This window comes from Photinus pyralis, unplaced genomic scaffold, assembly GCF_008802855.1.
Source record: "Photinus pyralis isolate 1611_PpyrPB1 unplaced genomic scaffold, Ppyr1.3 Ppyr1.4_LG8, whole genome shotgun sequence".
Taxonomy (NCBI): domain Eukaryota; kingdom Metazoa; phylum Arthropoda; class Insecta; order Coleoptera; family Lampyridae; genus Photinus; species Photinus pyralis.
The window spans coordinates 29,452,395-29,739,411 of record NW_022170819.1 but is presented as its reverse complement, the minus strand read 5'-3'; the positions used below and the strand labels follow the sequence as shown (position 1 = coordinate 29,739,411).

The 287,017-nt window shown below is 36.5% G+C and overlaps 22 protein-coding genes and 1 pseudogene across 30 annotated transcripts; 12 read left to right on the top strand and 11 right to left on the bottom strand.

Annotated features, from left to right (window-relative positions):
- Nucleotides 1–45,337: 45,337 nt before the first annotated feature.
- On the bottom strand, nucleotides 45,338–47,687 carry LOC116179322 (insulin receptor substrate 1-like). The gene has a single exon (XM_031499092.1). The coding sequence runs from the start codon at nucleotides 46,621–46,623 to the stop codon at nucleotides 46,036–46,038; it is 588 nt and encodes a 195-aa protein (XP_031354952.1). The 5' UTR covers nucleotides 46,624–47,687; the 3' UTR covers nucleotides 45,338–46,035.
- Nucleotides 47,688–51,379: 3,692 nt separating this feature from the next.
- LOC116178077 (protein charybde-like) lies at nucleotides 51,380–55,148 on the bottom strand. The gene is made up of 3 exons (XM_031497374.1): nucleotides 54,836–55,148; nucleotides 51,550–51,907; nucleotides 51,380–51,498 (listed from the first exon to the last, which is right to left on the bottom strand). The coding sequence occupies exons 1-3, from the start codon at nucleotides 55,008–55,010 to the stop codon at nucleotides 51,414–51,416; spliced, it is 618 nt and encodes a 205-aa protein (XP_031353234.1). The 5' UTR covers nucleotides 55,011–55,148; the 3' UTR covers nucleotides 51,380–51,413.
- A 1,391-nt stretch (nucleotides 55,149–56,539) lies between these two features.
- On the bottom strand, nucleotides 56,540–58,317 carry LOC116178076 (pupal cuticle protein C1B-like). The gene is made up of 2 exons (XM_031497373.1): nucleotides 57,427–58,317; nucleotides 56,540–57,368 (listed from the first exon to the last, which is right to left on the bottom strand). Exons 1-2 carry the CDS (start codon nucleotides 57,436–57,438, stop codon nucleotides 56,634–56,636), a joined length of 747 nt encoding a protein of 248 aa, XP_031353233.1. The 5' UTR covers nucleotides 57,439–58,317; the 3' UTR covers nucleotides 56,540–56,633.
- Nucleotides 58,318–60,617: 2,300 nt separating this feature from the next.
- On the top strand, nucleotides 60,618–63,520 carry LOC116178074 (diacylglycerol O-acyltransferase 1). The gene is made up of 9 exons (XM_031497372.1): nucleotides 60,618–60,922; nucleotides 61,599–61,727; nucleotides 61,777–61,871; nucleotides 61,924–61,976; nucleotides 62,037–62,142; nucleotides 62,195–62,350; nucleotides 62,397–62,704; nucleotides 62,753–63,025; nucleotides 63,074–63,520. The coding sequence occupies exons 1-9, from the start codon at nucleotides 60,813–60,815 to the stop codon at nucleotides 63,305–63,307; spliced, it is 1,464 nt and encodes a 487-aa protein (XP_031353232.1). The 5' UTR covers nucleotides 60,618–60,812; the 3' UTR covers nucleotides 63,308–63,520.
- Nucleotides 63,521–65,792: 2,272 nt separating this feature from the next.
- Nucleotides 65,793–72,138, bottom strand: LOC116178620 (lysosomal-associated transmembrane protein 4B). The gene is made up of 6 exons (XM_031498170.1): nucleotides 71,986–72,138; nucleotides 71,719–71,838; nucleotides 71,479–71,671; nucleotides 71,290–71,428; nucleotides 66,937–67,096; nucleotides 65,793–66,885 (listed from the first exon to the last, which is right to left on the bottom strand). The coding sequence occupies exons 2-6, from the start codon at nucleotides 71,824–71,826 to the stop codon at nucleotides 66,478–66,480; spliced, it is 1,008 nt and encodes a 335-aa protein (XP_031354030.1). The 5' UTR covers nucleotides 71,827–71,838; nucleotides 71,986–72,138; the 3' UTR covers nucleotides 65,793–66,477.
- A 687-nt stretch (nucleotides 72,139–72,825) lies between these two features.
- On the bottom strand, nucleotides 72,826–79,658 carry LOC116178544 (eukaryotic peptide chain release factor GTP-binding subunit ERF3A). The gene is made up of 9 exons (XM_031498064.1): nucleotides 79,299–79,658; nucleotides 78,755–79,177; nucleotides 78,558–78,703; nucleotides 78,352–78,506; nucleotides 74,178–74,324; nucleotides 73,947–74,121; nucleotides 73,633–73,896; nucleotides 73,413–73,581; nucleotides 72,826–73,362 (listed from the first exon to the last, which is right to left on the bottom strand). The coding sequence occupies exons 1-9, from the start codon at nucleotides 79,525–79,527 to the stop codon at nucleotides 73,319–73,321; spliced, it is 1,752 nt and encodes a 583-aa protein (XP_031353924.1). The 5' UTR covers nucleotides 79,528–79,658; the 3' UTR covers nucleotides 72,826–73,318.
- Nucleotides 79,659–80,857: 1,199 nt separating this feature from the next.
- On the top strand, nucleotides 80,858–84,983 carry LOC116179811 (ankyrin repeat domain-containing protein 27-like). Its single transcript, XM_031499663.1, has one exon. The coding sequence runs from the start codon at nucleotides 80,951–80,953 to the stop codon at nucleotides 83,390–83,392; it is 2,442 nt and encodes an 813-aa protein (XP_031355523.1). The 5' UTR covers nucleotides 80,858–80,950; the 3' UTR covers nucleotides 83,393–84,983.
- Nucleotides 84,984–87,116: 2,133 nt separating this feature from the next.
- Nucleotides 87,117–89,515, bottom strand: LOC116179812 (rho GDP-dissociation inhibitor 2). Of its 2 annotated transcripts, XM_031499664.1 has the most exons (7): nucleotides 89,374–89,515; nucleotides 88,745–89,287; nucleotides 88,336–88,517; nucleotides 88,060–88,284; nucleotides 87,981–87,986; nucleotides 87,447–87,668; nucleotides 87,117–87,403 (listed from the first exon to the last, which is right to left on the bottom strand). In XM_031499664.1, exons 3-6 carry the CDS (start codon nucleotides 88,511–88,513, stop codon nucleotides 87,469–87,471), a joined length of 609 nt encoding a protein of 202 aa, XP_031355524.1. In that variant the 5' UTR covers nucleotides 88,514–88,517; nucleotides 88,745–89,287; nucleotides 89,374–89,515; the 3' UTR covers nucleotides 87,117–87,403; nucleotides 87,447–87,468. The 2 variants fall into 2 exon arrangements, with proteins under 2 accessions (XP_031355524.1, XP_031355526.1); XM_031499666.1 differs by lacking the exons at nucleotides 87,981–87,986; nucleotides 89,374–89,515 and having other exon boundaries at nucleotides 88,745–88,862.
- A 76-nt stretch (nucleotides 89,516–89,591) lies between these two features.
- Nucleotides 89,592–100,140, top strand: LOC116179810 (ribonuclease Z, mitochondrial). 2 transcript variants are annotated; one of them, XM_031499662.1, is made up of 14 exons: nucleotides 89,592–89,990; nucleotides 90,041–90,227; nucleotides 90,273–90,458; nucleotides 90,506–90,611; nucleotides 94,843–95,115; nucleotides 95,159–95,303; nucleotides 95,354–95,525; nucleotides 95,576–95,742; nucleotides 96,520–96,729; nucleotides 96,780–97,092; nucleotides 97,140–97,329; nucleotides 99,119–99,342; nucleotides 99,393–99,629; nucleotides 99,685–100,140. In XM_031499662.1, the coding sequence occupies exons 1-14, from the start codon at nucleotides 89,734–89,736 to the stop codon at nucleotides 99,700–99,702; spliced, it is 2,685 nt and encodes an 894-aa protein (XP_031355522.1). In that variant the 5' UTR covers nucleotides 89,592–89,733; the 3' UTR covers nucleotides 99,703–100,140. The 2 variants fall into 2 exon arrangements, with proteins under 2 accessions (XP_031355522.1, XP_031355521.1); XM_031499661.1 differs by having other exon boundaries at nucleotides 90,506–90,659.
- A 1,709-nt stretch (nucleotides 100,141–101,849) lies between these two features.
- LOC116178776 lies at nucleotides 101,850–103,035 on the top strand. Its single transcript, XM_031498378.1, has 5 exons — nucleotides 101,850–102,036; nucleotides 102,086–102,385; nucleotides 102,436–102,515; nucleotides 102,562–102,696; nucleotides 102,748–103,035. The coding sequence occupies exons 1-5, from the start codon at nucleotides 101,914–101,916 to the stop codon at nucleotides 102,851–102,853; spliced, it is 744 nt and encodes a 247-aa protein (XP_031354238.1). The 5' UTR covers nucleotides 101,850–101,913; the 3' UTR covers nucleotides 102,854–103,035.
- Nucleotides 103,036–106,971: 3,936 nt separating this feature from the next.
- On the bottom strand, nucleotides 106,972–109,280 carry LOC116179670. Of its 2 annotated transcripts, none has more exons than XM_031499482.1 (6): nucleotides 109,056–109,252; nucleotides 107,962–108,181; nucleotides 107,793–107,911; nucleotides 107,495–107,743; nucleotides 107,404–107,445; nucleotides 106,972–107,205 (listed from the first exon to the last, which is right to left on the bottom strand). In XM_031499482.1, the coding sequence occupies exons 1-6, from the start codon at nucleotides 109,105–109,107 to the stop codon at nucleotides 107,045–107,047; spliced, it is 843 nt and encodes a 280-aa protein (XP_031355342.1). In that variant the 5' UTR covers nucleotides 109,108–109,252; the 3' UTR covers nucleotides 106,972–107,044. The 2 variants fall into 2 exon arrangements, with proteins under 2 accessions (XP_031355342.1, XP_031355343.1); XM_031499483.1 differs by having other exon boundaries at nucleotides 106,979–107,200; nucleotides 109,056–109,280.
- A 1,654-nt stretch (nucleotides 109,281–110,934) lies between these two features.
- LOC116177838 (polypeptide N-acetylgalactosaminyltransferase 5) lies at nucleotides 110,935–126,956 on the top strand. Of its 2 annotated transcripts, none has more exons than XM_031496971.1 (9): nucleotides 110,935–111,540; nucleotides 111,725–111,949; nucleotides 115,375–115,541; nucleotides 119,938–120,256; nucleotides 120,306–120,483; nucleotides 122,096–122,276; nucleotides 123,120–123,259; nucleotides 123,311–123,544; nucleotides 125,268–126,956. In XM_031496971.1, the coding sequence occupies exons 1-9, from the start codon at nucleotides 111,311–111,313 to the stop codon at nucleotides 125,430–125,432; spliced, it is 1,839 nt and encodes a 612-aa protein (XP_031352831.1). In that variant the 5' UTR covers nucleotides 110,935–111,310; the 3' UTR covers nucleotides 125,433–126,956. The 2 variants fall into 2 exon arrangements, with proteins under 2 accessions (XP_031352831.1, XP_031352830.1); XM_031496970.1 differs by lacking the exon at nucleotides 122,096–122,276 and adding an exon at nucleotides 120,559–120,739 and having other exon boundaries at nucleotides 110,936–111,540.
- Nucleotides 126,957–131,288: 4,332 nt separating this feature from the next.
- LOC116178687 (serine/threonine-protein kinase RIO3) lies at nucleotides 131,289–136,806 on the bottom strand. Its single transcript, XM_031498261.1, has 5 exons — nucleotides 136,322–136,806; nucleotides 136,013–136,274; nucleotides 135,797–135,963; nucleotides 131,702–132,255; nucleotides 131,289–131,656 (listed from the first exon to the last, which is right to left on the bottom strand). Exons 1-5 carry the CDS (start codon nucleotides 136,653–136,655, stop codon nucleotides 131,384–131,386), a joined length of 1,590 nt encoding a protein of 529 aa, XP_031354121.1. The 5' UTR covers nucleotides 136,656–136,806; the 3' UTR covers nucleotides 131,289–131,383.
- Nucleotides 136,807–138,282: 1,476 nt separating this feature from the next.
- Nucleotides 138,283–140,520, bottom strand: LOC116179652 (methylglutaconyl-CoA hydratase, mitochondrial-like). Its single transcript, XM_031499460.1, has 3 exons — nucleotides 139,977–140,520; nucleotides 138,970–139,170; nucleotides 138,283–138,920 (listed from the first exon to the last, which is right to left on the bottom strand). Exons 1-3 carry the CDS (start codon nucleotides 140,395–140,397, stop codon nucleotides 138,655–138,657), a joined length of 888 nt encoding a protein of 295 aa, XP_031355320.1. The 5' UTR covers nucleotides 140,398–140,520; the 3' UTR covers nucleotides 138,283–138,654.
- Nucleotides 140,521–141,706: 1,186 nt separating this feature from the next.
- LOC116178529 (E3 ubiquitin-protein ligase rnf8-B-like) lies at nucleotides 141,707–142,854 on the top strand. The gene is made up of 2 exons (XM_031498039.1): nucleotides 141,707–141,853; nucleotides 141,910–142,854. The coding sequence occupies exon 2, from the start codon at nucleotides 141,931–141,933 to the stop codon at nucleotides 142,567–142,569; it is 639 nt and encodes a 212-aa protein (XP_031353899.1). The 5' UTR covers nucleotides 141,707–141,853; nucleotides 141,910–141,930; the 3' UTR covers nucleotides 142,570–142,854.
- Nucleotides 142,855–149,525: 6,671 nt separating this feature from the next.
- Nucleotides 149,526–166,259, bottom strand: LOC116179713 (sarcoplasmic calcium-binding protein 1). Of its 2 annotated transcripts, none has more exons than XM_031499532.1 (4): nucleotides 166,053–166,259; nucleotides 150,766–150,932; nucleotides 150,042–150,275; nucleotides 149,526–149,837 (listed from the first exon to the last, which is right to left on the bottom strand). In XM_031499532.1, the coding sequence occupies exons 1-4, from the start codon at nucleotides 166,102–166,104 to the stop codon at nucleotides 149,697–149,699; spliced, it is 594 nt and encodes a 197-aa protein (XP_031355392.1). In that variant the 5' UTR covers nucleotides 166,105–166,259; the 3' UTR covers nucleotides 149,526–149,696. The 2 variants fall into 2 exon arrangements, with proteins under 2 accessions (XP_031355392.1, XP_031355391.1); XM_031499531.1 differs by having other exon boundaries at nucleotides 150,042–150,287; nucleotides 166,053–166,256.
- Nucleotides 166,260–175,656: 9,397 nt separating this feature from the next.
- LOC116179525 (integumentary mucin C.1-like) lies at nucleotides 175,657–176,340 on the top strand. The gene has a single exon (XM_031499320.1). The coding sequence runs from the start codon at nucleotides 175,657–175,659 to the stop codon at nucleotides 176,338–176,340; it is 684 nt and encodes a 227-aa protein (XP_031355180.1).
- A 148-nt stretch (nucleotides 176,341–176,488) lies between these two features.
- LOC116177649 (facilitated trehalose transporter Tret1-like) lies at nucleotides 176,489–178,349 on the top strand. Of its 2 annotated transcripts, none has more exons than XM_031496669.1 (6): nucleotides 176,489–176,564; nucleotides 176,611–176,690; nucleotides 176,753–176,971; nucleotides 177,019–177,421; nucleotides 177,597–177,731; nucleotides 177,783–178,349. In XM_031496669.1, exons 1-6 carry the CDS (start codon nucleotides 176,504–176,506, stop codon nucleotides 178,244–178,246), a joined length of 1,362 nt encoding a protein of 453 aa, XP_031352529.1. In that variant the 5' UTR covers nucleotides 176,489–176,503; the 3' UTR covers nucleotides 178,247–178,349. The 2 variants fall into 2 exon arrangements, with proteins under 2 accessions (XP_031352529.1, XP_031352530.1); XM_031496670.1 differs by having other exon boundaries at nucleotides 176,507–176,535.
- A 1,455-nt stretch (nucleotides 178,350–179,804) lies between these two features.
- Nucleotides 179,805–182,391, top strand: LOC116179082 (facilitated trehalose transporter Tret1-like). Its single transcript, XM_031498789.1, has 8 exons — nucleotides 179,805–180,095; nucleotides 180,216–180,473; nucleotides 180,554–180,657; nucleotides 180,715–180,933; nucleotides 180,980–181,376; nucleotides 181,429–181,563; nucleotides 181,610–182,157; nucleotides 182,212–182,391. The coding sequence occupies exons 2-7, from the start codon at nucleotides 180,389–180,391 to the stop codon at nucleotides 182,071–182,073; spliced, it is 1,404 nt and encodes a 467-aa protein (XP_031354649.1). The 5' UTR covers nucleotides 179,805–180,095; nucleotides 180,216–180,388; the 3' UTR covers nucleotides 182,074–182,157; nucleotides 182,212–182,391.
- A 6,257-nt stretch (nucleotides 182,392–188,648) lies between these two features.
- On the top strand, nucleotides 188,649–196,766 carry LOC116179524 (facilitated trehalose transporter Tret1-like). The gene is made up of 8 exons (XM_031499319.1): nucleotides 188,649–188,847; nucleotides 188,908–189,076; nucleotides 193,331–193,426; nucleotides 195,214–195,317; nucleotides 195,361–195,579; nucleotides 195,627–196,026; nucleotides 196,077–196,211; nucleotides 196,261–196,766. The coding sequence occupies exons 3-8, from the start codon at nucleotides 193,366–193,368 to the stop codon at nucleotides 196,764–196,766; spliced, it is 1,425 nt and encodes a 474-aa protein (XP_031355179.1). The 5' UTR covers nucleotides 188,649–188,847; nucleotides 188,908–189,076; nucleotides 193,331–193,365.
- A 4,013-nt stretch (nucleotides 196,767–200,779) lies between these two features.
- LOC116178905 (facilitated trehalose transporter Tret1-like) lies at nucleotides 200,780–203,544 on the top strand. 3 transcript variants are annotated; one of them, XM_031498559.1, is made up of 7 exons: nucleotides 200,780–200,899; nucleotides 200,948–201,051; nucleotides 201,099–201,317; nucleotides 201,364–201,754; nucleotides 201,802–201,936; nucleotides 202,065–202,536; nucleotides 202,593–203,544. In XM_031498559.1, exons 1-6 carry the CDS (start codon nucleotides 200,839–200,841, stop codon nucleotides 202,529–202,531), a joined length of 1,377 nt encoding a protein of 458 aa, XP_031354419.1. In that variant the 5' UTR covers nucleotides 200,780–200,838; the 3' UTR covers nucleotides 202,532–202,536; nucleotides 202,593–203,544. The 3 variants fall into 3 exon arrangements, with proteins under 3 accessions (XP_031354419.1, XP_031354418.1, XP_031354420.1); XM_031498558.1 differs by lacking the exon at nucleotides 202,593–203,544 and having other exon boundaries at nucleotides 202,065–202,570; XM_031498560.1 differs by lacking the exon at nucleotides 202,593–203,544 and having other exon boundaries at nucleotides 200,798–200,870; nucleotides 200,931–201,051; nucleotides 202,065–202,570.
- Nucleotides 203,120–209,249, bottom strand: LOC116179522 (annotated as a pseudogene).
- A 34,128-nt stretch (nucleotides 209,250–243,377) lies between these two features.
- Nucleotides 243,378–244,907, top strand: LOC116179370. Its single transcript, XM_031499156.1, has 2 exons — nucleotides 243,378–244,104; nucleotides 244,159–244,907. The coding sequence occupies exons 1-2, from the start codon at nucleotides 243,613–243,615 to the stop codon at nucleotides 244,852–244,854; spliced, it is 1,188 nt and encodes a 395-aa protein (XP_031355016.1). The 5' UTR covers nucleotides 243,378–243,612; the 3' UTR covers nucleotides 244,855–244,907.
- The last annotated feature ends 42,110 nt before the right edge of the window (nucleotides 244,908–287,017 follow it).

Below are 287,017 nucleotides of genomic sequence, written 5' to 3'. Positions count from 1 at the left end.
CCATTTATACACGCAAGCAATGTAAGTCCAGTACATTCTCGAATACTCCTACACAATCACGCTGTCGCGCGCGTAGAAAATTCCAGAGCGCCAAAGGCGACGTCATGTCTGGAGCGTTTCCGTTACAGTATTTTCTGTCTGTCCTAGTGTATCTATATCTCGGAAGCATCAAACAAAATTGGGAAAGCGCTTCGGTGATTTTGATCGCGGTTTAATTATGCGCTTTAATTAGCAGGTTTTCTACACTAAACTCTTCGGACGCGAATCGAATATTATTTTTCAAAGAAATGCGCTCTTCTACTACGCAATTGTTGATCACACGCACGTCATTGCACAATTTACGTAATTAACGTACTAACATTTTCGTTATTCTTAATTTTTTGCGCAAACCGTAGGCAAAAAAAAATTTACGCAATCTGCTATAACGTGAGAACGGGTTTCCCTTACGAAAAATCAGTCGCAGAAACCAAATTTTGATGTAGTGCCCACGAGAAAAAAATATTATAATTGCGCTGAGAGAAGCGTGTGGGAAAGGTCCAAATTTTTAATTTACCAACATTCCTCGTGGATGAGTATAACGGGGCCTTGCTGTTATTAGTGCAAGGAATGTATTTTGATCTCGAATGAAGAAACGGTACGCCTTAATTAAATTTAATTAATAATTGGCCTTAATGTATGATTATTTGAGAGCTTAAAGCATGAATGACACTGTTTTAATTCAGGAAGTACGTATAAGTGTATTCGTTTTTAATTAATACTTTCAGCGCGTTTACAAATTCATTCACTTATTATCCTGTGGGAATAATTATCATTTTTTTAAATAAATCGCAATGTAGTACAACCGCAAAACTTGTACGTATTGTGATCGTCTCATTATTTAATCAAAAATAATTGCGTTTGTGCAAGGTACATCCTCTAAAAAAAACCTGTCGTTCACTTTCCCACAACCTTCTGTTTAATATTTTTGTTTATTTCATTGTAAATTGAGTATGTTAGGAATTTCCGGTTTAATTATTATCAATGAATACATTTGAGGTGATGGTCGATGCGTTAATAATTACACAATACCGCAGGTATTTTTTTCCTATTAAAATGTATCGGAGGTGATAAGCGAGTTTAATTATTTATTATTCTATTGCAAATGACGTACTAGTCGTACTGTTTCAATTACCCAATGGCGTCAATTTTATTTATTTTAAGCGTGTTGGTAACACTTGTCCACATTCACAGGCCGCTTGTTTATCTTAAATTAGCAATTAAAATGCTCGTACGCGGGCATAGATTTCAGGCACAGTTGCACAACGAACTAAGTGCGATAATTCGCTTTTGAGAAGCGCCATCTACAGATTACCGCCCGACAAAGCGAATCGTGGAGGACGATGTCGTTTTTTTTTGGGTCAAAAGTCGATGAATCAAAACAAGGAAAAATTGTAAACCCAAGTGATGCCGTTGACTTCTTTTGGCGGCGCGCCAAACTCTTATATCCTATTTTTGGGCAGTTCACTCTTCTAGTTTGTCGCGCTTTGAATTGTGAACTTTTAAATAGAATTTCGTTAAGGAGAAATTTTACGATTAGCTTGTTCCTTCCCGGATGTAATTTTTAAAAAAATGTGGATCTTCAAAGAACCATGTAAAAATAAAAATAAGGTGCTAGAATTGACTTTAAAAGGCCTGGTATTATAGTTGCAAAAATTCTGTTAAAAAGACATATTTCCACGCGCTTCACTAATGACTAATGAGTAATGCGGGCACTCACAATGTTTATAATAATTTTTAGCGCATTTCCCTCGTATTTCTATGTCCTTAGCTACTTTTGATTGATTGAAATAAAATCCTGATATTAGAATCGTAGACATAAAGGAATCTAGTGAAAACAGATTCCAGACTGAAGTTCAGTACTCACCGCAAATTCTTTTTGATGTCATTTATCGACTAAAAACCGATGCCTCGAGGTGGTAATTTAAGTTTTGGAAAAAGAAAAAGTCATTCCGGAGCCATATCACGTGAATACCTCATGTGTTCGATAAGATTTTATTGGGTTTTTGGCCAGACATTCGTTCATAATGATAGCCCGATGAGATGAGATTTAGTTTTAAGAAAGGGGGCGCCATGGAAATAAGTTTGGGAACCACTGATCTAGATTAATACTTATAAGATATTAAAGTAATAACTTACCCGTAGGGTTGACGTTAGAACTCCCCCATGTAGTATGGTAAGCATTTGAGTCAAACCCTATAATGAGGTAGATTGACAGAATCTCTCGGGAAATATATTGATGCTATTACTACGTGAGCATTGCCCTGTATGTCACAGCTTAACTGCGTAGACGTGATATCACGGCCACACACTGTATCTCACAAGTTATTTTTTTCTTAAAATGGGTCCTAAAATCACCCCCTCAAATATTAGCATGTTATTAAAAAAACACTCTGTATGTATAGTTCCCTGAGCGCGTGAGGCGAGACGGAGCAGCCTCCGAAACAGATCGTAAGATGGGACATCTAAGAAAACATTCATTACATAGACATACAGGGTGTTTCGAAATTCGCGCACACGGACTATGGGATGGTGTTACATGACAAAAACTGAACAAAAAGTTCCTCTACCAGTTTTCCATTAGACCGCTATTTTTCGAGCTACCGCGGTTTTAAAAATCTCCGCCTCCCCTACGCTGCGCCACTGGTTAAACTCAATATATATAACACATTTTTAAAAACAAAAGAAGGTTCAAAATAAACTATAATTATGATAAGTACGTAATTACAACAGTTGTTCAAAATGTCCGCCGTCTGCTAGTACACAAGTTTCAGCACGTCGAAAAAAAAAAGTTCCGGTCTGATCAAAAACTGGTAGAGGAACTTTTTTTTCGTTGTATAACACCATCCCACAGTCCGTGTGCGCGAATTTCGAAACACCCTGTATGTAATGAATGTTTTCTTACATGAGAAAATCACTCTATTTAAATCAACGGACATACTAACTTCACTTTATAACTTCTTATACAAGGAAACTTTCACTCCTTATGAATCAGTTTCTGGATCCCCCCCCTCACCCCGCGCCTCCATAATTAGTAATCGGGCATTAAAACTTCTGTTAGTCACTACAGAAAGGAATGAGCTTTGAAATGATTGTAGGATCCATCACACTTTTTAGTCCAGGAAATAGAGACTGAAAATGGACCATTTCCTGCAAAACGAGAAGTAGTTCCAATTTTTTTGGTATGTCATGAAAGAATATCTGCTGGCTAAGAATCCAAGTTTTCGACCTCTCACCCCTTGTGCTTCCCCCGTACCACCCTTAAAACCAAAGAAATTTGGTTGGTTTTTTAGTTTTTCGATCATATCTTTTTATAGGTTCATTAAAAAAAAATATTGTTCTCAGAAATTGTTCAACTTTCAACCCTTGCTAGTGGGCATATTTGAATCACTGTGAGATTGTAAGGCTTTCTAATATACGTTTGAAACAAAAAAATTATCTCACTTCAGTTCATCTTCATCCTTCATATCCTCCCCCCCCCCCCCAACCGCGGTAAGAATAGGTATTTAAAGGAGAACATAAAATATATATAATAGCGTTGTACTCTCTGGCTAACTTCACAATCGCCACAAGAGCGTTTAAATATTTATTCCTGCCGCGCGGGGAGGGGGGGGGGTAAAGCTCAACTGAAGTTAGACAGTTTTTTAATTTATTTCAAAAGTATACTAGAAAGCGCTACAATCTCACAGTGATTCAAATATCCTCACTAGCAAGGGCTTGCAGTATTATGCATCCCCTTTGGTAAGGGTGCAGGGTAGAGGGATTTATACCACGATAAATTCAAGATATTTTCTCATAAAACTCTTAATTATAGAGATAAAGTATGAAATTTGGTTAAAACATTTCAGAATTCTTACAAATATAACCAACTCTCAAGCTCGATATCTTTTTTCATAAACATTGCACAACAAAATAGTGTATATCAAAGTTGTGTAGAATTTTATTGTCTACAATTTCTGATAACAATATTTTTTTGTAAAGTGAACCATTAAAAAGATATGATTGAAAAACTAAGAAACCAACCAAATTTCATGTGTTTTGGGGGTGGTACGGGGAAGCACAAGGAGTGGGAGGTCGAAAACTTAGATTCTTAACCACCAGATGACTGTCTATGGCATTCAAAAGAAATGGGAACTACTTCTCATTTTGCAAGTTAAAACCCTCTATTCCATGGACTATTTCAAACAACTAAGGGACGCGATTATTGCCCCCCCCCCCTCCTCAATCAATTTCATGTCTCCACCTTTCTGACAATTTGTCCAACTACATTCTGGTTGGAACGCATTCGCTAATTGCAGATAAGTAAGAATCATACTTCTCATTCTCCAGAAAACGACAATTGCCCTAAATTACGAAAAGGAATGCGACAAACAACGCGAATAATAATTCAGTAATCACTTAATATAGAGAGTGGTTTAGCATTAAAACCATAGGGACAATTAATTTTTATTTAAGGCCTCTTGCGAATGGCTGGCACCCCCAAACAGTTTCCACTTAATTAACGAGTTATAAATGGAGCAGTTAATTTCAAACTTGCAATTTTGTAAACAATTTATTTGGAGAGTGGTTTAGCATTAAAAACCGATAGGAGCAAAAATGGTTTATTTTTGTCAAAAAGGTTCTTTATCCACGTGAGGCATTTCGCCGAGAAAATTAGTTTCTCAGGTGGATAAAGAACTAATGACACCGGAGTCAAATACAAGATTTTCTCCGAAACCGCTCAATGATATGTTTTCCGAAATTGGTTGTGGCTACCTGCATGAAACGACGAAAATGGGAGTTCATTAACCAAATAAAATAGAAATTGTTACCAATAAGTTAACAAAAATTCACGATTACAATTTATTTCCAGTCTAATTACATTTTATCCATTTGTGGGGATTCCAATTTAATGTTAAGCTGGCACCGCTACTTTCATAATAAAATGTTGCCAAATGAGGGGGTCATAAATTCCACACTACGGCAATGAATTAGTGAGTAACCACTTTAAGCAGTTAACGGACTTTTCATATGTAAAAATTAAAGTAAAATAGAGCCTGGTCCAAAGTGCTGTAAGATTTGACTTTGAGCTCGACTAACCAAAAAAGTTTCGTTCTTTGGAAAATCTCGCAAATATGGTGAACAAAAATTTCGATAGCCATAAATACAAATACCCCAAGACATAAATCTAATAGATGAATTAAAAAACACCCCCACCCCCATACTGATCTCGCCTTTTACTTCTCTACGCGATTTCGATTTAGCTTTAAAAAAATGCTTCTTATATTCATCCATTTGACAATGAGTCAATAATCACATACATTATAAGTGGCCCAAAAAATTTGTTCCCCAAATAGTTGCTCCACGTAGGAAGCGTTCCGGATAATTTCATTTTTTCCACGTAAAATTTTGCAAAAAGACATCACACTGGCATTGTTTCGCGCCGTAGACTCTAAATTGGGCGTGTGCAATTTTGGTAACCTTAAAATAATGAAGAGGAGGGGCCCGTCACCTACTTAAATTGTACATTAAGATTTATATTTTGGATACATTTAATTACGCGTTACAAGGCGCCTCATTAGCATTTACTAAAAATATTTTCAACTGTTATTCATACAAAAAATTTATTATGTGAACAAATTCCGCGAATTGGGGGAGGGTACTTACGTAATTAAAAAATTACGAGAGAATACGAGTGAAAAAAACAATTACAATTCGATAAAGGGTGTTATTTTGTAATCATAGGCGCCAACTGATATCGTTCGAAACAAAGAAATGTCATGCGTCAAATTAGAATGGAAGAACAACAACAATTAAGAAATTATTAGAACAGGAAAATAAACAAATTACATTTAATCGTGTTTGTCAATGCGGATGCATCATCGTGGCATTGAAGTTTTATCTAGCAATAATAAGTTATCGTATTTTTTACTGTTCTGGAAGATTTAAATTCTATTTCCGTCAGACACGCATCTATTAGTAATAATAAAACAAATGAAATCAGTCACGCAGTCGTGTGTCATATTTTTTTATTTTTGTTTTGAATGAAATGCCACGTCTTGGTATTCGGAGGATGCACCGTGTATCACATTTAAAACGTGAAAGGAAATGACTAACACATTCCATGTTTATTTTAGAAACAGACTGTAAAAAAAGTGCACAAACACATTACGCAGAATAACTGTATGGAACGGTACGAGATGCCGTAGTAATATTTTACTAGCCATTGAAAATATGAATGAAAGAACAAAAGCGTAGTCGTTTAATTAATTAGTAAACCGTACACGATAATTACATTAAGTGAGTGAGCGATCGGTATAATAATGGCGGCATTCTCGACTGTACGAGGTCGGCACCGAAAATAAGAGCAATTTTATTAAATCGGCACTACTCTTCAACGGATCAAAATTCTTAACCGGTTAACATTCGTGGAATTTCCTGTCGCGCTACTTTCGGTTCGCAGTGCCTTAACAATCAGACCGTTAGATTTACTTTCTATGGAGGAGTTGCGAAATTGTTGCAAAATAATTTCGACTGTAGAATGAAAATAGTGAAGCAACGGATGTGTCTAAGAAACATAATAATATGTTGGTAAAAATAGGTTTCAATTCAACGAAGAATGTCACGTTGCATTGGTCGATGCCAAATTAATTTCACCACATGAATTGTTTTTATTTTCATTAACGAACTGCATCTGTATCTTTAAAATAATAGTCTTTCAATAACTCAAAATTGTAACACGTAGAAATGGATTATCTCAATTAATTCTCTAATACAGGCGCAGACAAACAAACCAAAATAATTTAAACAATCGACTGACTATATGGACACAATTATACAAATTTTGAAAATTAAAACCTTGGCGTTATTTAAGAGGTCATGTGAGTAGATTTAAAATATCAGTCGAAATAGGGTCCGAATAGGATGTGTCCACTCCTTACGTATGCATATTCTTTGCTATATCGTTACTGCCAACTTCACAAAAAATATGCAAAATCTACTGCTGGTCGGTTAATGCCAACTTCACATGGATAAAAAAAACCCAGATACAGATATCAAATTACGTGGTGATCAGAATTGTTGCCGCACATTCGTTTAGGAATGCCGCCATCTTGCGACAGGAATTTTGAAATTTCTACACTATCGAAAAGAACATACTTGGACCCTTGATTTATTTGGAAAAAATATTACCCCGCCGCCAAGATGTTCAAAATGTGAAAACAGTGACCACAACCTTTACCTACTTGCATTCTAAATTATGAGGGATTTTTTTGCTCTCACCTCGTAGCTCGAAATCTGAATTGCATTTCCCGGGCTGCTCAAATTTCGGCTCTCACCTTCGATCTTTCATGCGTTTTGCATCTCCCCCAAAACTATCACTGCGTGGATGACGACATTAAACAGAGTACGTTGGTTCTCGAAGAGAGGATTATTATTTGATTAATATTTTCGATAATATTTTGCACAGTGCAAGAGTAGCGACGTTTAGTATATTTTACGGATTACTCCTGTCCCTTTACTGGAGTCCCATAACAATTTTAGTAGGTATTGATTTGTCTAATTGAATCGAATGAAGTACATATAGGAGAGTCCTAAGGAATAGGGATAGTCAGCAAAACTTGGGTAAACATCACCGTATTCTGTATGGGGTTTTTTAAACGCCATTTTCTAAAATGGTCGACGCCGATTTTATGGTGTATATATTTCCGCTCCTGTGATAGTCATACTCATTATTTAGGTGTCTTAATATTATACACGTCCAATGGTAAGGAATCGATTAGGATGGTTTATAAAGTTGCCTGAATTCGAGACATAAAATAAATAAATAAATGAACTGTTCACCAAGAAATACCAAGTATTTTATTTGACGTGGAGAAGTGTATTCTTTGTCAGGCTGTAGACAGTACCACAGTTAATGGAAGAAAAATACAAGAAGCAGCCGCCATAGGAGCTTAGGTACATAGTTGCAAAAAGTCTACAAAATGTGACTTCTGATATTAGTTACCGGGCGAAACCGGGTTTTTCAGCCAGGTGAAATGAATAGAAATTGGGAAAAAATAATTAAAACAGCTGAATTTTTCTGCGGGTGAAATCACGGGGGTTGAAAGGGGTGGAAAGTGGTATTTTGCAAATTGTGGCAAAACTATTGATTTTAGACGAAAATGTTAAATGTAAAACTTATAGAGATTAAAAAAATGAGCAACTTTTGTATCTGCACTATTTTCACATAACCTCCAATTTTCCTAGAAAAACCGGAAAAACTGTTTTTTTTCGTTTTTTATGCTTATTTTTGCGAAAAAATGTCGTAGGGGTTTGAAATTTGGAGGTAACATAACCTGTTTTATGATAAAACAGAAGATAATTGTCTGGGCCCATAAAGTTGAACCGTTTCCAAGATCTCACGATTTCTGTAAAAAATCACCTCTTTTTCAAATCTATTTTTTTTTCATCGTACAGAGGCGCGCGGGGTAGCAAAATTTTCGTAACGACTTACATAAAAGGCACCAGAACTAATTATCGCAAGCAGGATTCTAGTTAGCTTTTTGAAGGGAATAACCATTTCGGTTGTCATTTTTAACTTTACCAGGTTAATTTTATGTCCGTGTTCTGGCAGTGTTAAGTTAGCGTAGAATCTGGGGGTTAAGTACAGTACACATTTTTTCGAATTTTTTCAATTTAAAAAAAATGTGTGAATGTTTTTTGAACAAATATTGATTGAATTTTCTTTAGTGTTATATTTTTGAAGAAGAGAATTTAATATGCTATCTTTTTAGAATAAAATATACAGGGTGTTCCACTTAAAATTTTACGATTTTAAGTTTGACCCTAAAAGAGCGCAACATCTAATAGTACTTTTTTTGATGGCACTATAAAAGTGAACACTCTGTACCTACTTGTTATAGCTATATACAGAGTGGTGACTTACGTAACGCATCAGAGGGATTTCAATGTAAAATTCATAACATGCGATTATTGGCTAACCAAATTATTTTAGAGCAAAAATGTATTTTTTACGCCAATCAACCGTATTAGTTGTCAATTTTTTGCATAATAAAGACGGAAAATTGGAAAAATAAAACCCCCATCTTTTTCAATAATCCCATATTATACAATAAATTTATAAATACCCATAAATACAATAATTACGGCAAATAGAAGTGTAGGTACAACAAATGTTTAGGAGTGCCCCCCTTTCCCTTCATGATACTATCAACTCGAAAGCCCCTCATTGGCTTTATTATTTTATTTTATTTTATTAAATGGAAGGGATTTCAGCCAAAGCTGCTCTGCCTACCCAACCCACTATACTATAAATTTACAAATATCTATGCCCGAACCCAGAGTCATACCACGGGCTCTTACTACCGCAGTCGCGCTTCCACGCCACTGCACCACACAGGACACAGGCCGGCCACTCAAAAAAACTGCATACACACGAAGATCTTTTTACTTGACCTTTTACTTTTAGGAAGGCTTCTAGAAACCAAGGAAACACTCCTGAAAAACGCAGACTGGTTTGTTTTTCATGCGCCTCTATAAAAGATGTCCACAATCAACTGCTTAATAATTCAAAATTTTAGATGTGAATGAATCTTTAAATTATCTAAATGTTTACTTTCACACCTCAAGTCTAATTTATTTGACCATGGTTTTTCCTTTAAAAAAAATGACCATATCTAGAAAATAAAATTTACTGAAAAATGCTTTCCTTTTAAAAATTAAATACTGAATCCTAATGACAAAACTTTTCTTGCTTTGGGAAAACGTTATTTTATGACAATAGTTTGTTCCCGTTGGAAATGGTGAAAGAAATAATTGAAGTATGCAAAGTAGACTATACAATCTATTATTAATAAAGTACAAACGGGAAAACTGGTTTCTCTAATTGACGAAATTAGCACGAGAAAAGTTTCTACAAGAAAAAAAATCAATTGTTTAATGGATAACAACGGGCCAAGTATGTCACCCTGAGCAACCCCAACGAAAACTAAAATTATTTAGTACAAATTTGCTGCAATCGGTCATCGTCTCGCCCGACTCGCGTTGACCGGTCTTTTATTTGGGTATTTTCCGAAAAACATCTGCTCGTGGTGACCAATTCGTCCCGAAGGCCACCTTCCCAATAACAAATTCCGAAAATATATTGACCAATTTTACTAATCGACTTATTCGCTTTACAGGTATTTATGTTTATTTATAAAACCTTGTTAATGACCTTTTCGCGCGCGGCAGCGGAAAGTTACTGAAAAGATTTAAAGGTGACTAGTAGATTTACCGTTAGTTTTAAATAATTCATTCACAAAAAGGCAATTTTTGTACGTGCTTATCAAAGAGTAAATATGTGGCGTAGATAAGTTGTCGCCATGACGTTCGCACCAAAATTATTTGTTTATTTATACGTGCACGCCAAATTAGAATGTAGTACAAAAATGTTAGCAAGTAGGTAAAGCTGGTATGATCGGAATTTAGTGCTACTAACTAAAAGTGTTTACGCGAGAGTAGTTAAGACATAACGGAAGAAATTTCCTTTTATAATGAAGGTTGCTTAAAAAAATGCAATTTTGCAATGTTTGTCCCCGTTTTTTTATTATTTGCGCTATTATGATATTGCACAATATTACATTTTTCTTTTTGTTACTAGTTCACGTAACACTTCCTTATTTTGTGCACGTGTTAAATCAGCGTCAAAGATAATATAAATAAACATACAAAATACACTGTTATTGTTGGGTACCGCAGCATTTTCACTACATTAGAGTTTATATTTTTGTGTTAAATTTTCCAACCTTAAATATGTTAACAAAAAATATGGAAAGAATAGAGATGACCCAAATTAAATGAATTCTTTGTTGTCTTTCCAAAAAATGTTCCTTTCTAAAAATAGTCGCATGCGGCCCGCGGGAGCGCAACGAATTTTGAAAGTGACCCACAAGATCATTTCAGTTGACCAGATCCGGTGTACAACTGAGAAATAAGCTTTGGCCACTCGAGCGAGTGCGACGGTTTTACCATTTTGAGCGTCCGGAAATAACGTGTCTCAGTTTCAAAATAGGAGAATTTTATAAATAATGCAGTCTAGATGGCCGAAAGTCTAGAACTCTCCTCGCGGGTTGGACAATGTAATTTGATATAAATTGAATTCAATTTAAATACGAGGGCGCGACTTTGTTAATAGACAAAACTTGATACTAAAGTAATTTTACTGCGAAAATCTTAATGGGCAAATACTACAGGAGTCGATACGCTGCGTTTCCAGTACGAAATAAATTTATTTGACATATTTTTGTATGAAGACGTCTTGGCAACGTTCCACTCTTACCAAATCGTTGCGTTGCAATACTTTTTGTTTCTATTTCTCTTATTTATATTTTGCAGTCTCGTCTGCGATATTTTTATCCAGACTTCGCTGAAAAGAAAATGGGTATTTTATTTTCGCAATTTTTCTTTTAGGAACCGTTCCAGATTGTAGGATTGCATCTTTATGGCGCTCTGTTTTGGCGCGACGTTACCTACCTTTTGAAGTTTTTATCTGGACGCAAATATTGTGTCTGATGAGCGCCCTGTACGAATGAAATTTATCTAACTCAAATAAATAATGTAGAACACCTCCAAAGTTTATCAAGCTATCTTTGAGCTTCGAGCTTTTTTGTAATTGCATTTTAACTGGAAATTTAATGGGGTATAGGATGTGGCACCTTTTGCAATTATGCGCAACATTCAAGAAATATTGTTTGCACCTCTTTTTTTTCATACGCTATTCCTGAATGTTGTGTGGACGTGGTATGAATTTTGGTTTCTCCATGGAAGATGGGGCCTAACTTTTTTGAGTAAACTTTGCCTTTTTGAAAATGAATTCGAGAGCTGTGTACTCCTAGCACAATTTGATCTGTGATGTAGTTGCTTCAGAGCAGGGTTGGATAACCTTTTATGGTTGTAATCGGACTAAGGCAGTAAAGGGCCCCATACACGGAACGATCCCTCGTCACTATCGATCTGAAGCGATATCGTGACAATAGATCGCCCAAAGCTTACCACTCACACACGAAACGATTGGTCGTTACTATCGATCGCTTACAACCGAACCATCGTGATTAAATAATTTAAGAAGTCATACGTGCCCTGTCGAATCGTTGATCGCAATGAGGCATACACTGTAGATTCATCGTTACGATATTCACGATTGCATGCGTTTTTGTTGTGATGTCCGATATCCAATTTGATGAAGTAAATCGTTAACGATCTTGACATACACTATCGATTCGTCATTTCGGTCGGTCTGAAACGACGGATCGGACAGATCGATCGTACCGTGTATGGGGCCTTTTATATCGTTTGCTTATTTAGTGCTGAATACTAATCAATCGATTTATTGCTATAAGTTCACCGAAATATAAAAATGTCCATCACAATTCAATACGACCAAAAATGGTCTTCATTGTCTAGATTACTAGTCACATATCGAAGGGGATCAGAAATTACTAAACGCTTGACTGCAAGTGCAAATCCGCCTACCAAGGTGAGGCAAATTCATTAAAAATTTAAGGCTATAAAAAAAGTTACGCAATAATAGGATATGACCTATAAGAATTGCATTTGAATAATTCCCGGAATCAAATGCAAACACTAGATTCGGCCGCAAGATGAAAGGTTGGGTAACGGATATTTTTGTCACCTTCGCTAAATGGAGCTTTTGCAAATTCCGTGCGGGATTTTTTATGAATGAAAGCGCCGGATATACGCGTTTCCTCTGGCGATATTGACATTATTAACTATTTTTTTTTAGGTGTACCAAATCACTTCCAGGAAGGAAACAGTACGCTCAGTTTCTGACACAAATATTGGCAATCAACGTTAACGGGCCGAATGACGCCCAAATTCGGGCTCAAAATCCCAATACCAGATAAAGGTCTATTTTTAAATCTATTTTTCTAAGAAAGTAAGATTAAGTGGCTAAAAATAAAAGTGTAAACAATTAGTAAAGTTCCTACTTGCTGTGAACGTTTTGATGAGTTGCAAGAATTGTTCTGGGAGACCTTCAAGCGCATATCCAATGATGTCATTTTAAAGTGATTTACTACATCGTTTACGGAAAGGAATTTACCGAAGAGCCTAGCTTTTTGAAGGATGTCCAAACTGCCCCACTCTCGTACTGAGTCACACAATCCCTTAATTTGAAATTGTGTTGTGGTAAAAATGTGGACCCCATGAATGATGGATTAAATGGGATTCAAGAAGCATCAGACGTTTTAAAGCTGAATCGATATTGCTCATATATTGGGACAAAATGACACCACCCTGTAATATTGGTTAACGTAGCACCCTCACCATCGAATTTTGTTAAATGTAATACGACATAATAAAGTGCTTATTTTATGCTGTAACTGTGCAATTTATTACTGCGCCAATTTAAAATTGGGTAAAATATATTGATACGTAAATTTCAATTAAAAACGAGACTATTAGAACTTTTGCTAACAACTTCTATATTATTTGTTTAATAAACTTAATTCAATTGCGGTGATAAATTGTTATTAACGGTTGGAGGTGTCGGCTAATTACAAGAGTAAGGCGCCCCTATGATTTTAATGCTAAACCACTCTATACCAGTTGCTTAATAAATTTCAGTTAAAAATTGTTCCTTTTATAATAATTTGCTAATTAAATGGGAATTGCATTTGAGGTGCCAGCACTGCCAGCTATAGGCGCAAAAGCTACAAATAAACTAATAATAAATAATTTACGTTTCTTAGAAAATGCTATATAAATTAGGGAAATGGATCAACTACAAAAGCATTGTGAATGTCGTTGATCTTTAACAGACTGATCCTTAACTATCCATACTCCACAGATATACTTCTCCCTCAAGCTTACTTTACTTTTGACTATAGAACACTCCACTTTTGTACCATTTTTTTGAATATTAAAATTTCTAGACTACGTGATAATTAATACAGAACAAATTAATTAATGCAATTTTACAAGTAGGTGACCCCTCCATTTAATTAAACAAGTTATCAGCGGAACAATTAATTCCACACTTACAATTTAGTGAGCAATTAATATAGCGGTTTAGCTATAGTACAATTAATTTATTTCAAGTCTGAGTACATTTTACTCATTTGTGTATGGATGAATGACTTTCGATTAGCGTTAAGTATTTTTATTTGTTTAAAGAATCCTCTATTCACTATAAATGTGCATAAAAGGTTACAATTCTTATGTGAAAAAAAAACGATTTAACGCGCCTCAAAAATTGGCCGGATCATAAAATCTGTACCAAAATCGTTTTATTCATGTCCCTGTACTAGAGTCCCGTAAAAATTTCAGTACTGCTTTATACTAACAGAATCGAATGAAGTACATATACGAGGGTCAGAAAAACTGATAGGTTCTACCCTGTCTACATTTTTGAGAACTGGCAACTGCGCGATTTTTTTACAAGACCAAGAAATTGTCATGATTTAATCACTGCCCTTAAGCATTTGGTTGAAATCGTTTACGTTTTTGGTGTAAATGTTTGTCTAATTTATGTTTCGGTCACGTGGTCTTGGTCCTAACTTAAATTTATAATCTTGATCGTTCATTTAAATTTGTGGAAGTTATCGAATTGTTTGATGTGTGTAGTTACTTGTTTGTAAACATTTTCGTCGTGAATGAGGCGGTAACGGGAGTGGTAAATAACTATAACCACATTACTTACGGCATCTAATGCCGGGAAAGTCCACGACTCTCAACTGTAGGCTGGAATTCCCCACACGAAGGGCTAGTTACTTATCTCAGGGGCGAGATCCTGCTAACAAAAACTCTTCGGTTTATAGTCTATGTTGCGATTCACCTATTTTCACATTGTTTGTCCATGTTTAACAGAAGGGTTTTATTCTCGGTTTTATTGCACCAAAGATGTCACCTACTGTACAGTTACCTTGCTGCTTGTATCCCAATCACGCCATTTAAACAGTGACAGCGCGAGATGTCAAATGCAGCTGTAACAAGGATGATGGTAACTTTACTCTATGGGCGAACAATAGGAGATGGGAGAACAGTAGGTGTTGGAGTACTACGCTATCGGTGAATAGTAGGACCAGGGAGCGTTGTTACGTTCACTTTCGGCAAACGTAACAAAATTACCTTGAGATAAGCACACAGTAAGCTCAGGCAAAGTAGCGATAGGTCGGGGTGAATATCGGGGTTCTGATATACATATACTAGAAAAAATTATCAAAGTCCTCGTTTGAGATCGAAGGGACTTCAGCGCATTTTTGTGTGGCAGATCAGTATTCTATTAGCCACTTTCGACTCAACCATCAATAACAGATCTTGTCGAAGGCTACTACATTCACTAACCGCTTCCCACTTTCCGCGTGCACCCGCAATTCGCTTTTAAAGTTTTGACTCCACCATCAGTAAGATCGTGTCGGGGGCTACCACGTTCCCTTTGACGGTACCCACTTCCGACGTTCCGTTCACCCGCAATTCGCGTTTGAAGATTTGACTCCACCATCAGGAAGATCGTGTCGGGGGCTACCACATTTCCTTTGACGGTACCCCCTTCCGACGTCCCGTTCACCGGCAATTCGCGTTTGAAGATTTGACTCCACCATCAGGAAGATCGTGTCGGGGGCTACCACATTTCCTTTGACGGTACCCCCTTCCGACGTCCCGTTCCCCCGCAATTCGCGTTTGAAGATTTGACTCCACCATCAGGAAGATCGTGTCGGGGGCTACCACATTCCCGTTGACGGTACCCCCTTCCGACGTCCCGTTCACTCGCAATTCGCGTTTTAAGATTTGACTCCACCATCAGTGAGATCGTGTCGCGGGCTACCACATTCTCTTTTACGGTACCCACTTCCGACGTCCCGTTCACTCGCTATTCACTTCCATTGGCGACACGAGAAAGAGAGACAGCGATTCGAGATTTACGAAACGTTAAACCGCGTGAGTTCGCAACGGAAGGTAAAAGGCGCCCGAAGTAGACTACTTCTCGAAGACGCGCGCGCGCGCCTCGCAAAAGGTCGTTAATTTCGCGCCCTAGGACAAAAAACAAAATTCCGCCACGCAGGAGTTGTGCGCGTTTACAACATCTTTCCGACGACACCAATTTCAAAAGAATCGGACCAAAACTGTAGTAGAAGATAGGAAAAAACTGAAAAACCTTCCCGTTAGTATACTACGCTCGAGGATGACGCCCAGATGTCGCCAACCCCACATCATGTAGCCATGTCCCTAAGGTTGACAAATTTCACGGCCCTGTAGATACACGCACACCCGTTGCCTTTCTACAAGAGTTCTTCTACGCGCCCACATTTGCTGCCAGCCAGCCAGCCAGCCAGCCAGCCATCCAGCCAGCCAGCCAGCCAAAGTGAGATTAAAAGCTACTTTTTACAAATAAATTTGCAAAAATGCGCTAAAAATACAGAAAAAGGAAATAGTGTTTAGTCACTTTCAAAAAAGAGGAGAGAGGGGGAAACAAGGCAGACCAAGAGATGTTTGTTATGGTCTTCTAAAACTGAAGAAATAAAATAGTTGATAGGGGTGAAACGTAAACAATAACTGACGTCACGATCGAGGGTGATTTAATAAAATGAATTACAAATAGGACACTGACTTTAGATGTTGATATTTAGATTTAAATTAATTGTTAATAAACAGGAGATCAACACGTAGTCGGAGAAAGTATAGTATTATTATCAAAACAGACTTCCGCAGAAAGCAACGGCACTATAGTCGTTAACTGCATATCAGGCAAATTCTATTGTATCGAAAATCAGTACGTAATCAAACGTTACATCAAGGAGTCGACGAAAAATAAAAATTACCTTTGATCTTCGGATCGCGACAAAAGTTCAGCCTTTTCTGTAACATAAAACCACACAACAAAGAAATAAAGGGGTAGTGAATAGCGCGGCACATAAAATATTGCGTCAGTATTAAGTTATAATCCATTGATTTAGGCGGTCAGATTGGTCCATACGTCCAAGATGCAAAATAATATATAGTGTATGTACCTACATGGCTACATACATACTTGAACATAATATGTAATGTCCCTAGGTAGTAATTTAGGTACAAGTAAAGTACGATACATTGACATTATATAGTACTAACAGACCCGACGAACATCGCACCGCCTGTCTGCAGGCAATATCGTTTTCTTGTATGGGGCATACGCTCACCTGCCGATTTTCATACTCATTGATTTATATAGAAACCTTCGCGGGCATACGTCCAACCAATTCCTAACATCAACATTTTTATTGATACAGATTATGAAAAAAATGAAAAATGAAATTAATTTTTTTATGTTTTGCTTTTATTTATTGGGGTTTATTTATCGAAGATACCCATGAAGTGTCATCATGAACATCCGTACACGAACATCTTATTTACGTACGCCAATGTAACAAATAAAGTATATGTATTGTAATGAATATAATACGAAAATTGTTAATTCAAAATCTCAAAATCAAAGAGCGGAGTTTTAATCGACCACTGACTTTTGTGCCTTTCCATTTCGTTATTCCAGTTTTTCAAAGCAAACGGAAATGCGCTGTTGTTTTTTACTTCACTTGAAAAGCCACTACTTTCGGCAATAATTTATGCCTTTCAAGGGCCTCTCTCTCTCCGAGTTGATTTATATTTAATACACGTATTGTTTAAGTTTTTAGTACACAATAACAGATAGTATCTGCGGCTGTTTTAAATAAATTCAATGAAAAATTTACAAGTATAATGCTTTTTTTCCAGGAAATACTTCGAACGTAATTGTAATAGAACTTTGAACGGCAGCGCGACAATTTCTCTCCTCCCGATATCATTTTGGTCATATTTTAAAATAAACGCGACTTTAATTGTATAAATCAAACTTCCTCAATTCTTCTGTACGAAATTATCCGGCTTATAATGTCCCAGTTTATAGATCCTCGCAATTGAACTTAAGTATACAGCATGTGTGAAATGTAATTTAAATTAAATGGCATGTAGGCGTTTGCGCTTTATACTTGTTTACGTCTAAGATTATTGGCCCCGAATTTCTATTTGTTATACTTTGGCATGACATTACCGAAAGAGGAAAATGTTTTTTATATCCCGCTGGGTTTATTAATTATTAGATTATTATTAACAAGGTGCCTCATGGTTATGCATACGTTTCAGGCTAATGTGTAAAGCGTGTGCGTATATGTTTTTTACGGTGACGTACTTGCAAGTTACAAGTGCTGTATAAACATTTCACTGGAATTATCTTAAGTCACTTTAGGTGTTTTTAACCTGTCCGTGTCTATTTTAAAACGATGCATAAATTAAATCAGACGTACTTCCCATTTACCAAGCGAGCACTAGGTAATCGCTACTTTTTTTGCGCACTCGCTTGGTCAAACTCCAAAATCAACAACAATTTGATCACATGTTCACCCTCGCAGAACACGCTCTCTTTATCCGTCTATAAATGACTCACCGCATCGTTACCTTTGGACCAGAGCAATCAACTCTTTAGGAAAATCCCAGCGTCTGCATAGTTCGGCTGATCAACCTTTACACCACGTGCTAAAATTAGAACTCGCTTTTCAGGTCTCAAATTTGGATTTTCAGAAATCTATTTTTCGAATTGCTTCGAACTGACGTATGCGTTGTTTATGTAAGTAAATCAATTATTGAGAATGACACAGGCGAAAAAATGCATTGGGTAATTTTCAGCGGAGTTATTTACGCCGAATATAAAAATGTTTGACCGGGTACGAAAACTAAAATCAATCTCTATTTTTAACAGGTAAACGATAGTTACAGAAACCTGTGAAAAAATATCACCCTATATATATATTATGTAATTTTTTTTGTAGTAAAAGCAGTTTATATTTTTTAATCAGAGAAGGGGGATGTGAGCGATTTTTGTTTTTAGAAAGGGGGCGCCATGAAATGAAGTTGAAAACAACCAGTCCTAACTTAAACGATCGGAAATCGGTTTCCGTTAGTATCTTTTATGGACATGGGCACTTTTTCCCGGAGAACATTTAAGTTACCAGAATTTCCATACCACGCTAGATGCAGAAGCTACTACTTTCTTATTTCTAAGGGGCGCCATATTGGATTTTTACGGAATGAGATAGAGGACAAAAAACCAAATTCATTTGAATGCATCGCTATCATAGCCATGTTGATTCAGCAAGATTTGGTTACTCGTGATGTTTTGTTGAGAAATGAATGTAAAACATTTGATTGTGATATTTTTTGTAAATTTATGTGACACGTGATTATTTTTTTTGTCCTCCTCATTCCGTAAAAATCCAATATGGCGCCCATACGAAATAAGAAAGTAGGCGGTTGTAAAACGAGCCGAAGAGTAGTGAAAACCCCTCAGTGCCAGAGAAGAGAAGGAAAATGTTTAATTTAATGCAAATTTTCAAAGCGTTAAATTATATTAATAATGTCAACCATATCGAAAATTACCTGTTTTGGCAACAGACAAACAAGATCCTATCTCCATCGCTACAAGGTGTATCCTATTTATTTCTCTCAATTTTTAATTCTTCAACGATCACTCCTTACTCTCAGGTCCGTCCTCGCAAAACGAGCGACTGCACATTTTGAAGTTTTTGATAAAGTGGTGCTCACAATATCCGCGCTACTTAATAAATGTCGTTTTCTTTTGCAATTTGAAAAACTTTTATTTACATTTAAAGAGTAGTACATTTTGCCTGGCCTGCTCACTGTAGCCGCCTCCTCAATCCGGACCAGCATTCATGTCGGTCCGTCCCTAACGCTAAATTTGGTCCTTCGAGCCGGATTCTACAATTGATCCTTCGAGTCTTACAACGAATGGGTTCAGACGATGCCACTCATAGATCATGGACCTGCAACAAGAGCCAACAAGTTCCACAAGCGCCCACACCACGCCCTATTAACGGCATCTCCGGTGAGTCCGATCGAGACAATATCCCAAATGGAAGCAAGCCAAGAGGCAACGATATAAATGCTGCCTTTAAATCCATGCAAAAAGCTATCACTTTTCCGCCCTTTTTTCCAATTCATTTTCCACCAGTCTGTGTAGTACATATTATAGCTACACTGTGTCCAACGATGTCTATCATGGGAATGTCCGAAATCATAGAAGATACGATGATGGTCAAATTAGAGAAAAAATGAGCAATTAAAGAGTTATATTCATGCTCGAAAGAGAAAATTCCGATTACTTCCGAAGATATACCAGAAAAACCGAATTTTGTCGATTCGTTTTTATTTTTTTCTAATGTTATTTGAACAGATAACAAAAAAAATTAAAAAACACTTTCTCATTGTCATATGCCTAAAACATATATACAAAATTTTAACAAAATCCGTCGAGCCGTTTTCTCAGAAAATTGCCAACAAACGTACGTACGTACGTACGTACATACAGACGGAAAAAAATTTTAATCTTTAAAAGTTGCTTAAAATGGTCTAAAACGTCGACATTTGATGAAATTTTGAAATGTTCAAAAAACGGCTATCGCAATAGCTACCTAGCACATGCTAGGAAGCTAAAAAGTACAATTTGTATTGAGTAGCATTTTTATTACGAATACAACGGTATACGGTACAAAAAAAACCAAAGTTGGAAACTCTTGGTTTCAACAGAATGGTGTCAGCGCGCAGCGCCCTACTCGTGCGAGAATACCTATTAGACAAATTTTCGGTTTTTCTGGCATATCTTCGGAAGTAATCGGAATTTTCTGGTTTTCTTTAAAGCATGATAATAAGTGTTTAATTGCGCAACTTTTCCCTAAAGACCATCGCCGTATGGTTTCGGAGATCCCCATGATAGACATCCCTTCTCTTGGACACAGCGTATACAGTCAACCGTTCCCCTCCCTTTTCTGAATCCCAATTGTTTCCTCTTCTCTTCTACTTCTCTAATCTCTTTCTAACCGATCGCATATTTTCTCTACGCCGTCGTGATTGCGTGATCTTCCTCTTTTCTGTTAATTCCAGTAACAATTCTCCCTTTTTGTTGCATTCTTTATCTCTTGACCGTTTTCGTTTATTCCCTGTTCTGGGATTTAAATCAACCCCCAATATCCTTATCCCTTTCACCTGCCATATTTACTGTTTTATTGTTACATCTTTCAGTTCTACTCTGTTCTGCAGTCTTCAGCAAGAAGACAATATCTCCAATTTTTACCATTGTTGGTTTTCCTCTTTTAGGGGTTCCTTACACTATATTTTATGCTATATTAAGAAGAAGGACTATAAAACAGTTAAGTAAACATTTTGAGAATCCATAAATATTTAATGGTAATGTGTACACTAAAGTCTGCATTATCCTCGGCATTATCTCGTAACTAATATTTTGGAGATACATAATGCCTTGTTTCTTCGGACGGCGCTGTGTCCAAGATAAAGGGGATCTCCGAAACCACAAAGGATAAGACGAATTAGAGAAGAGATTTCCTGGAAAATAGAAAATTTGCCCGATACGTATTCTCACACGATTAGTGCGTTGTGCGCGGGTGCACCATCCTGTTGAAACCACCAGAGTTTCCGACTTTGGTATTTGTTGGTAATAAAAAAAGACTAAATACAGTATGGGTACCGACAAAAACAATATGATAGCCCCTGACAAGATCTTACTGATGGTGGAGTCAGAACTGGTTAATAGAATACTGATCTGCCATACAAAACTGCGTTGAAGTTCCTTCGATCTCACACGAGTACTTTGGTCATCCCCGCCATTTATGAACCGAATTGCATGAAATTCTAATAGGGCATAGCCAGTATCATATCAAAAGTAGTCACCGCTTTGGCTGAGGCTTTGGCACTTTTGATGAGTTGCTGTCGAGTTTAGACCTACCCTGAAACGTATCAGAGGATTTGGCCCTCGATTAGGCAGTAAATAACTGCGTATTTTTTTCCAATTGATTAAAATGTCCTTAAAAACTGCTACAAATGCCAAAAGCATTGTTTGTTTCAAGGTTCGATTGCATAATTTGTAACAAAGCGGGACTTCCCAATATACCTATACTTGAATCCACTAAAGTTTTACTCAAATCAAAAATTAAGCTGCAAAGTAGATCTTTGGAAAGGAGACAAGCAAGGAAACTATGTGTTACTATCCGGTCCACGTTCAATTTAGGCCGCCATTGTGCCGATATGATTCAGGTTCAAGGCTGTACCTCTACAGGAAACCGAATTAATGACTGATAACTAATCGAATGAATGGAGTTATCAGGAAATAGAACTCGTAGAAACAAAAAAGCTCCTTTCCGGCCGTGATCGTACCTTGATTATCAAATGGAATACTTAAGCAATCCGCGTGAAACCCTTCACTTATCACAAATCAATACGTGATAATTGATTTCACGATGAGTTCGCAATAAAATTTCCCATGAAAAACGCAAGTGTATCATGGTGAATCATAAAAAAAACGGAGCCTGAATATTATAATCGAAGGTACATCACCTTCACAAACATAACAGGCGCCATTTTTTATCAAAGGAGCCTGCGATAAACACTTTTTTCCCTGAAATGATCGTCACCAGAACATTTTCCCTAAGAAAAAACCTTACTATGAAAAATTTAAATACTTAATTGCGTGATAATTGGTAAATTTACGCGTGGCTATTAAGTGTGATTATTTAGAAAAAAAAACGCTGTTTTACTGAATTAAACATAATCAATGTTGATTACGGCGAAACATAAAACACAAACGGTCCTAATTTGCCTTATTAACGGTGAAAACGAGCATTACAAGAAAAAAAGAAAATTTAATTATACCTACTCAATTTAAAAGGCGCTAATAAATAAATTTCTCGAGTTTTAAATACCGAAAGCAAGCTTGTAAAAGGAAAAAGTTTTGGCTTATGTAATTTAATCGAGAAAATTCCCTCAATAGTTGCGATTTTTTTTCTGAATATTATTTTTATATCTATTATTATAATATTAATGTCATGGTCGTTAGAAGTCAAGATCGGTTGAAATCATTTATATTCTAGGCGAATTTACAAGGACTTTAAAAAATGTTCGGCGACAACGCCTACACAGGTGAAGGTGGTCCATCAAAACCACGTATCCAACTGATTACAGAGAAATTATGGACAAATACCTGTCCTATTTCGAAAATTATTGATGTTTGATGGAAAACACTCGTACGAATTGAGTAAGTCTCCTTTATCCGGCGATCAAAGATAAGAGATTTGTGCAAGCAAAACGAATTAAGTGCAAGTAAAATGCGCATCTTTCATCCTTGACCCTGATGACTCAGGTTGTCAAAATAGAATGATAGACTACGTTCGACCAAAATTTCGTGATTGAACGGGAATCCAATCCAGACCGTCGTACTACTCGTATCTTGGGTCCCTAATATTTTCTTCTTGATTCTCTAGATAAAGGGCGAGATCTGAATGAAACTACGCTATCGTGGTGTATTTTGTAAACACAAAAACCGAATACAAAGGTTGCAACTTGATAAATAATTTCATTCAAAAATTATGTCGTCATCTCCTTTCGTTTTTGATTTGGCGGCCTATTAATTAGTTGAGGTTGATTAGAGCGCGATATTGCTCGATTATCTTGGCATATCCAGGAATTGTGAACATGCATTCGGTTTTTACGAGATTAAAGATACCCAACGTTAAATCAATGAATGGAATGGAGCAAGGGCTCTGCCCACTTCGACACCTTTTGTTAATTTTTTCTATTCGACTGTACAATACCGACATTTTTTTTGGATTTTGTAAATGTTGGTGATTGAGGCTTTTTAGCTTATAAAAAATCTCCTTATTTGTAAGTAAAATGATTTCGGTTGAAGAAGATAATACAGCGTCCATTCAGTGCCTTGTTGCAGAAGTAGAAAAAGTTGGTACCTGCAAAATTTGTTTCATCAAGTTTCTTTAATGTGTGGTGCGCCTAAAGGTAAATTCACCGTTTTAGTCGTCTACGGATTATTGTTTATAGTGCCTGGAGGGCATGACGCTTTGTTTGGAAGGATCGAAAGGTAACTCATATCACTGAAAGTTAAGAAGTTATCAGTTATCAAGCGATTGGGGGTCACCACTGGTCGTCATAGCGAAACCCGACGGTGGCGTGAGACTATGTGTTGTTTATAAATGTGGAGTAAATGTTCGCCACAGGTCTCAGGGGATTTAAATTCGTCCGCAGGCTTACGCCTAATTACATTTAAAGGACGATGAAAAAGGGAGAGATACAAACAGATAAAGGCACTTTCAGAATCATCTTATTTTCCGAATCAAAGCTGCTCGATCGCAATTTAACCGCATCATGTCTCAGCCTAGGAAAGGTCCAAGCAAACTTTTATGACATCATTTGTCATGGAATTGATCTGGAAGACTATTCCAGAAATCTCAGTGCTTGTCTGGAACCCCACAAAGAGAACGATCTTCTCCTTCTTCGTGCCAAATGCCACATCAATTAATTGTTAGCCACCCTGGTTCCAAAGAGGCAGGTAGTTTTCGAACCCTCATCGTCCGTTCGACAAACGAGAAGAGGAATAACTTTTGCAACCGAAGAACTTTCGTCGAGTCAACCAGGTCACATTGCTCCTTTCGAGTTCAGCAGACCTACCACGCGTATCGACGTATCTGGAGGAATTAAAGAAAGGGGGGGGGGGGTGTAGTGAATGACCATTTTTAATATTCCCCTAAGTATAAAGTGTTGGGTGGCGTTAATTAATTTTAATTGTGCCTTAATAGGAATAGTTACAGGATCAAACCGGAATCAAAAACCATCTCTTAATGACTCGAAGTCAGATCATTTGTTTTTAAAAAAAAGCAGTGGCGTAGCATGGTTCATAGGTGTTCTCATATCGGATATTTTTAACAAACGTCCAAGCACTTGTAAGGAAATGTTATCAAACATTTATATTGTTGCGGGCATATTTAATAAGTACCGAATAAAAATTAGAGTAGAAAACAAAATTTAGGGTGCACACGTCTGGCGTGGAAAAGGCAATACAGTTTTCTAAGCCTTATACAATACGGATTCGTTTAAAACCCCTGAGTAAGATCGTGTAATTTAGAAATTTAGGTCGAATCAATACTGTTTTACGCTGCATACTGCTCTACTTATGCACACAAGTGCGACGTACATACAACGAACGAAAATGCGGGTTTTTACGTTAATAATAATCAATGTTGGGCATTTTGCGAAGCACTAATAATAATAATAATAACTATACTGTATGACATAATTTCGTAATATTTATTTTTTATCGACGCTGGATATATTTTTTGCGTTGTTCGTTAGGCGTATTTAACAGTAGCTTTTCAGTACTTTTTCCATTTTCAATATATTGGTGATTGCCCCATTCTGCTTGTTAATGGTTGGCATTGTTTTCATAATTAACCAGCCAGCAATATTTTTGCATATTTCGTGTGAGATTAGTAATAAAGATACGGGTAGTAAATATGCAAAAATATGCATATGGACGTGCAAATCCAATTCAGGCGTGTTTAGACATTAATTATACCAAATATTGTGATTGATATTAAATTTACGCATATCAACACTCAAGATAAACGTGTAGATTCAGAGCGATGCCGAGGGGGTGACTTCTGACGCAAAATTGATTAATAAAAAGACTAGAAAAAAGGAAAGTTTGCGTTATTTAACGGGCGATCTTTGTAATTTAATAACAATTTCTATATTTGACACAATTTGTACCCAAACACACCTAAATAGCATATTAAATTTTCTTTGTAAAAATAAAATACACTAGGGATGATTCAAACAAATTAAATAATTTAAGTAAGCTTCAAATGATTTAAAAAAATGTACAAAAACAATTTTAAAAAAAATTGGAATTCTTTATTTTTTGAAAAATCTTTAGAATCGTTTTGAACCAATATTAAATTTTTTTTAATTTAATTATGTTTGAATGAGAAAATATATGGTCATTCTCAAATGGACAATTTTTTATTGCCCCCCGTATCTTAAGCGAATGTAAATTTTCAAATTTTGATTTTACCATTTTAAGTTTGCCCCGTTAGCACCTTGCATGAGCATCTTTTTCAGTAAATCTGAATCGGTTATCACAATTTCCATAGCACGCTAGATTATATACGATATTCCATAATTTTAGGCTACCCTGTATAACTTTCTACGCATTGTTTAAAGTGACTAAACGTTGTCAACTCGAAATATGTCAAACATTCCTTAAATGTTTGCAAAATTGTCTATACATGTACAGGGTGTTCCATTTTCGATACTTTTATAGAGTATATTTATCTCCGAAACTGTTAGTGCCGTCAAAAGGCACCATGTGCTCTTTTTGGATCAAAAAAATGGTAAAGCAAAGTTTGAACATTTTTGCTCGCTTAAGAAATACGCGGGAAAATCAAAAAAACAGGCAACTTCAGAATGAACCCATATTTTCGTTAAAGGAGATCCAGAAAACGTTTATTACACAAGTTTCTTTATAATGATTGTTAAATAATGTGACGTTGGCAAAGTATATGGGGTCAGATAAAAACGTAATCGGATCTAACACTCTGTATATTTTAATCTAAGAAGATAGCATATTAAATTCTTTTTTTCAAAAATATATGGCTAAAAAATTCAAAAAAATTAGCACTCTTTTTGTATCATTTGAACCTTTTTTTTAAATTTGTTTAAATCATTTTGGGATTTTTTAATCACCCGATAACACCATCCCTGGTGTGGTATATTCTTGAAAACAGAATTTAATATGCCATCTTTCAAGATTAAAATATACTCCGTGTTCTATTTAAAAAATGAGGCTAGAGTCTAACTTTTTTACCTGACGCTGGTATACTTATTTTGAAAACGGCAGATATTGATCAAAAATTGTATCTAAGGAACATTTAAAGAATCAATTTTTTTTTCTGGCTGTATGTATGCACGTACGTATGTGCAGGGTGGTTTAAATTCGTGACTCACCATTTCGATCTCTGTAACGGTGAGAAATACAGTGCAGGTTACATGGGGACAAAGTTGCCCCTTTTATGACTTAAAAAACGCATTTGGAATTTTTGAAAAATCTTTGAAAATAAGAGAGATAAGTATCATCCAAAAAGTGAAAATGTCAAATTGTGTTACTCAGAAAAAACCTACATCAACTTGTTCAATGTTCCGTTCTGAATATTTACTGTTGCACGATACGATCTCATCGTGTAACACAACAGGCACCGCGCATCCTAACAGCACACGACATGCTAAATATCACAAGTTTTCTAAATATTGAATCATGAATTTTTCTATTTTTTGTATATCAACAATACGCGTATTTTATGTTGTCATTCAGAAAATTGATTGCTCTTTTCAAGTATTTAAAAAAAACATAGGCATGGCATTTGAAAAACCCCCAATTCCGAAAGTTTCAATATGCGACCAGAGAGATAGTAATGTCACATACAAAATTATTGACTATAACACACTACACAGGGTGTTTCTTAACATGTTAATAATTTAGCAGGCGATTTTTGGGCCCATTTTAAGAAAAAAACTTGCCCCAAAACTTCCTATGAACGTATGTCTAAAACGTGTTAACTTTTGAGATACAGGGTGTTAAAGTTTTAAGAAAGTAATCAATTTTTTATTGTCATTTACGTACTTCTTTAAATATTTTTATATTTGGCGCACGACAACTGTCAAAAGTGTTTATGTTTGCACAACAAAACAAAATCTGCTTATTACCTACTAGATCGTTTTTAATCCTTATTATTACCTAATTTCAAAACAACCTACAAATGAATTAATATAATTTTTTTATGCGAAAACGGGGAGTCCTCGGGGGAGTGGTACGAAAAAGTCAAGAAACCAAATTTGTTCTAAATTGGTTGGGAACATAATTTTTATTTACTTTAAAAGATAGCAGAGGCGTACCACTTTATCCTTCAATAATATGTAGTCTGTGACCAGTACGGACGCCACTGTTGGAAATTAAAAAAAGGTTTAAGAAATGACAAACATGCAAGTAGTAACGATAATTAACGAACTTCAATATAATGTAGTACACCATCTAAAAACACGACCGGAAAAACAAAATTCCGTTGAAATATATATAGGGTCAATTGACCCCTCATGGGACCCTTAGGGGGGTAACATAGCTTAGGTCTTCGAGTGTGAATAGATATTAACGCTAGAAGAAAATAGTTAGTAAAATCTAAAAATCCGCTTAGACCTTTGAATGCGCAACTTTTCTCCCATTTAACCAAATTTGCATCTCTTATTGTTTCTAGAATGCTCATAGTGGCCCCCCTTATCTCGGACCCAGTGTATATGTAAATGTCGCAGTTAATTCCATGAACCATTTTGTGAAACACGTTCTAAATGTTTACCTTTTTTCCTCCTCGATTTTTTCCTACTGTTCCTTGAGTGAATAATATTGCTCCAAGTTTCAAAGAGTTCCAAACCTATTAGGGTTGTCCAAAACCTAAAAACTACTGGTGATCATCGTATATAAGAAATTAAGTGGTAGAGCTGTTACGTTAAAATAGAGCACTATTCATTCAGTGGAATCGGATGAGCGTTCATTTTTCTAGGGATGATCAAGTACTTGCTCCCGGAAACTTGTAAAGAAGTGACGAAACTACCAATTTCCTCGTGATTCTTTGTTAGAACAAAAAAGAAATGACTAAGTTGTTTACGATCACTCGCGTGATTGTACTTTATACCGAATCGCAAATTTGCCCGCTCTTTGTTTGTCGCACAAAATTTTCGGCGGGCGGAAAATTGTACGCCCTCAGCACCGATTTTATCGATCTCGAGACATTGCGCAAATGTTCCCCAATTCGATATTTACATTTTTAATAGAGACGAAATACGTATAAATGTCGTACTTTATATCCATTACATGACGAAAACAGAACATTATGGAAAATAACTTTCAATAATTTCACTTTTAGTATTTAGAGATAGGAGCAGCAGCAGCTCAGCGGCAGGATGTTTTTTATGCGATATTTGATTATTTTGTTTACGCGTTTAGCTATTGTAAACAGGGTCTTAAAATTGCTGTGTTCCAGTTAGTACAATTAGTTTATTCTATGTTAATTATCGTAATTTGATGTAATTATATACATCTTCACAAACAACAAATTTCTTGGAAATTTCTTGCCAACGCGGGCAACAAATTATCATTCTGTATTTTATGTCAGTGACGTACTATACGCAACTTTAATGACAAATTTAATCGTCGTGACACGTTGTAAATTTTTAACTTTCGTCTGGACTCATTGAACGTATTGTCATTGCGGCGGAAGCCACTCTTGATAAAACTTTTGTTCTAATTTTAAAATCTCCTCCACTTTCGATATAGAGAAATCATTAATTAAGTTCACTTAAAATTGATTCCGCAACGGTTTTAGTGTTTACTACAGCTGATAAAACTCGATCAGCAATTCCAAAATAGCACTAGTAACAGGTTCGGAGATAATACCAAGTGTTGATAACCTATTTAATATGTTCTACTCCAGAATTCACGATGACTCAACCCATCTAAATAATTCGATATCAAAATTTGCTCTCATGGAGATGGATAAAAAGAAGTATAATTAGCACTGGCGATTCTGGCGTTATCGATTGCTGATAGCAAAAACTTTGCCTAACCTGTTTGAGATGAAACTCTGTACCTCGCTCTGTATATTTCCCTTCACGCGCTAAAGAAGAATTAATGATATCCGGCAACTTTCGCATGTCTAAATTGTCTTCTTTAAAAGAGGAAATGATGTAAAATTGGTGCGTGTTATTCTCAACCGGGAACGAACTTTAAGAATGGAGGAAGTGTTAAACGTTTTGACACGAGGTAAACCTAAATTCGTCGATGGCACGTCGTAAACCGGAACTTCTGGCCTTTTTCCCGTACTTTAATGGTAATTAGCGGGTCGAAATTGATGTTAAAATAATTTTTAAAAAAATTGCCATTGATAGGACGGTTTCTTTGTGTAATGGCCCATCCGGTTAGGCTATATGGAAATGATTAAAGTGGACATTTCGCGTGCGCCGTAAATTAGATGCATGGCTATAAATAATAAGGATGCTAATTTAAAACTTTAAATCCTAAAAATAGATTCCTTTCAAAATTAATTATAATTATTGTTTTAATTTACGTACAAAAGAGAGAAAGAGTTGCGTTTACAGCAACAATTCCTTGAACTGTTACATTGTATCGGTAAATATACGATACATTTATCGGTTTAGTCGTATTTTTATCCATTACAATGTGCACGTGCCGCACAGCAAAATGCTTAACAAATAAACAAAACGTTTACGAGAGTTTCTATCTTTACAGATATTAAATTGTTGCAAGCAAGCTGGATGGGAACAGTAATGATATAAAATAGTAATAAACAAAACCGAGGAAAGGAAAACTATCAAACCTTCCAATTTTAGCTCATCAACGAGCAGAGAACAGACCTAAGCTGGAACAAAACGAAAATCCCCTCTCGTAGGGACGGGCGGACGGACGGTGTAATAGAGTTTTGCAGGGAAGGCGGCTTTTTTTCGTTCTCGCACAGGTTTTCATACAAGAGGCTTTCAAACTACAAAAAATACTTCGAATTTGACACCGAGTATGACACCCTTACAAAAAAGGTTTCACTTCTAACATTTTTTTTGCTATTTGCATTGACACTAAGTACCTATCTCCAAAAAAATTGATAATCACTTACTGCCCATCTGACAGGGTGAAATCTACCTATCTACAAAATTCATATAGAATTACATTAATCCAACTGATATTGTAATAATGACGTAAAGTAAATATGACTTTCACATTTTACCGAGGCCTCAACTACTACAGTTTTCAATACATTTAGTTCGCTCTTTTGGCGGTTGCTTATTAGCTCTGGTACCTCAACCAAGAAAACCTTGACGATTAATGTGCGCATGCGCAATGTCAAGTTTCACATTTATGGATATCTTTTTTGAAATTTTAACCACAGATGCTTCTGTAAAGACAAGCATATCGCATACTGTAAAAATCAGACCTGCGCATGCGCAAACTACGTGATGTCAACTTGCTTATTTATGGAGATATTACTTTGAAATTTTAACCCTAGATGCTTCTAGTAAAGACAAGCATATTGCACATTGTAAAAATCAGATGTGCGCATGTGTAATATCAACTTTCTTGTTTATGGAGATATTTCTTTAAAATTTTAACAACAGATGCTTCTAGTAAAATCAAGCATATCGCATGCTGTAATAATCAGACGTCCACACTGAGCAATGTTAACTTTCTTATTTACAGAAATTTTAACCACAGATTCTTTGTAGTAAATGCAAACATATCGCATATTTTAAGCATCTTTGCATACGTACTTAAATAGTGCGTTATAAGAACATTCGGGAAGTATGGATTAATTCATGGATAATGCGCTAAAGTTACTCACCTTCAGGTGAAATCGTTTTTTCATTTTTTTATACTTTGGGGGTAGATTTCACTATGTGAGACGGGCAGTAACTGATTGCGAATTCTTCTGGAGATACTAAGTGGCAATGCAAAAAGCAGTGTTTCTAAGTGTACTATATGATTTTTATACACTTTGAGGGTAGATTTCACCATGTGACACGTGCGGTAAGTGAATGTCAATTTTTAAAGGCACTAACGCTAAATTCAATTGGCTTTGAAAATGTTAGGTTGTGAAATCCTTTTGGGAAAAGTGGCTCCGATTTTTATAGTTTTATGTTGTTCTTTTTGAATGCCTAGGGTGGTAAGTCGATGCACCCGAAAACGGCAGTTAAACCTCATTAACAAACAACTTAGCTCCAATTTTTGATTTGGTGCCCCAGTTCGAAGTTATTGACGTTCTTTTGTATTTGGAAAAATCTAAAAAGACTAAAAAAACAAACATTTTCACCTCTCTAAAACATTTGTATTTGCAATTATTTTTTATTTTTTCAAATAATAAAATTGCGATTGGTCGAATATTTCAAAAAAACGTTTTTGATCGATTTTTGAAAGCAAATCATTTATAAAATCCCCACACCATCTACTACAACATTGGTTCTAAACATTTTTCAATTTCGATGGGGTGGTTATCAAAAAATGTTTTTTTGATTTTATTTTTTGAAAAAAGTAATTGCAAATACAAATGTTTCAGACAGCTGAAAGATAGTTTTGAGAGTTATGACGATTTTTTGAACAACAAAAGAATGCCAATAACTTCGAACCGGCGCACCAAATCAAAAATTGGAATTAAGAAAAGTTGTTTTATTGAGTTCTAACTGCCGTTTTCGGGTGTAACGACTTAGCATTAACACCCTGTAGTGGAATAGGGAGAGATCTACAATGAATTTTAGTTTGGCCACTGAAAAGTGGCTGCTATGCGAGAGCTCATGCGCAATTTTGTTTTTTGCGGTCAACGACGATACTGGTCGTTCGTTCGTTTTCAGCATTTTAGCTGCGAACTTCACCCGGGTGATCAAGTAAAATTTGTTTAAATATAACAAGAAATCATGTTTAAATTGATCATTGAATAAAAAAATACTTTAAAATTGTAAGGGATTGATATTGGACATGTGGCGAAAGTTTTGAAAATGTTTCGGAAATAATTAGAGATGGAAATGTGATGTACGAAAAAGTAGTATACTGTTTTTTTCTCTTCTAACGTATTTTTATTTTTTAAAAAATAGTTGCAGCGAATACCCCCGCGTCAATTACGTTCATCAGTCGGTCCCCCTGTTTGTCCGAAGATTTGAGATATTACACGACGGGTCGACGAACAGTTTGCAATTTTTGTCGAGATATTTTAAAGAATTTTGAACTCGCCCCTAATTTAAAGCTATTTTTAGCGCATTTCCACAAAAATAAAAAAAATGCGCTATTGTGGCCACTTTGTCCGTCCGTCCGTCCGTCCGCTCGTTTTGCGACGCTACTAGGTCTTTATCTTAAGAGCTATTGTTCTACTTTTTTCGCTGTTTGGTTCGTTATGGTGTCGAGTCTTGTACCAAGGAAGGAATTTTTTCTGTACCGCTTACAAAAAAAGTTATTGTAAAAAAAACAAAAAACCGTTTTTTACATGTTCCATAATTTTACACTTTTGCCGTTTATTAATTTTACACTTTTGCCGTTTATTAACGATCCTAGAGATCGTTTATAATTTTGCATTGCTATCTGTCGCCTGCCTGTTGGTCTCTCCGTCTGTTCCTTTGTCTGTCTGTCCATCTATCTGTCCGTGTGAACGATAACTTTGTTTAGAAATGTTCGATCGCTTTTACATCTCTGTTAGTTATGAACTGAATTGCATGAAATTCAATATGGGCATAGATTTAGCCATATAATACGCAATGCCAAAAGTTGGATCGAATCGATTCAAAATTCACATTGCCCTTTTCGCATCTCGACCATTTATAAACCGAATTGCAAACTTTTTTACTTATAAAAGTATTTGAATGAAATTTGATACATAGGCACTTGGGATAAAGGAAAATCAAACGCAATTTCAAAATTTGGTTTTGCGCATGCGCAGTGCCAACTTTTTTATTTATGGAAGAATTTAAACGAAATTTGATACATAGGCACTTGGGATAAAGGAAAATCAAACGCCAATTTTAAAATTTGGTTTTGCGCATGCGCAGTGCCAACTTTTTTATTTATGGAAGAATTTAAATGAAATGTGATACATAGGCACTTGGAATAAAGGAAAATCTAAGCGCCAGTTTCAAAATTTTATTTTGCGCATGCGCCGTGCCAACTTTTTTATCTATGGAACTATTTAAGTGAAATTTGATACTTAGGCGCTTGGAACAAAGGAAAATCTTAGTTTATTAGTTAGTTATAGTAAATTAGTTTTAAAATTTAGGTGTGCGCATGCGCAGTTCCAACTTTCTTATTTAGAAAAGCATTGAAATGAAATTCTTCTCATAAACTGAAATTGAAGTAGCACGTCAACAATGGATTGCCCATGTGCAACGCTATCTTTCATATTTGTGGCCGGATTTTTACGATTTTAACAGAAGTTGCATCTTACAAATGGGAAATGAATGCATGTGGAAATGCGCTTTATGTAAATCGTTTACGATTACTTTTTAACTTGTTTTTTAATGCACGGCTTTCCGAGAGCTTTACATTCGCCTATTATAGAGTTATGTTTTTTTAGCGCATTTCCACAAAAATAAAAAAAAATGCGCTATTGTGGCCACTTTGTCCGTCCGTCCGTCCGTCCGCTCGTTTTGCGACGCTACTAGTTCTTTATCTTAACAGCTATTGTTCTACTTTTTTCGCTATTTGGTTCGTTATGGTGTCGAGTCTTGTACCAAGGAAGGAATTTTTTCTGTACCGCTTACAAAAAAAGTTATTGTAAAAAAAACAAAAAACCGTTTTTTACATGTTCCATAATTTTACACTTTTGCCGTTTATTAACGATCCTAGAGATCGTTTATAATTTTGCATTGCTATCTGTCGTCTGCCTGTTGGTCTGTCCGTCTGTTCCTTTGTCTGTCTGTCCATCTATCTGTCCGTGTGAACGATAACTTTGTTTAGAAATGTTCGATCGCTTTTACATCTCCGTTAGTTATGAACTGAATTGCATGAAATTCAATATGGGCATAGATTTAGCCATATTATAATACGCAATGCCAAAAGTTGGATCGAATCGATTCAAAATTCACAGTGCCCTTTTCGCATCTCGACCATTTATAAACCGAATTGCAAACTTTTTTATTTATAAAAGTATTTGAATGAAATTTGATACATAGGCACTTGGGATAAAGGAAAATCAAACGCCAGTTTCAAAATTTGGCTTTGCGCATGCGCAGTGCCAACTTTTTTATTTATGGAAGAATTTAAATGAAATGTGATACATAGGCACTTGGAATAAAGGAAAATCTAGGACCAGTTTCAAAATTTTATTTTGCGCATGAGCAGTGCCAACTTTTTTATCTATGGAACCATTTAAGTAAAATTTAATACTTAGGCGCTTGGAACAAAGGAAAATCTAACATTAATTTTAAAATTTAGGTTTGCGCATGCGCAGTTCCAACTTTCTTATTTAGAAAAGCATTGAAATGAAATTCTTCTCATAAACTGAAATTGAAGTAGCACGTCAAAAATGGATTGCCCATGTGCAACGCTATCTTCCATATTTGTGGCCGGATTTTTACGATTTTAACAGAAGTTGCATCTTACAAATGGGAAATGAATGCAAGTGGAAATGCGCTTTATGTAAATCGTTTACGATTACTTTTTAACTTGTTTGCAGTTTCCTTGGTGCGCGGTCTAATTTTCTGGGGTGAGATGGTTACTATTGACCGATTTTGTCGGAGAAAAGATTAAACTCGTTTGTCCGATGCCCTAGACTTCACCGTGACCTACATACAATTTCCGTGCACAATGTTTTTGCAAAATAATAGTCACACGTGGGTGTTGGTACAAATTGCTAAAACAATGTCTAGGAAAGTGTATCTGATTGCAATTCACCGTGACTTTCTTTGAATAATTGATAACCTCTTGCGATATTTCCCATGACTACGGGCACAAATCTCTAGGTAACACATTACGTAATCCGCCATTAGATCACTTTGTTTTTATGACGACGATTGAAATTAAATTAGAATTTGCACGAAAATAGCCTGAATCGGAATTTATAATCAACAAACACATCCAAAATAAATTAGAGAAAAAAATAATCAAAATACCACAAATAAAAGTTGGAGTTAATTATTTTTGCAAAAGAGAAATGCGTCATCGCATTTCTCAATCGCGAAACCCCGTTTTAAATTCCGCAAAGAGAATGTTATTCGCCAAAGGCAATCTTGACTTGCTTGTATACAATCTGCAATATGTTTATGTTATACGTTGCCTTTTAAAAAATACTTTTCTAATTATATTTTGTCAGATTTAAATAAAAGGACTCAAAGTGTTGGAATGTTACCTAATCCATTCACAATCTAAGCCGAAGAGGGAAAGAGAGAGGATCTTCTGGAATTTAATACCGAAGAGAAGCCGTTGAACTAACTGATCAGACTTTTGAACTTTTGCGTGTTGTCTCTTTATGCCCTTTACCTTCGCAATTTTCCTACAGGTACGCACGGATGGCGTAGATTGGAATGCAAGTGAATCGACGTTTTGTTGTTTGTGTTAACATGAAAGGGTACCATATTTAGGAATGTAAAAATGCGAACCACCAAATAAATACGTTAGCGCTTAATTTGGGTTTTAAGCTTTCACAAAAATTTGTTCTTATATTTTTTTAGGATTTCTTTGTTTCGTCATTTTTTAAATTGTCACTGCAAAATCGTCTGAACCATCATTAATTTAATTCTTCACAAAATGATGCTAGTGAATTTTATATGGAAATGATCTGAAGCTTGCCCTCAATTTGCAAGATATTATGGGGTGTAAAGTTAGCACCAATGAAGATTGAATATATAGAAATACAGACTTATCTGGATAATATTGATATTAGTAGCAATAGTTATACTAACCTTCATACGGAAAGGTGTCCCTCAAGGGCCAAGATTTTCGCTTGGCAATTCCTCCTTAATTCCTTACGTTTGTAAGCGAACTCTCTCAATTGAATTAATTTTTTAATCCAGAAGACTATGACGTTTAAATACAGAAGCTTGTCGAAAATTAAAATTTTAGACGAACGCTTAAAACAAATTTCTTTGTTTGAATTTTATGAAGTGCAGTGATGAACTTACTCCAGTCGTTTTGAAATTACGTTTTTTTTTTCTGTAAAAATTCTCTCTCAATTGACTTTATTTATAATCTTCAAGAGGTATCATCTCGGGTATCATTTTTGCGATTCGTCAAACTTTATTGCATTCGTATTGGACTACGAGGTTGACTATCTTTAAATAGTTCACTATGAACCCTATATAAGTGGTCATAATAAGTTTCAAGATTCAAAAAAATTCACTATTGTTTCAAAAAGATTCAAAAAAATTTAAAAATCTTTTGTATCAGTTGAACCTTTTTTTAATCTTTTTGAATCACTCGAATCTTTTTTAAATATCATCTCTGGTTTTTAGATTAAAATTTTATTCGGTGTTACATTTAAAAAAATGAGATTAAGTTCGACTTTTTGAACTGACGCTGTATACTAATAGGCAAACATTTTGTGTATCTCTTTTAACCGAGCTTTTATCTTAGAAAATATAGGGCTATTCTGAAATTCTCAATTTTTAGCTTCCTAGCTTAAGCTAGGTGGCTTGGCTATTACGATTACCGTTTTTTGATGTCAACATTGTATCAAATGTCGCCGTTTTAAATCATATTAAGTAAATAAAGTATCATTCCATCTGTATGTATGTGCGTACGTACGTACGTTGGTAATTTTCCGAGATAACGACTCGACGGATTTTGTTAAAATTTTGGATATGTATATTTAGATATACTGAAAGCTCGACTGAAAGATTTAAAAAACATTTTTTTTGAGCGCCGCAACGGCATCGGACTTATTTTTTTCAAATACTTAACTCAACAATTTTAATACTTTTATTAAATTATTCGAAAAACATTATTTTTGTATGTACAACCTACAAAAATTGTGTCAGGTTCTATTACAAAAAACCTGAGAAAACAATCTCAAAAAATATTTATTTTTTTTTGATTTTTTTAAAATTTTGCAAATGTACAGACTGGTGTAATTGGACCACGAAATTAAGATGGACTGCTGATCAAACAGTTGCATAGAGGTAGAAATGGCCCTAGCATGGGCGCCACCATGATGTGCACATTTTAGTTATTTTCTAGGGGAATTTTCCTGCTCAAGTTTTGAGACTATTGCAGCCTTGGAAAATGACATGTGTCACAGTAATTTATTTAGAAAACGTGAGCTTAATGTTGGGTTAATGCTTGTTTATTAGTTGATTTGAATTTCGCGCCAAGTGAGTGCACATCATGGCGGCCCCCATGTAGGTGTCATTTGTTAATACAGCATTAGCAGTACATCTTAATTTATAAGTTCGTGAATTGGACACTTTCTTATGGAAACACGAAAGACCCTAAGAGATTTTTAATCCTTTGGTCGCTAAGGGGGCGTTTCTCGAATTTAGTCGATTTCCTTAATGTTTTGGCAAAATCTTTCTCAAGGCACTTTTTTATGTAAAATCCATTGCGATACTCAGTTTTTATACAGGGTGTTTGGTTTTTCTCGAGGTTTTTCTTATACGACCCTAAACTATATTTTTTCTTATTGGCCATCCTATATACTTTGGATTTTGAAGAGCGTAAAATTTCGTAAATTTTAATGTATCACTCATTATATTTATATTAAATATTATTTCCAATATTGCATTTTATACATTTAAATGTTTTTATTGTAGGCATCTAGGTTTCCATGGCCAACAAAATATGGCAGAATTGTGAAAACGACGATGGTATTCCATACCCCCTAGACCCCCTGTATCAGCTTTTACCTTCAAGTTCATCCTTCAAAACTATGATAATTCTTTTTGAGAAAATTACCGTTTTAGTGCCAATACGAAATGTTTTTAGGGGGAAAATGTAGTTCCCGTGGGTCTAAAACATCCCCCAGCAGAAGGAGTACTCTCAGCAAAGCGAGAATTCTTTTTCTTTCCCTATTATCCTAGCACCTAGCACTCTCGTGGTGGTCTTTGGGAAAGGGAAATTGAATCTGTATAATAATACCGAGAATTAATACTCATACTCCCGAGTGCTAGGTTTCTCAAGTTGCGCGATAGATAGAATTGCTTAAACAAATTAGTCTGTAACTCAAACTATTGAGTTCATATATCAAAACTGGGAATGGTAGCCGTGACGGTGTCGAAGAGTGAGAAGTGGATTCTCAAAAAACTTTCAAACGCTTTATTTTTGAGTCCCGCTTGAACTCTCGCAAGGTTGGCCCCAATTAATTCATATGACTTTTTTAAAAATAGTCTAAACATTTTCAATGGGAACAAATTGCATTATCTACTCCGAATCCAAATATCAGATGACATTATAGCAACTGCATTGGGGTCGATGAATCAAAAAACGTGTAGATACATCGAAAAACGTTTTCAGTTTTTGGCGATTTTCTCAAAATTTTTCATCGGAATGATTCTTTACGAGATTCTTTACGAAAACTTTGCTACCCTGCGCAGCTCTGTAACACGAAAAAAAATAAATTTTTCAATCCCCTGAAAAAGGGGTGTTTTTTTCGAGAATAAATATCTGGGAACTATTCGAGCCCAAAAAATTGTCTTCTTTTTTTTGTCATAAAAGCCTATGTTTCTCCAAATTTCAGACCCGTGCGATTTTACTTCGCAAAAATAAAAATAAAAAACAGTTTTTCCGGTTTTTCTCGTACATAGGTGTTTGAGCTCGTATTTGAGGTTATGTGAAAAAAGTTTGAATACAAAACTTGGTCAGTTTTTGTTTCCTATAACTTTTAATTTTAACATTTTCGCCTAATATTAATAGTTAATAAAAGGCAAAATATGAGAAAAAAATTGAAACATTTGCATTTTTTGACGAGTACTACTATGCGATCAAAAATGAGTTGCTGTTGAGTTACCTTTTGAATTTTTGTTTACACATGGGAAATCGCGAGGGAAATCGTACTTCTTGAACTTCCAAAGGTGACTTGACAGCAGCCCATTTTTGATCGCCCGTTATCACTCTCTGAAATATCTGCTTGACATTAATTAACACCCTGTATAGTCTGGACTCGGTCTGGACTAAAAGTTATTTCATGAACGTGTGAGAAATGAGTGGACGAAAAAATGATCATTTTTGGAAAATTCAAGCAATGAAATGACAATGTGCAAATCATACGACAAAACCGAGGACAAAAAAAAGTCCGTATTAATTCAAAAAGTCGGACTGTTTTTATATAAAATTCAAGACTTATTCCATCCTTGCACTCGCGCTTACACAAATCTTTTGATACTTCCCTTTTTATAGCGCCAAGGACGTGATTGAAAAGCGCCTAAGCCATGAAGAAATTAGTGGGTTTCGTCGTAAAAATCCCCTCCATATTATTAAAGAGTGTACTTTTTTTGGATATAGCATCATAAAAGATGTTCAATGTAAATCGTCGGTAAATCGAGATGTAAATGTAGTAAAAAATAGTGGTTGCTACTTAAATATATATGCCCCCCTTGACCATGCAGCGGTACGCCACTAATCACAAATTTAAAGTACGTGGATTGGTGTAGCAAACTTTTATTAATTTTGGAAGCTTTAAAAAATGTTGTTTGTTGTGTGAAGATACAAGGTACATATATTGTGTTCCAGACAAAATTTCCATCCTGTATACTAGACAAAGCCTCACGTTCTTTCCAACATGCATTCACGTTGTAATTTTCTAAACGTTTTGCAAAAATATATTAGCAAACCTGAATCTAAAATTGAATGAATCAGGTTTGTTTCTAGCATTGAGATTCGTCGACCCTGGCTGATGTTAAAATTGACTAATAATTACTGTAATCGTCCAAAAATTGTTATAATTGGTAGATATTTGCTATAATTTAAGTAATTGAAATGATTGAGTACAATAATAAAAAAAAAGTAGTTGATGAAGCACTTTCACAACAAACAAAATACATTTGAATTGCCGGATAATCGCTGAAATTGATGAATACTTACTAATCACAATTGCTGGATTATTATCGCTGCATGAGTTGAACAATCACTACCCCATTGCTGAAATTATAGTCAGTTATGAGGCCCCGCATTGCACAAAATTTCCGAAAAACAATGTGATTTGAGGTAGGAAATACAAGAAAACAATTTCCTCGCCAATTTCGAAGAGATAAAAAGGATTGGAATCAAAGAACGGGAATAATAATTCGTTCCGAAGGAGGCCAAGAGAATAGTGAATGGGAAGTCTACGAATTGTCCACAATTAAACATGATTCAAAGTTCATCGAACTGCGGTAAGTAACAAAAAACATCAAAGAGAAAAAATAATAAAATATTCATAGACAAAACGATCGAAGCTTCCCAACGCTCGAGCAACAATAACAAGAAAAGTGAAAGGTGGCGAATAAATTACGGCTATTTATTACAAAACTATTTTCGTTGAGTGTTTTGACTGGGCGAATTTTTTTCCCATTCGAAACTTTGACCATTCAGACTAATAATTTCGCACACTTGGGAAATATTTCTTTTGAGAAGGAATGTCAATACTTAGTATCAACCGGATGGGAATGAAGAATGATTACGCGTCTATTTTCCCGCATTACTTTCTTTTCAGCTTTTGTGCTGAAATCGTCGTCTGGCCGAGATAAGTGCAGTCGAAGAACTTAAATTTGCTTACGAGATTTGATTTAATTACAGTCTAGACTAAACAAAACAAAGCGCCCGTTTAGTTTCGGCTTTTATAATGAACGCCGTCGCGTTCTTATCGTCGATTGATGATGGTACTGATTGATTTCTGCCAATGACTGTGCAAATATTCGAAATAAAAGAGAGGAGCGCGTCTCTTCAAATTGCCACTGAAAATAGACCGAATAAAAGTTTATGGCGAGTGTAAGGAATCTGAAGAATTTCCTTAATGCTGCTGCTGCAGTCGACGCCGTTGCATATTGCACCCAAAATTACATACTTATTAAAATAAGGTACTAGAAGCTTAAATTACTTACATCCTGTTTGCCAGATAAAGAAAGGCAAACGTTCGTAATCTGCAAATATTAATTGGCGCCTCATGCTCTTATTTACATTTCTATGTAAATCTTCAGACGTTTGCGTAATTAACAACTGAAATTGTCCGTTTTCAAGTATCACAAAAATTCGTGCAAAATCTCTATGAAAAACGTCAATCAATTTGGGGTAGAGAATTGTCGCAATATTTCATAGAATTTCTGTCAAAACACTCCCCAAGTTAAAATGACGAGTGGATCAAACACGAGATCTACCCGAGGACCTACCGTATCATAAACTATCCGGGAATATCGAAACCAACAAATTCATTTTGATTATGTAAAGTGAGAATATTTTAATAATAGTTATTTACATAAAAGTCGGGAAAATGACACACTACTGGAAACATGGAAGTACTCGGTCCCAGACTTTAATATCCGAGTCAAGTAATCTCATTTTACTGGCGAGTTTTCTATTAAATTTCACCGGCAATCGTAAAATTCCAATTTTCATATAAAACTTTTGGTTAATGTCAATCTGTCAGCAACGACAGTTGCGGCCCCAAAAACGAAAAGTGACAGGTGCGGCCGGAAAAATGACAGGCGGCAGGAAAGGTTCTGATCTGCCTCTGTCATGGAAACTAAAATTCCCTAACATAAAATAGGAGTGAAAATGAAGGTTTCTTGGCGATTTTGAGTAAAAATATTTACCCAAAATCGTCATGAAACCTTCATTTTCATGCCTACTTTATGTCAGGAAAGTGTTAGTTTCTATGACGGAGGCAGACCAGTCTACTTTTCCTGCCGCCGTTCACTTTACCGGTCGCATCTGTCACTTTACCGTCCGCACTTGTCACTTTACCTGCCGCACCTGTCACTTTGCTAAATGACTATAATGACTGTCATCATTGACAGATTGGCATTAATCAAAAGTTCTATATGAAAATTGAAATTTTATGTTAAAATACGATTTCGGGTAAAATTTAATACTTGTACTTCGATATTTCCTCGCCAGTAATGTGCCATTTTCCTGACTTTTATGTAAATAACTATTTCCAGAATAAATTTTCACCCACGAATTAATTTTATTATTATTATTACGTTAGCATATCCAGGGCCGTGGAGTAACTGAAAAGTCGTGGCGCCAATGGCTGAAGTGTATTTTTACTAGACTCGCCAGTTAAGATTTAATTTGGCCTTTTAGTTTTATTCAAATTGATTCTCGCATTGTCGCATGTGCAAACCAGATCCTTAACAAATAAGAAAGTTGGCACACACTTTTCTACGTGGTTCGACTGTTCGAGTGCTGAGATATAAACTGTATTTTCCATTTAAAAAAAGTTCTGGTGTAACAAGCTCTTGGAATTCATGGAACCCTTTAGGAATTCATGGAATTCTTACAGAATTCATGAAGTTATTTTGGAATTCACTTAGAAGTGACGTTGTGTCTTACTTTATATTGATTTTTATATAATTACCTGGAATTCATCCAACATTTTTGGAATGAGCATTTCTTATCGCTCGGCATGACTGTTTGTTTTGCACGGGACTAAATTCATCTCATCCATCACGAGACGCTATGCGGAATGGCGATCTTTTTAAAGCACATTTGAAGGGAAATATCGTATTCAAATCGTAGATTTTTAAATTGGTCAATGTACACATTTAAAGCGGAATTTCGTGCATTGTAAAGAGAGCCAAAAAATCTTCAGCAGTTTTTAAGGTAGCGATGCGAAGCCAGGGCCGCCGTTAGCCTCGACGGGCCCCGGGAATATTTTTTAACCGGGCCCCTATAATTGAAATTTTTGTTGTCCATCACCCTCATCTTAAACTAGACATTTTCAATCTTGACTACTTAGATTTGAAAGGAGAACATTTGAATAATTTTCATACAGACACAGTAATTTTCATAATTTATTTTGAAAAGTATTCAAATAGGTAACCAAATTACAATGTATAACTCTGCGGATTTTCTTATTAGCAAAAGTGAATATCACTCGCTCAAAATTAATTTCTCTAGCAAGTTGAGCTTCAAGAGCTAATGTACCGAGATTGATCTAACGATCTTGACCCATGGTCGATCTCAATCTGTTTTTTACCTAGCGAGCCTTCTGCCACTGTGCTGTAATTAGGAAATGTTGCTCAATGGTATGGTTTTTTAAATCTTCTGCTGTGCATTTTTTTTATATTCTACTCTATCATATAGATATGCACATGCAGATTTCTGTAAAAAACAGGTTTCAAAATCTCTTTTGGTCGGGCCCCCAGAATATGACCGGGCCCCGGGGCAAATGCCCCGGCTGACCCCCCTTATCGGCGGCCCTGTGCGAAGCGACCCATCCGCCGCTATGTCTTCTATGTTGAGTCCAATGAAGTCAAAAATAATTAAATATTTTATTTATTTTTATTTTATTTATTTATTTTATTTATTATTTATTTATTATTTATGAAAATAATTCCTTGAATTTTTATCATTGCAAAGAAAGCCAAAGAAACCCTCAACAGTTTGTAAGGTAGCGAGACGAGGCGGCGCAGCAATCGAAACCGAAGCTCTGTTCTCGTGTTGAGTCAAACGACACCATCAATCTTTAAATATTTAACGAATGTAATTCCATGAATTTTTTATCAGTGCCAAAGAAACCGTCAAAAGTTTGTAAGGTAGCGAGGAGAGGAGGCGCAGCAGCTTAAACCGAAACTATTAAATAATGACATCAATAAAATGCTTCACGAAAGTAATTCCCTGCATTTTTAACATTGCAAAGAAAGCCAAAGAAACCTTCAACAGTCATCATGCCCTGGTATTAAGTCAAATGATCCAATAAATATTTAAATACTTTACAAAAATAATTTCGTGCATTTTTATCATGGCCCAGTTTCACCGTCCCTCCGAGGCCCAAGATATATATAGTTCGTACTTTGTTCGGTAACTCTACTCTGGCCCCTGAGGCAAGAAAGGCTCGGAAAAAGCTTGACGATTATTATTTGCGCAATTATTTTTTATTCTTATTTATAGGGATACTTTTTTTAAATTTTAACCTCGATTTTAACCATATTCATATTCAATAGCACTAATCCTTGAATTGGTAAAAATCGATTGACGTAGGTTTGCGCCGTCTCTTTTCGTTCTTGAGTTAGACGAGGAACAGACGGACGGACAAAACCATAACTAAAGGGGAATTTCTTTCGAAAAATTCCCCTAAAAACGAAACAAAAATGCATCATCGTTACATATTAACCTAAGTATTCGGTAAATGTATTGTAAGCACGGTAAGTAAGGGTTTACAGAATTGGAATTTGTGTCAATTTCCAGTATGCTTTTCAGAACAAAATTGTAGGCCTTGATGTATAGCAGTCTTTTAGGTATGAAGAGTGAATACTCCGAAATAATATTTTCCAATCACTTGTGACTACAAATTTCAAAATTTAAATGGCACACCCTGTATAACAGTTTTGGATTAACGTGTGCTTTATGTTTGAAATGAAACTCGCTTTTGTCGGTGCATCTCCTTGGGCAGTTTGTTATAGATTGTCATACACTTAAAACTGGCATCAGTCAGCCTTGTTTTAAAAACATCTGTTTGGGAGGAAGAATGCTCAAGTGTAAACAAAAATTCCAGCACGATCAAAATAAAAGGTTTTTCCCATTTTATTTGTACGGTATATGAGATAAACACTGACTATCTTATTTTGCAAAGAAGTACATACATCGAAAATGTTCAGATACACAATATATTTCAAGGATCTTGGAGACCATGTGCCATTGCAGTGCTTGCGTTTAACAAAAAAACTACAAAAAATAACAACTAAGTAAATATATATTTTTTTAAATCGTGTAATAAACAGAAACGATACCGGCAAGGCACTACGACGGAAACAAGAAAAAAATAAAGAAGAGCCTCCTTTTTAATTACAATCAATATGAACATGCAATTAGAGAAGAAGAAGAAATCAAAACGTGAAATAAAACAATGTGATAATGAGATCCAGTTAATTAGTGTAACCATCCCCACGTTTCAAGGGGCGGCATACAATCAAATGGGTTGGTTTCCACTACCCCCGCATTTATTCAATTCGGTAAACAAATTGATTGTGCGGTCCGCAATTATAATTGCCAAAGAAGCGGCGGTTCTCTCACGAGACGCCCATGTCTATTTTGAAACCAATCTTATCAGAGAGCCATTGTTAATTTTAGTGCAATTTAACACGTAATGTAGTGGCAAATAAAACGATTAACGATTAAAAATGAAATAAAAGCTACGACGCAATTTATGAAAGAAACGTAGTAAAACGGCCTAATTATATTGTAAGGCATTATTAAATCAAAAGCGTAGTAGTAGACTATGATGGCACCGTCATTTGTTTACAAACGAAATGTCATTACCGCTGTTTGTTGTTTATGGCCTCTACGCAATTGATTGTTAGGTACATATTTGCGATTAATTAAGATTTTGACCTGTATTTTTTCATGCGCTGGCCGTGAGACGTTTCGTAATCGTGTCGTATTGCGCCACCTTTAACTACCTTTTGTTTTTTTTACTTCTAATTGGATTGCCCAAACGAGGTGCGTGGGTGGGCACGCAAAAATTGCGCGCAATCAAGGACGGCGGAAAGAAAACAGAGTTTCCCAAATATTGTTTTGTGAAAACATGTAGTTGACGCTTTAAAAGTACGCATGGCTTGCGCCATAGAGTGAGTATTTCTGTCCGACCTTGACGATGATATACGACGGAGACGCTTACCAAACGTGGGTCGAGGCGTCTCGCCGTCCGCTGCCTCCTCCCCATGCTGCAAAGACAACAGGGCCTTCAGCCATGCCTCGAGCTCATCTTCGGATTCCAGGACCAAGCAGAAACAATCATCCTTGGTGTAAAGGGCGATCACGTGTTTGTGTTTGGTGTCGACTCGCTTGTTGATATTGAAGCAAGTCTTAAGTGGAATGGAGCGTTTCGGCGGGAGGCCGTTATTGAATTTTTTTTCCGAATCGTAGTACTCCAAGCGGGCGGACGATTCAGGTCCTTCGGCGCGCAGTACAAAATATTTCTTTTTGAAGGTTTTAAGCTTTTTTAGATAACCCGCGCGTACAACGGTCGCACTACCGGGGTTGGAGTTTGAGCTTTTCACGGACATGGTTTTGCGCCCTCCTCCCTTACATCGATCACTGAAATTACGTCGCAACAACAGAACAATTGATACGAAATTGTCACTATCACGTCACCATGCGCGCACTTGATATCCTGCTGTTACTGCTGCTGGAAGAACACAGAAATTCTTCGTGCGCAATACTCAAACACGAAAACACGTCAACATTCCAGGTCAATGAAAGGTAACGTTTCCTGCCGCGATGCGAACAGACTGGACATGGAAGAGCCGATATTCGAAACCAGAACGTCTGTAAATAGCTCCAGACACGCACTACCTCAGACAGACAAACATTCCGTGGCCGCTACCTAAACAACGAGTTCACTTCGCGGTATGCGCCAGAGATTGCGACATAAATATGCACTACGACGGAACTCTCGCAACGAGTTGTATACTGTTTACACCACCTCGTCCGAAGCACACGCTATACTACTCTTTTCATCCATCTTGCCGAGGTCGGTCATGTGTTAGTAGACGTCTGCGACTGTTTGTGTCTGGCGAAAGACATCAATACATCAATGCGTCTTCGTCTGTTCCATTAAAATTTCAACGGAATTCGATAACACGCGTTACTCAATTAGATCGTACAACTGCGGCTACGAGCGGTTGTAAACAAGAACTGCGCAAGCGTTAGCGTATAGTATTCGATAACAAGGCTGTGGCTACGAAGCGTCACGCATGTACACAAAACAGTACAGATTGATAAATACGCAATAATGTTCTGGCACTACTATGTAATTGTTACTACGCACTTTCATTTTCAATTAGCACAATTTGTAGAAAAACAATTAAGCGGCCCTTTAAACTCGGTACCTTGCGGAAACTAGCGCGTCCTTGCCGATTTTTCTCCCCCTCGCCCACATGTTTCGGTGCAGACACTTGGCATTGCCAAAAACAACAAATATTACACAACGTGTGTGCGGATTGTTAGTTCCCGCGCTTAAGGAGGGGGTTGTGCCACCGCCTAAGAGCAACGCCCTTTGCAGGTCATTCATACATCAGCCAGGCAGGGCGAGTAACTACGCTACACAGTCAGCCATGACGTCCCGCGGACTCGTATTTAATTAAATTGCGCCATTTCTAATCTAACGTTAATATTTCCACAACGCACGAGACTGCGACCGATTGCGCCCTCCTTCGCTTGCGATCCTCGTTTGTCAAAAGCGTACCTAATTTATTAGCTGCTTACTATGTTTTGAACAATTCAAATTTACTACTTTGTGATTAATTTGTACTGCTCGTTAGTCTAATTAATCTAACGGTTATTTTCCCGCTGCGGACATCTATTGGTATTTACCGTGAACTATCGGCAGCAGCATAAAAGAATGCCAGTATGTAAATTTTGCCTCGTTCAGTTTTTGGTGCCTAGATGACGCCACTATTGAATAGTACCCTTTGATATTACTCATTTTCATTGAATAAACTTAATTTTTTATTCAATGTCATTTTATAGTATCACATCAGCAAAAACGATGGACTGTCTTAGTCTTTGGTATCACAAATTACCTTATTTCACCACTTACTACCCTCGGTACCCCCGCGGATATCACATTTTTGTTACTTACTCTTCGTTGCCTTACGTTACGGCTTACCACGGAGCACGGAGGTCTCCCAGGCTCCGCACAAACCACGGAGCGTTTACTGGCCATCCTCAATATGTCATATTGACTATCTGCATTCTATATTCTTGCGATGTTTGATGCTACAGCGTAACCCGGCGGCCGGCCCATACCATAGATATACGCAAAGAAGCGTATATCTGCGCTCATACTGAACTACAGGTCATCGGCATCGATATTTCCAGCACTGCGCCAAGATACAACTCGCTTTGGCCCTCCACGAATTGCCATTTCCGAAGATGGTGAGGTGTCCTCTCTTCGTGAACAGGAAGGTTGGACTTTTTCGGCGTTGACACCGATCTTCCATTTGGGTTTAAGTCGTCCAGTCTGGAATCTGGACCCTTCTAGAATTTGAATTGTTCCTTTCTCTCCGATTGGTTCTGCAATCTTTTTAGGGGCACCGCTTCTGATACTTTGGCGATCGTCGACAGCAGGCTGATCGAGTGGTGGTTATGCAGAAATGGCGTGGACTGCCTCGGTTTCTGTAATACATATTACGTCGATACGGTGCCACCGAGATGGAAAGTGCGGCAGTCTAAGCACTGCATTCAGAATAAGGAGGTTGCAGGAGCTGCTTAGTCTTTGAGCACCCTGTTCCCGATGCCGTCAGGTCCAGTCGCCTTCCTCGGGATTTTTCTTTTGATGGCGTCGGAAACTTCTCTTCTTCGGCCATGGGCTGCATCACTTTTTCGTCCTCCGACCTCGTTTCTGAAGTTGCGGATGGCGGTCTCGACCTCCCCCTAAAGCCTTCTTTAGAACACGACTTGATCTAACGAATTTCACGAACGCTGGCAGCGCGTTCTGCATGAGGTCTTCTCTCGGATCCAACTCGGAAGGCGGTAATCGTCTCTGCGATCGATATCGCGTAGTTTTGTAAGACAACCTGCACGAGTATTGCAAAATCGCTAGCCTCCGATTTGAAAGAATCGACGTGTTCGGTTACCGGTGCATCGCTCATCCGCGTTTCTTCAGGGGGATCTCGGAAGGCGGACCAAAACATACGCAGCGTCTCAATCTCGTCTAGCGTGTTCGGCCCAGTTCTAGGGATAATCGTCTGAATCAAGTTGTAGCATCATCGAGAAACGATACTGCAGCAGTACATGTTTCTGGACGGCGACGTCTAACTTCCAACACGTCGTCTTCTTCCGGATTGTAGTGAGTGGGCCGGTCTGCGACCCTGAATTTGCCATTTTATGAGTGTATGCTTCCCGGTGCGTAGGTGGATCTCTTGAACCAGCAAGACGTCGACGTGTTAGTGGTTTACAAACCGTTCCATAATGGAAAGGGGGGCGGTGGCATGGATATATAGGTATGTGGTTATCGATGGAGAGCTGACATCAGCTTCTCCCTTGGTCACCATAGCAACGTGTTTCAGGCAGCGATGCTGGCCATCATGATCTGTCCCGAGAGAACTTCTGTATCTACATTCAACGCTCAGTAGAGATTACACTAATAAGCACATATACATATGCATCAGTGACAGTCAGGGGGCGCCGGTTTGATTGCAGGCAGATAGATTATGTGAGTCTAAGAGTAAGTTTGACCTGGGTGCCAGCGCACAGCGGAATGGGGGGCAAGGAAAGTGCGGGCGAGCCGACCCGCAAAGGCAGTGGTGGGGTCTTCGTTGGATCCGAGCCTACCCTAGGAATTGCTCTCTCCGTTTTCAGAGCCGGGATTAAAGGCTGGGTGACCAGTCAATTCCAGGCTCAGTGGCAACAATCAACTAGACTCAAGACAGTCCAGGGCCTTTATAACAGTCTGGGTGTCCTAAGCTTCCAAAACTGAATAGAAGTCCGGTTAAGAAAATCACAGGTGTCCTTACAGAATACTCGACGGTTAACTACCACCTGTACAACATAATTATGGGCTTGCATGAGAGCCCACGTGCAGGTTATCTGGTAAGGCAGATGAAACTACCGAGTATGTGGTTTGTCACTATAAACGCCTTGATCAGAGACAGACATCAGCTCCTTGGTTACAGTTATCTGGAATCGGAGATTTATTTCTCCCTCTAAAGCAAATGTCAAATTAGAGACACACCTAAATGCTTGGGGCGAGTAGAGTATTTGTCCTCTGTAATTGGGCACAAGCCTGTTGAGGGCCCAGAACAAGTGAGGAAAGATTCTGTACACATACTACAGGAACGATCGACAAATAATTTAAGGCAACCATATATGGGGGTACCAGGTAAAATTTGCAACTGGTAATAAATAAAACAGAAAACGTCTGAACACTAGGACAAATTTAACCGTCTGCCACTCAACTAGATTGCCATCGCCCTTACAAAAATGTCAATGACCAAGGCATCGCATTATACATTACTTGAATTCTCTAATGTTGGAATAAATCCACCATAAGATTAAGTTTTGATTTTATTTTTGTCGCTTTCGAGTTTAGACAATCTGTGGTAATATTACCTCGACCTACAGAAAATAAAACAATAAATTTGATATTTATTTTTTTATTGATTGAATCTTAGCAATTAAACCTTTCAATTAGAAAAGAGTTGGAAAGTGTACAGATAACTGTACTATCACACAATCACAATACATACTCATAATAGATCTACAACAAATTTGTGTATAGTAAGGAAACAATTGTGAATTTAAGATTAACATCAGGTGTTTTGCATATTATTGGTTTTACAAAGAAATAACCCCCAGTTATAAAAATATGTAACAAAATTCCCCCTATATTTAAAGCTTTTTTTTTTATCATTTTTTAGTATTGTTTATTGCAAACAAAATAGTTCATCCTCAAAATCTCGCCCAATTTGTATTTTTTGATTTTTTTGGTAATTTATTTATAAGCGTGCAAAAAATAAACAAAATCCTGTGTAATCCCCTATAAAAGTAATAAATTATAAGCATGTATATGCTACTCTTAAATAACGCAGATCACAATAATAACGCCCTAAAGGCATTTCAAAGATATAAAGTTGTGCACCACACAACAAATAACTTTGTAAATTCAGTCGATAGTTAATTATGATATTAAATCTTATCTTTTATAAATATCACGTTTTCTTTCTAAAAATATGAAACACTAACAATTTTATAATCACATAATTTATAATTCTAATTATGTGTAAATCTAATAAGGAAGGTGACGGTGATGTATGGTGATTTCAGTCTTTAAATTACTTCTTACTTTAACGTCTTACTCTATATATGAACGGTAAAGCTTATTCTTACTTAAAATATACGCAGGGCTTATGACTATAGTACCACCTCGTGTTAAATTCCTGCAAAAGTTCTCATTAAAATGCCTTAGAGTCAAAGTAGTACCTACGTACCGGAGAAATTGTGGTAAAAACGAATTCCATCCGCTAGGTGCCTGTTTTAAAGTAAGATATAATTCAAAAGTGGAAGCGGTCGTCGGATCACATTTAATAATACTCAGTCTCCTACATTCTTCCAGTCCTTCGAAGTTAAGGTACAAGGTGCAACCTCGCAGTCCGCAAGGTTCCGATTCTGCCATAGCGATAATATCTTTCGATATTCGTTGTAATAACCCACATGGTAGTAATACTTCGCAGCATCCCAAACTCGTGGATTTTGCTTGTCGGAGTTCAGTCTCGAGTCGTTTCGATAAAGCGTTTATCGCCACCTCGCAATTGTCATCGGACGTGCATTGAGAATCGCAATCCAAGTCTGCAAAGAAAACAAACATTAACAAAATCCCAAACAAAACACTTCCTGTTACTATAACAGTTGTCAGTAACACTAGAGAAAGAGAGTATTATAACATATGACAGACTAAAGCGAGATGAAGTAATGCTAGAAACATTCAATTGTTTTTGTTTTAAAATGATTCTATCTACCACCCAATATCTTGACATGCTTATGTCACCCTGTATAATTTGGCAGCAGACTGAGGAATCAATTTTGGAGCGAATTCTGTAGGCCCACACCCTTAAAATATCTATTGAGGAAGTGTGATATGTACACATCAAGCCTGTTTCAAGTATTGCCATATATCTGGTTTTATGTTTTTTTTTTGGAACAGAATATTGTTGTATCTTCCTTCATTTTTCCCAGATAAAAGAATTTACAAACCTAAGCTTTCAGGTATGCCCTTTTATCCCCCTATGGAATTCTATTTTTGTACACCCTAGGGTTCAAAATGTTTTGTTTGAGAATTATGATCACAAAATTGGCAACAAAAATGTTACTTCAAAGAATTTCCTTAATTTCATTAGGAATTTTGTAGATGTAAATAAGAAATTCCAAGTCTGTTCACGGACAATATGATTGGGTACGAATGACAGGGATGGGTTTAAGGTCTGGATTCCATCCCAGAGAAAGGTTGTTTTAAGTTAAACGGAAGATAAAGTTAGAAGTAGGTGATGATGAGTCGAGCGCGAAGAAAAGATCGAAAATATGCAAAAAAAGATGAAGAAATATTTGACACACCGTTTAGTTCCGGAAGTCAAGTGCCAGACTAAGAAGCATTAGAAAAGGACGATATAATGGTTCTACTATCATTAAAGACAGAGATCCAACAACGTATCATAAAGCATATTACAGTCAAGCGACAGAAAATCGACTATCAGTAAACATTCAGTTCTGTTGCAAGATATGACATTATTCGAACATTATTAACGGTTGCTGGTGCAGATAAAATGAAACTGAATTGATTTGACATAAAAAGGTTTTGAATATTTAAATGGAACACCCTGTATATTTTTACATCTTTGGAATGTGACCTTTTCAAAAGTTTTTACGCCTACTTGATTTTTTTAGAGCCACTTTTAATATTGCATCTAGGTGGCCATGATCGGACCCAAACTAATCGAGGGACCTTAGGTGATCTCAGAAAATTAACAACCGCAAAGTTTTAGCACAGATTTAAATATACTATTAAATCTGTGGTTTTAGTGGCTCATATGAGAGACAGAAATAAAACAATTTGGCAAAATTATATTTTCGTGTCAAATGGCAACCCTTTTTTGGCAAGGACTTTTTTGACGAATCTAACGATATTAATTTAAACTCCGAAATCCAAAAATGTAAAAATATACAGGGTGTTCCATAAAAAATTCAAAATCTGGACCATTTCCGGCGAAACCGGAAGTGAGCGAAAAGAGAAAAATATGCGAAACCTCACCTTTTCATGTACCACTTACCTGTACCAAATCTAATTCTAAATATTTTTTCTGAAACTACTTTAGAATCAACTATTTTCCTCTCTACAAAGGGTGAAGAAAATGTGATTTTCCTCTCTAGTGAGTGTAAATTTAAAACATGCTCGTATCTAGATTGCTATATGTCAGACTTCATTATTCCATACGATAATTTTTCAATTTTGATTGTAGTTTCAGAAAAAATCAGTGGCGTATTTACAGGGGGGGCATAGGGGGCGTGTGCCCCCCCTGTGCCCATCGCGCGCGATGTCGGCATTCTAATGACAATGACTATGGCAAGAAAACAAATATGAACGTAGAAAGGCCACCGCCGTTTGAGACAAATGTACAAATGTGTAATAGTGTAATTAATACTCGAACCGTAGCGAATGAACAGGCCAACTACACACCAGCGCGCGATGCGACTAAACTCGGATCGGATTGAGTAATATAGTTAAGTATCTATGCTGCATTCGGCTCGATATAAATTTAGGAATTTACCTATTCCTTTGACATAAATTTAACCAATATGAGCTATCTATACCTATAGGTATACGAGTATGTACTTAACGATAAAACAATAAAATTGGAAACTATTTTGAAAATGGACCTTCTGTGTTTATTATACCCACTATATTTATACATGCACAATGCATATGCACATACACTCCAAATTTTTTGTAAAAAATTGGTTTTCTTTCTTTACGACGAGCTATTTCGTAAATACGCCACTGGAAAAAATTATAATAATAATAATAATAATATTTATTTACAGGGAACCCCCAAAAAAGAACAACAATAATAAATTACCTATAACAATAACAAGTTTAAAGTGTACATTACACATAAAAAAACATGATATACAAAATTAATTAAATTAAATTAATATAATACCTCACAATAATAATATACATTACCGTTTATACCTATAACATACTCTTAATAAACAAACATGCTACATTATCATTCCAAAAGTGCTATGGTTAACGTTTCTTATAAAAATCCATATCAACATATGTGAGATGTAATTTTAACTTTTGTTTGAGTAAATTTAGAGAAACATTGAATAGATCAATATATGGATAACTATTAGCTATGTGTAAAACTTGAGAAGAAAGTGTTTTTCAACTCTCATTGGCAAACTTTGAACTCGAGTTGAAAAACTCCACTTTCTTCTCTAGTTGCACACATAATTTTTAAATTAATCTTGTATCTGAAATAAATACTGAAAAAGAAACCCAAAAACGCTTTTAGATTAGTTGCCCTGTGGCAGATTAGAGGAAACGAGAAAATTTGGCGCGTCTAAAAGTATAGAGATTATTTTTAAGTGCCGGTATCAAATACTCGATTCTCACATACAGCCACGTACGAACGCAACTGGTTATGCTATTTACCTTTTAAATCCTCAGGTGTGAGTGCGACTTGTTTATCTGAATTAATAAAAAATGTTACTCACGTTGTGGTTGAGGGATTGGTACATCCGTTAAAACGGATTCGATGATGTCCGATGACATTTTATGAGTGGTCGCATTGTTTAAATCGGCCGCTCTTGGAAAAACGCCGGTTAATTTGCTAAATACCGCGTGTAATTTGGAATCGCTTTGTACACGTTCGTCTTTTTTTCGAAACATTTTTTTTTGTAATTATAGGCACGCAATGTACGAGAAAACAAATCGGTTAATAATGTAGATATTACATGTTTATTTACAAAGCGATTCCAAGTTGATGCTGGTACGTCGACGACTAGAACTGCACTAAAATAACAAAGGAAAATCAAATTGCATCAGCTGATCTCTTGATACTGCAATGCTAGTGGTGGTCGTTTGGCCAATAGAAATGCATTGAATTCTTGGCCTGGCAACAGCCGTCAAAATCAGCTGTAACGATCCGGGGCGGATCGAGTTACGAGTGGAATATGTAAGTCCATCTCTTACACTTACCGGCTTCCTTGACCTTCTTTGTACTTGCTCCTTGTACAGTAAACCAAAAATCCTATACGTCCTGACTAGTTTCAAAATGTCTCTTTAGTTGAGATGTTATAAGTAAACAAGCCATCCACACACTTGTTTGTGTTTAAAGTTAAACAAATCCGGAAAGCGCTTAAAGGAAACAAAGAGCAATTGACTTTCACCGATCGTGTAACGTACGTCGCCACCAAATGACACGTCTTTGTTGGGGTTTCGTTTTCTTTCAGCCACCTTCATTTTTCACCGGCCATCATTAATTTTAAATCAAAATACATATAAGTAAGTTAAGGAGCTCGAAATACAGACGTAAAAGTACAAAGTATTACCAAAAGGAAAGGAGAAATCAAGCATACGGGAAAGAATCGTAAAAAATCTTGATGGCTATGTGAAGCAAGGACAAAAGAAGGCGGGAGGAGGGGGGTTAATGATATGAAATGCAAAAGAGACACGAGGAACCTTAAATTCGGCATGGCGAAGAAATGAAAGAATGAAAGGTGAAGGAACCGCGATGGAGATGTAAATTAAAGGATCGGAGGGGGGGGGGGTTAAACTAATTGCAAGGAATCGTGATGAAAGAATGTGAACGTGAAGAGTGAATCAGCCGCAAAGGAAATAGGAAAATGACGCGGAGAAAGAGATATGAGGAAGATGAACGAGAGATAATAAAGGATTCTGATAGAGAGGCAAAAGATATGTAAAGGATGCGTGCAGAAAAATGTAAAGGAGTGGTAAATGCAAGCGGAGGATAAAATAAATCAAAAGAAAACGTGCGCTGAGGGGGGGGGGTACCAAAAAAAAAGCAAGAAAACGCTTCATAGAGATGGGCATAATAATTGACTGAAGCAAACAAGAAACTAAGGGAGGCACCAGTAAGATGTGAAGTAAAGAGGACTAAGTGGGCCTCGAAGCAAGTATGATGCAGTAGTGAAGATGGCGAGTAGATGGAATGAAGTAGGTGAAAGGGTGGTCAAGAATGACGTTAAAAGTGCGAAGAAGCTTGTAAGAAAGGAAGATGTGACGTGTGAAGAAAACGTGAAGGGGATACAATGCGGAAGACATGAAGAAGGCCATGGGCATGTGGAAAGGACGTGAAAACATGAAGACCTATGGGACCCAAAGAAAGTACCATGCGCATTCAGCTGAAAATTTTGGACAAACCCTACAATTAAAAAAAAACACCATAAGCAACGTAAGCTAGGTATGAATTTATTTAAATAATTTGTACATAAATAAATAAATAGGTAGTGAATAAAATACATCTTATAGGTAACAAATTCAGTCCGTAATTTACCATCCGTAGTTCAATCCGTAACTTCCGGCGTATGTGAAGTGAGAAACGGCCGGGGCTGCAGAGTAGGTGACGGCCGCTGGGGCGGCGGCGTACGCCAAGGCAGGGGCGGCGGCGATTTTCAATCCGGGATTCGATACGCGAACGTCGGATTTTTGGACGCTAGAGAACGGCGTGTCGATGGTCTTGCTGTACGTGGAGATCTGACCTAAATTTCCGTAACTGCGAAGGATGTTGGAGGATTGGGAGGTGATAGCGGGCGCGTGTGCTGCGGTGTAGGGTGTGCCGTATGAGACGATTGGGGATGAGTAGGAGAAGTGGGATACGGCGGGAGCGGCGGAGTAGGAGATAGCGGCAGGGGCGGCAGCGTAGGCGACCGGTGCGGCGGCGTAGGCGAGGGCCGGGGCCGCTGCGATCTTTAGGCCCGGGTTAGAGACGCGGACGTCCGATTTTTGGACGCTCGAGAATGGGGTGTCGATGGTCTTGCTGTACGTGGATATTTGGCCCAAATTTCCATAGGTTCGTAGGATGTTGGAGGATTGGGAGGTAATGGCTGGTGCTGCTGCGGCGTAGGGGGTACCGTAGCTGACTAGTGGAGAAGAATAGGTAAAGTGCGACACTGCAGGGGCGGCCGAGTATGCAACGCCAATGGCTGGACCTGGTGCGTAAGTTGCTGGGGAGAGCAGGCCACCAGCTTGGGTTCCGACTATCAATGCGGCGCAAAGGACGATGAACTGCAAAAAAATTAACAATTATAAACTGCGATCTGGTACACAAATGTGGGTAACTTACTTTGAATGCCATTGTAAAGTTGATTCTGTATTAAAATGTTCAATGCGATCGTTTTTATATATGAAATGTATAGCCGTGGGCCACCGTTACACTTTCGCTGACATTGGGATTGGGACAGAACAGGGGCAACACCCATTCATCCCCGTTCCAAAATAAATTACAGTAAGATACGGCGTTGATTGCTTTTAACAACCTCATATCTCTATATCTGTTATGCTATATTGCATTCTAATACATATCTACTTATACAAATATTTCACACCTCCTATTTGCATACCTACTTAATTAGAAGTCGGAACCAAATATTACGTTGCATATAACTCAAGAAATTGCCCATAAGGGAGTATTTAATTAATAGCAAATAAAGAATACATGCGAAGTAACTATAATTGCGTTATGTGCAAATATGGTTCATTTAGTCGCGAATGACGACAAATAATGATAAAATTATACTGAAAGTATGTAAGAAATGCCTCATAAAGGGAACCGACGAAATTTGGAATGGATATTTAAACACAAAATTCCTTAAAATTAAAAAAAAAAATTTTTCTATTGTTCGGTCAAGAATTTCAGCTGCATTTTTTTCGAATTTTCAGAATTTGAGACATCTAAGACTGGGAAATATAGAAAAAAAATGTACCTACTCAATCGTATGCGACATAGGTACTCAACATTCTAGATGAGAAAGCCGAGAATTTCATTATGGTTGCTTACAAAAAATTAAGGAAGAAAATATACCTACACGTTATGGGACGTTTGGGGAAGTACTCGTAGTTCCGAAACGATACAAGTCGATTGTTTTAAAGGTTTCTTTTGTTACACGATAAAAAATATTTTACAGAAAAGTATTCCAAGAGAATTTGGTGCTGAAAAAGGTACAAGAAAAGCAGTTTGAGATTATTATTGTTATTTGAGAATTCAAGAGAATACAGAAGAAATTCCTAATATGAGAGAAAAATTAATTCAAGACCTGCGACAAGTAAAGAAAGAATATGAAGAAGCTATGGAAAGCCAACCGACACCTAAAAGAAGTGTGGAGTGTGTGGTGCCAGAGCTACCGAAATGCAAAAAGAACGAACCAAATATCTTCAAAACTGTAAAAGTAGTTAATGCGGACAAACGGACGGAGAAAGTGACCATAATAGCGCTTTCCAACATGAGTTGGAAAATGCGCTATGCTTCTGCGAGACTGGTCGTGTGTAATTATAGGGAATAAAATATACAGGATTAAAATTGTATAATTATTAAGGTACAGATTAAGTTGTCGGAGGAAAATCTTCATTTATTTACAAAATTCGTCGGAAAAACGACAAAAGAATTTAATTTCATGGGGGGGGGGGGGTTAAATTTTACGTCATTTCTTTTTGGTTAGGGTCCAGATTAAATTAGCAGAGCAAAATCTTCAATTATTTGCAAATTTCGACTGGAAAACGACAAAACAATTTAATTTCCATCAGGGCAGATTTTAAGTTTTACCTCATTTTTCTTTCATGAGGTGGATCTAAATTTTGTGACGGCTTCTTTTTTTTGTTAACGTTAGATTAAGTTGATACAGCAAAATCTTCATTCATAACACAATCCGTCGGAAACGACAAAACAATTTAATTTCATCGAGAGGATCATCTAAATTTTATGTCATCTTTCTTTGGTTAAGGTCGAGATTAAGTTGGTAGATCAAAATCTTCAATTATATCAAATCTTTGTTGGAAAAACAACAAAATAATTTGATGTCATGGGGAGGAACTAAATTTCACATTCCCTTGTGGTAAAGGGGGAGGTTAAGATGGTAGAGCAAAATCTTTATCTATAATTTCGTTGGAAGAAAGACAAAGTAGGTACCTATTTTTATATCATGGGAGGTGCTAACGTTTACCCTAAAAATGCTACAAATTGCACAAGAAAAATAAGCTATCGTTTGTCACCTCACGTATTGACAATTACGCCCTAGTTGATTTTAAAGAACGCAACGACTAGAGGAAACGGGGCCTATTACGCAATACTCCTGCACAAATTAAGGCAAAATATGTAAGTGTAGGTAAAGAATTATAAATGACAATAATAATTTTTTAATTACCGAAAATAATTTTTTGATACAAAGAAATTATGGGAATTGATTCTAGAGGGTAGGTTGATCATTATTGTTGTTTTGTATGAGTTTGTAAGCTGGTCGTGGTTAGTTTCTAATTTTCTATATTAAATGAAATGCAATAAGCGGTGTGGTGTGACCCTATACGGGGCTATTGGATCTGACCCATTGCATAGAGGAAAATTGTATTTCCTCTATTCCCATTGTCAATAGGCTTAGTTACATGTGGCATTGGTCCAAGTGTCTGTTCACAGACAGACAGACACAATCGGCTATTACTTTGCTCTGCCGCTTAATAATTTGAAATAATCATGGTGGACTTATGTTTGTGAATCCGAATCCAATTCCCAAGCTTACTTTCATTGAAATAGGTAATGAATCACTACTCATAAACCTCCAATTTTTATTATAAAGAATAAGTACTTCAATAGTAATTGGTACTGCCTACTGTAATATATTTATAGGTATGTCCCTATCACAAGTGTATCCACTTCAATAAGTAGTTCACATTTAAAAACCAGTTTAATTTTTTATGTTTGAAATTGGTTCAAGGGTTTTAAGGACTTTGTACTACATTTCATTACAACACGCGAAAACGCATGACCGAGGTAGGTATTACCTGCTTTTATTTCGACACCTTATTTTCGGTAGGTAATTAATATGTATAGATAATATGCGTAGGTGAAATAATTACAATAGTCAATATCTGTAGGTATATTAATAGCGCTACTTTTATTCAGAGATCGAAGTACTGTTATCAAATGTAGAGGTATATTTTAAATCTCCTCCCTTAAACTTATCGTAAAGATAGGAAATAACGGTCTAAAATAGGTCACGCTTGTGACCTAGGTACCTAATAAAAATCTAAAAAATACACAGCTACTAAAATTTTAGAATGATAACACTTCAATCAATAAAAACTCAGTTGGAGAGACGGACGGACGGACGGATTACCAAAAACCATTTGGAATAGAAATTTCAAATTATCTTTCGCAAAAATACCTTGCTGTGATAAGAATTTGAAAAAGTATACAATTTTCTCCATCTAAATTATCTTTTATAAGATTAAGATAACTTCCAAATCCGGCAACTGGCAAGGATATCAACCTGCTCGCTGCTCATCCTTCTCTCGCACGTTGTGTTCAGCGTATCTCCGCGTGAATAGATTTCAGATGAAATTGCCGTGGTGGGTAATTGACACTCACCACACCACGCAAGTTTAAAGTTTACAATATTTAACATGCTGCTATTTAAAATTACTTATCAAAAATTTTAACGTGGTGAAGTGCGAATTGGAAAAATGTCGGGGGATCACGACGGTCTACGTCTGAGACGTACACAAAGCGTTACACGAGCTGAAGAAATACAAGCTGAGGAATTAAGAGTGAGAAGATTACAACCAGATAAACCGCAAGTAGTCATTTTCTCATTTAATATTTAAGTAGGCCTCGATTGTCCGATTGTCATTTATTTAATCGGATTGACCTTCAAGAATTCAACTTTGATTTTACTTTCAAGACAAACCGGCGATACCTATGGCAAAGCATTGTATCTGAAGTTAATTAAATTAAACGGTTTAATTGACCCAGGCAAGTTTGCTAATATAAATGCTTTTATACATACGTGCTGCTGCTGCGCCACACACTGTTGCCAAACGTTGTCGAAAATATACAGGGCGATTTCTTTAAATGGGCCGAATTTGTATTGGGTGATTTTTAAGTTCAAATGTTGAACAGAAGCAGGCATAATTCCCCGCAGGACTACAAGCAAAGAGTACTCTTTGCTACAAGTATTAAAATTGTATAGAGATAGACTGTTGAAGTGTAAGATGGGTTGCCTATTAGTTGGTGTACTATACCTATAAAAGAAGTATTTATGCAAGAAATTAAAAATAAAACGAAATCTTTGTTCTGGTTTTCCATTTCCACGTCTTCCCCGCCGTCCCATTTTTCCAACCATCTTGCACTTTTCACCCATATATTTCGCCAAGAACAAATTAATAGCATCGTTAAAACCTTTGGGTCAGACCCAAAACATGTCTACCTTTTGATATGATAGATAGTAATTCCTACACGTCTTATTTCAGATGTCACAAGCCGAGGGATTCGCTATTCTCTTGGACTTCGGGATTCGATAATTTTACGGGATTCGTCACTTGGGCGTTCTTGCTGTTGTTTATGGGAGGTCTTCGCTTGTTATTAGAAAATTTTATTAAGTAACCACATACCCGCGTTTCTCATTTATTAAACCTTTTAAAATTGTAGATATGGAATTAGAGTCGATCCCATACAGTGGGTGTACGTTTTGACAGGGCAGGACGATAGTGGTAGCGAACACCCATCGCTAATTTTGTTGCTTTGTACGCCACCGTATTGTACAAAAACGCCTGATTTAAAGTATTTCTGTTGCAGATTCTTTGGTTCCAGTTGTGCTGTGTTTATTAACTGAGAAAGGTCTATCTGTGGTAGGTAAATAGGCTACCAAAGTAGTGTGGGATCCTTACACATTCCTTACTCTCTTACAGGACATTATTCCGAACGGTCCAGGATTAATAATTCACGTTATAAATTTGTTAGTATTGGTAATGATACCGATTGTGGCCATACAAATTAAAGACGGCTTCAGTTTAAGTAAGTACCTAAAGGGTAAGGTAAAGCGCCTGCAAATACTGATTGTTTTTAGTGGGGGCCACCTCTGTGAGTTTCATTTACTGTGTGCTGTTTTTAAAATTATGGTCGTATGTTCAAGTGAACATGTGGTGTCGAACACAGCAGAGACGTTCGAAGACTAACCACTCATTTCGTAGGCAATCGTTATCTTTTTCAAATCTAGGGAGTGGTAGGTCTTGGAGTGACTACTGTAGTAATTACCTCTAGTGTTTTAGGCGAAAGCAAGAATGGGTATAATGACGATCATGAGCACGAGGAGTTGGTGCAGTACCCAGACAATTTACATTTGCGAGATTTATTTTATTTCATGTTGGCACCTACACTTTGTTATGAGTTGAACTTCCCAAAGACGTCCAGAATTAGGAAACGTTTCCTACTTAAACGTATAATTGAAGTCGTCATAGGAATCCAGTTGATATTAGCCGTGATGCAGCAATACATGGTGCCATCTGTTAAAAATTCACTTATACCGTTTAGTAACATGGACATCACCAAAGCTTCAGAAAGACTGTTAAAGTTAGCAGTAGGTGGCGTGTTAGCTTGATAAATAATATTACGAAGATACTTTCAGATACCCAACCATTTGGCGTGGTTGTGCTTTTTTTATATAATATTTCACTCATTTATGAATTTAATGGGCGAGCTTATGCATTTTGCCGATCGTAACTTTTACAGCGATTGGTGGAACTCCAACAATATAGATACGTTTTGGCGTACCTGGAATATGCCTGTGCACAGGTGGGCAATTAGGCATGTTTATTTACCATGCGTTTCAATGGGTTACAGTCGCTTAAGCGCGAGTATATTCGTTTTTTTTATTAGTGCATTTTTCCACGAGTACATGGTAAGATAGCCACCTTTACCAACAATTGTTAAATCGGTTCCTTTGCAGGTGAGTGTACCATTAAAGACGTTTAAGATTTGGGCATTTATGGGAATGATGGGACAAGTGCCTCTGTCTTTGATTTCCAAGTATATGGAGCGACATTTTGGGCCGAGAATGGGCAATGTGGTTGTGTGGGCTTCCCTTATACTGGGTCAACCCTTGTGTGTCATGATGTATTATCACGACTATGTGATTACACACTTCGGAAAAGATTTACTAGAAGACTACAGCCATGTTTAACGTAAATTGATTCGTTTGTAGGGCAAGGCAATAACTAATACAGTTTGCTTCCATATTCGCGAGTGCTATATTCTAAAATTGTGATTTATATAGGTAATGCCATTTATTACTTTGGTAGGTATTGTTACATATTATTATTTAGTTTTGTCGAAGATTTTGTAATGCAACTTTTATTGTGCAGTTTAATTAATACTCAATTGTTGGAATTAAAAATTTATACAAATTTATGCAGCTGTTATTAGGTAATCTGTTAGGACCAACCCCACCTGACTGTGTCTACCCTTAACATATAAAGGCTAAAAGCAGATGCTCAGCTCCATTTCAAGGGTGACTGAACAAATATTGCATTCTTGGCTTGGGGAAGCAAGTAGTAGTGTAAAAGACTATTTATATACACTGTGTCCATTTTTCGAGTGCTACTATGGGGATCTCGCTTATCTTAAGAGATAGAAACTTGGTTAAATTAGGGCAAAGTTGCGAATTTTCGTACTGAATAATAATCTAAAAAGAAATGTATAATATCTTCAATAGTTTTGAAAATATGGCAAAAAATCAAAAATTTCTGATTTTTATTTTTAACTTTTTCATGGTAAACTAATTGTACTAAGTAGACATTTCTAATTAAAACTTTATTCAGACACTTTAATGGAGATTTCGAATATGGCATCCCGTTTTTAATAACTTTCAAGATAACGGAGAAACACGTGGCAACTTTAGTTTTTTTTATGGGCGCCGTTTTGGAGTTTGACATTTTAAGATTAGGTCTTTTTTTCTCTTTACAACGATATATTGCACATGGTGGTTCAGTATCACATTTTTTCTAAAAATACAATTTTCATTTTATGCGAAGAGTGCTATGCAAAAACAAAACGTTTTTTTGTTGTGAACAAAATGTTGACATTATTTCAAGCAGTGTCATTTACGTTTGCGCGAGTTTTATTGCTAAAATATTATTTATTCTTATGTATCTTGTTCTAATTTCAATTATAATTTTCTTGCAAAACGAAGGATCAATTCTGTTCATATGAAAATCGAATTTTTTCAACACATCTAGTTCCCTGATGCCAACGCTGCAACCGGACATATGCATCAAACTGTCAAACTTTTGTTCACAATAAAAGCGAACGTTTTGTTTTTCCAAAGCACTCTTCCCAAACAATTAAAAATTGTATTTTAGGAAAATTGTGATACTGAACCACCATGTGTGATATACCTATAATTGTCGGAAAGAGAAAAAAGACGTAATCTTAAAATCTCAAAATTAAAAATGGCGCCCATAAGAAAAACTAAAGTTGCCACGTGTTTCTCTGTCATTTTAAGTTATTTAAAACGAGATGTCACATTCGAAATCTCCATTGAAAAGTGTTCGAATAATGTGTTAATTAGAAATGTCTAGCACGACTAGTTTATCATGAAAAAATTAAAAACGAAAATCAGAAAGTTTCGTTTTTTTGCGATATTTTCAGAACTATTGATGATATTTTAAATTTCTTTTCAGATGGTTATTTAGCAGGGAAATTCGCAACTTTGCCCCCATTTAACCAACTTTCTATCTCTTAAGGTAAGCGAGATCCCCATAGTGGCACTAGAAAAATGGACACCGTGTATAGAACAGAATTAAACATGGCTTGAGTTGGTCTACTTTATCTTACTATATTAGAACTTATTGCCTCTTTCTTGTCTAAGAATGGATAAATTTTATTGGGGTAGTTGATAATAATCACAGACATTGCGAGTAGAGAGCTGGACTATAATAGGCCTTGATATTGTAACGGAAATGCTCCAGACATGACGTCGCCTTTGGCGCTCTGGAATTTTCTACGCGCGCGATAGAAGGAATATTCGAGAATGTTCGGGACTTACATTGCTTGCGTGTATAAATGGTTGCGGACCGAACATCGCGGCAGTCTACTAACGAACGAGTACGTAAACATCGAGCGCGGAAATATAAATTGCGAAGTGTGAGTGATATAAATAATCGATATAAATTGTACGGATTTTATAGTGTTTTAGTTCTGTTTAATAAATATTGATATAAATCGAACCCGAATTTATAAATCACGTTACAATATTATCGATTTTGCAGGAACCGACTTTTCTGCTTCTGCAACAAGCCAGTGAATGGACGGCCTCAACCGAAGTCCATCTATTTACAAATACAGTGTAAGTAATGTAAGCATGTCACGAAATTACTTCAAACCGGCGGGAATCAATTTGTAAATTATTGACATTGACCAGATTAGGCTAATCGGCTAAAGTCGCGAAAACAAAACTCATGAAGTTTATCCAATTTATTACCAATATAATTTACTATAAACATGCACACAGTAAGCTAAACAGATTCTAACAGATCAATAATTTATGCGCATCCTCACATTAGAATAAAGAAAAATGATATAAAACATTATCCTTCCAAAGTGTTAATACTAATGCAAGGTGTAATAGCTATTTAGATTACATTCTAGATACATATAAAATAAAGCACTAAATATTAATCACTTTTATTATAGGAAAAGACATTTATATTAATAATGGTTTTCTACAGTTCCAACAAGAACTACTCAATAAGGTCTAATATTCGAAGTTGACAATTTTCGTTATTAACATTTGTTGATAAAATTATTTACATGCATTTGCTTTTCAGACATTAGCAGATTGCTTAACATCTACATGGTTGATAAGTAATTAACGAAAATAGGAATGTGTGTGTAAGAAACAACACTAGAAGTAGCTGCTACTAAAAAATTTAAGTACATATTGTAAGTGTACAGTCTCGTTAACCTCTCTAAAAGGAACTAACATGCGCTTCCAACAGAAGTCTTATTTTACCACTGGTCTTTTTCTCACACTACAGAATCTTATTTCGACATCTGGTGATATTCCCATGGGCGTACCAGAAAATAGTCTTTGTGCAACTCTGGTAAGCCTTACAGACAACATAAGTAAATCATATTAAAAAAAAAACAACTTAATAAAAAAATATATTTTCATCTAATTCACAATAAATAACCTCACCAGGTCGCAGTTTTTCAATGTATAATAAGCACTGCTTCTTATACACACAAATAAATGAGAACGATATCACTACAGTCTAGGACTAAGTACTTCATGAGTTAAAAAAAATTATTATTGCACTTTCTAATGCGTTATAGAAAATAAAACAGAAAAATCTAATTCTGGTGCACATTGGCACTCTCAACCACCACTTGGGAGGTTACATTACCTTGAGGTGCTACCTCCTCGTCCTTATTTTCATTCTCGACAATAACCGATTGAGTAATTTGATTCGGTTCAGTCGTAGCGGGCTCATTTTCGGCTGGTGTGCCATCGGCAGAAATCTGAGTATTACTGTAAGCGGGAGGTAGGCATGACATGGCGACCGCATACGACGGAGGGGGCGGCTGTTTCAGAACGCTGGCGCACGCCGCCTCGTAATCGGGCAGTAGAGACGAATAGTCAGGTTCCGGCAGACGATCTGATCCCTCGCCAGGTAAAATGTAATGAACCGTGCTTCTCATGGCTTGCTTGCGGAGAGTTAAAAACTTGTAGCATCTCCAAACGATGCCGATGCAGTAAGCCTAATTAATATGCCGGGTAAAAATTGGTTAAATAATGAGAACTGTGCGTACCTTCCACAGCATTGATATGAGGAATGCTATCAACACAATCAACGATAAATATTGTGGGCTCAGTTGCAGTAATTCCTTTCGGAATGGAAGATTATGCCAGTGATCGGCGACTAGACTATGTACTGAACGCAAATAGCAGAAGTATCCGGTCGCGGTCAATCTGAAACATTTTCACTTGGTAAAGTGACGGAGTAAGTGTAGTAAAGAATAGTGAAACAACCTCTATTAATACAAAATGGCACATAAGGTCAACCCTCGCTCACCTGTTTGGGTTGCCTGAAGAAATTAAGTCAAGAGTACCCTTAATTTAAATTAATGTAATTAACATTTCTGTTAGTCCAGGAAATAGAGACTGAAAATGGACCATTTCCTGCAAAACGAGAAGTAGTTCCAATTTTTTTTGCATGTCATGAAAGAATATCTGGTGGTTAAGAATCCGAGTTTTCGACCTCCCACCCCTTGTGCTTCCCCCGTACCACCTTTAAAACAAAATAAATTTGGTTGGTTTTTTAGTTTTTCAATGATATCTTTTTATAGGTTCAATTTACAAAACAATATTGTTATCAGAAATTGTGGACTATGAAATTCTACACAACCTTGTAGTAGGGGAGCTAGCACGAAATCCACTGAACGAGAATGATCAAAATTTTAACCGATGGAGTTCCATTTTGCCCTATCGGGGTATGCTAAAATCGATCGTCTGCCGCCTCAGGTCATATGACTTAAGGCGCTGCGGGTACTTCTTGCGGTACCAATTCTGAAAGGTTGTTTTTGGAGAAAATAAGTTATACACCAAATGAAATCGTTGATAATAGCTCTTAAAAAATATTTAAAAAAATCGCGCACATTTGGTAACTCCGTAAAAAAACATTTCTTAGTCGGTTTTTCACGATCTTTCTACGGATATAACTAGGTTACCGTTGGATGAATAAAGCTGATTTTTTTTACAGACTAATAATAGGTACAGCCAATGGCTATAAGAGTGTTTCTTTTTTAAATTTTTTCTCTAACTATAAGATATCTTATAATGTTAAGATAATAAGATAATCTTATAATTAGAGAAAAAATTTAGAAACGAAACACCGTTAAGTCATTAGTAGTACCTATCATCAGTCTGTAAATAAAATCAGCTTCATTCGTCCAACCGTAACCTAGTTATATCCGTAGAAAGTTCGTGAAAAACCGACTAAGAATTGTTTTTTTACGGAGTTATCAAATGCACGCGATTTTTTGAAATATTTTTTTAAGAGCTGTTATCAACGTTTTCATTTGGTGTATAACTTATTTTCTCGAAAAACAACCTTTTAGAATTGGTACCGCAAGAAGTACCCGCAGCGCCTTAAGTCATATGACCTGAGGCGGCAGACGATCGATTTTAGCATACCCCTATAGGGCAAAATGGAACTCCATCGGTTAAAATTTTGATCATTCTCGTTCAGTGGATTTCGTGCTAGCTCCCCTACTATTGCTAGTGGGGATATTTGAATCACTGTGAGATCGTAGGGCTTTCTAATATACGTTTGAAACAAAAAAATGATCTTACTTCCGTTCAGCTACATCCCCCCCCCCCTCAGCCGCGGTAGGAATAGATATTTAATGAGGAATAGAAAATATATGTAATAAGCGTTGTACTCTCTGACTAACTTCACAATCGCCACAAGAGCGTTTAAATATCTATTCCTATCTTAAGCTCTATATCTTTTTTAATAAACATTTCACAAAAAAATAGTGTACATCAAAGTTGTGGAGAATTTTATGGTCTGCAATTTCTGATAATAATATTTTTTTCTAAAGTGAACCATTAAAAAGATATGATTGAAAAACTAAGAAATCAACCAAATTTCTTTGGTTTCGGGTGTGGTACGGGGGAAGCACAAGGGGTGGGACATCGAAAACTTAGATTCTGAACCACCAGATGACTGTCTATGACATGCAAAAGAAATCAGAACTACTTCTCATTTTGCAAGTTAACACCCTCCATTCCCTGGACTATGTCTGCTTCTATTACATAGAGACGGCGCCTGCGCGCTTTCTTACATTTGATGCCTACACCACGAGCAGCTGTTACGGCTGCGTCCGCTCTTTCATGCGGAAGAATACACATTTATTAACATACAAGGTTGGATTGCAGAATTTTGGAATTTCACCCCGGCCATTTGCATAGGTATAATTAACCGTAATTAATTGAGCTACAGATAAGAGCCTACGATCAAGTCGCGATTACATCCGTCAGATGCGCCCTTACAAAAGTTGAATTTTGACACCGGTCCTGTATTTTGAAGACGTCTGGGAAGGACGTAATTAATTAAAGAAGTTTGAATTTCGGCGGCCGGCTGCTTGGGTTTCCCTCTTAATTTAGAAGAGGCTTCTGTCTTTTGACTTTCTGCTGTTCGCCGTTTGAAAAGTGGTATCCTACATCCTACCGATTAATTTTGGTTTTGATTGTGAGCTTGTCGCGCCTTGTTTACCGCACCGCAGTTACAGTGTTCGTATTTTTTTTTAACCTTTTACCTTACCATCAATTAACAATTCACAAAAATGAAAAAAAATTAAAAAAAAGTTTTCGCCTTAAGAATTTCAAAAAAATATCTATACATTTTTGCAATATGCGATATGCTCGTCTTTACTAGAAGAATTTGATTGAAATTTCAAAAAAATACCTCTACAAATAGGATAGTTGATAGGCGCAGTTTGCGCACATTAATCCTCGACATAATAGTAAAAAGAACCAACTAAATATTTTGAAAATTGTAGGAGTAGTGGATGGAGAAAGTGACAATAATAGCGCCTTCCATCACTGTTATTAGTGTGCCTAACTGTCCTATAGGGTTAGAAAGAATTGTGTATTTTTTCTACTAAATCCAAATCTATAATTTAAAAATTTTTTAAGCCGCTTGCGACCAAGAGGCAAAGTGCACTTTCAAATTTGTTTTTTCGATTTTAATAGCTCTTATGGACAGTTCATGCTTTAGTTATAAATCTATCATTATAATTATTTTTTTTCCATTTTTGTTAATTTTTCTATATTTCTGTGCGGCTTTTATTGAACAATATTTAAGTTTGTCCTGTATTTAGACTAGATAGTCTGTTTGGACAATGAATTATTATTATTATTATTAATAATGAAAATACAAACATGAAATAATTTTTAATTTCTGAACGAATGACACCAATACCAAGTCTGTAAGTGGTGTAGTTCCGGAGGTTTTGTAACTCGGACAGACATCAAGAGCGCAAAAGTGCACTTTTTATTTTTTGAAAGTGAAAATGCACTAAAAACAAAACAATGTCGTATTTTTCAGACAACAAACATGTAACTTTTTATATGGACACCCTGTATATTACATCATAGGAGTTTATTAAATTCTCTACAAACGTACCATAGCCAAGATACTTCGAAATAACCAAGATCTTTTGATTATCATTTAGATCTAGTTATCCATGAAAATGTTAAAGTACATAATAATGTAGTACCTACATATTTAAAATGTTAACTGGAAATAAGACTTTTAATATAGTAGGTTGTTAACAAAAGCAACTGAAATCCAAGTTTTGAGCTACTTTTACGCTCCTAACAATTCCATTAGAGATTTAGTTAGAGACAAGTGAATTAATTTAGCCACAATTTGGAGGATATTAAAAAAGCACACAAGTTTGTTCCTTTTAAGTACAGATAGGTTCAGATTTTGGGAGATGCTCTAAATTTTATCAGTGACTGTGCTAAAAACCCACTCTGACATATGATGTAATAATATACAAGGTGTTCCAAATAAACGTCGCATTTTTGCTATTATCCCAAAAATCTGATATTGTTTGATTAATGGATTCAGTAGAGAAAAATACACAATTTTCATAATTTAACCATCTTTCTAACACTACAACTAAGAAAGTATGCAATAGTGCAGATTTAATTGTATAACCGACTCTACCATGCGAGTATATTTGTATGGAAATTGACTCTCAGATAAGTTTAACTACGATAAGAAAATGGCTTTCAGAGTATTTTAATACAGAGGGTCCCCTACTACTTACTGCATTATTGAGTAGCATCGCATGTGACTCCATTGACACACCAATTATAGCATACAATAACAATATCAGTCAGAACTATTGGTTCTTTGCATTTCTTCTATACAAAACATGTATAATTTCCTTCTGTAAGTGTTTCTACGTTGCAAAAAACCTCACTTTTAGCTAAATAAGGTGGAAACTTGTAGCATTGATCAATTTTAAAATTCGTGACACCTGGAGCTCAGATTGACACTTTTGGAACTATGTTCAATTTTTTTCAATGTATGGTTGTCTCACTATTCTATTCTTGATACTGAGATGACGCTTAAGTGTAATGCTTACGTTGTGATAGCAAAGTCAAACAATTGCAGACAGAAAAAGGGTAGCAAGTGAGTCGCCCGTCCTTTTAAGGTTCCATACACTAATAGCAACGTAATTGCTAACGTGCACACTGTCATTAGAGCCCCCATGTCCATGTCAGCTGCAATTCATCAATAAGCTTTTACGCAAAAGACAAATACTTCAACATACAAGAGTACAAAGTCCGACCGTCTTGAGTGGTCGGCAAAAAGTATGGATTGTCATTATCTTTCACTTTACTTAAAGGAGTTGGTAATAAATTGTTTGGCTCAACGTAGTCGGGGGTGGTCTGTTGTTCCACCATCAACTGCTGATGATTGCGCATTATAATAGCAAGTACGCTTAGAGCCAAAACGTGAAGTATCTAAAATATGAAAATAAGAGAACTTTACGCGCATAGTAAGCACTTACCAGATGCCATATACCAAGCAAAACGGTCGCCGTGCGAACGTGAAGGCAAAAGAAACATCGCCATTCGCTGTTTCTACCGGGCCCCATTTTTAACCGCATGGGGAACATACCTCCTTAAATCTTTTAAAGGAATTTAATTAGGAGAAAGTACAACATATGTGACTAATATTAGTAAGTTAACTTAAGGTCAATGTTAATTACATAAACAATGGTTTTTTTTGGTGTTACATGGCCGAAAATGGCCACACGGACAGCGGCTGCACTTACCCTGCTCTTCCACGCTTGCTATCCTTCTATATCGCGTTAAGTACGAGAAAAACGTAGGATTTGCTTAGAAATTTCTTTGGTAGGAGAAATTCATAACACAATACGCGATCACTGATCAAGTGACATAAATCATGCAATGCCGCAATGCAAGGTTGCAGAAACTCCTGGCGTTGCCGAGTTTCACGGAAAAGAACCTAAGGCCATTGTATACAGGGTGTTACGAAATTCACGGACAATTGGGGGGGGGGCTTAATTCTGAGACAAAACCGAATAGAAAAATACTCTTCAAGATTGCAAAAAAAATGAATTATTTTTTATTTTAACTACTAATGATAAAACGAAATTGTGGCACGAATAAATTTAATCATTTTTATTTTCAAGATCATCAAAGTACTCATTTTGGTTATTATCTTATTTCATTTTCAACGTTCTCCATTTTTTGTGGTCACATTTGATTTTTAAGGTTATCAGAGTTCAATGGCCCCATTTTTGTAGTCAATGTGAGGTTTAAAGGTTACTCACCTTCTGGAGAAAAGGTCGATCGTCAAATATGTTTGCTGCTTTGAGTTTTGCAATTTCTGCAAATAAACAATGTGCAAAATAAAGGTGCTATTGCCTAACATCGTCCTGTATGTAGGGTTCGAGAATTAATGCTTCCAATTGGTAGTATGACTCTTGAACATTTCATGATATCAAAGTTTACATGTTTAATACATTAATCAATTTTTATTTAATTTAATGAAACACATTTTTAACATATATAACTAGACGAGGCATTTACTATCACAGAGGGTAGGTGGCAAATGGATGCACAAAACCAAAAGATCAAAAATACGAATATATAACTGCATCGTTTATTTATATAATAACATATCCTGAACATTACTATTGAGATATATATGTATATCCGTTTCAGGAATTTAATAAAAATCAAATTTGACAACCCTACCTAATAGAGTTTAGTTTGCTTCATATTCCAGATCAAATAAATAACTTGCGACTAATAATAAATAAACGACTAAATAAAAATTGAGCCTAAAAATATTGGAAAACAATGAAAACCAATACACCTTTTCATATATAATATACAACTTACAATGCAAAAATACCATCAACGTAATAAAATAATGTTCACAAATAAAAAAGAAACCGACTATACAAACCTCATTTCAATGGCTAGCTTGGTCAAGCAGCATTTAATGAATCTTAATTAACAACTGACAGTACGCAATGTATAAAAAGTATTATTGTGTGGCGTTCATTTGATTCAATTTGTAAAATATCTATTTTTCGTTTTTCTCACGGTAATATCAAACTATCTAAAGCAAAAAGTTTATTCCACAACTTTTAGAACTTTGCCAATAGCAATTGTCTTATCTGGAAAAAAAGCGGATTAGATTCAACACTTTTAAAATAATTACACTCACTTTCATCACGAAGGGTAAAGCGACCCATTTGAGGGAAAAGCTTAAACTGTTCTAAGCAGATAACGCCCGCGCACTCGATTCTCATAATAGCAACTTGGTCTTGTTTCACAAACCTCGGCCTAGTTTTACTTTTTTCTCCAGTCTTCCTATCTACTAGACAAATTAAGGCCTAAAAAATGGAACCGTGAGTCGAGTCACTTATTGTTGATCCCAATCTTACTTTAACTGTGATTTCTTCAGCTGCACAGTGAATGTGCATTACAGCACTATATCCGGCACAAATAATAGACTTATGTTCTAAAATAACAACCTGCGCATCAAAAACGCGACCGGTGCGAATAGGATTATTAGCATCACATAATACGAAGCCGGGACTAACATCCTCTTCTTCTACTCCCTTGACTTTCACCTTCACATTTTCCCCTCCTACAACAGAGCTAACTTCGTCATCATCCGACCACAACTGATCGACTGTTACAGGCGTCTGTAATGTTAAAATTACAAATTGTCACAGCACAGGACAAAGTAACGTACCCTATTTGGCATGATCATTAAGTTTAGACCTTTTCGACATTCGCCCGATTCTACTTTGCCCATTACTACGGTACCCATATCTTTATATTTATCTACAATAGGCATGATGAACGGCCCGTCAGTCTTACGATTGAGCGACGGTAACTCATCGATAAAAGGAATGAAGGCGGGACCTCTGAAATTCAATCGATTAACGAATTGTATGAATATTACGTTTCCAATTTTACTTACTTATACCACGGACAAAGTCTGCCGTCTACTGGTTCTTTGAGACCTTGTCCCGATAAACCGGAACACGGTAGAAATGTGAGATCCTTGGCGGGATTAAAGCCTAACTTTTTTAGATATGGAAGAATCTTATCTTTACATTCGTTGTATCTGCAATAAAATTTGTAATTAATTTACGTGCGCGTCCCTGCGACCTTCCAGTCAAATAAACTTGCTCTTAGACACAACCCCACTAATACTACTACTATTGACATCCCTTGGGAGGTGTGCCATTTTGGAGCAGGAATTTTTGAAAAATTTTCACAAAATAGGATCAAATGTAATAATGATATATTACTTACTCCTACTATGCAATCAAAAATGAGTTGCTGTCGAGTCACCTTTGGAATTTTCATTTATTTCAGAGATATTTTAAACAATAATAATTTATACAATTAATGAAAAATGTATTGAATTTACAAAAAAAATCAGAGCATTTTTATAATTTTGTAAAACAACTACCATTATATCAACATTAATTATGACAACGTTGTCGCATTTAATTCGATTAATCTTTTAAAAAGAAAAAAGAATTATCTCTGAAATAAATGAAAATCGGATTTGAACATACGAGCTTCTTTTTGCTTAATGGACATGTCTAAAATATTTCCATTTCCACCCGAATCACCCTGTATAAATTTATTGTGTGGACCACGTCTGTGCACTTACACTCCTCAAATATACAGGTAATTAAGAGGAGTGGAAAAATGAAGCTTCGCTTAAATGTGTACTCAACCGTTAATTCGATTAAATGCACCAATTTTGATGAAATTTTTGTGAATTGTTTAAGTAAATTCAGATCGATTGTGAGAAAATGTCTGTTGGGAAATGTTCCTGGGTGTCAAGGTGCGCGGTTAAAAATTCACCGTTCCCAGACGGTCGGATGTAGGGACTATCAATATATTGGTGCTTTTTTGTGCCAAATCAAATTTCTTTTCGCTCTTTTGCCTTTAAGAATATTCCAACAAAGCTTAACACAACCCTAATTACAGTTGCACAACAAAATGATAGGTCCGTACTAGTCAATATAATCTATAAATAACATTTAGATTGTAAATACATATATGAAAATTTACATTATAAAATTAAACATCACAATAGGAAGTGATGAATACATAAACAAATTTATTAAATATACCTGCACTCACGGACGAATGCATCAATTAAGTAAAATTCATTTTCTTCAATAAACAAGTTTTTGATCTTTTTCCTGAATGGTATTAGTGACAAACAGTTGTCTCTATGATTGATTCTAACAAGTTATGTAAACTCCTGAAAAAGTGCAAGATTCCTTTTCACATTTAAGTTTTTACTACTTCTCCAAATTCTGTGTGTTTTCCCACCTATACAGGGTGTTTTTTGGGAGCTTTAGTTAAACGTTTCTGGGAAAGTAAAATAGGTAGGTTTTTGAAAATTTGTATTTAGGAGTTACGCTGAAGGCCGAATCCATGTAAAATATTTTCAAAATGGCCGCACTACCGGAAGTATTTAGTAACTTCGTTATTTTAAATAGCAACCCAAATTTTTTATTGGGTTTTTGGATTCTACGTGAAATTTCACTTCTTTGGATACCCATATGTCGATATCTGCCATTTATGGTTTTTAAGTTATTTTGACTTTAAGAAAAAAAATGGCGGATGCAGATGGTACCTTGATAATTGATTACTTGAAAACGGTTGTAGTCATGGTAACCTATTTTTATCAGTGCATATAGAATGAATACAGCTTTCTTTTAGTGTACTTCAAAAAAAGTTAAGTTGCGTAAGACCGCCCCTATGGAGATCCAAATTTATGAAACTTCAAAGACTAAAAACTCAGTTTTTTTAAATGGAATCACCATTTTCTTAATATTGCATGAGATAAAGAATCGAAATGGGCATATTTTGACAATACATGTTCCTATAGCTATCTTTAACAGTTTCTGACTTATTCCCATTTTATTGAATTGACACTATTTTTTTCGAATTTTCTTTTTAGTAGTCGGCCATGATTTTATAACAATTGAATTTTAAACAATTCTAGTGACACTAATCCGTCACCTACTGTTATAGGTTAATATAAGTTTTTCAAAAATCGAAAAATGACTCGCAGTGGTTTCACCTATTTTTGAATTTAATTGTTATTTATGGTGAAATGGACAGAATCGCGGCACATGCTTGCCGTACATTCATTCGAACACTGGAACGAAATTGTAAGAATTTTGGAAATGTATCCCTAAATGCACTACAAACCGTTGAAGCACAAGTGATACAAAGCTCTACAAGAGAATATTTAAGAAAATGAATTGAATTGCAAATGCAAAATTAACAAAATAAATTCAATGTAAAATATAAAAAACTTCGTTGAAACATTTTTGGTATGGAATTGTTGCTAGAACAGATATCGCATTACCTCTCTGAATTTTTAGACTTATACGTTGTTTAAGAAATTCAGTTGAAGATTTTTCAAAAATTTTCCGTCCTATATCCTTAATAAATGACTTATTTATTAATGAATTATTTAGACTAGAATCAATGATATTAAAGAATCCTTTTCTTGATTTGTTTAAAATTCGATTGTTATAAAATCATGGCCAACTACTAAAATGAAAATGCAAAAAAATGGCATCAATTCAATGAAATGGGAATAAATCAGAAAATGTTAAAGATAGCTATAGGAACATGTAGTATCAAAATATTCCAATTTCGATTCTCTATCTCATGCAATAGGAAGAACATGGTCATTCCATAAAAAAAAACTGAGTTTTTGGACTTTGAAGTTTCTTAAATTTGGATCTCCATAGGTGCGGTTGTACGCAACTTAATTTTTTTTGAAGTACACTAAAAGAAAGCCCTATGCACTGATAAAAATGGGTCGCCATGACTATAACCATTTTCAAGTAATCAATTATCAAGGTACCATCTGCATTCGCCCTTTTTTTTCATAAAGTCAAAATAACATAAAAACCATAAATGGTAGATATGGACATGTGGGTATCAAAAGAACTGAAGTTTCACGTAAAATCCAAAAATGCAATAAAAAAAATAGGGGTTGCCATTTAATATAACGAAGTTACTATCTACTTCCGGTGTTTCCGGAAGTGTGGCCATTTTGAAATTATTTTACATCGATTCGGTCTTCAGATTAACTCCTAAGTACAAATTTTCAAAAACCTACCTATTTTACTTTCCCAGAAACGTTTAACTAAAGCTCCCAAAAAAACACCCTGTATAATAGTGTACTCATGTACTGTACATAAAAAGATTCCATATTTAAATATGGCTTACATCTGACTTTCTTCATTTCATCCCTTATAGAATTCAATTTAAAAAACCCACATAAATCTAAATCATATAAAAAAAAATCCCTTTCGGCTAGACCGATTAGGTGTAGATAGATAACTATAAAATTGTCCACCAATTTTGTTCCAATATGGCGGAAATTTCTGGTTCACAAACTTGACCGAGATATTTATAAGTTACATTAACCCTTAAAGTTTGGTCGAAATTTGTTCATAGTTACGAAAGTTAAGAGTGAGATATATTGGTACCATTACAATAGGTGGAATAAATCTACCTAAAATACTCGACATTACACATTTACAAATATTCATGCAGGCCTCTTAGTACCACAGTTGAGCTTCCACACCACTGCGCCACACAGGCCGGCTATTTGATTCAGGGATGATAAGGTCTGAAAAATGTTTTCTATCAATTTCAAAATAGCGTATCTAGAAGGCATCAAATACAACTGACTGGCCATACTCTCTAATTTTTCTCACAATGACATACCAATAAGAGAATGGATTGATTTTACTAAGATTTTTGGATTTTGTAATTTTTTCCCAGAAATTGTTGCTCCATAATGGCGCACCTCTACACAGGACAGGAGTGCTACAAAATGTCTGCTCAATAAACTTTCATATTTTTGAAAAATAAATCAAAACTCCATGTTTTAAAAAAAATCGCCATATGTCAACCTCTCTTCCGGAAAAAGGAAGCCAGCATTGCCAAAGAAAACATTTGCCTATGTTCTTTCATTAAAAGTTGTATAGAAAAACTGGCTCAAATGCAAAAGATATCTCCCAGACTTTAACCCCATAATGAAACTTTTCTTACGAGACATTAACATTACCCAAGCGCCTTCTAAAAAAACCTACCTTCCTTCGTCCCAATTGACCGTGGGATCATCCATTTTATTAACTAGAACTACAAGATGTTTAACTCCGGCCGTTTTTGCCAACATGGCATGCTCCCTGGTCTGTCCGCCTCGATCGAATCCCGTTTCAAATTCGCCCTTCCTCGCCGATATAACCTATCTCACCGTTTAATAACAACGTCAAATAAATAGAAACGTGAGCCTTACAAGTACAGCCAGATCGGCCTGAGCGGCGCCGCCAATCATGTTAGGAACAAAACTTTTGTGACCTGGAGCGTCTAAGATTGTGAAGTGTTTTTTGTCAGTCTCAAAGTATGCGCGTCCGACCTCGACGGTCTTCCCCTTATCACGTTCTGCAAAAGAAACAATAAAATCGACTATCGAAACAAGCGACAAAATCGTACCTTCTTGATTAGTGTCCAATGCCCAAGATAAATACCACGACTCTCGGCTTTTCTCTCGAGCTTCCCGTTCGTATTTCTCTAAGGTTCGCTTATCGACCATCCCGGTAAGTGCCATAATCTGCCCGCCGATTGTAGACTTACCCGCGTCTACGTGACCAATAAAAACTACGTTAACGTGCTCCTTTTTGTTCTTTGCGACTTCTTCGGACTTAACAATTTTTTTCTTGGTTATTTTAGGTGCCTCTTCGGATGAAGGTTCCTCGTCGTCACCTTCCGGTGTTAATGCATCCGCGTCTTCCGCCTCGTCCTCCCAAGTGCCTCCTTCGGTCCCGCCATCGCCGGGCGATGCATCACCATCAGCTGGTGGTAAGGGAGGTGGTTCTTTGACTTCATCCCTTTCTGTTGGTTCATCTACATTTGTTCCTACAACAAATGGGAGTAGCACTATTTTTAGAAATCCATATGTGCAGATATGCTTAAACCTTTAATCTATAACCTAAATGCAGTAAAACACAGCCATAATGCAGTCAAAATTTCACCTTACCATTTAATAATGAATCATGAACGGGCGAGTTCTCACTGTTGGGAGATTTCGTTGGTGAACTCTCGTCTGTAATTACGGCTGACCTAGCGAAAGAAGGCACGAAAACTTCTGCATTCACATTCAACGTGGAAAATTTTGCTGTGACATCTGCAGACTGCGTTGGAGAATTGTTCGCCGAACCTGAATCGGCCTGTGTCTCCCAAGAATCTGGGGCGTTATTATTCGACATTATTACTTTTCGTAGATTACACTAAATATTATTTATTAAATCTTATTTAATATTATAAAAGCAGACAGAATTCAACAGCACAATCCGCGTGCACTCTCTCGGACACCGGAAACTAATGGCCGTCTTGTCATTGTCACTACTTGTGCAAATAACTATTAAAACTAATTTAAATTCGGCGGGAGTTAAATTCTCTCTTCAGAAATCGTTTAAATAAATCATCCGCTGTTTAAGAAAATGCTAACAAATTCAAAACTAAGAACCGTCAAGATATAATATTGAAATGCGATTTAAAAATTCAAATGTCAGGTTAACAGGATGTTAAACGGCGGCAAATTTAAAAACGGAATTTGAAGACCCAATTTTCTCGGGTAGGTAATTAACTAATCAATTATTACTTTTTCCAATTTCTTATCGGTTGTTGTCAACATTTAATGATCAATTGTCCTGAAAGCTATTCTGTAAATTATATCTAAGCGTACTTATGCAGTAATGGGCGATCAAAAATGAGTTGCTGGCGAGTCGCCTTTGGAAGTTCAAGTTAAATACGATTTCTCAGTTAAACAAAAATTCCAAAGGTAACTCGAAAGCAACTCATTTTTGATCGCATAGTATAAATTTCTACAGCATAAAACAACAGGACCGCATTTAGCAAAAAAGATTGCATATTTTTTTATAGTTGAATTCTCTAAAATATATTTTGGTCATTTTAACTCATTCGAATAAGTCGTTATTATAATAGGATATAGTATAATCATCAAATATAATTATACTCTCGCTCAGTAACAGTCTGATTCACAACAGTTAAGTCAAAGGTCAACTAAATTATACAAACATTTATGAAGATTCTGAAACATATTTTCACGTGTAACATGTGTTGCCTTAACAATATCATTCTCCAACGTAACATTTGGTCATAGATATATAATACTAAAGTCTATGTATTGTGTATGTTTTCTGTGCAGCAGTAGTGCTACGCTATGTCCGTGGTGATGGTCCTACGCAATGTACGACTCTTAACCTCTTAAAAAAACAGAGGTCCGTGACCACTTCCCAATATACCTATATAAGAGTTTCATAAGTTTGATATAATGTACATTATGTCAGTTCCTCTGTATACAGTTACACGGGATACAATAAAACAACAACTATAGCACCTCAATTATAGGTACAAGCATTGAATGGTACAAGCTTCAAAAATTTTGTTTTTGCAAGAAATTCATTGATTCTAATGGATCACCCTGTACACCTTGAATTGTTATCGTCGAGTTTGGTTCCTGCCATTCGCGGATAGATGGCTCTGACCTTTTGACAAGTAAATGACAGATAAACATTAAGGGTTATACTTATAACCTCAAAAATTTCTTTTACTTTCGCATTTTCTCAACGTTTTCGTTTACCATGTAATTAACTACCAAGCGCGATAATGAATTTATACGACGAGTGCTTAGACCACAATCCATTTTTCCAATTCGTCCAAGAGAACCACGGCGATATTATACAACAATCCATCGAGGAAGACTGGATAATTTGCGTACCAAGAATCGGATCGTTCGACTCGCGATGCGTTACAAACGAGGATGTTTACGAGAATATCTTAATTCCCAACGCCGATCTCCCGGTTACGCACTTTTCTACTTTGGCGAAACGAGAGGTGTGCGTTTGCGACAAGTCGATTGTGGTAAACGGCGACTACTCCGTACGGATCCTGTTTGAGGAAACTTACTACGTTAACAAGCACCAGAAGTATAAGTTGTGGTGTGTGGAACGGCCGTTGAATAAGAGGCACTTGATTGTGGCAAATGGTGATTGCTGCTCTTGGAGTGCTCGCGATTGTATTAAGCTGTTGTGGACGAAGGACCGTGCCATTTTAAGTAGTGTTAATAAGTTGATTGAGTGCTACTTAGATGAGGATTTACGGTTTCAGAGTTTAGAGGTGTTGGTGCAGAGGACTAGTGGGTTGTTTCACCAGAGTGTCGATGTTGTAGCGAAGCAAGGCAGGGATGGCGAAAATATTTGCTTGGCCTTAGAAACTTATATTCAACAGTGTGCCCATATGAAGTTACTGCGCGCAATTTGTAACTGTACAGCTCGTTACGATGCCAGTCTGAACAAAATTATTCGTAATCTAAATGAGGTGCAAATAAGAGATTTGGATATTAACTCCATGTATGCCGACTGTTTGTCTGTGGCAAAAAGGTATATTACCAACTTTAGTAAGGTGGTCACCGTCTTGGGTAAAGTGGAGTGTTTGCGGAAAATCTTCGATTTAATTTCGAACCAGAAAGGGGTGTGTGTGACCACAGATGATTTACTAAAAAATTTTGTACTCCTTATACTAAAGTCGAATGTAAGTAACTGGGTCGCTAACTTAAGCTACATAACTCATTTTCGTTTCTCCTCTCTTAGTTTGAAAGACGAAAATTCGTTTTTAATAACTACCCTTGAAGCTGCGATTGAGTACATAAAGAGAGGCGAAATAAGGGTGGACTGCCGATTTGATGAGGATAATTTGGGCAGATACTTTATGGGAATATGTGAGGGTGATATATGTTCGGTAAAAAAACGTTGTAGTCATGAGAAAGGGGAGGACATGGCGCTTTGCCATCCCTTATGTACGTGCGACAAGTGTGCCCGTAACGCCATAGATGTTAACAGTTGTAATGAAAAAGGATGGACCGCTTTACATGTCTCGTGCTTGCACGAGCGTCCTCATATTGTGGAGTACTTGCTGAAAAGTGGTGCCAAAGTAAATGTCTGTGATGATCTCGGACTAACCCCCTTGCATTACGCCGCATTAAAAGGTCACCAGAATGCTCTCCTTTTGCTGTTACACGCCGATGCCACCTCCGACGTTCAGGATTCCAATGGAAACACACCATTACATTTAGCCGCCAATAACGGGCACGAAAGCTGTGTGAAAGCCCTACTTTACTTCAAAGAGCACAAGTCGTGCGCGATTAACGCGAACATAGTCAATAACATCGGGGACAGCCCTCTACACCGAAGCGTAAAGTGGGGCTACCTAGAAATCACTTCAATTCTTCTGCAATATGGTGCCGACCCCAATATATCCAATAAGTGGAATCATACCGCCTTTGACATCGCTCACAATGACTACCTCAAGAACCTACTACTCAAATCTTTAAATGTCGACAAAACGGTCGACGGTACGACAATTGAACTGAATAAAATATCGCCGGGGGTTTCCGAAAACTTGGAGCAAATGAAGAAGATTGACCTCCTACTCAAATCGATTAAAAACAACGACCTGCCTTTAATGTGCTACTATTTAGGCGTACCTAGCCTTCAGGCGACGAATTTGAACACGAATTCGTCCTGTCACCCACTTTGTACCTGCGATTCCTGCCAAATGCAATACGAAAACTCGTCTACAGCGCCCCCGTCCACCAAGACCGTCGCCGCCCTACCGGTAAACGCGGTGAACATCGAAGGCTTCACCCCTCTACATGTAGCGGCGAAGTACGGACGATTGGCCATGGTCCGCCTTCTGCTCGACAAAGGTGCCTTAATAAACACAAAAACACGTAAGGAACAACTGACCGCCCTCCATCTCGCGTGTCAGCATCACAGAATCCAGGTCGTTCGCGAATTACTGAAATGCGGGGGATGTAATGCCGACATGCAAGATGTGAAAGGTAATACTCCATTGCATTACGCTTGTTTAAGCAACGACGGTGGTATTGTAGAGTTGCTTTTAAGTCATGATTGTGATATTAGTATTAAGAACTCAAATAATAAAACCGCATTGAAGGAGGCGCATTCCAAAATGTTTTGGAATGTGGTGAAATTATTTAAAATTAATTCAAATAGTAACGATAACAATGGTTTATTTTTATCCTTGTGAAATTTAAGTCGTTTAGGGCAAGGATATAAATTTTCATTTATTGGTCCTTACTTTGTTTACAGTTAATCAACTAGCAATTAAATGCTAACGATCTTTAGTGAAAAAAACAGGATCAGTGCCTTGTTAATTATCGCTATTAAATCAATTTATGGCACCCTTAAACTTATTTTATACTCTTTTCATTTACATTCCACGTTTGTGTTGCCTCTTTATAGCACAGAGCAATCGAAACCTTTACAATATTGATTAATTTTTCACACTGAAACACGCCAGGGTGCAACTAATTTTCTGCATGCTGATAGTATGGAATCTGTCTCCCTAGTATTCATTGTCTGCCTGTTCCTCTTCCTCCTATACACTATACAACAGGTACAGTCCTAGGTACAAAATTTACTTTACAAAAGTTCCTGTGCAATATTTCGAATTGCCATAAGAACGCATTTGGGCATTAAAATATTCTTCTAACTAAATCACTTTTTGTTACCATAAAAATATACAGGTTATCTGTGTAAGTAATGTTACTTTATTCAATGTCTTGATTGCCCGATGTTCAATTTCTGATTTCTTCACTTTAACTTTAATCCTAAGAAAAAATACCTACTTCCTAATTAACCAACTTTGCTCAAATAATAATAAAGCTAGCAGTAGTACCGGATTTAGTTAGAACACACTATAATTAGTGAACCGTGTCGCGCATTTTAAGATGCAAAAAATTGAAGAGGTCCATTTGTTTGTCGTAGGGCGCGGTTTTGCAATAAATCATTACAATGGAGAAGTTTCCAGTTCTTTGTTGTAAAATAATTATGAGAATTGAAACAAAAATGCCAAAGATTCATTAAAATACCTCTATAAATGAAAAAGTTACAAGATTTTAAAGTTGCGCTTGGAAAAATAATTTCGTTTCAGTGTGTGACGTCACTTGACCTATTCACATAAGATGGCTATTCGTTCGCTTACTACGTGTACGGTTGGTTACGGACTCATTAGGTCAATTGACGTCGCAAGCAGTGCAGACTACTACTGTGTTGCGCACTGTAATACTTAAACTGAAATAATATATCAGTGATTTATTACGGATTTTAAATTTTTCTTTACTAGTTACTACAGTCAGGGAGACATTTCTGAAAAAGGCTCTCTAAATCATGTCTAACGGCGTTTTGTGCTATAAACTGGCAACAGGCGGTTCCAGACTAATTTGCCCCCGTTCAAAACGATGCGCCCTGTTGCCAGACCCGATTTTGACATTTAAGCCCTTAAATCCAAGATGGCGGCCAAAATTTCGTCGTTTTTTCGGTTCGAGCCCACAAGGCAGCAACTGAACGTTTTTGGTAGTTTAAGGGTAGAATAATATCTAGTACACACGACGACACCGTTTAGGCACACTTTCGTATTCATATTAAGGGCGTAAATGCCTAGACTCCGCTTAAAAACGTCAAAAATGCAAAAGTCATCATTTTTTTTCTTTCTGACCGGTTGTCGACGTCCAATATGCATTCATATGGTCAAGTTAACATATAAGTATGTGGGGACCACCAGCAGCGCCATATGCCTGGGGCCTAGATATCAAGATGGCGCCTGGAAAGTCCAAAAACAGTGAAAAAGTCGTTCTTTTTGCCGTAGTTTTACTACACTGGCCACCCTTTACGTTCGCTGTTCATTTTGGTGTTCTGGAACATTATTATGAGTAATTGCGACTGCCATCCCGGACCATATCAATACATATTGGACGCCGACAACCGGCCAGAAAAAAAAATGACGAATTGCTGCATTTTTGACGTTTTTAAACGGAGTTTTCGCATTTAGGCCCCTAATATGCATACGAAAGTGTGCCTAAACGATGTCGACGTGTGTACTAGATGATATTCTACCCTTAAACTACCCAAAACGTTCAGTGGCGTGCCTTGTGGGCTCGAAATAACCGAAAAACGGTCATTTCGCCCGCCATCTTGGATTTAAGGGCTTAAATGCCAAAATCGGGTCTGGCAACAGGGCGCATCGTTTTCAGCGGGGGCCAATTAGTCTAGAACCGCCTGTTGCCAGTTTGTAGCACAAAACGCCGTTAGACATGCACTTTTCAGAAATGTCTCCCTGACTACTATATTTTATTGTCATTATATTAGATATTGTATTATCAACACCATGAAACTCGTCCAATGGAATCATCTATTTTTTTTTAGAATTCAACACTTTCGTTTTTCGAGATTGGAATTTTAAATTCTTTCAAGTTATTAATTTTATTATATTGGTGATAATGTGATCAAAGATAATACTTTATCTTTAGATTTAACTTTTTGAGGGATAGGGGCACCTAATAGACGCATGCTCAAGTGAATGTAGTTGCTCTCTGTCTGTAAGCGCTTGTGTCTAGTCCTCCTTGAGCATGAATAAATCTTGTGTTCTGGTGTTTAACCTTGGACTAGAGGGAACCGCCATTCATCTTTAATGTTAAAAGATTTTGATAACTGTGATATGATAACTACATTCTATTTAAGTTATACCTCGATGCATTACATTTACAAAATTAAATTATCCTTGCTCTAAATATGTACCTTATTAATCTAGTTTAATTCACTTCTTTGTTTATTGCAGAGTAGGTATATGTTGGCTCTCTTCATGTATATTTATATTTTTACTTATAGTATTACATTGTACCTTATTAATTATTGCTTTGTTATATCCCTATTTATCTATTATAGCTATTATATGTAAAGCAGATAGGTACTTTTACATGTTTTTAATGAAGGTGTATTTAATGGTTCTTTGTTTGCTTGTATAGAAACTACTTTTTCCATCACCTCGCCTCACTGCATTCAAATCAAATTCTTGATGATTTCTCTCTGTGTAGGAGGTGTGAAGATATACTGATGAATGACATTGTGCTACTGCAGTGAACCACATACCTAAAGGTTCCTGGAGTGAAAGAGTAATGCCACCTAGGAATGCCTTAGAAATCATCAGGAAGATTTTAGATTAAACTAGAGATGTTGAGAATTGTATGATACCTTATCGACTGTATGGGGTTCAACCACACAGGAGAATGTCACTGGTCTGTTGTTTCTTTCCTTTGGTAGTGAGTTTCCATAATCAGTGAACTTTGACACTTAAAGAACTCAACCTTGTCATCCTTCAAGAAGTTTTCTGTTCCAAAAGCAGTTTGAAAAACCCTAGAGTATTTTGATTGAAAGAAAAGCTATTTTTTTTTAACTTTTCGCCTAGTGTGGTACATATTCACCATCCAATTTTTTAACAAATGGCGTATCATCCGAAGTACGCATATTTACACTTCCTACATAATCCTAGAGATTGAGTGAAAGAGCAGCTCTGTTGCACTTCGCCTCTATACACAGTTAGTTGATTTATTTTCCATTCTTTTTTTTATGAACAAAGGCTGTATTATTATTATTGATTTGCCAGCATGAAAGAAAGGCATCATAGTTTGTATTTTGATATTTCTGGATTAATCTTGAATATCCACAATAAATCCAGTGGGGCAAATTCAGTTTCACAGAAACGCCATATTCGACACAATGTAAATAATATATTTATTCTTCCTTTAAGTTACAAACCTGAATACATATCAAGAGTAACACATTAAAGCAAAAAATCACTGGCTTTAATTAAATGCAAAATGGTTGCAAAACTATAGGTATCTAATCAAAAACCTCATACATAATAGACCAATCACAATGAACTAACCTAATCTAAAATATATGCAAATAAAAAGTTAATGTGAGCAAATTTTTAATAAAAATTACATTTTATTATCTTACAGAGCATTTAATACCGTCTTAACCACAGAAACATAGTACACACAAGCAAACGAATTACAATAGAAATGATCAACGGCAGTCTGCATTACTACAATATTGGGTTGTGCATAAGTCGATAATGTTAGAATGGTAAGGCAGACAGTTGGTAATTATCGCTATAATTATGTAAATGTTTCAAAAAGGTAAAAAGGTACAAAAGGGTGAAGCGAATACTTTTGGTTTTGATTTCTTCATATTAGCACTGAAAGAAGAAGATTATTACAATCCGTAGGAGACTACGTTACCTTAACAAAGAATGGTAGATTTTTAATCTTTCCAATCCTTTTTAATGTCGAAACTCCACTCCCACTTTAGATGTTCGTGCTTATCGTCGTCGGTAAATAGGGAGTGTACCGTGTAGTTACCTCTGGTCATCATACCCGATGGAGCATCTTCTGGTGGTGTTGTGTATGATTGCATCTCACTCTTTGGAGCATACGATCCGACCATATGCGTCATCTTATCAACTATTGATGAAAAATCAATTAATTTCTAACATAATTATTATCCTCATAAGTAAAATGAAGGAACATAAAACTAAAATCTAGTTCGCTTAGTCACAGATGATAAAATCTAACTGGGCTAGAAATTCATATTTAGGAAGGAAGTTTTATTAAAAGAAGGCCAGAGACTATACTTATCAGCGTAGCGGATACCTCAGGAAACTTGCCACAAGGAAGGGGGGGGGGAGGGGTTTGTCAATTTTCAATATCATCCCTGCAAGAATCACACAAAATTTTATAGGGTCGCAAGCATGGTTTCAAAAGAAGAAAATTTACCTGGTTCTAAAAAGGTCCACAGGAGGGCACAAAAGAGAAAATTAAAGGGGTACGGATTACATTACCCGATCAATCTCACCTGGAAGACCCAACTTGTATGTTTTCTGTACATACTTCAACCCGTGAACGATCTCTCTTTGTACGATAAACTCGATCCGAATTCGGTACGAAATACCCTCCTTAATAGCAAAGGTCTCTTTCTTCAGCTTGGAAATGTCGCCAGTTAAATCGAGAGAAACCTCCGGTCGATCGGCGACGACCAGAACCAATTTTTTCACTATCACCTTTCGAGGATCATCAGGTTCTACAAGTCCGTGAAAATAATCAATTAACCGTGGTTAGGGGAGGAACATACCAACAATCACGGTCCCCGACTCCGCCTGACCTAGAAGGGCTTGTTTGTATTTTCGCAAGCTCTCGTCCTCTTGGTCGGTTGCTAAGATTTCCTCGATTGTTTTTTCAGGTGGTGGTTTGTAGGTACTGTCCGTTTCGTGGTCGAAATCCTCCTGAGGCGTAGGTCCATCACCAGACATTTTACTAAACAATGAAAAAGGTGCGATAGTTTAAGGAAGGTTAGTAAAGGGCGCAGATAGAAAACCCTTTGATTCATTTTTAAAAAAAGGGGCGGAAAGCATGGATTTTCCGCTGAACAAGGATCAAGTACCGGTTTGAAAAAAGGCGGAAGTTGTAAAATATTGGAAAAATGGGCCATTGGCCTCTGTTGTTTTATTACTAAATGCAATATTGATAATTTCGTTACTCACCCGAGTGATAATAAACGTTAAAATAAAAATTATTGCTATTCTATTTTACAAAAATAATTATCGACAAGGGTGTAATCGCCTTATCGGTACACGAATAAAAACGAATGAGTTCCGAACATACACGAATTTGGGAGCGGCTAAATTTAAAACCCAATATATTTCTCCTTGACATTCCTATGATTTTTGTTTGGATTACATTGGCCGAAAAATTTGAACAAAAAATAATACTAGATGCCTTCAGTGCTTATTTTCTTTCGTTCAAATAATTAAAAAAAATCTAATTATGTGATAACTTCTTTGCATCGACGCAGTGGCGTAGCATGTGACCAACACCCTTATTCTATTGTCTATAACAAAGGCGGCGTTAAAACACATCCACTGTACAGTCTCGACCTTTGACCCTGCGACTTTCATGTGTTTGGATCCTCTAAGCAGACTATCGATTCGCAATAAACGACGAAGTGTGTGACTGATGGGTGCACTAGTAACCGGGTTTCATTGGCGATTTGAATGCCCTTTATACTTCTGCTCTGGCCGCTGTTGCTGAAATAATATCGACATTATTTATTGTCTCAAGCGCATCTATTATTTCACTCATTTGATACTGTGGATGGACGAGGGCCACTCACCGCGTTTCTGTGTACGTTGGAAACCAGTAGCTTACAACCGCGTTCCAATTCCTATATATAGAACCATCGCTTTAAATGATTTGGGTAGGTTCTCGCTGTGTGAAACTGAAGTTTTGCATCTGGAGCGCGGGCCTATGCAATTTGAAAGTATGAAAACAGGAAACTATATTCTGGGGTGGTTGTGGTACGGTAACTACAATGCTTATTAGTCCGTAAGCGTCGCTATACCACTATCAATTTTTTTTGGTTAACCAATCAAAAACCAGCTCCAATTTTCATATTTGAAGTAAAAACATGCCTAAAATTTCACAATAAATCGAAATATTTCAAAATCTCAGTAATGCAAAGGACTTCCTTCTAATGTACTTAAATAACCTTATCAAATGTAATTCGCATTCAGTCGCTGCTGCTTTAAAGTACTCGAAAGTTGTGGGTCCTAACCTAAAACTACAAACTATGCCAAAAATACCGAAACATATACCAGAAGCTCAAAAGCAAAGGAGATTAATTAAGGAAAAGTTTTCGAGGTATGTACCCGGACGAATTACTCTGCAAGTGCTCGGCACCGGAGCTAAGGGTGCTCCGCGTAGCTTGTATGTTTTCTCCGATCAATCTCGGTAAGCAACACCTCTTGTGTTCGTAAAGGTGGTTACTTGTACGGTTTCAGTTACTTGTTCAACTGCGGGGAGGGTACTCAGAGGCTGGCTCACGAGCATAAGATGAAGCTTTCAAAATTAGAACATATTTTCGTCACTCAAAGCACTTGGAGCAATATCGGCGGGTTACCAGGAACTGCATTGACGATTCAGGATGTAGGTGTACCCCAAATTACGTTGCATGGTCCGGACGGTCTGGTAAGTTTGGGCATTATCCGGCTTTGTCTAACGAGTTTGGTGTAGGACGAGATATTTTTGGCTACACGTAGATTTGTGATTTTACGCGATTTAAAAGTTGAACTTGCCAATTGCGACAGAGCTAACGTATTTGAAGACAATGTGATGCAAGTGCGATATGTTCCGATTAAGAAATCCAAAACAGAATCAACAAGTGAAAGTGAAACAGTGTTTCAACGAACTGCATCGTTGGTAAGTATCTTATACAGCAGAGGTCTGGTATCAACATTCGTTAATAGGACAGTACTAATGGAAACCGGAAAATGGGAAGACGTTCCAGATCTTGTAGTCCAAATAAAATGAGGGACGATATTGATGATTGTATAGATTATTATGCACATGAACGTAAGACGCCTTCTTTTTTTCATAAAAAACATTGGCGGTCGACCTCAGGTATCCTATTCCGTGTATCCTATTTTCCTTTAATTTCACAGTAGTGTGAAGTTGGCAATAACTATTTAGTTACAACTTACTAAACTATATTGAGAGACACAATTTACATAATATGCCATTTAATTATGTGTATTTGTATTTAAATTTTTTTTACTTTAAAATTTTAAATGATTTCATCCAATTTCACAATTCAAAATTCTAAATTATTATTGCGGCGTAGCAATGACCATCTTAATTTTTTTCAAATGGAGCATGTTTTCTCCCCTCTGGTTTGTCTAAACGCTACATGTGAGAACAAAGAGAAGAGAAAATTGCTGAAAAAAAATAAGGCATTTTTATATTTTAAGATTGTTGTGATTGTTTTGAAAATTGTTTCTAGAACCCTGATTGGATGGTATCAATGGAATTAACCAATCACGTTTCTTGACACCAGCATCAGGATTAAACCTGAATCAAATATGTTTTTTCACTACTAGCGTCTGATGACATGATTATTAACCTTTTTTCCACTTGTAAAGTAGGCTTTCTCGGCATTTGTTCAAAGTGGTTAATAATTTTTTATTATTAACTAGTAGTCAATAATGAGAACTGTCACGCTGTCACTTTTAGAAAACACAACCCGAAATTTCGCTCAATGAACGTTTAGACAAGTTCTCTAAAACGAATAATTGCCACCATTCGCAATTTCCAGAGAAATTACATACCTAAAATTATCACATTTTGAAAAAATTCGAACGAAATTACTCTTTGCAAATATCGCAATGACAGAACAAAATACGGCCTGTTTGACTTGTACTTCCACGTACTTGATTGACATGTTAAATTAAGAAACAAACAATTCTGTCCAACCGTTAACTCTCTTATCAATATAATATGTTAATTTAGAGGATTTCAAGTGCTAGTAGTGAAAAAAATAGTATATATACCACGGTAGAGAAGTCTATTATTGCCTTCGCACCTTACACCCCTCGGCGCAAGCGCCTCGAGATGTAATCTTGGTGCTCAGGCAATAATAGTGGACTTCTCTACCTTGATATATAATGTACTATTTTCTATTTCGGTGTCACAATGATGATTTTGTACAAAACGAAAACAGTTGTACAAAGACAGTGATTATAGTCGTTTTTTTGGTAACTCATCTTTTAAGTTGGCCGTTACTAGTTAGTACAAGTAGGTACTTCGTTGGGTACTTCCATGTTTGAACTTCAAAATGTCAGTCTTACTACGCTGCCAACCTAAAACTTAACGGCATAAAAAGTGTTCCCAACATAAAACATGTTAGTTCTAATGTTCCCTATAGTTTCTGATAATGATTTTTTTAATTAAATTAAAGCACCGAAATAGAAAAAATAGTATGAAAACGCGTGTTAGAATGCTTTATTGTAATACTCCTATCTTGCGGTCACTCGTGGCTACGCTTCGCGTCGCCACTCGTGCCACAAGATAGTCGTGTTACAATAGGTCGCATTGTAACACTTGTCTTTCAATATACTATTGTGCAACCTGCCCTTGGTCTGGAATTACTTTATCTTTAAACATTTTTCTTACAGGGGGGGGGACTAACATTTTTTTTGTAAAATTGGAAAATGCATACCCAAACATGTAGGAAAATTCGCTCATTCGACTACAATTCTACAACTCTAATTTTTGATGCTATGAGGTTTCATGACCCAGTCTTCAGCAGTAAATAGATAAATCAATCCTGGAATTTTCTTAAAATGCCAGTAGATCCTTTAAAATCCTTTTCTATAAATTGTTTTAGGATCTTGAGATTTCCATAGCCTTTTTTATATTCCTTTTAGATACCCTTAGGATCCTCATCATCTTTTTAGACCGTTCTTGGGATCTGCTAAAAAAAATTATTATCAAAAAATGAAACAACTGTTGTAAGTGGGTTCTGTACAACTGTTGTCATATTGGTATAAGGCGTTGAGCGTCAGAAGTATTTGGGGACTATGAATTTAAAATGTGGAATTAAGTTAGTGAAAGTTTCGTTCTTTAAATGTTTGAAATATTTAATTTTTAATACCATTTGAGGATTTTTAAGAGTTTATTAGATTTTAGTGCTATCCCCCCCCCATGTTTTGCAAAAATTAGTGTACTTAATATAAAAGTTGTTCAGCCCAAGCACAATGGCTTCCACTTGAAAATTCTAAATGGGACACCCTGTATTTTATTCGATTTTTACATTCAACTTTAAATTCCAAAACATATTGTAACGGAAACGCTCCAGACATGACGTCGCCTTTGGCGCTCTGGAATTTTCTACGCGCGCGATAGTGGGATTTGTATAGGAATATTCGAGACTATCCGGTAATTACGCGAGTGTTCTGGACTTACATTGCTTGCGTGTATAAATGGTTGCGGACCGAACATCGCAGGAGTTTTACTATCGAACTACATCGAGTACGGACGAAACATTGAGCGCGAAAATCTGATATAAATTGCGAAGTGTGTAATATAAATGGTCAATATAAATTGTACAGTTTTTGTAGTGTTTTGTTTAATAAATATTGATATAAATCGAACCCGAATTTATAAATCACGTTACAATATCTATAGATTTAGGTATAATATTTTTTACCCTTTTCAATATAAAGGCTGTTGAATTTTGAAAAGAACTATATGAAATAAAGATTGCTTAATTTATATCCTCAGTCTGGACACAGACCTGAAAAGCGCATAATAATTACAACAATTGTAGTTGGCCATGAAAAACAAATAATTATATCATTGCTGTCAAACGTCACATTATGCTTTTAATCAAATATTTTTTTATTGAACTAACAATACGATCTAGCAGCCTCATCAGAGTTAGTCATCTGTTATCCATGTCCACACAAGTGAGCAAAAACATGAAATTCACTGTTGAAGAAAGTGAGGATAGACTCAACTGACTTCTATGCCATTTCATTTTACAGTTTTTCACTGTGGTCTTTATTTGGGTTCAAATTTTTTTGTTCAGCTTGGAATCTGTAATAAATGTAAATGTGCTTCAATTGTTTTTTTGCAATCAAAACATGTAACTTCAATAAAACCTTCCTTCTGTTACACTTTCAATTTATCAACGTGTTTCGGAACTTTAGCTCTAAAAAAACCAAATTTCTACAGCTTCATTGACAGGATTTTCGATTTGGGGAATTTCTGTTTTGAATTTCTCTTCTTTTCCAACTATTGTTTTAGGGAAAATGCCGAACATTCAATTCCGTTCTTTTCCTTCTAATAATTCGGAGAGTTTTTCCATTCCAAACGACTCCACTTTATGAATATGACTCATCAAAATATCACAGTCAGACAGCCAAAAATAATTTATTTTATTTATTTATTTTTATTTATTATATAATCCAATAATCTGGACATATTTGCATTGGTGTCATTTCAAAATCCTTTTGTTGAAGTGTTTGAAGAGAATCCTGAAAGAAACTTCAAATTTTAGTTATTTAGGCCAGGAAGTTGGCAACACTTTGGAAAAAGGATCGCCCAAATTCTATCCTGCCTCACTTTGTTTCAAAATCTGCTTCAATCACTACCCTTTGTTTGACAGATATGAATTTTTTAATTTGTGTTGGCAATTCCTTTCCAACAACAACAGGACTGTCCAAATCTATTCCTGCTTGTATTGGTATATGTCCATATTATCCTGCTTCAAATTCTAGGTCCATTTGAAAGGTATGGATTTTCGAAAATTTCCTTTCTCAGCAACACCTTAGCAGTCGAATACTCTAAACCCTAGCCTGCTTGAGTTGCTATATTTCAATGCCATCCTGCCTGATTACCGCTAATTCTGGATGATGTTCACTTAGTAGAGAGAAATAATATAATGTTTCAGCAAGATGGTGCACCACCTCATAACTCGTGAATATAATTACAGAACTGCCCATTTTTAAATTGTTTTGATGATATCTGTTAAATGTTTTATTTTTTGCCAGGTTTTCCTTTAATATAATAAAATAAAAATGTGACTGTGATATTGTCAACATTGAACTATGATGATTGCGATAATTAATATAGTACAAGGTTGGTTTTTTCACCTGTCTCTGATCTGTAGTAAAAATAATATGCTTACTGTACATAAAATGAGCAAATAATTACCTATTGCTGACTTCACATGTTTCCTTCCTGTACCTATCTGCCCGCATTTAATAAAATCATGTCGGGAACTTCATTTAAAAAAAAATTGTAGAGTCTAGACGAAAAATAGAAAACAGCGAAGGTCACGCGTCTCGCTTACTGAGCCTCCGAGACAGCAAAGAGCAAGGAAACGTAATGTGCTACGTTTGTAAGCTACAGCCACGACCGGGAGCTTTAAGCTTGGACAAGTGCGTCAAAGTGGGAGTTCCTAGTGGACCTTTGCTAGGTAAACTGAAGAACGGCGAAGATATCGTGCTGGCGTCGGGTGTCACTGTTCGATCCAAGGACGTTTGCGAACCCGACGATCCTGGACCCGTCTTTCTTGGTAGGTGTTGAGTTATTTGTCGGTTGTACAACTTGGTCTTTAGTGGTGGATTGTCCGACGGAGGAATACTTGGAGGGGTTTCTGCAGGAGAAAGAGTTCGAGAAATATCAGCACACATCCACTGATGATAATTTAGTGGCTTACTTAGTAGTCCATTTCACCCCCTCCAATATTATTAACCACCCCAAGTAATTGTAACTTCTGCAGCTATATGTGAGGGTATTATTGATGATTTTAGGTATCGTGAGTGGATCAGTAAATTCTCTCCGAGTACACAGCATTTAGTTTTAAACGAGACTAACACTTGCATGGGCAGCGAGTCTGTTCATAGGGTGCAGTACAAGTTAAATCTACTGCATGACGCTGTTTTTCCATTGTTAAGTGATCGAGGATCAAAATATGATTTAAATGTAAGGTGAATAGGGAGGGGAAGTCGGTTATTAGTTTTGACATTTTTCAGCGATGCCAACCGGAAATTAGTAAACGATTAAAGACTGACGAGAATGGGAAGTTGGAATGCAATTGCACTGAAATTCAAACAAACAATACAGTAACATCCCAAGATGTGTTAATACAAGCAAATACTTTTTGTAACTTCCATTTACGACCGAAAAAAGGTTTAGACAGGTATGTATAATGTACTTTAGATGTTGGGCGTGGTATACAGTTGTGAGTTGTTAGAGAATTCCCAATTCGTAACCTGTTTGGGAGGAGGCAAGAAGACAGATTTCAAAAAAATCTTTATTAACATCAAACAAAACCGTGTATATCTTAAAACTGTTTTTCCAGTTTTTGGCGATTTTCTCGAATTTTTGCTATAGGAATAATATTTTTTTATTTTTGTTTATTAAAATATGTCTTCCCGAAAATTTTGCTACCCCGCGCACCTCTGTACGATGAAAAAAAAAATAGATTTTTCATGCTATGTTTCCTCCAAATTTGAAACCCCTACGACTTTTTTTTCGCAAAAATGAATAAAAAACGGAAAAAACAGTTTTTCCGGATTTTCTAAGAAAATTGGGGGTTATGTGAAAATAGTGCAGATACAAAAGTTGCTCATTTTTTTAATCTATAACTTTATTGAACATTTTCATCCAAAGTTAATAGTTTTGCCACAATTTGCAAAACGTGGTGTTTTTTTTCCACCCCTTTCAATCCCCGGGATTTCACCCGCGGAAAAATGCAGCTGTTTTAATTATTTTTTCCCAATTTCTATTCATTTCACCTGCCTGAGAAACCTGGTTTCACTCGGTAACTAATTTTTTTTGAAAATACATAAATTATTTTAGAGCCTGGACTATGAAGGATTATATTTGTTTTGAAAAATATTATTAGAAGTGCTAAATCGGCATGATTTTTCAAGATATTACGTTTATATAAATCTTCACTAATTTTTGCTTGCAGATCAAGCGAGTTGCTACTAAAACCTGCAGAGTATATCGATGAGACAATGGCCGAGGTGGATTTCGCGAACGTCCTAAACAACCTAAAAACGCAAATCGGCGCAGTAAAAGATACGAAGGCTCGCGCCTATCCCAATTTCGTCTTTTTGGGAACCGGCTCCTGCATCCCGAACAAAACTCGAAATACTAGCGGCATTTTGTTTCGAACAAAGTAAACCGGTGGCGCCCGACCGACATGTTTAATCGCTCGCTAAATTTTAGCTCGGGAAATATTCTTTTGGATTGCGGCGAGGGTACCTTCGGGCAGTTGGTGCGATTTTTCGGACCCGACAAGTCCGACGAAGTTTTGGCAAATATTAAAGCGATCTTTGTGTCGCATCTACACGCCGATCATCACATTGGACTCATCGGTGTGCTCCAAGGCAGAAGGAGGGCACTGAATAGATTACAAAAATTTTCGACGCCTGCCGTACATCTTTTAGCGCCAAAACAAATTTTGACGTGGCTAAACTTCTACGATAGATACTTCGAGGATATATCTCAAGAATTTAATCTTATCTCGAATGACTGTTTGGTAATGAGAGAATTTTGGAGAAAATTGTGGTTAATTTCAACTTTTAGTTACACAACGAGCACACACTGTTTGAAGGGACCGACGTGCACTTGAGAACCTCCTTGGGAATGAGCGACATTAGTACCGCTTACGTAAGGCATTGTCCGAATGCTTTCGGAGTAGCTTTCACTTCACGTACTGGCTACAAGATCTGCTACTCTGGTGACACAATGCCTTCAGAGAATTTAATTAACTTAGGTAACTGGGGAAGTAAAGTCACTAAATATACAAAGTACCGCAATCCATTGGGCTCGTGTGTTAGAGAGAGAACGCATGATTTTTGCCCAAAAATGGCGGATGATTGCGGTACTTTATACTTTATGGGGAAGCATGCAAGGGCGACATATATATTTTCTTCGGCATGTAAGAAAGCCCCACTATTCATATTCTATTAATTGTACTTATTACTGCGTCACAGAGCCAGTTTGCTCCTTCTGCAGACTTTAAATTAGTCATCTGCGCATATCCCGCTGACGCCTTCTTACGTGCTGGTACCTGTAATAGCTTTGAAGATAAAACATAGGAACAAGACAGAATTAAAATTATCTTCAGCTGTGAGAATTTCCGTTTGGAAAATTCGCAATCATATAGCAATTATTTGTAAAAAACCGATCTGAAGGGTAGATTCGAGTTCATTCAAATGATTCTACATAGATCATTGGCTTTCAGCCTTTGATTTTTGAATTGATTTCGAGATATTATGTAAATATTATCAGTAAGGTAAGGTAACACAAATTAATTGTCTTCCACCGTTTTACCAATAGCCGCTTTATGTATAATTTTATTAGCACGTATATACAAATTAGGTGCACAACTTTGATTAGTCAACTGCGCGACTGACAAATCTTTTCGTACCTCGATCATACGGCTTTCGGTTCAAACTTTTCTTTCAAAAGTGGCGTACACAACTAGCAATATTCGCCTTGAAAGCTTGGCAAAGAATTTCGATTCAGAAGTGCAGCGCTCAACCTCCATAGGTTCCCCTCGAAAATTCTAGTACGAATCCCGGTCTCCCATCAGATTTTTACTTAAGTACTCGTCGAATCCCAAATACAAAACGGACCCACCGCAACACAAGCGTTTTGTTTTTGTATACATACGAAGGTATAACGAAAAGTACCTCTCATTCTTTGTCGTGATGGTTTTTAGAACTGGCAACACTGTAACGTTTCGGATTTTATCGGCTTGAACGCTTGTTTCTTATCTTAACACGCTTTATATTTTCTAAAATATTAGTTGTGTTCTCATTTATTATGAAGCGGTACATATATAAAATTTCCTATACAGGGAAATTTGTAAATGTAACAAAAAATCTTTAAACCCTAAAGCGACCACCTGTTACAAAGGCCACTGAAATCTGTAAATTCCTTAACTTGGTAGTCTCAAATACAAAAGTGCTGCATGTTCCTTTTGAACACAACAACGCCTTTAGAGTCAGAGGTACAAAACTGGAAGAAGAGGCGCAGGAGACAAAAACCTGCTAATAATGGCTTAACGTGGTTGGAATTGTAAAATATTAATTTGCCCTCGTCTTCTAAATGAGAGGAGCTTTCGGACGGAACAAAAATAATGGAACTATCTTGACGGGAACGGTTGGAAACGGCTTTATTTACAGTAGCGGCGGCTGAAACACAACTCTAGAAATTAAATCGCGCTACGGTTGCGCCTCCTCACCTCGCACACCCACCGAGCTTTCAAAGATCTTAAAAAAAACATTGGTATTGCATTTGAAAAACAAAAGTTTCATCGATTTCAGAAGTGGTACCGTAAGTTTCAATATGCGATCGGATAGATCGTAATGTCACATATAAAATTATATTTGCCAATTCTCTGCAAATAAAAGAGATACTGACTGTATATGGTGCGCTTTGTCCTATGGTTTTTATATTCAAAGTCCTTTCCATAAAACTTAATGTTGCAAAACATTGGAAAGGGTCTTCTACTTTTTCATGCCATATAAGGTTAGCACGCTCAAATTGACTTGTAGGCATGCGTTGCGATTTGCTTATCCACGAGGCGACAATGGAGGATGAATTGGAAAAGGAAGCTGTGATAAAGATGCACTCTACGACATCTCAGGCGATTGAGGTTGGTCGGAATATGAACGCGAAATACATCCTATTGACGCATTTCAGTCAACGCTATGCAAAGTTACCGAGATTTAACGAAAATTTCTCGGATAACGTCGGAATTGCTTTTGATAATATGGCGGTAATGGACGTTCGGCTGTTGGTTCACGTGAACGTAATTTCATTTTACAGATTCGTTTAGATGAGCTACCACTGCTACATCTGTTTTATCCGGCTTTACGCTTAATGTTTGCCGAGCACTATGAGGAGCTCGAAACGAAGTCGTTCAAGAGACAGATGAGACAGGAACGGGAGGAATCGCTGGATAGGGCGTTGTCGAGTGCAAAATTACAAAACCAGAAATCGACAGATAGCGTATCACCAACGAATGATGTGAACGCGAATACTTCTGAGGTGCTAATGGAAGTTGTAAGTTTAAATGAGCCTTTGCAACCGAAAGAGAAAGGAAAATGCGAAATTTTAGGATCCCAACCAAAGGTAAAATCTAAACCTACAACTAGTAAGCCCTCTGCAACTTCATCATGTAAATCCCCCGCCAAACTCGGCGCAAAATCCCGTTCGATTTCCCCCCCACCTATTCCCAAGCTCCCGAAAATCAACAACTCCGCTTCTATTAATCCAAAATCTCAGCATACATCTCGCCTCAAGCATTCCGCAGATTGCGTTAAACAAGCAAAAGTAGGGCGGTCTAAAACGGAAGAGCATGGTAAAAGCAACTTGGCCAATAAAAAGAAACCAAAAACTAGAAGTCTCACGGTAGCAGTGACAAAAGTAGTTTTTCCAACCACTTATGAAGTTAACTTTAAACAGAAGGGCAACAAATGAACGCAGTTTTTATATAATTGTTATTACATATTTAGGAACTTTGAAAGAATTGTAAAAATGTTGTAATTAATGAATAAAATACTTAGGGAATGAATTTGTGTAGTACAAGAGCTTATTTCATGGTATGTTTGGTCGAGAAATGAAACACAACTGTTATATTTGGGACATTTATGTACACCTTCCATCTACATTTGGCCTATGTTATAAACAACCCTGCAATTGCCCTATAAATTTTTCTCCTTTTAAAGTAATTTTTTATCAAATTCAATTGGTGACTCAATTTAGAAGAGTGGTGCAAGTGCAGGTGCCAGTGGCGTATTTACGGGGGGGGGGATGAAGGGGATATCCCCCCCCCAGAAGAATTGAGTTATCATCATACCTATTAGGTAATACTCCGCTCCGCCCACTTTAAAATAAAGGCAATAATATATAGGTATATATAGAGAGCAATTTTGGTTTTGGTTAAAGTCTAAAGTCACTAAAATCTAAATATTCTGTAGTATTCAGTATTCACTATTCAGTGAGTGATCAGTGTTGGCAGTCAACGATTTGGCTATTCGGCATTGATCGGCAATTCGCTACATTGATGCCCAAAATAACAAATAGGTATCAGGTACTTAGTACTGCTACTGATGTGAGGTACCTGCGTCCTGCCTTTCACGAAATGACAAAAATAAGAATTTTAAATTTTAAAAACAGGAATTTTTTTTGCCCATAACTTGATTGAGACGTCTAATCGAAAAAGTACGAATCGTTTTGGATTCTACGCACCCAAATTAATAAGAAAAAGTTTTTTCCCGAGAAATTTTGGTGCAGTCGATTTTTGGTAAAAAAGGAAGGTAATAACTGCCTTTTTTTTCCCAGAAAAAAAAATTTTCTCAGATCGACCGGAAAAAATATTTTCTTATAGAATGTGGCCTGTAGAATCCATAATTTTAAACAGTTCCAAGATCGGACTACTAGATCAAAAGTTACAGCCCTTTGAATTTTTTGTCGAAATTGGTTTTTTGCCCATAAATATACCTATTATTCAAAGTTTTCGTTGACTAATTAAAGCAAAAGCAATAAAGGGGCCTGTCAGCAGTAAGAAATAAAATACCGTTCTAATCTAATCTTTTTCGCCTGTACAATAATAAATAGATAAATGACTACCAGCATCAGCAACCTGCAACCCAATTTCTATTTCTTACCCCCCCCCCTCCCCTTCTAGTACGCACTGGGTGACTGTATGTGCCACGAACTTGTTTAATCCCCCCCCCCCCCCCCCCAGAATAAATTTCTACGTACACCACTGGCAGGTGCAATATTAGGGCTAAAGTGCTATGCTTTGGTATACCCATTTTTAGTGTTTTGCGATATTCTGTCATCTATGAATAAGCTTGCTGCTTAAATTGTGGACATTTGGTTCTACACAGATAGTTTGGTGTATTTAAACTGAATAGAAATTAATGATGAAAAGTTTGGTTGTGCTTGAATTGTTTTAAATGTTAACATTTATTGCTGAAGCACAACGGCGCGAGGGGGGGGGGAGGGGGAGAGTATGATAAGTTTTTGCCACTGTCCCAATACAATAGGTATAGTGCCTGTAGATTTTGCTAAGTCACCTTTGGAATGTTTGTTTACATATTTATTTTTATTTATTTTGCCTTTATTTTTAAGTGGGCGGGGTTTCAGCCGAGGCTGCTCTACCAACCCAACCCACTATACATGAAATTTGAACTTCCACAGGCGACTCGACACTCGACAGCAACTCATTTTTGATCGACCGTTATATGTTTAGAATGGGTTAATTGAATGCGACCACAGTCGCACTAACATAACCTGTATTTCACAACATAACCTCAATTTTATTATATTTTATACAAATATGACCTGTTTTATTATAATACGAGAATATAAACCGACCGACTTTCATGCTGTACACGAGCTTGTTCGCGGTGCTTATTTATCAAACGTATTTACCACTTGGCGCAACGGTTTGACCAGAGAAGTAGATATTCCCATAACTCCTCGCCCCACAATTAGTAATACCATTGCAGATAACATTCCAATTAATAGTAATGTCGGCTGCCGTTTTATTTATTTTTTTCCACGTTCCTCTACTGTATTGTTTCTTCTCCATTCCATTAGTTTTGGGCATAATTTACGTGACCGTCTACACCTCGTATCTCTTTAAGGCGACTGAATTAATGCAAGGTAAAAAACCGTTGCAGTGTTGGGTTGCAGAGGCATGCGAACCGTTCCTTTTTATGCAGCGACCCGAAGATGTATCATATCGGATCATTGCCGACATTAAAGATTGCAAGGAACCTCTCGATATGGGAAACTTTAAACGCACAGTATACTCGTGTAACGTGTCGCATACAGATTTTTTACCAATTTATTTTAGATAATTGGTACAGTGGCGCTGTCACGCCATTTAATCTTCGAAAATTCTATCTGGTTGCACAGATTAGCTGTACAAAAAAGGTGATAAACTTCTGATGATCCTTGGAGTGTAAATTGTTGTTTCTAGTTATCGCAATAAACGTGTTGCACACGCATTGGTGCAAGCATCACAAAGGTGGGGACGCGAGCTTAATTATACTTCTGTAGAAGTTGCACTGTCAGAGTGTCAGGATTCGGCGAGACACTTATTTGTAAATATGGGGTAGTTGCATGTGATTGCCAAAACTGTCTTCTAAATATATAACATTTTTAGGTTTGAGTTAAGGCAAATGTATCATCAGCAACTAATTGGAAGCGCATTGACTTTGTTGATGTATCAATTATCGTGCAATTTATGTAATATAAAGCCCGAACTGTAACAAATCAGCTTTTACTGGCAGTTGGTGTAAAATTGTGAGGAGGTACAATGTCAATTATGGGTCAGTGTTCTGTAAGAATCTGGAATAATGAGAAATGAGCAGAACTACATCTGCAATGTCCAATAAAGTTTTTATATTATCATATTTTGTACTGAAAGCTAAATAAATGTGTATTGTGCAAAAGGTCCACCTTTCTATGAGGTCTGGGATTCTCTCGGAATACCAGCACTTTATTATGGCAATATTATAAAAATTTAAAGGTAAATTTTGAAGTGCAATTATAAGAAAAAAACATTTCAATAAATCTATTGCTGTTTTTGAATCATTTTAGTATTATCTTTGGATGAGGATAGTCTTTGCTTTGGTGTATGATACAAAATTATGATTTTTGTAGTTGCACTAACTACCCACAGATGGTTTTTAGAACTTCATCTTGCTTTATAATCGCTGATAGCTATAAAGGTTTCCTTATGTTTCGCGTTTAGTTACCGATTGGTAAAAAATCCAATACTTACCTATTTTTACGTCGCGTGTGCACTTAGCTTTATTACCGATAATAAAAAAAAAACAAAAGGCAAACCTGCGCTGTCACCATGTGTTATTTATCGCTTACCCGTCTCCGCAGTCCGCGAGTACGTCACCCCATCTATCTTTTGTCCTCGCTCTGCTTCAGCTGTCTTTGTCTGCATCATGCGCATACGTTCATATACCACAGATTGTTTGAACGATGCAGGCGATCACGACGACAGCTTTAACGGCGATGTACAAATTAAATTCGATGAAATGACATGGTGCTTTTTAACAGTCATGTTCATTGTTGACGATCTTCTCTTCGACTTGTTCGCATATTCAATTCATGCTAATACTTACTTCGACCGGCTATAACAAGTGGGAATATATACATGGATAGACGAAATAGTTATTTACTAGTCGTGCTACCCTTTCTTTGAAGGAATTTTAAAGGAAGAGCTAAAGGTAGACTTCTATTTTGGGGGCCATCGCGTTGCTTAGAGAATTATAATCAGTGATAATATACGTATAGGTAGTTAAGGAATTTTTTTTCGTTGCTTGAATGTTGAAGGACCTATCTCAAGTATAAAGAACGTTTGCTAATTATTATAGTTTATTGTGCAATAAAAAGTGTTTTGTTTTGAACCTGAAGGCTGAAGCTCAATAGTGGTACAAAGAGTAGATCAACGTTTCATGTCAAAAATGGCCTATATTATCACACAGTGAAAAAGGTATCGACATTTCTTAATGATCTGCGTAAAATCATTAATTTGAAACACAAAAACTTGACGATATAACAATTTTAAGAGTGCAACGTCATCTCCAATAAAAATACTACAAAAGAGATCACCAGGCCCATCCCTAAAATCACAAACGTTGGTAATAAATGGTGCAGTCTCAGCACAACGGTGGATGTCTCTGTCTCACTGTCATCTTTGGTGAAGTACTTCTCATTCAGATCATTTAGTCATTTGGCATGCAACCCAGATTCCTTTATGATGCCTAAGATGCAGTTCACAGAGTTCAAGAGGTAGTGTCCCTCCAGTCCGTAGAAGGCGAATTTTATCGGTTTGGTGTAGGAGGAATTATAAATGGCTCTAATCTTCTGCATAAGATTCGCATCGGTTTGGAGGTAGCTGGTGGTCCTCGTCAGAACTGCAATCTCCTTTTTACCGGGCAGATTCTCAATCAAGTGGGATACCGGAAAAAATTTCATTTGAGGCTTGAGGATTAAATTCTCCCGTATGCCGTCGGTGATATTTTTGTACAGGTAAATTTCGTCGTCTTCATTTAAAAAGACTGGAATATGCGCGGCAGCGATGTCCTCCACGGATTCAATACCTTGTTCGTATTGCGGGACCGTTAGTTTCTTAATTAAATTGGCATTAAAGGCGGTTTGCATGACTACCGAATAGAAAATGAAGCAAACAAAGAAGCATCGAACAGCTACTCTTGTAGGAGTAAAGCTGGCATTTCCAAAAATTGAAATTGATAAGATAGCCATGAAAATACTTCTTGATGAGTGGATTGAGCTGGTTATTTTGTGGAATGCGCACCATGCTATTAAAGCTGTCATTATTCCACAAATAAACATAATCCACACCTCAAATTGGAAAATAGTCAATAGAACTTTGAGTTGCGACATGTGATCCGGTAGTGAAACGAGCCATACAAAGTTAGTTTCCAGAAGACTTATGGTCTGTTGTATCCGCTCATTTTTCGCGATGAATTCTGTTGTAACATAATCTAATTTCATGCTGTAGCTGAGCGCATTTGCTCTTTTAGGCGGCTTGTTTTGATGATCGCGTATGTTTGCGCGGAGAGATTCGTTTAGAACTGCTGCAGCGAATTTCATCATATCATCCATGTGAGAACTTCTATTCTTTTGGAGCAAATTGGAAACAACTGGGCATTTTTGGTAATTTTTGATGACATCTTGTTTGTATTCGCGTATGATATCAATGGGCCGTGAGCAATTCTGCTTTCGTCCTTCTCTCATTTCTTCCCCGCAATCATTCCTGTAGGTGTATGGAAAAGTCTGGTATAAAGCTAGATTTGACGGACCATAAGCTACCGCGAAGACCCTTAACATAAAGTACCTCCAAAGTACCTTAAATTTGAATGAGATTTGGGTTGATTGTGTTACTAGTATGTAATGGCTTTTTTCATAGTAGCGCCAGAACCACGCTCTGCCTATGACCATCACACCCAACATATCTATTAGATCAGTAAGGTCATACGCAAAAACCACATAGTTACCTCCGTACACATTAGTTGAGTTTGTAAATGGCTTTGAAACATCTATGATCACAAGCGGGTTTGGTACCACTGGAAATGAAATATTTAGTGTGCCATTCGTTACTATGTAAACGGTCGAGTCCTTTTCGAAAACCGTTTCAATTAAATTGGACAAGCAAAGTTCTATAGAATCAAGTTCACCACTTTCCGAAATGATTGGGTTGCTCCCTGAATTAAAACTGACGATGCACACAGAAACTAAGACGAACACTTTTCTGTTCATTTCAACACGTTTTGCGTCTATTTTAAAGAAGAACCTGTAACGAAATAATGCACAGGACCAAAAAATTACTAAATCAATAATAATCCATTAAGCGTATTACCTACGAAGTGCGTTTAAGTAAATTGGATTTCTAGAAAATAAGTAAAAACTACCTATAATCGTGAACGATTTGCATGTACCTATACTTAGTAGACAATATAATAATGATATTAAAGACAAAAGTCGATTCTTTATGTATTTTAGAAGCAAGACTCTTTGCTATATTTTTTGGTAGTTGTCCACTGTATACATCTACCTACTGATTTTCTATAAAGTTGTAGACAAGACCCGGTAGGTTAGGTAGGTATAACTAGAGCGTAAAGTTTTAATGTAATAAAAGTAGGATTTTAAAGTTGTAAAAAATATCAAGGTTCTGAAGTGTCTTCGCAAACAAATGTTGGACATTATATTGATGTAAGTAATAGTTATTTGTACAACTAGAGAAGAAAATGGATTTTTTCAACTCGGGTTCAAAGTCAAATTGAACGAGAGTTGAAAAACACTTTCTTCTCAAGTGTTACACATAATTTTTTTCTGAAACTACAATTGAAATTGAAAAATTATCGTATGCAATAATGAAGTTTGACACATACCAATCTAGATAGGGTGTTTCAGTTTTAAATGTCATTATTAAGGTTAACGCAGCAATTGTTTTTTTTTACTTTCCTCACTAGAGAGGAAAATCACATTTTCTGGAAACGAAAAAAGTATAACGTTTCGGCCAATAACAACACGATAACCCCAACGAGCCGTTTTCTTCGACATTTTCTCCGGAGTCTTCAACTGAAAGCGACAACCGTTCTCAATCCTCGATCCAGCCGATATCTGGTAATCATCAGAGGCAGTTTTCCATTGTACATCAAGGTCGAGTTGGTTGTGGGTCCGACAGTAAATAACCAACCCGCTATACTTACTCAGATTCGGACTAAGGACCGCCGTCGCCGTCATCCACCAAACTCCGCTGGATTTTAAGTGTTGGATAGATCATGCGTGGAAGAGTAATGGACCTGTGTGGAATTGTTGGTCACATCAGGGATCTAGACAGATCTTCAGACAGAAACCTCTTTAATTAACCGAATATACCAATACATAAGTGCATAGTCATTAATCCTGCAGTGCTTTCATAAACGTTGGTAAATACTCTCAGAGTGCGTTACCCGGCAAGTGTACAGAGGTGGCAATTGGCAGACACATTTTATGCGCAAACGTTCGTTCTTTCGTACGACAGTTGAACAGAACACGACTCCGCTTGCTTCTTGACTCCCAAAAACACATTTCTGTCCTGAAACGACCTCAGCAGGTACATCATTAATTATCTACTGATCTTAAAGCTATCAAGGGGTTCGAATGACAACGATATGATGATTGACTGGCGATCATTGCCTTTTGCAATCATGTTCCCAGGAAAAAAGTGTCTAATATTTGACGGGAAATTCAATCGTTTATGATGCCTAACGTTTTTACCGCGTAGTGTACGTACCATAATCTTCGTCTTTCATACGCAGTGTGGGTACCGTGTTTGCTAAAAGTAGAGTATCAGAGCTTACGCTTTAGTAATTAATTATACTCACGGCACAGCCAAGTGTACGGGCAACAGAGAGCTCTCTCGTTTTTATAAACCGGGGCGCAATTCCTACTTAGTTGATACGAAAATTGATCACGAATTTCACAAGAAAGAAATTTACAAAATGGTTCAACGTATTTGCCTTTAAAGTCCTTGTGGCAAACGCACACCTTGCACGAGTCCGAGGGGAAAAACTTCTGCCCCTCTTTGTAGGCGTATCCATCAACTCTGCAGACATGGGTATCTTTCCTTGGACCTACCGAAGGAATGATGAAAATAAAATACGTTATTAAAGGCAAACTTACTTAGGCAAATATGTCCAGTTGAGCAGCACCCGTCAATGTCGTAACCGTTATAACAGCCACTGGGACAGTATTCTCGGTTGAACTCGGGACACTTCAAAATTGGGCACGTCACAAGTGTTCTGAAGAAGCATAAATTAAAAAGGGTCGATTGATACTGTACCATAATTACTCCTCCATGCAGCGGCAAACCCCGTTGCACGAGTTGTTACCTCGACTTGATGTTTGTTCCACCCCCATCGTGGATGCCAAACAGCCACTCGGATCTGTCATATTTCCAGTGGGACAAACAAATCTTGAAGCGCAAGGATCGGACGGTTTTTCTTTGACTGGTGTACATCCGAGCAAATGGTAAATCATCTCGCCTTTGTGACTGCAGACGTCTGGATCATCTAAGAATTGTTATAAATTGGCGTTAAGTAATTATTGACGGACCCTAAAGCTCTGATGCCTACGTTAGGACGTTGTATTTTGTGGTAAGACATTTTTTCAAATCGAGCGTGCAGTCAAGGTTGTATTCGTTTATATTCTATATAAATGGTAAGAGATTCCTTGGAATTGTTAGATTAAGAAATTTTCGTACCTCAATTTTATTTGTTATCAAGGTGCGCATTAATGCAAATGTGACAGTTTCGATGTGATTTATTAAGTTTTCCGTTTATTTGAGAGAGACAAAGGTAATTGTTTGAGGCTATTTTAAATCTTTAAGAAAAATGGTATTAGGTATAGAAATTGTTGAATTAGATAAAAAAAAAATTCTAAGAATTAAGTGCGAACGTGTCGCTTTGAGATTCATAAATCATGGTATTGGTACTAATTCCCTCGAAAGTTAAATGAGCAATGATATTTTGTGCAATGAAATGTTCCAAAAATTCCAAAACTCTGAAAATAATTAACTGTAGGGGTCCAAATTTTTCAGGATTATAACGGATTGGTAATTACTTTATGTTTACCCAATAAAAACTGACTAAATTATTTCAAAGTCAATAATTAAACTATGTGTAGGTTACAGTTTGAAACAATGCTTCCCCTAGCAGACTATAAGAATTTTTCCCAAGAACACATTTTCTCTTCCTTTCTCCACAACGTTTTTTTTGTACTATCAAGCGCTTTTTTAGTCCTTCCGATACCGTGTTGATTTTGCGCTATCCACAAATCATTAAAATTGAGCACAAAGGCCAAACGCTAAAAATCGTAAAACTCCAAATTTTAGTAAAGTGGGCATACATTTATAGCTACGAAACTACTCTCTATGCAAACACTTACACGATTTTGAAAACGACAGTAATATCTGTAGGCAAAAAATTAAACCGATCATGTTTTACGTGTGGTAAAATGTGAACTAGTTAGCGGCGTTAATAGACTAATTAAATACTTATATTTTAATTGTCGCGGTGTTATTGTTTTTGTTGCCAGGAGCCTTGGAGATTTGCATTGAAATCTCGGCGGCGTTTGTTTTAATTATTTGAATTCCGTACATGCCGATTTTTAGCGCATTTTTAAGAATTAAAAAAAATGTGCTATTGTTTGCGTTTTGTCCCTCCGTCCGTCCGCGGACCCACGTCTGCCGTTTCGAACTACTTCTAGGGGAATGGTCCTATAGTCCTGGAATTTTTGCAGTAGGTAGCCTATACCTTGAAGGTGTGCCAGACGGCCATCAAATTTCGCGGTCTAAAAGCCCCCCCCCGAATAATTTCCTGAGATGCTGTTTTTGAAAGTAAAACGTGCATAACTTTTACATACGACAACCAATTGGTCTCAGATTTGCATACGCATGCCTTTAGTAGTGCCAAATTAAACTTTAGAAAATGCGACGGGGGGGGGGGCACAAGTTCTACTCTTCATGCTATTCTAATCAAGCACTCAGATGCTCGTTATAAAAAAACACTATAGGAAAACTCGCCAAAAGTTGACAACTTCATTGCAAGTGTGACAGATAGTAAAGAATTGTATATTATTAAAGAATCGACCAATGCAATGGCAGAAAGACAATTCGAATTGAGAGGGTGGGAGTTTTGCAGAAAATGGGAGATAGGGGAGGATAGTGTGGGAGTTCTTGGATTTACGTGGTACCCTAGTGGAGATATTTTAACGATAAACCCAAATTTGATAAAGCTGGAAACAGAAAATATGGTCGTAACAAAAAGAAAGTTACTGGCAATGACTCAAAAGGTTTTTGATCCAATATAGAATACAGCTCATTGTGGGAGAGAAATATTCCATGGGTTGTCGAAATAGAAGATGAGACAGCAGACAAGTTTAAAAGTTGGGTACACGATTTAATTGAGATTCCTCGTTAAACCATGATTGAAGGATTACATTCAAAGGACTTACATACATTTGCTGGTGCTTCTAAAGATGCCTATGCAGCAGTTGTGTTTTGCCTTATAGCACAAGGAAAAGAGGTTCATTTGCTGGCAGCTAAAGCTAGAGTGGCACCTATCGAAAGAAAGAAAATAACAATTCCTCGCCTAAATGCTAGCTGCCACTATTGGAGCTAGACTGTAATAGGTATCTTGGATAAAGCGAAAAGAAGGGTGAGGAAAGTCAGTTGTACTTGATAATTGTATAGATTTTTCAAACCTCTCCGGCTTACTCATCAAGCCGGTTCAACAGCTTCGGGGATTGAGCGGACTGAAGAACTAATGGCCGTTTGCACCGTTTAAGATTAAAATCCATGGTAACCATTGTCGCAATAATCGTTGCCATAGATTTTAAGCTACGCTAAAGCGATTAAAATTTGTCGATGCAAAAGCCCATAAGAAGTGTTGAGGAGTGTGGAGATGAGTAGCAACACTGCTTTGTTTAATATTTTATGTAGGTAGATCAAGTTTGATCAGTGTACCATATTAATATTTTTCTAATTGTGTTTTAGTATAATTTGTCAATGTAGGCGGTGTATGACAAGTAAAAAGAAAAAGTGTTTGCTCCAAAACTTCACACAGAGAACGCATTTCTTTCGAATAAATAAATTACTCCAAATATCTCGTAATGGTCCGTCCATTCGCTCTTAACGCCACTCCCTGTATAGTATACATTCATGTGTATAAATTTTGTTCACCGGTATGAAAGATGTTCAAAGTCCGCGATGCGCATGCGCGGTATGAATATTGCCTCGTTTACACAAAACTTTGACAACTGATTTTTCGTACATCAGAGAATGTGCGACGTGTATGAGACGTATAAAATGTATTATCATTTTCTAAATTGTTTAGAATTAAATAGGCATTAATTGTAAAGTAATAACCGGTAATGTAAGCGCATTAATATTTTCAATTTTTTAGATAACCGCAAATTAAGGAAAAGTTATCATTTTATTCAATATTTCACTTACATATTTAGAATTTTTATTTTTGAAGTAAACGGCCTTCGTTGTTCTATTAAAACTTCACCGAACGAATTATAATAATAGTCGTACTAAAAGTTTCTCCAGTCTGTGATATAAATCTATCTGCTTTATAGTGATTTTATAATTTAAACTTCTATTAAATGTTGTAGTTGTACATATTAAATTAAACGAAATGTTTCACGGTAAATTGAGAATACACACGTGTCGGGTTGTGCTGTTAACGTCCTTAGTTTGGTTTTTGATCGACGTTATTATATTATCGCTTTATTCCGAGTGTCTCGGCGGTACGTGTAAAAAGGCAGGCGAGTACGACGTTGAAGTGGCCGAGGCTCTGGTTGCAGTTACTCACGAGGAGAAGGACGTTGGCGAAAATCATCTAAATAAAAGGGACGATAATCGAAGGTACTTAAAGGTTTAAGAATGCGAGACATTTGAATTGAAGTTAATAAATCCTTATTATTGTGATCTCATTTTAATCTGAATTTATGATTCATTGTATTTTTATGCCATTGTTTATTGTTTTGATGGACTTTACTTTTCTGTGCCAAATCTACAGGCTGTCTCGTAAAGACGTGTTTGTTTTCAGTATAAAAACAGCGGCGACATACAAACCATCGGAATTAAAAAGATGGAGACCTGCACCGACCGTGACCGGTGTGCCTGGGAAGCCGGGCGAAAATGGAAAGGCTGTACACATCCCTCCAGAGAAAGAAGCGTTAATGAAAGAGAAATTTAAAATCAATCAATTTAATCTTATGGCTAGTGACTCAATATCTTTGAATCGATCTCTACTCGATGTACGATTGGATGGGTAAGTACAGGTACTTGAAAATTGGAAATGTACATATAGGCGGGTTTAGGGCAATGACATGTGCAAACATGCGGAAAACACAAACATTATACAGGGTGTGTCGTTTATTTGGTCAAGTTTTCGTATAAATTATATTTGATTCAATGCATGAACTCCGGTTATTTCAGAGATCTCAAGGTCGAGATGTTTTTCGTTGGGTATGGAATCAACGTGCTAATTTGTTACTCATTAAGGCCAACACGCACTTACCCGTGGCGGAGCGCCCTTTTCGCTCAAATTGGTTAAAATAGGCAAACGCTCACTTGAGCGCGGCGCGGCGCGGCGTATCGACGCATGAAATTAATGTGAGCGAAAAAGGCGCGGCGCCGCGCCTAAGTGCGCGTCGGCCTTTAGAAACAGCAGTAAATTAAAAATTAGATGGGTGGAGCTTACCTGATACCTAAGAAAAAGGACAAATTTCCAGTGGGAAAATAGGGCGTTTTCGATAGTGTTTGAGGATGACATCGAGTTTGTTCTGCTCGTCTAGGGACATAGGTTGCGTTTCAGAGATGAGTAGGACTACAAAGCAAAGTGCATAATGTCGGAATAATGCTGTGATCTAATGTTAACATCATATCTATAATTCCTGGTTCATAACTCTCTGACTACGAAGCGAAAATCACGTCATTTGCATTTCCTGATGTAGAAAAAACTATACGACACTTAAAACCGAATCTCTTCTTGATTATTCGCAATTAGCTAACGAGCACTACCGCGGCTCGACCGGGAGTGCCTTAAAAATCACGCATTGGTGGTCCCAAACCGAATTTCTTTAAAACTCTTCTCCGGATGAGTCCCTCCCTATCTATTTTGATTTACAAAACACCCACAAAATGGCACCGAGCGAATTAAGCTGATTCGTTCAGCCCCACGAGTCGGTCGGCGACCTTGGAAAATAGGTCAAGGTGAAGTGTAACGGACACTTCTCTTGGAGGTGACCTTGAAAAGTAGGTCAAGGTGAATTTCAAATGTTGTTCGGCACTTTCGTTCTGACTTTGGGAAGTAGGTAGAGGTGAAGCTCAAAGGGCATTAGGTACTATATAGGGCCAGTACAAGGTCGCTCGCCACCTGGTTGCGATCTTAAAAGCAGGTCAATATGAAGCTCTACCGGTCGCTCGCCTCCTGATGGTGACCTTACGAATCAAGTTAAAGTTCAAGCAATCGATCAAAGGTCGCTCGCACCCTTTCTTCGTTTTTTCAGTATATGAGTTTTTAGCGCCGCACAGTGGTTCCAAATCCCGAAAAGCTAACCAAAATGTGAAGCTATTGTGATTTTTCTAAAATTATATATCCGGGTTTTTGGGCGCGCTGATTAAGAATCTGATGTTAGATTTTCAAAAAACAAAATGGCGAATCTAATATGGCGGACAAAAATGACAGATTTTGTTGTATTTAAATGAAAGTCGGTATAATGGAGTTTTTGGGCGCGTTAATCTCTTCTGAGGTTAAAATGTTGAAAAACAATATAACGGATAATTACTAATTAATTGGTTTTAAATGAACGTTGGTGTAGTAGGGGTTTTTGGCCGCGCTTATTGCGAATCTGATGTTAAATTTTTTAAAAACAAAGTGGACAAAGGATTCACTATGGCAGATAAAAATAACGAAAAATTGTTTTTAAACGAAAGTTGGTGTAGTAGTGGTTTTTTGGCGCGCTGATTAAGAATCTGATTTTAGATGTTTTAAAAACAAAATGGCAGATCTAATATGGCGGACATAAATGACGAAATTTTATTATAATTAAATGAAAGTCGGTATAGTGGAGTTTTTGGACCCGCTAATTGCAAATCTGACGTTAATTTTTAAAAACCAAAATGGAGGATCCAATATGGCGGATAGAAATTATGAAAAATTTTTGTTTCTAATTTTTTGCACGCTTATTTTACTAACCGTCAGAAGACGATGCTATTACAGCTCGAACATTAGATCACTCTACGACTTTCTATTTAATAAAGAGCAGGTAAAAATTCTGGCTGTTATGACTAGGTGATGAATGCCGGGGAATGCTTCTCAATGGTCAGTTTTGAACTGATCCTTTGGTTTCGGGCTAACGTACAAACGTGTTTTCTCAGCGGGATTTAAGGTGTACACTAGTAACCTACGCTACCAAATTATTAATTTGAAAGTCCCCAGAAACTGTATTTTTTGACTTTTGGCCAGATTTTCTGGATTTGCAGGCATAGGGGCCTTCCTCTGATGGTTTGGAGGTGACTGGCCTTCTTCTTTCTTCTCTTCCGTCCAGCGCCAGAGATGCGCTTTCGTGGTTTTGCGTGCTGAGGCTCGGTGACCTACAACTGAGTTTGAGGGGTATCCTGGGACACTCCCTCTGGTTTATTGGGTGTGTTTGTGTGAGTATTCATGTCAGATGCGTGAAATTTAGTCCTCCCAGCTCCCGAGCCACCACGGCGCCCAACAAGACGCCAGGAGAATATAGCTTCTAGAGGGGTAGCAGAAAAGAGGCGTGGTTTTGCTTCGAGATAGGTTATTCGAAAACGGCATACCTTCAGCTAGTCAGTCTGCTGCCACTAGCCCTCCAAATGTCGCCACTTCAGGTAACTCAACTGTCAGGATCCGTTCATCCGCTATTACGGGTCGCCTCACACGGTCTGGATTCTCACTTGGGGCCGTTATACACAGGGTCGAGCCTATATAATAATATAATCGGTTTTTATTCTTTTGAATGGTTTCCTTCCCATTATAGAACATGGCGTTACACACCCCCTTAATCAGTGAACCACTCAAGTCTCACAACCACGACAAGGTCCAACAATGAGGGGTTCATCAAACTTGCTCAGAGAGAGGATAGATGTTTGCAGCCCGAGTTGCAGCCTATTATTTTGCTATGACTTAATGGCTAGGTCGTGGTTTCAACTGCAGTTACAGAGTGCAATTTCTAAGTGGGTGTTTAATATCAATATCAATTTTTGGTAGTAAGTGATATTTTTCATCGGTCATCGAGGATGGTTACCATATGTTGTGGAGGTAAAGAAAGTTTTTTAATAGGTATAACGTAAAATTCATTTGAGTGGGCGCTGATAACGTGGTTATTGTTTTAATTTAATTAAAAATTGTTATTTGATCAGCGCCTACTTCCATTTTACGCTTTTTAAAAGTTGTGAAACAATATTTTCATGGTCAATTACATTGTGAGACATTTCTGTTTATTATTCGACGCATTGAGATTCGAATAATTTTTAATAGCTTAGATGCTAGTCTAAATGGATGTTACTAATAAGCAAGTAATCTAATTTTGGGGACTATATCTAGGTTGAACAACGGAAAGGAAACTGGACTAGTTTTTGCATTTTAATTATAAATGTTAATGGCTCATTTCATTTCCTGATGCAGTTAATGTAATGTAAATGTGATGCAAATTATTTTGACAGGTGTCTGAAAAAGAAGCTCCCCAAATTGCTACCGACAACATCGATAGTTATAGTGTTCCACAATGAAGCCTGGTCGACGTTGCTCCGAACTGTATGGAGCGTTATTAACCGTTCACCACGACCACTTCTTAAGGAAATTATTCTGGTGGACGATGCGAGCGAAAGAGGTTTGTAACTACTGATAATCACCGCGCCGGTCGTGTTCAGAAGAAACTTTTATACCCTATTTAATCGAGTGATTAGCAAAGATTCCATTGTTTTGTTACGCTTGTGTTCTTTCTTATTTTTTTGAATTAATCTTGATAAGATACTATGGCATGTGGTAATGTTTCCTGCTTTCATAACTAATTTGTTTTCGAGATATTCTTTTCTAATTAGCTTTGCGTCACACCTCGTTTCCTGTAATTGCGATTTTCTATAATCGCATGCAGAACATAAATGACTCGATACACTTGCATTATTGCAACTTTAGGAAATGATTAATTCTCATTCTTTATTGTATGTCAGGCAAGCTGTGAGTAGAATTGAACTTGACCCATAATTTTATGCTTCATTATGTTTATTTTGGATTTACTACAAATGTCTCATTTCTCTTTATTTAAATGAGCTGAAACTTAAAAACACGACTTCAAAATCCAATTAAAATGGGGTCCTTGATCTAAATTTGGCGTGGTGTTTTTTTCTGACAAACAAGTCCTATCAGTAGAAATAAACGTGGGAAGTGCACACAATAAATGTCAGTAAGTAATTATTTCGTCGTGAATCTTTTTATTTTTTGTTCGGCTTGGCAAAACTTTTTACAATAAAACTTATAACAAAATAAAAGTAAAATGCTTTTTCACCTTCTTTTCTTTAAAATCTAGGTCATCCACTTCCACCTTTGTACTGTTCTATAACATGTGTTACTATGTCCTCTTCTTCTTCTCCTCAATTCTACAGTTTCTTTCTTCTTGTCATCTCTATTTCCCTCTCTTATTTTCCGCATCTGAATCTCGCTATTGTTTTAATATTTTTTCTTACTTCCCACAAATATTTTGGTAACCACTCCCTTATTGGGCCGTTTCCGTGTGCGCTCTCTATCTTCACCCTCTGTTGTTGTATTTGCGCATCCAGATTCCTTTTTGCTAGCTCATTTTCCATCTTTTCTCCTACTCCTCTCCTCCTTTCGACTTCAGCATGTCCGTACTCATTTGTTTTGTAATTGTTCTTCTCACATTCCTTTTGCGTCATCCTCGTTTTCAAACCAATTCGCTTTCTCTATTGTCCCTTTCCTCAAATCTTACCCCCCCCCCCCCCCCATCAACCGCCTCTCTCCAATAATTCCTCCCTTTGTCTCATCCTCAGCCTCCTTTTTCCTTAATTTTCACATCTGCGCATTTGCCACATTGTTTTTTTGCAACTCTCTTTTTCTTCCACTCCCCTTCCCAAATCTCATCATTTTCGACTTAACTCTGTTGCTATGAGCACTACGTCGTTTGCGTATGCCAGGGACTTAAATCTTCCTTCTGTCCACTACTATCCCTACACCTTGGCTCTGTCTTAATACTTTTTCCATGTCGCTTAAGTATACAGTGATATTTATGTAGAAGTAACCATAGGAATTGCCTATGTCTACTTTTACATGATAAAAAGTTTCCTGAAAGACGCCTAATTTTATGCAAGCAAAGTAACTACCTACAACAAATGAGGATCTGCCTGTCATAATAATTAATTTGAATATTATCGCTTTGACTTCCCTATTCTAATTTCGGTTTGTGTGCGATGTATTCAACTAAAGAAAAAGTTAATATTTCCAATTGGTATAGTGCCGATAACAGTTAAAGGAGCTTAAGAGAATTTATTTTTATTTTCTGTGAAGCCAAAGCAACAAGATTCAATAATAATTAATATGCCAGCGAGATCTTTATTTGTTTCAAGAAGTTATTTTGGTTGCATAAAATTAGGCGTCTTTAAGGAGACGTTTTATCATGTAAAAGTGGACATAGGAAATTCCTATAGGAAATCCCTATGTCTACTTCTACATGAATATCACTGTAGATTAAATAAGGTTCGGCTAAATGAGCATCCCTTCTATTCTTACTTTCAACTTTGTCTCTTCATGTAGTTTTTTGATTCTGTCCTTTAACTCCTTGTCAAATTTCCTATCTTCCATACTTCTCCCGTTTCCACTCTGTCAAACGCTGCCTTTTAAGTCCATGAAAAAGGCACGTTTTCCCCCCTTTTTTCCAATTCATTTTCCCCCACTATGTGTAACACATAAATGCAGTCGATTGTTTCGCATCCCTTTTCTGAAACCCATGTGTGTCCCTCCAAAATCCTCTTCTCTTCCATTTTTCTTTCTAATCTTTCTATACGCCATAATCATTATAGTAATTTCCCTATAATTTCCCACACAATCTTTACTCCTCCTTTTGAAGATCGGCACAATGATCCTTTCCTTCCATTCTTCGGCTAAACCCTCTCCTTTCCATACCTTGTTTCTATCTATTTATTCACAGGGGAGCCCGACCAGGCAGCACTACCACAGGCCCATTGTGCCTACCCCCTTTCTTTCGCAACTAGGTTCAGAGCCCATTCTTCCCAATAAAGGATGGCATCCTGTTTAGCCTAAGGAAGGTGCTTCACACTCCTTGGTTCCACATAACTCTCGCCAAGGAGCTAATGTCTGTCTCTGAACAAGGCGTCACAGTGACAAACCACATGCTCAGTAGTATCTCGCCACAGAACCTGCTTAGAAGACCCAGATTTTCTAATGGGCTCTGTTAAAAAGGCCCAGGAGTCGAGTTGTTTGTTGCAACTGACCCCTGGTCACCTACCTTTTAATCCTGGCACTGACTTCACCACTACCGTTGGTCGTCCGCCCGTCGAGGGTTCTGGCCTCATGTACTACCAAAAGCCCTTCTACATGTCCATAGAAATGCAGTGGTCTTTTTCTCCCAGGTCCCGCGGGAATCTATGATGACTCCCAAATATTTCACTGACCTGGTCAGACCCAGTTAACGTCTTCGAACGATACTCCTAGGGCTACCACCCGGCAGACATTCCCTTCTCCAATCTGCGCACGAGACTAGAGCGATCTTTGTAGACGTACCAGCTCTAAAGCATTTTGGAATGGATGTAGTGGTCTAAGGACCAGTACCCTATTCCTTATATATGCATCCTCCAGCTTCTCCACTGTTTTTAGAAGAAACGATGATAGGCAAATGGGCCTGTAATCCTTCCAAAAATACTTTTCTGTTTTTGTTTCCCTGGTTTTCTCTTCGTATTCAATCTGTTTCTCCTTCTTTCTGTCTTTACATTTTCTGTTGTGCTTTTGTTTCTGTTCTCTCACTTCTTTCTCCTCTATTCTCCCTCAATTAACGGAGCATGGTAACCCGACAACCCGAAAACTCCACCCTCTGGAGTCTGGACCCTCTTTTTAGTCACGTAGGCAAACTTGACGCGGAATGATCTTATTTAAAATAAACATTTTTTTACGGAAACAACCAATTTTTCCTGATAAATACATTTTTATTATCTCTAGATAATTACATCAAACTTTTATAAAAATAAACGAAGTGCCCAAAAAATTAAATCTGCACTGTTTTAACAAAACAAAATGGATAACGATAATGATAGTCAAACTTAACAAAAGACGTAATCTTTTTACAATGAAGCAAATAAACAAATTACTGGCGTACAAGCTAGACACGCAATAATCGTTTCGTGTTTATCCCTAAAGAAACTCAACCAGATTAATTAAAAGAATTGAAATGAGCATTTGATTAGGAATTAACGATCCGTCATTACTTCAGGCAACCAGACCCAAAACAACAATTCTTCATAATTTCTTTATATCTATTTCTTTCTTTTGTAGACTGTTTTTCTCACAAGTCCTTTCTTTTTTCTCTCCCCTCCCTTCAGTTATTTGTTTCTACGTATTGCTTTTTTAATACTCTATATATTATTCAACTCCTCTGTATTCCCCCCTATTTCTTCTCTTTGTTCCTCTAGTCTCCCAACTCCACCATGTATCTTGTCCATAACTGTGTATATCATTACCATTCTCATTTTCTTTCTCTCCCTTTCCACTCGTCTGACTTGTATCCCTGTATTCGGTTTTCTCTGTTCTTCTGTTGTTTGTGTCTATACCCCCCCCCCCCCCCCCGTGCGCATTCATCAGTTCTCGTCTCTTTTACATTCGCCTCTACTTGCAAGTTTTCTCTTAGCCATTCTTCCATTCTATCTCTCTTTCTCTGTTACTTTTTCCATCACTACTCCCTTTATCGTTATGTTGTTCTTTATTTTTTCTCATTTTTTTACTCTTTCTATAAGTTCTTCTGTTTCCCTTATTCCATTTCTCTTCCCTTCTCATTTCTTCCCTTAATCCTCCTATCTGCCGATTCATCATCTTCTCTTTGATTTTATCTATTTGTGCCTTAGCCACACTTGTTATTTCCTCCTAACTCCTTCCAGTGTGTTCTCCATGTTTTCCTCTTATTTTTGTTCTTCTTTGCCTTTATTTTTAAGGGGGCAGGGTTCTTCAAAAGTCAATAATCCTAATTAGTATTTTTCTTTTTCCAGATCACTTAGGTTACACGTTAGAACAGTACGTTAAGAAACTACCAGTTCCTGTATATGTATTTCGAACGGAGAAACGTTCGGGCCTAATTCGCGCGAGACTTTTGGGCGCGAAACACGTGACGGGCCAGGTGATAACGTTCCTGGACGCCCACTGCGAATGCACGGAGGGCTGGCTAGAACCGCTACTGTCGCGAATCGCGGAGGATCGCAAAACGGTCGTCTGCCCGATCATCGACGTCATCTCGGACGAAACGTTCGAGTACATCACCGCGTCGGACATGACGTGGGGCGGATTCAATTGGAAGTTGAATTTTAGATGGTCAGTTTGCTCGTCACCGTAGGCGCAATTATAACTGTTCGCTGTTTAGGTATCGAGTGCCTCAGCGTGAAATGGACAGGAGAGGCGGCGATAGAACGGCACCTTTGCGCACGCCCACAATGGCGGGCGGATTGTTTTCCATTGACAAGGAGTACTTTTACGAGCTGGGGTCGTACGACGAAGGCATGGATATTTGGGGCGGAGAAAATCTGGAGATGAGCTTTAGGGTAACTTTCCTTTGCATTGAATAAAATCCCCCCTGTGTCTATTTAATAATTGGAGTTAAACATGTAAACAAATAGGTTTGGCAATGCGGAGGAGTATTAGAAATTGCTCCATGTTCTCATGTCGGACACGTATTCAGAGATAAATCTCCATATACATTTCCCGGCGGCGTTTCAAAAATTGTCCTCCATAATGCCGCCCGAGTCGCCGAAGTCTGGATGGACGAATGGAAAGATTTCTATTATGCGATGAATCCAGGTTTGGTGTTGCTTTCAAGTTTTGCAGTAACAAGTATTTTACGCTTACTGTATTAATCCAACGATATTACTAATATGCTTATTATAATCATGTATCGTCAAAGTTGTGCTTTTATAACATGAAGTGTCGTAGCTATTTAATTGTTATTGTTTACACAATTTTTGTATTAACATGGAACATATTCTACTAAATCTTGGATTCCATTAATTTTACTAAAATTACGGACACAGGGTGGTTATCATGACTAGAATTAATTGTATTAACAGATTATTGTTTAATGCTTTTCCAAAGCATGACGTACAATTATTCTATATTCATTTCATCCTTGCTTTGCTGCCTCTCATGCGTCTGCATTATACTCCATGGCCAAGCGTGTACATTGCTATATGCAGTTTTTATCTCAATATGGTATAAAGTATGCAATGAAAGTTATTTGAAACAAATGTGGTTAAAAAAGAAATGCTATAATGCTAAAAGTAGAAAAGGAAATAAAGGAAAATATAATAATAATAATAATAGTATTAAGTCGTAAAATATGGCAATGTCAAACCTCTTTCTTCACCTTTATTTACTATAGTCCGTCTCACCTTAACTTTACATGGTCAACAATGATGCCAAATGTCATCAGAATATGATTCGAAGAAAATTAGCGGCACTTTCGAATCTCTGTAGCAGCCGACTAGAACTGGGTGACAAGAATAGGTCGTCCTACGGCGTATATACTAGGCGGTTTTTTTAATTGGGAAGTGAGACACAATCGAAAAGTGAATAAAATGTAGGATTCTGTGCGTAAGAAAAGACAAGAACAAATAATTACAACAAGGTGATACCAGGAAAACCTTTTATGGACAAAAAACCTGGCATAACCTACACAAATACGAACAAGTAAAATGATTTTTGCCCTAAAGCGAGCAACTTTAGCGTATTTTCTCAGTACTTTCCAAAACGCCATTGCTAAGTGCGCTGTTTTTCTGTAGTAGAAGCATCTAAAGTTGGCATTGCGCAGTCTGCGCATGCGCACATCAGATTCTTACACTTGGCTACACTGCCTTTACTAGAAGGGCATTTTGTTAACCTTGTGGTAGTCTTATGATCTTATTAATCATGGTCTCAGAGACCAAAAAATGAAGTTTTTTGTAGGTAAGTGGGATTGTGGGTAAGAGGGTTCAGTGGATGTGTGCATTACATTCTGTCCCTTTCATCTGCAAGTATTTTAGTGACCTCAGACATGAACAGACCATGAGAAACAGCAAAGCCAAGTTCATTAAAATATGTAGAATAATTGAAAAATAATGACTTATTTTGTCTGTCGCTGTGTGTGAAAAAAAAATTAACCGCACGTTAAATGCCGGGTAGGTGTGGATGTGTGGGGGTATACTGGAGATAGCGACATGCTCGCACGTCGGCCACGTGTTTCGTAAGTCGACGCCCTACTCGTTTCCCGGGGGTACCAGTCGCATCGTCAATCACAACAATGCCCGACTTGCCGAAGTTTGGCTTGATGAATGGAAAAATTTCTACTATAATATTAACCCAGGTCTTTATTAGTGCTTAGTTCTTTTTAACAATTAGTCACACAAATCGCTTTCCTTAATGTTGCTTGCAAATGTTAAAGTTACCCGCAAATCCTTCTTTCATTAGTCATTAGAGAATCGGCTTGTACTTTTTGTCTCAGTAATTTTCCTTTATGGATCATACGTACTTGATCACCTTGTCAGTTTATGCTAACAAATTCTTGAAGCTGAATCTTTCAGGCGTGATTACTCACCATAAATTTAATGAGTAGAGAAAATATGTTACAATTCTTTCTTAATATTCCCACAAATAACTAAGTTATTTAGAAACTATTTCGACCCCACGTTGGGCGCCAAATAAAAAATGCAATGGCAAACGGTCACTAAGCCAGCAACAATTAGACTCCTATAACGCCACCTTCGACAGAACGCGCACATCTTCGTAAAACACCTGCATCTTTTCTCAGCGATAAAACACGTGCGTTAATTAAATTTCGTCTGATAAAAAACTTCTTATCGCAACGACCAAATAAAACTTTTTAGAAACACGCAAATTTGACCATATATACCTTACTTGCAACACCTTATCTAAATCGAACAATTACAAAGTGATAAAATTAAAAAAAAATTACGCATTTACAAACATTTCCAAAAGGAAAAACAAATACTGAAACACAAATTCAAGTAAAAGAAACCAATTTTGTGTTAATTCGTAAATAACCCACCAGATTTGCACTTAAAAATTGAAATAACGTTGTCGAATCTTATTTAAGGTGCTTTACACAACAGTATGTATGATCCATAAATTTATTAATATATCACTCAACATATCTACTCAGTTACAAATACGATTTTATCAAACCTAGGTGCGAGAAGTGTGCCGGTCGGCGACGTGAGTCCCAGAAGAGAGTTGCGTGAACGGTTGCAGTGTAAAAGTTTCCGATGGTACTTGGAGAACATTTATCCGGAATCACAAATGCCTTTAGATTACTTCTACTTGGGAGATGTAAGCGCGCGCGCGCCTCTGCTGTTTTAGCAACTGACCGCCATTTTTCAGATTCGCAACGTCGAGACCCAATCGTGTCTGGATACGATGGGTCGAAAATCGGGCGAAAGCCTAGGAATGACCTACTGTCACAATTTAGGGGGGAATCAAATTTTCGCCTACACCAAACGACAACAGATTATGTCCGATGACAACTGCTTGGACGCTAGCAATAGGTATGGACCCGTGAAGCTGGTGCGGTGCCACGGCATGGGAGGCAATCAAGCATGGGTGTATGACGACGAGGTTAGTTACGATATTTGAGCAAATACCAATTTATGAACTTACCTTAAGAGAGCTGGAAATTCTCTTAAGTCGTGTGAACTCGGACCACTATTTTTCAGTTGTTTCATATTTTGTGAACACGCTTCTCACAAACAGAGACTTTTATGCGCCAACCGTGGTTACAAATCAGGGTGGACATTTTGCGTTAAACAATCAAATTGTTCAGGGGCTGGCCAACCACTGTTACAAATTGGCGCCCAACGTGGGGCACAATTAGCATTTACTCTGGTCATTTTTTAATTGCCACGGTTTTCGGACGTTTTTGGGGAAATGGTTATTGAGGAATTAGAATTGAATATTATTACAACCAGTGGTGGTGTAAGATTTTTGTATGGAAGGGGTTCGACTTCTATGATTTTTTTAGGAGTTTGTAATAGATTCTAAATAAACCAGTGGCAGTGTAGGATTTTTTATAAAGGGATTTCGGAATTCTTATATTTTGTGGAAGTTATTGACATTTTTGAATTGATCGTTGTAATTTAGGAGGATACCAAGGTAGGTTTTTTGTATGTTATATATGAGATTAGGATTTAAGAAGCCTACTAGAAGAGCAGTTGAAGAAAGAAATAAAATACAAGAAAGCTCATTGAAATTAGAAAATTGTTGTTCCAAGAAAGTCAAGACAGCTTTGGGTGTCACGGATTGCAAGAGGGGAATGCTGAAGGGAGCGAGACCAGTCATCAACCCACAGCAGGTCAAGAAAAAGCTAGTGATGCTGAGGAAGACAAGGTACCAGAACCGCAAGTCAGCTATGCACTAGGGGAAATCCAGGAACTGGCCCGCATGATGGAGAGAATTACAAGAAGATCAGGATAAAAACGAGAAAAAAATAGGAAACGATGGAGAAATTGCGTCAAGAGGAAGTGAAAAACATTCAATTAGAAAAGAAGATTAGAGCTGATCAAGTTAAGAGAAATGTGAAAAATGAAGGAAAATCGATTAGAAGTCCAAGCCATGCATACAGAAATCCTGGATTACCATAGGAGGGTGAACAGGGTGCACGCTTACCTATGCCTCAAATTCAGGCCCTTTGTACCTTCCTGCCTAGAGTCGTTAATTAAAGGGTAGAATTTGATTTTTTAGAGATCGTTTAGGGATAAGCTGTCGTTTATTTTTAGTTTGTTGTTTTTCAAATCTCATCTGTTTCGCTTTTAAAAACAAGGAGGGGGTACTGTAACGGAACCAATAATTAATCTTGAATGTTGCTGTACCTGTGAACTAATAATTTCATATAAAGATTGGTTTCCCTCTCCTACAGAATTGGAAGTCTCCTTCGTATACAGATAAAACCCTTAAAGTGTGCTGTTTTAGTGCGGGATGAATCTAATCAGGGCGGTACTCGCTTCCTATAAAATTTCTTATGTACATGGTGAATTTTTGTTTCATTGTCTCGTGAAAGTAAAATTCGTTTGTCCACACGAATTGAGTTGCTTAATCCAAATCAAAAACTGTCACAAATTGGAATCGTTCCCAAAACGCATGGAAACTCGTGAATGTGCACAAAATTATTGCACCCCATTTATTTTAATTTTACGTAAAGTTCAAACGCTATTAGGATTGACTAATTTAAGACTTAGCCTGCTTATTGACTTCATTAACATTAAGAAAATAACCAATCCTCTAGGAAGTTATTTATCGTTCACTAATTTTACTATAATGTTTTCACGGTTATTGTTTTTTACAGGATAAAACAATCAAACATGTGAATACGGGTAGTTGTTTGCAGAAGCCGGATCAAAGTGATATGAACTTACCTTTGTTACGTGCTTGTGACTTTAGCAAAAGCCAACAGTGGATTATGAAAAGTGAATTTAAGTGGCAGGCGAATCGGGTAAATAACGACAGATAGGGTAACTTATATTAATATTTGTTGGCAACGTTAGTTATGATCTACCATACATATCTCTGTTATTAACTTAACTAAATTTTAATACGTACGGATTTCTCTTTCTTTGTCTTACTAGAGTAATCGATAGGGGGTGTTGTGCTTGTCTTTACTGCGTTATGAAATTTTTATGCATCTTGTTAACACATTCTTCTGCGTGGGCAAGGGTGAAATTGTTATATTTACACATATTTATTACTAGTCATACTCTTCTACTATGGGGAATAAGGCTGAAGACTTCTAAGACCCTTTTTTATTGTTTATAATTAGCGACTAAAAATGTGTTCAAAACAAACGGTAGGCAATTTAAGTATACATATCTTTGCCGAATATACTTTGTTATTAAAGGGACCTGTACGAATGTCTCTCCATAATTTCAAGTAGCACAATTCTTTGCAAAAAGCTCGGTAGTTCATCAGTATTATGGTAAATTTCTTTAACGATAACTAAAAAAGGAATATACAGGGTATTACCAAAATAGTGCCAAACTCTTGTTTGCTGTTGTCAGATTCCTTTAGTAACAGAATATAAGAACCGGTTTGAGCTTAAAATGAAAACTCTTAACATTCCAAACGCATTTATCCTTGAAGTCGAACTACATTGTATTAGGATTGCTTTAGCTTTACTCGTGTTTGCTCAAATGACTGGTCATTTATTTACCATTCCACTTGTGTTTTAAATCTTCATACCGAACGTTGCCAACTGAAGTGTTTGTAACTGGTCGTTACATGATCGAAATTTCTTCCTAGTTCTAAAAGACTTCAGAAATGTATTAAAAATATCATAAAATATTTACAAGTAAGTACTGCCAGGTTGTACATATAGCTTTAGACGCAGCTCATAAATGGTTTGAAATTGAAAATCTTGTCGAAAATTTCACTACTATTTATCTATTGTAGCATATCATAATGGAGCAATGTGTGAAGTACTACTCTCAAACTAGATTATTTTTTTATTATCAAAACCCAACAACTCGGATTGTCTCAACTTACCAGTACTTAATGCTTACGAACGCCGTAATTTTAAATCTAGATGTGACTTTTTTCTTGCATACGTTTTAACATCCGAAACATGGATTTTAGCTCGAACTAAATTTCTTTGGACGGTTGACGAGTATTTGCAAGCTTGTTGGTATTTTGTGATTATTTAAAAACTAGTGAATCGTTTTTGTTGTGTATATTTATTTGATTCAAGTTTGTGTGATTGAATCGACGATTGTATATTTTATTACATCCTTTTCATAGAATAATTACCACTAAAACATATCGACATCGAAAGTATTCTTGGCTCATTTAGTTGTATAATTTAGTTTTAAGCATTTTGTTACATTGTAAAACAACCATTCAACTATTGTTAGTGTAAAATTACCAACTTTGTTAGATATTTATATATTTTTTTTTGTCTTTATTTGCGACGTACCAAATTTTATAGGCTAGGTGGTGGTGCAATCCATAGCTTATATTCTAAATTAAATTCTAATTGACAGTACATTGTATTTTCAAATTAAATTTCAGGCAAAAAGTGTAGAGCACCTTCTATCCCTCGAAGCTAAAAATTTCCCCAAACCAGTATGGCTAATACCCAGTGCATTACCACTGAGTAGTGGAGAGTAGTAGACCGCAAGGAGGTTCCTAAAGGGCAGCAGGTAGTTGTCCTGATTGACCAGACTGTCTGTGGGCGTTGTCCATATTTGAACTTTTGCAGGATAATCTTATTCAAAACCATAGGAGAACCGAAGGCCGACAGATATGATCCCGCTTAGGAAAATATTGCTGTGCACTTTAATTTTGTTTTAGCATTTACCAGTAGCCGGCCGCCGCTTGACCTTTAGAATTCCTGGAGCTGCCGTTTATTCCGGTTGGGTTTGCCCGAGGCTTCCGAGAGCGATCCCCCAAAGCCGCTGCTACTGCCGCCCTTGACCAGGGGTAAGGCCGTATACCCTTGGTGGCGCCCGAGTCCTTCCTTTGGTCCATCCCGCCAACACAGAACACCCAGGTTGCTGCCGACACTTTCGTTACCAATGACCATTTCCAATAAAATGCGTATACAAAATACATATCATTCATTCTGTTGTCCTAAAATTTTCACATTAAAAAAAAACTTAAAACTGCTATTGAACGATACCATAATCACTACTCTATATTGTGGTTATTATTACAGTACATATTTTTCCTAAATCTTGCTTCGATCCCCCGTCCACCTGCGTGTGATTTCGTGTATGTAGTGTTTATAGGTTATGTAGCTACTTTCCACTGATCCATTTAATTATTCCAAAGGCAAGTCTTACAGACCAATCACTCTCATTGTGTGTAATCAAGTTATGACTAAACCCAAGGATGCTATATAATATAAGGATTGCTCGATCCCTATACTTGTAATGTTGCCCGAGTTTAAGTCATATGTGACGTCACCAACGGACCTGGCTGTCAGAATTGACAGTTATAATTTGCTAAGTTGTCAACGTTTTACATTAGCGTTATAACTGTGTGTATGTGTTCGCTATATTGGAACAAAAATGCTTGGACGCCGGCGTGCAGTATTGGACTGTAATAACAATTTGGGGTAGTATTCACATTTTACACTCAACTGGCGCTCATTTTAGCCAGTGTCAAGAAGAACGTCGAGAAATCGTTATTTTAAGATGGACAAAGTTGAAATAAACTGATTTAGCTGCAATTTCCATGGATGATGAAGAGTAAAAAAAAACCAAAAACGTAGGATAAAATGGGTTCACGACATTTTGAGTATGCGAAAAACCGAAGCAGAATTTGTAGACTTGTAGATGATGAATGACAAGTGTTTCTAATTTAAATACCTACTTATATAACTTCCATTTGGACGTATTAGAGCCCCTTCTTACCAGGCGTTTTTTGAAGCGGCTGGTAGCGTGACCCCTTCACACGGTGCGATTTGCAGCGCCACAAGTAGCACGAAGCGCCTTCACGCAACAAAAGCGCACGTACCAAGAAGGAGCGCCGTTTTAATAAAAAATGGTGTCTGGTTTGAGGAGAGTTGATTTACTTGTGCCTTGGTAAAGAGCGTACATATTTGTGTACTGATATTTTATATATAAAGCTAAGTTTGTTATTATTGATATGTGGGAGTTGTAGTTCGACCGTTGAAGGAAGGCGATGCCGTATTAGGCTTAAACACTTCATATTGTGTGGTAAAAACCATTGTAGCACGGTGTGGAAAACTCCAAATTATAACAGAAATTGTACAGAAGAGACTTATAAACTTCAGTTCTTACTCATCTGAGAAATAAAGCTAATGTCTCATCGGGAGGAATGGATTTCCGCATAACCGTATCTTTTTTTCGAAGAAGATTTCCACTCTGCGCAGCGTTTCAAAAACGCATCGTGAGAAGAAGCTCTTATGAATCTTACATAATATAAAATACAAATGAAAGTTGTGCACAAATCTAAAAATCAAAGCATGCGGTGCGTCTGGGTCCGCCAGTGACGTCACTACACGCGGCGAAAAAATTCAATGATCGAGCAATCCTTATATAGCATCCGTGGACTAAACCATCCTCCATGAAAACATTTATGGGAGGATGGTTTTATTTACACATCAACGAGGGGTGTCTTACTGTTGGCATTACATGTACATATTCTCGGCAGTCGCTGGCAGTCGACTATAATTATAGCAGTCGCTAGATAGTCTTTGGCAGTCGGCGGCAGTCTCTTGGAATTTAGCACTCGCTCAGCAAATTTCGTGAAGTTTCATGTAAAAAGTAGGCAAATTTAGATAACCCTCTCGCATTCACCGTTCACGTTGGAAGTTGGTCAGTCGGCAGGTGATTTTATTTTACTTTCGTCTTGGCTTCAGTTTTGTGTTTGGCAATTAGTTATTACTGTTAGCGATTTTTGCAAATTTTTTTGTAAAAAGTAGCTTTTAATCTCACTTTGGCTGGCTAACTGGCCGGCTGGCTGTGAGCGCGTAGAAAAACTCTTGTAGAAAGGCAACGGGCTACTACAGTTTTGATCCGATTCTTTTCAAATTGGTGTCGTCGGAAAGATGTAAACGCGCAGGGAATGTGGTAGCCTCCGACACGATCTAACTGATGGTGGAGTGAAAACGTCAAACACGAATTTGGGGTGAACGGGGCGTCGGAAGTGGGTACCGTCAAAGGGAATGTGATAGCCCCCGACACGATCTTCCTGATGGGGGAGTCAAATTTTCAAACGCGAATTGCGGGCGAACGAAACGTCGGAAGTGGGTACCGTCAAAGGGAATGTGGTAGCCCCCGACACGATCTTATTGATGGTGGAGTCAAATCTTCAAACGCGCATTGGAAGGGAACGGAACATCGGAAGTGGATACCGACAAAGGGAATATGGTAGCCCCCGACAAGATTTTACTGATGGTGGAGTCAAAACTTTAAACGCGAATTGCGGGTGCACGCGGAAAGTGGGAAGCGAGTACCGACAAAGTGAATGCGGTAGCCTTCCACAAGATCTTTTATTGATGGTGGAGTCAACACCGGCTATTAAAACACTGATCTGCCACACAAAAATGCGCTGAAGTCCCTTCGATCTCACACGAGGACTTTGATAATTTTTTTATTAAATAACAAGTAAGTATCTTTTAAATAGATTATTCTTCTTCTTATCTGTCGATTATCAGTGGATCTTTTTAGTCGAAATCACTGTACAAAGCACAGCAATAGAGAATATGTATGTGGTTTAAATTTACTCGATTCTTTTTCCCCCGCATCTTTATTGTCTAGACATTACACTTAAACCATTATTTTCTTATTTAGTTTGTTTTCATTTGCATAAAATATAATTAAAAAATGGCAAAATATGCAAACGAAATTAAAATTTTCGATAGATGCATTGATGTCAGCATATTTTGCATCAAGTGGAGATTTTAGGTACGCTGATGGTTTAATGATGTTGGCAATACAACTAATTCTTTCATTTTTCTTACGATAACTGATACGAGGTATACTTTTATTGAATATTCTACTGCATACCCAAACTGTAATGCTAATATCGAGGCTAATATACTAAATTCATTAAATTTTATTTCCTTTAGTGTTATTAATATATCAACAGTAGAAAGTGGGATATTTTCACTTAAAAGTTTTACTAAATGATATGATTTTTAGTGCATTTTCAGAAAATGTCTGTCTGTCTGTCCGCCTGTCTGACATTTTATATCTCCGGAACGGTAAGTGCTAGAGACTTGGTTGGGGTGTCGTTGGATATGTCTCGGCGAGTTATTGGTCAGTACGGAGCCCGCTTTTGCTCACAGCGCCACTTATCGGCTGAAAATGCACTTAAAAGTCCCTGTCCAAAGTTAGGCTTTTCCCAATTTTTTTTGGTAATCCCAGTTAACAATGTATGTTCTTTTTTACCGTGAATTATATTTTTAAAATAGTTTTCGCCCTCTGAATCATCTTCTTAATTCAGATGAACTACATGATTCATGTTAATAATCATGGGATATCACTGAAGAATTAGAAGAAACAGAAACTCTGTCTACCTGCTCATCATCAAATACAGCATTATGCTGATCCTCGCCAGAATAATAAAGATTATTATATATTCCCTACGGGCGGGCACTTCTTTAAAAAGCCCCCGGGACGCTCTGGCAGTCACTGGTACATGCCGGAAGTCGCCGGCAGTCACGTATAAAATGATATTTTGGCAGTACATTTTACCTAAGTGAGACACCCCTCGCACATCAATGAATAATACAAAAAAAAAGTTTGTTTGAACAATGATAAAACAACCAATTGACAAATCGTGGGGAGAGAAAGTATTACCAGAAGGGCAAGTGAAACAGCATTACATTGGCTAGTAAGCCAAATAAAAAGAACACTTTGTAATAAAATATTCTTTATACTTTTACCGTGTGCAAATATAAACCACATAAACAAAAACAACAAAAACACTAACAAGTGTCTATGCCGGTACCGCATCGACAATGTTAACATTTTCAAGATCATTAGCAACATCCGCCGTTGCCAAAGGTATTTCGCCCTCCTTCATTTTAGCCCAGGTAGCTTCGAAGGATTCGTGTGGTTCCATGCCCGGTTTTCCGACCAGATGAGGTTTCATTTTGAACGTATTTCTTAGCGCCTCCAGAGCGATTCGATCGTTAAAATCGCACCCTGTAATATCGATGAACAATTCCCTGGCGGTTCTCATATTTGGAACGTCTTTACGATTGAAGAACTGAATTTACAAAAATTAACTCTGGCTCTGACGGTAGCAACTTACGTTTGTGACGTTTTCGCAATCTCGCATTAGAAAGTGGAAGGCGTCATTGTGGCTTGGTTCCGTGGATTGGCTGACATCGATGAAGTAACATTGGTCATTGTGCCACAGTATGTTATACTCCGACAAATCGGCGTGAATTAGATTGGCTCCAGTATAGAGAGCCTTCATTCCGTCAACAACCTGATCGTACGCAATAATGTAATCGGCCGAATCCAGTATGGCATCTTTCAGTTTGGGGGCGGGGCAGTTGTTCTCGCCAATAAACGACATGACGAGTACGTGCCGCTTCAAGGTGATCACTTCGGGACAGGGAATGCCCGCCTTCTTCAATCGCATTAAATTGTGCATTTCCTTTTCGGCCCATATGTGAATAGTCCTTCGAATTCGTTGCTTACCGATTTTATCCTTGAATCGATGATCGTCGCGAATATATTTTTCGCGCTGCTTGAATTCGGCCAAAGTAGTTTTGAATATTTTTATGACGCACTCCCTCGGAAGTGGGCCATCAGGATACGATGGATCGGTTTCGGCATGCAATATCACCGCTTCCTTACCTACAATCAAAAGGGAGTGCTTTTAACTCGCATGTCATAGGACCGACCAGGAGCAGTACAAATTAAAAACCAGGTGTCAAATTCTTGACAGAATAGCTTCCTGGCTGAGTTTTCTTTTATTAAGAGGACCTACCATCCAAATTTCGTTTTAATTGTTCCATAAATAAGAAAATTGCATTTCTGCGCATGCGCAACACGATTTTTGCGCATGAATGTTGTTTGCTTTTATTAAAGGGACTTACCATAGAAATTTCGTTTAAATTGCTTCAGAAACAAGATCGTTGCGTTTTGCACATATGCAACACAATTTTTTGACTTTGACAATTTTTTTCTCCGTTTTTTGATAATATAACCCGGCCCAATTTTTTGTAGGTTGTACACAGGAAAATAAGGTCTTCCAAATAATAGAATAAAAATTTTAGGTTGCTATTTGAAAAAAAAAGTTCGATGCCGTTACGGCGCTCCAAAATTTTTTTTCAAAAATCCGGCCCGTTACTTTTCTGTTCGGTATGCCTAAAACATATATACAAAATTTCAACAAAATCCGTCGAGCCGTTTTCTCAGAAAATTGCCAACAAACGTACGTACGTACGTACATACAGACGGAAAAAAATTTATTCTTTAAAAGTTGCTTAAAATGGTCTAAAACGTCGACACTTGATGAAATTTTGAAATGTTCAAAAAACGGCTATCGCAATAGCTACCTAGCACATGCTAGGAAGCTAAAAATTACCGAAACTCGCGCGGTGCGATAACAAGGATGAAGTACAGTTTTTCAATAAAAAAATCCGGGGTTCCGTTATCTCCAGTGATTTTAATTTCATTTCTAACCGATTTTATTGATGATAACATTCCTCTTCATCGTTTGAACTCAATATGGTTCCAGCAAGATGGCGCACCGCCTCATAATGCTAGTTGGGGAATGGGAATTGTTCCCTAATCATGTTATTGCTAATAATGGCGACGTACGCTGGCCGGCGCGGTCACCTGACCTGTCTCCCTTGGACTATTTTTTGTGGGGAACAATGAAAAATGAAATTTACAAAACATTGCCAGCCGACCTTGATGAACTTCGTCATAGAATTGTGAGCACTCCCAGGCACAAGATTAGAAGAAGGGATGTGTCAAGAGCCATAGCAAATCTTAGGAAGAGAGTGGCACTGTGCTCAGAATTAGGAGGTGGGCAATTTGAACACATGTTGTGATGTACTTTGTTCTAATTTTAATTATAATTTTCTTGCATAAGGAAGATTCAATTCTGTTCAGATGAAAATCGAATTTCTACTTCTCTGACAATGCTCCAACCAGACAGATGGATCAAACTGTCGAAACTTTTGTTTACAACAAAAGAACGTTTTGTTTTTCCAAAGCACTCTTCTCAAAAAATTAAAAATTGTATTTTTAGAAAAAATGTGATACTGAACCACCATGTGTGATATATCGTTGTAAAGAGAAAAAAGACGTAAACCCAAAATGTCAAAATTCAATATGGCGCCCATAAGAAAAACCTACGAGTAAAAAATAAGAGGAGAGAATATAACGGTGGTGGGAAATAGCATACCACGCGACGGAAGTCGTCAAAATATCACTTCCTTTGCGCTGGTCAGTTATGTCGACTTGACCTCATAAAACGGAAGAGACGATGTCAGTTTTGTTTTATTACACCACTGCCAATAATGACGCGTTTCTCCCTACCCTTCTCGCACTTTTATCACTTCCTTTTTTTTCATTTCCGTCAAGTCCCCTTTTAATGCAAGGTCCTTTTATTTTTTACTCGTAGAGAAAAACTAAAGTTGCCACGTGTTTCTCGGTCATCTTGAAAGTAATTAAAAACAGGATGCCATATTTGAAATCTCCATTAAAAAGTGTCCGAATAATGTGTTAATTAGAAATGTCTACTACGATTAGTTTATCATAAAAAATTAAAATTGCGATATCTTCAAAACTATCGAAGATATTCCAAATTTCTTTTCAGATTCTTATTCATCACGGAAATTTGCAACTTTGCCCCCATTTAACCAACTTTCTATCCCTTAAGTGAGATCCCCATAGCAGGGTTCGCAACTGATTTTAGCAAAAAATAGGTCTCTATTTACATATTTAAAAATAGAGACCATTTAGAGACCTTCGACAATCAATTTCCATGCAAAATTAAGCAAAAAATATTTATTTTGTAATAAACGGCAATATATCTAAGCAAGTATAAATTGTGCACAACTCTTGTGCGGATAAAGCGAATTTTTTTAACCCAAATAGCTAAATTTCTTGAAGACATCTCAATCGCCATTTGTGAGTACCCTCTTCCGACAATCCGTTCTTGAGGTATAAGGGAATATACCCGATCACGATAAAGAGGTCGAGGAGGAGGGCTATGGTTGGTAGAAATTAATTCCTTTTGTTGAGACCTTTCATTAGAGTACCATATGAAGGATAAAACTAGTTCCACTCCCCCCTCTCCCCGTACTTTGATAAGAGGACAGAAAGAAGGGCAGTAGTTGGTAGAAAACGGTTCCTTTCGTCGAGACCTTTAATTAGACTCGGGAAATAATTCGTGAGAGGGCCCACTTTTAGACAGCGAAATTTGATGGCCGTCTGGCACACCTTCAAGGTATAGGCTACCTACTGCTAAAAATTTCAGGACTCTAGAACCATTCTCCTAGAAGTAATTCGAAACGGTAGAAGTGGGTCCGGACGGACGGACGGACAAAACGCAAACAATAGCACATTTATGCGCCAAAAATGTACAGTAAAATTTCTGCGGTTTATCAATAATTATGACCTTTTAATATGCAAAATTTAGAGACTTTAGAGACCAAATATGAAAAATAGAGACTTTTAGAGACCAGCATTGAAAAAAGAGACCAATGTCTAAAAAAAGAGACCATTTGCTAACCCTGCCATAGTGGCACTCGAAAAATGGACACCATGTAGACCAAAAAATTCAAATCCTAGAATGTTAACTTTTATATATGCATTCACCCTCATTAACCTGAGCTAAAACATAATCTAACCGCTTTATAAATTTAAATTGATTGCTAAGCGTTACAATCTTTCACTAAATGACCGACTGTATTGCAATTCAAACATCTTGATTCGCACATACGACCGCATTAGTTTTGTTTTAGATGAATATGATAAGTCCGGCTCTAATGATAAATCATATTTTGGTGGTGGTTTAAACGAATCTATGTCTAATTTTGTCTATCTATTCCTTAACATGTGGCAATCAATTCAAAAACTGATTTTATTTCAACCAAAATTAATTTATCTTGATAGAATGGTAACATAATATTCTACGAGGAGTAAACCGTTGGTTTAAAACGTGTTGTACTACCACAAAGTATTACCCACTATTACTGAGTATTACTCAACTATTACTCGGTATTACTCTACTATACTTAGAATTACTCAAGTATTGCTCTCTATTACTCAAACCGTGTTCACCTAATAACTCCAGGGAATTCCCCCCCCCCGGTTTTCTAAGTACTAAGTACCTGTAGGCAAAAGGTATCATTGGACTAGCAAAAAACGCATACAATACCTATGCTAATAATTCCATTCACCCTCTCCAACAGTTGCTTGTTGATCATTTTGTACAGCAACAACCTCGTGGTCTGATCTATACCAAAATCGGCAGTTGCATGATCCTCTTTCCTATCGTGCAGTCTATGCCGACGGTTCTGCTCGATCTTCGAGTGCAGCTTTAAGCTATGTCAAACGGTCAGTAACTCTAAAATTAAGTGGCAAACATCGTCACCTGTTAAAAACCTTGTTTGAAAGTTGCAAGTCGAAGCCTGCCCCATCGCCAGTATGAAACTCGGGGGGAAACGACATAAACTTGCACGCATTTTTACGACTGTTCAACGTAATATCATGCTTGGTAACCATTTTACCATCCTTCATCGTGTAACCGCAAGGCGGTATCGCCTGCAACTGCCTATTCATAGCGTCAAACCTATCCCAATCGCGTCGATCCATTATGTCCTCGCACTCGTACTCTTCAGAATCACTGTCGAAATCTGCACAAATAAAACTGAGCACCTGAACACGGTACGAAGTAACAAACCTAAACTCTGCGGAGTCCTTCGATAATTACTGAAAGAGACCGAAACCTTCGATGTGCCGTTGACCTTATCCTCGGTCCGTTTTAGCATGTCGTCGTATTCCTCGTCGAACTGCTTCTGTAACATTCGGGCGATGATCGCGTCCGAATCGTCGTCAACAAGCTCGGGTAAATCGTCAATTGCGTCGTTTTTATCTGTTGGATTTGTTAGCGATTGAATGTAACTCGCGTACTTTTGGTCTTCCTTCACTTGGAGGTCTTTCGCGAGTTCTTCGGACATTATTTTTTGTAGATTTGTTGGTTCAGGTGTGGTAATTTTACCCCAAGGAGAAGACATCTTGTGGCTAGTTGGTTGGTTAACGAAAATTTTGAATGAATGAAAGTCAAATACCAAGATATTTATGAAAATGGAATTAAGCAAAATTGTGTAATGTTATGATGTTTATTTGTAGGTGATCAGCTGTGATGATGAATACATACAGGGTGCTAGACTGTGGTCTTAATACAGGGTGTTCGTTACTTCTTCACCCCCAGTGGCGTAGCAATTATACATATGAAGGGTGTTTAAGGATATTCAAGAGAGCTCCTAAAAACATGAATTAATAAAGTTTTGTGACCACAATTGTAAAAAAGTTAAGGCGGTCTAACTCTCTCCATGTCTCTGGTCTAAACCTATAGAATATTTAGTGTGGGATTTAGGTTAGAATTGTACTGGTGCACTGGATTGGCGGAGAGTCGTTACATTATCAGGAGTGGGAGGTTATGGAGGAGGATGTAGGAGCAACCATTTTTATCAATCAGGTTCACAATTTTCAGCAGAACAAGAGGGAGGCATGACAAGGAAACCTATATGGAGCAAGAGAGTGGGAAGAAGTGAAAGACAAATTTGAGCTTGAAATTAGGAAAGAGGCTTGCGGGAAACGAGTTTCACACGACTTCCCAAATACTGGTGGATACAAGAAGTAGAAAACGCTAGGAGAGAACTTCTTAAGGCATGAAGACGATTTCATAACACCAGGACCAGAAGCGCAAGTAAACACGGAGTTTGAGTCTGAAATTTAAAACTTTACGGAAGGATCTTAAAATACGCATTAAGGTAGCAAGCATGGCCGAAACTGATGAAGGATGTGGCTACGGACTCATTAGGGAAAGGCTAAAAAATAGCGACCAAGAGATTTATGCCTGAAATACCGCCTTCGGAAGAAGAAAGAAACAGAACAGCGGAGGACCTGTTTCCAAAGGTGCAAGAGATCATCTCTGGAACGAGGTGCCGATAACAGGCATGCAACCGTTTGATAAAAGAGAACTTGAGGTATAGCTGTAAATAAATTAAGAGGCAAAAAGACACCCAGGCCGGATAGTATTCCAGTAGAAGTGATTAAATTGGCAGTCAAAGTCAATGGTGGAAAAGTTTAATTGTCTGCTATCCAAATGTGAGTGGGGCGTAAACTAGCAGCTCACAAAACAGAGGCAGTATGGTCAGAAGCCATGAAAATTTTGCTAGTCGTTCCCACAGACATGTCGTTCCAGAGGAGTTCAAGCATTTTGCGCAGATGCCGAACACTAGGGGATTTTCATAGCGGAGCTAGAGGAGATAGTTAGCGGGGGTTAACGGGAATAGCGTTGGCGTCAACAGTGTGCATCAGGCGTTCCCAGGTTCCCCTCAATGATTATTTTGTTTGTTGTTTTGAAAATATATTTACAGGTACCTACGTATATACCTAGTAACAATTTTCTTCTTTCTTGTATTATTAATCATTGAATTTAATGTCACAATTTGCGCTCAAATATGCGACAATGAAGAGACAGTACTTATTTAATTTATTAAATGATTAAATTAATTGTTTTGTTATATGTAAAGTAACAATGGGACATAGTCAACATCAAAAACAAAATTAAATAAGTATCAGGTGTCTCAAAAGTTCATTTGCAGAGTGTTAACACATACAAAGTATGAACAATTGTAAGAATAATAATCAATTTATTTCATTTAATATTGAACAGTAATCCCAACAAAACCTGCATACATTTCCCTTAGAAAAACATATGCATTGCATTAACAAATGTGTATACTATATAAAAAGTCTAGATACAAATATAAAGTATGTTCCAGTACTTAAAAATGATTAAAATAAAAGTTTGTTGGAACATCCCTTTTCCAAAAACGGCTGCTTCGCCAACTGTTAAGCGAGGCAACAGCAGTTCAATAAGCTTTAAAATCGTAGCCTTTAGTATATAAAAATATGACTTTAAACATTCGAAAACCAAGTGGGTCATCCCACACTTCAGCATGGAGCATAATGCAGAGAACCGCATTTGACACCCAAATTCCCCTACTACTCTCCAGTGTACTTAGAAGGTCGCTTTTCAGCAAAAGCTTTAAGTCCTTCAATCCTATCCTTTGTTGGAATCACCTGCGCATAACCGGTTTCTTCAAATGCGAGAGCAGAACTTAGATCGGTCTCGATACCCTTGTTAATAACAAACTTTGCCATTCTTATAGCAATTGGTCCATTCGGTAAAATGCTTCTCGCGATATCTAATGATTTCACATAGGCAGCGTTTCCATCCTCATTTTGAGGAACGGCATGATTGGCAATACCTTCAATGGGAAACATGAGCAATGAAAACTTTCCACCGTGTTACTGTACCTAACGCTTTTGCTTGTGTTCCATCGAAAATTTTCGCAGTAAATATTAATTCCTTTGCTAGTGCGGGATTTATCGTTCGCGGCAGTCGCGCTGTCCCCCCGGCGCCTGGGATTATCGCGTGCCCGGTTTCCACCAATCCCAGTTTGGCATTACTGGAAACGATTCTAATATCGCAGGCCAATGCGAGCTCCAATCCGCCACCTACCTCATTATTCACATAGGTCATTGAAATTAGTTGAATCCTTCAACATCTGAATATTTGAGATATTATCAAAAAAGCGTACTCCAGTTATTCAAGTAGTCAGATGATTGTAATAATTTCAAATATTTACATGTTTTGAGTTGGTCCAAATATTCTATTATCTGTTCACCCAACAGATGCAGTTAAGCTCCTCCCAAAAAATTCCCGGCAAATTTAAATTAACATTTTTTATTGGTCGAATTTTCAAAACCTGTAACACACGCAACTATTTGCTTCCAATTATAATTCCCGTATCTAAATTGACATCCTTAACGTTAAAACTGTCATTGCGTTTTGTATTTGCCGTTAATTTCATTTATACGAACAAACTAATCTTTTTGAACTTAATAAACAATTTGAAACTATGTACTGCTGTGTGTTTAAAGGTCAATATTCAAAATATAACACTATAACTATTAGTCATACAATGTGACATGCAATTTTAAATTTCCCGGTTTTTATAATTTTGTGACTGTGAACCTGGTCTGTTCTTACATTGGCCAAAATTTATTGGGAGTGGCTTAACTGCATCTGTTGAGTGAACAGATTATAGTAGCTACTGATATTCGAATAGTTCAATTGTTTTGAGCAAAACTACAAACATAGTACCTACATGAATAATTTGAATATTCGACTATTTCAAATATTTGTTATTTTATTACTAGTATATGGTTTTAATAATGTTATAAATTATATCACTAAGCATAAAAAACTCATATTAGACATATTTACAAACATCTTGAAACCCTGGCCGCAAAACACTCACCTAAGGCATGTCCATCGATAGCTGCAAGAACTGGAATGGGCAAATCGTAAATCCTGGACATTGTTGATCGAATTTGAATGTTATACTGTGAAAGCTCTTTGGAGGTTAACGTGAGCCGTTCCTTTAAGTCGGCACCAGCACAAAACGTCCCAGGTACGTTACTTTTTATTATGAGAACCCTTACAATTTGTTTCTTTACATTATCAATCGCCCTGTTTAGGTCAGCCAACATTTGTATACTTAAAGCGTTCTTACGTTCTTGTTTATTTAAATTTAGGATTAATATACCAGCATCTTTACTTTCTAAATGGTTTATCACAATGTTTTCCCTTGGCTGTGCAGCCAGCGAGAATCTTTTGAACAGTAACTTTTGGGTTCCCCATGCTAATCTACTAACACTTTTGGTGTTATAAAAAGCCATAGCACAAACGTAAATGTAGGTAGAACCATAAACAAATTAAATACAAAAAGAATAAGAGCTAAACATAAAAAAAATGGATTCCTAACCTTAAAGTGTATGTATGATAGTCAACATTGTATAGATACTAACATGTATGTTGAATGGACAACAACCACAGAACACTGCCGTGCCGTTATAAAAAGTCAGTTTTAGTTTTGGATACACGGTACTTCATAAATGAAAATCGTCGGTAGAAAGTACAAAATATAATCCTGTTGAGTCCGCGTTAAAGAGGCTTTAGCTGAATGTACATAATTTATTTATTATTTACCAATAAAATACTAGCAAAGTGGGTTTTAAAGCTGTGTAACTGTAAATATAACACTCGAAACACCCGTTAGAAATCTTAGTTATATAGAAGAATTTTTATAGAATCTGAGGGAGAGTTTCGAACCGTTAGAATCCTTGAAATACTATATCGCCCTTCTTACAAGCAACTTCGTTTTGCAACCTTTCAGATGATTGTAAAAAGGGGATTTTATAAAAATTCTTTCAACTAAGATTTCTAACGGGTGTTAAGCCGGATTTAGTCTCGTATGCAGAGCGACGGTGACGCAGACTAGCGTAGACGCAGAAAGTTTACATTTGGTTACTTTATGCCGCTGTTTATGCTGGTACGCCAAATACACATGCGCATATGGCGGTACAAATACGTGAACTTCGTTGTCGTGAAAGTACGCAGGTTTCTAACTTTGGGCGCGTGTTTACGTATTTTTACTCATTAACATAACCAAACATTTACATTATAGGTCTAAATTCGAACCAATAAATAAATTTTTAATAATTTAATAATTTTCTCTTCTTTGCACATACAGACATAATTATAATATAATAATAATTATATCACTACTTAAAAGCAGGGTTAGGTTAGATTTTTATAAAATCAGCTGTTTACTGTCATCTACGCATGAGTATAAACTGTACATAGATTTATTACTGCGACATGCAGGTAAACTTACAGCACCTATTCTTGCGTCTCGTAGATTTACGTACGAGACTAAATTATGCTTTAGTCGTTAGACGTCGTTTTGAAACCTTTTCGAAATCTGAGAATATTCTCAGAGTATTTGAAGGATCTTTTTAGGATCATCTTTGGATTTTAGAATCTTATCCCTTATGATTGTTTTGGAAAATTGATGGGAGATTATGTTTCTGGCCTTCTGGGGCTCCTTCAAATGTAACTTGAGAACTTGCGTCGAACTTTCGGATGTAAATTAGAATTCACCTTGTATATTGCACGAAATAGATCTGTGATAAAAAGGAACTAAGTTGGTTTAGTGTCTTTTGCACTCTTATGTTGGTGGTTGTTTTTGGCCAACCTGTTGTGCTGTTTTTTTATTTAATTTCCAAAATCCGAAAACTGTGCCAAATATAAAAGAACTGCCCTATTTAAAAAAACGACTTATCTAATAAAATTGTAAGTAGAATTTAAAACTGCGAGTTGTTGTAATAATTCCTGTGTTTCCCATGCAGGCCTTTGCTAATGTCTCGATAATGAATCCAGCCGAACAGCTCGAGCAAGTACAAAACGAACTTCTCTGCAGTATTTGCTACAATTACTTCTTAAGAGCGTACACGCTGTCATGTTCGCACTCGTTCTGTTTGAATTGTATTAACGTGTGGAGGGCGAACCACCGCGACTGTCCAATATGTCGTTCTCCTATTTACAGTATGGCACCTAGTCGTGCTTTGGATAATATGGTTGCTACCTTTAACGGGGACCAATACCGAGGTGATATAAGCGATCCTGCGCCAATTGAGATAGAAGATGATGACAATGAGACCGAAGAGGTTGTGTATGATGACAGCAGCCATGCTAGTAGCAGCTCTTTTGATATTGCGGACAGCGACAATGAAATTGTTAGCGATGCCGGTTCGCAAGATGATGCAGTGAGCTTCGATTTGCAATCCCTAGATGAAGAGACTGATCCCGATTTAGAATATGATAGTGAGACTGATGAAAACCAAGCTAGTCCGGATGATTCGCATCTGGCCGATCTTGATGAGACTTTTTCTAGTTTACCTGTACACGAATCCGATTTCTTTGAAAGCGATGACGATTCTTTATATGACTATGCATATCCGTCATCTTTACATCCCAATGTAGGAATGAAATTCTTAGAACAATGGTAACTGTTTTTCTAATTGTATAAATGTATATATGTTTTCTTCTTCGTGTTACAAAATGCAGGTTCAGTTGTGTTCCACGTTTTGTTTATTTGTTTCAAAATTTTCCCATAATCAAATTGTGCGTGTATTCAATAGTTTTGACAATAAATTCAACAGTATATTTTGCAAATGATTTGTTTCTTTTTTGTTAAGTATGACATTTTTTTTGCATTCTTTTTCAGAGTGTGACCATTATTTAGTATAACCTTTTTACATATTACATATTTTTCTAATAGGAAGCGTACCCAGTTATATTTGGTTTTATAAAATGTGATTCAATAAAGATTGTTGTATTTTTAGTAATGAAGTCTACTAATTTGCATACTCCTTGCGGTCCATTAAGGTAAAGAAGACAATGGCCGTTTTTATACCAAGGGTAAGAGTTAAAAATAAACTTGTTTCCTTTGTACCCCAACAGGCGTTAACTAGATTACCGATTTTTGAAACATTATGTTGCCAAAACAAGTAGGTAAATGTAATTAACAGTAGCTAATTAAATGAAATGAAATGAGTTGTAGTAAATCGCATCCGAACTAATTGTTAGTAGTTTCATTAGAAGTACGGTTAATTGATCGAGACCAATTACAGATTTTTATGATTATCGTAGGCCGCACAATTAAATAAAGAAGTTTTAATTGTTGGCTGTAAACTACTCAAATACAGGTAGGCGTGGATAATAGATATTTAAATCAAACATCAGTTTATGCTCGTGGTACATAGACAATTTTATGTCTTACAAATAGTTTTCTTCGTCAAAGTAAATATTCGTTTACAAAACATTACTATCTTTTGATTACGTTAATTGTAAAGGGGTGTGGGAACCCGTTGCCCTCGATAACACGGATTGTGATTTGACGAATCGACCGCGCCAAAATTTGGAGATTTGATAAATAAAGAGAGCATTCCGTCAGAGAGATTATTATTGGCATCACAGATACCTACGGCGATTTGGGTTCTACAGGCCAAAATCTACAAGAATCGTCGATATGGGCGAGGATCACTTCGGCACATCAAAATTTATAGGTAAAAAAACCGCATTGCAATAAAAACAGAGAGAAAACGCTATAACCTTTCATCCAAGAGTACTTTTTTTAATTTTCTGGATAAGTTGGATTCTGCAGGTCAATATCTACCAGAATCGCCGATATAGGTGAAGATCGGTTCGGCACGTCAAAAGTTATAGCACAGATATGTATATCTGTGGTCAGAGCTGGGCAATATTCGATTTTGTAAATAAAAAAATGATCTAGTAGGTAGCCCAACCTTGGAACAGATCGAAATTATGGATTCTACAGGTCACATTCTATAAGAAAATGTTTTTTCCCGATCGATCTGAGACAATTTTTTTTTCGGGCTCAAAACAAGGCATTGTATAACCTTTTTTACCAAAAATCCACTGCACCAAAATTTCTCGGGAAAAAACTTTTTCTTATTAATGTTGGTGCGTAGAATCCAAAACGATTCGTACTTTTTCGAGTAGACGTCTCAATCAAAAGTTATGGGCAAAAAGCGTTCACATGTTTGCAGCAGCTGCAGATGGTGCGAAGCTATTTTTTAAAAAATTTAGCTTCGAGGAATCATTCGATAGAACTACAGATACAAAAACGGTAGTGGAACGGGGCAAAAGTGTTACGTTGTTTGCAAGCACGAAAAATGGATTGTTCTTTTTGCGAACTTCGAGTAAAAATTGTAAATCGTACCAGTGTCGAATGTTCTATCGACTTTAAACGAAATCCCGTCCAAGAAATTACCAATAAAATTAGTTTTCCGATCATTGAGTATGATGTGTTGCCTACAAACCAGACTATATATTTATCAAGTTTTTTCTGTCGTATCCGACCGTTGGCTCAGTTAGTCCATTTTGGCCTTTAGAATACAAAACGACCAGAGCCTGAACACCTACATCAAATGATACCTACCTATGTAACCTTTGTTTATTGACTACGATCATTGAATAATTTTAGTTTATTCCATAATTAATAGCTGATGATCTAAAATATCGTGCCGTCATCTGGCGTAATTAAGTCAGACTCAGATGTTACCAATAAATGTAGGGCACCTCTATATTACCATTATATTAGTTGTTTAAGCTTAGGGACAAATGTCACCACTGACACGAAACAGATTTCCTTTAACACACGCGCTGCGAGTTCATTAAACTAACGTTAGATGTCGAAAAGTTACGTTTTCAAATGTAAATCCTTTATGCCAAAAGGGACTCGTTTTGATCACTATTTTGTAACATTTCGGCAGAGGGTAGCAATAGCACTTATCTCATTACAGTGTCCTTCATGTACTTAATTGGGGACAATCAAGCAAATCCCGAAATTTCAATATGGGTACTCGATATTTGTGTAGCCTGGTTTGTAGGCAACACATCATGCTCAATGAACAGAAAACGAACATTTGTTTTTGCAATTCGTAACTTCTTATGCATGGGAGTTTATTTAAAGCACTTGGAAGAACAATTTCAATACAGGTACATTAAAGTGAACCATTTTACAACAACTTTCACACGAAGATCGCACAAACAATACATTTTTGGGTGCTTGCAAACTGCGTAACACTTTTGCTCCTTTTCGTTGCCACTTTCACTACCGTTTTTATAACTTTAGTTCTGTCGAATGAATTTAAGGCTCAATTATTTAACGAATAGCTTCGCACCATCGGCGGCTGCTGCAATCATGTAATCGTTCCGATTTTAACGTTGAGAAGTTTGGATTGCGTTTGAATGGGTTTTCAGCGAGTTCTCCAACGTGTCCCCCTGTTTTGGTTACAAAGCCTTTCCCTTTTCAATTTGTGTTGTTCAAATTCAATGCTAACTTTTCTCACCCATCGAGAACTACCAGTCTTTCGATCGGACGAGTGTGATCAGTATCATTTTCCGCAATGCCCGAGTCTGCCGCTTTCCTGTCACTCCCAGTAGCCAGTTCTACAATTTAAACCTGTAAGCGAGAAAGGAATGATAACAAAGTTTAATTTTTGATTATAAAATAATCAAACAGTTATGCATTTGAGATTAATCTTCATATATCTATGGTTAAAATAATCGGTCTGACATCTAACGTTAGTTTCATAAAGTATATAAAAAAATGGTGTAGCGACATCTTTGAGGTGTAGGTTGCAACTAAAATAATGTTTGTAATAAAGTGTCCTGCATTTATCGATAAAATGTTAGTCCCCAATAATATGGACAGATGTCACCACAATGTATTCTGCTTGGATTATTTTAATATTACCAAAAACTCAGACAAGGCTATAATTATAAACATTTTGAAATTTGTGCCTTTCACTGTCAAAGAAGTATACCACGAAACTCGAAAATTAAACTTTTCTCTCCTGTATTATAGCCTATTCCTTTTCGTCAGCGTTTTTGGACAGGGCGAGTGAATGAACGGCCGTCCGTACAGATTTTTTGACGATTTTAATAAAGTATCTGTTCGGAATATACGAGTTAAATCGCCATAAGAATTAAATAGTACGCCGCAATAAATAAGAATTTTAAATTGGTGTTCATTTTAAGGACTTTTGAGAGCTAAGTTAGGTTAGATACAAGATTTGTAAAAATTTAAAACGACCAAACTAATCTGACCTAACCTAACTAGCACTCTAACCTAACCTAACCTTCAATCAACTCCGCGAACATAATGATGATACAAGATTTCTGAGCTAACCTAACTAGCACGCCAACCTAACCTCACTAAAATTTTATTTTAACCTTCGATCTCCTCGCACATATATTCTCCTGATACCAGATTTCTTAGCTAACCTAACTAGCACGCTAACCTAACCTCACTTAAATTTTATTTTACCTTCGATCTCCTCGCACATTATATTCTCCTGATACTAGATTTCTGAGCTAACCTAACTAGCACGCCAACCTAACCTCACTATTTTATTTTAACCTTCGATCTCCTCGCACATATATTCTCCTGATACCAGATTTTGAGCTAACCTAACTAGCACGCTAACCTTCGACCTAACCTCACTTAAATTTTATTGTACCCTTCGATCTCCTCGCAGATTATATTCTCCTGATACCAGATTTCTGAGCTAACCTAACTAGCACGCTAACCTAACCTCGGCAAAAAACAAATTTCGAAAGAAATTCAAAAGGCTGTAACTTTTGATCTAGTAGCCCAATCTTGGAACTGTTTGAAATTATGGATTCTACAGGCCACATTCTATAAGAAAATGTTTTTTTCCCGATCGATCTGAGACATTTTTTTTTTCGGGGCTCAAAAAAGGCTATATATTATAACCTTCCTTTTTTACCAAAAATCCACTGCACCAAAATTTCTCGGGAAAAAACTTTTTCTTATTAATTTTGGTGCGTAGAATCCAAAACGATTTGTACTTTTTCGATTAGACGTCTCAATCAAAAGCTATGGGCAAAAAACCAATTTCGAAAAAAAATTCAAAGGGCTGTAACTCATGATCTAGTAGCCCAATCTTGGAACTGTTTGAAATTATGGATTCTACAGGTCACATTCTATAAGAAAATGTTTTTTCCCGACAGATCTAAGACCGTTTCTTTCCGGGCTCAAAAAAAGGCAGTGTATAACCTTCTTTTTTACCTAAAATCCACTGCACCAAAATTTCTCTGGAAAACACTTTTTCTTATTAATTTTGGTGCGTAGAATCCAAAACGATTCGTACCTTTTCGATTAGACTTCCCAATCAAAGGTTATGGACTAGAAACAAAATTCGAAAGAATATTCAAAAGGCTGTAACTTTTGATCTAGTAGCCCAATCTTGGAACTGTGTGAAATTATGGATTCTACAGGCCACATTCTATAAGAAAATGTTTTTTCCCGGTTCGATCTGAGATAATTTTTTTTTCGGTCCTCAAAAAAAGGCTCTTTATGAAAGGTCTTATTCTAGGTCATATTCAAAACTTACGGGGTCGGGTAAAAAAATCTTAACTTACCCCTCAATTTAACCTCATTTGTTATTATAATGGAATGCCCCGTATATAAACCTAAAAAGGTAATATATTAAATTTTTTTCATAAATATAACACTATAAAATTCAGCATTGATTGAAAGACTCATAAAAGATTATTTTTTATTTTTTAATTCAAAAAAATTTTTTTTGTATCATTTGAACTATTTTTTCAATTTTTTTCAAATCTTTTTTTAATCTCCTGAATTTTTTTAATCACTACAATCTATGTTCGAATATCATCTTTGGCGTATCCTATTTTTGCAAAGAGAATTTAATAAGTATTCCAGGGTTAAAATATACAAGATGGTCCATTTAAAAAATGAGGTTAAATCCTATAACTTTTCTGCCCGACCTCGTACTCAGTTGATTAGTCAACAATCATAAAGAAACTGTTGCAATAACTATTTTTCTGTATTTCTCTTCACTAAAAAGATAGAGCCATTCTGAAATTGGCAATTTTTTGATTTTCCCCCTTTTAAGCGATCGAATATTTTCAAATTTTGATTCAACCATTTTAAATTTGACCCAAAAAGAGCACATGAAACCAATATCACTTTTTTGATAGCAATATCAACCACAACGGAAACACGCTATAAAAGTGTCGAAAATCGAACAGCCTGTACATGGTAAAAATGGAAATATTATTTCAAAAAGTTTAAATTTTTAAATAATGTAGTTAGTTGAGTGACAAGTATTTGAATACTTTTTACTGTATTCGAATACTTTTCCAAAGTAAGTTAATGAAATACTTTTCAAAGTATTCGAATACTTTTTATTGTATTCGAATACCTTTGATAGTATTAGAATAGTTTTGAAAGTATTCGAATACCTTTGAAAGTATTCGAATACCTTTGAAAGTATTCGAATACATTCTAAAGTATTTGAATAGATACTTATTTTTTTAAGTATTTGAATACTTTTCAATGTATCTGTATCTAGTATTCGCTTGTGCTGGACGTAAAAGTATTTAGTATTCAAATACCTTTGATTTGTGTAAAGTATTTACTATTTAGTATTCAAATACTTTTTGGAAGTATTCTGCCCAGCTCTGTCTGTGGTTATAGGTAAAAAACCGTATTGCAATGAAAAATACACAGAAAACGCTACCTATAACTTTTGATCCACGAATACTATTTTTAATTTTCTGGATCATTTCTATTTTACAGGAAAAATCAATCGTCAAAATAAAGGACTTCGAAAGACTTTTCAAACAAGCTATTACTCGATACCACTGGTCATTTAAAACTTTTAAGGGAATGCCCCTGGGGGCAGCGGGTTAAAGGGGGCGAAGTAGTTTTTGGTTAAAAAGTTGTCCCCCTTGACAAATATTTTGATGTGTCTCGGCGTTTTTTCCTTATCAGTGGTTTTCGATAACTCCGTAGTAGGAAGTTTTCAAATGAACGCCCGGTGTATAATATTGTATATATTAATAATGGGTATCAGGTAATCGAGTAGCCCAAAATTACGTGACATCCAGTCAAGTGGCAGGATCTTTGACCATACAATCCATGGATTGCAATTTGCCCTATGCCTTTAATACACAATCGGGTGGTTACGGATAGGGAGCACTTAAGTCGTGGGTATGTGAAGATGATAATACCATAGTGTACCTAATTCTTACACTATGATAATACCTACCTAGCCAACATAATCTCAACTTAATTTTATGCCTATGTCGTGGCACTCAAGCAATAATTGAAGTGGCCCGAGATTTACAAAAGTGTTGAATAAAGATGTATACCTATGAACTTATGCAATAGAAGAGCAATTCCTTTGGAAACTTTGATTCCCTTTGAGCTATATTTTATAATTTCGTATGATATGGCTTACCTATATTATACTTATAGCATTGTTTAAATACTTTTTAAACAATGCTTATAGACAGAGTATAGCTATCACATAAGTTCAATTAATTGCAGATTCGGTTTCCTTTCTCCTAAGTTTTAAAAGGAAATGCAAACAAAAGAAATAAGTAGGTACCAAAAAAAGAGTTTAATAAAATCATTTCTACAGAATTAATTATTGTCTAGTCGATAACATATCAATAAATTTGGCTTAAATATAGTAACTTAATATTACACATAGAAATAAGTAGATAAGACATGGATGGAATAAACAATCATTGTGAGTGGTCGAATTAAAAACTATTCGTAATTTATGGGAATATCCGAAAGAGGACCAAATAGATAAACTGCGGGGCATTCTTCATCTGGATTTCCTAAAAACTGGGCGTAGAGCTCTTGGTAACGTGACAACGTCAGGCCACCTCTTCTACGATCATCGTCCTAAAATTATCTCACATAAATCTGTGACACTAAAACATAGTTGCATTTTAACTAATTTATTCTGCCCTTGAATTTAATGCCAGCGGCCCAAAATAACAATTTTAACAATCTATCAGTTTGATGTCGCGAATCTAAGCCAAAACTGTGTTTTCCAACCAAACAATTCTGTTACACGTCAGTTATCTACAACATACAACTACTTACACTTAGTAAATTATCGAAAGCCTCGTCGACGGCTTCAATGTCGTCAATTGCGAATTTTGTGACGCAGTTGTACCTATACTCATCCGCCGCGATGATACCATCGTCGTTCATGTCGACCATTTTAAAATTGGAGTCTATAAACATCTTCATCGCCTGCGGAAAGTCCTCATAGCTTCTTCCGACGCAGCATTGCTGTACCGCCCGCTTGAACTCCTCCACCGTGATCTTTCCGTCCTGCAACAGGTCCTTTGATGGACCAAACCAATCCAAAACGTATTAAAATTAAGTACATTACATTTTGTAAACATAGGTACATCAGCGAGCGGCCTAGAGTTATTTATTTACGATATTGTAGCGATGCGGAAATTGCAGATGCGAGCCAACTGTCCTATTAAACTAAATAAGACACGACGGAAGAAAATAGAAATACAAATTGGTATTGCGTGTAAGGCAATAAATAAACAATGCATGGGATACGCCTACGTGTAGATTATGTGCATGGAAAGTGAATCAAAATCTAATAATCCTGAAAATCGACCATCAGGTTGGGTCACCGAAGTGTCTTTTGTTATTTTGGGGATGACGTCTCCCTGGAATCCACACGCAAAAAAAAGCTACGTCATCGATCTTAGAAGACGTGTTTTTAGGTTCCTACTAAAAAATGCGACGATAAAAGCTGCACCATTATAGTTTCCGAAACGATAAGCAAAGAAAATGTTCTTACTTTGTTAAAATCGGCAAGCTCGGCCATTTCTTCCCATAAATTAAGCATGATGTGCTGATGTTCCTGCAGCCGGGAGAAACTGAATTCGCCTTTGCCCTCGACAATGGTCGCCCTCAACGCCAGACAGGCGAAGTCCCTTTCGTCCAAGTATCCGTTACAGTCCACATCTGGAACAAGAAAGCGAATGAAGGAATATGACGATCGATTAAAGTTCTAACGATTGCAGTTTATAAATCATTTGCCGCGGTTACGTTAGATGGTCTATTTTTGTATGAGAGGAATTTTCATAGATCTTCGCGGGATACAAATTTGCCAAAGTATCGTATTTTATTGCCTTAAAATCTAATAAAAATCGAACAGATGCTTAACTTAAATCAATCATCGTGACTCATAAATTGGGCCAGATCAGTGTCACCCACATGAATTTACACCATACCCTCCTGTCCCGCGGATCACCTCGCAAACGTCATTTCGGCTTATGTCCATAGAAATGTAAGAGATTTGGAAATAGTTAGAAAAAACTTTGATTCATCATCCCTGAACCATTGAATTAGTTATAAATTCAATGCCTGAACTAATGTTTTAAATGTTCCTCCGGAAAATCTTTCTCCTAGAATAGGTTACACTCAACTCAATGTTTTTTTTAAGCCTTTTTGTTAAATACCACCACAGCACTGATATAATTATTTGGAATTGTGGAGAGGTGGCCAAGGCTACTGAGGGTCTCAAAATGTTTAATTAAAGTTTTATCGAGATTTTCATTGTAACGGATGAAGAATCTACCATAGAATAATTATAGTTTAGTTGTATAGACAAGTTTGTTAAAGTTTATGTGCTGCAGTTTTAAATTACGCTAGTGCATGACAATATAGACTCAACATTCTTTTCTCTTCTCAATTTGCGCAAACACGCCCGTCTTTATGCGATAGGGCATCGTACTGCAGCACTACAGCTCCACAGGGTGGCACATTGAGATGGAACGCTCACACCCAACTTTTGATTGGAAACCCGAAATCGTCTTTTAATACAAAATTTAAATTTTTATATATAACTTTTGATTAATGTCAATCTGTTAGTGATGACATTAGGAAATGTCAAAAGTGCGGCCGGTAAAGTGACGGAGCGGTGGTAAAGTGACAGGTGCGGCCAGTAAAGTGACAAGAGACAGGAAACTCTGCCTCTGTGACAGAGAGGCTCTGTCATGGAAACTAAAATTTCCTGACAGGAAGTAGGCATGAAAATGAAGGTTTCAGGATGATTTTCGGTCAAAAAATTAAAATAGTACGGCTCCAAATTCAGGACCTTTCCAATGAACGATGAGTTACCAGAGACTTGTTATAACTAGACCGCGCGTAACGTGGATTTTACTATAAACGCCTGTTGTCAAGATAGGATAGGCAACCAACTGTTCATCGCGGGGCAGACGTACGTTCTGCAGCTTGCTAGCCATGTTTATTCTAAATTTTAGTAGCAAAAAAAGATAACATATAGCTGTTAACTATTTTAATTGAATTTGTTGGTATTTTATTTGAACTAAATTGGTATATAACTGCCTTACTCTAGTCCTAATTTGATTTATATGTGTATTTTGGTGGTGAACACGTATGGGAAAATATACTCTTAAAACTAAAGATATAAGTAGTAAGATATGATTATTTAGCAGATTTTGTTTCAATATATGCCTATCCAAAAACCCAAATGGGCTGTAACTGTTATTTATTTTTCTAAGACTGCTGATAACCATTTTGTTTACAACGCGGCGTGGTGTGGATTGAATGAAAAACCTGAACACATTTTCAGCAATTTGGCAAATTTTTAATGCATCGCTTGATACGTGCAACAATCCTCCACGATTTTTTCTAGTTAAAAGCTTTGAATGACTCTCTGATGCGAATATCGCATCTGCACATATGGAACATTTAACAGACTTAGCTATTTTTCTTGTAACAAAACCTGAAATATACTTAGTACCCGTAAGTACTTAGTTACGTCTATACCTAATAGGCAAATAGGTATTGCCGTTGTCTTGCTGGTAAAGGATGTCGAATAATAGTTCTACGTTATTTTAAGTGAATGGGAAAGTCGAAAACGCTCGGTATTGCATTATTTTTTAACACCTTCGTAGGTATCTTTCTAAAATCGGCTTCATTCCCCGCAAATGCACTATGGTGGGAGTAAATTTTTCTCTTCGAATGGCTCTGATCCATTGGCCCTTTAAACTTTTATCCGTTGAAAATCAGCATATTATTTAAAAAGTTATCGACAGAGTACATGTTGATAGGCACAAGTTAACCTAAGTTTAATGGTTTATTCTCAACAGAAATTTATCTGTTCACTAATTCGAGCTAATCACGAGAATGATTAATGAACGGAACATCTAAAATAACGGCTTAGTTCATTGTATTGCATATCATCTCAGCGATTTTTGCCCCGCGGTGCATTGTGTGTTGCATACTGTGTCGACAACACCTTAGATACGTTATACCATTGAATAAAAAGTGTTTTTATTCAATGGTTAGTGTTTTTATTCAATGGTTATACGCAGTCCAGTTATAGCAAGTCTCTGTGAGTTACCCTTTAAAATTTTCAGGATTGCGTTTATTTTTTCAACGCGAAGATTGTCATTTTATTACTTAACTGGTTAATGCCAATATAATAACAAACAGTTTAAACCAAGGGCTAAGTAATGCCTATATTTTGGACCGGAAAAATTAAAATTATCTGAAATCGAACGAGAAATAGTTATATATAATCAAAACCTTTTCTGCCTTTCGGTGTAAAGGTACAATACTATTAATTAGAATTATAAACACAAACTCTACTCTATTTACTATTAAAATATACTAACTCAAACAAATTACTCCAATGAAATCATACAAATAAGAAATTTTAAAGATCAAACAAAATGTCTTTTACTTATAAACAAAAACTGCCCACTCCTTTTTGTTTAGTGATAGTCTTTTAGCTTCACTCCACGTCTTACCTCTTGATTCCAAAATGTTTGTTATTACCTTGTGCCTGCCTCTCATCCTCTTCTTTTGGGTGCTTACTTCCCACACCTGTTTTGCCTGTCTCTTACTGTCCATTCTTTGCAGATGACCCCACCAACTCAGTTGCCGATTTTCTATGTATAACGTCTGTATTCCTGTTTCCTCTCGTATTTGATCATTTCTGATCCTGTCCATTCTTGTAATCCCTTTCACACGTCTAAGAAACTTCATTTCCGTATACTGCAGTTTACTTTTTTGGTTTTTTTGTTAACACCCATGTTTCACACCCATATGTCAATGTTGCTCTATATACAGTTTTATACATTTTTGTATTCCACGACACTTCTCTTTTACTTATAAAACATTTGTTCAAAAAATAAAAAATAAAAAAACTACACTAAGGTATTTATATTGTCTTACTTGTTCTATTTTAATGCCGCATAGATTAATGTTCATGTTTACGCACTCCCTTGTTAATGCCATCACTTTTGTTTTAGCTTTATTTATGCGCATGCTGTTATTTTCTAATTCCTGATTCCATATCAATAAATTATGTTGTAAGTCCGTTTCAGTACCTATCTGCTATTATGATTACGTCATCTGCGAAAGCGCACTCCGATATTCGTATCCCAGCAGGGAATGTGGTAGCCCCCAACACGATCTTACTGATGGTGGATTTAAATCTTCAAAAGCGAATTGCGGGTGAACGGGGCATCGGAAGTGGGTACCGTCAAAGGGAATGTGGTATCCTTCGACAAGATCTTTTATTCATGGTTGAGTCAAAAGTGGCTAATAGAATACTGATCTGCCACACAAAAATGCGCTGAAGTCCCTTCGATCTCACACGAGGACTTTGATAATTTTTTGGTCTTTGCATCACAGCTTCTTATTATGTCATCCACAAATATATTTAAAAGTATAGGGCTGAGTCCTCCTTCTTGTCTTATTCCTTTTGTTGTTGTAAATGCTTTTGATTTCATATTCTTCCATATAACATAATTCGTTGTATTTATGTACATATTCTTTATAACCCTGGTTAGTTTTGAGCACGGTGTATTCTATCTTATACCGTATACCGTGGTTTTGAGTTTACTGCCCTTTTATTTAGACTATCCCATATTCTATCCCTAGGCACTGAATCAAAAGCCTTCTCTAAGTCGATGAACCCCCATTATTCCCGTTGTTTTCGATTAATTGCTTAATTGCGAAGATATGATCTTGTCCGCTTCTACCTCTTCTAAAACCACATTGCGCTTCTGTAAAGGTTTCTTCTGTTGTCCATTTCAGTTTTTTGTTTATAATTTGTTCGTCGACTTTCATCACACTACTAATTAATGTTATTCCTTTATAGTTTTTACAGTTCTTCGTAGGTACCTCTTTTTTTATGTAGTGGAACTAATGATGCCAATCTCCCAGACCCTAGGTATGTTTTCCTCCTCCCACGCTTTATTGTAGATTGCCTGTAGTAATTCTGTTCCTGCTGCCCCCATGTATTTCAAACATTTCTCCTGTAATTTTGTCATTTCCAGGTGATTTATTATTTTTTAAGTTCTTTCAACGCTGCAGAATGGAATCAAAGAAAATCTTTTTTAAACACGTTTTTATTAGGTCCTATTGCGGCTATCGATTTCGACCTCATAAGGTCATCTTCAGGCCGAGCTATAATATATTGTTTAACGATACAATTACAATGTGGTGATGTCTTACCGTCAATACGTACGTTTAGTATACTTAAAAACATGTAAGTTTTATATTTATTTATTTATATTTATGTAACTGATCTCTCCAATTTTATTAATTAACCATATTTACAGCTTTCCTGATAACTAATACATACTACTCCGCTAATAATATTACATGCCTCCTCATTTCACCGTATTGACGGTAAGACATCACCACATTGTAATTGTATCGTTAAACAATATATTATAGCTCGGCCTGAAGATGACCTTATGAGGTCGAAATCGATAGCCGCAATAGGACCTAATAAAAACGTGTTTAAAAAAGATTTTCTTTGATTCCATTCTGCATCACACAACACGTTTAAAATCAATGAACGATGGAACAATACATCAACCGAATCTTTCAACGCTTCTACAACTTCCTGTATTGATATGGCATCTTCTTCTGCGCTAATTTTTTCTTCTTGATCTCTATCTCTTTCTCGAATTCTATTTGCTTCTTGTGTATTTTCTAGTAAGTTTTTAAAATAATTTCTCCATCTTTCCATTACTTTTTCCTCATTTTTGATAATTTCCCCGTCTTGCACTTGTATTGAAGTGTGCGTTGCTTTCCCTTTTCTGAGATTCTTTAACACCTTATAAAACAGTTTTTGGTTGCCTTTTTTTCTAATTTCTCTCCGAATTCTTGCCATGTTCTCTGTTTCGCTGCCGCTATACCTTTCTTCACCGCTTTTCTTTGTTCTTTGTAGATCCTGTAATTTGTTTCGTTTCGGTTTTCCAAATATCTTTGCCACTTCTCCTTCTCTTTTCGGACCTCTTGTTTTATTTCTTCGTTCCATCAAGGTGTTTGTTTACGTGTATTAGTTGTTCTGCATCCTCCACATACTTCTACGGCTGCATCTATAATACTATCCTTAAAAACACGCCACATCTGCTTCGTATTATTATTTATTGTGCTTATTATCTTTGTTGTAATATTTCTTTCTACAGTTTGTGCATATATCCTTGCAATATCTTTATTCGCGAATTTGTATGCTCTTATACCTACTCTTGAACTGTATGCATCTTTTTTCTTCTTCTATCGTTCTTTGTTCTCCTACTACAACTTTTGCTACCAGTAAATAGTGACTTCGTTTAATTGTTCCCAGAATTTTTTTTTATTCTCCGCTTTCTCGCCTTCGTTTGGTCCATACATAGCTATAATGGTCTATATTTCTCTTTTTTTTTAATTTCCATAATTAATATTCTTTTTGATACTGCTTTCCATGTATATATATCTCCTTTTATTTCTCTATGTATCAGACATCCCACTCCAGCTGCTGCTCTCTCTTCCTCCTTTACTCCGTTATATACAGTGTGTAAAGCGATGGGGTATACAACAGGGAATTCTTTTTTAAATATTGATTTATGAAAAAAATGTATTATTCATGATATTTTTTGCTTGCTTTGAAAGTACCAGTAACGTTTCGATTGTTTGTGGTTTGATAGCAATACGCTATCTTGATTACAATGTAGAATGATATAACTTTCAATAAAAAAAATTAATTTTATTATTTTTTATTATATAAATTTTAGATTATCGAAACGTTATTGGTACTTTCAAAGCAAGCAAAAATATCATGAAGAATAAATTTTTTTCATAAATCAATATTTAAAAAAAGTTCCCTCTTGTATACTCCATCGCTTTACACACTGTATATACATGTCCATTTCCAAAATCCTCACTTCCTTTACTCTTCTTCTTTGTTTCCGTTATTGCAAGTATATTCATTTTAACTCTATCAAATTCTTCTGCTAGCTCATTTTCCTTCCCTTTAATACTCCTTACATTCCATGTCCCCATTTTTCAAATTGCGCCCTAATTTTTGTTTTCGTTACCGTATTCATTGCCATTTTTGGTGTCCTTATTATCGTCTTCATATGTTGTTCTTAGTTTTTTGGTGTGGATGTCCTCGTTACTTTTCTTGCTTGCCATATCAGGTTGCTCTCTACTTGGACTAGTGTTTAGATCATTTACCGTAAACGCCTCTCCATTAATGATTAATTTATTGTATCTAATGTTTGCTTTAAAACCCTTTTGCTTTGCTTCTTTCATATTTATGGGAAATGGTTATTTACATAAAAGTCAGGAAAATGTCACATTGCTGGCGAGGAAATATTGAAGGGGCCGAGTACTTTAATTTCCGAGTCAAGTAATGCCATTTTACTGACGAGTTTTGTATTAAATTTTACCCGAAATCGTGTTTTAATACATTTCAATTTTTATGTGGAACTTTTGATTAATGTCAATCTGTCAGTGATGACAGTAGTCATTATAATAGACATTTAGCAATGTCACCGATGCGGCCGGTAAAGTGACAGGTGCGGTCAGTAAAGTGACAAGCGCCAGAAAACGTAGTCTACTCTGCCTCTGTCACGGAAACTACAATTTCCAGACAGAAAGTAGGCATGAAAATGAAGGTTTCAGGACGATTTTGGGTAAAAACATTTTCTTATAGATTTTGGCTTGTAGAATCCATAACTTTCAGCAGTTTGAAGATTGGACCACTAGATAAAAAGTTACAGCCCTTTGAATGTTTTTTCGAAATTGTTTTTTTGCCTATAACTTTTGATTCAGAGGTCCAAAAACGTTTTGGAATCTACGAGGCTAAATTAATAGGAAAAAGTGTTTTCCCGAACATTTTTGCGGTAGGCGATTTTGGGTGAAAATGCAAAGGCTATACCAAGGTTTAAACTTACTTTTTAGTAGGGATCCCAGCAACGACCTTAACAGAAAAGCCACCTTATAAATCCCTGCATTTTTTTTGGGACTTTTAATAGAAATCGATTTGTGAGAGATACAATTTGAACAAAAAACGAAATACATTTTCTCAACAATGATCACAAAAAGGGATCATCTCCTGCTTTTAATAAATCAACATTGCCTTGCATTTATAATTAGTTTTCATTAACAAAAAGTCATTTTTTAGGCTATCATCACAAAAACGTTGATTTTGTGGTCGCTTTTGCGGCCATAAAGTTTAACTTTATTGTACGCTTCTGTCAAACTTTACTTTATTGTACACATCTGTCAAACTGTACCTACTTATTTGAAACTGATGTGTGAGAAACAGTAATCTGTTTAATACAAAGCATCTATCTGGTCTAGCCCCATCAAGGATTGGGCCATCCACGTGCGTTTTTTTCATTTTCGGACTTGTAGGAATGTTTCACACTATTTTGCATAATCACAATGTTCACATTTAAAATTATAGTTTGACGTTTCAATCTTTGCTGCTTGCAGACCTTTTTGAAGTGTAGAACCAAAACATGAGGAAGATGTTATTGCTTACATTATTATACGAAGAATCACCAGGAATTAACCGAGAACACAAGTAGCTACCTATACCTACCATCAAAGTAGGTAATCAGGTTTCTAATAATTGTACAGCATGTTAACTATAAGGTCTTGGAAGCCACAGTTACGAAGGACCTATTGCATTTGACATTATTAAAATCTTGTGCAATGGAGGAAGTTGCGATTGTACTTTTACTCTCAAACGCCAGCTCTTATATCATATATGGCTTAGGTTCGCAAGCTTGCAGCTTCCAAAATTTCATCCTGAACTGTCGCTATCACCCATTTTGATACGCACAAAACACACGCAAAGATGCTAATTATAATTTATTACATATGACAGGAAATGCTTTGTTTTTAATTGTCTAAGATAACTATGATTTTCAGAAAAAATATGTTTATGAGCAAATTTTTGAATTCTTTTTTGATGATCGCCTAAAAAATGTTGTGTGCACCTTGGCCAAAAGTGATTTGTTAGGCCTCATCTGAATTGCGGCCTCGGCTACCGCCTCGGCCACAAACAGCAGCTTCGGCCAAAAAGATCACTTTTACGGCCTTGGTACACAAATAACTATTGTAGGCGCTAGTTATTAGTTAAAAAGAGTACAATAGGTAGGGATTACTAGTGAGATAGTTTTGAATTAATCCGGTTTAGTGGGAAGACATTCACTGATTATTATACCACTCGCCTTCTAGATTCCGACCTCTTATGCGTTAGTGTTAGGAATATAGATTTTACGTTGTCCTTGTAGTACTTTTAGTTACAATTTTAAGGTTGTCGTCTTTATCTAGGATTTTTCGGCGGCGATACTTATCGGTGGAGAGACGTTACGGCGCGCAGATGTTTCGGCGTAGCGCGATTCGGCGGATTACATACTTACATGGGGGTGAGGATGTACGCTCACTTCTTTTTGTTCACCGAGCTCTTAATTTTCGGTCTACTACGGGCGGAGGATAAATCGCAGTACTCGAGACCTTGTGTTCACGGGAATGCGGACTGATTAGGGGCTTACAAAACCCAAAGTTGGCGGCTCAATGGCCCACTGACATAATGTAATAACGTCTTTATTATAATAGGCATAGTTCAGCCTAGGTCTTCTTTTTACACGTCATAAGGGATACCTCCTTCGTTCTGTGCAACTTATTTATGCGCTGGAATGTATTCTGTTGCCTTTGTTCAAGCATTTGAATGTCTATGGACGAAACTCCCCTTTAAGCAGTAGCGTTCCCAAACATTTTAACTAATTCTATTTTCGAAATTCGTGTCTAATTCAATTTCCAATTTTAACGAAACGTGAAAGCAACCTCTCTTTGATGTGACCTCATATTTTCAACGTAATGGATGGTTTTGCATACTTTACACAAAAGACTGCCACTTTGTCAAACTATTTGGACAATCAACTTGGCAACCTATTTGCGTTAAATGCACCAAACCTTAATTACCGGGAAAAACGAATTCGGCGAGTTATACTTGGAAATCTTACAGAACGAGACCAAGAATATAAATAGTATCTAGTTCGGTTATGTATTAACCCTAATCGACACTTTAATTTTAAACAATCGAAAAAATAGCAGTTCTAGTAACGTTTCTACATGGGGACGTAAGTAATAAATTTATCGGCTCAGATGTATTCCCTAAATAAGTTTATAATTCTTGCATAAGGAGCAAAACCTTCAAATAAATATAAAAAAAATCTTTTAATGTCTTGGCATCAGTTATGCAGTAAACCAAGTTCTTATAGTATAGTTTTGCATGATATAAATAACGCGAAGGAGCCAAGTATACATTTTACAAAATATTTTAATGCAAAGTTCAAGTTTAATTTTGTAATAAATGTAAAGGTAAATTTTACAATAAACTTTTATCAAATTATTTTTGGTACCTGCACACCTTTTAACTAGACGGCTTGTCTATCCGTCAGTGTATAATTATAATAATATGCCAGACTGTTACTGCAACCACTGCCAAGCTTTTTCGGTCGATGACTCCTCTTTGCCTAGATAAAAACGTTCTAATTATTACCTTAAAATAATTGCTGTTATGACAGCATGTATTATTTAGAGAGATGCTCTATTAAGATTGTGAATCTATCTAGGGGTAGTAGGGGATATTCGAAATTTTGGCAATTTATTGTGTATTTCTGTTCCGCATCAATATCAAGTGCAGGTTTCAAAAGCCTACCCAGGCAGAAGCTTACAGAATTTGTACTACAGCAAGGTAGGCGGATTGTGAGGTCCTTTGACAACCTAGGAAAGAAAAACCCTCGTTAGAATTTGTTGGTCCGTGAGAAGATAGGATGTCGATTTTAACAAGTGGATCAAGACTATCGAAAATTGTCACAAACCTCGAAGTACGATCCATAAAGAAAAGACATGGCGACCATCCCTTTCTGTTGGGTTCGCTTCCATCGGATTCTCGGTTGAAAACCGAGGAATCGGCGGGGCGCGTTTCAGTGAGAAAAACTGAAGAGGCTGCCTATTCCAGATGAGAAATAGACGTGTATCAATTATTATCATTATTACATGGTACTTATATTGCTAATAATATGTAGAGCTGTGGGAGGCAGACTAGTGATAACAGCTGGTGATGCCAACATTTTAGGAAAACAAAAGATGTTTAAAAATAACGATTGGTAATTTTGTTTCTTTCAACTAAACTTTCTCACGAATTTAACAATAAAATAGAAATTGTATAATTGTTAGAGGAGCATTAAAATACAATGTAATGATTTCTCAAAATGGAGTAGAATAATTATGGATAACAGGACTAGGTTTTCAGTGAGTATCTGACTGACTATATGATTGCCACTGAGTGGTTTTGTGGAACATATATCTGCCACTGGTACGACGAGCAAACTGAATGGTGTCCTCAGTCTACCCATACAGTTTTGCCATTTGGCAACGGCTTAATTTGCGATGGTTTCTCTCCAACAGAAAGAATGCGTAGGACATTCGTTGTCAACAGAAACAAAAATGATCAGCTATGTTTATAACGGCAAAATATTATTTACTCACTCACAATTTATAACAGACCGAATTATTTATTACTTCGGTGTTGAAGTTGTAACTGAACCGAAACGCAAATCGATTTGCTTACATGGAAAACTTGAGTATTCTCAAGCACCCCCGAAGGTTCTCGAAATTCTAGAGCAAAAGACGTCATTTTTACCGGAAAAATTGCGTCACATCCGCCTTCGTTTTTGATTTCCGATGACTAATCTTTCATGGTGCTTCGATGTCTATCGGGATTTCGGGAATATTTGCTACATAACGTCACCGGTATCGGTTCCCGTTATCATAACTTCTTCATCCTTCAATAATGGTTCCAGTTACAAGTGCAGGGCCTATAAATGCAATCGCCGTCGAGCGTATGAGCGGGCAAATTGTCGAGATTACTATTAGACTTTGTTTCTTGTCCGGACCACAGATTAAAAGCTATGAGTTTCCATCCGTCTCTATCTGTGGTCATCTAATCTAGATCATTACCCGTCTCCCATATCGCTTTCATATCTCCATTTTTTCTACTCTACTCTTCGCGCCTCTTTCAAGACTTTTTCGGTTTTTATTTCACTACGTTTCATTTGCTTCACGTTTGCTTGACGACTCTTTCACACCACTATCATAAACTCCACGTCATTTTTTCTATCTTCTTTAATATTCTTCACACTTTAAGCCCTTTTCACGGTCTCTTTCGATCTTTCATCCTGATTCTTTTATATCCTTTTCAGTTTCACAATACCGTCGGGTTTTTTACCGTCCCCCTTTACCTTCGTCTTCTTATTATTGTTTTATACCTCTTTCACCTTCTATCATATCTGTTTCAAACTTCCCTCATGCTCTCCTTGCATTCCCTCACGCTTCCTTTATGTCTCTTTCTTATATCTTACAGGACACTAAAAATTTCCGAAAGAATTCTGAAAAGAAAATTTTGAAAGCTTTTGAAGAAACTTACACACTGTCGTGTAAACAACGTCACGTAGACGTTATCTTGGTTTAAACACCAAAAATACTGACGGTACACCCTGTAAATGACAATATTTCAATTTATTAAGCGTAAATCTGGGGAATCATTTACGAATAAAGCATCAAGCAAATTCGTTGCATTTGAATACGTATCTCAGTCTTGTTTTTTCCTTTTAGAAATGTTTTAAATACGTAATGATTGTTTATGTCTTGTCGTTTTTTTTATTACCAGGCGAAAATATGTTAACGCACGTGTTCGATCGCTCTTAAGAGATAACAGAGATGCAGATGTTACGAAGAATTGCGCGTTTCTTGGCGCGTTCCGTTGCGATTGGCGAGTTATTCGAATTTTTTTTAAAGAAAGAGCTTAATGGGGAACGAGGTTTTGTTAAATGCTGGAGACAACGAGTAAACGAGGCTGCTGCTGTGAGTTTTCGTTACGGTAAAAAAAGCGTGTAAATTTGTTTACGCTAAATTACGGGCAATCAGTCTGATTTGATTTGTTGAAGAGACAGTTTTTTTAATAATAAATCCGTGTAGAAGCAAGTAACTTACGATTTTTTTAAATCCATTGTCGACCGCCGGTTGCGGGGTATTTGGAATAAATGTTTGTCATTGTCAATTAATTGATTGTGTGTTTATTGGAATCCTTTGTGCGACCCAGCTAAAGTTTTCATGCCAGATTTTTCCATCCCTGCCCAAGATTAATTTCAGGTGTGAATCAAAATTTGTGTCATAAATTCTTTGCGCTTTTCGATAGTTTATCCAGGCCACAGAGTCTCTCAAATTGAGAAGCGATACAGGACAATAACCCCCAACCAAAACCCCTCCGGGCAAAAGTCCATTCCATTAACCCCCGGGAGACAACAACTCCCCTATGTCATTTTCTACAGTTTGTGGATATGTGCATATGGCTTCTTTTCTAATTCTTAAGAAATTCAGAAGGAACGTGACAATGTTGGGTACTAGGTTATTTGAGGGTTTGGGTTATTTTTCTTAATTTTCTTGGAGCGCATGGGTATCATATTGTTTGGGGGCTATTGTTTAAATCCGGGGGGTTTACTGTCCAGGGGTTATTTATCCTGGGGTTATGTCACCCGGTGGATTTTGTCGGGGGATTAAGTGATAGGGGTTTTTGCTGGGGGTAATCTGCCTGGTTTGTTTTCCTAAAGTAAAAGTAAGAAAAAAATCCTTTTGATGTTTTTCTGTTTCTCGTATGAGACAAATACCATTAAGTATTAGGATTTCTCTTTATGGCAGATGGAGGATGTGTGCCAGGATTAAGTTTCCATTTTGATTTGTTTTGAGCTAGCTGGACAGGTGTGTTGTGTCCAGAGTCCAGAGCTTTTAAGTAACTTTGAAAATACCGGGACTGTGAAGATATTTCAAAGAGACTGACGAAATCTGAAGAGATTATAAAAAGATTATGAAGAGACTAGACGCAGCATAAAGAGACCTCGAAGATATGCTCAAAGGAAATTAGAAAAAAAAAGATGTAGAACACATTCTGACAAGAATACCTCTAATTTACAGTGCTATTTATTAAGAAGTAGACATAGGGATGTATGTATATTGTTTTTCCCTATGTCTACTTTCAAAGGACAAAATATCTTCTGAAGGGCGCCTAATTTTAAGCATGCTTTGATTTAACAGAAAATAAATCCCTTACGCTGTTATGGGCCCTATACCTACCAATATAAACGTTTTCTTCAGGTCGAACACGAACGAAGATAAAATACGAAAGCCAAAGCAACAATACTAAACTTAATTAATGTGACAGCCAGATCTTTGTTTTAAGAAGTTATTTTGGTTGCATAAAATTAGGCGCCCTTCAGAAGAGATTTTGTCATTTAAAAGTAGACAGGGAAAAACAATACAATAAATCCCTATGCCTACTTAATAAATAGCACTGTATAAATACATAATAAAAAGAATTTAATTTTGTTTTGGTTTAGGTACGTAGAAATAAGAAATCCTTCGTGGGAAGTCCGGTTGGGAGGCTCGTGAGTTGTACCGATTGCCTCGGATTATTTACAGTATTGATTTGAAGAGGAGGTATTTTGTTGAATTCTGAAGAGATCCTAAGGCCATACTGAAAAGATTTTGAATGGCTATGAAAACATTTTGAGAGATTTGAAAAGATTCTGAAAGGATTTAACATAGATTCTCACAAGACATTCTTTCTCTAGAGCTAGACTATTTGAAGAAATATCGATTCCATCCTCTTACATTTTCTAAACGTCTTCTTCAAACCGTTTTTACGGTTTTCTCAAATTCTCACAGTTCAGAAAGGCCGAGTAACGTTTATTATAGAAATGGATTGTGGCTACTGAGAGGAGGATTTCAGCATCCTCGTTGATTTCGTGTGGTGTCAAACGATTCGTCAAATAAGAAAAAATCTCATGATAAAGTATAGAGGTAGACAGGGTTACTGGTGACTCCATTCCATCAACATAAGTTTTAATATTATAAAAATCTATCATTACTTCGAAGTTCGCAATAAAGTTGTTTATACGGTGGAGGATTCAAATAGTACTCTTTCTTTTAACAAATAAGGCCAGGTTCGTGATTCAAAGTATTGATTTCAACCTCCAGATAGATAAAAGTTCAAAGTTTTCGACTTTCACATCATTTGGATTCGGACTCAAATAAAAGAAACCTCTTGGTCTTCGCCACCTTGTACAGTCTAGCACCAATGAAGATGAGGAAAATATGCATCAAGTAGCAACACTGAAGATAGTGTGCAAAGATCCTCGTGGCAGCACCAAAATCCGGCCTCTACACAACAGGTGATCCCTTGCCACTCAGCAATGGTATCAGAATCAGGAATAGTTCAGACATTTTCTATGGTGGGAAGCAAAAACTGTGATATGTGCACTCCTACAACTGGGAAAAATTATGTATCAGAGCTAAAAATTAACTACCTACTTTAGTGACTCGTGTATAATTTAGAAAAGGAATAACAAAATGGTCACTTTTGTTAATCATCAAAAAAATTGGATATGAGCATTCTTGGCGGGTTTGGAAGCATGCTTTAGGAGTATAAACTTACTTTCGTTAGATTTTTTCAAAGAATATTGTTCTATTTTCTATCACACGAAAGTTTTTACAAGGTAAGGTTACCAGGTGTCTAGGTCAGTATCCGTAATTATTATTATTATAAATAGAAAAATAAATAATAAGTGTAAGCACGAACTCATTTAAAAGACACGTCGCACTTTTATGCAGAAACTTGGGTCAACAGCACTCTTCTTGCTTAAAGCGTGGATTAAAGCATAACAAGTGGTCCACACGTAAAAACGAAAACTCGCTTACCATAAAGATACTTGACGACGAAATTGATTCTGCTATCCCAACTGTAAGCCATTATTTCCTCTGACGAAATGTACAATAAACCAAAATTAACACTAACAACTCCCGTTTCTAAGGGAATAATTTAAGGAATAAGGTAATCGCGCGCTGCATTGGAGCGGTTTCTATGTTTAGATAATACCGTTAGCGTCGGCGTCGGATACGTCAGTATTAAAGGCGTCCTCTTCTATTTAGCGTTTGTAATTTCGCGTTGTTTTTTAACGACCTTTTGTTAAACTTGGCAATATTATTCTAAACGATTAGTTTCGGTTTGCGAAAGTCGACGTCGACCTTATTTATTATTTTGCAATAAATCACGCCATGCTTAAAATAGCGGAGTCGGGTACTTCGGGCTTGGCTAAAAACGGATCGTTTTTGAAATTTCTATTAATCTTCATTAGAAGCGGTCGCCGTCCTAGGTTCCATTGATGCCGAGTCCAAATTTACAACAAACATTTTTATCTGAATCCTATACACCGCAAATATATGGTTGCTGGATTGAAATAAACCCACTCAAAGCTATATGCATTTCTTACCATAGTGCCCAGAATGTCCCCCGAAGCCCAAAACCTAATCCCTTGGCCTCTCTGTAAACCCAACTTGAGCTTTACATGTCAACGTTCTTTTGATTAGTGTGCAAAGGGCCAAACGCACAAACGGGCTACCTCTTTACCGTTTTTGATCATGTTAAACTATCTTTGTGAATGGTAAATAAAAGACCCATTCGATTCTAAATTGGAAAGTCATGTGAGTGGAGATTTTCCTTGCCATATTCATTACTTGTGAGTGTCTTTTCGTGGAAGGATGTCCCTGGGACTTTTTTTAATTACCAAAGCGATTACAATAATTTTGTTATTGCAGTTTCTTTACGCCTTAAATTAGGTGGTTAACCTTTAAGTAGGTTTTTGAAGAAACTTGAACTAATATAACTAAAATTGCACTAGGTAACTTCCTCTTTCGATGCCAATTGTCTATTTTTGATTCCGTGTTAACATTTCAAGCGCGAGTGTATTATGTTATTATTATGTTATTTATTTATACCCAATGCTTTTAAAATTTACGTAATTACCTTACTAACGAGATCTTATTTTCGATACTACGGAACTATGCTTTTTTACACATGGAAGGAGGTCTACGTTTGTTACTCTCCTTACGAAAAAAAAACGGTACATCAGTAATAAAAGTAAGAAGTTCGACCATAATACAGGGTGACCCAGGGGAACCTTTCCACTATAATACAAAAGCGTAACAAAGTTATTAATGGTACCTAGTAAAATGTTGGTGGTACCTACAATCAACCTATATCACAACATGTATTGCCTGTTCTTTATTGCCTATATTGCTGGTTACTCATTGCTTATTGCGCCGGTGTGCGAGGTTACTAACGTATACTAGGAAAACTTATAAGAAAGGCTACCTTATGCGAATAAACGCTCGATGATCTTCGTAAACTTCACTTCTTTAATTCGTAGTAACGTTCAATTTACACGAGGGAATAAAAATCCGTTTAAACTCTCTCTAATTTTCTTTAATAAGAACTTTACAACCGGCAAGACTGACTGTCTTGCAATAAAACGCTCAAATACGGCAGACTGGCCAACATCAAAAGCCTCGATTAACGTCTTCCTCTGCTATTTAAAAAATTCTTCCCTTTCCTTTTCTTTTCTTCCTCCTTCCTTAATAAATTAATGCGTCATCGCACGATAAGCTTAATACCTGCTTATCTCGGTGATAACACGTGTCTATCTTGAAACAAAATAACTACTATTACAAATTAAAATAAAAAGGTGAGTATTTAAACAACATTATTAACATCAAACAAATCTCATATAAAATAAAATTACCTGGAATTCAATATATGAACAAATCTGTGTTTCATCTCGAATTAACGACCATATTTACGCTTGAAAATTGAAACTTTTATTTTACAGGGTGGCCCAACATCTGTTGATGATGCCACGTGTGGTTTAGTTTACACAACAGTATTTATTCGTATGCATTCAAACCAGAGTTTCAAAAAGTAAGGGGTATTTAAATTTCATTGCAGAGCTAGCTGTGGGTAAATTTAATTGTGAAAATTTTTATTCCAGTGTCGTAGAGGATCTGATCAACTTTATATAAAGAAGAATATAGAACAAGTTAAAAAGTAATCGTAAACGATTTACATAAAGCGCATTTCCACTTGCATTCATTTCCCATTTGTAAGATGCAACTTCTATAAAATCGTAAAAATCCGGCCACAAATATTGAAAGATAGCGTTGCACATGGGCAATCCATTTTTGTCGTGCTACTTCAATGTCAGTTTATGAGAAGAATTTCATTTCAATGCTTTTCTAAATAAGAAAGTTGGGACTGCGCATGCGCAAACCTAAATTTTGAAACTAATGTTAGATTTTCCTTTGTTCCAAGCGCCTAAATATCAAATTTCACTTAAATGCTTCCATAGATAAAACAGTTGGCACTGCGCATGCGCAAAATCAAATTTTGAAATTGGTGTTTGATTTTCCTTTATCCCAAGTGCCTATGTATCAAATTTCATTCAAATGCTTTTATAAGTAAAAAATTTTGCAATTCGGTTTATAAATGGTCGAGATGCAAAAGGGCACTGTGAATTTTGAATCGATTCGATTCAACTTTTGGCGTTGCGTATTATATGGCTAAAGCTATGCCCATATTGAATTTCATGCAATTCAATTCATAACTAACGGAGATGTAAAAGTGATCGAACATTTCTAAACAAAGTTATCGTTCACACGGACAGGTAGATGGACAGACAGCCAAAGGAACAGACGGACAGACCAACAGGCAGACGACAGATAGCAATGCAAAATTATAAACGATCTCTAGGATCGTTAATAAACGGCAAAAGTGTAAAATTATGGAACATGTAAAAAACGGTTTTTTTTTACAATAACTTTTTTTGTAAGCGGTACAGAAAAAATTCCTTCCGTGGTACAAGACTCGACACCATAACGAACCAAATAGCGAAAAAAGTAGAACAATAGCTCTTAAGATAAAAAACTAGTAGCGTCGCAAAACGAGCGGACGGACGGACGGACAAAGTGGCCACAATAGCGCATTTTTTAGCGCATTTCCACAAAAAAAAAATGCGCTATTGTGGCCACTTTGTCCGTCCGTCCGTCCGTCCGTCCGTCCGCTAACTTTGCGACGCTACTAGTTTTTTATCTTAAGAGCTATTGTTCTACTTTTTTTCGCTATTTGGTTCGTTATGGTGTCGAGTCTTGTACCAAGGAAGGAATTTTTTCTGTACCGCTTACAAAAAAGTTATTGTAAAAAAAACAAAAAACCGTTTTTTACATGTTCCATAATTTTACACTTTTGCCGTTTATTAACGATCCTAGAGATCGTTTATAATTTTGCATTGCTATCTGTCGCCTGCCGGTTGGTCTCTCCGTCTGTTCCTTTGTCTGTCTGTCCATCTATCTGTCCGTGTGAACGATAACTTTGTTTAGAAATGTTCGATCGCTTTTACATCTCCGTTAGTTATGAACTGAATTGCATGAAATTCAATATGGGCATAGATTTAGCCATATAATACGCAATGCCAAAAGTTGGATCGAATCGATTCAAAATTCACAGTGCCCTTTTCGCATCTCGACCATTTATAAACCGAATTGCAAACTTTTTTACTTATAAAAGTATTTGAATGAAATTTGATACATAGGCACTTGGAATAAAGGAAAATCAAACGCCAATTTCAAAATTTGGTTTTGCGCATGCGCAGTGCCAACTTTTTTATTTATGGAAGAATTTAAATGAAATGTGATACATAGGCACTTGGAATAAAGGAAAATCTAGCGCCAGTTTCAAAATTTTATTTTGCGCATGCGCCGTGCCAACTTTTTTATCTATGGAACTATTTAAGTGAAATTTGATACTTAGGCGCTTGGAACAAAGGAAAATCTTAGTTTATTAGTTAGTTATAGTAAATTAGTTTTAAAATTTAGGTTTGCGCATGCGCAGTTCCAACTTTCTTATTTAGAAAAGCATTGAAATGAAATTCTTCTCATAAACTGAAATTGAAGTAGCACGTCAACAATGGATTGCCCATGTGCAACGCTATCTTTCATATTTGTGGCCGGATTTTTACGATTTTAACAGAAGTTGCATCTTACAAATGGGAAATGAATGCAAGTGGAAATGCGCTTTATGTAAATCGTTTACGATTACTTTTTAACTTGTTTTTTATTTTTGTGGAAATGCGCTAAAAAGGTGCGCATTTTTTAAATTACACATTAAAATAGATAGATTGATGAAACGGGAAATGGAAGCTCCGCAAGGAATACATAAGTTGAAACGAAAGGGAGAGTAAGTAAGCTTACTCGGGCTACTTTTTTAGGATAATGGACAAAGTGAAAATTGGCGAAGTAGCAAATGCCTCACGGAAAGGTTTTACGTTTCCTGGGGAATTAACGAAGTATTAGTAGATTTAGAGTCTTTTTACAATTCAGTTTAATTTAACACCATTTAGAGATTCTACCCTCTGAAGATAGGGACGAAATTAACAATGCGACAAATTCTTTTTATAACAGAAGTAAAGAGTTCTTTGGGAATTACGGGCCGAGCCGCGGTAGAACTCGTCACATTTTTGCGGGTAATCAAGAAAAAAATTAGGTGTTAGGCCGTTGTAGAGCTCGGGTAAGAAATTCGGGTTCGAACCACGAGACCGTCACGTAAAGTAGTCTGGAATTAATATTTCTTTGGGGCATTTCTAGTGTTAATTTCCCGCGAGTTTCTTCCGATGAAAAAGTGTAAAAACCGCCAACGGATTATTAAATATCTTCGGTTAAATTTTAAGCCGAGCAAATCTGTTCCACCGTGCAAATTAAAAGACAGTCATTGCAAGTCGAGGATGGATTTAATTATGGATGGGAAAATTTTCCTTTCTTTGGAAGTTAAAAGCACTCTGAACAATTAAAATCGGGAGTAGTTTGAAGTGGAAATATTGTTTGACTGGTCAATTTCGCAGGTACCACCTTTACACGAAGGGCCGAGTGCGTATTGCATGGAAGTATTGAATAAGTAATCATAGGATGGAAGCCATTGGTCTTCAAAGCGCATTTTCTATGAGGTACAGCATTTTCTTATTTTTTTTTAAATTGAGGGTTTTTTTCAGAAATTTTCATAAAAGATATTTTATTGACATTAGTAAAATTAAAAAAAAAACTGTTTTGTCAAGGTATCAACCAATTATATCCAATTGAATTGGCGTCCCGTATTATGTAAATTTATCACGCTAGGATTTATTATATTATAGATTTATTTATTATAGATTTTGGCCGGTAGAATCCATAACTTTCAACAGTTTGAAGATTGGGCAACTAGATCAAAAATTACAGCTCATAGAATTTTTATTCGATGTTGGTTTTTTCAAAAGGAAACACTTTTTTCTATTAATTTAGCTTCGTAGATTCCAAAACGTATCGTATTTTGTCGATTGGACCTCTGAATCAAAAGTTATAGGCAAAAAACCAATTTCGAACAAAATTCAAGGGGCTGTATTTTTTTATCTAGTGGCCGAATCTTCAAACTGTTAAAAGTTATGGATTCGACAGGCCAAAAAAATGATTTTTCCCGGTCGATGTCAGACAATAGTTATTTACATAAAAGTCAGGAAAATGACACATTACTGGCGAGGAAATATTCAAGTCCGAGGCCCCTTGGGGGCCGAGTAATTTAATTTCCGAGTCAGGTAATGTCATTTTTACTGACGTGTTTTGTATTAAATTTTATCCGAAATCGTATTTTAGTATAAAATTTCAATTTGTATATAGAACTTTTGATTAATGTCAATCTGTCAGTGATGACAGGAGTCATTATAGACAGTTAGCAATGTCACAAATGAGGCCGGTAAAGTGACAGTGCGACCAGTAAAGTAACAAGCGGCAGGAAACGCAGTCTGCTCTGCCTCTGTCATGGAAACTACAATTTCCAGACGATTTTGGGTAAGGGTAAGGGTAAATAATTTTTACGGCCCAAAATATACCCTTTGATTTTTCACCTAAAATCGAACACCCCAAAAATGTTTAGGAAAACACTTTTTCCTATTAATTTAGCTTCGTAGATTCCAAAAGTGTTGTATTTTGTCGATTGGACCTCTGAATCAAAAGTTATAGGCAAAAAACCAATTTCGAACAAAATTCAAGGGGCTGTATTTTTTGATCTAGTGGCCCAATCTTCAAACTGTTGAGAGTTATAGATTCTACAGGCCAAAATGTATAAAAAAATGAAGAACTCGAGAAATCCGGTAGACATAATTTGGTATGTAATAAAATGAAGAAAAATATGTTAGGTAGGGAGAAACTATGAACGGAACAGAAATAGAAAATAAGGATAAGTTGTTGACAGAAGAAGCGAAGTATTATGAAGATGGAAAGAATATACGGAGGAATGATGTCAAGCAAAGTACAGCCGACAGTGGAAAGTGTAGAGGAAGTAAAGAGTGATAACATCCGGGAAGGCAATCTATTAACCGAAGTAATAGCATAGCTATAAAATAAATGAAGGAGTCGATATTATATCCCCATAGATTTATTATACTGTCCACAAGGAAAAGGAATCAAAGAAATTACATCTCTCTGAAATAAAATCTGCGAAAGTGGACTTTTTAGCGCATTTTTGCAAATTTATTTGTAAAAAGTAGCTTTTAATCTCACTTTGGCTGGCTGGCTGGCTGGCAACAAATGTGGGCGCGTAGAAGAACTCTTGTAGAAAGGCAACGGGTGTACGTGTATCTACAGGGCCGTGAAATGTGTCAACCTTAGGGGCATGGCTACATGATGTGGGGTTGGCGACATCTGGGCGTCATCCTCGAGCGTAGTATACTAACGTGAAGGTTTTTCAGTTTTTTCCTATCTTCTACTACAGTTTTGGTCCGATTCTTTTGAAATTGGTGTCGTCGGAAAGATGTTGTAAACGCGCACAACTCCTGCGTGGCGGAATTTTGTTTTTTGTCATAGGGGCGAAATTAACGACCTTTTGCGAGGCGCGCGCGCGTCTTCGAGAAGTAGTCAACTTCGGGCGCCTTTTACCTTCCGTTGCGAACTCACGCGGTTTAACGTTTCGTAAATCTCGAATCGCTGTCTCTCTTTCTCGTGTCGCCAATAGAAGTGAATTGCGAGGACGGGACGTCGGAAGTGGGTACCGTCAAAGGGAATGTGGTAGCCCCCGACACGATCTTCCTGATGGTGGAGTCAAATCTTCAAACGCGAATTGCGGGTGAACGGGACGTCGGAAGGGGGTACCGTCAAAGGGAATGTGGTAGCCCCCGACACGATCTTCCTGATGGTGGAGTCAAATCTTCAAACGCGAATTGCGGGTGAACGGAACGTCGGAAGTGGGTACCGTCAAAGGGAATGTGGTAGCCCCCAACACGATCTTACTGATGGTGGAGTTAAATCTTTAAAAGCGAATTGCGGGTGCACGCGGAAAGTGGGAAGCAGTTAGTGAATGTAGTAGCCTTCGACAAGATCTGTTATTGATGGTTGAGTCGAAAGTGGCTAATAGAATACTGATCTGCCACACAAAAATGCGCTGAAGTCCCTTCGATCTCAAACGAGGACTTTGATAATTTTTCTGTTCATAAATGGTGGCTATACCTAAAAAGCAAGGTACAAAAAATGCTCAGAATATACTCGTAGTATCAGCACACAGCAAAGGTGTGAAAATATTGAATAGAAGGCTCGAATAAGTTATGGAGGAGAACATAGGAGAAGAGCAGTTTGGTTTCAGAGGAGGAATAGGCTCGAGAGACGAAATAGGAGTGGTGAGAACGATCGGCAAAAGATATTTGGAAAAAAGAAAGGATTTCTTTGTAGCTTTTGTTGACATTCTAAAGGCATTCGATTGGTTAAACTGGGAGGAACTCTTGCTAAATACTAAAGGGGAAAGGAGTCAACTGGAGACAAAGACGAGTAATACGAAACTTATGTAACAAAAAGAAAAGTCAGGGTTGGACGTAATAAGACGCATTGGTTTGAAATCTGAAGAGGAGTTAGACAGGAATGGTGTTTATCAGCAACTCTGTCTAATTTATATGTAGAGTAGAAGATATGGCGAAAATATCTAAATAGGTATGTTGGAAAATAGGGTAAGAAGGTTTGAAAAGAGAAATTAAAATCAGGATAGCGAACAAGCATTTAGTAGTAAGAGGAAGATTTTATGCAATTAAAATAGAAATTCACTTAAGAGAGGGGTTAGAAAACGTTTTGTATGGAGTGTTCTAACGTATGGTTATGTGGTATGGTAGTGTGTAACGTGGACAGCAATGAAAAGAGATCAGGAAAGGTAGGAAGCTTTCGAAATGTGAAGGATCATAAAGCGAACGAAAATGAAATGGATTGGACAGGTACTAAGAAAGCGAGGGTTTAGTGAGAAAAGAAAAGAAGAAGAAGAAGAAGAAGAAGAAGAAGAAGAAGAAGAAGGAAATTGGTTGACGACTTGAAGAGGGGGAAGAAATATATGGAGTAAAGAGAAGAACAGAGGATAGAGAGTCGTGGAGAAGAGCCATAAGGGACCTGCACTAGCAGAACACTAATAATGATGATTTTTAAAAGGAGTGAGATTCGTCTCTTCTGAATCTGCAAATCTCTCTCTGCGAAACTGTTTCTTATTTTGAACATGACTTTTTAAAAGTTTTTCCAGACTGTTACGAAGCCAATTGTAAAATTCGTTTCTTTCACCCTTATGGTTGGAGATTAGATTCGTCCCTTTTGCATCTGAATTTACAAAATTTGCTATTATTTTTAACATGAATTTTGAAAAGGTGTTTTGGCGTGTAACATAAAAGACAATTGCAAGTTGTAATTTAACCAGAATAAATTCGTCTCCTTGCAGAAGGTGCTTCTTTTCGTTTAGCACGATATTTTAAAAGGCTTTCCGTTTTTAGAACATTTTTTAATTGCACAGTATTAAGCGAAAGGATGGGGTCTTAGCTTTATGTGAAAGCTATTAAGGCATAAATGAACTGATATCGAAAATTCAGCACCTTGCACAAGCACAAGCAGACAAATTTTGAGAAGCCTCAAAGAGCAGTCAACTATAGGCCCCTTACACATGCACAAGTAAGAACGAATGAAGGCTTTGGCACCTGACAAATTCGCTGTTATTGTTAGATGCTTGTTAGTAAACTTGTTTTACGCACATCAATTCATAACATAATTGGTTTTGATTTTCGCACGCATGAAAAACATCAGTCAGTTTCAGACTTTCCACCAGTATCGTAGTTTGCCTGAAAGTAGTACTTCGACGAAAGAAAAGAGTTGAGAAAAAAAAATAGTTGAATTTGTGTATAAACTAAAAGATTTACCTATGCAGATATAATCTGTTAGGTAATAACAATTGCCGTGGTATAGCTTACATTAATTAAATCGTGACATTGAAGATGTGTTTGTGTTGCACTTACCTGGTATTTCTGTGTCATTTCTTGCTGTTTATGCACGAGATTGTGATAAACATTAAGGTTCACTAAACTAGTCTTTCTACCCGTTAATATAAAAGCGACGAATTTGAATGTAATTTTTGTAGTGTATTCAGTTTTGTATGACAATGAGAGTCATTTTTGGTGTAGTCGTGTTAGTAGCCTTTATAGGTCAGATGGTCTTAGGGGCACCAATGTGCGAGTGTGCGTCGAAACAAGATGAGCAATCCTGCCTGCTTGGGCATTTAATTGATGTTATCAATAAGCTCATAAACTGCCAAGAGAAACCCAAAGCCTGTCTAACGCTTAAAGACGTGCAAAATGTTAGCAGTACCACGGAATGGTCAACAACGTCGGTGTGGAACGCAACGACTTCTTCAAAGTTAACACACGCTGTACATGCCGGTTACGAATCCACCACATCCACCTCGTCTTCTCCAGCTGTAACCGAAGGAACCTCTACAGACATGCCTAAGTGGACATCCCCCAACACAACGGCCAGCACAACGACTAGTCGGAAATATTCACATTATCCAAAACTGTCATCCACGAAGGCCACGACGGAAACACCATCGACATCTACTGAAACAACCACCTCCGAATATTGTCCTGCGAACCACACATCCTCTACAGTGTCTAGTACAACACTTGCAACAAATCCAGAAACAACGGTTGACACCTGTCCAGCCTCATCTGAGACGACAACCAGAAACCCCGACATTTTGCTTATTCCCGTTATGAAGGTTGGCGACGAAACCAAACCGGTTGATTTAGTGCAAGTACTTAAATGTTTGTTTGCTAGAGAAAAATGACGAATTGGTCGAAGATAAGAAGTCTGTATTTTACAATGAAAACTTTACTTATTGATAATTTTGAGTGTGCAATACAGTTGTGATATCTCACAAGATAACTGTATCTGTCTGTTACTTATGCAATAGAATTACAAGTATCATCATTAATCTTCCAACTTCCAAAATGTACTCGTTCGGCTATTGGAAGCGAACCAGGTATATGCAATACCTATCAGTGTTTATTGGTAACTTTCTTCCATCTAGTTGTGCATGTGACGATTACGTTTTCAGCCTCACTGGTTTCTTCGTCCGGTTCCATGCACTTGTCTTGGTCTTCTCCAGTAATACCTCAGTTAACATTTTTTTCTTCAGTAAGTATTACTTATTACACAATGAAAATGGCGAATTAGAAATACAGTCGGGACGTTTTTAGGCGGAGATCTCGTGGATTGTGTCATTTGTATCCTTGGGATCAATACCAGGATCGATACTTGGAGGGTTGCTATTGAATAAGATCGGCAGGAAGAAAACCATTCTGTTGACTACCGTTTTTCTCTTTTTGCCGTGGGTTGCTATAGCACTATCCACTGACGCGGTCGTTTTTATGATCGCGCGTTTTTTGGGAGGAATTGGGATGGCTTTCGCGTCCATTGTAAAGTTGGCGGATGTCCAAAGAAATGTGCTAACGTGCCATTTTAGACTGTTCCGGTGTACATCGGTGAAATAGCCGACAAGGATATTAGGGGAAGGCTGGCATTGGTTTATACACTTTTGGCGACGTCTGGAACTGTGCTCACGTTATCTGTGGGACCCTATATATCGTATAAGTGGTTAAGCGTGTTAGGGGCCGCTGTTCCGCTAGTTTGTGCCCTGGCGCTGTTGCCATTTCCCGAGTCGCCCTACTACCTGCTTCAAGTAGACAAGAGAGTGGCCGCGCGGGAAAGTTTAACTCGATTAGCTGCAAAAACCGAAAATTGCGAAGCCATCGAGAACCGTTTTTTACAAATTGAGAAAATAATAGCGGATCAAAATAGAGGGCGAAAATCTATAAAAGATATTATATGGAATAAGGATTTCAGAAAATCCTTATTAATAGTACTTGGTTAGATTTACATTACCTCTATCCGTCCGTCTGTTTTGGTAGCAGACGGATGGTGGTTGATTAAACTTGCCAGCACTCAAAGTGTAGTTAGCCACTAGAAAAATAACAGCAACTCCGTTTTGAGTGGTGTCATGTAAATTTCAAACTCTGAGTAGCAACAAACATGACCTTTTAGGTTTAAAAACGATTCAGCAGTTAAGTGGATTGTACGGTATAAAAGCCTACATGGAAACTATTATGCAGCTAAGTCAGACGGATATATCACCTCAACTATCCAGTGTCATTTTTGGATCGTCGCAAATACCTTCCGGTACACAATCGTATAGGCGTGAGTGTTAAGTATTTTAATATATGCTTTTAGTGCTAATTTCCGCGTTATTGATCGATAAACTGGGCCGAAAGCCACTAATGATCGTATCGACGATAGGATGCGCGATAGGCCTCATCTGCGAAGGAGTATATTTTTATTTGGATTATTTGGGGAACATCGACCTATCGTCTGTCAACTGGTTACCCACATTTGGCTTAACACTGTTCCACATTATGGTCTCATTTGGTGTAAGCTCTTTGCCTTACGTACTGTACGGTGAAATGTTCATCACAAGTGCAAAAGGAGTAGCTGGAACCATATTACACATGTACAGTGGATGTCTTACGTTTGTTGTCATGAAGTCATTTGGTCCCGCTGTAGAGGCGCTTGGGATTTACGTCGTGTTTTGGATGTTTGCCGGCGTGTGCCTTCTGGGAACTCTCTTTGGTATTTTCGTATTGCCCGAAACAAAAGGAAAAGCACTTAGTGAAATTCAAGATTTAATAAACAAGTGATACAAAATGAATAGATCCAAATTATAAATATGACACAAAAATAACGTAGGATATGTATTCGTCTTCATCATGAAAAGTATTCATATAAAACTTTTACATAAAATTTGTACAGTACCAATTGCCAGCAAAATCCTACTTGAACATTACTCATATCATATCCAATATTGCGATTCTCTTTAAATGTGTAGGTCGTTGAGATCAGTGTAAGGGGACGGGGCACGTACAATGACGCTAAAGTAGTTTTCAACATGACTGCACTTTATAGTACACCAAATGTAGCGTAGCGTTATGAAAATCCTAATGCTCACCCAAGAAAATCTTACACGAGATAACATTCGGTCGGGGATTATTGTATGTACATCTCAAACCCGGTACGTACCGACAGTTCGACTTGGTATTTGGTTCGCACAATTTGAAGCCATCATGCACTCGCAACACGCCAGCAACGATAACAAATACAATTTAGTCGTCGCCAAACTAGAACGAGAACAACTACAACAAGTATCAGACATCTTATTGCATCCTCCTTCATTAAACAAATACGAGTCTCTTAAGGAACGTTTATTATCTGTCTACGAGGTATCTGAAACCGCTCGCTTAAATAAGCTTCTCTCCGGAATCGAACTTGGTGCTCAAAAACGATCGCAATTAAATAAAATTAATGGAAGCTTAACAATTATCAGGGAAAATGCGTTTTCTTAAATATATCAACCTCTGGGCACATTTGAAGCCGCTTGCATTGCATGTGTGTTTACCATTTATGAACCCATTAGAATTCGATTTGATAGAGAAAATCATTTTCTCATTTAAAACTAGTTTGTTCAAAATTCACGCTAGAAAATCTTCAAATTCATGAGTTCATTTTGCTTAATTTATTTATTATATTTGTGTATAAACAAATTTTGCATTACATTAGGGGTAATTCATTAAGACCGTGGCAACAAACTTGATCTAGGTAGTTGTTCTGAAATTTATACCGAAGATTACAACTGGGGAATACTGTCAAGAGAAATATAAATTGGTACCATTTCACTATTCGATTTTCATCAATATATCCAGGTCTTAAATTTTGAAAGGAAACAATCAGGTTTTGAAGTCATTTTTCAGAAGAATAATAAAATGAGAAATTTCCAATCAGTATGTCACCGTAAATTTACGTCAATAGGCCAGCTACAAGAATTTGTTAAAAAGTCTCGATTTTAATTCAAAGAAGGGATATATACAGGGTGGTTCACTGAAAACAGTCAATGCCAATTTTGCCAACTTAACGACAGTTTTGCCAGAAACGCTCGAACATGTCAATTTTAGTTTTGAAGGGGACGCCTAAATTAAGCAATAGGTACTACTTACATAACTTGAACCCTGAGAAGGGAGTGAATTGCACCCCAAAAATTTTAAATGGGGAGGGGTAGTAAATGTTAGGTTTTTATTTTTCAAATCCGATCAGTAGTTCCAGAGAAAACTCGATTTAAATGGATTTGCAGGGCCGTTTTAAATGTTTATTAAGGAGGCGTTGAAGTTGAAATAATTGAGAGCTTGTGTCAGAAAAGTGTTGTGTTTAATGATGATGATTAATGGCTTTAATTTTTATGTATATTTTAATCGTTGTTTGTTTGTTTCATGTTATGTTTATATATACACATACACACACATTGTAAGTACCAAAGTAATTGTAAGACGAGTGCAAAAATTACTATGTAATTACTTAGCACAATAAATGAAATGAATGAAAAAAGAACATCTGACATAAGTGCAATAAGTGCACAAGCAATGAAGCGAATTTGTGATTAACTTGTTTAATTTTGTGGTAAATTCAAAAACAATGACGGTTAACACTATAACGCAAAGGGTGGAAATTGTTACGATTCTTTTTAAATGGCGATTCTGCCTTCACAAATTCGCTTCCTTGCTTGTGCACTTATTGCACTTATATCAGATGTTCTTTTTACATTTTAAACACAAATGACAGTCGATAGATAAACTTTGAAACAAATCTTAAGACGTTTTATCTTATCTATCTTATCATACGGTATTGATTTATTACATCAATTGAACCTAATACAATGTAAGTAGTAATCAGCACTTAAACCGTGAGTATTTCTAGAGCATCTATAACTGCAAGAGCAATTTAAAGCTTTCAAAATGTGTGTGTTAATGACTAGAACATCATGTTGCAAAAGTATACCCAAGCATGCTAAATATTTTCAATATACTACGGCATTCTGTGGTAAGTACGTTTCTGTTACAGGAACCGTCAGATCAAACTATTTACAACTATACTCAAACTGTCTAATCATCTTTTTTCAGTGGGCATCTTACAATTTTCCGTAAATTCGGTAAATGTTTGGATCTCCCCGGTATTGCCGCATCTGACATCGGATGTCTCAGTAATTGGAGTTACGTTAACCCAAGTTAGCAACAAACGTGAAGAATGTGCATAAAAGTACCTAATCGCAAAATTATTTTAGGAGGAAGCATCGTGGGCGATTGCGACAGTAGGTTTGGGCGTAACCATGGCCAGTTTAGTAATAGGAATATGCCTTGATAGAATAGGACCAAAATTCATCTTGCTGCTAAGTTCGGCTTTGACAATCGCGTCTTGGATTTGCTTTTTCTTTGCGAAATCTTTAGCGGTGTTGATTGTAGGAAGATTTCTTGCAGGTATAGGGCAAGGAATAGCCTTGATTGTAAGTTTTTGAATACTCCATTTAGTTAACACTTATCTGATTGTAGTGCTGCCCAATTTACATGTGCGAGGTGGCAGATAAAGAAATTCGAGGAAAAATCGGAACCATCCCTTCTGGTATGGGAATGCTGGGAACGGTCTTTGTGCTCATGGCCGGTCCGTACCTTTCGTATACTCACCTGGTAATCGCTTGCGCCGTTTTCCCCATCGCCTTCTTCATTATGTTCCTCTTAATCCCAGATTCTCCATACTTTCTAATAAAGGTCGGTAAAATCGAAGCAGCAAAAGCCAGTATTGCGAGATTCTCGAGGTTGTCTATCACTAATGAAGAAATTGACGCGATGGCAAAAAAAGTAGAAGAAATTGTAGAACAAGATGCAGCTAGTTCATTAAGCATTACACTGTCCTCTTTACATTTTCGTAGATCAATGGCGATAGCACTTGGTTTGATTCTGTATTCGACATTGTAACCAATTGTAAGTTTCTTGAATTTCAGCTGCTAAACTAATCATAAGCTTTTGCGGTATTAGCGTTATAACTCCTTACTTGCACACTATATTGGAGTCTGGAGCTTCTAGTATCTCGCCGAAATTGTCTAGTGTGATCTACGGATTTATTGCAATACCCGGATGTAATACTATTCAAAAATAGTTCAAGTTATAAGTATTAATTTTTAGTGATCCTATCAGTCTTGCTGTTGGATAAAATTGGACGAAGACCAGTTTTTTGTGCGTCATCTTTAGGAGCCGGTATCTCAATAATAGGCGAGGGTGTTTACCTTTACCTTGATGACCAGGTTGATCTAGAGAAAGTTTCATTTTTACCGGTATTATGCTTAACATCATACAAATTTTGGATCTCTTTGGGAATACTCCATTTGCCGTATTTTATCGTGGGGGAGCTTTTTACAACAAACACCAAACGTATGGCCGCACTCGTTATAATATTTTGTACGGGAATTCTAACCTTTTTGAACGTAAAAGTCTTTGGAAGCGTGTTCGAGTCCTGGGGAATGTATACAATGTGCTGGTTTTTCGGAGGTGTAACGCTGTGTGGCGTTATATTTGCCTTCTTTATTCTTCCAGAGACCAAAGGAAAGACTTTAGCCGATATCCACGATGGGCTTACAAAGAGGAACTGAAATTCCCCACCTAGACGAGTTTATTTCAGACCCGTGCTGCTGCTGTGATCATTGTAATAATTAACTGTATGAATGTGAAAAGATGTATTAAATGTTACATTATTTTTTGTTCTTTAAAAACTAGATATGTCTTTGCAGGTATCATGTTTTTGTTGGAGTTTAAAATTTGCCACCTTGCATAGTAGGAGGGAAAATCCAATGGTTTGTTGCAACAAGTTAAAAGCAACGCTTCGTATTTTATTTAAGGCCCCTCTTTGCTGCAATAGAATACATAATCGTGATGTAAATTCTGCACGGACCGCCCATAGAATCCTCGCTGTATTACGAACGTCAGAGAAGGAGTTGCAACACCGGCCGCAGCACCAGATGCCTCGACGGCGAACTGTTTATAAGAAGCACCAACAGCCAGCAAAAACCACTTGTGCCTGAGCAACTTTGCCTACATAAGTGAGTGAGGATGACCGGTTGGGCTCAGCCCGTCGCCACCGCATGCCCTCATTCTTGGACAGCAGCAGCCGACATAGCTTTCAACAAGCTTATACCGCCAATTTCCACGAGGCAACCACAGGCCCGTAGCCAGAATGAAGAAACAGGGTGGCCGGCATTTTTCTAGGGGGGGGGGGGGCTTTAAAAGTTTTCGATAAAAACTTCTACTGTAACTTTTGTAAAGGAACCATCAACTATAATTTCCAATGGGGGCAAGACCACGTTCTCAGCCCCACCTGGTCACCCCTGGTTACAGGCCTGGACAACCTGCTGTGGTAGTCGCAAATAATCTTCACCCTAATTCGATCCATTGGAGATGACTTGTATTAATCTTGCAACGCTAAGTCATTTAGATTAGAGTTAACAGAGTAATTTATATCGATGCAATATGCTCAGGATATCGTTATCTTATGCCAATAATACGATGCACTTAGCTTGAATCTCTTTGTTTGGATTCCTATTTTAGATTAAGGTCCCATGAAACCACTTGAAACCACGGATTGCATTTTAGTATGTACTTTAACATTCTCGAGTGAATGCACTCCCATACATCTTTCATTCGTCAAGAAATCCTATCGTGTTGGGTTAGGGTTGGTGGTAAGTATCATATTATTACTCGTGGTTGTCCAATTAGTTTGCTACATTGTTTTAACTATAGCTAAACCTTCTATTTTATTTGTGTAATTATATCATATCTGTCAGTGAATTCAGATTTCTCACTTTTTTCGATCTTAAATCCAGTACAAATCCTTTGTACTTTATTTCGGAAAATTTGGTGCATGACGAAAGTTAAGACATTGTCAGTTATATGTATTTCCAACATATCTTATCGTTAATTCACTTTAGTTCCTGAGAAACGTTTTCCCCACCTTATGCCAATATGTCCTTTCGAAAGTGTATTTATAATGATAAATAATATTAAAAAAATCGGAGAGAGTGGATTGATAAGCACGTATAAAAATTCCTTTGGTATTAATGTAATATGAAGTTGTTAAACAAAAATCAACCATTCAGGTCGGTTTAAATTTACTTGAAACACTGGAACTCTCTTGCGTTTATTGCGGAAGTTATATTTTAAATTTAACAAATAACAAGTGGCCGGTTTATGCAGAAAGAGGAACTGATATAATTTTCAACCGTGAATAGTGCAAAATGTTACATTTCAAAGTGTAACCGAATAACTTCGTTTCGTAGTATTATCTAATTCGCATGCTCCCATTTCAATGAATTGTTACCACGAAAGCGCTGAGCTCCAAGGTGCAAAACGTTTCATTGCGCTATATTTGAAGTGGCTAGTTACATGAAAAAAAAAACAGTTTATCAATCAAAACTGTGTACCTCTCTTGTGTTATTAGATTGACATTAAACGGCAACCGGTAAAAAGGTTAAAGACAATTCATTCGTGCTTTTGTTGGCTGTCAAAACCCTAAGTTATAAGGGTAATTTTGAACATTTTCATACTGCGCAAGGTTGGTAGGTAACTATTCCAGTAAATAAATCAAATTTCAACTAATAAAATGCGAGAAACGTGAAGGTTTTTAAATTCGTCAACCACCTTTGGAGATCCCTTTCAACGAGTAACCAAATTTTTACCTGGCGATACAAAAGGTCCGATATTATACAAGGCGATCCACCATCCAATTTTCTAAATTGCTGCACCCTTCCAAAGGAGAAAATCGGCTGTCAATGTGATACATTCAACTCTTATTATTTGCATTGTGTAACCATAGCCGCCGATTTGTTTGATTTTGCATAAAAGATTCGTGTTCAAAGTGATTCTAACATTCCTGAAGAGGTCGACTCACGGGAATGGAAGAAAAACAACAGGTACTTTTATTTCTATTGCGGCCGGTTGAAGTCGTCCTTGGCTCGGGACGATTGCTGTGTCAACCAAACTTCGCAGATCTACTTCGATTTACTGCACCCTTCTCCCCTTTTCTGATAGATTTCACGGAACAATTTTGGCAACTGGCCTTTCTAGACTGCTTTCCCTAATTCTGCTTGATGTTTTACTGGTCAGATTACTCCATAAGGACAAAACTGTTCCGTAAAAAACAACGCAAGCTGGTAAATAATTGTATGTCGCTGGCGTATGAAAAACAAAACTGCTGGGTTATTCAATTGTCCATTTACTAATGGGAGGTTTTATGATATCGAGCTGAAGTACATCTTCTTAGTAAATTTATTCTGACCTTGCTATTCTTTGGCGAAGAATGTTGGCACTAAACTTTTTTTATCACTTGGCCATGGCAATGGCTACTGGATTCGTCGTAACTGGCTAATTAATTAATTAATAATAATAATAATTAATTGTACGAGAAAAGGTACTGGTGACAATCTGACGGTCGATAACGCAATCTTAATGTCTTTTACGTGAGCAAAACAGTTGAAATCTGGCGAGTTTTGATTAATGTCCTTCATACGCCCGTGATTAGGTTAAGTAGGCACGCTCTATTAGTTAATGGTTAAAGATGGCCGCTTTAACTCATTAGCACCATTTTGTAGGAGGTTTTTGCAAAATTAAGAAAGTAGGGATTATGGAGATTAGTTGCAACACTATAATAATAATAATAACAGTCTTTATTAATATAAACTACAACATAAGTATATTTTATAATAGAAATGAAAGTTAATGTAAGAGACATACTCATGGTCATCATTATGACCGCCTGAGGGGTTGTTGCCTTATTCATTTTATGAAAAAGAAATTAAAAAAAAGAAAAAGAAGCACAACTCTTATAAACGTGAAATTAGTAGTTAAATTCCTGAACAAAAGAATATCTGTACTTCCATGCAAATGTACAATAAGTTGCGAGTGCTATCCAGTCTTTACCGTTTAAATACTCTTTGAACTCAACAAGTGTCAGCACATTTTATGTAGGTATTTTTTACGAATTGTTTTCAATATTGGACAAAGCCCAACAAAGTGAAATATGTCTTCATCTTCCTGAAAATTACATAGTGAGCATAATTTTATTTGTTCGTAATTGTATTTATTTAGATATATCAATTCCCCCCTGACTTTAAAAATCCAGCTAATATAATTGCCAACAAGATTAGAGTAAACATATTTGTTAAGTTGATCCAGTTCTTTGTATAGGGGATGTCTGATACTATTAACCGCTTTTAGTCTTTAACATCGTCTTTCAGCGCACTTAATATTACACTTGCCTCCATACTCCCACTGATAAGATCATTGGTGTTGAAGCCATATTTAACACATAGGATGTTCCAATCAGCGTACCAAAATATTTTCATTTTAATGATCTCCTTCGCCAGAATGTTGGGATAACGCGTACCTGGTAATTTTAGGCATCTTCTAATATAGTTGAAATGAAGATGGAGCGTGTACAAATACGTGGGGTAAAGATCGGTTTCCAAATAAATCATGTAGTCTGGCGTATTCCTAGGTAGCCTCAGGCATTTCTTTACGAAGAATTTAAGCGGTATCTCTACTGTTCTATGATTGAGGAAGCCCCATACCTGTGATACGTAGCACACAATTGACCGACATGCAGCATTGAAGATGTCCAATTTTGATTGAAAAGGAATTTTGTTGTCCAAAATTAATTGGTTAAACGAATTTATAGCAAATTTTACACTTTCTACTTTCTCTTTAAAGTGATCTTCCAAAGACAATTTTGAGGTAAGCGTAATTCCCAGATACTTATAACTGTTGACCACCTGTATTTGTTCGGATTTATAAAACCATTTGTCCTCTTCGCTTCGTCGCCCGCCGTTCCGGAACACGACAATTTTTGATTTCGAAAGGTTTATTTTCAGATTCCACATGTTGCAATATCTATCTAGTTCATTGATCATTTTCTGCAAGTTATACTTGTCCGATGCCAAAAGTACCGGATCGTCTGCATACGCTAGTAGTTTGATTGTGGTGGAATTTATTCTGATACCCCCATTCAAATAATCATCAATATCGTTTATGAACAGTGAAAAAAGTAAGGGACTCAATAAACACCCCTGTTTTACACCCATAGCTGTTTCAAAAGCCTTGGTTAAACCTCCCTGACACCAGACTGACGCTGAAGTATTTCTGTACATATTTCTAATAACCGTGACTATTTTACTGGACATGCCCAGATTCATGAGCTTGTAAAATAATGCGAATCTGTCTATCCTATCGAAAGCAGCGGATAGATCAACGAAAAAAGCAAACACTTTTTGCCTTTTCCTGCTTAAATGGATCTTGATTATACTCATCAAAGTAAAGATGTTGTCAATCGTAGAGTAAGATTTCCATACTAAGCATGGAGTCCCTCAAGGGTCCATATTAGGGCCTTTACTGTTCATTATTTACATTAATGACTTTTTCGAATATATACATCCTAATCACGCTGTTGCATATGCTGACGATACTTCATTACTGATTTCGGACCAAAATATCGAAACTCTAGCCCTTAAAAGTCATAATTTAATACAATTAGGAATAACCTGGTTTAATAAGAACAACTTAAAATTAAATGAAGATAAAACTCACATAATTACCCTCTCCACAAACAATAAGGTTGCAACCGGCAGGTGTGTTAAAGTTTTAGGCATATATATTGATGAAAAACTCACTTGGAGCAATCACATTGACCAAATCATTATTTATTTTAAGGAATTTAAAACGATCACTTTGTATAGCCACCCTAAGATCGTGCTATTTTCTTTAGTTCATTCACATTTACAATATGGTGTAATTTTGTGGGGTAACTCTTCCAAAGCGAGCAAGGCGTTTTTATTGCAAAAAAAAATAATTCGTATAATCGTAAATGCTGACTATCGTGCTCACTGCCGACCTATTTTTAAAAAATTAAATATTATGCCTCTTCCATCTACAATTTTCATATATCACACCATATTGGAAATTCATAAAAACAAAAATAAATTTGAAACCAATGACTTCTCTCACAACTATTCTACACGAGGAGCAAAAAAAATAAAAACGCCCTATTATAAACTAAGTAGGTCTAAAAATAACAGTCTTAGGGTCGACTTATACAATATCGTTCCTGATTGTATCAAACCTTACAATTTTTATAAATTTAAAAGAGTCGTTAAGGCGCACTTATTAAGTCATTCTTTTTATAACGTTAGTGAATATTTACATACGCCTTGGAGATCTATTCAATAATTTTAATGATATTTATTTATTTCATTGTTTGTTTACTTGAATTTTTTGTACCTGTGTAGTAGTATTCTCTTTAGTCATTTTTACCTTTACTTGTTTATATTTTATCTCTGTTTTGTCTCTTTTTAACTAAAATTTTAAATTGTTTATAATCTATATTCTGTTTTAGCCACATGGTCTGTCTAGCTTTTATTTATTTGAAATTTTAAACTGTTTTTATTATTCCTTTTATATATATATATATGCATTGTACTAATTTAATATTTACCATATTTTCTGACGTGTCAAAACCTATTTTTGGTATACGGACAAATAAAGATTGAAATTGAAATTGAAATTAAATCCCGCTTGGAATTCTTTTAGTATGCTTTCCCGATTCGTCCACGACGTAATTCTGTCCAGCAATAAACCAGCAAATAATTTACTCCCTGTGTTTCCGAATGAGATTCCCCTATAGTTATTTGGATCATTCATCGCTCCTTTTTTGTGAATTGGGAATATGATCGATTCTTTAAAGTTGTTCGGTATGATTCCAGATAGGTACATAAATTTCATTAAAACATTTAAGTAAAGTTTCTAAAAACGTCACTGAACTATTTTTGTAGAACTCATATGGGATTCTATCTTTTCCTGGAGCTTTATTGTCTTTGGCTCTTTTCAACGCCGCTAATAGCTCATTCATTTGGATGCACCATCCAATAAAACGTTCTTAATGAGCGGCTCGGCGTGGGCTATTCGACTTGCAGTTAAGGATGGGTTTAGTAAGTTTTTAAAGTGGGTATTCCATTCCGCCGCGTTAATATCCTTGTGAAAGTTATACCTTGTGTTCTTGAACTGGCGCACTTTCGCATCCCTTACCCGACTAAATTTTGCAATTGCATCTCCATAAAAACTTTTTTTCTTTGAACTACATAAGTTTTTGTACTTATTTCTAGTTTTGTGGTAATAATCCTTAATAGTGGCTGAATTCGTTCTTCTAAAAATATGCAGCAAATTATATAGGTTCTGACGTGTTATTTTACATTCTTTATCATACCACTTTTGTTTATAAACGTACGTTTGGTTTTTGTATGTCATGTCAAATTTACGTGCTGTGTCAACTATCACTTTTGTTAATTGTTCCGCAGTTGGTGTATATCTTATTGGATACTCGTCGAGTAAGCTATCTAATTCGTTAATATATCTGACTCTCATATTTGAATTCCACTTTAATTTAGGGACAAGCGGTAGCAGGACATTACGTCGTACTGCTTCCATTAGATACTTGATGGCTATGGGTAAATGATCGGAAAAAAATTGTTCGCACACACGGAAACTTTGTATATAAGGTAGCACATTAATGGAGGCCGCACACAAGTCTATTACGGAACACCCTGTCGTTCCTAAGTAGGTATATTCTCCTGCCAAGTCACCTAAAGTTCGTCCGTTTAGAACTATTAAATTAACATCCTCCAATAGGGACAGCAGGTGCTTTCCATTGGTGTTAAGTATATTATCTTTAGAATTTCTATGAATTTCAAGGTTAGAGCTCTCTGCTACATATTGGGGTATAATTTGTAGTGTACCAATACGACTATTAAAGTCTCCCATCAAAATAAACTGAGAGTTAGGATTATCATCTAATAAGCTAGACAACGCATTAAACTCAACCTTCCAATTGTTGCAATTCAAGTAGATTGGAAGAACATACAAGACACCCGCCTGACTTCTTATTTGTATAACATCCACATTTGACAAACTTATAAAACTAAACATAGTACTACTCCAACTGTCCTTCCGAATCCCATATATTGATCCTGCACTAGCACGCCCGTATTTGCTATGCCTAACAGCCGGTATAAATTTTAAGCTATACTCCCCTATCATTCTTACAAGTTTAGAGAAACCAAGCGAAAACCTTTCTTCATCGACTAAAAAACATTCGAATAACAAAAATTACCTCAAACTGTCTTAAAAAATGTATGAATTCTAAATTGTTCCACTTACTTTTTAATCCTGCCACATTATAGGCCACAATGTCCACTGCACTTGCTTCTTCCATATTAGTTTTGAGATTTGCTGCCTCCTGTAGATGCGGATTCTGAATAGCTTCGGAAACGAAAAAATTCTCTCAAGTGAGGTTGAGTAGGTTTGCGAATTGGTGATTCCTTATTGATTTTCCTCTTCTTGATCCTTGACTCTGGTCGAGCTGTGTGATCTTTGCAAACTTCTTCGGCAGATTCATCATTCCCAGCGGTCTCCTGATCCTCCAGATGTAATTCCTTGAAGTGGACAAATTTTCCATCGAGCATTATTCCATTCCTCCTCAGCTGGCAAATCTGACCTGCTTCCCTGTAGATGTTTCTTAGTTTAATCATTTTCTTTCTCCGCTCCCGCATTTCTTCATCGTAGTCCTCCGAGAGATATATTTTACTGCCCTTAAGCTTTCTGGCGTTCCTCAAAATTTTTCTCTTGAGAATGTTGGAGACGCATGCCACAAGCACGGGTCGATTTTTGACATCCTTTCTACCAAGTCGTCGCACGTAATTAATACTGTCGCTCGTTGTTGTTACCTCTATTACATTATTGGATCGTACTTTCCAAGTCCTCTTGATTTTCCTCGCTTGTGCCTTGGATCCCGTAGAAGATTACGTTGTTATATCTTCGTAAATTGTCTATCGCCTTTTGTTGTGATTGGACAATTTCATTCAGTTTTTTATTATCGCTTTTTAATTCCTCGTACCTTTGCACATGTTGTTCTAGCAGTGCCGGTATATTAAATTTATTAATTTCTTCTCGGAGAGTTTCTCGCATTTCGATTTTGAAGCTTTCGAACAACTTGACCAACTCACTGCCTTCGCTTCCCATTTTCTTTTATGTGCAATACTACAGATTTTCGCTGTTCGGGAAATAGTTTATTTTGCGTGTGTACCTACTATGCTTAAAATGCAAGATTGGGCACTGCAATTTTATTTACAAACGGAGCGTTGTTGATACCTATACAAGTTTATCTTTATCACAAGAGGTTAAACGCCTTTCAGATAAATCGGTGTAGCTTTTGGAAAGGTACTTACATTAATGTAATTATTCCTCTAATATCGCACTGAATTAGGTACTGCTATTTTTCGATTAGTATAAACCGCCCACTAATATTACTTCCGTTTCATAATTTTATTACAAAATAACAATATTTAAGTATTTTATTACGCGTTATTCAGAGAGCACCGAATTTACGTGTTTCGTGTTAGACACTCAAACAACAACAACTAGTTGCAACACTACTTTGTTTCATATTTTGTGTACATCAGTATACTATTGTGTTTTTTTAATGCATTTTTGTTAATGTAAGTTTCTGACAAGTAAAAAGAAAATGTAATTTCATTTTATCTGTTTTCTACTACGTTTTCGCGTCCGTCTGATTGCCCCAAAAGGTTATTGGTGTAGCATACCGGAGGATTTCGAGGATTTCTGTCGTTGTTCGTGCGGTTAATTTTTTCGACTGGTCTCTCGTGACTGAAAATCTGGTGTCGTTCCGCAAATTGAATGCTTCTAACTATGCCAATTGGAGCTTTAAAACGAAGTTGCTATTGATAAAGGATAAATGTTGGGAGACAACCCGCCGATTCATATTCGTAAAGCCGAAACAGCAAAGAAGACTTGGGATAATCTTGTTTGCCGTCTTCGTCTTGAGCACGACGATCATATTGAGGCACACATCGCTACGCCGGCAGACCTGGTGAAAGAGCTGCACGGAATGTAGCAAAATGCAGTTTTGGATTACCAGTGGCTGCGAATTCTTCAGAAGTCAAACAATTGAGTTAACAACTAATTCCATACCTAACTCCATTAGACTCTCCCATGCTAGATACATATATTTCATATTATGATCCCAAGTCATACATAAGCAGATAGCTCTTTTGCGTCCCCATTCGTAAGGAGAGTAGACCTGACCTTTTTGAGCCGCTCTTTTGTGTCCCTATCTATAAGGATGTGACCGGACATTAACCCCAAGGTGCTCTTTTGCGTCCCCATACTTATGCAGATCCTCATCCGCAAGGAGAGTTGACCTGGCTTTTTTGACTTGTTCTTTTGCATCCCCGTCCGTAAGGATGTGACCAGTCATTGACTTGACCCGCTATTTTGTGCCCCCATCCATAAGGAGAGAGAGTAGTCCTGACTTTTTGATAACCGCGTGACCTTGACCCGCTCCCAAGAGTCCCCACATCTTTCCCTATTATAATAGTACAAAAATTCAAAAAAACTTCAACAGTATTCCCCCCGGAGATCCAGTTCCGTTTCTATATTATCCAGTTAGGGACCATCCCTTTTGAGGAAAGCGGTATTGATTTGACCATAGGGAAGTCATTGATTCCCCATAACATAACTATAATTACGGTAACGCAATTTTTTTAAAATTTGAATTGAAAATATCTATCGGACTGTGAGTAATCAAAATATTCTTAAAGTAAGCGATCTTGTAAATTGGGTGAATGGGGTAGGATTGTTTGAATTCATTTAGAAGGAATTTTTGATTAAACGAGAGGGACTTTATTTTTAGAGGCAGTTGCAGGGTTGGTTATAGATAATTTTAACAAAATTGATCAATGATAAAAATATTTGGTGTGCTGCAAACGTTACAACCCTTGGGATTGACGGGAATACGTGTGAACTTTCTAGAAAATTATAAAGACAAGGAAAAATTTATGTTTGGAATTCAATCGCAGTGTTATGAAAACATAATCTATCAAGGAAATGAAAATATTTGGTGTATTACAAAAGTTCCGAAACTTGCACGCACAAAAGTATAATCAGTGCTCATGGGATGTGGATATCAACTCCATATCATTCCAGTATTTCCATATCATATATTCAAAGGATATTATACAAATTAGTCCGTGATATGAATTATAATCAACGTTTACATTGATGCATAATTGACATGATTGAAGAATTTTTAACATTTGGGATGGGTAGGCTAAAAGAACATCAGGGGTGTGGATAGGTGTGGCCGTTGCGGGAGGTAAGCAGGTGCAAATGCCACGGGTCCGGGGTATGCTGAGTACTCATTCCAAGGCGACTTCAAAAAATTGCCGAAGAAAAATTTTGATCAAATTGCATCAACTTACAAGAAAGCTCGAAGAGCGAAATTGTGGCAGATTATTTGAATGATTATAAATTTTGAATCCAAAAGGTAAAGAATGAACATGTCCAATATACGATAAGAGGCACGTGGAGATTAATGGCCGCCATGGATGCGGCTTGGTTATCTGCCAATGCGGTAGCGTCGTTGCCGTTTGAGAATGGGGTTGTTCAACGATCTGCAAAGGGTGTCTGCGCATAATTTTGCAATGCTGGTGGTATTTATTTGGTTATACATACCCCGGTCACTGCCTATATTACCCCCCGTATTCGTGGTTTTGTTCCGGATATGATTGCTTCGTAGTATGCGACCTCACTGATAAGCTTTTGATTTTGGTTATTTTCGCGCAAAATCAATTAACAACATAATATATCGCGATCGTTACAAAGTAAAGCGGACTGGAACTTTGCAATTGGGTTATTTATTGACGGCTACCTGTGAATAACACTTACGTTGCCCTGACACACACGCTGAAACGTTGCAACTACCTACTTCATTTATCCATAAATTCCTTTTTGCAGGTTGTGTATTAACTATAGATACAAAAGCAAGTTAAATGCCTTTTGAACACATACGCAAGAACACGAGATTTCTTCAGTACATTGCAGCTGCTTGGGGTAAGTTTCTTAATAAAAAACAGCAAGATTCCTTCCGAGCAGAGCTGGGCAGTATTCGATTTTGTAAAAACTTATTAGTATTCAAATCCTTTAAAGTATTCAAATACTTTGTAATTAAATAATTTTATGGAAGCAGTATTTGTATTTGTAACTCAAATACTTTCACAAATATTTAGTATTCGAATACTTCGCAAGGGCCTTCCTTTTTTATCAAACATCGACTACTCCAAAATTTCTCGGGAAAACACTTTTTCTTATTAATTTTGGTGCGTAGAATCCAAAACAATTCGTACTTTTTCGATCAGACTTCTCAATCAAAAGTGGACTAGAAACCAATTTCGAAAGAAAATTCAAAGGGCTGTAACTTTTGAACTAGTAGCCCAATCTTGGAACTGTTTGAAATTATGGATTCTACAGGCCACATTCTATAAGAAAATTTTTTTTCCGGGTCGATCTGAGACAATTTTTTTTTCGGGCCTCAAAAAAAGGCAGTGTATAACCTTCCTTTTTTACCAAAAATCGACTACACCAAAATTTCTCGGGAAAACACTTTTTCTTATTAATTTTGGTGCGTAGAATCCAAAACAATTCGTACTTTTTCGATCAGACTTCTCAATCAAAAGTTATAGACTAGAAACCAATTTCGAAAGAAAATTCAAAGGGCTGTAACTTTTGAACTAGTAGCCCAATCTTGGAACTGTTTGAAATTATGGATTCTACAGGCCACATTCTATAAGAAAATTTTTTTTCCGGGTCGATCTGAGACAATTTTTTTTTCGGGGCTCAAAAAAAGGCAGTGTATAACCTTCCTTTTTTACCAAAAATCGACTACACCAAAATTTCTCGGGAAAACACTTTTTCTTATTAATTTTGGTGCGTAGAATCCAAAACAATTCGTACTTTTTCGATCAGACTTCTCAATCAAAAGTTATAGACTAGAAACCAATTTCGAAAAAAATTCAAAGGGCTGTAACTTTTGAACTAGTAGCCCAATCTTGGAACTGTTTGAAATTATGGATTCTACAGGCCACATTCTATAAGAAAATTTTTTTTCCGGGTCGATCTGAGACAATTTTTTTTTCGGGGCTCAAAAAAAGGCAGTGTATAACCTTCCTTTTTTACCAAAAATCGACTGCACCAAAATTTCTCGGGAAAACACTTTTTCTTATTAATTTTGGTGCGTAGAATCCAAAACAATTCGTACTTTTTCGATCAGACTTCTCAATCAAAAGTTATAGACTAGAAACCAATTTCGAAAGAAAATTCAAAGGGCTGTAACTTTTGAACTAGTAGCCCAATCTTGGAACTGTTTGAAATTACTATAATTATTATAATAATATAATAATAATAATATTACGCTTTTACTCTCCTTAAATTTGTATATAACAATAGAAATATAAAAAAAGCTAACCCCATAGGTACAAAGTATAACTTGATTTTTTAAGTAGTATTAAGACTTAGTATACTATTTTTATTATAAATTTTTAATGTATTTGAGAGTGACAAGTATTCGAATACTGAAAAGTATTCGAATACCTTTGATAGTATTAGAATACTTTTGAAAGTATTCGAATACATTCTAAACTATTTGGATACTTATTTTTTTAAGTATTTGAATACTTTTCAATGTATCTGTATCTCGTATTCGCTTGTGCTGGACGTAAAAGTATTTAGTATTCAAATACCTTTGATTTGTGTAAAGTATTTACTATTTAAATGAAAGTATTCTGCCCAGCTCTTCTTCCGAGTCCCCGTTAATTTAAAATCAATTTCTTTCATGGATGCAGTTGGTATACTACAACTATCTCTGTATGCAAACCTCGTATGGGGTACACCAACGCTACCTAAGTTATTATCTGAAGATTCCCCAATTGGAAGACCGCTGAACTATGTAAGTTAATCCGTTTAATAGCTTCAACTAGAATAACTTTCAGGAAGAAGCGTCCTGGGTAATGTCAAGCTTAAGCTTGGGTATGATAATAGGAGGTATATTATTGGGAATTTTTCTTGATATATTGGGATCAAAATGCATACTCTTGATCGGGGCTGTATTTACGGTCATCTCTTGGACCATTCTGGGAACGGCAAAGTCTTTCGCCGCGCTTGTAGCCGGTCGCATTGTGGCAGGTGTAGGTGATGGAATTGCGGTCATGGTAAGAAAAGCAGCTATACGGACAACTGAATTGCAGTGTAATCTTAGTGTATACACATTTACCTATGTGAAATCGGAAGCAAAGATATTCGTGGCAAATTGGGAGTCATTCCCATGGTTGGAGGTATTTCAGGCGTCTTACTTATGTATGGCGGTGGTCCGTATTTAACGTATACCACTCTTATTATATGCTCCGTAATCTTTCCTCTTATTTTCATTATTTCCTTTCCTTTCATGCCAAATTCTCCATACTTTTTAATGAAGAAAAACCAGTGCAAGGACGCTGAATTATGCTTGAGACGATTGGCGTGCAGTGCAACAACTCGTTCTGAAATAGAATCTATGCTTGAAGAAATTGAGGGAACATTAAAGCGTGACAGTCGTGGTAAACACTTGCTGTCGTTGGTGTTTGATGTTCGCTTTGGAAAATCGCTGCTAATTATCGTTGGTAATTCTGTTACGTGAAGGATTCGTTGTTTATTAAGTTTATACTTTTAGGGGCTCAGTCTATTGGGATTCTTTCTGGTCTTGGTTTTATCCCACCATACTTTCAGATCATCTTGAAGACAGCCGACAGTAGCTTACCGACAGAACTAATAACCGTTATTTTTGGTATTGCCCAGATTCCTTCACGTAAGTATGGTATGTAACATTAAAGAATGATGATAATCGAATGTTTCAGTTTGTTTGTGCGGATTGCTAGTGGATAAAATTGGAAGGAAATGGATGCTAGGCATATCGTCATTCGGATCTGGAATCACTCTAATGCTTTGTGGTACCTACTTTTATCTTAACGGAATATACAAGTTAAACACTGTGAAGTTCCTGCCTGTGGTGTTCTTAATCGCTTACCAATTATTTCTATCCGTGGGACTTTGTTATGTACCAAACCTTATAGTTGGCGAATTGTTTACGACCAGAACAAAAAAAATTGGAGGTCCTACTGTTACATGTATATCTTCCGTTCTCGTGTTTGTGACCGTTAAAATCTGTGGTAGTGTGTTCGAGTCTTGGGGGCTGTATACACTGTTCTGGGCGTTTGCGTGTGCTTCATTTTTGGGTGTATTTTTTGCTATGTATGTGTTGCCAGAGACAAAGGGTAAATCATTCGAGGATATACAAAAGACTCTATTGTCTTCTAATAGTATTAAAACTAGCGATATGGATTCAAAGAATCCTGTTATTTAAATAAATCTCGTTTGTTTAGTAGAAGCACTCTTTTTTATTGAGTTCAACGTTTGTATCTCAAAATCATATTGATCTCTGCAGATAGTGCCTCTGTATATGTATTTTAACGATCAAGCGAGTTGACAATGAGCACCAAAAATGGTGACTAACGCATTAGCTCGAGCTCTCGGAGTAGAATCACCTCAAGGTACAATGAAGGAAAGCGGTAGCGTTAGAGTTGTAGAAGGGGAGAACACCGTTCAAAACAACAACAAATTGCTGACCGCATTAATTGCTGAAGTTCAGTTCCGTTGTTGGAATTGTGAAGAAATCGGGCATTTCCAGAAGCGATGTCGAAAGGCTCGTGGGTGACCTGCCAAATTGCATCCGCAATAAAAGCAGGAAAGGAAGACTAAAACAAGGTCGATGAAAAGACATCGACCTGCTATGTTAAGGCCGCAGACTCAATACTAATAGTTCAATTTTGTAGATCAGTGTCCATACTTGTAGATATACCCGCTCGAACAAACTAAAAAAGATACTTATCCACTTCCACGAATTGACGACACACTTGACACGCTATCCGGCTCCAAGTTTTCCTTGACTTCGGATTTAAAAATCGGTTATTGGCACGTGAACTCCAGAAGATCTGGAAAAAACGGAATTTACGATCGGATCGTCATGCCGTTTGGATTGTGTAACGCACCGGCGATGTTTGAACGTCTCATGGAAAATGTGCTAAAATGGCCATCGTGGAAGACTTGTTTAGTCCACCAGGACCTGGAGTTGGAGGGCGGTAATCGATGATCGGGCGTATGAAGGTTTTATAAGGGTGCTGGACTGTGTTGGGATGACGGTTGGTGCGGTTGCGCATTTTTTAAGGTTCGGTCGAAGTCGGTTTTCCAGTTAAGGGTTCGGAAGGAAGTAATGCCGAGGTATTTAATGGTATCAAAATGGGGAAGGTAGGTATCCTGTAGGGATAAGTTAATGTGGTCGCTGGATTGTTTGTCCACTTCCCCGAAATTGGGGTGCCGCTGCCGAAATAAAATGGTTTGGGTTTTAATGGTAATTGGCCCACTAGAAGAATAGGGAAAGTTTGCGGTATATCTACTACGATATCTGAATCATGGCGTACTCCATGCCTTTGTTTTGAGTACAGTTAGATGAATCGTGTTTGTTATACTTTACAGATGATTATGCCATTATTTTGTTTAATTAAGTTTTTATTTCTGTATTCACGAGGAGTTGATTATCAGTGCGATGTTGCTCTGTTCGATTGATCCGTAACTATTCCGTGAGGGAAGCACCTAATACAGTTTGATTGGTCGCTGTATCTGTTACTTTCGGATTCGTGACGCGCTGCAGTTCTTGTGCGGTAGCTATACGAAGGGAGGCTTTCGTATTTGATGTTTCGTTTTTTGTGTGTGTGCGAGTGGTTCATTCTGTCTCCGTGGAGTAGGTACCTAATACAGTTCGATCTTTCGCTGTATCTGTTGCCTACTCGTCTCGTGCGGATTGCAGTTCTTAGCATCTTAGCAATGCGAGTAGGGGCCCTCTCATTAACATTTCCTCTATTTAAAATATGTTCTGCTTGAGCGATGATCGACTTTTCGTGTTAAATTAAATTATGTTAACGAAAAGCCGGAGTAGAGCCACACCATTTACATGTTTCCTATGTACATGCAATTTACTATTTTACGAGTTGTGTTAGCTCAATTGATTGTACAAGTATTTCGATGTGTTTTTGTACTGTATCGATTTATCATGTTTTCCACTGCATTTATGATGTCTTGTGTATTTTGTTTTTATGAACTTGCTTAATTGCATTTGATTTGATTATCTGATTTTCATCATACAATTTGAGATGTTTTATTTATGTGTATTTTCTCTTGCATTTTATTGCTGTAGGTGATTTATTTCATGTATTTGTGTGGCCTATTTCAGGGTTTTAGTCCCGTAGAAGGTTTCCCTGGCATGGTCTTGTTGTGTGCGTTAATATACAGGGTCCGGCAAAATGATCTCCCACATTTTAATCTGTAATAAAAACGCCATTGTAAATGTTATATAGATTTTGTCTTTATTAACTGAAAATGTATGCTATGCCATTTGTTTTTATTAAGTTTTGAAAATTACAGAGTCCAAATGGCGACCATTTTTTTCGATTGTAAAAGAGCATTTTGTGGGACGTTTTGAAGAATATCGTTGGAACATGTTCTGCGATTCTCCCAGTCCCGTTCACTAAGTTGTTGCACGATCATCATTTTGTATGGGTGGAACTTCAGATCGGTGTGTAAAATTCTTCTTAGAGAACGATCTGACAAATGCAAAGCAGGGGCATGTTTCACAGCTGAACGGCTAGGAGATCGTTCAATTGCTTCTCTTACAGCTGCAACAATTTCAGGTGTCCGGACACTTCTGGGTCTACCAGTTGATTTTCTTTTTAAGGCTGAACCTGTAGCTCTAAAATTTGAAACCCACAACAGTATTGTTTTGCGATCTGGAACTGGAGCATGTCTACCAAGCGCGAAGTGAGTACAAAATGTTCTTTGCGTCGTAATCACAGATTCGTTACTTTTCATAAACGTTTCAATAACAAAGGCACGATGCTCACCCGTCCAATTCATGACTAACAACTGAAATGGCAAGGCCAGAGCTACCAACCGACTACACTAAGCTCCCCCTCTCTTCAGTGATTCTGGCACAGTGGCGGTGCAAAATGTGGGAGATCATTTTGCCGGTCAACCCTTGATAGACCCCAGGAACATTACAGTACATAAAATATGGTCAATAATGGAGGTTCCTCGGTGGTTGAAGAAGGTGGGACTGATCTTGCCCGTCGGAGCGGCAGACTGGTTAGTAGGTCAGTAAGTTTAGAACCATTGGTCGTGGAATTACCAAACCCTTATGTGCTCGGCGTTGAAGTCGCCATGAGGACGGTATGCGTTACGGTGGAATCGAATTTCAGCTGTTTGGCGTGCTAGGCAGACCCGGAGCGGAGTTTGTAATAACAGGAAACGGTACTTCAGATTAGGAAAGTGAACAGAAGAGGTCACGCATTCTAGATGTTGGACATGCGGTAGGACATGGATGCTATCGAAAGGAGCAGGTTCTTGCGTGTGCGTCTGACACCGCGGGCGTTAATTGTTCTTACGACGAGATCCATTGTATGTGGAAGAGGAGGTTTGGAAGAGAATGGGGAAGAGCTAACTTAGGGTACTTATTTAAATTAAACGGGGGTGGTTATGGCCATGGGCGGCCCGAAGATCAAAGGAGTGCGTAAAAACTTTAAGGAAGTCTGCCATACGAAGGAAGTATTCCATGTCGGGGGAGCCAGGACCGGAGGAATAAGAGTCGGTAGATGGAGCCGCGATGGTTTTAACTACAGCGGGACAGTTAGGGATGCGGGAAGGGCAGGCGTGGGGTAGTGTGTCCCACTCTGTGTAGGTGGAACAGTACATCTTGAGGGAGTATGTTTTCGAACAGGAAGAGGCCGTTGGAAAGGAGGGAGTTTAATAGTGGATTGGGAATGGGGTGAAGAAGAAACAGTTGGTTGCTTGGGATCGACTTGCGTTAAAAAATGCAGGAGAGGGATCGGTATTGAGTGGAACGTTGCGGGGTGGGACCGGACAATTATAGTGTGGTAATGGTGGGGGTGCCGAAAGTGTGTTTGAGTTTGGTTTCAGTGTCTTGAGAGTTTATATTGGTGCTGCTTTCTAGCAGTGCAGTATGGTTGTGATGTTGTTGTGCAAGGTCGTGTCTTGGAATTTCGCTGGCGAAAAAGACCTTGGTGAAGGTAGATTGTTGTGAGATCTCAAGGTTGCGTTAATACATATATACCTATTTTTACCACCCTACAAGTTCAGGAGGCGCAACTGCAGGAGTTGAGGCACGTCCAACGCTTGATATAAGTTTTTTCTTCATACCAGATACGAGTCCCGATAAGTGATCTTGCTTCCACGCAGTTACATTTCAATTCTTTTGCATTTATAATCTTCCTATCACCTATCTAATGTCTTATCATTTAATCGAACGATAAACCCAGGGAAAGCTTGAGTACACTACTCGTACCGCCGTATGTGTTATGTAGGACATCATGTTTCTACAGGCATTGTTTAGAAATTCCAGGTACGTACAGTATCTCTCCACAATAGCTGGTAAGCTCCACCTTGTAAACTTCTGATGAAGGACTAAAGGTATTTTAGCCGGTTTCGCACCATTCACCTTTGCCGCGTGCACTGCGTGGCCTTCCCCGTCGCTGCCGTTGTTGACGTCTTCAAACTCCCCAATCGGAATTACTCTCAGTCATGTAAGTCGGCTGCCCTTAACGTCCAATGTCTCCACATCTACTTACAGGAAGAAGCATCATGGGTGGCCGCCTCCCTGTTTCTAGGCATCATACCTGGGAGTATCATTCAAGGGTTATTACTTGATAAATTAGGTCCTAAGGGACTACTCCAACTTAGCTCTGCGGTTCTTTTTGTTCCATGGATTATGATAGGGTTCGCTGATTCAGTACCGCTACTTATTGCAGGTCGTTTCATCAGTGGTCTTGGTTGTGGTATTACGTTGTCCGTAAGTGTCTCTGTGCATAAGATGCGAGTTAGCGTTATTTTTTTAGACAACTCCAATTTATATTTGCGAGATTGCAAGTAACGACATTAGAGGCAAATTAGGAGTGATAGCCGCATTGATTACGACGTGTGGCGGAGTCCTAGTATTTAGCGTAGGTCCTTTCGTAGGTTACACCGCCTTGACTATGATATGCGGAATTTTCCCGATTATCTTGGGAGTTTCCATGACGTTCGCACCTGAATCGCCGTATTACTTATTAAAAAAGGGCCGCCAAACGGATGCCCGCACAAACCTGGTTCGATTGTGTGCATCCTCAAGTAATTCAGATCGAATCCTAGGCGAAATGAACGAAACCTTACGTCGTGACAAAGCCGATAGATCGCTTATCGAGTTACTCCTAACTCCCAACTTCAGAAGATCTCTTCTGGTGGTGCTTGGTAACGGGGAAATGCGCGATTGTGAAGGAACTAACACTGTCAAGCAGGTGCCAAATCAATTTCGGAGTTTAGCGGGGGATATGCCATCACTGCGTATATGCAAACCATAATGGAAGTCAGTCAATCAAATCTTTCACCTCAATTGTCCAGTGTCATCTACAGTCTGGTCCAAATCCCTGCAAGTATTTGGAAACTACAGAGGCTCTTTTATGAGAAGATTCTCTACGTAATTTATGGATTGAAGCACAGGAGGACTCCTTTTAAAAGGGCCTATCGTCATGTCATGTCTTGTTCATCTGTTTATTTTCAGTGATACTGTCCAGCATATTAATTGACCGTCTAGGAAGGAAGCCGGTATTCAGTATATCCGCCTTTGGGGCATGTGTGTCTCTATTAGGCGAAGGCACCTATTTTTATTTACAAGGAAAAGTGAACCTAGAAGCTGTTGCGTTTATACCGATAACATGTTTAACGTTATATAGAGTTTTAGTGTCATTTGGACTGAGCCACTTACCATACTTTCTTACTGGTGAACTATTTAACACGGAAACAAAAAAAGTGGGGGGATTTATCTTTGGATTTTACTCTGGCCTGGTAGGTTTTCTCAATTCGAAGCTATTCTCGACGATAACCAGCGCATGGGGGATATACACATCGTGTTGGATTTTTGCCGGCGTTTGCGCCGTGGGAGTTTTATTTGGCTTGTTTTTTATACCGGAAACTAAAGGGAAAACATTGGGGGATATTCAAAACAGCCTTTCGTCAACTAAAGAGTAGTTAATGTACTGTATCCCATCGAATAAAAAACTACTATTATCCCAGTTTTATTTTCTTGTAGGCATATGTCAAAATTGGATACTCTCCGTTAACGCTACATTAACGCAGCTTTCACATTGGCCATTTTTAGCAGCGCGACGGTAGAAGACGTTTTCATGGTAGTATCCGCCCACGTATCTCCAATCATACTGACACAACCATGGCTCCGTAAATACGAAGCCATCCCACGAAATGCAGCCCCACCTGGTCCAGCTGTAACAGTATAATGACCATCCTGTATGTATACCTTTGAAAAAGGTTACTCAGCAACTAAACGATCTACTTCGAACTTTCCACACCCCTCTCGACGAGCAAAAGACGCTATCTACGACCGCGACCACCACACACAAGATCCGGTTGCGTCAGGACGTCCCATTCCGAGTCGATTCTTACCGTGGCCCGACAGAGAGAAAGAGGAAGTCGAAACAGTGTTGGCGATAGGAATAATTGAGACGAGTTCATAAGAATACAGTTCGTCTATCGTCGTGGTAACAAAGAAAGACGGCAATCCTATATTTTGCGTAGATTACCGACGCCTCAGCGCCGTAATCAAAGACGAGAGCTCCAACCTGCCTCACATCCAGATCCAGGAAACTCTCCGGTGACGGCATTTTCAACTCCCGACGGTGCCTTATACCAGTTTAGGGTGATGCCCTTCTGGTTAAAAAATGCCCCGGCGACCCTCTAAAAATTAACGACACAGGGTCCTAGCGGGATTCTTAAAGAAGTCTAGGTAAGACGATATCGTTATCTATTCCGACCATTGGGAAGACCACATCCGCCACCTGCTCCCAACAATGAAGACACTGCAAAACTGAGTCGGGCATCTCTGGGAAAATGCCGTACAGACCATCGAATACCAGGACATCAAGAAAGGCCCATCAGGGCCGAAAACGTGGAACGCCGTCGTGCTACTGTACCGATCATCTTGTACATGTTAAGCAGCTGAAGCCGCTACAGGAACAATGCCCAGCCATGCTCACCTGGGATACGAGCTCCTGCGGTCTGGGGAGTGGCATATAAAACCTGACTCGCCAGCCAGCGTGGAGCAAGAGCACAAAGCAGTGCCGGCTGGGGTAACTCCTAAGATCATTGAAAGCTGTTAAATAAACAGCATCGTTTTCAGTTAGGTCAGTTACTCCTAAAGCCTCAAACACTTTGATAGGTCAGTCGATTGGTCTTGGTCCTAAACAGCAGCCACCAGGCAGGCCTTAATTAAATTTACTAATAGTCCAGTATGCAGATAATTTTGATCTGCAAAAGTTGGTGTAAAAGATTTTATTATTTTAAATGGTTCATTTGGGTCATCCAAACTTCTACCCGCGTCGCCAGAAAGTATGAGCCTTAGTAGAGTTCCTCCAGCTTCTTCAATAGCCTCATGAGAGCATGAGGGGTCGCAGAAGGTGTCCCGCAGGTGAGTAGCTTTGCTCAGAAGGTTGCAAAGTTTTCCTCTTGAAAGTGACATTTTGGAAGTTGCATGGTTAAACATTTTTCTCAACATGTCTGCTCCTACTCCGAGGCCAAGTGGCAGTTAACCTCTGGGGACATGAGGGCATCAGTTGCAGTGAAAGTGTGGAGTGGGGAGAGCCATTCAAGCAATTTGGATGAGTCCTGTTCATCCCGGCCCATTCATAAACTTCCAACCAATTTCAAAAATTGGTCCAATTTGAACTCTGTGATGTCCTACAATCTTTAGGGAGGGGGTAGTGGATTTTATTGTTCCTTTAGGAGCCACAACGCATTAAAAAAAAGGTTAACTCAGTTTTTTAGAAAAGTTGGAACAAATGGGTGTTCTTTGATCGCTTGTAAAAATTTTTCTATTAGACCGATTTTGTTTGATCATCATTTGATCGACGCAGAATTGTGCAATTTGGATGAGTCCTGTTCATCCCGGCCCATTCATAAACTTCCAACCAATTTCAAAAATTGGTCCAATTTGAACTCTGTGATGTCCTACAATCTTTAGGGAGGGGGTAGTGGATTTTATTGTTCCTTTAGGAGCCACAACGCATTAAAAAAAAGGTTAACTCAGTTTTTTAGAAAAGTTGGAACAAATGGGTGTTCTTTGATCGCTTGTAAAAATTTTTCTATTAGACCGATTTTGTTTGATCATCATTTGATCGACGCAGAATTGTGTTTTCTTTAATTTACTAAATCAGTGTTATTCATAAAATATATACCGTTTTCGTGTTTTAAGCGAAAAACTAAAAAAAAACCGAACATTTTGAGGTGTTTTGGACCCAAATGGACCATTTAAAATGATAAAATCGTTTACATCACCTTTTCCAGGAATCGGCCCTTCTGACTGCTCCGCATACTGGACTATAAGCAGGGATCTGGACCTATTGCAAATAACGGTTCCGGTTCTGACATTTTTAGCGGGAAAATATTTGTAACGGTTCCGGTCCGGGTTCCGGTTCTAAACATAATTGCGGTTCCGGTTTCGATTTTTTTTTTCGGTTCAAACGGTCCGGACCTATTGGAATAACGGTTCTGGTTCACATTTATAACGGTTCTAGTTCTAAACGTAATTGTGTCCAATCTTTTTAACGCATTTCCAAGGAAAGGGGGCGCTATTGTAGCCACTTTCTCTGTCCGAGGCCTTAACTACTCCTACAGTTTTCAAGATATTTAGTTCATTGTTTTTGCATTTGGTAGTTTATGGCTCTAGCACCTGAGCCAAGAAAAATCTAGACGATTAATGTGCGATGCGCAGGCTGCGCATTATCAACATTCTTATTTGTTAAGATATTTATTGGAAATTTTAAGCACAGATGCTTGTAGTAAAGGCAAACATATCGTAAATGACCTTTTAGGAGGTACTGATCAATACATGAAAAATTGGAAAATGTGCTAAAGTTACTCGCCTTTGGGCAGAAACCTTTTTACTTATTTTACTTCATATTGGTTTATTTACCTTGAGTTCAAGTGAAAAATGGTTATCAATTACGCATGAGTAAAAACACCGAAATCTGCTTAACTGAGCTGCTTACCTCGTTCAAAATGACAATGGACTTAGTCAAGAGATGAACCTATATTATCACACATACAGAAAAAAAATTTCATTTCTACTATTAGTACTACATTAATTTTAACACTTAAATCTATAATATGTATATTGAATTATTTATTAATGAAAATAATTATTAATAGAACGTTGTTTTTTATTTTTATTTGCTGCTGCCTGTTGCTCTTCCTGTTCTCCTTTCCTTTTATTTTGGGCCAAATCTTGAGGTGCAGCATCAGTATGAATTGGAATTGAAAATCTAAAAAACATTTATCATTTAAATAATTTATTTGTTACTCAGTTGTAAACGTTGATTAACAAGACAAAACGCAAACGGGTAAACGTAATGTTTAAACGCTACTGACTTGTAAAACTGACAGCAGACCTGTAAAAATTTTACAAGTTAGTAATCTAGTAATTTCATTGGCCAGAATGAATGCGAAGTCTATGTTACATGGATAACATGATATTTTAGACATTTCTTCAAGATTAATTTAAGAACTAATTATTTACGTTTACAAATGAGTGACAAATAAAATATTGTACATTATACGCCAGGTAATAGTTTTTACTGGCTCTAGGAGATGACAAGCTCGCCTAACGGCTCGCTAGTCAACTTCTCCTATCGCCAGTAAAAACTCACTTACCTGGCTAATAATGTAAAATACTATTTTACACTATTGTGGGGCTTACTGGGTAACTTTGTTTTTCTTTTTATTAAAATTTTTGTTGCTGCGGATAAAAATTTGTTGCTCCAAAATTTTCGCTTTAACCTTGTTTCTTAATGGAGACAAAATAAATTTTAAGCCTGAAAATAAACGTTCAACGCTAACCTGCGTTGCATGAGATGCAAGTACAATATGTGCCAAAATGTACAATTCAGGATGCGAGTGTTTATTCATACTCCAAAATTTCAACACATCACTCTTCCTGTTTATTCTAGGTTGCTCGCATTCGTAATTGTTTAGAAGACAATCAATTGGTTTTTGTTGTTCCTTTTGTACTAATTTGGATCCGCCTGATTTAATACTCGTAGGATGCAGTGACTTTCGTACAGCAACTTGCCTTTCCTTTTCCTTTAATAGTTCCTCGAAATCATCAACCGCCGACGTGTCAGTGTCAGTTGAACTTTCTGCAGCTATTGAAGGAACAATAGCTTCCTTATACATAAGCAAATGATACCATACTTCCTTCAAGTGACTCTTTGCTTTTTTGCATTGCTCCTTATCTAACATAATTTTATTTTCAAACGTCGTTTAACTGTAGTTATAGCGACAGTTTTATGAAGGTTTAAGTGTCACTTTTTTGACACCTATTTTGAGCGGCGTATAAGTGTTATACTCCGGCGGCGTGTAACATTTATACGCCACTCTAGTGAAAACAAAATACACACTTAGCATTTACGTCCACGAACTTTATATTTCTATTTATCAAATCAAACAAAACTATACCTTTTCTGCAGAAAATTCTACTTGACGTTAAAATTAAACGTGCAATTATTTCAAGTGGCATTTTGTAACATTGGGCTTGTATTGGGTTCTGAAATCTTCCCGAAATCTTTATGAATTTTCACTGTATCATGCAAAAGGATCTTGGTGACAATGTCTTCTTTATTCTATAACGATTCTTCGATAGGTACCCTGCAGCAACTGCATCAGATTTCCACCCTCCATGTTTGTGTTAAACAGGTAATATCACCTCTGCAATCTGCCAACACAGTTGAAGAAGTCCTCCTCAAGAAATGACCAGTACATTCCTTCCCATTTGGTATCTTGAAGTATATAGGACCATCTCGGTACCGTAGATCGTAGATAACTGCTTTACAAAAATCGAAAATTGTCAAGAGTACTTTAGTGAAATTGTCATTTTGAGTTATACTGTAGTCATGGATACAAAGCAATGTTATGCTGATATTATTTGCGGTACCTATTGAGTGCATCTTTACCCATTTCCTACATTATATGTAAATGACGTTTGAAAATAAAATATAGTATTTCATCCGAAGTATAAGTTACTTTATGTGACTCGTATGAATTTAACTCGCCTCGCTACGCTCGGCGTTTAAACTTTCATACTCAGTCACATAAAGTGTAACTTATACTCCTAATAAAATAAATATCTATTATATCTAGGGTCAAGGAAAATAGCAGCTAAAATTACGTTATTTCCAAGCAGATCTTTTTCACGAACATTCACATCCATTTTACATTCAAGCCAATAACCACAAAAGTCGCTTAGTATGAGTTGCTCACGTTGGAGCTTTTTTGTACATATATAGGCAGGTAGCAATGCTTGGCAAATATGATTAACTTTTGTCCACTCTAATCGGAAAAATTTTCAAATTTATCACTTGATGTAATTGACATTTCCAAACAAAATTCTTTTAAATCTAGCAAACTTTCCAACATCTTCATAGTTGACCCCCATCTTGTTACACAGTCAATTACAGGTTTTTTTTAAATTCTGTTTTTTAATCATATACAAATATGTTTGAGTTCTAAGTTTTTTAATTATGTGCCTTGCTTTTAGAATTAAGGCAGCTACAGATTTATCTGTACTTAATGCTCCTTCTACTGCAAGTTGAAGGGTATGAGCCGCACAACGCATACCTAAAATATATTTCCGACTAATTGCACATTGTTAAAATTAAGTGACGGTTGAATTTTTCGAAATGTAAGTACAAGCATTTTATTGATACCAAGCAATCTTGTCATTGTCAAGTTAACCAACGGAATGGCTGTGATGTCCCCATACACTTAGAGAAACATTTCTACATAGCTACATTCAATTCGAGTTTTCAACTTAAATTTCAACCTCGATTTCAACTTACCCGTAATAAATACATGGGAGTTTAAATGGGATGGAAACGGATCACCTTCTTGTGGTTGCAAAAGATTAGTTAAATTGAGTATATCATCATCAGGAAATGAATTTAGTAAGGATTCTTGTGCTTCATCGTCTATTTCCAAATCTTGAGCTGCATCTTCATCCATTTCAACAATTTCCAAGTCTCCGTTACTTGTTGCCAACGATTTAATGGCCTTAATCATATTAGAACCATTATCCGTTGTAATGGTATAAATCTGACTTGGTTTTATTTCGAAGGAATTACATACTTCCAATATTATATTACTTATGTAGTCACCTAGAAATACAAAAACTATAATTATAGAATAGGTAATACTTATTATTATAAAACAAACCTGTGTGGCGTTCCGTTAACTCTTTAAGTGCCAGAGTTTGTAAAACTATAGAATCTTGATACATGTACTGAATATTTATACCAAGAAAGGATCGATCCAATCGTGTGACCGCATCTACTTTTAGACAAATCATGGCACCAGTGATTTGCCTAATTATTTCTGACTTCATAATATTATATTCAGTATCTATGTAATTTTGAATTGATTCATTGGTTAAACTGATGTTATCTTTTTTTGGCAGACCTTCTAGAATGGGTTCTAATATTTTTCTGAATCCAGAGTCACCCATTAACGTAAATGGTCTACCATTTAATGTCACCAACTCAACACATGCATCAATTAAAATTTCCTTCGACATGGCCACCTGTACTTTATTTATTTCATTTAGTTTTTGTTGGTTTACTTTTTTCGAGGTAAGCTTATGTTCACTAAAACTAAAATATGCTTCTTCGAAGTCGCGGTATCTCATCAAATGCTTTTTCAAATTGGTACCACGATTTCCCTGTAACGAAGAATGTATTCAAACAAAAATCGACAAATTTTCAGGTTAAGTCGCCTACTTTTAGTTTTGCATCACATATTTTGCAGGTAGATATTTTGTTATTAATATCATAAACAAAATGTTTATGTGCATTGTTTGATGATATTCGTCCCATTTTCCACTTCGCAAATCGCATTAACAGCATTCACTATACAAGTATTCACACAATTGAGAATTGCACAACAAAGCAAATCTATTTTTAAAATGGTTGTGGCTAAATTATCGGCTACCTTTTTCCTTTCCCTTTCTGGCTACGGCTTAAAGTAATATTTTATCTTTTTTCAGAACGTGTTGGCCGGCGCGTCCTACAACTTCCAATAACCTGTTCAGAACCGTAAAAAAACCGAAAAGAACCGAAAAAAATAATAACGGTTCCGATTCTCAATAAGATTCAATTTCTGAAGAAATAACGGTTTCGGTTCGGTTTTCGGTCCTGAAAAAAATACCGGTTTCGGTCCGGTTTTCGGTTTTTTTTCGGTCCGGTCCGAATCCCTGATCATAAGCGAACATCTTTGATAAACAACATTGTATTGCAGAAATATTTCAAAGCACAGGTTGTGTATGTTGTGGCAACATATCTGCAATATTTATTTTATGAGAAGTATAACATTTCAGAAACGTTGCAAAGGAAATGTTTCAGGAAATCCTATTTCAGAAATATTACAGTGATATATTTCTGCAGGGCGGACATTTTCATACTACTGCAATATATCTGCAAGGTTTCTGTGATATTTTGAAAGATTACTGCAATGTGCAACATTTTTGTGCTGTGTGGGAACGACGACCTGGTGCTGTTGAGGTTTTAGTGACAATCCGTTTTTAAATCTACGAAGTCTAACAGGAAAGGAATTTTCAATAGGATCATTTAGAACTGTTAAAGAAATTGTGGTTGAAGGAAAATGATGATTTAAAATTGTAAGACATGTTAGATTAATAATTTGCAACAATTTAATGATTGACCTCAAATGTTCATCTAATTTATTTTATATCCGGAATGGAGTTGGAATTAACTGAAAAAAATATGTTATGTCAAGAAGTTGTTAAAATACATAAAAGTGCCTGGCGGTAATAATCCATTATCCTAGTGTGCATTAGGCTTTATTTAGTAGTGTATGAATGCGGCCTAACTAAGTAAGCAAGTAGAAATGAAGGTCATAGAGTTGTATCTGTAAAATTACCTGTATCTGCATAACGTGTGTAAATTAAGCCCGCATTATACGATGCAATTTTTATTGCAAATCTTGCAGCAATTGTTGTAAAAAGATACGGTGATTACACTATGCAATTTATTCGACAATTTTGTTATACGCCATTCTCATCAGATATTGGTACTTACCAATGAATGTAGGATTGATACTAGGCGATTTTTTGTTTATTGTCAGGAGTAATTAGGTCGAGTAGCTTTAAAAAGGTTCTTTCATCCTGTGGTGACCAATTCTCATGACGAAGTGGGTGGATAGAAATTAACCCGCGGTACAACACAGCAAAAAGTTATATATTTATATATTTACATTACAAAATTTAACATGTCACTGAACTGGCATTATACGTACAAGCAACTAACAGGAAGCGTCAGTTGGTACGCTTTTTTTTACCAGTGGAGACCTCTTAATTTTCACTACACATCCATTCTTATATAGTTCTAATGTTTGGCGTAGCGGTTTAAGACTCGGACTCTAACCTCACATGTTAGTGAGTTCGAATCCCACAACTTGCCAATTTTTAGTGGTACAGAACATCTCCTGACTACCATGCTTCGGAAGGCATGTAAAGTTGGCGGTCCCGGCAGTCATACCACGACTGTCGTTAAGTTTATGCGACCTGAAAACGTCTACACCTAGGGAGTACCATACGATACGATATGGTTGAAATTCGTTGAGTAAATTTAGGTTTCCCTTTGAGGGATCATGATTGGCACTACCTGGTCCAAAAGCGTCGTTGCCTTCTTTGTTCCTCTTTTTAAAGAGAGTAAGCAGAAGCAATAATTAACGATGCGGCAGCAATATTAATTTTTGAATTGCTCATATTTATAAAATAATGACAGTTACGTGACTTTTAAGTTACAAACCCGATTATGCCCAGGGAGGAAATGTTCTCTAGTGCATACCACTTAAATTAGGTGCTTAATTTAAAAATTAATGTTACTAAAATAATGCAAGAAAAATAGCACCAGTTCTAAACAAGAAAATTGCAGAATGTCGTGCAGCAAGAACTTGCACGTGCAATTTTGACAATACACGGAGCAATTTCTTGCGGCAATGAAGTTGCTTCAAGAATTGCAATAAAAATTGCATCGTCTAATACGGTCTTTATGAAGGTGTATAAACTCGTCGTTATTCGTTATGGGCCGAAGAATCTCTGAAGAAAGTCATTTTTTTAACGGGTGACATTAAAAGGGCGCGGAAACAAAAATTCACAAAAACGTGGCAGTTTTTCCTTAGCTGGAGCGTGGCTCTTTTCTTCGTACTCCCCTTCACTTCCGGATGGTCTGTGTACTTCCGTTGAACGCTGTCGTCTTCTGTTACTCAAGCTAGCGTACCAAAGTGAAGGTGGGTCTCTACACACTCCCCCACCAGTGCTGGAGGCACAGAAATTTGGAAGCAATATCTTAACCTAAACAATTGCAAATATAACGAAATAGTTATTTTTCTACAACTGTTAAAAAACCTGTCATTTTCTGACGAATTTCGAAACGCAAAGTATTAGATTTTTAAACGGTTAATTAATAAGTAAGGTTGCTCTTGACAACGTGTGCGAAACCGTCAACAATGAAAAGTATTTCGCACACATTACAAAGTTGAACTTGAACAGCAAATTTAATTAACAATCGGTTCAGTTGTAGAAAAAATATTGTATATAACGCTAACGCGAAGTTATTTCGCGCATTTGACTACCTTCAGTCTCAATGTGCGAAATTGAACTTCGCGCTCTTGTTATATAAATAATAGTAATAATAAATGCCTTTAATTATAAAGAAATAAACAATATATAGATTACATAAAACTGGGGCGAGATTCAGTTGAAAGATGCATTACCTCCCTCCTGCTCTTCCATCTAAACCCCAAAAGTAGATATATTTATTTAAATTAAATAATATTGAAGGCAACCAAACACAAGAAGAATCTTGACAAATGCGTGCAGGCGTGGCATTGCATTTAATGCTCCAAACAATGTACGACCATGAAAGTATTTTATAACCAAAACCAAAAGGATTCTATTCAGCTTCTTTTTTTTCAGCTGAAAAAGTTTGGCACAATGGACCTCCGGGAAAACGAAATTTAAAACGTTCCCTGAAGAACCAAGATCGAACAAATATGGCATATGGAGAGCTCATAGCTATAAAACAACAAATTTAAAATAAACATAATGAGAAAAAGGACATATGCAGCATATATGGCGAGCTGCTTTCCATGAAGTTGAAAAAACTGGATGATAAAACACAACAATTAGCAATGCATAAAATTGATAACATCATGTTTGATTTAACATTCAATCCACCTCAAACATCGAGAAGCAATTTTAGCCAGTCCTCCGTTCACATTATTTCAACTCTGTCATCATGGTTATGGTAGCTACCATAACCTATAAAGTGTGCGTATTTGAACGTATTTCATATTTGTTATTTGTTCACTTCACAGGCTTATAAAAAAGTGTGAGGTTATGGTTAATTATTAGGTAATTTCATGGTTTATTTGACGAATTTTATGAGATCTTCGGTCACTCCGCAGGAGAAGCATTGTATAAGTTTTTAGTCAATTGTAAAAAGTTATGGAGACAATTGTTAGATTTATTATAAACGGGGATCTCCAAGAGATAGGGGTTCCCCATCAAGAAGTGGAATTGCTCACTGCATTAACTAGTAAGATAAATGATGTGAATTAATAAGTATGTAATGATCTCTGTTAAATTGTAGGTAGTCAAGAATATTCGTTAAGATACATTCAAAATGTAATGCAACAGCGATTAATAGAAGTTGACAATTTAGTGGCCTTATATCGCCTGAATGCAAACGATGAGTATGGAATATCATTTATTCTCTATTAAGAAATTGATCATAATTATTTCAGATATATTATCTTCGAACAGGAGACATCCCAAGCATCGGAAGAGGTCCCTGAGAATCCTGAGATGGATGTCAATGTTGGGAGCAATGCCAAAGAAAAAGTAACGTGGAGTACACAAGATACCATGGCCCTGATATGTGCCGTGGAGAATAAATATGAAGATTTACATCATGCTACAAAAAGGAAGCATGTTTGGGACACCATTGCAGAAGATTTGCAGAGCAGTGGGATTCAGGTAATGCTTCATAAAGATATAGTAATGATTTCTAGGTATTAAGCTTTTTGTAGGAAATAATAGTAGACTATTTTTCTGTGAGATGTGCACGAATTATCCAAAAATAAGATCTTTGACACCATCGTTTTATGCTTTTTTTGCTTTTTTATATTTTTGTACTTAGTTTAGCTTTTATGCTTATTTACTGCTTTTTTCATGCATTTTATAATTTTTGCATTATACAGGGTGTTACACGACCGTTCGAAAAAAAAAAATCGGGTTGTAGAGGGCATCAAAACAAGCACTTTTTCCAAATAAACCGAGGGTCCAACGTGTTTCGTTTGGGAGCCACCCCCCAAAGAGTGTTGAAATCTGCATTTCTTCTTTAATTTTTTTCTCAGCAACCATAAGAGTTACAAAGTCGGGTGGCATGTCTTTGAATAGGTTTTTGGGTATGCTCTTTCCGATTTTGCAATTTTTTTTTCAAAATTCCTACCCCTAAAGGGCGCACCCCTAAACTAGGGTGCAAAAAAAATTCTGATTTCGACGAAATTTGGTATCTGGGGGTTTTTTAACATGAAAATCACGAATCTGAAATTAGTTTTTGAAAATTCGAAAAAAAAAGTTCCACTGCAATTCTTGGCGGGACAACGAAAATAGAGATAATTCCACGAAATTTGTTGTGTACATACTAAACGAGTTAAGGAACAAAACTGTCGAACAGTTTTTTAAAATAACTTTTCAAACAAAAGTTATACTCATTTGAATGTTGGTCCTTCGGGTCGCGAAGTGTCCCAAGCCTACTAGTAAGCCAGGAGCGTGTTCTTTTGGAAGTTATTTTTCAACCTAAGATTATGAAAATTTTTGATCATAGTGAAAAAGTATCATACGGAAAGTGATTTGACTTTTTCCCCTACCTTATTTAGATAATAAATAATCGATCAGCGCTTTAAGATACCTTGGTAGGTGTTTTAATCGATACATCGAATTTTTTAATCATTTAATGACCGAATTAATTCAAAATAACAAAATATCGACTCAAACCGTTAATCTTTTGTTTTTGCGACATTGTCAACCAACACATGCGAAATTATGGCTTACTAGTAGGCTTGGGACACTTCGCGACCCGAAGGACCAACATTCAAATGAGTATAACTTTTGTTTGAAAAGTTATTTTAAAAAACTGTTCGACAGTTTTGTTCCTTAACTCGTTTAGTATGTACACAACAAATTTCGTGGAATTATCTCTATTTTCGTTGTCCCGCCAAGAATTGCAGTGGAACTTTTTTTTTCGAATTTTCAAAAACTAATTTCAGATTCGTGATTTTCATGTTAAAAAACCCCCAGATACCAAATTTCGTCGAAATCAGAATTTTTTTTTGCACCCTAGTTTAGGGGTGCACCCTTTAGGGGTAGGAATTTTGAAAAAAAATTGCAAAATCGGAAAGAGCATACCCAAAAACCTATTCAAAGACATGCCACCCGACTTTGTAACTCTTATGGTTGCTGAGAAAAAAATTAAAGAAGAAATGCAGATTTCAACACTCTTTGGGGGGTGGCTCCCAAACGAACCACGTTGGACCCTCGGTTTATTTGGAAAAAGTGCTTGTTTTGATGCCCTCTACAACCCGATTTTTTTTTTTCGAACGGTCGTGTAACACCCTGTATAAGTTCAAAAAAGATCTATACATTCTGAATAGGTATTTTCATAAATCATCGATTAGATTACATTCGTTTTCGCCGCGCGCCATTGTGTGAGTCATGGAAGGAATGTTACCAAACTGGTAGCAGTCTGCACTTCTGCAGTCATAAGTTCGACTTTCACTTTGACGTTGCTCGTGAACTTAACGTTTTTCCGTACCAAAATAAATTAAAATGCCAAAGCAAAAACCTACTGTAGATGAGTGGATAAAGGAGTATAAAGAGTTGAAATTCCAGAAGGGAAAATTATTTTGCCGAGCGTGTACGAAGACTGTAAGTACTTTAATTTTAAGATTTTCTATTGTTTGCTTTAATTTGTTGCTAAAGATTTTGTCGCACTGATGTCACGATTGATTTCAGATACAATGCGACAAGAAATATAATATAGTCCAACACATAAAAACAACATTGCATCGTGAATCCTTGAAAAGGTTTACAAATAGGTGTAAACAACAAACAATTAGTGAATCTTTACAGTCCAGTTCGAAATATAGCGAACAACAGCAATTTAATTATGATTTATGCAAAGCCTTGGTGCAATCCGATATACCTATAAACAAATTGACTAATGAAGCGTTCTCTTCTTTTTGGGAAAAGTACTGTCAAAAACGTGTACCGGATGAAAGTACTTTACGTAAAAACTATGTCAATGCTGTGTACCGAGAAACCATTACGGAAATAAAAACGCTGGTAGGAAACAATTGCATCTGGTTTGCTGTGGACGAAACCACGGATGTTTGTGGGAGATACGTGGCCAATTTAATTATCGGCATTCTCAACGAAGAGGTGCCAACAGAAGGATATTTAGTGTGCTCCAAGGAACTGGAGGCCACAAATAACGTTGCAATTTCTAGATTCGTAAACGAAGAATTAACAAACTTTTATTTGCCGAAAGCTATACCGAGTGAAAAAATTTTACTCATGCTCTCTGATGCTGCACCATATATGCTCAGAGCAGCAATCAATTTGAAAGTATTCTATAAACACTTAATTCATTGCACATGCTTGGCCCACGGTCTTAATCGGGTTGCTGAAACTATAAGACTCCAATTCCCTCTAGTGAATGAATTAATTAAAAATGGGAAAAAAATATTTATTAAAGCTCCTTTAAGAATTCAAATATTTAAGGAAAGATTGCCTGATATCCCTTTATTATGCTGAACATTTTGAAGATTTTAAAAATCTTGTATTGAACTTCCAGGATACCTCTGTGAAGTCAATAAAGGATTGTCAGGCTGTTTTGAGGAACATAGAATTGCGGAACAACCTTGCCTTTATCAAGGGAAACTTTCATTTTGTGAGCGAGACCATCAAGAGCTTAGAAAAACAGCAAATCCCATTAACTCAATCACTTGAGTTAGTTAATAACTTCAAACAAAAATTGGAAAGCATTTCTGGCCCAATTGGACAAATCGTGCAAACAAAACTTAAAGATGTTTTGCTTAAAAACGAAGGGTTTAATACATTACATAAAATATGCTCCATCTTGAATGGAGAAACGAATGAAAATTTAAGGATGGAGCCGGCAATCGTGGCAAAATTTAAACATGCCCCCCCCCCCCCATAACTTCTGTGGATGTTGAGAGAAGTTTCTCCAACTACAAAAATATATTAAGTGACAGACGCCAGAACTTTAAAATAGAACATTTAGTAATATCGTGCTAAGTTTCCCCCTATTTACTGTTTTTTTATGCTAGTATGTAATATTCCAGGTTTTTGTTTTTAACTTTAAGTATATTTTAAAAATTGGTCAGTTGCAATGTATTTTTTTTATATAGTGTGTTCGCAACCGATGTTTTATACGTATTTTGAAAAATGTTTATATTTTCCCTTTTTCCAGCAATAAATTTTTTCGTGCTTTTTAGTGCTTTTTTCACATAAACCATGCTTTTTTTGGGACAATTCATATAATTTTTAAGCGCTTTTTTTTCCGGATTTTTCATGCTTTTTAATCCGGACTCTACTCATTACCTATTATCGGTAACCGGTGGCCAGTGTAAAACCAAATGGAACAACTTAGTTCGAACATACAAAAGTTGTGTCGATAACCAAGAAAAAAGTGGCCGTGTACCGACACGTTTCCAATTTTTTGAAAGAAGGAGTGAGTGATTGGTAATAAACCTCATGTTGGTACACCTGCACATTGCATTAACGTAAGCGACTTGACCGATTCTTGTCACGAGTCACTTGAAAACGAAACTCCAACCATATGTATACACCTACACTGAATATACAAAAATGAAAACAAAGTACTATAAAGAAAAACTAGAGCAACAAAAGAAGACTACCGAGTTACAAGAAAGAGGATTAGCATTACAAGAGAGAACCGTCAATGCATTGGAAGAACTCGTCGAGTAACTAGAAAAACCATTTGCAAATATGTAGACAAAAGATTTTTCACATAAATTCAATAGACTGTACCAAACATAATCATTATAATAGCTAAACTGTAAACATCTCTGCGAAAAATGTATCTCGTTTTTCACAATTTTCATCATTCACGTTTTCATCATTCACCTGATAACTGCACACTTCGACTTTTATTACCTGGTGCTTCTTCTTCCATTGGTACATCTATATGCAGAGTCCCCTAATAAATGATAACGTCTCATATTTAGCTCACCATTAAACATTCTTTTGTATAAACTAGACCTCTTCAAAACTCTGTCATCATGCAGAGATCCAGCTTCACCACAATACACATCTATGAAGCGTTTTTTATCATCGCACACAGCTTGTAAAATAATGCTATGCCAACCCTTTAAGTTACAGTAGGCCTCTCGATCTTCTGAAGGCTTGATGATGTTAATGTGTTAATAAAAACCCTTCTTTTGCGGTAACTTTGTCTCGTCCTGCTTTATGTGTGGGAAATATGTTTCCCTCCTTAATTATATTTAAAACATAATATGCTGTTTCCCTTGTTAATCTAAAATTCTCCTCTTTATCGTCATATTCTTCAATTTGCATTTCCACAAATCTACTCCCTGATTTATGTTGAATCCTTCTTTTGCACAGTATATCGTCATCTGACGAATCACTACTTCAACTACTCTGTACACTGCCCCCGGAAGAAAAAAGGCGGTAACTTCTGTTTTGGGGGATTAGAGTTTTTTTTTCATATTAAGATCATTGAAGGTATTGGTTCTCCAAGCATAAAGGCGGTAAAATAATGGTAAATGCATTAATTAATTTCATAGAAATGTTGTGACATAACTGCAATACGTCACCATTTTCCTGTTTAAAAGACCGTAACTACAAATACTAAGCAAGAAGACGGCAATTTCTTGCTATGCTAAAAGTTGCCGCCTTTTTAAGCATTTTATTGTCAGTGTTGTGCAGTTACCCGTTGAATCTACAACTGATTTTGTTTCGGATTTTGGTTAAAATAACCTTTGACGAGATTGTACAATATAAAATATGGAAGGTAAGGACGCTATTATACATATATTTTCAAAATTTTGTGTAATTAGAACTGCACTCGACAGGTACACCTCGTCCAACAGTTGTATCGAAAAGGAGCCTGGTAATGGTTTCAATGGCTAGAAATCAAAGCTTAATGTCGGAACTCTCTGATTTGCGTCATGTAACTACCACAAACTCAACTAGTGTCCATGATTATCTGCTTCATTACTTTTACCTGAAAATCCAAGAACGATTTTAGCAGAAATTACGTCTAATCGCAATAATGATAACGGCGGAAATGAAACCTGTTGCCTAAAGTCAACTATGCACGCGAATAATGCGAAATTCACAGTATTACAAAACATAGAACAAGGTGAAACTTTAGACCCGCCTGTAACTAGTCTGCCGTGCAATCGTAAAACATAGTAACTCGGGTTACTTGAAAATTGAGTTTTTTATTTCTTTCGTCTATATGTATAGTACACCCTACATGTAGCTATTTACAAAACTCAACAGTGAGCTTCCGGTACTGAGTTGCATTTTAGCAAGTCAACTTACTTAACATGTTGATATAGCATGTCGACTTGCTGTCGTAATATTGTTTTTTTGTTTTCAAGGTATCAAAATTACAAACGCAAAAGGAATAAAGTCGAGTTGCCGAAATAATTTGCAGTGATATGCAATACAATAACACAATAAGTCGACTTACAATTGGCAGGGAATCTAAAATGCAATAGTAAAACCAAGTAAGTCTAGTTTGTTGATATGCTATTTCTGATTTACATAATGGATGACAACTAACTCAACTTACTACAGAGAAACACCCCTACTCTTCAATTTAAGGAATCAGCAACTCTATTTTGCGGTTATTTATAATTATGCTCTGTTTAAAAAACGGCAAAGTAAGTCTAGCCCATCCCGAAGAAAGAACGTCCTGCTTGAGAATTGATCCTGGTGCTTTCAGATTAAATATTATACCTAATTGTGAATAATTATTGAGTTACTGTGAGGCAGTGATTGTTTTGACTACGAACACAATGGATAGTCGTGGAAAAAGAATGATCAAACTGGCTTTACTAAACAGGTATGGCTTTACGTAAATTTCTTCAACAACAACGGTTGCTTTAGCTGCGTATCACATTCTGTATGACGTATGTTTCATTCTGCTCATGATGTCTGAATCATGTTAACGACTTTCGCATATACTCGTATATATTGCACCCTAATCAAAATTACGACAAATAACCGAATTTAGATTAGAGGGCACTCGAGGATTACCAGGACACTGTCCGAAATTACCAATCATTTGAAAATTGGCCACATTTGATTAAAACGAAAAACTCTTTTTAGATTTAATCATTTTGGTTGATCTTAAACGTATCAATTTTTAAATAAGTGCTTATTAAGAGTGCTTTTTTAGTCTTTTTTTCTATAAAACCATTAGAAAAGAAGGGGTTAGGTAACGCATAATTTCCATTGTTTAGATGCGAGGATAATGAAACATCTTCAGCTCCTGATTCACCTATTGACGACTCGGATCAAGATGTAGATTATATCCCCGACCAAGGATTACAAAAAAATAAACTATCAAAATATTTCAAAGATATAGATATTTCCTCAAAGAAAAGGTTTAACCATTGAATAAAAACACTATAAGAAGCCTAACGCTTATGGAAGAAAGCGCGACAAATCCCCTTGCACCCGCATTGGTTGTGATCCCCGAACTCTCTTTGCGGTAAATAGGAGGAAAGCAAATTCTCATTCTTCTCAGTTCAAGAATCGACACTATTGACAGTGTTTCCATTATATTCTCTGTCGCGCTTTATTTCCACGGGGTTAGGCTTCTTATAGTGTTTTTATTCAATGGTTTAACCTAGTTTCAAGTAATATTCCAAAAAAATTCAAATTAAGTGACTTTTCTGACGAAACTAAAGTTTTTGCTGCTTTACCTAGTTGGGAATTTCAAGGACTGAGTAGTTCAGAATTAATGGAGACTGCCCTTGTAAATGCCAGTTTGGCTGCTGGTTCTGGACCGTTACAGGCAGCGAGCAACACTAATTATTTTGAGCTTCAATCCGTTGATAATAATCAACAATCATCCGGCAAAGACAGTCCCCTAGTAAATATTCAGAACGAACCAAGTACTGACGGAATAATGCCTTTATTAAAAGATACTTCCGATAACATTAATGCCATCACAGCATCGGATATTGTGTTGGAGTCAGAGTCATCAGCTGCACAATCGGAACATCATGGTCAGCAACCTTCTTCACAAAACACTTGGGTGTGAAGGGGGTAACTCTCAAAACACGTCGTCGTGTGAACCAGATACACAGATTGTACAAGAGCATTGCCCATCAGAGACCGTCAAAAAAGTAAATAGAAAGAAGAAGGCTTTAAAACCTCCTCCAATTGAAAAACTACAACTTTTGTCGTCCTGCCCGATATCTTGCAGAAAGAAATGTTTTGAGAGGCTGTCAGCAAACCAAAGGAGCCACATTTTTCAATACTTCAAGGTGCTTGATTTTGGGCAGAGACAGTTATTTTTTTCATAAATATATTCTAAAGAAACCTGTAAAATACCGCAAAGTAGACGCAGAAATGAACAAAAATCATTCAGTTTCATATAACTTGCCAAACATTAATTTATCTAATGAAATTCCTGATGATTTTTCTCAACCAGTCACAGGAGAATCTTCTGAATCGTGCGCGCATATGATTTCTGTGTGTAAAACGATGTTTATGCACACAATTGGTTACAAATCGGATTCTATAATTACAAATTTCCTCAAGAGGACGGCAAATGACTTACCTTCGTTAGAAGACAGGAGAGGGAAATCAAATGCAACCAGAATGAAGGAAATTGGAGAACAAAATTATAAGCGTATTAAAGAGCACATAGAATCATATCATCCAATAGTATCACATTACAACATCAAACATGCTCCTAATAGAAGGTATTTACCTTGCGACCTTACCGTACATCAGCTGCACAAAGATTTTATCCAAAAATACAAGCAATTAAGCTACGAAACTTATCGAAAAGTATTTGATAAGGAAAATATTGGTTTTGCAACCCCTACCCAGGATGATTGCAGTGTGTGCAGTGTCTTTAAACGGCACACACATGATAAAACAGCACCTGCTGATTCGGAGGAAAGCGATGGTGCTGCGGAATATGGTGTTGATCAATCAGTAGAAAATACCAACCCGAATATTCAACCAATAGGAGGCATTTCAAATGGACAAATTGATGAACCTCGTTGTTCAATTTGTGAAACATACCAAATTCATAAACGACGTTATACAATTGCCAGGCAAAAATACAATGACGATTCGTCACAAACATGGGACGACGACACTGAAATATACACTGTTGATATGCAAAAGGTGTTAATCTTGCCAAAGATGACAATAAAGAATTCTTTTTTCGTAAGCCGATTAGTGGTTTTCCATGAAACATTTGCAAATCTAAAACCGCATGGTAAAAATAAGTGTATATTGTGGCATGAAGCAATACGGGGAAGAAATGGGTCGGGTGTTACATCAGCGTATTACAATGCTTTAATAAGACTAGATGATGAAACAAAGCACGTGATATTTTGGGCGGATAATTGCACCGCCCAAAATAAAAATTGGGTGTTGTTTACATCATGCGTTATGTTTGTTAATGAACAATGGGGACCTGAAACAATAACATTTAAATACTTTGAACCAGGGCATAGTTTCATGAAAGCCGATTCTGTCCATGGACAAATAGGGAAGAAATGGAACAAGGCAGCAGAAATTTTGGATTATGAAGATTTGGAGGTACTGATAAAGTCGTCCAATAAATTAAATAATGTTGTTAGTTTGCGAGCCGGTGATTTCAAGCTATTTGAAAATGGTTGTGTACAAAAGAAAAAAGGATCACAAATTCCAAAGCTAGGTGACATAAAGGTAGTTCAATTTAGAAAGGGACAAAAAAAGATGTTCTTTAAATACGAACTGGAGCATGAGGAGTTCGCAGAAGCCGTGTTTTTAAAACCCAAGTTTAAATTGGAATTACCCAAGAGTGTCGAGTGTGAGAGGGGAATAAACTCTACAAAGAAGGAACGAATTATACAGCAATTGGTGCCGAATATGGCTGCAAGAAAACAAATCTTTTGGTGCAACTTACCTAGCTCTGATGGATTAGAAGATTTGGGAAAATCTAATGCTGACTTTTAAAATTTAATATTGTATTCCTATTATTTTATGTGTGAATTAATTTTCGTTTCGTAATAATCTTTCTTTTGTTGTATAGAGTAAAATATAAGTGCTGGTTTAACAGTGGTAACTAATTCGCATTTCGTTCACTTTCTTTTTGATCAAAATAAATGATTTAAAAAAAAGTGTGCTAATATCTTTCATCCAAATAATTACCTACACTATATATTGTGGTGTTGCTGGCTTTTCAACATGCTGTTTTATTACTTTTACCTCAAGTAAATCTGTTTACTACCTTTTTGTGTTGCTTTAGACAATGAAACCGATAGCAAATCGAGTTACTTTGTTTTACATTTGTAAATATCGTCCGGCGTTGAAGCAAGTAAGTGTCAAAGTGAAAAAAACAGGAGATACAACAAAACCTACTATATATAATTATAACAGTCGGAATAAGCAAATCAAACTGTATATTTGGGCAACATGCCACAGGTGCTAACTATATCATTAAAGCGCTAAAATAAACAAACATTACAAAAACTTTGAAACGCAAATACTAAAAACTTCACTTTATTGAGTCATCGGCGCCGGAAAGGGGGGGCAAAGATGGGCATTTGCCCCCCTCTGGATTATTAGACAAAATTAAATCACTTCAATTTATTTCGATTTTATTCTATAATTGTCTGCCAATTCCTAATTGAAAATAACGCTCACAACCAAAAATAATTAACGATTTGCATTGTCAGGTTAAAAATATGTTTAAATTCTTCAAATTCTTGCTTACGTAACCAGATGTGCACAAGTTGCACTTTGGGACTCGGGATTTAATGTTTACACGGTTGACCTTGACTTATACGATTTTACCTAATAAAACAATCTATTCTATATTTTATGACACCGGACGGGCGGACGCCGACACGACCTGCGCATGGAAAGACAAGAGATAATAGAAATATTATTTCCACTTTAAAACTCTAAATTAGTAGGGTTTTATGTTTCGCCTTGCAAAGAAGCAAAGAGTACGGTAGTTACTTAGTAAGCAAATCAATGGTAGTTGCACTTTGCACTCCTTAATAAACATGTAAGTAAATTATTTCTTCAGGTTCTAATGCTAACACGAATTGTTATAATTTTTTTTCTGTTATCATTGCAATAGTGTAATTTTTTGCACGAAAGCGGCAAACAAACTTGAGCATGGTCCGTGGTCTACGGCCTACGGGTCCATGCACAATATTTTGTTAGCAGCAATGTCAATTCAAATTATCAGTGCAAATAAAATATAATTATGACGTATAGTTTTATCCTTTCAGAAATAAATGAACGTTAGGTAATGAATTTGTATTTATGTTTAAATTAAAATGTTATTAAAGATATTGAGTAGATTTCATCCTGCCCCCCTCTAAAATTAAGCCTTCCGGCGCCCCTGTATTGAGTTACTGTGTTTTACGATTGCACGGCAGTAGTAGTGCCGTTAGTAACATTGACAATGTGTTAGAAGTTAGTAATCATGAAATTGATATAANAACTTTTACATGCGACAACCAAGTGATTTCAGAATTTATATACGCATGCCTTTAATGGGTGGCAAGTAAAATTTTGGGGGGGGGGAGGGGTAAAGACACATTATACCGTTTATAGTATTCTAATGAAACGTCTCACCGAAATGAATTTGTACAAACTATACCTTTCCTCCTTTCCAAGATGGGTGGGGGAGAAATTAATGAAATTGATGTTACCTTTCGTGATATTCCAATTATAGGTACGATTCCGATTCCAGTTCCGATAAACCAAATTAAAAAACTCCGTTTCCGATACAACCACTTCCGTAGCATCCCTAGTTTAATCAACTTGTTAAGATCGTGTCTGAAGCTAGAATCTAAAGCTAATCTATACGAAAGTGCTCTATACTGCAACTTTGTCCAAATTACCTAACTTTACTATATTTTACTCAAGTTTTTTTCTTTTCTTTGCAGATTGCCGAAACAAGAATGCGGGGTTGTACATAAGGTAGGTGGTATTCCTAATATTGCTCCACGTTTGATTGATTATGTTCCCTTGAACGTTTCGAAGGGATGTGAAGTGCAGATCTCATTACCTACCGCAACGTCTTAATTTGTACCTAATTAAAATATGGCATAATTATATTGCATGCGGTGAGAAACTCAATCAAATTTATTCGATTACACAGCATACCTAAATACATACAATTTATAAGTTACACGGAAACCTTTCAGGGAGATGATTAAGCTCAATTCCTGTAATTTTGCTAGTAACATCTTTTTCAGGTTGACGTAGCTCATTTATCAAACTAACTTTTAATGCCGACCGATCAGAGAATAGGTATGTGTTGTTATTTTGAGTGTATTAATTATTTTCATTTTTATTACTTACACACACGTAAATAATTTAGCCGGTCTATATTACGTTATCCTTTCCGCCGCGCCGTATAAAAGTGATGTATCGATCACATCAAACAGATTAAATTTATTTTCTGCGGCTAACTGTATTTTCCGAAAATACACTTAATCTAGTATTTTTACCTATATCGACTGCAATGGATCAAATTTGATTTTCCCATTCATCTGTTCCGTAAAATTGAAGCTTTATTGTACGAGGTTTACATTTTTTTCTGTAATCTGAACTGAAAGTTTTTTTGTACCGTTTTTATTTCCGTATCAGTTTCGAACTTGGAGAACATGTCAGCGTTTACAATTTGAATTAAAGGAATGCGCTGGGCGTAGTAAAGTTTGAACATTGTTTAAATAGTCTGTACGGAGTAATAGCGAACATTTTAACGTTGGTAACTGCTAGGTACTGCTAATATTACTGTTTGTACTCGTTTAGTTACAGTAACAAAAACTGGGACGGGAACGTCCAATTATTAGGTGCATTAATTTGGAGTGATTTTATTGTAAAATCTATGCGCCCAACTAATACGAGTATACTGGGGGTTCTCAAATAATTGAAACAGAATTTTGTAGGTTATTGTCATTTGTGTGTAGGTACATATTCGGTGACATTCAAATTTACGTTTAGGTACAATGAATTTATTCAAGTCCTCTTAAGCAGATTCGTACGCAAGTTTCAACATGGGGTTACAGAGCTTTATGAAAACAAAATGTTCTTTTCACCATTCCAGAAGAATGCTTTAGTTGTCCTACCTTTTAGAGGCAAACTATTGATTGATGGCGATCATTTTCTCTAAATGCTAGACAATGTAATTGTCTTTGCTTCATTTCTCTTTCTCATATTTAACAGCAACGGATAGTTACTGCTTCATTCCTCATAGAGTTATGGAAAAACATAGTCAACGTGTGGCTTATCCGATCTCCCACCTTTTAAGCAATTTTTATTCAAATTTGAAACTGTTGTTTCTTTTCATTCTTTTCTAACGGGTGATGATTCTCCGTGTATATTCTTCTTATCCTTCGTTTCTCGATGTAGATGTGGGTGCGAAGTATTTTGGAACCGACCTTAATTTTATTTTCATACTTCCAGCTAGTTCAGTATAAATAAATGGGGAAGTAATAAGGAATAATTAAGTCAATTTTCAACTTCGCAGGTTAAATTCAACAAATAATAATCAAAATTTGGGCAAGATATTACTACCGAAATTGATACTCTAATATTCCTGGAGGAATTACGCAATTTTTATAATTCGGTGTACGTTCGAATTTTATAACCTTTTTGTTCCTTGGAGTAAAGATTAGCGTTTGTAATAATTACGATTGCAAAAAATTACATTAATTAGAATACATTTATTTTAACTAAACACACAAATAAAGTAAATAATTACAGTTACGATGAACCTAAAAAGAAACCTAAACCTAAACGCTGACTGCGAGTTTTTAAGTGCGCACGCCGTTGGATTTAATTCGTATAAAGGAATATTGTCTTTTACCTTATGAATGACCTCTCTTGATTCAGGGGAAGTTTGTTGAATTTGATTCGATCGATATCGAATAACCTTGGAATTTTTTCTGAGTCTCGTCATTTATCGACGTCAGATGGCCACCTCCTGGTTGTTTCGAATTCTGCCACCCTCTGCAGTCAGTCTCCTCGGATAAATGGACTCCAGTAACTTGATTTGTATTTAAATCGCCACTGCTCCTTGGTTTAATTTTGAAACGAACGCTAGCGATTAAAAAAATCGAAAGCGATTAACAAAACTCCTGCTTTAGCAGTTGGTCCTTTCAGATTGAGTATTCGTGAACCCTTTTAAAAACTGCGCGTTACTGGTATCTCACTTTTAGGAAACGTTCCACTCCGATCTTTTACACTTAAAATGGGGAAGCAATTACTTCCGCGCTGAGCAATACTGTTAGCTGGAGACCGAATATGCACTTGCTTTGGTTTACATTTTGACTGGGTACTATTGCCCTAAACGACAATAGTTTTAGGTACTTTTTAAAATATTTCGCAAGGTTGTAGTGGTGCGCGTTAAAAATTGGCGATTACGATGCGAGCTTCACAACGACTACAATCGCACCAATGAAAATTACCATCTTTCTTCGGCCAAAGTACAATTCCCCTTTTCTAAATTTAAACTTACAACAAATGATACCTACGTTTACAAAACCTAATATACATTATATACAGTTAATTACAAAATTTTATTCCTTCACATCCAGGCCAAAAAGCATACAATTTGGTTAATAAAGAAACATTATTATTATTGAAGTGAAGGTTTGTAGGGTGAGTAGGCTCAAAAATCAGATCAGATCACATAATAAGGCAGCATTCCATTATTTTTATTTCAGAAAACAAATGAATAACGAAAAACAATTGAATTTTTTTAAATAGCAATGCACACGTCATTTTTTTTCTCCAAAGCTGTATTCGAGTGTCACACAAAAAAAGTAACCGATGATGTCAAGATTTTGTCTGTTTCACCCCGTGGGAGTATATCGTCAAACGTTCTCCGAGAACATATCTATTTTTCCACAATCGTTATCCAAAGTAGGCATTTGCGCTCGTATTTGAAACGTCATCTTTTACGAGAAATGCCACTTTGTCGCTTATAAGCGACAAAATAAAAAAAAAACGCTCGCTCTCCCAGTTATTAACTATAAATGAAATATGAATTGCTCAGAGTATCCAATGACAAGGAGTAAATGACATCTTTCATTTGAGTGAAAAATTTAATTTTTTTACTTTGGTTTATGTAAAAAGAGGTGTAAAACGTTTTATTGGGCTATATTTGGAGTGGTTAGGTCCGTTAACAATCAGTTTATTAATCAAATTTGTGCACCCATAACATTTCGAACAAAGTGGCAACCGGTAAAAAGTTAAACACAATTAATTAAAACTGCATCATACTGCAGTAACTAATTGCAGTGAATAAACCAAATTTCAACTAATAAATTAAGAGAAACTTGAAGCGCAGTTTGTTCCTCTTCCAAATGTGTCAACCATCTTCCGAAATTCAATTAAATTTCAACGAGTAACCAAATTTCATCTGGCGATACAAAAGGTCCGATTGTATTGCATAAGGCGTTCCACTGTCCAATTTTCCAAATTCCTGCTAAAGGTCAACTGTTAATTGGAGAAAATTTTGGCTCATCGAGTTATTTTGAATTGTTTGTATTGTGTAACCATAGGAGTCGATTTTTTGGGGATTGTGTATAAAAGATTTATGTTTAAAGTCATTTTATGAGTAACATTCACGAAGAGACCGACCCACCGAAGCAACGGTAAAATCGTCACTTCATGCGACACCGTTGTCTTTTCTGCTTGAACGAAACTCGTAACTTTATACCCATATACGATAACATTAAACATATCCAATGTTAAAATCTAGCTAATTGAATAGATTGGAAACGAAATAATAATAATAATAATAATGGTTTTTATTGGTTAAATAATGGTTCCTACACCATAACCAATGGGCACAAGGTCAGGTAAACCCGTTGATATGGTCACCTGTTCTTCCCCTTGAAACCCCCTTGTGTAAATACAAATAAATAAAGTTATTCTGCAATAGTTAAAGTTATTTGTAAAGTAAACAATTATTGACAGGCAGCTTATCGTTTGGAGATGCAACGGAAACATCGTTGTGGTTTCAATTACGTTCGCATTAACATTCGCTCTCTAATGATTCGATGTTTGATGTTTCTTTTGAAGACTGCAGCAGGCAGATACAGTAATTTTGTATTTTTAGGGTTGGTGCAAAATTTACAGATGTTGAATAAGAAAGATCGTTTGAATAATGATAATTTAAACATAGGAACAGATAGAAGTCCCCTGTGCCTCAAATTTAAGTGGTGCACGTCTGTACGAAAGGTAATTTTGCGGTAGAGATACGGGGGAATTTTACTGTTTAATATTTTATGAAAAAATAAAGAAGAGTGAACTAGCCTTCTTTCCATCATATTGAGCCAGCCTAGCATTGGTAAGGTATGTGAAATCCGTTCGAACTTCCTAATTCCAAATATGAAGCGCAAGCATAAATTTTGGACACGCTGGATTCTATCACAGTCTTTGAGTAATAAGCACGGTCCATATACCACGTCACAATAATTGAACCGTGATAGAACCAGTGCATCACAAAGAACAGCCTTCTGCTTGATGCCAAGAATGTGACGACTAGAATACAAGCATCTTAACTGATAATAAGCCGAAGCAATAAGGTTGTCAATGTACTTAGTAAACCTTAATTTACAATCAATAGAAATGCCCAAATTTTTTACACAATCGGCTATTGGGACAGGTTGGTTACCAATTTGCAAGATTATTTTGCCTTGAATGTGCTGTTTAAGTTTATCGCTACAAAACACGATGAAGCAAGATTTAGATGCATTTATTTTCAAAGAGTGACTATCCGATGCCTTGGCTACCCTTGCAAGATCTTCGTTGATCTTTGCCACAGAGGAATTCAATTCACTAAAAGGAAACGAATGATATAGCTGTACATCATCAGCATAGAGATGATACTTACAATGGTTTAAACCAGACAACAAGTTAAAGGTGTAAAGAGTGTATAACAAGGGTCCAAGGATAGATCCCTGAGGAACACCCCTTGTAACAGGCACAAGATCAGAATGCACGTGATTTAAAATCACTCTCTGGCACCTACCAACGAGATAGTTTCACGATATATGAATTTTATTTTGTATTAGTTAAATGGAGTACATCAATATTCTAAATCACAAGAAATGTAAAGAAACCAGAGCATCAGGTAATAAGATAAAGAACCAATCTTCTGCAAGGTAAGAGTGATTGAAAATTTATTCATTACTGAACTATCCAGGGTATTAATAATGTCTAGGGCTAGGATTTTGATGATTTTGTATCTTTTTTTCTGAAAGTCTGAGACATTGCTCTGTTATATATAAACATCTTTCAGGATAAATTGAATCAAATGACAGCAACTTGTTGGTGCATTTTTTTTGCATTCTTTGCCATTTTTGAGCAATGGGTCATTTTTTGCAAATTTTTACGGTATTTTTAGCATCTTTTGGGGTTTTTGTGTGTTTTACTTAGAATTTTTTGCATTTTTCAGGAATAGGGCTAATATGTTTGATATTTTACAGTATTTTTCTTGGCAAACTTATAAACCTTTGTTAAAGAGTTATTTTTTTGCAGTCTTAGATTTTTAAAACACAATGCAATATTTTTCTTCTCTCGGTAGTTCCGGGTATGTTTATCTGTTTAGAAATGAAGCCTAAAACCTCCATTATAAGCTAAATGCATAGTTAACGTTTTCTTGGAACGTGCTTAAGTCATCCACAAACAAATGCCCAGTAAGGGATTAAATTTCTTTGGGATACGGTAAGTGAGTCAGTACCTTACATATTACCTAGTTCCTACGAATGGCCTGCAGAGGGTGGAAATGAACCACCAATGAAATTCCTGTCTTATCTTACCTAATTGCTTCTTCACATAATTTTGCAGTCTTATTCAGTTTCATCAATAAATCTTTTTGTTATTTAAAATGTAATCTTTTTAAATTTTTATGTCATTTTTGCGAGATTTTTAAGTCATAATTGCATTTTTTATTTTGCATTTTCGCTGAGATTTAACGTCATTAAAATCCTAGCCGTAAATTGTCGTTACAAAAAATTAATTGTTGAAACTTGAAACTTGAAACTTGAAACTTTGACATATGCCTGGCGTCGCCGCCTCTCCCAGGATTTAGTCAACTGTCGTGAGGATGCGTCCCTGGTAGACACCAGCAGGGACGTTTCTCCACTACTTTGTTGCCATCGCGCTGGGCCGCGACATATGCCAAACAATGTGGTGGATTTTGTGGATTGGGAGGGTTGTGGGGGGGCGGCTAACTGGGTGTTATCCGACCCGAACGGGTACGGCCACAGCTTCGCCACTGGTATTCTGCCTTAGAGGGAACTCTGCTTTCTAGTGACAGCTTCTTCTCCGGGCGTTCATTGGCTTCCCATGTTCCTATCCTTTGGTATCGTTCCCTTCCCTGTTTTCCCTCGTGTTAGGCTCTTTTTATTGTTGTCCTCTCCCCGCATTACTTTCTGTCCCCTTTTCCTCCTCCCCTTGGCTACTTGTCCTTGTGGCTGATTCTTCCTCCACCTCCAGTATTCTTCTGCTTTCTTTCTTCCTTTGATGTTTGTCTCTGCTATTTCCCATCTTCCCATGGTAATCCCCGAGACCTCTACCGTTTGGTTTATGGTGGTGTTCCATGTTTGGCAGGGTCGGCCTACCTTCCATTCCGTGGCACATAGAATCTTGGCAGCCCGAATGATATGGTCTTTGTTCCTCCTGTTGGTATGTCCCGAGTATCTCATCTGCCTCATCTTCAGTCTCCTGGCAATCGTCTTTCCCTCTAATAGTTCTCTTCTCTGCTTTCTTGTGAGGTTGCTGTTTTCTTCAGTATCCTGAGTGCCTTCCACTCCGCCCTCCTCAATGTTCGTCTGTTGCTCTTTGTTGGCGCTGAAGTGTTAATTCCGTATAAGATTGTCGGTGCTACGATCGTGTTGTAAATCATCATTTCAAGCTGTCCGGTATTTTCTTCGCTCGTATGAAGTTCCAGATTCCGTGTGTGATTCTGAATGCGTTGGTTATTCTGTCTTTCACTGCGTTGTGCGTGCTGAGGGTGCTGCTTATGTACATACGTTCCCATATATTTGATCTTGTGCTTCATGGTTATCTCCTTCCCGGCTATGGTCTTCTCTCCTTCTTTGTACTGGGGGTGTTGTTTGCTGGCACTCTTGTCATCATGTAGCTCTTTTCGTTGTATGTTTGTAGGTCCACCATTTCCTGGTGTACCTGGTATCCCGATGGCCTGGACGAAGTCCTCAGTGTCTTATAAATTATCCGCGATTACGAGTAGATCGTCCGCGTACGCCAGTAATGTCGGTAGTTGTAAATGGTCGCCTATGCTAAGGTTCCTCACCACCATCCTTGTTTGTTCTATAGCGTGGTCTAGTGCTATCGCGAAGAGCCTTGGGGAAACGGACATCCTTGTTTGATCCCCCTGGTTTTCTTTTGGTGTTCGGTTTTCTTCCAGAACCATTGTATATTGGTATATATTTTCTGTTTCCCCCTTGTTTCCTCTTTTTATATTTCCTGATGTGCCTATACCATTACATTTCCGTATTCCTCTCCATTGGTCTGAGTTTGGTGATCTCCGCGAACTCGGCGAATTCCTTGATTTCGTGTTGCTCATAGGCTCTGTTTTCTTCTTCCTTGGTTTCCCTTAGCTTCTTCTTTGTTTCAGGTTAGTGTGGGTTTTGGCCCGCTTTCTGTTCGGTCACATGGGCGGTTTCTGTTTCCCTAGTGTTTTCCTTGTTGCTTCTTTGATCGTTTCGCCGATCTTTTTCCATATGGTATCCCATCCCCTTTTTACTTCTAATCTTTTACCACTGCTTTCGGTACTCCTTTCTTTTCTTCTCCCCTGACAGAAGTTTCACCTTCCGCCCATCGGTTTCCCCGTTGTGCTCCTTGTCCTTTCCTTCCTGTTCTCTTCTTCCCCTCCCCCCTCTTTACTTTCCCCTTTACCATTTTGTGGTCCGATCCTACTGTTTTTGCCCATATGTCTGCTGTGTTCGTGACGCTTATTTCCTTTGATTACATGTTACCATTTTGGACTTGCCGAATATGTTTTCTACCCTCAGTCCATGTAGGTGTACCATGTTCGTAAAGGTCGCTGCCGTTCCCTTCCTCCTATTAACTTCCGTCCAGTCTGCCTAGTTGTGCATTGAAGTCGCCTAGTATGATACCTCGGTTCTTTTCGCACTTTTTGTTGTTGTTTCACTTCGATTTCTGAGTTCCGCCTGCCCTCTTTTGTCCGAGGGGATGTGGCATCCTATGATTGTTAGTCTTCTTATTTTCATCTTGATTTGGGCCATGGATATACTCTTGTTTTTCCTTCAAATTTCTCCGCCTCAATGCATCGGTGCTTCTTGATTACGATTTCCGCAACCCTGCTGGTTCTCTCCTTCTTCCCTCCACGTATCCGTCTACGTCTCCTATCAATTGTGGGTAGAAATCTTCCAGATTTTCCCTGATGTATGCGTTGATTTCTTTTTTAATCATTTGGTTAATTTCCTGTGAGGCTCTGATGTCACTGGCAGTCGCCTCAGTTGGTGCGCAATCGCTCCAAACAGGCAGTCCCCATCCTTATTTATACTGATGCATTCTAGGATGTATTCTTTTGATCGTACTTCTATTTGATCGCTGTTACCAGTACTTGTCTTTAAGGTCTTAATCCTGGTTTGGGTGGTGGGTGCTGTTTATTGATCGCTAAAAGAGATACCTAGGAGAGATAATTTAGTTAAGTTAATTGTTAAGTCACCGAGACGTGCCCCTTCAGTCTATCTTTGACCGCCCCGTATATTCTATTGTGTCTGGGAGACTCTAAACTAAAGGTACTAACGAAAGTAAAAAGCGCAAAAAAACAGGAAAAAAAAGCCGCTGTAATTTGGTAAGAAAGGTTTCCTTTTTTGTCAATCATGCCTATTAGACCGAAATTTGAGAGCTTAAATATTGTAATTTATGGCTTAGTTTCTTTATATTTCTTTATATGTCTCCGGTTGACAAGTTTCCTTTCCCAAGGGTCAATTTGTTCCACCCCGATTCGAAGTAGGTATATTCAATGTAGCTCCCAGTGACTTGCGCCTCTCTATTCTATCTTTTCCCCTTTGTTCACTTTTAAATTAAATTTAGCCTTAATTCTAAGTAAGTGAGTAAGTAAGCAAGTAAGCACTTATCTTAGCTTTACGTTCTTGTTTGTCCTGTTGATTGGAGGTTCCTGCCCTGTCTTCTCACGATTTAATTAGTCTCGCGCGTTATGAATCTTGAGATTAAACTTAAAACTGTAAAAATTCGTAAAATCTCAGCCACTGGACCGATTTCGATGAAATAAGCACTAAACAATTGCAAATTTTGTACGCTACCGACATACATTTTTAAACCTATACAAACACAAAAAACCACTAAAAAAGGCCGGAGCTCGCTCAAAACACGTCCGTTCGCCATGTAAGACGAACTTCTACCTTCGTTACAAAAAATTAATTGTTATAGTAAAATTTATATCAGTGCCGTAGAGAATAATAGATAATTATTTACATAAAAGTCACATTACTGGCGATGAAATATTAAAGTACGGGGCCCCTTTGGGCCCGAGTACTTTAATTTCCGAGTAAAGTACTGTCATTTTACTGACGAGTTTTGTATTAAATTTTACTCGAAATTCAATCTTCATATAGAACATTTGATTAATGTCAATATGTCAGTGATAACAGGAGCCATTATAGTGACAGGTGCGGTCGGTGAAGTGACAGGTGCGGCCGGTAAAGTGACAGGCTGCAGGAAAAGCAATCTGGTCTGCCTCTGTCATGGAAACTAAACTTTCCTGACATAAAGTAGGCATGAAAATGAACGTTTGATGACGATTTTGGGTAAAATGTGTTATCATTATCTACAAGAGGGATGTCCAACCTCTGTAAATGTAACTAATGGCCGTTTGCACCGACAAATTTAAGCGGCGCTTAGCTTAAGCGTAACTTAAAATCCATGGCAACCATTGTCTCAATAATCGTTCCCATGGATTTTAAGCTACGCTTAAGCAAAGCTCCACTTAAATTTGTCGGTGCAAACGGCTAGAAGTCGTTACAAAAGCTACAAACGTCTAAAATGTCAGATTCCATTTCCATGTCCAACCCCGGTAAATGTAACTAAGTCGTTACAAAGGCTACACCTACAAACGTCTAAAATTGTCAGAATCCAGAAATAAGTCACAATCGGTAAGGGAAAGTCAAAACTGTAAACCACCTTTCACATTCCCACTTCCAGCGATAGTGTTGCCGTTTGAGTTTTACCTCAAAGAAGGGTAACTTTTTCATATCCATTGATTGTTTTCAGAAGTACCTATGTAATATAGATAATCCGTTAACGTGATTCGCTTAAACATCTGCACAGCAGGAACACGAAGATAATTAGTTTCAGATTTTTTGTATAAAATTGCTGTGCCGAAAACAACTTTGGCAGTAACTAACTCTGAGTAGGCATGTGCTTTGATCGTGTTTGTCGATAAACTCAATCTTGTGAAATATGAAAAAAATCTTTCAAAGGAATTAATTTAGTACAAACTGCTGGAAGCTTGGATATTCAGGTACAGGATGTTAAATGTACGAAATATGCCGCGATCAAATTTATTTTTACGGCATCACTTAATAAAGTAAAACTCGTTCTTGTCTCGCTAGGCGGTATGGCACGATTTGTATGAGCGTTAACAATTTAAAAATGAAATTTTTACGATTCCCTCATTACGTAAAAAGTTAAGTGTCCCGTGAAAAATTTGACGCGTCTCCCGTGCGAATATAATGAGCTACTTCTCCGATTGGTTCAAAAAGAATTAGTACTCGAAAAAATCAAATAGCTACAAATCAAAAAAGTCGAGACACAGTAATAACCTACTATGTAAATGCAACAATACAGGGTTGGGGCGGTCGATACGGCCATGCTCAGAGCCAAAGCTTTTAGCTACTACTACTCACTTGTTCTTAGATCATTGCGGCGTGAAGTTCGATTAAAAACTCGCGGCAAAATATTCCGTCACTTTCGCGTTGCGAATTTATCGCGTATGTGCGCGCGAATTTTATTCTATTTTTTAAATGGTTTTTAACCGACTTTTCTATGCAAAATAAGGTAGGACTTCTCATTTTAATAGCCATTATACACTTTTTTATTTTTTATAGGTAAGTGACCTACTCGGCCTTCTCATTTTAACAAACTTCATTCGCGCATAAAGGAATTTTTGATTCGTACATCTTTTCGCGCGGATTACGTAACTACGCTCCCAAAAATTTCATTTGCCGCAATAGGGGGTGGGAATTCCAATTGGCCCTAAATTATGAAACAACTCCAAATATTAGTAGGTATAAAATACGTTAATTAAATGTTTGAAATTTTTGACGTTAGCTTGTAGTTTCGCGTGAGGGTTGCCTGAATACACATCCAAAAGTTAGTTGCGAAACCTATTGTGGATATCATTTAAATCAATTAAAACTTACTTGTTTCCAGTGTATACGTTGTTTAATTGAGACATGTCAAAATTAATTAAATGCTCTACCACTATTGTGTTATTATAGGGGCGGTTAACATGTCATTGGGGCTGTAGGTAATTAATTGATGAGCTGCCATTAAAATGATAGTTTTGGGGAGACCTAACTTCAACTTTTGAACACTCGACAATTTTCCCCCAACTCCACCATTTTTATTTCACAATTTCTGCGATGCGGTCTTTTAGTTTCCGGTAAGGGAAGGCGATAATTTGAAATCAAAATGTTATCCGCGTAACCATAACGGGGGTTATAGAAATGAATGTTCCCGAGAGGATGGTTATATAGCCACGTAGAGAATTTTTTTTAGCATTTAATCTTGTTACCACAAGTAAAAATTGAATTCGACCCAATTACTTATGTTACACAAAGTCCTCAGATCCCTTACGAGTGGCAGATTAAGTTTGAAATTAAATTTAATGGTTTTTAAAATTAATTTTCACAATTAGCATTTATTCTTGCTGAAACTTCAGCGTTTAATGTATGAATAGAAACTACCCTTAACGAAACTTGGCAATCCTCGTCTTTTGTCGAACGTTAGGATTTAACTTAATTGTAATTTAAGGATAAAAAAATCCAGTCGTATGCGCGTTGAATTTACAACTGTCAGTAGGGAGGTTTTGGACCGCCTCGCCGCACCTCTGCGGTATTTCACACCCGCATGAAAGGTTTATTTCCTACGTCCCGCAACGAATTAGCGCAAATACATCTTAATATGACAAATTTAACCCAAATTAGCTTTGAAATGTTGGACAAAAGTGATTTATAATATATAACGACGTAATGAACATTTTTTATTCCGTAAATGGATTCCATTTCGTTGAATATATTAACGTGAACATAAGAAACGCATTGTAGGGGAGCATCCGAAGAATCGATGTTTAAATTTGTTACCTAGGGTAGATCATTTATCACTATTAGTATGTGTCGGTAATAGGAATTATTCGTATAGGCTCTGCAGGCGATATTTTTGGTTTTATAGCACATAGCTACCTATACCTTTGCGGAATGAATGTACAAATTGATTTTGTCTAGTGATGTATGGAGGTTGTTCCTATTCAGCATACCCAATCAATATTTCCGTTTCAATGAAAGACTTTTTAATGCGACAATTTACAAAATTATAAATTATCTGTTACGTGTCACCCTTCATCAATGTGATGGTTTTTCATTACGACCCTAAACATCAGCGTCCATTTATTGAAAATGGTATATAAGGACACATGCAGCATGTGCAACATATCTTTTGCAGTTGAGCATTCCGTTGCAAATGAAACCATTTCAAAGTTTCTCATCCAATCGAAGTACGCCACCACTTCGAAAAATATAAAAATAAAAACTGCTTCAATCTGCTTTTCTATCTCAATTACGTTTCATTATTGTCAAGTTTGGGGCGTGCCATACGAGCATGTTTAAATTTATTTTGATATTAATTTCGTATGCTGTACCTAACACCAAAACTCATGAGTTCGACCCAAGCATGACCGTAAACTGGTGATAGAAACGGAGCTACCAAAATACAAGAATGCGCCGTTTTTAAATAGGTCTACGATTAGCATAAAGTAAACCCAGTACGTTACCGACAGTTCGGAAATGGTTAAAACTGATATCTAGTGTAAGCGTTTACATGCTATTTATATTACAGATTTACTTTCCTTACCTATGTCAATTATGTTAATATGCAGGAAATGCTGGATAGGTCAACCTTGCCAACAAAGTGCTTAATTTACTACTTTTGCAATTTACTTCCTGCTAGTAAAGTAGTATACAAATTTTCTTATTATTCTGCATTTCCTGGTTATTCTTGGAGATTATATTTTCGTAATTCATCGCATGGTGGGGAACGTAGTATTTTGCAGGTGCCTCCCCTGCATTTCCTCGTACCATATGTCTTAGCTCTTCATACTCTCGCAGGAAAATCTTGAATCTGGATTCCGTCTGTAGAAGGCGTGCGGTTGCATTTTCCATTTCCTCAGCTTCTCCTTTCAGCGGCACGTTTACGGTATAGGTGTTGTCTATATTCCGTGGTGTGGTTTCTTGATACCTCTCCTTGCAATGGTCATCTTCCTGCGATAGGGCTGCGTCTTGGGTTTGGAATTCTTCAATTTTCCAGAATTTTGTCAGCGAGGACATGGGGCTTTGAATGGGCACTACTTCATCCCTGGCGACCTGCTTGCCCTGAACCCATCCAACTCACTTCTGGTTTCTTCTTTGGCTCGTAGGTATACAAACGTACTGTTAAAACGCAGCAAGACATTTAGTCGCGTTTAATTTATAAATCGTCGTTATTATCGCCTACGTCGAAGCCAATCACCGCCTTCGTCGTTTTGATCCAAGGATGCTATATACTATTATATAATATATATACAGGGTGGTGACTTGCGTAACGCATCATAGGGAATGTAAAATTCAAAACATGCGATTATTGGCTCCCCAAATTATTTTAGAGTAAAAATGTATTAAGCTTTTTTGTAGAAAAAAATATTTAAGTCAATCAGCCGTAGGGAATGCAATCCCGCAGCAAAATCTCAATCCCGGTTTTATGCGGGATTGTTAGTTGTTAATCCCGTCGGATCCCGGTATTGGCAAATAAGCAATTCTGTATTAAAATAAATCGCTAATTATCACAATATTTAACAAAAAAGTACCTTCGACCTAACTTAGAACTCAAAAAAACGTTACCTGTAAAGCACAAAAAGTCTTCTAAAGTGCCTCAAAAGTCATAGTACATTTTTAACGAAAAAAAAAACAATTATTTAAAAAATAATTCGCCGTTATCAGTTTCATTAACAAAGTAAACAGAGTCGTCCCCTTGGTCGACAAATTCCTCAGTCCCGCAAATCCCGCGGGATCCCGCTCCGTTTATGTGCGGGATTAATCTCGCAAAAATGCTGCGGGATCCCGGTATTTCGGGATTCCGCAATCCCGGTATTGCATTCCCTAGTTTCTAGTCTATAACTTTTGATTGAGAAGTCTGATCGAAAAAATATGAATTGTTTTGGATTCGACGCACCAAAATTAATAAGAAAAAGTGTTTTCCCGAGAAATTTTGGTGCAGTCGATTTTTGGTAAAGAAGGAAGATTATACACTGCCTTTTTTGAGGCCCTAAAAAAAATTGTCTCAGATCAACCCGGAAAAAAATTTTTCTTATAGAATGTGGGTGGCCTGTAGAATCCATAATTTCAAACAGTTCCAAGATTGGGCTACTAGTTCAAAAGTTACAGCCCTTTGAATTTTCTTTCGAAATTGGTTTCTAGTAGGGAATGCAATCCCGCAGCAAAATCTCAATCTCGGTATTTGCGGGATTGTTAGATGTTAATCCCGCGGAATCCCGGTATTTGCGGGATCCCGCAAAACTTTAAATAAATTGGCAAATAAGCAATTCTGTGCGGTTAACTTCTGTATTAAAATAAATCGCTAATTATCACAATATTTAACAAAAAAGTACCTTCGGCCTAACTTAGAACTCAAAAAAACCTTACCTGTAAAGCACAAAAAGTCTTCTAAAGTGCCTCAAAAATCATAGTACATTTTTAACGAAAAAAGTTTAACAATTATTTAAAAAATAATTCGCCGTTATCAGTTTCATTAACAAAGTAAACAGAGTCGTCCCCTTGGTCGACAAATTCCTCAGTCCCGCAAATCCCGCGGAATCCCGCTCCATTTATGTGCGGGATTAATCTCGCAAAAATGCTGCGGGATCCCGCGATCCCGGTATTGCATTCCCTAATCAGCCGTATTAGTTTTCAATTTTTTGCATAATAAAGACGGAAAATTGGAAAAATAAAACCCCCATCTTTTTCAATAATCTGTGATGCCATGGAATTTTATAAAACAAAAACTACGCCAATATCCGTCATGCCATGGAATGTCTGCTATAAAACAAATCAAATTCTATCAAAAAGTATTATATTTAGAACAGTGAATTCAACATAAAGAAAGACCAAACGGTTTCCTAATATAACAATTTACAATAAATGTTCGAATAAGTCCTGACGATAAAGCACCTACTGATCGAATGCCCTCACTACCAGAACACAAGAACAGCAACGCATCTGCCGGACGCACTGGAAGTGGCACTGAATCCGGAGAAGACTGACGGAAGAACAGTAATTGCTTTTCTGGACGGAATACAAATGACCAAACAAATATAGTGTACTTACCTAACATAACTGTATTCTGTAATTTTCACTGTACTATAGTAATCAAATGTAGGTATATTAACTAAATGTAAATGGGTGCCAATAACTCCGGCAATAAATTAAAAAAAAAATGTTCGAATAAGTCACCATTAACTGCAAGACAGTAACCAAGTAGATCATAAAATCAATTTCGAACGTGTCGTGTAGATGTTTTCCATGGTATTTCGAATCCCATCCCTTTGTTTCTTTCTGGTTACGCATTTCAGTGAACATTCTTCCGTCGTACTGGTTACATGCAAATTATTTTTCTTCGGTACGCCATTGCTTTTCAACTGAATTTTTGATGTATGCGGCTGTGCTCTATTGAAGCGCTTTAAACAGAATTGTATTTGCACATAATCAGCCCGGGGGCTGTATCTTTCTTCAGTTCGTCAACCCTCACAGTTCCTTTATCTTTCCTCAACCTTTTCTTATAACTTTCTCATCGTTTTCTCTTTTGAATCACATTTTACGTCGTATCTGCCGGGATATTTCTTTCTACCTATGCAGCATGTGAATGAATGACTCGCCATCTTATTAGAATTGATATTGGCGAACCCCCGCCATAGATGAATTTCTACATTACCGGCATGGAAAATTCTACTTCATTCTACCTACATTAACCTGGTGATTCTACTTTTTTTTTTACCAACATTACTACCTACTCGAAGTTTGTACCTAGAGATTTCGATATTATTTCTATATTAACGAAACCTTTGAAGATTATCGTTCGTGTAAATTGCTCCGATATATCTGATTTTACTTACGCTGCTTGTGTCGGTGCCGAAAAACACTTATCGAGACCCAATTTTAACTACGTTAAGTACTTTCTTATTACTACGAAGATTCATTTCTATTAGTTTGATTACATTGTATCCTTCAGATTAGCTGTGTTATGAGATATTAGCTACTGTTGCTTTGTAAATGAGTTTTTGAATTTGCCGAGACTTAGTCCGAAACATATATCTACAATTTTTAGCTGCGTTATTTGTTTTACTCTGATTTACGTTCTGATTTCTTTTAATATGAAGAATTTGTGTGGACGATAAATGGAAGAAGCTAAAATAACGAGGCAGCCGAAGAACAAAAGATTTTGAAGAGTATCAAATAGAAGCAAACTAAACAATCCTCAGAACAGCTCAAAGAAACGGAAAAAAAAAGATTAGAATTAGAAAAATTCCAGTAAGGTGAAGAATCTGATGCATCCAAAGAATTCGAAGGGAAAATCGAAATAAACTAAAGAATTTCCAGACTAAAGCAGCCTAAGGATCCGAAGACAAGGAAAATTCAAAGAATAGAAGAATCTGCAGAATATGAAATCTGAAGAATTTAAAGAAATTCCGAGGAATCCGAATGGTCTTAATGCGTCTTGCATTTGTGGTATGGAGACGCGTATATGCTTAAAGTGAAAGTAAAATAAAAAGCGTTTGAGTTATTGCGGGAAATTTTTTACGTATCTCATACGTTCTTTTTATTGGGTGATAATAATAAACATCAACGAAAATGTAAATTTTTCACTCGAGGCCATTCTTCTGCTAATAAAAATTACTTATTGAAGATTTCATACATACATACATACAAATACGAACGGACCTCGCACATTCATTACGCAAAGGTGCCAAACAGCCAATTCGTCGCTCGAGTTTACAGCTTTTATGTTTTTCCTACGCACTGCAGATGTAAAATTTATGTTCATGTAACGCCATCCATCATTGCCCTCTGACTGCGAGAAAAGCTTTTAAAGTATGCAGAATTACGATTCTCCAATTTGAGTGGCAGTGTGGTCGCGGTTAATTGAAAGGCAGAAATGATCGTTTGTTTTTCTTCAGATGTCAATAGATTGGCGCGATTATTACGGTCCAGATCTCGATGTGTCGTATAAGAACCTGTTTTGTGTTATTATTATACCAGACGAATGTTAATTGTCTTAATGGCCAGTTACGATGATACGATAAAATTTAATGAGTTACATGCTATCGTGTATTAGATTTTTATACTTTGTGTGTAGAAGGGATTAGGGATTGGTATTCCGTGTTCATCACGCGATTCGGCTCACAACGTTAGTTTCCCCCATCTCAAGATATCATAATTAAGACAAACATCTATCTTAGCAGATATGGGTTGAAGGTAGTTTATAATCCCTTTGGTTTGTTGCCCTTATCAAATCCTTAAATCGATTAAAACAGGAATGGAATTTATTGAAAGAGGACGAGAAGAAGGGGGGTGACAAATAATAGGTCGTACTCTTGCATATTACACCGGACGACTACGTGGTTTAAGGGCTGCGTGTGACAGATTTGTAATTAAAATCCAGCGTTCGCGACTAATCACGAACGCCCCAGATTCGCCCCTTTAAAGTCCGACGAACAAACAACTTTCGACGATTGTTTTCATATAAACATAATCAAATTTAATTAAATATTTTCTTAAAATTTAAATTAAAATTCCTTTAATTTTATTTAGTCAAATAATTAAAGGTGTTGGAGGCAATTTAAATCTCTAATAGACTTTTGTTATGCAGTTTCGGAAAACGTTTCCTTGTTTATACACTCCCAACCATATGGCCGTATTCTCACCAAACAAAAAATTAATGGAACGGAAACTTTAATGAATTTAGAACTTTTGCTGGAAATGCACGCTTTACAAAGATTTAATTAATTTAAGTTTGATTAATCCACTATGTCGTTGTACTTTTTTCTGTGATACAATCTTTTTGCAGTCTCGATGATTGAGAATAAAACGCCCGGCGCCCTAAAATCGAAGGATAATAATAAGCTATTAATGTATCAAGGGAATTAAGATGCGGTGAATACCCGCGAGAAACATGTAATTCTCGAGGCCGTAGGCCGAGAGAATTAGTTTCTCAAGGGAATTTGCCGCAATTTAATTCACGTGATGCATTCATAGTTTTATTTCATACTGGTTTTAAATATTGAAACGAATAGGAAAAGAATAAAATGATAAAATGATGAATAAAATTTTCGAATAGTGGGTGTTGCATCGTTGTCTTGGTGATGTATTTGTTTGACGTTAAAATAAATACGTTAATTGAGTTTACCTATTCTTCGAATTTCCGAGTTTACGATTTGGAAGATCCCATGGAATTTGAGGAAAACTTTTCTGAGGATGTTCTCAGTGAAATTGCGCAGGCTGAAGAGTGTTTGGTTCCCATAAAATCTAAAAAGGCATATAAGAAGGAATTTGACCGGTTTTGCACGTGGCGACGAGAAAAAAATGTAACAGGAGCTTCTGAAAAAGCTCTTCTTGCCTATTTTTCGGAACGATCCAAGATATGTAAACCATCCTGCCTGTGGACGTATTATTCTATGGTGAGAGCGATGCTGCGTTTGCATGAAAAGATTGACATTTCTAAGTATGGTATCTTGATTTCGTTTTTAAAAGCGAAAAATGTAGGATATAAACCAAAGAAGTCACAGGTGTTGAGTCGAGAACAAGTAATCGAATTCCTCCAGCGCGCCCCCGATGAAAAATATTTATTCGTGAAGGTGAGTGCAATCAAAAATATTTCCACGTTTTTTGGTTGATTTAACCGTTTTTAGGTGGTAACTGTATTGGGAATAGCTGGTTGTTGTCGGACATGCGAGCTAGTAAATTTAATGGTTGGTGATGTTGAGGATAGAGGAACTGTTTTCGTCGTAAATTTGGTGGATACAAAAACTCACAAAGATCGTTATTTTACTGTTATTGATGAGACTGCGGTGGATTGTCTTGGTATTCTTAGAGCTTACATCAAATTGCGCCCTCCCAACGTTCCACACAACAGATTCTTTTTGAATTATCGCAATGAAAGGTGCACTACGCAACCAGTGGGGAAGAACTCATTTTCAAAATTACCCTGTGAAATTGCCAAATTTTTGAAGTTGTCGAATCCCTCTGGTTACACGGGGCATTGCTATAGAAGAACTTCTGCTACTTCGTTAATTGAAGGAGGGGGCGATTTGTGCAGTCTTCAAATGCATGGGGATTGGAAGTCTTCAAAGGTTGCTCAAAGTTACGTTGATCAATCGATGCCGCGAAAAATGGATGTTCAAAAGAGGATTTTTTCAACAGTTACAGAAAAAGCTTCCACTTCGGTTACGACTGATATAGGTTGTATGGTAACTGGTAGCAGCCAACATCTTTCTTCTGTTTTCGCGAACTGCACGTTTAATCATTGCAAATTTGATATGGGTGGAAATTGCAACGATCTTAATGCTAGTGTCGATGCAACGAAGTGTGATAACATTGAAAATTAACGTGATCTAGTTAAGATTATGTCAACCCCGCCATGAGGGAATTAAGTAGCCTCGAATTCCCGTTGCCAATGACAGCGGGGATTCAGACGTTGTTTATTTTGTTTAAAACAAAAATGTTATGTAGTAGTTAAGATACCAGTATGAAATAAAATAAAAAATCCCCCTCTGAATAAACCAGGAGCCGATTAAATGTAAATAGCCTTGTCCCACTTTGTCACTGTTTTAATTTGACTAAGGCAATCATTTTGTCAAAACTTAAATTATTATGCCGAGCGTATAGACGACGTCGGTGACATTTTCTCTTCAAAAAATGAGGAGATTACAGTAGAATTAATTACTCCTTGATTTTCTTGTTCTGTTTAACGTTGATCGACCCACGTTTTTACGTTAGTGTTTGTTGGTGGTCGTTAAACCATGTGGCGATATTAATAATTTGTTTGGTAATTTGTGTATGTATGTTAGAGGTTTGTATATTTTAATTTCGAGTTCAATTCAAATATTTTGTAATTCATTTTAATGGAAGGCAAACTGCAATTTTTTTTGGTAAATAAAATTATTAAACTTTGTAACCGAGACATTGTATAGCTATACTCGACAAGCTTTCACCGAGTGAAAGAATGCGTTAATTGTTAAAGGAATGAGGATTCGCACTTAAATGCCGGAATTTTTGTTTTACTATCCTTAACATCTCGTAGCTCTTTTATTGTAGTAACTTTTCAAGCAATGCTAGATTCAAGTTGAAATTAGTGTGCGGTGTACTTGTGTACTTTTTGTGTTCTAATTTATATAATTATCAAACAATTTTGTGCCATTATCACTTTCGTCCTTTCGTCTACTGAATACTGTATGGATACTTTAAACTACACTGCACGCCATTCTTAATTAGTCAGTTGTTAGGGTTATCCATCCTATTTATAAACGAACACGGTTTTTAAAAATTGCTTTTTTCTATCATCTTTGCGTACGAAATTGTACAGGGTGTCCTATTAATAATGGTCACAGGCCATATCTATGGAACCTATAATTGCACAGCTTCGGAAAAAGACCAGGAAAATGATGCATGAAGTCTTTCAAAGAGGGAAGTACAATGACGAATACTGTAGTAACAGTAATGTTTCTAATGAGATGTATTAATTTTTATGAACCGTGTATTTTTTGTGAAATCATTACCAGTTAGATTCGCATTATAATATTAACCACATTTTATACATGCACACAAAGCACACTCCCTGTAAATGTAATCTTCGCTCCGTATTTTAACTAGCGATATACGGCACACAAAAAAGGCCTACTGGAAGCCGATCTCTCTCATTACAGTCTTTTTCAGAACCGAACGTCACATTAGATTCAATGCGTCGAGCTTTGAGTTTTTGAGTTGAATATGCGAACACTAGAACTACTTTATTTTGATTTTTATCGTTTTTGAGTTTGTGTTTCGTTTTATCTTTTATCTGAAATAATTTTTTTATAATTTCAATTGTTTATAATTTTTAACGGCCTACTGATTGCTGAGAGGCTTTGCAAATCAAAAAAATACTGAATTATTAGAAATTGTTGAATTACAAAAAATAGGCAAGAGATACATACCGACATGCTTATATCGTTAGAAAGGTAGTAAAATCATACATTTCATGCAATAAAAAAAACTTGGTAGTTCCATTTAAAAAAATCAAGTTACCTTTGAAATTTTGAAAATTGACGGAGTGATTTCTTTTAATACAAAAGAAGTTTAACTTTACATTTCATGATTAGTAATGCTGCCGAGTCACGGCATTCTCAGTTTAATGATAACTGCGATATTCAATTTTTACTGGACATCTACTTTTTGAAAAAGCGACGAATTGCGGCTAAACGACTCATTTTAGGTATCATGTGTAATATATAAAGTCACACTAAAATTTACCAAGGAATTCAATATGTGTAATAATATACAGAAGGTTCCATTAAAAAAAATGCAACTTTGATATAAATCACCCTGTATAACAATTACAATTTCGGTGAAAATATTTTTAGGTTGTAGCCTTAAGGATCCCCCAACATGTCCCGACAATGAATTTTAAATGTGTGCATTAATAAACCCACAATCTTCCACCCACACACTAATGGCCCATCCTGTATAGTTATTTATTTAGGTATTTATTTTTATATGGTCTTTATTTTTGAGTGAGCGGGGTTTCAGCCAAGGCTGCTCTACCAACCCAACCCACTATTTTCATGTAAGTTTGTGTTTTCCAATTATCGCATTGTTCTCTTTTTTATTAATGAATTATTTTGACTCGAATCAATGATATTAAAAAATCCTGTCCTTGATTTGTTTAAAATTCGATTGTTATAAATTCATGCCCGACTACTAAAAAGAAAATCCGAAAAAAATAGTGTCAATTAAATAAAATGGGAATAAGGCAGAAACTGTTACAGATAGCTATAGGAACACGTATTGTCAAAATATGCAAAATGGTCATTCCATTTAAAAAAACTGAGTTTTTAGTCTTTGAAGTTTCATAAATTTGGACCTCCATAGGCGCAACTTAGCTTTTTTTAAGTACACTAAAAAGAAAGGACTTTTCATTCTCTATGCACTGATAGAAATGGGTTGCCATGACTCCAACCGTTTTCAAGTAATCAATTATCAAGGTACCATCTGCATCCGCCATTTTTTTCTTAAAGTCAAATTAACTTAAAAACCATAAATGGTAGATATAGACATGTGGGTATCGAATGAACTGAAATTTCACGTAGAATCCAAAAATGCAATAAAAAATAGGGGTTGACATTTAAAATAACGAAGTTACTAGCTACATCCGGTATTTCAGGAAGTGCAGTCATTTTGAAAATATTTTATATCGATCGATTCGACCTTCAGAGTAACTCCAAAGTACACTTTTTTAAAAACCCACCTCTTTTACTTCCCCAGAAACGTTTAACAAAAGCTCCCAAAAAATTTGATCATTAGAGCGCATGATGAAAGGTACGCTGTAGTGCAAAGACTATGCTAAAAATCGTAATTTTTTCAGTTGCCCCCCCCCCCCCCACGGCGGTGATGACGCAGTTGATCGCATAATCAGATGTATCGTGTGGCACAGATGCAGGGTATCAAAATGCGTTATGGGGAGTTACGTTCACATGGCCTCTCCTAAATATTATTAAGGCTAACCAACGACCAACGACACTATCACATCTCTAAGGGGGTGGCCAAGTTAACGGACCCCCATTCTGTAGTTTGACCGTGGCTCATAACTATGTCAAAGTTGGTTTTAGGAAAAATTGTTTTATGTAAATAAAAGTAAAGAGCAACAAAATCCCTACATAAGTGTATATAATACCTTTTATTTGTTGGAGCAGTGGTTTAGGCGCAATGTGTGAATTTATAGAGTAACTGTAGAATTCTATTGCAAAATAAGCTCCAAAACACCTAAGAAACTTTATAAATTTCCTGTAATTGAACACATTCTCTTACTGTTAAAAAAATTCGCTGCAGAAATCTCCCTATATCGTACAAATTATTAATTTAATTAAATTTAATGTACGACAGAAGTAGGTACATTATTTATTATTACCGTATGCCCCGACCACACACGGCTGTAAACGGAATTATTCGTCAATATCTTCGACTTCTTCCAAATCGAGAGTAACATCAGGCTCTGTAGAATTTGAACAATTAACGTCTCTACATTTTGCGCACGCAGTATTGCAATATAAGCCCATCTTGCGGCAAGAACGTCCCATTGTATGACAACCAGTTTTACATTTATATCTTAGAAGTTCTGACAATTCTTGTGGAGCAGGGGGAATGTCTCTCTTTATGGGGAGCATTTTTCCCTTTATCAAATCCCAATCCAATTATAAAGGATCCTGCTTACTTCCTGTCTATTCTTGGCCTTGGTGATATATTCGGGTGCTGTGGAATTTAGCAGCAGCTGATGTTGGAGGCATCGTCTAAACCTGTAAGACCGTCTTGTTGGGAAAAAGCAAAATTTGACCACGGACTCTCGTTACAAAATCTGTGAAAAAAATAAACGTAACGTTAACATCAAGAAACCTACTTTACGATGCACAAATAATAAAATTTTTATACAACAGCAATGCAATCTAATTAATTAAAAATGTAAGCAATAAAGTAGCTATAAATTGTAGATATATGTCTCGGCAAATCATTTACAAAGCAACGGTAGCTAATATCTATATAACACAGCTAATAATCTAATGAAGTAGAATTTTCCATGCCGGTAATGTAGAAATTCATTTATAGCGTGGCGTTGCCCAATATCAATTCTAATAAAATGGCGGGTCTAGGTACAAATGCTATTCCATATATCCTAAACATTCCTAGAAAGCTTGCATCGCTTTGCTCTGCCGCTTAACCATTTTCTAATGCATTTTTACTTGGAATTATGCGATTTTTACGCCGTTTAATTTTACAGCATCATTAATATTGGTGGCTTGGTGTTGCATATGTTTTCTCATGCGTTGCACAAGAAGAATGTTGTAGAAGGGCGCTCACTATAACATGTATCAGAAGTACCTCATAGGATAGATTTGCATGAGCCCATTAAGAAAATTTATTTGATATGTTTAGCACCCCAAAATTAACGATGGAAATGAAAGGACGCCAACCATAAAAACTTTTCAAAACAGAAAGTATCACATATACCATTTTATGAGCTTAGTTAGTGTTAATGACCCAAAAGGCGTATCCTTTATTCGAGTAACACATGGATCTTGTCACATTCTATCACATGTCTGGCATTTTATACTAGGTCCGCAATAGGTATTGCTTGCTATGCCAATTGAGCACATTTTCCATTCAATGTATCTAAGAAAATCAATTAAATGAAACGCTTGCAAAACTTCGTCCCAAATTAATGAATTGGTTAACACAACATTCCTTATCCAAGTAAAAAAAAGCTGTTTATAAACGCATCGCTATACTGAAAAGATCTCCTCTCTTCTAGCTTAATCCAATTTATCTTCCCCTTGTAGATTTACCACTAATCAAGTTCAAAGCCGACAGATTCGGTTTTCCTTAATTTCCCCGAACAATTTCGCGTATAATAGAAATAAAAATAATGCACCTATCTTAATAAAATAAGTAAACTGGAAACTGGGAAAGTCACAATAAATTAGAAATTTTATGTGAAAGGCGAAAAGCTGAGGAAAAGCTTTCTGCACATACGTACATATACTTTATCTAAGGTTATTTTTCCGAGGAACTGAAGTATAAAGAAGACATATTACCATTACATTTCAATCTAACCCCTACAAATCTGCGTAAAATAGTGGAAAAGAATCAACCCGTTATATAGGAATTAGAAGGGAAAAATCCGTTACGCTTTTACTACCGGAATTTAGATAAGAATCGCAAAATCCCCTTGTAATTGCAACAAAAAATTAATATAGGCACGAACGTCATTTGCGCTATCTGACAAAATGTCGTTTCATATGTATAAATTTCGAGAAAATGATCGCTGGAAAATGTGTCTGCGGTTTCTGCTATTTGTTGCTTCTTATTGTATGGTAGAACCAATGTTTTATAAGCTTTCGTAACCTTTTTTTTTATCGAGTTTTCTGGGTTTTATGTGTTACGATTTTTCAGTATCCAGCATTATTTCCGTTCTCTCCACCCAAACGCTTTTCTGGATGTATGATTAGAATCGAGTTGCAGATTTTAAAAGCAAATTCTTGTAACTCGTCTAAGGGTGTATCAACTCTGGAGCATTTTTTTTTCTCTTTAGCGTTTAAGATGAAACTTTAGTTTTATTAACGAAGAGATTTAATACAGATTTTCAATAATGTGTTTGTTGTGTGAGAGGCGAGAATATGATTATGGCGAATAAACTTTTTGAAATCTTAATTCACTCTTTTGAAGGCGCAAATAAGATCTTTTAGTTTTATTGTTAACTTCTTTAGTTATACACATATTGCGTTTGTGTTTTGTGGACGCTTCGGTAATTAAAAGTATTTTTCCTTGATAATAATCGATAAACCTGGCGTGGTCCAAGCGTTGAGTAGTTTTCTCGTTGGCGCCTAGCAGCCACTTTAATGATTTACGTTGTCCTTAGGCTTTTTGATGCCACTTCTCTTTTCATAGACTGTTAGACACTTTTAGGTGTAAACGAAACTCATCGCTCAATTCAAAGTCGAAAAGGCAAGTGAAGAAACGATTATTGAACCATTATTGTTCGAATTGAAACTTACACAGGGAGTATGCTAAAAGAACAGTGGGAGCGGATATGCAATAAGTGGTTTTTGCTACATGCTTCTATAACACTTGTGAATTATGTATTATTACGCAAACGGATCTCATGTAAAGGGAACAATTTTTAAGAGAAAAATAAAGATTTTGACAAAAAGCTCCGATAAAGCAGTGGCAAGAAAATTATATCAAATCTACACTTGATGTGATTTCATCTTTTTCCCAACGAAATTGATACATATATAACGATTTCAGCATGCTTACAAAATGAAAGAACGTTAATAAAACCAACCTTTTCCAATAGGAACATCTCAAAAGTTGCATCAATGGCATGCACCCACAAATTTATAACAGTAGGTTTGTTTTGATGCCATGCAGACGTCAATATGAGCTTCTTAAGTGCTGATTTTTGTTTACGTCGAGAAAGATTCTTCAATAAATAGTTATTTACATAAAAAAGTCAGGAAAATGACATTATTGGCGTGGAAATAGAGGTAGTTAACAGATGGTTTCAATTGGATGCATGCTTAAAGCCGACGACTTAAACTAGCTTCTCCACAACGGCTCTTTGGATTGGAATTTTTGATCATTGATCGGAAATACAAGCTGGCTCCAGATGCTAATTCTGGTGGTCAGTAATATTATGGTGGCGAAATGAGCAGTGGCATAAGCTCAATTTAAATGGGTGGTTTTTGAAACTTGGTTTAACGTTTAGCAAATCCCTTAGGTAAACCTTTTACACTGATTGCCTTGCTTTATCGGCATGGATTTACTAACAGTTTTCTTTTTCGTAATTTCGTTTTATACATGAAATTTACTCTTTTTTGCTGGATAGCACTCCGTCGACACGCGGTTTTTTTAGGAATTTGCTGAATAGCGCGTTTATTTACAATGACAGACTTTTTTTGCTAATGAAAAACGACACGACTACGAAATTTTCCGACTCCCACACTGTAGTGCGTAAATATCCCTTGGCTTAATTTTATACTACTTTAATCCTTGGTGAGCTTTTTGGCAGTAATCATCGATCGCGATTTATGCACGTAAATTACGCTGAGTGTCGTGAAAATTCTCCAAGATTAGAAATTGAACTTTCAGTCTTCAATTTGGTAGAAGTGACGGTCTACCGCCTTACATTCCATCCCAAATCCACTGGATCTCACACGAGATTGAACAGATTTGTTCTATATTTTTGGAACGGTAATCAAAGGGGTTGTTTCAAAATTCTTTTAAGGATCTTCGAAGATATCAAGAACGTTCTTTTAATTATACAAGAATGTCGTTGTCGCATTTGATGAAGTTTTGGAAGAATTAAGAAATATAAACCAGCAAAAGGGTTGTTGAGTTCGGCAGTAATTTTCGGTGGCTGTTCACATCGGTCAGTACACAAATTTAACAATTTACAAACGCAACTAGCGCTAACATCTACTAGTTTGGAAAGTTCGTTATCCAGTTTGATTTGATTTTTTAAAATTGGTCGATTTCTTTTTCGAGAAAATTAGAAAAATCTTTATTTAATTAATTTAATCGACCTCAGTGGCGTAACTACAATGCCTCCAAGGTACGCAATGAGGACGGGACCCGACTTATAAGGGGCCCTGAAAAAAATTGAAAATTTCCTTCAATGGTATGCTTCTATTAATTATTTACATATTTTCCGTTCCTAAAGGAAGCGATAAAACGTAAAAAAAGCGTAAAAAGTGTTTTATTTACGAAGGGCCATGCACCTGCTTTTTTACAGTTTACAAGTGCAGTCCGAAGAAAACATATAGGTGAAAAATCTGGAGCAATATCTGCAATAAACAGAAATTAACAATCCGAGGAAGTAGGTAACTCTTGATTTTGAATAATTTACATCTGACTTTAATCTAATACAAAATTTGATATGTTCAAAAGTAGCCAACTCACAACTCCACTCCTTTCTCATTTGTCAAAAATAACATTCCGAAGTCGCTTACATAGCTTTTTTAATTAGCGAAACCTTCTCCAATCCAGAAGGTATCTAGAGGTCCTGGATACGGTAACCTTAGACTGAAGTTGTATTTCGAGATGAATGTCGCTAAGTAATTTTAACACTCCAGCATTTACCTCTGCACGGACGAAACAGTTTAAGACATTTAAAAACGGTAGATTCTTGCACAAAGAATTGTAGTCGCTAATCAAACTAAACGAGTTTAAACATCGAAGGAACTGGCCAATATTAAACAAATCAAAATGAGGATAACAACAAATTAAAATATAACAAACAAATTCAAGGGTTACCTACCCCTAGTTACAAATAGCCGAAGTCAATACAATAAAACGAAGAGTTTTTTTTGCTTGAAAATTAAAGTGACGCTAAATTTCACAATGGATTTGTGAAAAAATGAATTACAAAATGCAAAATCAGCAAAGGTAAATCAAGACACTATTTTATATATCATACAGAGTAACATCGCTTAAAAAATGCTGATATAAGGAACGGGCCCCCAAGTATTTTGAAGACGAGCCTCTAAAATGAAGTTATGTCACTGATTGACCTATCTTCATTTGTTCACATAGAAAACAAAAACAAACGAAAATATCACTTATTTGTTGCTATGGGAAAGAAAGAATTTAATTTGCTGTCGGTTACCTTTGTAACAATCTTCGGATAATAAAAATTAAGATATTGATTCAGATTTTCTTTCCAAAATTACACACTAGCCGAAACAAAAAAAAACCAATCGACCGATTTAAAAAATCAAACGTCAAAACAAAGGACTTCGAACGACCTTTCAAACAAGTTAAGGGTGAAAGGGGGTGAAGTAGTTTTTGGTTAAAAAGTTGTCCCCCTTGACGTGTCTCGGAGTTTTTTCCTTTAATCATTGGTTGTTGATAATTCCGTGGTGGGAAGATTTCAAATGAACACCTTGTATACCTAAGAACATGTGTATACCAATTTTCAAAGCGATTGTTTTTAAACAAAGTTATCGTGCATACCGACAGATTGACAGCCAGACAGACAGCAATACAAAATTATAAACGGTCTGGAGGATCGTTAATAATTCCTTTTCCGATATAGAACATTTAAGGTTGTTTGCATTGCTCGTTTTCCATTTGTTTATAATTTGCCATGTGCGACGTTGTCAAATTGGTATGAAAATGGTGCAACGTATGTTAAGTTTAAGTAATAATTAACTTTAAGTTTTTAGTAAAGCAGTTTTCCATTCATCATTTCATTGCACATATTGTCCCATGGTGCTTATCGTAACTTAAATCAATTTTGAACTTTTTCTCTTGCCCCCTGTTACATGAAAGCTTTATATTTATTACAATTACCATTTTCCCACCCGGTACCTCTTGTTGCCTACGATGTAAGACAAATAGTACGAACAGTACAAAGCTTCTTAAAAATAAAAATAATTACCTACATTTTAACTTTTTGGTTGTCTATTTAGTAATGGGGGATGGATTTGATGACGGTTGAGTAGCTAATTAAATTTAGTTCTACACTAATGCACGGATGTAAAGTTTCGAATAATTGTATCCATAACATGTACTTAAATGGTTAATTAATTAAAACTAATATTTGACAGTTAATAAATAGACGTTTACCAACAACCTCATAACAGAATATTAACCCTCGGGGCGTACGTATATAGAGTAAAAGGTATAGGAGAGTAATATGGAAATTGTAGGTTTATGATAAAGGGTCAAGCAATCTGAAAACTCATTAGTTAGAAACTCATATCAATAATTCTTATCCGTTTATAACCCACGCGCTGACCGTAGTCCCTTACCAACATTTCTGGCTTACGACGTTAAACCGTAGATAAAACAAAAGTAATTTTATTAGAATGTACGCCAGATTTGGTTACACGATTTTAACTTGATTTATTAAGCCTGTCGATTCTAGACGTTGGTTTTCTGAAAGCTTAAGGGATAATTTCATTACGTTACGTATCGCAATTTGGTAGCACGTCGTAAACCAAAATAGCTTATTTGCACATACGTGCGTAATGGCGTAATAATGGTTGCGTGGCTGGCGTGAAATTAACCTTTATTATTAATTCGAATGGCGATTATACCTAGAACGATTTATTGATCGGTACCAATTCTCGAGAGTATCGCAAAAGATGGAGTGCGAATTGGATCTTGTCATATCGGAATTGACCACCAGATCTCCTAACATGATTGTGATTACTAACCACCAAATGTTTAATAATAGGAATTCCCAATGGTGCTTCTCCATTGATATTCAAACACGACAAACGCGCTCTCTTTTATATTGAAATATACCCTAATATAATTAATATTCTAATTGAAAGATTATTGTTTTTACCTCCTACCAAATGCACATAATAAACGGATTTGCGTTAACTTAAAACATTTGCAAGTAGTAATTTAATCAAACTTTGTGAATTTCATTAAATGCTATCCCTTAACTTTACACATGCATTCCCCTTCAATCTTTCTCAGATCTCGTCTGTTCCTTTGTCAAATGGCGTAGTTTTTCATATGATTTTCATGGCAAAGAATTCTCACCAATTATTGAAGACCATTCATGATTACATACAGTGCGTTCGAGATAAAGGGTGTCACCTCAATATCTCTTTTTTGGCGACAACTTCATCGCATGCGATTCACTGTAACTCATTTAATTAGCTACTGTTAATTACACTTACTTAATACGACAACTGGTTTCCTTATCGATTTCCTTATCCATTATATTAATAACTGCTGTAAGTGGATTTCCTCCGGAAGAGAGGACCACACCACTTTGTTTCTTATCTCTTTTCCAGCGCGCGTATGGTACCTAATTGGTAAAGAGCAATCTGAAACTCTGAAGTTATATGCTCATGGTGACATGTAAACTAATAGGTTGTTTGATCTCTCGTAATGAAACTTGGAAAAAGTTCCTTCCTAAATAAAATAGCCTTGGTTGCCAAATTGGAACAAAAGATATTGCTATGGCTCCACTTGCGGTGAAAAATACCACCCACACAAACACCACTCTAGCTAGCTCAAATTACTCGTACAATCTTTAGTTTTATTTTATTTTTGATTTTCGGTCGGGGCATGAATTCTGAGTGACACAATCATAAAATCCTAACATTGATTTAAACATTTTACAAATGTGAAAGTTCCGAAGGCGTCAATCAATTTCCGTAAATTCCAACGAAAAGGTTACTCGAATTTTGAACTAGATCAGAAATAGCATTCGCGTGAAAAGAACTGACATGGAAAAATAAAATCAATCTGGATTTCAAATTAGGATTCAAATTGACACATAATTCATTTATTAAAAAAATTACAATTTATTCTAACAAAACACAAAAAGAAAATCAAATACAAGAGTCCTGTAACAAAATTTTTAAGGCGAACAACGCCATTTTTGAAACAATTCAGCAACAATAATAACTACTCACAATTCAGTTAAATATTGTTTTGTATCGTTGTTGTTTTCAGTCGCTGACTATTCTCACCCACATCAACCGAACTCCAAACTTCTGCATTTGTTATCTTGCACGTGGCGTTGTTTGTAAAAAAGGTCAATTAATTTAATAAATTTTCACCTTATGTCTAAATGACGATTCCATTACTTATGGGTTTTAAAATTTATGATATTAAGTACAAGAAATATCATTATTCATTACATCACTTAAATAATTACTAAATTTACAATAAGAAATATTAAAATGATACTTTAACAGATCTGCCAATTCTGACTATTTGACATAAATTCCCTAGGTGCTATTAAACAAACTAAACATTTCACATACAGGATGTCCTGACTGCCATTTCCAATGTGTAAACTAAATTTTTAACTACAAAGTGGCTCGCTACCCGAAAGGGGGCCGAGATCTCGATGGAACAGACAGACAGGCAAACGACGGAAAATTGAACACATAGGCGGTACCTCAACTTCGTTGTGTTACGCTGAAAAAGGCGGATGTATGTATTAGAATGCTTAAATTTTATTTGTTTTCAGTGAGTATTTATTGTTTGTTTATGTATTTAATAAAAGTTTTTGTATAATTTAGACGTGTCTATAACTGAGAAAAACATATAACAATCTTGTAGCTCGAAATAAGTAATTAAAACATGTTTTCGCGTTAAATGAGTACGGGCGCGAGACAAATTGCAATATCGCGCTGCAGTGGTCCATCTCCAGTTGTGACGGCACTCAATAGATGTTAACGGCTAGTTCTATCGGCAGGCTATGGTAGAGGTCAACATTTCAAATGTTGATAGATCTCTACGATATGTATTTGTCTATGGACTCAAAACTTCAAATTCATATGTACAGGGGTCCTATCAATAAAGGTCACAGGCGATATATATGGAACCGTTAATTGCACAGCTTGGGGAAATAGATTTTGCCAAGAGAACTCACTGGAAATTATTTTGATGGCTCTAGGTTTCTCGCTAGAGGGCGTACGATTTATGGTTAAGTAGAAAAATGATTTTTCTCCTAAAATATACCCAACAAACATGCATAGCAATTTTGTATGAATTTTGTATTATTTTGATGCAGCGCATATTGATCTAGTTCATAAAATATGAGGGTGGGGCTGCGGGCGAAGGGGAACATCTCTTTAACGAGTTGTATGTAACTTCGGTTTAGGTTAACTAATTTTCACATAGTTTGTCTTATTGGAAATTGATAGAATCTTTTTAGTAAATGACTGCTAGAGTGGTTTGACATTAACGCATAAGTGTAGTAGGTTTTCTTGAAAATTTCAAATGGAACGATATAATTATATATAATGATATAATGAAATGAAATAATTTATGATATAATCAAATAAGATGAATGAAAAAGTGAAAATATAAGTAAAACCACCACTCTTACGCGAAGTAACTGTCTATTACATCCTTTTAATTTTCGTGAGAATCCGTACTTTTCTGCGTGTATAAAACCGACGTGTTAGAATTTATTTACTTCAATTTTTTGAACGATAACTACCGGAACTCGCGTTGTTATATTTTACGTTCCAAACACCGGTCGTGACGGTGGTCCAAAAATCGAATTTGGTTCAAATTTTAAGGGGCCCGCACTAGTAGCAACGGCTTTCCAAACGCGAATCTTTTCTAAGTTCTATCAGGAATCACGCGAAACTATTGGCTTTATTTCCATCAAGACTCTTTTGTAATATCGCCATGTTTATTACGCCACTTGTGATTCTTTACATTAATGAAAGCACTAAAGAAAGAGGTTGTCTTTAATCAGAAAAATTGTTGACTTGTATTTTATGAGTAAGCGGATGACCTAATGATGTGTCCTGCAACCCCATAACACTAACTAAGAAGACTAGAGGCTTCTGAAACCCATTAAAAGAACAATACTCAATTTAAACGACAACATTTGCACCGCGGTTGACCCGCTAAATTTTGATACTCTGTGAAATCTCTATGACATGCAATACCCGAATTATTCTACTCTTAGAAGTCCCAACATTTCAAACTTTACCAATTCTACGAAAACATTTAAATGCAAATTTCGAGCTACGGTTACATTACAAGGACAGTTCGCACCTAACACACACAATGAGAGAGGCAAATAGGAGCAAAGTTTTTCTGAAAATAATTTGCCTTTATCGGTACCTTAATCTCCGTTATAAACAAATGAGTCTGCAAGTTCTTCTTCTGCTGAGCAGCATTGATTGTATTACTGTTGCGAGATGTAAAAAGATAATTTGAGTTCGGCTCCCGAGTATCCCACCCGTCCAGTTCCACTCTCAATGAAATCCTAAAAACTACGAATCAAATGGTTTAAACGACAGTGTAAAAAAATGCTTCTATCGTGAAATGGCATTTTTGAAACTGATCCCCCCTCCCCTTCCCCCAAAGGTTTTCACGGAAAACTCGTTTTTTTCATCCAGTTTTCTAATTTCATTTCTTTGCGTCTATAGATGACTTTTTTGATTTTCCTTTCTTTGCCTTTAATATTTATTCGCTGAATTTTTAATGTATATACCTCCCTTTCTCCGAGCCTTTCTCCACTTTTTCACGTTCTATCTTGTTTAATCTTTTCGGTTTATTGTGCGTATACACCTTTGCTTTCAAGTTGTTCACCGTTTACTCTTTTTCTATAATACTGGTCCTTACATTTTGCGGTCATTAAGGAACAAGAGTTGCGTTGTACCTTCACAAAGACGTAAAGCAAAGTAAGTTATTCACATGCATAATAATATATAAATGCATAATTCAAAGGCAACCTGTAAAAGATGAATGAAAGTTAAGTCCACACGAGAATTACATTCCTAAAATTCCTAAACTGTGTATTATTACGCGTGTGAATTTAGGTAGCCGCGACCATATGGTCAGTGTTATTTCAAGAGATACCCATTGGTCTATGACCAAGGAGTTTCATGTTTTCTTTAACTGCGTTTATTATCGAATGTTCCTTAGGTAAACATCATTTACATATTTTTGCGTCTTAAATAACGCGGTGTCGTATATATCACGAAGGGAACTTAGTTCAAAACTTACACAATCTCTAAATGAAGGTAAACAATTTAATTCTACAACGAACTATCGGAATAAAGGAAAATGTAGGTGAACAAATGAAAACGTAACATCAAGGTTAGAAAGACAAATACAATGGCTTAACAATATAAATAAACGTGTCAATATCTACTATCGCTACAATCATTTATCCTTTGTCTTCCTATAAAATATACACTGTAGGTGTCATTCAAAATCACTTTCCCCCTTTAGCTTTTATTGTCGTACAAATTTTAACCGATTTTCATCAATTATTACCTTTGTAAATTTATTATAATGAAATTCATTCGAGGATGTAATGCAATTTTTGAAAAATCAGTGCCTACGTTGCTGTTACTTTTACAGTTTGCAGTTTACAGTTAAAGCTACATTAAAAAAAAAAACTGTCGGTTGCAAATATTATTCAGTGTGCCAATTTAAAAAGGTAGCACCCCAAATATATGAGCCGCAACAAAAGATCCACGGAAAAATTTTGAAGGCGGACATTTTATAGGCTGGTCATACATGAAATTGGATCAACCCTCTAATGGGGGTAGAAGCATAACCCCTTAAATTTAAATACGGAAGAAGGATTGAGCGACCCTCATTTTAAAGGTCATTCAATTGTCAATTGTCAAAAATATTACACACTTGTTTCTTTTCTTTGTTTTTCCGTGGATCTTTTGTTGGGGCTCCTATATGTTTGGGGTGGTGCCTTTTTAAATTGACACAGTATAATGGGCTACAGAATCCAGATAGTCTAAGATAAAAACTTGTATACATTAATTGTTCTACACAGAAATAAAATCTAATATAATCTAATAAACAGTTGTGAGTCATCCGAAATCAAATGATGATCTAAACGACAATTAGTTCAATTAATTTGGTGACAAGGAGAAGCTTTGGCATTGTAGTTTAGAAATTAGGTTTTTTGGCATAACCTATTGGATATTTAGTTCACTCGATTCCAAATTTCCCTAATAATTACTTGAGTTTATTATAATCTTAAAATGAGAGAAGTGGGGAGAAATTTTACACTAACGTGTAGATAAAAATAGCTAGTTTACAACTCACAAAATTTGTTGAACTAATTATTTTCTCCTAAATCAACTAAAGTTGAAATCGACCGAACAATGCAGTGACCTAATACTGGGTTCCGAAAATCAGCTCCCGTACGGGATCTGAGGAAGCGCCCTCAAGGGTGGGTAGCTCAGTGAAGGCTGATTGGCGTAGGCCACAAAATTAAATTGATCAAGAAAATCGTTATTATAGTACAATACTCGTTACATGGGCGCCACTATGTTTATCCTTGGGCACAACTTTACAGGATGGTACTCAGGATCCCTACAACAAAGAGTATTAATTTCACTGTTGCATAGGTATTACTTTTCGGCAGTATTTTCATTATTTCTTTCTTATTGTAACCTCAAGAGCCAAAAAACATTACATTCAAGAGGGTTTAATATAAAATTAGTATATGAAATACCTTTTCATCCGTGTAGGCGCTTGTGTTAACCACAAGTGGATGCTTTTTATAACGTCCCGTTTTGATTGTAACGGGTATTTTTTAACACTGCAGCTAAAATAAAATTTATAAGATTGTAACATTGGATTTTGTAGGAATAACAATAGCGCCCTTATTAAGGGAGGACTGCCATCCTCTCTCCTTTCACACTGCGCTGTGATTGGATGCGCCATTTTTTTGTAGGTAAATTTGGATTTGTGCGGGAGATTTGAGTTTTTGAATTCCCGGATGTCCGCCAGTTTGTCACGTAAATTTGAGTTTGTGTGGGAGATTTGAAATTTTGAATTTCAGGATGTCTGTAATTTTGTTACGGTAAATTTGAATTTGTGCGTGGAATTTTAATTTTTGAATGTGATTCGCCGAGTCATTTTTAATATACAGGGTATAACTGATAGTTATATACGGGGTATTTGTGATGCGTGTTTTTGTACCGGTGCCAATAGGTCGTTATAACTGGTCGGCCATTTGTGTTTGTGTGAAACATTCCCAAAATAATATAGTGTTATCCATTTAGAAGTAGACATAGGGATCTACTTTTAAATGACAAAAATCCTTCCGAAAGACGCCTAATTTTATGCAACCGAAATGCATGCATTTTGCATTGTCATTCTAGATTTTAATTTAACAATAGTAAATCGTATGCTTTTAGGTTATGATGAGGAGATATTAAATTCGACCGCTATTTTCCTTAAGTTTCTTATGGGATTCTCTTCCACAAAAATTAAAACATTCGGTTTCATATCCTGCGTTAAAATTGAGGGCTGTTTACGGTGTCTTATGTGGATCGCATTTAAATAACCACTAATTTTGAAGTGGCACGGAAAATAAGTCTCTTCGCTCCTTAAATTATTACCGGCACTATACCAATTGACAATATCAACTTTTTCTTTAGTTGAATACATCGCATAAGAATGAAAATAAAAATACGGAAGCCAAAGCAATAATATTCCAATTAATTAATATGACAGCAAAATCTTCAATTTTGGTTGTATAAAATTAGGCGTTCTTCAGAAGAGTTTTTGTCATTTAAAAATAGACATAGGACATCCCTATGTCTACTTCTAAATGAACATCACTGTATAGTAAGTTGTACTCCAAATTCGGCGTAGAATCCGAAAGTGTAGAAAAAATAGGGGCTCTCTATTTAAAGTAACAAAGTTGATGGCTACTTCTGGTATTTGCAGAAGTGGCGCCATCTTGAAAATATTTTAGTTCAATTTATCATGTGCCAAAACCCTTAAGGGACTTATTAGTTTAGTTTCATTTTTAAAGGTTCTCCTTATCTTCCTAACTGACGCTCGTCAAGAATGACTCTGTATAGAGGCGGCGCTTCTGCTAATACTCTTTGATTTGGTGAAGACATCATGGAGCCTTGACATATTTTAAGGGTTTTAATTTTTATCCGATCCACAGTAAATAAATTAGAATATGAGACTGAACCGTATATAGTACACCCATAATACAGTATATGGAGCGAATATACGACCTATAAAATAACGAGGAAATATGCTGATATTGCGCCCCGAGTTGCGCCCCAAGATTTTTTTTACCGTGACCGTGTAATGCATTATTTACTGCTTCTTTGTTTTAACTTAAATACACGTTTAGTTTTAGCAGCAATATTTTAATAGTGGAGGTAATTATTGAAGTTACCTAGGTTTTTGAAGGCTTCTTTTGTACTTTTAACTAAACCTGAACGTTTCTCATCCCACCAAGAAGGCCTTGGGGTAACTGGAGTGAAAGATTTTTTTTCTGGCATCAATGATGCAAAAGAGATGGCACTAAAAAGAAATGATACCTTATTTTTATTATTTAATTTATTTGAAGGTGCTAAATAGGAAAATAATTTCGGTGTCTAAGAACTGTTGGAAAAGAGGCCAATCAGCGCGAGAATCATTCCATTTAGTGGATGGAGGTATATAACTATTTTAATGGGACAATGATCAGAACCTAATGTATCAGAATGGATAGACCACTCTAAACGATCGGCTAAAAAAGGGGAAGCAAGTGTCAAGTCGACTGCTGAATTATTTCCATTTGGTGCGATTCTGGTTGGAGTTCCATCATTCAAAGTAATTAGTTTAAGGTTAGACGAGGAAAAATTTAAATTTGATGCCCCGTTTGTCTACACTTTAGTGACTTTAGTGCAGACCGTTTAATAAATAAGGGTTAATTTCTTCAGGTAGTAGTAGTACTTTGACTATGTTGTAAATTGTAATATTATTTCGTGACATCGCTTCATTGTGTAACTTAACAATGTATGTAAGTCAAAGTATGTAAGCCTATAAGTACGTACAAGAAACGTTCGTTATAACTTATAAATGAATCTGTGCGCGTGTATGATTTATACTTGAATTGCGCGAGAAAACTACACAACAATGTTGTTACAATGTATATAACGCCTTAATCAACTACTACAAAGATGAAAGAACATGTGTTAAAAGAATCTTCGTCAAGCGAAGTATGACACAAATAATCCAAAAGATTAATGTTCCTGGCCGACGAAATAGGCTATTGAATTGGTTAGCGTTTTAATTTAATAAGCTTTTATAACTTTTTTAAGCGAACCGAATGTGCTGGTAGCAGACGTGATCATCTTTAAGAAGACTGTTAAAATAATTAACGCTTACAAGCATCTTGGTAGCTAAGGCTAAGGGCCAAGGCATTAAATTGATACAGATGATTTCACAAGAGAAAGTTACTTGACAAATATTTAACTTAATCCATATTAAAGTTAGACACGGATGCCGTTTAAACTTTCCTTCCTTGTAAGTGTCTACGGCGATAACATTCCACGTCATATAAAAACGGGAATAAATAATGACCGTATGAATAAGTGTCTCATGGTTGAATAAGCGCCACGTTCGGCTAACATCTTTTAAGAATGTTAAATGCTATCTGGTATGTTAAGCTTATCTTCGTCATAATTTTATGTATTCGTTTCGATCAAAATATGTACTGTTTAAAACACTTAGGTGTCTTGCCCACGACACCGATGCCATATGTTCATTTGGTTTTAAATTAATTTTCCCGAAATCGTCAGTCCAGTCCTATGGTAGGTATAGACGTTCTACAAGGTGAAACAATAGTAAAAGTGCATATTAGGTATTACGGTGGTTAATAATATCAGAATGTTTCGTAGGAGCGCAATTTGTTTTAGTGCCATTCCATTACTGAACAATAATCTTCTACGTACAAACATGTTCCTTTCGAATAAACAGATTTGAGATTACCCATGCGAAGGGAGATATATACCTATACATTCGTATATGTTTACAAAATAATGACCAGAATTGCTGAGTGTTCAGTAGCTTTTTTGAATTTTTTTCATTGTTTAAGAATTGATTGTCTCTTTGTAGTAGAAGGAAGAACTAATTACTTTATAATTAACAAACTCTTTACTGTTAGGGAATTGCTTACATTATAAATTAGGTACTCGCCCGTTTGCATACGCCAAATTATATGTAGTCTGTAGAAGATACCCGTGTGAAGTTAGCCCCCCAACTGTTGGATTTTGGTTTCTCTACTTCGGAAACGGGGTGTTTGATTTCTGTTAGATTTCGTTGGAACATCGTCTTTAGTATTAACAGGGAAATTTGTGCGGTGATTTTCATGATAATATTTAGCGCCATTTTTAGCGCAACTCATGTTGGAGGGCGTTATTATGGGCACTTCCTCCGTCCGCCCGTCGGAGACCTTTACTACTCCTACAATTCTCAAAATATTTAGTTCGTTGTTTTTGCATTAGATAGCGTATAGCTTTGGCATCTCAACCAAGAGATATCTTGACGATTAATGTGCGCATGCGCAGACTGCGCAATATCAACTTTCTTTTGTATAGAGATTTAAAATTTTACAAAAAGATTCTTCTAGTACAGACAACACATATTGTAAAAATCAGCATATTTTAAACATCAGGTGTGCGCATGTGCAGACTGATGAATGCTAAGTTTTTGCGTGTTTCTTTTTCAAGTGTGTTCGGTGGGTACCTTCGTTAGCGTATGTTAATGTACAATGTGGACACAAAAGGCGCTCATTTTTGCGGATATTTTGGGTTTGAAAGGATGTCTGCGAATCAATTCGGTGACTAGATGCATGAGAGACTACCAATCGTTCAGTATAATGGTCATAAAATCCATTCCTCTTTGTTGTTGTTTTCCTCCATTATATTATGTAATTTTCTATATAAGGCATAAAACCAGCCTACCTAATGTAGCCCAGTCAATATACTTCCAAAATAGAGAAATAAAAATTAAAAAAACTTAGTTTTGAAATTTGGCCAAAAATGTTCTTTGGTTCGGTTTTTCTTCAATATCTCGAAAACCCGGTATAAAACAAATGAAATATGAAAATTACAAAAATTTAAATTCTCTGGCGGGCTCCCGTTACACTAATTCCTGAACTAATTTTTATATTTTGACAAAGTTTACATTTAACAGTCTACATTAATAAAAAGAAAATAATCTTGAGAGTTGGTGAGTGCACCTTTCGACACCTTGAAGTAGCTGATCGTGCAAAAATGTCATTTATTGAACTTCTTTTTTTCAATACCTGTGTTGGTACGTTTATTTCACAGATTTTATTCTTTTACCAAATGAAGTCATTTTAACTTTCATAGATCTAATTTACTATGTTTATAACAAAATTGTAATTTTCAAATTGTGTAGAAAAGGTAAACAATGCATATGATTGTGGGCTTTCCCTATTCTTGTCTTCGCTTCATTCCTTTTCAATTTTGTTTTTTGAAAAAAAATTTTTCAAAAAAATACGCTATTATATTCGTTATTGCTGGCAGGCCGGCTGTCCGCGTGAGTTCTCCACAACTACAATAGCTAGAGAATTCAAATTTTCACTAAAAGCTTTCTGCTATAGTGTAGATGTGCAGGCACTAGTCTATTTTGAGTTAGATTACTTATGAGATCGATAATTGAAGAAAATAATTTCGATATGGGTTTCGGAGGTGCTATAATTTTACCGTTAGATAGCGCTACCAGTATAAAAACTTATTATTTACTTTGTGATTTGTTTTACAAAATGAAGACGTACCCTCAATTGAAATTAAATAAAATTAATTATTTAACGCAGCCACAAAATTACTCGTGAGATCGATAATTTTAAACTTCGCTAATAAAATACTGACCTGCATTACCAAAAATGCGCTTTAATCATGCATATGCTGATTTACAACTTGTTTTAAATACCAACAGGATGAAATTCATGTGTTAAGGTTTCTAATGCCTCCAAAGTTCACCACAGAGCTGGGCAGAATACTTTCAAAAAGTATTTGAATACTAAATAGTAAATACTTTACACAAATCAAAGGTATTTGAATACTAAATACTTTTACGTCCAGCACAAGCGAATACTAGATACAGATACATTGAAAAGTATTCAAATACTTTAAAAAATAAGTATTCAAATACTTTAGAATGTATTCGAATACTTTCAAAAGTATTCGAATACTTTCAAAGGTATTCGAATACTTTCAAAAGTACTCAATACTATCAAAGGTATTCGAATACTATAAAAAGTATTCGAATACAGTAAAAAGTATACTTGTCACTCAAATACATTAAAAATTTAAAATAGTATTCTAGCTAAAAGGCTTAATACTACTTAAAAAATCAAGTTATACTTTGTATGGGGTTAGCTTTTTTTATATTTCTATTGTTATATACAAATTTAAGGGGAGTAAAAGCGTATTATTATTATTATTATTATATTATTATATTATTATATAGGAGGTACCTACCAGGACCTTTCTTAAACCAGTTATATCCTTAAGAATACGTGTACCAGTTTTCAAAGCGATCGTACGTCGTGCACATGATACGTACGCCTTTCTGAAATTAATCCTAGCGATTTTGGAACAGATCCATTTTTGACCATCCATCTGTCCGTGTGCATGATAACATGTTTAGAAACGTGCGATCGCTTTGAAAATTGGTACACATGGTCTTAAGGATATAAGAAAGGTCCCTATTGTTTTTAAGTTACGTAGACTATCGAGTTCGGTATTCAGATGTATCGGATTTTTATATTTGATTTTGTGACAATGGAAACTTTCCCTAAACATTTCTAAATTGTTCTCAAATATTTGAATAACTTAAAAGTACTGCCTTTTTTTGAGGCCGGAAAAAAATTGTCTGAGATCGACTGGGAAAAAACATTTTCTTATAGAATTTGGCCCGTAGATTCCATAATTTTAAACAGTTTGAAGATTGGGCTACTAGATCAAAAGTTACAACCCTTTGAATTTTCTTTCGAAATTGGTTTCTAGTCTATAACTTTTGATTGAGAAGTCTAATCGAAAAAGTACGAATTGTTTTGGATTCTACGCACCAAAATTAATAAGGAAAAGTGTTTTCCCGAGAAATTTTGGTGCAGTCGATTTTTGGTAAAAAAGGAAGGCCTTTTTTTGAGGCCCGCAAAAAAAATTGTCTCAGATCGACCCGGAAACAAAATTTTCTTATAGAATGTGGCTTGTAGAATCCATAATTTCAAAGAGTTCCAAGATTGGGCTACTAGTTCGAAAGTTACAGCCCTTTGAATTTTCTTTCGGAATTGGTTTCTAGCCTATAACTTTTGATTGATCTGATTGTCTGATCGAAAAAGTACGAATTGTTTTGGATTCTACGCACCAAAATTAATAAGAAAAAGTGTTTTCCCGAGATATTTTGGAGTAGTCGATTTTTGGTAAAAAAAGGAAGGTTATATTCAAATACTATGCGAAGTATTCGAATAATAAATATTTGTGAAAGTATTTGAGTTACAAATACAAATACTGCTTCCATAAAAGTATTTAATTACAAAGTATTTGAATACTTTAAAGGATTTGAATACTAAAATGTATTTACAAAATCGAATACTGCCCAGCTCTGGTTCACCATTTACATTTTCCGAAATACCTCCTATCGGTAACTTCGTATGGAAAAATCTACGATACGAAACTTCGTGGGGTTATAATTTTATTCCGCCCCACCCTCCTTTAGAGACGGGCTATTTCTGGGTAGAAAATTTAATTTTGGGAAGACGTAACCCCAAAAAGAAACATTTTAGACTTGTTCCCTCTACTCCACACTGTTTTTTTACATAATTGCTGCACTCTGTATACATCGGGGTGTCTTTTGGGAGCTTTATGTTTCTGGGAAAGTGAAATAGGTAGGTTTTTGAAAATTTGCACTTAGGAGTTACTCTGAAGGCCGAATCGATCTAAAATATTTTTAAAATGGTGGCTTTTCTAAGTACTTACACTAAAAGAAAGTCCTACTCTTTCTCTATGCGCTGTTAAAAACGGCTTGACATAACTACAACAAAATAACTAAAAAACCATAGGTATATTGCAGATAACGACATGTTGGTATCAAAAGAACTGAAATTTCACGTAGAATCCAAAAAAGCCATTTAAAATAACAATGTTACTAGCTACTTCCGAAAGTGGCGCCATTTTGAAAATGTTTTACATCGATGTGGCTCTCAGAGTAACTCCTACGCACAAATTTTTAAAACCCTACCTATTTCACTTTCCTGGAAACGTTTAACTAAAGCAATCTTTATCCCCACTCCTTTGGTCTTGTTTTGAAAGCATGGTGACAACATAGACCGCAAGCGTTGAGTGAGAAATATAAAGAAGTGCAACTTGATTAATTTAGATGAGGCGTATTCAGCTCAAATACGCTAGTTGTTAAAAGGCACCGAGATGTTTCAGTACCTCGGCGACTTCGTAAAAAGTGGCCGATTTCCGCAATTGTAGTAGTATTCCTGTTCTTGAGCGACGTTTATGATTAGTAGCGTACGTCTACCACAGTCACACCTCTCCCAGTCTGCACGATGGGGTGTGGAAAGCTCCGGCGAGTGAGATGGGGAGTATGTAACGCAATTTTACATTATAGTTGCGCTTTTTCACTATTTCCAATATGTGGTATAGGCGACATTCTTTGGTTTCGTTGGGTGGCGTCTTTACAGCAGTGTTGCCACTATTAAAGTTTCAATCCTCCTACATTTATTTATAATTTTTTCAAATTCGCGTGTCAAATTTAGCTATGGTATGGAGTCGAAGAAATCAGTCTTGGAATAGGGGTGCAAATGCTTGTCACACTAGTACAGACTAGACTATAGATAAATAGACAGAAAATAACCGTACCTTCGTTAAAACCGAGGTTAAAACATTCTATTTTCCATCAAACACGCCCAAATTTTGATAGAATGTATAGGCAATGGTCCTGTTGGCAACGTAAAATGTATGTTATTTCTTGTGTCCTTAAGAGAATGTTTGTGCAAAAATTTATCTTTGCTTTAAAAAATGTCCGCTAGAATGCTACAAGAGTGCATTACAGTGGAAATTAAAAAAAAACTGTTCCATTAATTATGAAAGCAACATAAACGACATGTATGACATACGTGCAATACAAGATTATAAGCTTTGCAGGTACGTGATCGCAGTACCTACACTCACGTTATAACATTGCAAATTAGTCATACAAAGTATCATTACATTGATGACTTATTTTCCATAAGGTACCTACTGCCAATGAATAAAGTTTAAAACAATATGCGTTTGTGTATACATACACAAATGCTTATTGACTTCGGCGAATTATTTTGACTACTCCAGAATACTAAAAATGTATATTTGTGTATTTAGCCACAAAGTCATTGTCCTATTTTCGTTCAAGATTGCAATGCAATTATTTCACGTAGGTACATCTCCTAGGCATGCTCAAGAATTGTAAGAAAATAAGGGAATTTTTGCCGCAGTTGTCGAGTTTTACAAGAGTTTCCCGTTGTTACTCCTACCCTTTAATTAAGAAAGTCTCACTGGATGTTATAGTGGTCTTATATATTCTTTCAGGAAAGTTTCTCCTTTTTTGTTTAATTTGAAACTGTTTACTTTGCTAAACTAATCCTGCTGATTTCGTTATCCTAATACCTAATTGCAAATTTATCGAGAACCTTTTTTCATGAGATTTCTTTTTGTTTCAGTTGAGACTTGATCGCCATCTAAGATCGGTAAGTTTACGTACAATTATCCTATTATTGTATAAGACGCAATGCGGAAAGTAATTATAAAAAAAAGTAAATGAGTAGCTAGTGCTCATCGTCCAGGCCGGCTACCAGTATTATAAACACATTAAATATTGACGCAGCATTGTAAATTTATAACTTTCCACGCAACTTACTCACCGGATCCTATCTAAATCTATCTATTATTTATTACTACGTTAACATTCCTGATAACATCTTTTTAAGCCTACTACTGCTTGCAGCAACGCATTACGTTACCATATGTGGACAAAATATTTTTTGAACGCTGTAAATTAATGGACGTGATAGAATTTACATTTTCGGAGCTGAATTAGTTATGCCTCTTATTATACCCAATTTGGAGAGCGGACAGAGCGCAATGTTTTTTGGTAAACTATTTTTTGGAGATTTATGGCAGTAGCGTGAAAGTAGGTGGTTACATTTGCGTAAGACCGCTACAAGTCGGTAGCACCCATCTTCGTCCCTGTCACAGTTTGATCCATACCTCATATTTATTCGTGAATAGAATTTAGTTCCAATTAAATTGATTAAATGTATAAGGATTTAGATCGTTGTTAGTATTATAGCCAACAGGCGTTCAATAATTGTTCTGGCTAGCAACCACAAAAAAAGCACAGAGAAATACTTCGAAGTTTTGATAAATAAACTGATTTTTTTAATGGTAGGCAAGCGGCGACAACTGCCAAACATCTGTGATTAACATCCGGTGCTGTATGAAAGTCACTGGGAGCCGTGAGATAGATCCATATAACTTGGGAGAGGGTTGTTAAGAAAGATATCTATTGTTATGTGCTCCACGTTGGGCGCCAAATAAAAATGCTATGTGCAATAGCAAACGGTCACTAAACCACCCACAAGCACCTGTCCAGCTAGCTCAATTAAGTATATGTACTAACAAAACCTTTAAAAGAAGTAATTATAATTTGTCTAAGGGAGCCTCCACTAGGACAAAAATCTCGATATTGACGTAAATTGTATAATTTGAGAGCTGAACCGCCCCCAAAAGCCCAAAGAATTAATTCACACATTTTTAATTAACCCAGATGAAACACGCCACGCAACAAACGATCGATTAAACAAATTTTATTTTTTAAATAAAGTTTGTAACGGACGCCTCCATCATTGCAATTGGTGCAGAGTTGAGCGGCTTGGAGGGAGAGACGCAAAATGATCAAAATTTTAAATTGGAAAACTAACTGACCGTACTGATGAGAGAACTGGAATTTTAGAATTTTACTTTTCTCTAAAGATCACGCACTGGTAGAACCCGTTACCCAACCGCGAGTCAATCAAAATCTTTTACTAATTGGATATGTTTAATCGCTTTAACCATTTACTTAATTCTTTTACGAATCAAACACGACCAACATATGCCACGCTGCCGTTTCCACGATGACCTCATGCCGAATTCGCAGTTGAAACTAAATCGAGATTACTGATAACTGAGATAACCGACATTTAGTTTCCAGACATCCATTAATAAAACAATACTCTACGGAAATTAAACGACGAAAAGACGGACATCATTTTCACCACGGCTTAATAATACAATTCCGCTAGCCAAACAGTTCAAGCGGTCCTCTAAATTTCGACTCGCAGTAATTTTTCTATACCTACCTAAATACTCGATAAGTATTTATTTTCATAAACATTTTCAGGTTTTGAATAATTTTTTAGATAGAGAACGTAAATGGTCCAGTCTTCTAAATACTTTTCATGAAAATCATTAAGTTTCATTTGTTCACGTCTGGCTATTACAGTAACCCGGGTTTTTTCAGCTTCATTTAGTTCTCAAGGAGGAGAGATATTATATCTCTACAAAGATGCACCTGAATCAACAGTTTCTAGGTTAAATTAGTACGGGGCACAAAATTAAACTGCCGCTACTTTTGTACAGCTCGGTTTGGTCTATAATTTAAAAAAAAAGAAGATCGAACATCATAAAAAAAGAATCCAGTAGTCAGTACTACCCTATTCGGTTGTTCCTTATATAAACCCTCGTATAAGTGTAAGTACGTATAATTACTATGCTGAGGTAACCTATATTAAATAAAGTTCGAGCTGTAGCCTAGCTAGTCTAGATAAGCTAACTAAATATCTCCTTCCGAAATTAGAATTCGAAAATTCGCTTACGTTCTCGAGTTATCGCGCGGACAGACGGGCGGACACACAAGCATTACGAAACCAATAGGATGCTAATCGTTACTACTCGGCATACTAATAAATGCAAATAGAGGCATTTTCATTAAAATAGGTCTGGTTTTTAAGCTCAAGCTTTAATATTTAATCATACACGCAAAACCTTAATCAATCAAGCAGCATATCATAATCATAAATAACATTGTTTTCGCGGGGAGAAAGTGTTTTAATATTTAAGCAAAATCTTAAACCTACGAGGAAAGGCGAGCAGAACAAAGCGAGTCCTAGCTATTGAAGTTCTTAGGTTTCATTTTGTTTTAAGTACTTCAAAGAAAGTTATAAACGTAGGTACTGATATTTGTATTAAAGGAACATTATTTGGAGTTTGTAAAGGAATAAACCCCGTAATCGGAAATTCATTCTGTCCTCCACAGACTATCATTCTCACTGTGTATATCAAAATCTAAAATGAAAAGCAATTTTTTTGCATTAAATGTCGATTCTCACTTGCGTTTCACTCAGATCGACGACGAGACGCGATGCTGGGCTGCAATAAAGCGCCGCTAAATATATATTTCATGATTTTAAATGCGTGATGTCGTAAACTGTAGTGTAAGCTTAAGTGAGAACGCATTCATTTAAAAACATGAAATCTTTTTTAGCGACGTTTTGCAGCGCGGCGTCGCGTCGCTGAGCTGAGTGCAGATCAAGTGAGAATCAACATTAATTCTTTCTTTATCACAATACTGAGTTTTTTGGTTGGGTCCATTATATCACGCACGTTTTAACTGTGGAGGTTTGGGGATGTAGAGTAATTGCGAAGGCAATAATAGACTTCTCTACCGTTCTTCTGCCTTTGTGATCAAGAAAATATTATTTGAAAAATGTTTGTAGTTTTTTTTTTGTGGTTTGATGCACAAAATGTGTCCATATCCGTTGGTAAATGGGTTAAATGAGAAGAAATCTTCGTGTAACAGTCGCCTTCTATGTAGCCCGTAGACTATTGGAACGGATTTATAATTTCGGCCAAAATAGTTTAAAACCTATTATTATTATCTTTCTGATAGATCTCAATATGTTATAAATGAAAACATCATATCCGATAAGCTACATACCAAACGAGGGGTTCCTCAGGGATCCATATTAGGACCGTTGCTATTTCTAATTTATTTTAACGACTTTCCCCAATATATGAAGCCATATGCGGACTGCATTCTGTATGCAGATGACTCCAATATTTTCTCAAAACGGGAAAACTTGGATGAAGTTTTAGCGACCAAAGAAGAACTAACATCTCTGGCCTCTACATGGTGTATAGCCAATGAGCTGATCCTAAATAAAGGAAAAACAGAAGTGTTTCTAACCACGTTAAGCCATCACTCCTTTGATAACCCTACTTTTGTAAAATTTTCAGGGCTAGTCATTGATGAAAAGCTAAGTCTAGCGGCACATACTAATTGTATTATGTAAAAAAAATCAGTATCAGCTTATATGTTTCACGAAGACTGACCGACAATGTCTCAAAGTCAATTTTATTAACGACATACACGTTAATAAACTACGGCATATTAATATGGGGTAATTGCGCCACAGCGAAAGATGTCTTTGCCCTGCCGAGAAGAGCGATACGCATAGTTGACTCATTAGGTTATAGCGATTGGATTCCCTTCCCATTCGAGATCGATAAAAATGGTATCCTTATCGATCTAGAAGGAGAAGGGAAACTACCCCACACGTACAAATTTTCAGCGTTTCACTAAATGACTAGGCCTCGGACTAGGCTTTTCGTGAAATGACAGATTTCACTAAAAGACTACGACATATACAGTGTGTAAAGCGATGGGGTATACAAGAGGGAAGTTTTTTTTAAAATATTGATTTATGAAAAAAATTTATTCTTATGATATTTTTTGCTTACTTTGAAAGTACCAATAACGTTTCGATTGTTTGTGGTTTGATAGCAATACGCTATCTTGATTATAATGTAGAATGATAACTTTCAATAAAAAAATTAATTTTATTATTTTTCCAGATTTCTATAAATAAATTTTAGATTATCGAAACGTTATTGGTACTTTCAAAGCAAGCAAAAAATATCATGAAGAATAAATTTGTTTCATAAAGCAATATTTAAAAAAAAATTCCCTCTTATATACCCCATCGCTTTACACACTGTATATTAGAATGCCTAATACAAATAATTTTAAAACTCTTGCAGATATACATTGTCATGATACTAGAAACAAAAATAATATTAGGGCAGCCTACGTTTGACTATCTAAGACGCAAAGTAATCACCAGTTTCAATCTAAAAAATTCTTTAACCTTCTACCAAAGAGTATCCAATCATGACATAAAAATCTAAAGATAACCCTTTAAAGATATCTAACTTTAAAAGCATATTTTTCCATATCAGAATTTGTAAGTGAAGGCTTTAGAAAATCAGAGTGATTTTTAATTTTTTAATTGACTATGGTATTAAATTAATATTATGTACATGCTATTTAATTAGAAAATAAGGACGAATGTAAGCGCAAAAGTGCAAAGATGAAAATATATTATATTATATCTAAAATGATGAGAGTAACATTATAACTTACATAATTCAGGATTTTATTTATAATTGTCCTCAATTATTATTATTACTATTTATAAATTAGTAGCTTGACTAAGTAAGTACCTATATTACTAGACACACCGCACAGCACAACCACCAAAAATATCAAAAAAATATGTTTCGACCAAGTCGTCATCATCAGCAAACAGTATAAACATTTTGTTAGGCGTTATTTCGAGTTTCTAAGAGTAGCTGATTCGGATTAGGGATGGAACGTCGTATAATTTCATCCATTACGTGGATGTTTGGTTCCCCCTGCATATCAAAACACAACATACAAATATAACAATACACTTTTTAAATACATAAAAAAAATCAATATGAAAAATAATCGTGTCATACGAGTATAATCACCTGCAAATATGCGTTGGTGACGCTAGGGAAAATGCACCACCTTTTCCCCGAATAGGACCAAGCACTAATTTTCCAAGAAACCTGCTGTGTAGCAAATAAAGAAGACGTACTTTTACAAATAAGAAGCACACGCAAATGTGCAGAAAGGGCGCATTTTTGTCGTTGTGTTCTGTGACAGTGCCAACCGCAGAAACACAATCCGACGAACCCAAATGGCGTTTTCCCATTAACTAAGGTCTCGTAATTAAAACTTATATACATGATAAAATTAATTCCAATAAATTCCTTCCGTATATCGATTCGTATAACTTTTGAGATGCTTCAGTTGCAATAGAAGACACTTATAACATAATTAGGTACTCATTTGGGTTACATATTTTGTGGCTGCAAAAATATCTAGGTAACAAATTCTCTACAATTTACTGCCAGACACAGAATAAAAATGCAGAAAATCAATTCAAATAACGCCCGCAATAAGGTCGCACTTGTATACCTTTCATAAATACAGAACATAGAGCAACCCAATAAAAACGTATATCTTTAGGGCGAATGCTAATTTATGTTATCAAAAACTTGATGTGAAGCTGAAGGAACTTCAATCCTATTCAATTTAATATTCTTCTTGTATCTAAATTGTTTAAATTTAAAAAGAGATTGAATTTTGAATTAAATTGAATTTTTATCACTTCGCGTTCGCTGTATAGCGAGCACAATTTGTAAGTTAATAATCTTCATTTCGCCTTTATTGTGTAAGACAACAACTGCACATTTTATTTCTAAATATGTTAAGATTTTGGGGTCAACTGACGGTATGAGGAATACGGGTCCAAATGGAAACGGCACCGAAGTCAATAATTACCGCGAATTAAATGCAGAAATGGAAGCATTAAGTTGTTCTGATCAGCAGACTCGTTTGAGCCCCAGGCCCCAAGACTCGACTGACCCAAAAGCCCAATTCATTTCTGAATCAAGAATACATTGTACACTTGTTTTATTGTTTTATTCGCTGAATCGGGAAACAGACGAAGTGATTATGCGTTAAGCAAGACTGCGTGTGGTCTAACTTGGAATGGGATGGCCAGTAATAATCTGTAATTACTAATTATCTTTCAACCTGAGATTCCTCATTTACGTGTCCTTTACATACTTTGTTAATTTGTTATTCATAGAAGCAAAAAGATGATAAACCTTGCTCCCGCACTGATTTATTTCATTGTTTTACTCTTAAATGTGTTCGGTACTTGGTCACCTTACCATTATAATTAAAAATAAGCAGTTCAATTTACACGTGCGAAACGACACATGTGATTTTAAAGCTCACGAGTACAATACAAAATCAATAACCACTTACAGAACTCTTTCTCTTTTCTATCCTTAACATTTTGCATTCCTATTATAAATTTGAATAGGAAAGAAAATTGGTTCCTCTAGTCACCCGTAGGCGGTGGCTGTGGTTTCCAAAATACAATTTTGAAAAGCGCCGTATGACATATTTTGTTGGATTGGAATTTAATACACCAATATAGTTGGAATGGGTACTCAACTTTTATATTGGCATCTTTGAACACCCTGTATATATTACATCATATGACAGCTTTCTCTTCAAAAGTTCTTAGCCAAAATACAAATAACCAAGATTTTTCAATTAGATAAAAATACAGCATTTTGGTAATTTAATTGTCTTCTTAATTCGGCACCTAAGAAAGTTAGGAATTTTTGTAACACGAGATTCTGTAACGCTCACCAAAGACTTCGTTGTTGCAGTCGATTTCAACTTCAACCAAAACAAATCGCAAGCAAATAGAAAACAACGCACGCCAATATAAACAAACGCTGCTTCATAATGATCAAATAACGAATGCAAAAATTTCCCGTTTTATGGCGAAACCTAATTTAGGCGCGCTTCCACGACTTTATTTATAGAGCCCGCAGGATAACTTAACTTCGTACAGTATTGTTATTAATTTAATCGGTATTTAATATGGATAAAAGACATTCGCCAAATTCGGCATCTTCTACTTGACGTATTGCCCTCCAACCTCCAACACAATAGGTCGCTTTTTCATTATCTTGCTAAATTAAAGAGTTATGTCTACGTGCATTACCTTACGAGCCAGGCGACAAATGCCAATCTTTTTCTCGAGCAACCCCTTAAAACACATATTCGCGCACTTACACGAATGACAAAAATATATATAATACACAAGAATTTTCTATATAAAAATTTCCTTGTAAATTAGGAGTATTATTGTTGTTATATTGAAAAACTGTAGCCTGTTACATTAGCGGTATCTCCATTTTGCATCAAAACAATGCTATTGACAGCAGACTAAAGTTAAGCCATGCATAGAACTGAATCAGCTTTCAAATTGTGTTTACTTTTGATTTGCGAATTCATAATCTGTACAATAAACTCCAAATAGTTTTTACTGGCCTGTTTTACAATGTTCAACATTATCAATCTCGATAACCTGCAAAACATTTTGTAATAGGTCCATAGGATTGCACATTTAATGCATTTATCCTGTCTGTCAAGTCTTGTTAATTTGAACAAGACCATATACTAAAACACTCAAACGTTTTTCAATTTGTAATTTCAGTTTCCAGTACAAATCGTTACTTGTCCTTTAAGCATAGGTACGCAAAAATTACCTTTCGTTGAGCACGGTAAACTCAGGTAAAGTAGGGATGGATAATAGGTTCGCGTTCACACTAGCCGAAATAAAATAAAAATGCTAAAAGGGTAAAAGATAAAACCGAAAGAGCTTAGTGAGTGGTTGGGCTATAGCACAGATTCTAAATCTGTGGTTATAGGTATAGTAGCAAGGTATATTTATCGATGTTTACTTTCTTGGTAGATGATTAATGGTAAGGGGGTTTGCTTTACACATAAAAATATTTAAAGGCCGCCTGGCATACTTTCAAAATCTACGCTATACAGGGTGTTCCTAAATATAATGTAAATATTCAGACGGGGCTAATTGTTGGGTTATTTTATGACTAGAAGTTCATATAAAGGTAGATCCGCAAACGCTTCGTTACCAAACTACAGGGTATTATAATCTCAAGATTTTTTAAGTTTTTTCTTTATACTCTTGCAAACACAGGATACAATTTCAAATGCGAACTGTCAGAGCAAATAAAAACAAGAGCTTATTGAAATAGTCAGGACCTACTGGACCATTATGGAAATTACACTTTCATTGATCTAACTACCGAGAATTTTTTTTTTATTTTTAGCGCATTTTTTAATCTAATTCTCAATTAAAGTAACCGTTTTCTACCTAGTACCGCTCTAATTTTCACCAACCATAGTCTTCCTCCTCGACTCCTTATAATGATCGGATATATTCGTTTATATCTCCAGAACAGATTGTAGGAAGAGCGTACTCACAAAGGACGATTGGGACGTCTGGAAGAAATATATTTATATATCCATTGGTGTCTTCAGAACTTTAAGAGCGAATATCCCGGAAACGATTTGCCGGAGGAAAAGACATATCTATTGGTGAAGTCGAAACTAATACTTTGACAACGAAGTGTCGGAAGAGGGTACTCACAAAAGGAAAGTGGAACGTCAGGACGACAAATATCTATTGGTGATGTCAAAGCTTTAACTGATATAAGAGATATAAAGGCAAAACTTAAAAAATCTTGAAATTTTAACACTCTGTAGATCGGTAACGAAGCGTTCGTTTTCAAGATATTCGTTTCGACTTCACCAATAGATTTATCCCGGCTAGATGATTCATTTTGCCTTTGCCGTTCCCTGACAAACCGTTTTCGAAATATCTGCTCTTAAACTTTTGCTATCACCAATGGATATATTTCTTCCAGATGTCCAAATTACCCTTTGTGAGTACCCTCCTCCCTTTCATTAGAGTATCACGAAACATGAAACCAGCCCCCCCCCTAAACCCCCTCTTTTTAACAGTAGTCGCACAGGAAAGTTATAGGGTGTACAAACTGAATCATTTTCATGAGACCTTTCCTTAGAATGCCATTAAGAGTAGAACGCGTGTTCAACCCCTGCTCCCCCCTTCCATTTTCAAAAATGTTACTTGGCACCATTAAAGGCATGCGTACGCAAAATCTGAGACCAATTGGTTGTGGCATGTAAAAGTTACACAATTATACACGTATTACTTTCAAAATCAGCATCTCGGCAAATAATTCATAGCCACAGCGTTACTGACCCCAGAAAGGTACTGTTGCCATAAAATCTGCAATCAAATCAAACAAGAAGGGTACCTAACTCGAACACTAAAAATCGTAATTAACACAAAAAAACAATAATAAAATAAATTACAGTAAAGGGTAAAAGCAAAATTGCAAAATTGCGGTAATGATGGGTCACCCTGTAGGTGCAATTCAATTACTGTTAACGTGAAATTGGTTGTTTATTGGACATGCAATGTCAATGGCAGATTAAACCCTTTAGAAGCCTTAAGCATAACGCCCTTTTGAGGCCCCTCTCCTAATAAAAATTCAAAATTTTTAAACAGTTTTTAATCAATGTGAAATTTAATTTTGATTATGGTATAATCACATATATGGGCCGTTTTATAATGATCAGGTCTGAAAAACTGATGGAATGTCTACTCACATCCATTCAATCATAACCGAGGTCTTACCTTCCCTTCTACTTTAATATTAATTGATCTAAAGTAGGGTTCTAATTCAAACATTGACTAAAATTTAACGTTTTATTGCAATATTAAGGTACCTATGAACTTTACAACTTATAAGGGAACTTTTCTGGATTTAAGGTAAGAAAACTGGCCAATGAGCAATTCATAGTCCAATAATTGTACAATATCAGCCTCAATAAACATGACGGACAAATTATTTAAATTACTTTGGCCAAGAGAATTTCGTAAATGATTTTTTACTCGTTTAAGGGCCAATTCTACAATGAAGGTATATACCGAGAATAAGCTATACCTAGAATATGTGTCGACGGTTGCGTTGGTTACCATTGTGTCAACCAATGGCATACATGTTGCTATGGCAGTTATTCCATTCCAGGAATATCTTATTCTCCGTAAAAGTGTAATTGTAAAACCGGCTCTAAGACAGGAAAAGGATAGTTCGCCACTAGCGTTACAAATAGACATGGTTAAAAATATTTTCAAAATAGTTTCCACATTAGGGAATGGATATTGCAGCCCGTCAAGTAATACTTTATACATCTGGACACAATGGCTTTGCAATCCCACAATAGTCTAGTGGTATTGGGGGTTGTCGTTGTCGTTTATAAATTCCAGGACGTACAATAAACAAAAATCAATTTTTCCCAGAGATTTTTTCTTGCTAGTTATTAGTTTTGGAGGCCCCCAGACAAGATGAGGCCCCAAGCACGAGTTTATTGTGCCTGTGCGGTGATCCGCCTCTGTGCAATGTCGATTATATTACTTGATTTGGAGGTCTTTTGTATCAGAATGAATGTTTGATTTTGTTTAAATAATTGTTTTGTTTATTTTGGTTTGGTAATTGTAAATCTAAATTGCGCGTTATATTGAGAAACCAAACAGCGCCAATTTTTATCAGTTAACAAAGATAGATGTCCACGTATTATAAGATAACAATAATTCTTCATTCATTTTGATAATCAAACAAATACAAAACGGTTACGGCTATGTATATTGTCAATTGTCACAGGGTAAGTTTTTTTTCATTTTTGAAGTAATATTCACCTGGTCTTTTGTGTTTTTGCGTCATTTATTATAAATCGCCGTAACGGCCGGAGATGTCGGATTATTGACACTTGAAGGTAATTACAATTTTTTTAAATTAATTGTTCTATCGATCGCTTGTTGCCTGGTATTTGTTTTTCTGGTCCAGAGTGCAGAACTAATTCTCTTATTGGTGGTACGATCTTTTTCTAATGAAAGCAAACTTATGGCTTATGTCAAACATGTATTGGGGGAGCAGAATTTTAAATGTGTATATTTCGAAAACGAACGGAAAAAGGGCTCTCCAAAGGCAAAATGATAGATACGGACGAGATGCATCCGGCGGCGATTCAGTAGCGCATATCTCGATAGCGGCGTGTCGGAAGGGGCACTTACAAATTAAGTTTGATACCTAAGGTGTTCAGGTTGTCTCGTAGATGAACTCTATGAATTGTGGGCACAGCATCCAGAGATCCATGGGTGCGGAAAAGCATGTTTTCTGGAGATTTAGGTTATTTGGGGTTTTTACAAAAATATGTGAGCACCTTAAATCAAAAGTGCCATTTTTTTTGTTTTCGTGTCACAGGTTAAAAAGGTGGTTATTGTTTAACTATACAATTGATGACATTCTATTAGAACGTGTTCGTGGACGTTATATTCGACTCGGAAATTATATGTCACACTAACGACATTTGTAAACGTTCCACACAGTTGCTGAGATTTCTACAACGCAACTGTAAGGTGTTTTACACAATTACACCGTTCATGTTATATAAATCGTTAACATGCATCAAATTAGGTTATTGTTCCATAACCTCGAGTCACACTCTTTGACAATTTTGAAATGCTCCTCGAATGTGCTCAATAAAATTTTCTTACACCTGGTTTTATATGGAACGACATCATTTTCCTCAGTACTTTTCCTGGTGTCAAATTCTGCTTTAGAGTTTAGATGCATTAACAATATTATAAGAACAAATACTATTTTAATTAATAAATTGTATATTTCAACTTTAGTTTAGATATACGTTAAATCTGTGACACTACCAATAAGCAACAATTTCCGTATGTAAGGAGATAACAGGTACATCTTATGGCAATACAAAATAATATTGTTTAATTGTGCAACTGAGACTATTCGTTTCCATTTTCTTTTTCCTGTCAGAAAACGTGGAGTCAGAAACAACTGAACACAAGCTCTTGCAAGTTCTTGAATTGCATTTCAAATATTTATCGTCACTAACGTTCCTAAGCTAATGTCTGCAATATTCACAACCTGCATGCTATTTGCGCCACTTAAATTCTTAATAAGTTAAAGTTGCGATCATTGCCTAGATAATGATCTCAAAACGAAAGGGATTGGCGCAATTAGGCAGCATTCGTACATAATTACCGTTTCCTAAACTTGGCCACTACATTCAACAAACTAATTCCATAGTTTATGTGAGTAATCTCCTTTATTACGTAGTTGTCCTTTGACTAATTGTATACTGTGAGAACTTGGGCTGTCTAATTATCGTCATTTTATGGCAAGTTGCTGAACTAGTACAATAACTGCAACATATTGTATTAATGTTCTAAACCCGCATTTCCAAATATGTAGTACAGCATAATATAATCCGAACCAAAAATTGCATGATGCACGCAATTTACTCGTCCAAAGTGATGGACGGAAAAATAATTGAAACTCGCTGGAAATTACTTGAAATTTGTCATACTCTAAACCATGGCAATTATTTCCTCATCTTTCCGAGAAATTGCGGTAAATCTTTTCCTGGTCTCATATTTATATCAAACCGCGGCGCAGCGTATCCAATTAAGTTGTTATAAAGTAAAAGGACTAATATGGCTTTTAAAGCGTCTTTGATCCAGATTAAGAACTCGACGACGCACGTTTGCAGGAAACTCGCCCCTCGTGTAAGAATTCTCGATTAAACATTTTGGAGATTAGAGAGCATCATTTTAATCAATCCCGAAACGTGAAGAAAATTAAAAATTTATCGATAAAAAAATCTATCGGTAACGGATTATCTTTATTCCCCAACATAAGTTTCATTAAGATAAATTCACAGATTATTCCTTTTTCTTAGGCGTATTTAGTAACACGGCGATATTTTCTCACACCTTTAAAGAGTCAATCGGATTTAATTTAATATGGTATTAAGAAGTAATAATTTCCAGATTAGTCAGACTTAATGACTGGACGGCCTTTATGTATAGATAAATAAATATGTTTGGGAGATAAAATCTTGTTCATATAATACGACTCCTTTTGAATTTGAAAGTTACCTATATAAAGGCTTAATGATTAAGCGAGGTTCTATGGGAATAGCCGATATCGATACCACCATTACGATATCATTAAACTTTTGTAATTAACCGAGAGGTTTCTTATAGTTATTAATGCAACACAACTGAACAAAAAAGTGTTTGATCAATATTAGGTTTCGGCATTTTTAGTCCTTAGTAGGTTTTAAGGTGCATTTATACAAAATATATATAATTAATTGATCTGACAAAACATTATTAAATAATTTGCGATGCTATATGTACTTGTAATTAATTTATTACAGAAATAGGTAGGTATGCCAGAAAACTTTAGGTGCAGTTTCCATTTGGCATTTACATATAGGTACATTATACAGTGTAGTTATTATAGGACATTATAGGCACGTCAATACCAAACTCTTGATTTGATATATAAATATAATAATAGTAATATCTTTTATTAGTTAGGATTCCGCAGAAACAACGGAGCTATAATCGTTAAGTGAATATTAAGCAAATGTAATAATTACAATTCGATTGTATTGAAAACCAATATATAATCAAACGTTAAATCAGGAAATCGACGAAAATAACAAAATGTTAGCCTGGTGAGGTCAAGAGTGCGCGTTCTGCAAATCTGTAACAGAGAACCACACAAAGAAATAAATAAAAGGGTTAGTGAATCGCGTTGTACATAAAGTATTGCGAACTAGCAATGCTAACGTCTGGGACGGAGATCAATCGTATACTAAAACTAATTACTCGCAATACTCAAAAAGAATCAATAATTCGAGTGACTTTAGACTAGCAAAAGCAATATTTGGTCGACTACGGCTGTCCTTATACTGTATAACAGCATAAAGGTGACGTTAAATTCAAGAAAAATACTTTACGGTATACTAATAACTAACTTTCTATTCAATAGCAATGCAATCTAATCAATTTAAAACAAAACAAGATAATATGAGCAAATCGGTATTGGTAAAATCAAATCTTCGACAAGAACAAAGCGCGTAGTGTCATGTTTAACAGAATGATATACAACAGAAATGATCTCCAAGGTTTCGTAATATACTTGCAGGATTCCGGAAGAAATATCGAAGTGCAGGTCAACAAAATTTTCGAAATTAGGTCACAGGTAATAACTGGTAGAATTCAAGTAGAATTTTCCATCCGGCAGACTTTAATCTATTTCAAGCTTTATAAATGGCGGGTCCAAATAAAAATGATAAATCGTCCATGTGCTGTGTGGGCATATACAAGTGTAATCCAAAAGAAATAGCGATAAAAACTTAAAGGAAACTTGTGAGAGAAAGATGAGGAAAGTTCCAACCCCAAAAATACATACGTAATGAGAAAAGAATACTGGCTCGTAATATAACGTAGTGGTTAAGTGCAAGATACTAATCCGTAAAAACCCTGGTAAAAACGTTTCGATGGAGTCACTAATACATTAACGAGAGAAAGAGAAACCCACTCCAACGATAATAATTATGGTAAAGCCAAAGCACTAAAACCTTTTGAGGTAAAATACAAAGTCATAGAAGTAATGATTACCAAGAGAACTTGCAAGGTAATCAACTCAAAGGCAGAAAAAGCGTGCACTCTAGCAACATGACGAAGAAGTCGGTAAACGGCAAAAGAAAGAACTAGATGAAAAAACTATACTACAAGTGGTTTACAAAGAAGATACCTAGATGGCCTTAGGACTTAAATAGAATGTAACAATCGAACATTATAACAATTAATGAGGAAAGTTTTACTAGTATCTTTGATTTGGATTCTCTTATTATTCATAAAAAATACACAAAAAGATCGACTCCTATTTTGATACAATTTAAAAAAAATCAATCAACTGATATTTATCGATGAGTTGAAATATTCTCCCATTGATATCTGATTTTCTCCTTTGGAAGGGTTGATATAAGAATGAAGGTTGAATTTGATCGTTTTGTATTTTCCATGATTAATAAATAGTCTTATATCTGCCTTTCCACTAAACACACGCACGCTATAGGAAGGATCACAACAATTCAGAAAACGGGCAGTTTCCGTTGAATACATAACGTACGCACGATACTAAATTCGTCGAAAAATGTAGGCACTGCCGTTATACGACTTTCGGTTCGAACTTTTAATTCATAATGCAATTTTGCGCGATCTCAAAAGTGGCGTACACAATTCACAGTATTCGCCTTGGCAGCATGGGGAAGAATTTAGTTTACGCGATCTATAAAAATCCCCGCTCACAATACGTAAACGGCTATGAAATCAATACGCGATTGAAAAGTGTAGCCCTCTACCGGCATAGGTTCTCTTCGAAGATTCTAGTAAGCATCCCGCTCTCCCACCAGATTTTTACTTACATACCTCGCTGAATTTCAAATATGACGCGAACCCTTTTTCTGACTGCAACTTTTACGGAATGTGTGTCCTCTTAACCAATACAGACCCCTACAGAACTCACCGCATTTTTATTAGCAGTCGCCGTTTTACATTGTTTTATTGTCGAGCAATTTTTGTTTGTTTTATTGTTATGAGAATGTATACGTAAGGGTTGTTTTCTATGTCGGAATTTTATAATAAAAGGCGTGTTTGCTCCATAAATAAAGTTGCGATTTTTGTGCATGCATTTTGTTTCATTATATTAGGGGCAACTACCATAAAAATTTGGATTAAATTGCTGTATAAATCTTAGCGAAAGAGAAGTTATAAACTTAATTCCTGGCCCAATGGTGAACATCGGCAGCCCCACGATTTGAATGCGCCTGAGATTCATTTAATAAGTTTAAAATCAATCAATCAAACGTTATTGGATAGACAAGCCAAGCGCATTGCTGAAATTGCAAATTAACTACACTTACAGAACTAAATAAACCGCTAAAAAGCGACAGAGCACGTCGGTGTGACCCTCCGGCGTCATTGGATTTGACCCATTTTCAATAGGCTTGTTACATGTAGCATATAGGTCAACTGTGCACAGTTTGAACCAAATCGGTCCAAGCGTTTGACAGTTATCGTATCACGGACAGACGGACATAAAGCTTGCATCGCTTTGCTCTGTCGTCTAATAATGCTGAATGTTCTCTTCTGGTCGTTTATAAATTGTACACAAATTCCAGTTGAAATGCACAAAATTTTACATTAGAAACAATAACAAATTTTAACCTTCGTAGCAGCATATCCACAACAAATACTGTTATTGTTACCCAATCACCCAAAATAAATAAATATCGCGTATAGATATCGGGAATACTGAAAACAGAAAACAGCAACAGCAGGTTTACAAATATTTGAAAAGAATGTTTGGCGCAAGTATTTTCAATCACCAGCGTCGGAATAAAAAGCATAGCAATTTCCTCACTTCAAATTCAATATCGGGAAAAACGGTCCTTTTCAAGGGTACCTATTGATTGATGGCTACTTCGTTAAGTCTTTTACGCACGATTTTAAAATTAGAATGTCGGCCTTATTGCCAGGTAAACAAAACTATTTCCTACAATGGCAAAGATAAAGGATTTATTCAAATTTATAGCAAATTCACGTTACATGAACGGGTAATAGTGTCTAAATATAAACCACAGTGTGAGCTTTTCCGTTTTCTCATGTTCCTGTCGCATTGGAGCACTTCGAGCTTTCGTTTTACAGCAAAATGTTTCCTACTCACAAAGGATATCTTTCAAATTGGTATTTGAAATTACAAACCTTGTTATGACAATGTTTTGCGTTTAAGCTTTTATCCGTAAACGCTTTAGCGAACATTGCGTACTAGGCACGTTCACTTTTATTTCCTTTTTTCACTATTATCACTTCCTAAATGGGGGAGTGTATGAAAATAAAATGAGGAAACCGCATTTAAACGTCTATATGCCATGCGAAATTGTTATAAATAGGTA

What these genes read in the sequence shown, in the direction of transcription:
- LOC116179525 (XM_031499320.1), top strand. Translation starts at nt 175,657, where the DNA reads ATGAGAGTCATTTTTGGTGTAGTCGTGTTAGTAGCCTTTATAGGTCAG.
- LOC116178074 (XM_031497372.1), top strand. Translation starts at nt 60,813, where the DNA reads ATGTCGGGGGATCACGACGGTCTACGTCTGAGACGTACACAAAGCGTT. An exon ending in AGATTACAACCAGATAAACC is followed by an intron (nt 60,923 to 61,598) that starts GCAAGTAGTCAT and finishes GTCTTATTTCAG; the next exon opens with ATGTCACAAGCCGAGGGATT. An exon ending in TTATTAGAAAATTTTATTAA is followed by an intron (nt 61,728 to 61,776) that starts GTAACCACATAC and finishes TTAAAATTGTAG; the next exon opens with ATATGGAATTAGAGTCGATC.
- LOC116178776 (XM_031498378.1), top strand. Translation starts at nt 101,914, where the DNA reads ATGACCTGTTTTATTATAATACGAGAATATAAACCGACCGACTTTCAT. An exon ending in GCAACGGTTTGACCAGAGAA is followed by an intron (nt 102,037 to 102,085) that starts GTAGATATTCCC and finishes ATACCATTGCAG; the next exon opens with ATAACATTCCAATTAATAGT. An exon ending in TGGGAAACTTTAAACGCACA is followed by an intron (nt 102,386 to 102,435) that starts GTATACTCGTGT and finishes AATTTATTTTAG; the next exon opens with ATAATTGGTACAGTGGCGCT.
- LOC116178905 (XM_031498559.1), top strand. Translation starts at nt 200,839, where the DNA reads ATGTTTCTACAGGCATTGTTTAGAAATTCCAGGTACGTACAGTATCTC. An exon ending in GTTGTGGTATTACGTTGTCC is followed by an intron (nt 201,318 to 201,363) that starts GTAAGTGTCTCT and finishes TTATTTTTTTAG; the next exon opens with ACAACTCCAATTTATATTTG. An exon ending in TCTGGTCCAAATCCCTGCAA is followed by an intron (nt 201,937 to 202,064) that starts GTATTTGGAAAC and finishes GTTTATTTTCAG; the next exon opens with TGATACTGTCCAGCATATTA.
- LOC116179713 (XM_031499531.1), bottom strand. Translation starts at nt 166,104, where the DNA reads ATGGCTTACAGTTGGGATAGCAGAATCAATTTCGTCGTCAAGTATCTT. An exon ending in AGCTTGCCGATTTTAACAAA is followed by an intron (nt 150,288 to 150,765) that starts GTAAGAACATTT and finishes GGTCCATCAAAG; the next exon opens with GACCTGTTGCAGGACGGAAA. An exon ending in CTTTCGATAATTTACTAAGT is followed by an intron (nt 149,838 to 150,041) that starts GTAAGTAGTTGT and finishes AGATAATTTTAG; the next exon opens with GACGATGATCGTAGAAGAGG.
- LOC116178544 (XM_031498064.1), bottom strand. Translation starts at nt 79,527, where the DNA reads ATGTCGAATAATAACGCCCCAGATTCTTGGGAGACACAGGCCGATTCA. An exon ending in TCATGATTCATTATTAAATG is followed by an intron (nt 79,178 to 79,298) that starts GTAAGGTGAAAT and finishes CATTTGTTGTAG; the next exon opens with GAACAAATGTAGATGAACCA. An exon ending in CTTTACCCTTCGTGATGAAA is followed by an intron (nt 73,363 to 73,412) that starts GTGAGTGTAATT and finishes CTTTTTTTCCAG; the next exon opens with ATAAGACAATTGCTATTGGC.
- LOC116179322 (XM_031499092.1), bottom strand. Translation starts at nt 46,623, where the DNA reads ATGTCCGTGAAAAGCTCAAACTCCAACCCCGGTAGTGCGACCGTTGTA.
- LOC116178687 (XM_031498261.1), bottom strand. Translation starts at nt 136,655, where the DNA reads ATGTCTTCTCCTTGGGGTAAAATTACCACACCTGAACCAACAAATCTA. An exon ending in GAATGGAATTATTAGCATAG is followed by an intron (nt 132,256 to 135,796) that starts GTATTGTATGCG and finishes TTTTGATTGTAG; the next exon opens with GTAAGGAAGCGGTGATATTG. An exon ending in ATTGCGAAAACGTCACAAAC is followed by an intron (nt 131,657 to 131,701) that starts GTAAGTTGCTAC and finishes TTGTAAATTCAG; the next exon opens with TTCTTCAATCGTAAAGACGT.
- LOC116179652 (XM_031499460.1), bottom strand. Translation starts at nt 140,397, where the DNA reads ATGGCTTTTTATAACACCAAAAGTGTTAGTAGATTAGCATGGGGAACC. An exon ending in TATCGATGGACATGCCTTAG is followed by an intron (nt 139,171 to 139,976) that starts GTGAGTGTTTTG and finishes ATAATGAGGTAG; the next exon opens with GTGGCGGATTGGAGCTCGCA. An exon ending in AACACAAGCAAAAGCGTTAG is followed by an intron (nt 138,921 to 138,969) that starts GTACAGTAACAC and finishes TTCCCATTGAAG; the next exon opens with GTATTGCCAATCATGCCGTT.
- LOC116179810 (XM_031499661.1), top strand. Translation starts at nt 89,734, where the DNA reads ATGTACTTAAATAACCTTATCAAATGTAATTCGCATTCAGTCGCTGCT. An exon ending in GTTTTCTCCGATCAATCTCG is followed by an intron (nt 89,991 to 90,040) that starts GTAAGCAACACC and finishes GTACGGTTTCAG; the next exon opens with TTACTTGTTCAACTGCGGGG. An exon ending in AGAGAATTTAATTAACTTAG is followed by an intron (nt 97,330 to 99,118) that starts GTAACTGGGGAA and finishes ATTGACTTGTAG; the next exon opens with GCATGCGTTGCGATTTGCTT.
- LOC116178077 (XM_031497374.1), bottom strand. Translation starts at nt 55,010, where the DNA reads ATGTTTCGAAAAAAAGACGAACGTGTACAAAGCGATTCCAAATTACAC. An exon ending in ACCAATCCCTCAACCACAAC is followed by an intron (nt 51,908 to 54,835) that starts GTGAGTAACATT and finishes TTTTCTTTGCAG; the next exon opens with ACTTGGATTGCGATTCTCAA. An exon ending in TTTTTACCACAATTTCTCCG is followed by an intron (nt 51,499 to 51,549) that starts GTACGTAGGTAC and finishes GAACTTTTGCAG; the next exon opens with GAATTTAACACGAGGTGGTA.
- LOC116179370 (XM_031499156.1), top strand. Translation starts at nt 243,613, where the DNA reads ATGTATTTGTTTGACGTTAAAATAAATACGTTAATTGAGTTTACCTAT. An exon ending in AAAAATATTTATTCGTGAAG is followed by an intron (nt 244,105 to 244,158) that starts GTGAGTGCAATC and finishes AACCGTTTTTAG; the next exon opens with GTGGTAACTGTATTGGGAAT.
- LOC116179811 (XM_031499663.1), top strand. Translation starts at nt 80,951, where the DNA reads ATGAATTTATACGACGAGTGCTTAGACCACAATCCATTTTTCCAATTC.
- LOC116177838 (XM_031496971.1), top strand. Translation starts at nt 111,311, where the DNA reads ATGTTTCACGGTAAATTGAGAATACACACGTGTCGGGTTGTGCTGTTA. An exon ending in TGGAAGTTGAATTTTAGATG is followed by an intron (nt 120,257 to 120,305) that starts GTCAGTTTGCTC and finishes TTCGCTGTTTAG; the next exon opens with GTATCGAGTGCCTCAGCGTG. An exon ending in ATTACTTCTACTTGGGAGAT is followed by an intron (nt 123,260 to 123,310) that starts GTAAGCGCGCGC and finishes GCCATTTTTCAG; the next exon opens with ATTCGCAACGTCGAGACCCA.
- LOC116179812 (XM_031499664.1), bottom strand. Translation starts at nt 88,513, where the DNA reads ATGTCTGGTGATGGACCTACGCCTCAGGAGGATTTCGACCACGAAACG. An exon ending in GTCGGGGACCGTGATTGTTG is followed by an intron (nt 88,285 to 88,335) that starts GTATGTTCCTCC and finishes ACGGACTTGTAG; the next exon opens with AACCTGATGATCCTCGAAAG.
- LOC116179082 (XM_031498789.1), top strand. Translation starts at nt 180,389, where the DNA reads ATGTGTGTGTTAATGACTAGAACATCATGTTGCAAAAGTATACCCAAG. An exon ending in TTGGAGTTACGTTAACCCAA is followed by an intron (nt 180,658 to 180,714) that starts GTTAGCAACAAA and finishes AAATTATTTTAG; the next exon opens with GAGGAAGCATCGTGGGCGAT. An exon ending in GGCAAGGAATAGCCTTGATT is followed by an intron (nt 180,934 to 180,979) that starts GTAAGTTTTTGA and finishes ATCTGATTGTAG; the next exon opens with TGCTGCCCAATTTACATGTG.
- LOC116178529 (XM_031498039.1), top strand. Translation starts at nt 141,931, where the DNA reads ATGAATCCAGCCGAACAGCTCGAGCAAGTACAAAACGAACTTCTCTGC.
- LOC116179524 (XM_031499319.1), top strand. Translation starts at nt 193,366, where the DNA reads ATGCCTTTTGAACACATACGCAAGAACACGAGATTTCTTCAGTACATT. An exon ending in TTGGAAGACCGCTGAACTAT is followed by an intron (nt 195,318 to 195,360) that starts GTAAGTTAATCC and finishes AATAACTTTCAG; the next exon opens with GAAGAAGCGTCCTGGGTAAT. An exon ending in ATCGCTGCTAATTATCGTTG is followed by an intron (nt 196,027 to 196,076) that starts GTAATTCTGTTA and finishes TTATACTTTTAG; the next exon opens with GGGCTCAGTCTATTGGGATT.
- LOC116179670 (XM_031499482.1), bottom strand. Translation starts at nt 109,107, where the DNA reads ATGATCGGTTTAATTTTTTGCCTACAGATATTACTGTCGTTTTCAAAA. An exon ending in CCCGTACACTTGGCTGTGCC is followed by an intron (nt 107,446 to 107,494) that starts GTGAGTATAATT and finishes CTCTACTTTTAG; the next exon opens with CAAACACGGTACCCACACTG. An exon ending in TATGAAAGACGAAGATTATG is followed by an intron (nt 107,206 to 107,403) that starts GTACGTACACTA and finishes AGGTCGTTTCAG; the next exon opens with GACAGAAATGTGTTTTTGGG.
- LOC116178620 (XM_031498170.1), bottom strand. Translation starts at nt 71,826, where the DNA reads ATGTTCCCCATGCGGTTAAAAATGGGGCCCGGTAGAAACAGCGAATGG. An exon ending in CGGTCGGACTTTGTACTCTT is followed by an intron (nt 71,429 to 71,478) that starts GTATGTTGAAGT and finishes GATGAATTGCAG; the next exon opens with CTGACATGGACATGGGGGCT. An exon ending in TCATATCAATGCTGTGGAAG is followed by an intron (nt 66,886 to 66,936) that starts GTACGCACAGTT and finishes CATATTAATTAG; the next exon opens with GCTTACTGCATCGGCATCGT.
- LOC116177649 (XM_031496669.1), top strand. Translation starts at nt 176,504, where the DNA reads ATGTACTCGTTCGGCTATTGGAAGCGAACCAGGTATATGCAATACCTA. An exon ending in ATACCTATCAGTGTTTATTG is followed by an intron (nt 176,565 to 176,610) that starts GTAACTTTCTTC and finishes TTACGTTTTCAG; the next exon opens with CCTCACTGGTTTCTTCGTCC. An exon ending in GGATGGCTTTCGCGTCCATT is followed by an intron (nt 176,972 to 177,018) that starts GTAAAGTTGGCG and finishes GTGCCATTTTAG; the next exon opens with ACTGTTCCGGTGTACATCGG.